The 283,173-nt window shown below is 46.7% G+C and overlaps 9 protein-coding genes and 6 long non-coding RNA genes across 36 annotated transcripts in view; 7 read left to right on the forward strand and 8 right to left on the reverse strand.

Annotated features, from left to right (window-relative positions):
* The window catches only part of PITX1 (paired like homeodomain 1), a 15,852-nt gene extending 11,319 nt beyond the window's left edge, over window positions 1-4,533 (forward strand). For all 5 annotated transcript variants that reach the window (XM_064672195.1, XM_064672198.1, XM_064672197.1 and 2 more), the window contains exons 3-4: window positions 397-602; window positions 3,155-4,533. In XM_064672195.1, the coding sequence (XP_064528265.1) occupies window positions 397-602; window positions 3,155-3,694 (746 nt within the window). In that variant the 3' untranslated portion in view covers window positions 3,695-4,533. The remainder of the gene's footprint in view (window positions 1-396; window positions 603-3,154) is intronic.
* A 15,757-nt stretch (window positions 4,534-20,290) lies between these two features.
* On the forward strand, window positions 20,291-25,306 carry LOC135422738 (uncharacterized). Its single transcript, XR_010434561.1, has 2 exons — window positions 20,291-23,050; window positions 24,089-25,306. It is a non-coding gene; the product is annotated as an uncharacterized LOC135422738 (long non-coding RNA).
* An 8,753-nt stretch (window positions 25,307-34,059) lies between these two features.
* Window positions 34,060-34,615, forward strand: LOC135422739 (uncharacterized). The gene is made up of 2 exons (XR_010434562.1): window positions 34,060-34,261; window positions 34,388-34,615. It is a non-coding gene; the product is annotated as an uncharacterized LOC135422739 (long non-coding RNA).
* A 2,645-nt stretch (window positions 34,616-37,260) lies between these two features.
* Window positions 37,261-60,547, reverse strand: PCBD2 (pterin-4 alpha-carbinolamine dehydratase 2). 4 transcript variants are annotated; one of them, XM_064672206.1, is made up of 4 exons: window positions 60,447-60,547; window positions 57,622-57,753; window positions 40,550-40,630; window positions 37,261-39,106 (listed from the first exon to the last, which is right to left on the reverse strand). In XM_064672206.1, exons 1-4 carry the CDS (start codon window positions 60,501-60,503, stop codon window positions 39,011-39,013), a joined length of 366 nt encoding a protein of 121 aa, XP_064528276.1. In that variant the 5' UTR covers window positions 60,504-60,547; the 3' UTR covers window positions 37,261-39,010. The 4 variants fall into 4 exon arrangements, with proteins under 4 accessions (XP_064528276.1, XP_064528278.1, XP_064528279.1 ...); XM_064672208.1 differs by lacking the exons at window positions 57,622-57,753; window positions 60,447-60,547 and adding exons at window positions 53,606-53,663; window positions 54,385-54,483; XM_064672209.1 differs by lacking the exons at window positions 57,622-57,753; window positions 60,447-60,547 and adding an exon at window positions 55,663-55,681.
* A 670-nt stretch (window positions 60,548-61,217) lies between these two features.
* Window positions 61,218-64,902, reverse strand: TXNDC15 (thioredoxin domain containing 15). The gene is made up of 5 exons (XM_064672203.1): window positions 64,795-64,902; window positions 64,352-64,707; window positions 63,671-63,834; window positions 63,342-63,472; window positions 61,218-62,649 (listed from the first exon to the last, which is right to left on the reverse strand). Exons 1-5 carry the CDS (start codon window positions 64,847-64,849, stop codon window positions 62,453-62,455), a joined length of 903 nt encoding a protein of 300 aa, XP_064528273.1. The 5' UTR covers window positions 64,850-64,902; the 3' UTR covers window positions 61,218-62,452.
* Window positions 64,903-67,786: 2,884 nt separating this feature from the next.
* Window positions 67,787-80,063, reverse strand: C15H5orf24 (chromosome 15 C5orf24 homolog). 2 transcript variants are annotated; one of them, XM_064672205.1, is made up of 3 exons: window positions 79,943-80,063; window positions 72,018-72,447; window positions 67,787-70,160 (listed from the first exon to the last, which is right to left on the reverse strand). In XM_064672205.1, exons 2-3 carry the CDS (start codon window positions 72,442-72,444, stop codon window positions 70,120-70,122), a joined length of 468 nt encoding a protein of 155 aa, XP_064528275.1. In that variant the 5' UTR covers window positions 72,445-72,447; window positions 79,943-80,063; the 3' UTR covers window positions 67,787-70,119. The 2 variants fall into 2 exon arrangements, with proteins under 2 accessions (XP_064528275.1, XP_064528274.1); XM_064672204.1 differs by having other exon boundaries at window positions 67,787-72,447.
* A 3,839-nt stretch (window positions 80,064-83,902) lies between these two features.
* On the reverse strand, window positions 83,903-101,678 carry DDX46 (DEAD-box helicase 46). 2 transcript variants are annotated; one of them, XM_064672202.1, is made up of 24 exons: window positions 101,594-101,678; window positions 100,513-100,698; window positions 100,096-100,236; window positions 99,097-99,214; window positions 98,761-98,926; window positions 98,306-98,457; window positions 97,873-97,986; window positions 97,498-97,663; window positions 97,017-97,137; window positions 96,489-96,664; window positions 95,988-96,109; window positions 95,151-95,229; window positions 93,270-93,352; window positions 92,269-92,433; window positions 91,765-91,927; window positions 90,723-90,916; window positions 90,093-90,230; window positions 89,304-89,453; window positions 88,497-88,694; window positions 87,707-87,925; window positions 87,023-87,167; window positions 86,299-86,372; window positions 85,757-85,835; window positions 83,903-84,834 (listed from the first exon to the last, which is right to left on the reverse strand). In XM_064672202.1, exons 1-23 carry the CDS (start codon window positions 101,608-101,610, stop codon window positions 85,788-85,790), a joined length of 3,135 nt encoding a protein of 1,044 aa, XP_064528272.1. In that variant the 5' UTR covers window positions 101,611-101,678; the 3' UTR covers window positions 83,903-84,834; window positions 85,757-85,787. The 2 variants fall into 2 exon arrangements, with proteins under 2 accessions (XP_064528272.1, XP_064528271.1); XM_064672201.1 differs by having other exon boundaries at window positions 83,903-85,835.
* A 275-nt stretch (window positions 101,679-101,953) lies between these two features.
* On the reverse strand, window positions 101,954-108,757 carry CAMLG (calcium modulating ligand). The gene is made up of 4 exons (XM_064672211.1): window positions 108,565-108,757; window positions 106,292-106,746; window positions 105,395-105,460; window positions 101,954-103,693 (listed from the first exon to the last, which is right to left on the reverse strand). Exons 1-4 carry the CDS (start codon window positions 108,725-108,727, stop codon window positions 103,502-103,504), a joined length of 876 nt encoding a protein of 291 aa, XP_064528281.1. The 5' UTR covers window positions 108,728-108,757; the 3' UTR covers window positions 101,954-103,501.
* Window positions 108,758-109,946: 1,189 nt separating this feature from the next.
* Window positions 109,947-133,581, reverse strand: SEC24A (SEC24 homolog A, COPII coat complex component). 2 transcript variants are annotated; one of them, XR_010434564.1, is made up of 24 exons: window positions 133,431-133,581; window positions 128,135-128,659; window positions 126,583-126,741; window positions 124,940-125,017; window positions 124,457-124,623; window positions 123,729-123,901; window positions 122,656-122,758; window positions 121,766-121,892; window positions 121,334-121,443; window positions 120,821-120,933; window positions 120,070-120,188; window positions 119,379-119,434; window positions 118,866-119,072; window positions 118,465-118,585; window positions 117,726-117,884; window positions 117,056-117,229; window positions 116,592-116,702; window positions 116,020-116,195; window positions 114,975-115,112; window positions 114,200-114,304; window positions 113,993-114,085; window positions 113,379-113,482; window positions 112,609-112,980; window positions 109,947-112,465 (listed from the first exon to the last, which is right to left on the reverse strand). XR_010434564.1 is itself a non-coding variant. In XM_064672210.1 (23 exons), the coding sequence occupies exons 1-23, from the start codon at window positions 133,477-133,479 to the stop codon at window positions 112,866-112,868; spliced, it is 3,282 nt and encodes a 1,093-aa protein (XP_064528280.1). In that variant the 5' UTR covers window positions 133,480-133,581; the 3' UTR covers window positions 112,513-112,865. The 2 variants fall into 2 exon arrangements, 1 of the variants encoding a protein (XP_064528280.1); XM_064672210.1 differs by lacking the exon at window positions 109,947-112,465 and having other exon boundaries at window positions 112,513-112,980.
* On the forward strand, window positions 113,478-117,171 carry LOC135422748 (uncharacterized). The gene is made up of 2 exons (XR_010434565.1): window positions 113,478-113,856; window positions 116,525-117,171. It is a non-coding gene; the product is annotated as an uncharacterized LOC135422748 (long non-coding RNA).
* Window positions 125,014-127,793, forward strand: LOC135422749 (uncharacterized). Its single transcript, XR_010434566.1, has 2 exons — window positions 125,014-125,113; window positions 127,679-127,793. It is a non-coding gene; the product is annotated as an uncharacterized LOC135422749 (long non-coding RNA).
* A 123-nt stretch (window positions 133,582-133,704) lies between the features above and the next one.
* SAR1B (secretion associated Ras related GTPase 1B) lies at window positions 133,705-147,757 on the forward strand. Of its 4 annotated transcripts, none has more exons than XM_064672212.1 (7): window positions 133,705-133,920; window positions 138,366-138,436; window positions 141,311-141,430; window positions 142,198-142,263; window positions 142,804-142,907; window positions 143,067-143,198; window positions 144,775-147,757. In XM_064672212.1, the coding sequence occupies exons 2-7, from the start codon at window positions 138,382-138,384 to the stop codon at window positions 144,889-144,891; spliced, it is 594 nt and encodes a 197-aa protein (XP_064528282.1). In that variant the 5' UTR covers window positions 133,705-133,920; window positions 138,366-138,381; the 3' UTR covers window positions 144,892-147,757. The 4 variants fall into 4 exon arrangements, with proteins under 4 accessions (XP_064528282.1, XP_064528286.1, XP_064528283.1 ...); XM_064672216.1 differs by having other exon boundaries at window positions 133,705-133,910; XM_064672213.1 differs by having other exon boundaries at window positions 133,907-134,048.
* Window positions 147,758-166,942: 19,185 nt separating this feature from the next.
* JADE2 (jade family PHD finger 2) lies at window positions 166,943-239,787 on the reverse strand. 2 transcript variants are annotated; one of them, XM_064672219.1, is made up of 12 exons: window positions 239,404-239,787; window positions 232,830-232,887; window positions 229,900-229,985; window positions 218,842-218,999; window positions 202,358-202,527; window positions 192,050-192,261; window positions 188,259-188,426; window positions 187,634-187,750; window positions 181,652-182,113; window positions 176,975-177,092; window positions 172,931-173,059; window positions 166,943-171,517 (listed from the first exon to the last, which is right to left on the reverse strand). In XM_064672219.1, exons 2-12 carry the CDS (start codon window positions 232,885-232,887, stop codon window positions 170,652-170,654), a joined length of 2,544 nt encoding a protein of 847 aa, XP_064528289.1. In that variant the 5' UTR covers window positions 239,404-239,787; the 3' UTR covers window positions 166,943-170,651. The 2 variants fall into 2 exon arrangements, with proteins under 2 accessions (XP_064528289.1, XP_064528287.1); XM_064672217.1 differs by lacking the exons at window positions 172,931-173,059; window positions 239,404-239,787.
* LOC135422752 (uncharacterized) lies at window positions 238,199-258,044 on the forward strand. Of its 4 annotated transcripts, none has more exons than XR_010434575.1 (3): window positions 238,199-238,436; window positions 249,684-255,290; window positions 256,907-258,044. It is a non-coding gene; the product is annotated as an uncharacterized LOC135422752 (long non-coding RNA). The 4 variants fall into 4 exon arrangements; XR_010434574.1 differs by having other exon boundaries at window positions 249,684-249,804; window positions 250,339-258,044; XR_010434573.1 differs by having other exon boundaries at window positions 249,684-249,799; window positions 250,339-258,044.
* Window positions 241,678-257,779, reverse strand: LOC135422751 (uncharacterized). Of its 5 annotated transcripts, none has more exons than XR_010434568.1 (5): window positions 257,707-257,779; window positions 251,944-252,179; window positions 246,075-250,651; window positions 244,418-244,508; window positions 241,678-243,245 (listed from the first exon to the last, which is right to left on the reverse strand). It is a non-coding gene; the product is annotated as an uncharacterized LOC135422751 (long non-coding RNA). The 5 variants fall into 5 exon arrangements; XR_010434567.1 differs by lacking the exon at window positions 257,707-257,779 and having other exon boundaries at window positions 246,075-249,885; window positions 250,572-250,651; window positions 251,944-252,024; XR_010434569.1 differs by lacking the exon at window positions 257,707-257,779 and having other exon boundaries at window positions 246,075-246,248; window positions 249,771-250,651; window positions 251,944-252,024.
* Window positions 258,045-283,173: the final 25,129 nt, after the last annotated feature.

A 283,173-nucleotide genomic window follows, 5' to 3' on the forward strand; every position in this document is an offset into this window, starting at 1 on the left:
AGCGAGAAGGTGCCGTGGAAAGGTGGAGCGGCCCGTGCTGCGGGGACCCCGCTCCCCACGAACGCTCTCACCCCTCGGGCCCGCTTCGAGACGCTCTGGGGGTCCCTAGCTCTGCCTCCCTGGGTGCCCTGGACCCGGCAGGGGTCCGTGCTCCTTCCCCAGTCGCCCCGGGAAAGGCCGGGATGGGCTGCAGGGCGCTCGGTGGGCTCATGGGCCAGCAGGACACGAGTGGGTGCCCCCACGCGTCCCTCCGGTGGAGCGGGCAGGGCTGGGTGCGGGGCGGGGGTGCCCGCCTTTGTGTGCCAGCGCTGGGAAAAAAAAAACAAAGCAAAACAACACAAAACAAAAAAAAGAAAAGCAAACCAACCAACCATCCCCATCCCGACCCCCTGGCAGAAAAGGAGCGCAGCGGCGAGCAGAAAAACGAGGACGGGGCCGCCGACGACCCGGCGAAGAAGAAGAAGCAGCGGCGGCAGCGGACCCACTTCACCAGCCAGCAGCTGCAGGAGCTGGAGGCCACCTTCCAGCGGAACCGCTACCCCGACATGAGCATGCGGGAGGAGATCGCCGTCTGGACCAACCTCACCGAGCCCCGAGTGCGGGTAAGAGGGGCGCCAGTCCCATCGGGATCGAACGGGGGGCTCGGGGAAACTGCCCCGGCTGGGAGAGCTGAGGCCGTTTGCGGCTGTGCCAGGCCGCTCTGCCCTGGGGTTTAGTGACCAAAATCGGGACCCAAGCCGGAGAAGAGAAATTCAGCTCTCGGTCGCGGGGAGATGCCGCTCGGAGCGGTCCGCGACCGCCGGCCCAGCACCGGGGACCGGCTCGAAAAGCGGGCGGCAGCGGTGCAGGGGACAGCGAGAGGCCGGGTGGGGAAGGGCCCGGCTGTGCAGGGAAGAACCCCCCAGCCAGGACGAAACGCCGCGCGGAGCAGGAGCAACCCTCATTCAAGCAATTTCCTCTTGGTCTTGTTATTCCCAATAATCGCAAAATTACTAATCCGCTGCTCGGTGCTGTTGCGGCGGCGGGATTGCGGGATCCAGTGCCCGCGGTGCGGGACTCGGTGCCGGCCCCTCCCGGCCGCGCATCTCCCGCAGCCGCGGGCGGAGCGGATGTTTGCGGGGACCGAAAGCGAAAGGCAAGGGCTGGGGAGGGGTCGCAGAGTCAATACGCGCTGAAGACACAAACTTGTACCGCGAAGGCGCCTGGTTTTTACACCCCTCGGAGCCGATGCCACCATATATATATATATCTATGTACACATATATGGTTTGGGGTTTTTTTTAATATATATATATTTTTATATATATGCACCCCTCTTAGCTGGACTGGAGGCTCGGCGATGTTGGTCCACACATGTATCTAGATATATAGATATATGGATATATGTTTCTGTGTATATTCACATATGCATATATACAGCCTCGGCGGTACCTTTTAGAGAACTTTGAGTGAACGATCCTGTCAAAGAACGACCGGGCCGAAGCGGCCCGGGCTCTATCGATCTATCGCTGTGTCTGGGTTTCTCCACCTCCCCTTTGCATTTTTCCCCCCCGGACATTTCCCCTCGCGGTTTCGGCCGCGGGACAGTGGGCTGAGCATGGGAGAAAACGGCAACCTCGGAGCGAAGGCCCACCGCCCGAAATATCCACTTCTTCTTTTCTTTTTTTATTTTTTTTCCTCTTGGCAATTAAACCTGGAGTGACCAAATGGGATTACAGAGATTCTGGTTTAAACCTTCAAAGAGTAAACACCCATCTGAAACAAGGGAAATGAGTCTGAAAGCGTTGTCCTAATTGAGTTTAAAACAAAACAAAGACCGTGCATTAATACTGGTCGAATATTTCAGGGAGCAAATAAAACTAAAATATGAGTTTGCAATTAACATGATTTCGTTCTCCCTCTATGTGGAGATGTTTGGGTTTGATGTTCGGAGATTGCAGATTGCAAATCTAACCTTAATTTGCTATGAGGGCCTTCCTTTAAAATGTCTAGGAGCCATAATTAAAACTATTACCCTCATTTTCAGGAAATTCCTGTCTGGAAGCACCTTCCGAGGAGTATATTACAGGTTTTGAACATGTTGGCTTTCGTTTCCTATTTATACAGGATTCTTTTTATTATTGTTATTTTTTTGAAATAGACTCTGCCATCCGTTCCCCCACGAAGTTTCCATCCTTGAGGCCGGTGTTTAATAATAGTTGCGCCATTTCTGCGCCGAGAGGGGAGGCCCCAAGAGCGGCCCCCCGCCCCCTCCTCGGCTCCGGAGGGATCGGAGCCTCCGGGGCCGGGGCCCGGTGTCCGCAGGGAGCCCGTGGGCCTTGGCTCGGTGGGAGAAAGCCGGGGTGCGGTGGGGAGGATGCTGCAAGGGAGGCTCGAAGGCTGGGCGCAGGTGGCAGGCAGAAGGATGCTGATTTTTCACCCGGAAAAAGAATTTTGGGGCTGCCCAACTTCCATCACGAGGGGCTCAAACACCTTCGGAGAGCTAAAAAAAAAATAATAATAAGAGAGAAACTGGATCATGTTTTTGCATCAAACACCAGGAGCGGCCCCGCTTCTCTGTTCCCTCGTCAGGGCTGTAAATTCTCATTAGATATAAAGGCAGAGGCTGCATCTATCCGAGGGCGATGCGGGGATTGATTTTTTTTTCCCCCAACCTAAACATACTAATCCAATCCCCTTTTTTATGATCTGTAACAGGGGGCTTTTATTACACGGCATTAGCGTTCGGAAACGCGGCAGAGCCGGGGCGAGCCGGCCCTAATCAGAGCGGGCCGTGCCTTCGCCCCCCGCCTGGCTCCGGGAAAGGGGCGGCGGGGGGGACCGAGGGGACCGGGGGGACGCGCAGGCACCCAGCGCGGAGAGGCGGCTGCGCGCATCCCGGCCGGAGCATCCCGCTGGACAGAGGGATGCGCGCAGAGCCCGGGGTGCGCGCAGACACCCTGCGGAGCGGGATCTCGTCCCGCGGGGGCGGGGGGGTTGTGGGGAGAGGCGGTTCGGGGCCCCGGAGCCTCCTGTAGCATCCCGGTGGGGCCGTGCGGGCCGGGGGGCAGCCGGCGCTGGGCTGCGAGTGCCATCCCCGCACCGCCGGCGGGGAGGGGGGGGCTGCTGCGGCCCCGCACTCATCGAGTCGTGTCGGTTCCCCCTCCCCACGCAGGTCTGGTTCAAGAACCGCCGAGCCAAGTGGAGAAAGCGGGAGCGGAACCAGCAGATGGACCTGTGCAAGAACGGCTACGTGCCGCAGTTCAGCGGGCTGATGCAGCCCTACGACGACATGTACGCCGGGTACCCCTACAACAACTGGGCCACCAAGAGCCTCACCCCGGCGCCGCTCTCCACCAAGAGCTTCACCTTCTTCAACTCCATGAGCCCCCTGTCCTCGCAGTCCATGTTCTCGGCGCCCAGCAGCATCCCCTCCATGAACATGCCCTCCAGTATGGGCCACTCGGCCGTGCCGGGCATGGCCAACTCCGGCCTCAACAACATCAACAACATCAGCGGCTCCTCGCTCAACTCGGCCATGTCCTCGCCGGCCTGTCCCTACGGGCCACCGGGCTCGCCCTACAGCGTCTACCGGGACACTTGCAACTCCAGCTTAGCCAGCCTCAGACTGAAATCAAAGCAGCACTCCAGTTTCGGCTACAGCAGTTTGCAAAGCCCCGGCTCTAGTCTAAACGCCTGTCAGTACAACAGTTGACGGACTTGACACAAACCACCTCCGAGAAAGCACCGCCGACAAAGCAAAGCAGAAGCAAAGCGACGTTTAACGGAAAAGACAAAAAAAATATAATTAAACACGGTTATGACTAAAAGCAAACCCCAAGCAAGTGAGAGAGGAAAAAAAATAAAGCGCCACCCCCAAAATAACCCCCAAACCCAAAAACAAAAGACCCAAAAGCTCCGCGGACTTCGACCGTCTAGAAAAAAAATTAATTATTGCAAACTAATGATGCAACCAACAAAACAGCGCTTTAAAAATGTACAAAATTAAAAATAATAATAATAATAATAACCCCCTCGAAAACCGTAAACGGACCAGAAAACTTTTGCAAGAGACACCGAAATCTGGTACATGGATGAGTTGCAATTTTTTTTCTCTGGATTATGCGGGTTGTATGTGTTTACTTGAACTTGCACAGGAGTCGGTAAGGCGGCCGCTGCCCCGCGGGGAGGGCGGCAGGAGGGGACGCCTCGGTGGTAAGAGCTGGTGGGACGGTTCTTGGCCGCTTGTCGCACGGGAAGAGTTTGGTTAATGTTTACCACTGAGAAACAGAATCACACTCGGAAAAAAAAAAAAAAAAAAAAAAAAAAAGACCAAAAAAAGAAAAGGTTGGGGGGGGGGGGAGAGGGGAGGAAAAAAGTATAAATCGCAGAGTGCAATCTGCGGGGGAAAAAATGGTTAAAATATTAGGTATGAAACTATTAAAAATAATAATGACAAGGGTCAACCACTTATATAAGGTTATATTTATATCTACAGTTGCATTGTGCCGGATCATTGTCCTTGGCCGTTGAATAAACCGTTTTTAAAATGCATGATTCTTGATGTTTTTTCTTTAGTTGGAAGCTATAATCCAGTCATTCCTGATACTAAGCAGCTCAAGGTTCCTACCTCTTCATCCTTTCCGAAAGACTGCAGTATCCCCGGCTGTGAGAGAGCACAGAAACCCTTCAGTGATGCAAAAACTGTTCATCTGTCTCCCCATCCAAAGTCTTATCCTGATAATGAAATTATCATTCATCTTTATTTAAATGCAGGGGGTGTTTTTTCTCTTTAAAAAGTAAAACCGAAAACCAACCCCCATTCAGAGAGTCTAGAAAAAAAAGACGAAAAATGGTCTGTTATGAAGTGATTTCAGGTACTGCATCTCTGCTAGAGAAACAGCGAGCCTCGGCGTCTGGAAAGGTTCTTAGCAAAGCTTAAAGAGTTCCTTGCTTTTCTAAATGTGAAGGAAAAACAAGGAATCAAAAAAAAAATCTTAAGGTGTTATTATCTTAAGGTGTTATTATGTAAATGTAGATACTTTTACAAGTGCTTGTTGGCAAAAAAAAAAAAACCAAAAAAATACAAAACGTGGAAATTATAAATATGATTTTTATTAATACGCATACAAAACGCATATGAAGTTTAATTGCAGGCATATTTGTTGCTTATTTTTGTCGATACTTATTACCTGTAGGTGACAAAGAAACATAAAATGCACCCGGTACTTCTTTCCCAGTGTATTTCACACCTGTGGTAAACGTTACGCTGGATGTTTCAATTATGCTGTTGTGGATAAGGATGCAGTATATATATTGTTTTATAAGTTATGTTTTGTGATTTTTTTTTTTCAAAATTAAGAGCATGGGAATAAAAAAGAAAACTTAAAAAAAAAAAAAAAACTAAACGAAATCGAAATCTAGAAATGCCTTTAATGTTCTTTTCTGGCTGTGTTTAAGAGAGCGACTAAAGAAGAAGAAAAGTAGCTTTTCTGTCCCTCGCCCCGTGGTGGCATTTTGGGGAGGGCCCCCCCCCGCTTCCCCCGGTAATTCCACCGTCTCCCCGTGTCCCTCCCAGCGCCCAGCCAGGGAGGGACCCCCATTCCCTGCCCCCCATGGGCAGCCCCGGCAGTGGAAACCCTCCCCACCTCTGATTTTATGGCAGGCTGTTCCCGCTGTTTGCCGGGGCTGGGAGTCCAGCTCTCCTCGCCGCTGCATCGCTGTTCCCACCAAATCCTAACGCTTCGAGCCGTGGCTCGGGATTTTTCCCCTCCCCAAAGAGTTAATCCCCTTATCCTGGAGCACCCCCGGTGGGTCGCAGCCCTGGCACCGCTCCTTCCCCCCGCAGCCGTTCGTCCCGGTTTCCTAAGGTGCGTTTTTCTCTCGTTCCTCCAAATTCTCTGGCATCCTGAATATCAAAGGTTGTTCTATTTATTTTTCTCCCCCCCAAGCTTTTGCAAGCACAAACCCTCTGATTTCATTATTATTTAATCACTATTTCTTTACTCGTTAATGACTATATACTTACTATTACGATTCCTGTTAATATTTTGCCCCAAATGCCGTAATTAATATAACGAATGAATTAATTAGCCGGACCCGGCGGCAGGAATGGCCACGGCCGGGGCTCTCCGCCGACCCAAACGCGCTGTTTGCGCGGCCGCGGATGGCCCATTCCCCGGGGATCGGGGGGCTCCGCGCCCTTCCCGGGGCTTTACTCCCAACGCGGGGGCTCAGCAGAGCGGATCTGAGTCTCCCTGGCTACCCCATCCCTTCTTATAGCCACAAGAGTGTCCCCAGAGCAGCACGAGGACTGATTTTCCCCCAGTCTTTCCAGGCGGGAGGGGATCTGGGATTTTAGCCGGGAATTTCGTTGTTCGTTTTCTCCTGTTCCTGGAGGTAGCACTGTTAGTCCTAAATCAGAGCAGCGGCGCTCAGGTTTAGCCAAACCCTGCCCTAAGACTCAGTTGTTGGTTCAGAGTCCTGAGCCACCCACCCCCTCCCGAAAGTTAGGAAAGAGTTGGAGACCAGGGACACAGCCTGCTTGGGCTTCTGTGCTGGTGTCCCTCACACGTGTCCCCTGCCCTGTGAATAGACCAGGGAAAGCTGATCTGCTGCTGCTGGGCGAAATTTGGGCATCTTGACCCATTTATGGCTCAGGGAAAGGAAAATTCCAAGGAGACACTGAGCAGAAAGGAGCTCCTACACCTTCCCTGTGCACTCTTACGGATGCCCTGCTTCCAGCAGCCTTTAGGTCTCCCCCACAATAGTTAGAGTTCAAATTATTTGGGGGTTTGGTGTGTTGGAGGCACGACTTGGGACTTCCTTGCCCAAGCACATCTTCCTTGGGATATGCCCTTGGGGGTGCCCAGGTGTGTGTCACGCTGGGGCAGCACAGGAGGGAGTGTCATTTATGGTCCCTCAGCCCCCAAAGTCCCCAAAGGGGGGTCCCCCGTATGAAATGCCGCCCCCCATCACCCTTCTGACTTCGGTTTTTGAGCTCCCCTTGCCGGTGTCTGGCTGGTGGGTGTTCCCACACACCGGAGGCGATGGTTTTCCATCCCTCGCCCTGCACATTCCTCCCAGTTCCTGAAGCTCAAACTGAGATTTCCGAAGCTGCATCGCTTCAATCCGGCATTGCTCCATCCCGCTGGGATCCTGCCTTCCAGCGGGTGCTGCAGGGAGTCCCCAGACTCCTGCTACGGGTTGCAGCCTTGCCTTTGTCCAGGCAAGCAGCTACTTGGAGCCAGAGAAATACCCGCATCAAGTTTTCCATTTGTTCTGGGTGTGCTGGCTTACCTATTAGCATTTCCAAGGCAAAGCTGCCTGGGGAGGGCTTTGCTTGGGTTTGCTTGGGAATGCTGTATGGTCCTGAGAGGTCCCAGACGACCAACCCAGGAGTTTCTACACGGTGGAGGCTCCGATTGCACCAGCCCAGATGAAGTTCACAAAGACTTTGTGCCTCAGCCTGCGCTGTTCGCTCAAGATTAAATGTCTTGCAATAAAAAGCTGTGGTCAGTTTAACTCCAAATTGCATACTTCTCTTTATCTGTGGCCTGGAACTCGGCAAACCATGCAAAGTCCCATTTAAATTAATGGGATGCTTCAGTACTGATTTTAATGGGGTTTTGTATAATAAAAATAACACTTAGAAATGCCCTAACATTTTGCTGCAGTCTTGCAACAAAAGTCCGTGGAGTTGGGATAATAAAAATACAGGGTTTATATGAAACCTATGAAGGGTTTGTCATTAACTTCAGTGGCACAGTTTCAGGCCTTATTATTTTAGTATACCCTTGTATAAGTGAAAAATTACTTTATCAATTAAATAAGAATCTGTGACTTTTCAGTCTGGCAACTTGTATGCAAAATACTTAGTCTGATATTATCAAAAAAGCCAAAATATTCTAATTTATAGACCAGCCCGTACACAAGGACTGAGAGCAAATAAAAATATGAAACTACACATTCTTTTTTGTGCATTTTTTATTTTGCCCATCAAACAAAGCCAAGTTATTCCTTCTAAAAAAAATACTTCATATCCCTCCTTTAATCTATCCAAGAGAACAGTTTTCTGCTCAAGCTCATAGAAAACAGTAAAAACCTCCTTCAAAGTAAAATATGTTTTAATTAACAGAGCTGCAAAATAAAATCCACAGCTATGCAACAAGCCTCTCTCTGCAGCTCACCATTGTGCAAACTGCTCGGGCAAGCTGCTCTTATTAACAAGCTACAGGCTACACTCTGCTCCAAACTGATTAAGCAGGAGGGCTGCAGGCAGATTTTCTATCAAAAATATTTCGATGGCAGCCAGCCTGTTCTTTTGCTGAATTATTTTTTCAAATTTTTTTTTTTAAACAGGAAAAAATAATTTGTTTATCCCCAACTCCAATTTCTCTAATGAAGAAAACACATGCACGAAAATTTTATTTCCCAAATAACTTCCCAACAAATAAAAATTCCCACGGGAAATAAAAAAAAAAAAAATTAATAAAAAGAGGAAATTCAAAAAACACATGCATTTGATTTTTTTCTTTCCTCGCCTTCTTCACTCAAGTAATTTCTTGCAAAAAGCCAGGTAACAACGTTCGGTCTCTGCGAGGGATGAGCAGATTTGCTCGCAAATCTTCCCAGGAGAACAGTGGAGCTGAGGGAAGGCTTGTGCCCACGGGCGAACCCCAGAGATGTAAATGAGGAGCCCAGAGCCAGCTCCTCCCGACACCTCTGCCGATGCAGCCCTACAACTCATGGCAGCCCGCGATGCCTCCCCGGAATTACATGTAAAACAGCTCCGAATTGCTAATTCAAGTCTCGCAGAGCAGCTTCAGACCTCCCCCCTCCCCTCAAAAAAACCCCCAACAAAACCTACGTGTTAATATGCAAGAAACAAAAATCTGACCCAGTACGAGCAGGGACAGAGTAGTGGCTGTCCCCCAGAAGCACAGAGCAATTTATTTTAAGTCTTCAAAGTGATACACGCCTGGGTACAGGAGATTAGCAGTGGGATTTTCAAATCCTTACGTGTGAGTGAGGACCAGACCTAAAAAAAAAAAAAAAAAAAAAAAAGACTCAGAGAATCAGTGGTGGTGTGAGATTTTCCTAGAAGTGAGTTAGACACCTGGGATTTAGACACTAAGAGTGAGACTTTTAGAGGGATTTAGATGTCTGAAGATACAGCTAAGTACACAGTGGGATCTTTGAAAGCACCCAGTACCAGTGTCTACCAGAGGTATCTGCTCTGGCTCCTTCTGAGGCTCCTCTAACTGCCTGGGTGAAACTGGGAGAAGCCAAATCCCTCCCAAAGGCTGGCTCTGGGCATTTGGGCACCCTCAAAAATTCCCATTCTCCCTCCACTCCCTTCCTTCCTTTTTTTCCCAGAAAGTCTGAAAGGAGGGTTCACTCTTTTAAGAGCTAATTCAGGAAAGTATTTAAGCACTCAAGGAAACTACTCAAGAGAAATGCTTCTGGGGAGGTGAAGCCCTGGTCCCAGGGAGGCCAGCTGGAGATCTGCCTCTGGCTGTGGGGCAGGGGGCTGTGGTGGATACCCACAGCACTGCTCACACCCCACTCTTCCACTCTGCTGCTAAAGTCAGCAAAATACAGTGGCTTAAATTTGAGCATAAAGTTAAGCAAGGTGCTGGAAGCATTTTGGAGAGTTGTGCTCTCACAGTCCCCGTTTTAAGTCAGATTCTAAATTTAATCGTATGGTCTCACAAAGCAAGACCCCACTCTTTAAACTTTTACAGGGGTAGGTTTTGGACCTTTGGCAGAAAACCTGGAAAAGCAGGTGAGAAGTTTGAGGGCCAGCCCTTCCCAGGGACCAGAGAACACAGGCAGCAGCCTCCCCTCCCTGCCCTGTAGAAGGCAGCAGCTTTGGGGAGCATCCCCACAAAGGTGGGTTCAGGAGTGGAGGCCAGGGCTGGAATGTCCTGCACAGGTCTCTCCACATCTCCTGCAGCCCATGGGCTAAAGCTCACCAGGCAGGGGCTGGCACCTCCACTGGGCACATTTGCAGGGGCTAGAATTTGAAAAAGCCAGAAACTGCCAATCCACAGTCCTGTCTGCTTTCTGACCTGATCCCACCCCGTTATTTGTCCCACCCATACACACCAACAGGCTCTGACATCACACAATCCAGGGCTCCCCCCTACTCTGTGTGTGTTCACCTGTCTCACATTTCCACCCCCCTCTCATTCCTCACCTGTCTATCCCATACCATTACCCACACCTACCTCAAGTCTACCTGGATGTGTGATTTAACCACTGGTTACACACATCACTCTGTTTTATGTATCTTCATCTATCTGATCTCTGACCTGAAATCATAACTGTGAATTTCTTATGTACATGCACACTCTGAGCTCTCTGCTACAGCTTTCTTAGAGGCACGTAATTCATTTGTTCATCTCTACCTTGTACCCACTCATTCAGCCAACCCTCCTACCTCCCTGTTGCCAACAAAAACCATATAACTTTATAATACATAACCTGACAACTCCATCTCTGACATCTTTACCTCATTTTCTTCCTTATGTCTTAACACAGTTTAGTATCAGCTAAATACAAGTGTTTCACATATTTCTCCCCATTCCTCTAAGATGCAAGGTTAATCTTGAGTTAGAGACAGGGTTAAGGCTTGCTGCTTAGAATTAGGGTCAAGCTTTGGTTAGGGTTGGGTGGAGATTGGTTTAGAGTTAGGGATATGGTTGGTTCAGCATTTAGGATTATGTTTGGTTTATGGCTGGGTTCAGGTAAGGCATGGGTTAGGTTTAGGAGAGGATTATGGTTGGTGTCAGGGTCAGTGGGAGGTCTCAGTTTGTGTTAGGGTTATGTATTGGGTGCAGTTTTAGGTGGGGTCAGGGTTGTGGGTTAGTGCTGTGTTCAGATATTTTTGGGTAAGGGATAGGTTTGGCTTAGTGTCGTGTTAGGATAAGCTTTAAGCTAGGAGTTGGGTTGGTGTCAGAATTTAGAATTAGTGTTAGTTTTAGGATTGATCTGGGAGTCATGTCAGCCCTGATCACGTAACCTCTCTACGTTTCTTTCTTGTGTAAACAGATCTGTTCCCTTTCTGTCCATCTTATGACTGAAGATCACCTCCCCTCTCTCCCACACACCCCTGTAGGTGTTTGTACGTGAGTTTCATAACACTTAATAATCCATTTTCCCCATGTTTTCTCATTTACCTGACCTCTTTGCCTATTTTGCATGTATTCCTGTCTCACACATCTATAATCTATCTCACTAATCACTCTCACCCCTTCTTACAACACTAATGTATTCACCCCTTCTGCTTTTGCCTGTCATGCCCAAGACATCAATGCAACCAGTGCCACGATTAACGATACCTTTTCACAGTTTCTTTTATACATACTCATTAAACTAGAGCCTGTGACTACTTAGCTATTTAATTAATCTAATGCAAATTTCAATTAATCTCCCTAGATTTCCATAGTACCTCCTAAACTCCATATTTTCATCTCCCTCCTTGTTTCCATCCATATTCATCTCTCTGCTTGCTCGTACCCACTCTGATGAACTTCCTGGTACCCACTCATCTGTATGTGCACCCACATCCTTCTTCATCAATCATCCTGTCCAGGCTTTACTCTGCCATTAAACATCCCCCTAATTCGTACCATCAGGCTAATTTCTCAACACTCCCAGCTCATGAATACTCCTCTGTCTCCCTATCTATCCAATATCTAGTCCAACCTGTTAGCTCGCTAATTGTTCCAAGTTTGTTTTTTCAGCATAATCTCTTTGTTCTGCATGAATTTTGTATGCAATATATTTGCTCCATTACTGTCTTACCTCACTCCTCTTTAAGTGCTTTTTTGCTTTTTCCCATATCTATTCTCCTCTCATGTCTGTGCACTTCAATTTTTTTGGTGTGGGTTGACCCAGTGCTCCTCCCTTCACTCATCCCCCTCTCGTGCATCACCTTTTTCACAGCTCTCTACCTGTGTGTTTGCAGGGGGGCTCTATGACCAACACCCTCTCTGTGGGTGCTACTCATCTACTATTCTGTTCATTACTCATCTATTAACTCTGCTATTCTTCTTTTATCTGTTCCTCCCTCTATCTACAGTCCCCATAATCAATGCCCTATTCACCCTATCAGCCCATATTTTCTGCCATATATTTATTCCATTCTTCCAGCTATCTTTCCATCCTTTACCCAGACAACACATGTTCTGTCTGCTGTGAACTCATCCATCTCAATCTAATCTCTTTCTCTTTTGGCCTTTAATTTATTAATCTGTTCTCTACAGGTTTATCTAGTCAATCTTTCTGGCTAATACAAACTCATCTGATAATCTCTTCAGCCAGTACATGTACCCATCTCTTCATTCACCCAATTTCTACCCAGCTGATCTAACCCCAGAATATTCACAGTATTTCCAGTGGATCACCTCTTCTTCCTTACACCCATTTTCCTGTTTTAGATCTGGTAGTGCCACTGCTGCTTGTGTCCCTCTAATTTATGTAGCCAAACATATCCCTACATACCTGAACATGTTAATTGATACAGGTATCAATTCATGTCTCCACTTATTCCCTACATTCCACTAAGTTTTCTCCTATATCTGTACTTATCTCCTTCCTACCTGTTACAGCCACATACTTACAATACCTACTTGCAATAGTTCACATTGCCATATTTTAATCTATCCATATTACATTTACTCTGCTTAACTCATCAGCCACTCAGCAATTACTTTACATGCCCAGTCCAGCTTTCTTTCTCCCACATTTATCTGTTCCACACCCATTCAACAAACCAATATGTGACACATGGACACCTATTTGCTCGTTTTAACATGGCCCTCAGGCTCAGGTGTGCTGCACCCATCCCATATACATTTCTTGTCAAACTAATTTCAGTTTTTTTCTAAGCCTTCTTTCCTTCCTTCCTTCCTTCCATCCTTCTTCTCCCATACCTAGCTCTACATTCTAAAATATTTCTGTTTTGTGGCAGCCCTCTCTTCTGTCCCTTATTTATCCCGTGGGTTCATCATGCAGCCCATCAGCCACCTCATCCCTACTCCACTGCTCAGCTGTCCGGTCAGCTGCTAAATAAACTTTCTACTCACCCAGGCAGGACTTGCTGTAACACATCACATCCCACTTCTCTTCTACTTCTCCTGACGTGCATCAACACCACCCTTACCACACCAAACCCCTGGCTAGGCCACCTAGTCCATGTCAAATTCACGTGCTTTCCCTCCATCATCATGTCTTCTGCATTAAGATCAAATTATCCACCCTCTGCACAGCCCCCTGATTATTCTAATCCATCCATCCCCCATGTACCTGTGGATCTCTACACATTTATTTATGTATGTTCATCTAAACTGTACTTAAATTTACACCATAAAAGCCGGCCAGCAGCACGTAGGGCCATTTGATGTGGGTGCCCAACGTGCTCTCCCTCATTAGATAAGCTGTAATTCAGATCCACATAACTTCAGCAGTAATGATTTTATCATTCTCAGAGACCCAGCCTTGTATCAGAGTGATGGGTACAGGATACAGAGAGGCAGAACACATGTTGTCTGAGTAAATGTCATGTAACTCCATGTCCCAAAGCAGAAATAACAACCAGCTGCAAACAAGTAGAAGTGGTGAGGGGCTCACGACCATCATGCCAACAAGAGGAAGAAAAGTGGATGTTGGGAACAGACAAAGCAATCATCTCTGCATTGATAAAAAGGGTGATTTTCATAGTCTGGGACTGATTTCCAGCTTCAAACCCCCGTGGCTGCAGCAGCTGCAGGGGTGTTGTGTCAGTACCACTTTTGTCATTGTGTCTATCAGGGTAAGAGAAGTGCTGTCAAAGGTTCTCACCTCACCTTTCCAGCCCCTTATAAGTTTTGTTTCCTGTTTTCCTTTGGTACTCAGAATCTTTCCCTGACCAGGCCAATCTACACCTGCCTGCAGCTTTTCTGGGGGAGCTCCTATACAGTAAAATCTCTTCTTACTCTTTGACATCTTTTTTTTGTCCTGCTCAGATTCTGGACCCTGCCCTGGGTTCAAACATGAATGGCTGAGTGGGGAAAACCCCTCCCAAGCCCTGAGTTTGGAATAGTTCAGACCCAGGAATTTGGATTATCAGGATGCTGAGCCCCTGGGATTTGGGTTTGAATGCTTTGCTGTTATTTTATCTATTCTCAGTTACTCTCCGAAACCAAACCAGTATCGCTTGATGCCAAAAAAAATTTGGAATCAGTCAACCATCAGGTGGCAACGACTGACAAAGCAAGTTTGGAAGTGTGTGGAGTTCCACTCCCGGGTGCCACGGAGGGAGCTGAGGACTGGGATGCCCGGGGAGGCTTTTCTGAGTCCTTGCAAGTCGCACACGTGGCAGGAACTGGGGGAGTGGAGGGCAGGAGTCGGGAAACTCTTGGGAAAGTGTCATAAATACCTCTCGGTATTCCCTGAGATAGCAGAGCCCGAACATGCACTGCTGGTTGCAATCACCAGCCTCACTGAGAAACTGTTTGTCTTGGTCTTTGCGTTAGGTAAATGCCCAACCCGAACTCACTGATAAAAGCAGACACCGAAGAAAAAAGGAAAAAAAAAAAAGAAAGAAAAAACAACCCAGAGACAAGGTCTCCTTGGGCCCCCAATCAACAACAGAAAGGCAGCAACCAGACAGCCATTTAGTGAGCATCTCAAAGCTATCTACCGTCTGCTGGAGGGGCTTTAAAGGCATCAGATTTGTGTGTTTGGCTGAAGCCAAGTGAATTGTAGTCTAAAGCTTTTCCTTGAATTCAAGGCTGTGTTTACTGCAGTCAGGGTGAGGGGAAGGAGGCAACCCCAAAGCCCTCCCTCCTCCTCTTCCCCCACCCTGCAAGCCCCAGGCTTGAAACTTGATTTAAAAAAAAAAATACAAGATTGAATTTCAGTTTGCAGGATTAGGGAGATGACTTTTAGGGGCTGCTTGTTGGAAAAAAAGGAAAGCAAAGCAGCTGGGAGGGATTAGGCTGAGCTGGCGTCTGCACTTTCAACTGATTCAATTTTGCTCCACAAGACATTGTATCTGAGCCTTTCTGGAGACTATTCAAAGCAAATCATTTTCATTTTACCATTTGGTAAGTGATCAGAGTCTATTTTTAGTGTCTTGGAAGCGTCGGGCTTTTTCTCTCTCTCCTTTTCATTTCTTTCTTTCTTTTTTTTTTTCTTTCTCCATTTTCTTCCACAATTGAATATCTGCATTTGGGGTATCAAGAACAGGCATGTTTGGAGGGAATGTTTACCACAGCCAGCAGCTTAAATTTATTTTATGCCTCACTTCTAGAAGAAAGGGCACCAGAGAGAGGTTGGAGATGGCAGGGCTGTCAAGCCACTCTCGCAGAAAGTCTCCCAGAGCCCAGACTCTGCATCAGTTTGGGGGTTTTTTCTGGTGATTCCTTATGATTTTGGCAAATCCAGGCTGTTGCATGTGGGTCCTGCAGCCTGTGGGGCTGTTAGCAGAGGTTGGGGTCTTTGTGCCCAGCAGGAATCAAGCAGGGAGTGGGGGGGTACTGGGGTGCAGTGGAGGGTACAAGCTGTTTTTCCAGCTGATCCCCACCCCCCTAAATCCCTCCCCAAGGTTAATTTGGAAACTCGGAATTTTTTTGCAAAATCTTTGGTGCCTTGGTTGCATTTTTCATTGAAAAAAACTCCCATAAATCAGAAAATCTTTTTGAAAATAAGAAAAGGAAGAAAAAGTGTTACCACTTGATAAGGGGGGGGGGGGGGATGCTTTTCCTTCCAGTTTAAATGTATTTTTCCACATTTTGCTTTTTTCTTAATTTCACTTTGTTGCAAACAAAAGGACTTGAAGGCTGTTCCCTTCCTTCCTTTTTCTTTCTTTCTTTTTCTTTCTTTCTTTCTTTCTTTCTTTCTTTCTTTCTTTCTTTCTTTCTTTCTTTCTTTCTTTCTTTCTTTCTTTCTTTCTTTCTTTCTTTCTTTCTTTCTTTCTTTCTTTCTTTCTTTCTTTCTTTCTTTCTTTCTTTCTTTCTTTCTTTCTTTCTTTCTTTCTTTCTTTCTTTCTTTTTTCTTTCTTTCTTTCTTTCTTTCTTTCTTTCTTTTCTTTCTTTCTTTCTTTCTTTCTTTCTTTCTTTCTTTCTTTTCTTTCTTTTTCTTTTCTTTCTTTCTTTCTTTCTTTCTTTTCTTTCTTTCTTTCTTCTTTCTTTTCTTTCTTTCTTTCTTTCTTTCTTTCTTTTTCTTTCTTTCTTTCTTTCTTTTTCTTTCTTTCTTTCTCTCTCTCTTTCTTTCTCTCTTCTCTCTCTCTTCTTTCTCTTCTTCTCTTTCTCTCTCTCTTTCTTTCTCTCTTTCTCTCTCTCTTTCTCTCTTCTTTTCTGTTCTTGGAGGGGTTTGGTCTGGTACACTTCACAAACTGAACCTTCTACAAAAGGAGGCACAGGTTCAATGAGAGTCCCACAGCATCATCCTCTGCCCCTCAAAACCACAAGTGGTTAAAAGCCTTTCCTTGCTGGCCTTGCCACAGATTTCATTGTGTACCTTTAGGACAAGTTATTTATTGTCTTTGCATCTTCTCTTACATAAAATGCCTGTGGCAGGGAACAGAAAATGCTGGGGCGTTTTCCACCTCAGACTGTTGCAAAACATCCCTTTGCTCCAGGAGCACAAATGCCTTCTCTGCTCCCTAACCAGAGGTGGCAGGTAAACTGATGCAATATCAAACACTGCATTTCCAAATCAAAAAGCCAACCTCTGGATGAGAGTCCTCAAGGATGAATGTTTTTCCTTCGTCTATTATATTCTCCAGGAGGTGTTTTTCCTATTAGTGATGTCTATAAAGCACTTGTTTTGTATAACAGGGTGCAGACTGCATCCCAGATCGAGGGGGTGAGTTTATTCAGCTTAGTTTGTGAATGGGGAAAGGCACCATCAGCCCCTGATGGGCATCCCTGTGGTTGTGTGAGGGTTTGGAGGGACAGGGGTAGGAGCCCTCCTGGGGCCACCAGCCCTTTGAGAAGCACAGGGCTGCTCAGAGAGAGCCCTCACCCTACAAGATGCAGCAGAAAAGGATGGAGTAAAGCAACAAGGAGGAATGTGATAAAACACTCCCTCTGTGCTGGGGGCAGAGCAGTGTGAGAAGCCCTAAAAGCACCAGAACCAAAAAAAGCAGCTGTGGGTGAAGGCAGGGAGACCAGAGACCACCCCCTGCCACAAGAAGATCTTTAGGAAGGTTTGGTGAGATGCCTGGGATCAGCTATTCCTTAAAATCAAGGGAAAAGCCTCTCCTGCCCTGTTCTGGCTGTCCTGGGCTGAGCCTGCAGCCCGGCCGGGGGTTCTGGCCAGAGCAACCCCCAGAGCCAGGAGGCAAGAGCTGGGCTGTTGTAACAGCAAAAGTTCTTTATTCACAGGCTGGAGCAAGAAGGGATCTGCAATCAGGGGGAGAGAGGCTGGGGGGGGGAGCAAAACACAACTGATCTTGTAAAAGAGACCCTACCGAACATGAAGGCTCTGCCACAAGCCTTTTATTTATCAGTCTGCAGCCAGGAGAGGAGAATGCAATAAGTGCGTGGCACACAGGGAACTGGGGGTAGGAGGGTCTCTTCCAATAAAAAAGAATGGGCCTGAACAAAGAGAAAGGTTCTGCTAAACTGATGGTGGCAGATGGCATCAGCCCCACCGTGTTCCCCTTCAATTGCGGGAAAATATAGTAAAGCAATTTAATGAAAACGCTTAAATAAGCAAACAGTGCAGTTAATTGAACCCATATGCATTAGGAAGGAAATCTGAAGTATACTGATTCATTAAGTTTTATATAACTGTAAACCCCCAGAACCTAAGACAGAGTAGGAAGCCATGATGAAGTGCCAACTAGAAGGGGACCTTCTACCCAGCTTCGCCTCGGTCTGTTTTGTTATGACAAGAACAAGTGGTTTTAACAAGTACACCATAAATCAGGAGTGTGCACTCCAGCCTGGAGTCTTCCAGGTACCAAACTGAGCTGCAAACTCACATTCCTTTTCCTCTGGTAGACTTTTTTTATTTTCCAAGACAGAAATAACTGGAACTTGGATGCTGCCATCTGCAAAGAAAATAGGCAGTGAAGAGCTGGTTTGAGATCCTTACTATTTTTTTTTTTTTAATTCAAGTAAACTCGGTATTGTACCTGGATGACACCCCCTGAGACACTTTTAACTGAGGGCCAGATGTCCCTCACACCTGGCTTTGACTGGCAAACTAAACTCCTCTCTTTGGCACTGAGCACAACTCTCCAGCTGTGACTTTTGGGTAGAGCTGGCACAGACAGAAAGCTGGGACTGAAAAGGCAACTGCTGTACCCACAGCTTAAAAACCATCCAGAAATAAATTCCTGAGGAGAAAACAGCCCTGGCACCACTGAAGCAAGTTCAAAAGTCCCCTTTGATTACAAGAAGGGCAGAACTTCAGGAGATCAGGAAACCTTTGGGAATGCTTGGTTCAGGATTTGCCTTGTGTGAGTTGGGTCTGGAGGTGCCAGCTTTGGTTCCTGCTTTTGCTTAACTCTCCTTGGCTCATGAAACAAGATCCATTCAGTTTTCAGAGAAATCTGTTTAGATGCAAATAAAAGCCAACACATGATGATGAATTGATCCCAAGGCACAACTCAGAGCTGGGCTTTGAGGTTTTTGGTGATGCTGATTCAAAGGGCTGTTGCAGTGACAGGATAAGACCTTCATCCTCAGAAACTTGGGTCTGAAATGAAGGTCACCTACAGCCCCCACAGAGAAGGGTCTAAGGCTACTTGGAAGGGCTTCTCAGAGCATCCAGGCTGGTTCAGGAAGTCCTCAGTAACTTGTGAAGACACTGAAGCCATTCCCATTCACCTGCTGTCCAACTCAACAGATGGGGGATGTAACAGGAAAAAAAGCTACAAAATTAAGTTTTCGTTCATAAAGGTGGACCAGGGAGGCTAAATCATTGCACAGTGCACTTCTTGCTGCTCAGGACTTAAAAAACCCAACCAGCTGAAAACAAGTACAAAGAAAACAAGCATCTTTAATGAACATGCAAAACATTATGGAAAAATATTTATTAAAAAACCCAATAAAAATAAAGGCACAGTAGTCTTCTAGGTGGGGTCTTCATAGAGACTTAGAAATATGATGGTTTCTTGGTCTCTCCCCAGGAGGTGTCATGGGGGTCCCAAGGGATGGGGAGTGATGGCGGGGTGACCTGACCCTGCCACCCAGAGCACTTTGGCCGTGCTGTGAAATAGGTGCAGCCACTGTCTGAAGGGAAAAGTTGTGCTGGTAAGGTGACTACAGCAGCCCCTGCTTGAATTTCCTGGATGTCAGGCACAGTTAATGTCAGGGAGACAGAGGGAGAGCTCAAGTGTTGGCCTCAGTTCAACAAGGCACTTAAGCACAAGCTTAACTGTAAGTAGGTACTTAAGTCCCTCCTTATATAGCAGAACATATGTTAACGCCTCGCTGAAGCCTGGGCTAAGTGCATGCTCAAAGTTAAGCGTCTGCTTAAGAGCTTTGTTGAATCAGGGCTGTTGTTTACTTCCAACAATTGATGTCTCCTGGAATATCCACAGTTCTGGTTGCAAACCTCACCCATCTGTTTTCTCTTAACATTATTAATAGAGTCGTTCTTCAAAAAACACACGGCGACAGGATCCCTGGAAATCTGGGATTTCTGCGCTCGGGAGAGCGAGGGACCAACAAGCCACGGGCGTTTCCACAGAGATCCCTCACGCTCTCCCTTTTCCCATTTTGCTCTGGGGAGTTTAAGGGAAAGCAACGGTGTTACAAAACAATGTGGGAGTCACCCACAACACAAATAATCTGAATTCAGTTTGATTACCAAAAAAAAAAAAGCGTTCCCATTTTTAAGAACTGCAGAGAGGGCTGGAATATAAACTTGTAAATGACGAATTGTTTATGTAAATGTGTGTCAGGTTGGTATATATACATGTAAATGACATAAATAAAAATTAGTCCTATAAATAGAATATCTGCGTCAGGAAATCTTGAGCTATGGGAGGTTATCAGAACAGGGCTTAACTCCACCATCAGGTTGCAGGAGGGACATTTTAGGGAAATGAAGGTAATTCACAATTTGGGTTCTTTACAATGATTCCCGCTCCCGAGGTGATTAGCTCCATAGAAATAATGCTCCTTGTTAGAATTCACCATGATGAGTCTAGAAAAACACTGTTGGGGTGCTCCCAGGTCTGCCAGGACAGACAAGGCACAGAGCAATGTTTAAAATTTATTTACTTTTGCCTGGTTGTTGGGCATCCCTCCTGCACCTTCTTCCCTTTGGGAACAAGGCTGTTTGTTCTGTTGCTCCAGGCAGGTATCAGCATCTCCATGGAGGTCCCAGGGAGTATTTGGGGACCCACCAAGGCCCCACAGTGTCCCCAGAGTGGTGAGTGACCATCCTAGCCACAATTTCACTGCCTCCAGCCCTCCTGGCCCTGCCGGGCGGTTTCCCAGCGATGCTGGAGACTGAGACCACAATAGAAGGAAATCACTAAAGCTGAATTGCTCCAAGTAAGTCCTCAGCAGGGTTTGACTGGTAAATATTTAACAAGGAGAACTCCCTATCCTCTCCTGGTACGTATTAAACTAATACATTTATTTTAACAAGGGAAACGGTTTCCCCCAGCTCCCGCTCAATTTGAGCCCCTGACTTGTACAAAAGCCTGGGTAAGGTTGGCTTCCTGGGGCTCAGTAATTCACTGGGGCTAAACGAGAGATGGCTCCGAGCCACGAACTCGGAGTGTGGAGGTGACAGGACCTCCCCAAGGTTGGGGAGAGCTTGGTACTGGGGTTTCCATTCCCATCTGCCTCCAAACTGGTCCAACACCCACCTCAGGACATCCCAGGTTCTGAGCACTTCAGCCATCCTGTGGAGCAGGGTTGACTCTGTCCCATCACGGTTTCCACGTGTTGGAAGCAGCTCACATGCCAAGTCCTCCCTAGAGCCTTTGCAAAGCTCCAGCTCCACGAGCACCCATCCCACACTTTCTCCATCCCCAGTCCTTTTGCTGCCTGTCCCCGTGCTCAGGTGGAGCTGGGTGCCATGGGCAAGGGCGTGATGCTGGGAGGGCAAGCAGCTCCCATCCCTTCTGCCCAGGCTGGTGATGCTGAGGGTTTATTCCCCCTCAGCTCTGCTCTTTGCTCCATTCCATAGACCAGAGGGGGACTGACAATACCCCAAGAGCAAAAGTATTTCACTACTGATGATCCTCCAGGGTGGCCAAATCCAGTAGTCCTCAGGAAGCCCTGCTGAGCCATCTCCTCATGCTTTCTGGCCTGAATGGGGCACACTCAAATCTGTAACCCCACGCATGGGGGATTGGTTCTCCACAAGACCTTCCCATACAACCGGGGGCTCTGTCCCTCTGCTGGAACTGGCTCTGTGCCCCGAGCAGGATGGTGGCTGCCAGGTGAATGCTGCCTCTGCAAAACATGCCCTGAACAGCTCATGGGGCATGTCACTGGTGCCAGGGCTCACTCACGGGCACCCAAACTACACAGCTGCTTTCCCTGCTGTGGCATTGCTGTTCCTGGGGGCCACAGAGATGGTCCCACCCTCTGTGGGCAGTGGGAGCTCTGATACCGTTCCCTGCCATCCCAGCTGGGAGAGCCCAGTGCTGCCCTTGTGGGCTGCAGGCAGGCTCTGAGGCTGTTGGAGTCTCTCTCACTCCCTCACTAATATTTTTCAGGCTTTCCCTCAAGGAAATAAAAATCTCTGAAAGCAACTCCCAGCTTTGCATCTTTGCTCCGAGCCATCCCGTGACTCCAGCACTTCCATTCTGACTCACGGGCAGAGGGCAGGTTTGAACAACTGTGGCTGCCTCTGCCAAGGCAATTATGACTCCTGGCACCATGGCCCAAAAACCTCTGGGAAACTTTCCCTGCTCCACTTACCCCACTCGCGGTGTGTGTGATGATGTGTGACATTCCCAGGAGAGGTGCAGGCACGGCTCTCATGGTGGGAAATGGAAGATGCAAGTCCTTGATGCACTGGGAAGAGCTCCCTGGTACCATAAACCCTCTTCTGCTCACAGTCCCTGGATCAGAGGCTGCCTTGGCACCTCCCTGTGTGCCCACAATTATGCAGTGCTGGGAGATCCGTTCAGGTGAGGCCACCAGCGTGGAAACATCCAACAAAACCTGCTGTGGCCTGAGCATCTGACATTTTTTTGTCCTGCCACTGTGATCTGACATCATGTTTATCCTTCATCACCACCAAAACCTAACCTGTGAAGCATCTCTCCAAGTATTCCTTCCCCAGGTATTCCAGTCTGCCTTCAGTTCTTCATAATATTTAGTAAACTCCCCTCTTGAAAAGAAAGGGCTGAGCAGAAACAAGGAACGTTCACCTCCCCCTCACAAACAAGCAGAAGGTCCATTCCTGTCCCAACCTTCACCTGTCCCATCCCACAGCAGCCAGTGAGGTCTCTCCCACCACCAGTAGGAAAATCAGTAGGAAAAATCTGTTTTTCTGGGACTGTGATTCCAGCAAGTCGCACAGCAGCTTGGCAGTACAGTAAATAAGAAACAGATTTCCAAATGTTTTGGTTTACCATTTTTTTCTCTTTGTAGCATCTAAGCCCAGGGGCTGAGGACCTGACTCCACAAAGTCTCTGTCCTGCACCCACAGGCAGGCACCCAGCAGGGCTCAGCCTGGCAGGGGAAGATCCTGGTGAGGAGCATTCCCTGTGGAGCAGCAGCTTGTCAAGCCAGGGGAGCTGCACACAATCTGTTCAGAAGTGCCCAATTTCAGTGCAAAATGGAAAATTGGACAGAAAAGCAGGCCCTGGAGTGCATCCCATGCTGAGGGTGGTAAGCCATGAAACATTCACTGCCATGGCTCCTGTGCTGGTTTGAGGTGCTGTGCTGCTGCCTCTCACAGTTGTCCCCAGCTGCATTTTCCCCTCGTGGTGTCTCACACCTGTGAGCATTAATGACAAGACTGAAAGCTCTGGGGCTGATTCTCTTTCCACATCAGCTTCAGTCCAGAATAACTTCAGTCCAGAATAATTTCCTCAGCTGGAACTCACCCTGGTGCACGGGCGTGCAAGAGGAGCAGGAACTGAAGGATCCGGGTAAGGATCCCTATTATAACAGAAAACCCATTTTCAGGACTTTTCTTAATCTCTTTCTAACTGGACTCTCCACTCCTTAAACTCAGGGAAGTTCCCACTGAGTTCAAACCCTCCCCTACAATGTTCCTTGCTGCTGGCACAGGCAGAGGGGGTGGCTCTGGGTAATGTGACTTCTATGTGTCAGAGCATGCTGCTACCTATGAGTGCCATATCAAACACAGCATCCACCTAAAGATCTCCTCTCATGCAGGGTGAAGCTGGGCTCCACCCAGCTGCATAATTTTGAAATGAACTTTGAGCCCTTTTTTAAGGAAAATCCCTGTAGGATTGGGATATCTTGCAGAATAAAGGCTGTTCTCCCTGCCTGATTCACCCAGGTGATGACTAAGCTCACAAAGCATTCCTCAGCCTGTGTGTTACTCACAGATCTTTCATCCAACACTTTCTCCCGGCACAGGAAAATAATGTACTGCAGAAAATAATGATTGCAGCGGGAAACCCCCTCTCTATCCACTTCTCCCTGTCGTGCAACCACATTGTTCAGGGTCTGCAGCCTTGGAGAAACACATCACAGCACCTCCAGGGACCCCTCTGGCAAAGATCAGTCTCTGGTCTGCATATAAAACCTTATCTTCACAAATCAATTTTTCTCTTTTAAATACAACGTTTCACACATTGCAGATTTGGGTGCAGAATACATCAGAGTTGGGTAATGAGGTCAGGTTAGTCCTAGCCTGGTTTCAGCCAGAGCCAGAGTGGCAGCAGCAGATGATCCAGCCTCTAACATCAACATGCCTTTAAGCATCCCCATCATCTGCTGGGCAAGGCTGACTTGCAAAGCAGGCAGATAAAGTGTGTGCTTATGCATCTTGTAACACTGGCACTCTGATGCCATGGTACACGGTAATCCCAGGGATCACAGAGGTAATATTTGGAGTGGAGAGCTTCAAAGCAGTGTCTAGATGCTGCAGGAACTGATGCTGGCATGGATTTAGTTCCCAACCATAATTTTCTCTACTATTTTCTTTGCTACTACAGAGCTTGTTTCAAACTCAGCTGGCAAAGCAGAGCAAAAACACATCAGAGGCAGCCAGTGACATGGCTAGACGGGATGATTCTTCCTCCCTGTGCATGTGGGAGCTGGACACACTGGGATGGAGGACCTGGAGTTTGTCCCCCTCCAACCCAGGCTCACAGGCACTTCCCAGGCTGTTACCCCCTGTGCAGACACCTCCCAACCTGCCAGACCCCCACAGCAGCATCACAGCTCTCTGTGGAAGTGCTGCAGTGTGGAAGGCACAGGTTGGAAAACAAAAATGACACAGGCAGCTTCCATGAGCAGGCCAGTGGTGTCCAAAATCCAGCCATGGACACGTGCATTCAGTGCATGATCACACACCAGTACAGAGAGACAAGGAAGTTATGGTGGGCAGAGGTTTATACTAAACAAAGTCCTGTTGGATTATAAGACAAAATCAGCATCACCCTGGTGAGTAACTTGGGAAGTAATTAAGAGCAGTTTTATAGGTGCAAGATCCTGCTGTGCCATGGACCAGTAAAACTGTGTCTGAGTCTTCTGATGGACACATGCAGGGCTGTGTGTAACACACAGGCCAGGCTCAGGCTGCAGGTGTGCCAGTGCCTGCTCATCCCACCTCCCTGATGGCCTGAGGGAGCTCAGGGCACTTCACATGGGATCCAATCCACCCACGGCACGTTGGGGAATGGCTCCTCCTGCTCTGGAGCTGAGTCACACAGTGTACCAACCAAAACTAAAGGGCCACGGTCCCAAAAAGCTGGACCAAAAAGCTTTGTGAAGCTGAGCTGTGAGACAGCAGCGGAAGAACAGTGCTGAGAGGCTGGAGATGCTCCACTTCCCTATGCTCTGGTCACCCAACACCTCCAGGCTGGGCAGCCAGAAATTAGGACAACCAGGAACAGCTGGGTGTTTCCCCGGGTCCAGGCTTTGTGTTTTAGCAGTTCAACCTCGGCAGAATGGGCAGGAAGCTGATTCCAAGATGACAAAAGGGAACCCAACAGTGGGACCCACCAAGCCATTGGGTCCTCCCTTCCCAGAACCCTCAGCCAGTGCTTGGCTGACCCAGGGCCAGGGGCTTGGGGATGCAGCTCGTGTTCCCAGATCAAGGCAACATTTTATCTGTGCCAGTTCGAGCCATTAATAGTTGTCTTTACAAACCCTCCCAAGCTTCCAACACTATGTAAACAGAAGTGAATTAAAATTATTTTTTTCCATCACTGTTTGAAATGTGTGATGCTTTTTCTAAACGGCCCCACGAGCAAAAGAGATGGGAGGGGGGGTCTGAAACGGTTCCCTGGCCTCCAGCCAGGTCCCAGAGAGTGCTTTGTATCTCACTTCAAGACGGTCAGAGCAGGGGTTTAAGAGGCTTTGAACACAAACAGCATTAGGTTGGTTAAGTCCTGCTTTGACCGGTGGCGAGCGACGGAGACATAAACAGATTTCATTTGAACCAGGCTTAATGTAGCTGGGTTTACAGAGGCCCAGCTGATTTCCACATACATCAGGAGTGGTGTATATTTAGGGTGGCAGCGTGGTCCAGCAGGGAGGGCAGCCACCAGTGTGGGTGCCCCGGCGCCGGCGCTGACCCCCCGTGCACCTCCCAGCCATCCCCTCCTCTCCTTTATCTGCAGCGTGGAAAGAGCTGACCTACTTCACAGAGCAAACCTGGAATCAATTAATGTCTAGCCTGCATTTAGGAGAGGCAAAACACTATATAAACATTATGTATCATTTAGCTTCTGAGGAAAAGCCATCGCCTGACAAAAGGGGCCTCTTCTTTCTATTTTATGAAGCCCAGTTCACACTAGTGCAGCCCTCCTGACTTTTTTGGCCTGGTCCTAGTCTACACCAGCCCAAATTGCAGGAGAATCCAACTCACAAAGTACATTAACATCCCTCATTAATAAGCAGGAGTCTCTTTGCTGAGAACCCCACTCGATATGTGGCTGCTCTGTGAGTCTCCCCAGGACAGAGCTGAGGGTCAGCATCACACTGTGAGCTGGGCACCAGCAAGGCTGCTGGCACCTCCCAAAACCAAGGGCACTGTCCAGAGGGCTGCTTCACACTGCCCAGCCTGGCCAAAGGGGTCGAGCAATGTCCCAACACACAGCTTCTCTGTGCCAGGGCCTCACCAACCTCACAGGGAATATTTCTAGAAAATACCCTCTTCATCACTATGCTGTGCCTTCCAGCAGTGAAATAAATGAGAGCCTGACATGAACAGTATCTAAGCAAAATTATTGATGCATCCCAACAGAGATGAGTGGGTTGATCTTGCAGAGCTCTCCCTGTCACTGTTGAGGCACTGTCTGCCTCTCACCAACCCCAGCTCATCTCCACCACTCTCCTAAATCTGCCTTTGCAATGCCAGTCCTGGGTTGCCATTTGCAGGGGTTTTGTGCCTCAAAGCCTTCACCCAAGCTGACTGAGAGCTGCTAACAGGAGCTCCTTGTAAAATGGTGAAGGAGAAACCAGGGACAACTCAGATCCCGCTGAATTTGTTTTTCATGTTCTCATTTGTAATCATTTTGTGTTTTATGAGGGATACTTCCTCAAACTTTGCCAACATGATGGAAACACATGTGGTGCTCTAATACATGATGTGACAAATTTGGTGGAGAGATTAGATGAAAACCTGCTTTTCTCGGTGGCATATAGTCCAATGAGATGGAAAATCAGTGGGGCATGGGGAGTATCTGACCTTCCCCCAGCCATGCCCACCATCTTGGAGCAACCTGGTCTAGTCGAAGGTGCCTATATGTTCTTTAAGGTCCCTTCCAACCCAAACATTCTGGGATCCTGTGTTCCTCTGGCAACGCTGAACTCCCACTGACTGTGCAGGATCACGAGGAATGGTCATACAAAACTGTCAAGACCAAGAAAAACTCACCTGATGTTACACCAGCGGTGCCATCGAAGGCACAGCTCGTGGCTGCCTCGTGTCCAGGTCATGGAAGGCAGGAGCCCGTTTGCACAGGAGCAGAGGAGCAGCAGTGAGCCCTCAGCATCCCTGCCACAAGGCACCCACCCCTCTACCCCCGTCATCCATCCAGGAGAGATGCCGGGTCCCCTCCAGGCACTTTCCCCCCTTTTGTCACCCCATTTCTGGGTTCCTGCCACAGCGGGAACAATAACAGGGGACTGTGTCGGGGGCAAAGTAAAGCTGTGCAGCCAGCCCTGCTCTGCTAATCCCCAGGAGGGGGTCAGGGTGTCTCAGTCCCCATCGCCTCTGGCACAGCAGGCTCTGCCACCGCGGTCACCCAGCCCCTGGGGTGCAGCTCTGTGCCGGCACAGCCCGTGCTGTGCGGGGAGCAGCTGCTGGTACAGCTCTGCCCTTCCCTTCTCCAGTTACCCCGAACCGGGTGGGTGTGTTTGCACTCAGACACGGCCAGACGAAGCCAAGCGCGTTGTTCCAAGGTGCTAACGAGCATCAGAGCACAGAAACGAGCTGCTTTGTTCTGAGGCATCGCAGCCTCAGTGCCGGTTGGTTTGCCACGACTGGGAGTGCAGCCCTTTCGCTGTGCCAAGGCTGCTCGATCATAGAAAGAGGGAGCTGGCAGGGAGAGCACTGCAGGCCTGGGCTCTAGTCCCAGCCTTGCCACAAGGTTTCCAGGAAAAGGACGCAGGCTGTGATGTGTTCCCAGCCCACAGTCGCTCCAGCTCTCAATGGCAACGTTCCTCCCTCCATCAGCAGCTCCGGGGCCGGAGAGGCGGTTGCGCTTCTACCCGCTCGGAGCACGGCAGGGAGAGCAGAGATTTCCTGAATTATTTTCAGTCACAAAGGTTTCTGCCTTATTTGAACGAAGGTTGGAAGCACAGGTCACAGGCAGGGCTCTGACAGCCACCAAGGATCCTGTTCTGCCTGAAGAGCTTTCAACTTTCCATCCTCTCGTGACACGGCAAAGATTTTGCTTTCGTGACTTCCACAATCTCTCCCAATATGCCAGGATGTTCCCAGTAGTGATGCTGCAACCTGCAGTGAGAGAAGGGCATGGTAAAAGGGTCCCAAAATGCCATGCAAAATGGAAAGGGCCATGTCTAGGCCACATGGAGAACTGCACCCTTGGCAAGCACCCCTCCATCCACCCAGCAGGCCAAGGAGCAGTGGAGAGATCCCAAGTATTTTGAATCATGTTGAGCCTCCTGACTCTGCAAATTTTCTTTCACATCCTTGAAAATAATTTTCTCCCAAAAAATCAGAGGACAATGGCAGAAGGGCAACCCAGGAGTGGCTTCACAACATGTGCCATGTGCACACAAAACAGTTTTCAGAAGCCCTAGTCCTGATCAGTGGTGGGGAGGAAATAACACAGAGACTCCTGACAGTAACCACAGTCACCTGGAGTCCAGGGTAAAAGAGAATTTTTGATATCCAGGGATTTTTTTTTCTGGACTCCAGGCCAGACTGTGGGTTTTTTAAACAATAGGTATCACGCTGTGATCATAGGCTTGTACCACATTAAGGTTAACCCAAGATATGTAAAACTCAGCAGTCTCCATTTGGGGGATTTGTGGGAGGTTTTTCTGGTTACATGGTTTAGACTTGCTGCCTGGGGTTAGTTGTTCCCCATATAAGATCCAGAGAAGTCCCTTGCTGAGGGAAAGCCCAGGTCAGCCTGGACTAGTGCTGTAAGGCAAGTTCTTCTTACTCCCAAACTTCAGTGTAAACACGTTCTCCAACCCCACTGTCCCCATAAACGTGGAATGTGCTCTCTCCCAGGCATGCTGAGGGGGGGAACATGTGAGCCAGACCATGAGGATGGAGCCTGGGGCTGTGCACCCAGAGGAGACCCAGGACCCTGTAAACCCCAGGCCATGCCAGGGCTGGGCACAAGGAACAACAGTGAATTTTCCAGCAGGATATTGATCCCATTTTTGATGGACCCCGATCCCACACCAGCACTGCATGGTCCTGAGAAATGAGACCTCAGTCCTCCTGAAGGGGATGAATCCAGTCCATTTCTAGAATGCACCACATGTTGGTGCCTTCCCCAGGGAAAATAGCCTCAAAATATCATTAATCCCAAGAAAAATATCCATTCCCAGGGCACTTCTGGAGAAGGCAGATGTGCCAGATAGGGCAGGAGCTCCTGGGCACTAATGGGATGGGGGTGCCTGTCCCAAGGGAGGCACCCTGGGGTGTCCCCGGTGCCCACCCAGGCAGGCAGGTCCTGCAGCCCCACAGGGACCTCCACCCCTGCCCTTGTGTGGGACCCAACCACTGACCCACTCAGTCTAGGACTGAAACCAGTGATTCTCTGGCTCAAAGGCAAGAACACTCTCAACCAAGCCATCCTGAACTGATTATTTTTAAATTACATTTGCTAAAAGCAAGAACGAGCAGAAGAGTTGGGGGAAACAGGGAGTCACATTGCTCTAATCATTTACATTTCAGTGACAGCTTTACTGCATTTATTTCAAGTCAGCTTTGCAAAAGCCCTTCATCAAGCAGTGCTCAGCTCTCCTGCACCATGTGTTTCAAGTCCATGGTAGCATTTTGGATACGTCACATCGAGGGGCTGCGAGAGCGCGGGAAGGAGCACGACCTCCCTCGAGCACTCACAGAAAGGGAGTCCAAGCCATGCTGGACAGGGCTCTTGGCTTGACATGACCTGAAAGGATCCCTTTTTAAACTTCTCTTTGAAGTTAAACAAACTCAGGCAAAACCCATCAAAACCCATTAAGAGCTTTTTCCCCACCTCTGTAATACTTTAAACGCTCTGCAATACTTTCAGCTGCACGTGTGATGGGCCTACCAAAAAGGTCTATAGGATACACAGCCTGGATTATTATAAAAATGGGCAAGGAAAGAAAAGGAAATTTTTCCTCCATGGAAAGCTTTTCATCCATGTCTTGCCCTGCTGAGCAACATCTGACATTTGCAGGCAGTGCTGTCAGCCCAGAGCCCACCCGCTGCAGCGGGACTTGGGTGGTTGCTCATGTTCTTCCTCTGAGGATCCTCAGAAGACCTTTCGGGATCTTCTGTTTCTTGGCCCAAACAGCAACATTCTCCACTGCTCTGCAGTCCTGTGCATCCCTCTGAGTCAAGCCCTGCCAGTGCCAAACCACGGGGATGTGAGTGAGCCCCTGAGAACCACTCACAGCTGGGGGGTCAAGGGATCAGTCAAGGAGATTTGGGGTTCACAGTCCCAGAGCTGTGCAGCAGGAGGAGGTGTTAAGGGGGACACCTTGGGCCTGGCAGCTGACAGATGATGGGGGCAGATGCTTTTTGCATAGGATTTTCCCTTTTCCCCCAGCACAGGCAGCTGGCCCTGGCTCCATGCAGAGACTCGCTGTGGAAGGGCCAGAGGCAGCAGCTGAGGGAGATCTTGGCAGGGATGAAGGCTGGGAAAGTGTGAGGTGACAGCCTCCCTGGACCACCTCTGAACCAGCTCCCTTGCCTACATCCTCAGGGCTGTACTAGGAGTTAAGGAGAAGGAAGGGGCAATCACCACAATGCATGGAAGCATGACAAAATCCAGAGGCTGTGGCTGTGGATCAGCCTCTGGAACTGGGAAACACTTGTAGGGCTCCGTGGTGGGTAAGTGCTGCAGAGTGGGAAGACCAAGGGCTGCTTGGTCCCAGAAGCATCACAGCTACCACACAGGGGCTTCTCCCTGCCTTTTGAAATATGGACAGGTAATATGGATTCTTCTGGATAAGGGATGCAGCTGTTCCCAAGCCCCTGCATTAATAAATTAGCTGAATAAAAATGATCAGTGCAATTAACCCCCATGCCTTGGGGTTTGAGCACAAACTGATGGTAGAATAATGTCTCCATGATGGTAGAAGGCTGCTCCTTCTCTGCCATGCAGGATGAGAGACAAGAGACCACAATCATCCCTCATCTCTAAACCCACTGAGTTTGGTGTGAATTCCTGGAGGATACAGCAGAGGGTTTTCCTGCCTCCCTGCACACGTAGGTCTCTCTGGCAGGCACAGCCCAGGACTAGCAGGGGAACAAAAGCCATTCAACCCCCCAAATCAGGTGACATTTTTGCCAAGTTATGTCATGGGGTCGGGCAGGTTTGGGCTGGGGCACGTGGTCATAAAGAAAACCAGCCACCCAGAGCTGGGGTGGCAGGGGGGCTGTAAAACACTCCCAGCAACTGCAGGCAGGCCAGTGCCTCCCATGCAGGGCCATCAGCTCATTTTGAATCAGCAAGGCTTCTTCTCCTGCTTCAGGAACCACTGCAGAGTCCTGTGAGCTCTTATTAAGAGGGAGCTTTGTGGCTCACAGTCTGCACAAGCAGTAAACTACATCAGAATTAATCCCAAATATATTTTTTAAAAAGCAGAAAAGTTGATTATTTTCTTTTTTAGCTTTTTTTTCTTTTCTTTTTTTTTTTTAATAGAAAAAACTGGCATTTTGAAAGTTTATTTTGAAATTGAAATAAGGCTGAATGGGGCCTACACTGAAATGGGGATTGCAGCTAACAGAACGTCTCTGTATGGAATACAACAAGGAAATTATTTCCTCAAGGTGGAAATTTATTGCTCCAAGGTGGAAGGCAGAGTGTTTTAAAGAGGTTTTTAATTAATAAAGGGAAACGTGCCAAGAATGTGTTGCATGTTTGAGCTCTCTGCTTTAAATACTGCTAACCTGTTGAGGGCTAATTTAGGCTTCAATTAATAAATAACAATACACACAGAGGCATAAACAGCCTCCTGCACCTTCAGCAAAATGCATTTAGATGGTTCTAGCGCATTTTAAACAAATTTTAGGCAAAGAGGTGTTGTCTCTTGGGATGCCAAGTGGTTCAGGGCACTTGTCCCTTCAGGTCAGAACACAAAGCCAAGTACCAAATGCCCTTGGAGCTGGTGGGGCTTTGCAGGATATTTATAACACCCTGGAATGGGAAGGGACTGTGAGACCCTGAAGAATTTTTCTCTTTGGCATTTTTCCCCCAGCAATGCCATTCTAGGCACTCTCTCCCAAAGCCAGGATGCAATTTCCCAGTGGTCCCAGTCCCTCAGGTGTTAAGTCCCACAGACTTCCATCAAACCCTAGTGCTGCATGGCCCAGGTTTTCAAAGGTGTTTAAGCTCTTAAACTGGCAGATTTGTGCTGACTGGGATTTTTTTCAAAGCACCTCAATGTTTTAAGTGTCTCAGGGGGCAATGGTGCCAAATCTTATCCTACAGTTTTTCTTCCTTGTGGTCCCCAGACGAGGCATCTCCTGGCAGTGAGTTCCACGAGTGCATGGCGTGAGGCTCAAACCAACAAACACACACTTACCCTGATTTAAATCTCCCCAATTTTGCCATGCATCAGTTTTCTCTCTTATAATCAGTCAGCCCAAACTGGAGCATCTGATCCCTCATGTCTAAATCATTCATTATTTCATGCACTCCTACGTGTCCTCCCTTCTCCCAGCGACACAGAATAATTAACATATAAAAGTCTGGTGATAAGTGAAGTTTACGATCCAAACTAGAGGAATGAAGGCTCAGAAGTGAACGTTATAAGAGCCCTGTGCCAATAAACATCCCACTTCTGGTGGGCTACCCAGCCAATTAATTACAGGCAGAAATGCTGGCTGAGCATTCATTGCCCACATAAGCTCCTTGCTGAAAAATAAACCTCCAGAGTCGTCAGGAGAAAACTAAGTAGGAGATGGTGTGCTGGAGAGAAAAATACACACAGACCAAGAATAGGACATGACCTATGTTTTATATGGGGGTTTTTTTTTGTGTGTGTCTACTTTGCTGTAGTAAAAACCAAAAATCTCTCCCCTCCTTTGGGGATAGAGAAACTGGGGAGAAATACAATGGACAAGCCATGGGCTTCTTAAAAAATCAGGAATTATTAATTTTCACCTTTTCTCATGGGCTACCACAAGCAGCAGCCCCTCTTGGGCCAGCCAGCCCCTGACACGTGGGTACAGGAGAGTCCTGGGCTTGGATCCCCCCCTCTCTGCTGTGACTTAACTGTGGAGCAGTGCTCCACGCTCATCCCACTGCTGTTCTTGGTGAGCTGGAGGATGTGGAGGGTCTGGAAACCTTTGGTTGTCCCCTCCAGTGGGGGTGTGTGGTGCTGTCCATGGGTAAGACATACGGGAGGAAGGCAATGAGGAGGATGGGGGCACCTGAGGTCACAGAATCCCAGAATGGTTTGGGCTGGAAGGGACCTTAAAGGCCATCTCGTTTCACCCCCCTGCCGTGGGCAGAGATGCCACCCACTAATCAGGTTGTTCAGAGCCCCATCCCACCTGGCCTTGAACACTTCCAGGGATGGGCCAGCCACAGGTTTTCTGGGAAACCTGTGCCAGTACCTCAGAGTGCCAGGTACGTGCCACTCAATTCCTTGCAGGGAGCCTGGTCCTGCAGCCAGAGCTCTTGGAAACCTCTGATGCTCATGACTGGGTATTTTGACATTAGCCAGGCCCGGTTATATTTTACTGGGATATATAATTAAGGCTCAGAGGTTTGCCTACAGTAGCTGCCTTGTGTAAGACAAGGAAATCAAGGAGTGTGACCAAAAGAGATTTTTCAATGTGAAAATTGAGTATTAAAAGGGTGCTGAGCCAAAACCACGAGGGGGAAAGGGCTGCTGTGGAAGGGACCAGACAATGGCATTTTAAGAATGGTAAGTGTCAAATAGGCAAAGGGATCTGAAGCTGAAATGCATTTTATCCAGACTCTGAGCCAGTGCAGGCAGTGGCACAGGGAAGGACAGTGGCCTGACAGCCACCCCAAGCAGCCATGGGTGCCAGCCCCCCATCCCCTCCTGGCCAAGGCACATGGAAGCACTCCTTGCAACAGCCTCAAATAGGTAATGTAAGGATCTGGTAATAAAATTGGAGGCAATTCATCCACCCTGGAAGGATCTGGATGCTCTGTGTGCCACCTGCATGATGGATCCATGGAACAGTCGGGTGCTTCTTACCTTCCCCAAGTCACTCTCAGCGCAGGTGGGAGGGTGGAACTTGCTGTTTGATGTCACCACCTTATGAGGTCACTTCCAGGAGAAACCACACAGGCAAGCTCTAGGGCCAAGTCCTGGGTAAATCAAATTCCAGCATTAGCAGTATAACAAGCAGACACTGATTATTCTTAATTTATTGGGTTGAAGTTTAGGCCCCCACCTGCTCCTACCGGGGGGAGTAGGTGTGCAGACACTGGGTATGATCCCTCCCAGCATCCCAGGGACCAGCCTGCCTCCGTGCCAAGGTGGGAGCAGCCAGCAGTGGGATGGAGACCATCACACCCCCCTGTCACCTGGCTCCAGTGTCCAACAGCAAAAACTGTGACTTTGAGCTTTGGGGGGTCACCCTCCTTTCTTTGTTCATCCACCAGGTCTGGAAGTGGAGCAGGAGCCCAAGCACAGACCTCTGCTCTCCCAGCGCTCCAGCATCCCTGCAGTCCATGTGGGTTGGCTGGCTCTGACTGGACAACCACTGGCAGCCTGGGTTCCTTCCAAAGTTCGTTTGCAAACGAGTTGTCAGCTCCTCACCACAGCCCAAAGTCTGCAACAGATCTTCAGAGTGAGCAGCTTTTACATAAACACAGCCTTTGATGTCAGCAGGACAGCTCACAGCCCATGTTTGCTCCTTTCCTTGGATCCTGAGGAGAAAGAGCACTAACAATTGCCATTTCCATGAGTCAGCATCTCTGTGCTGCGAGTCTGGACGCTGTGCAAGCACTTGTTCCAGGACACACACGAGTTTGGTTAATCCCAAGGTGCATCTTGGAGTGAGCCACAAATATTTATTTCTTGGAGCAAACAATGGTGAAAACTGAAAGTAGGTCATGCAGAAGAACTCATTAACTTCAGTTAATTGACAATTCCCTCATTAACCTGAGGCTTAAAGGGCCAGAGGAGATGCACACACATGTAAGAAGTTGCAGAAAGTGCGAAGTTTTCGAAGTTATGTTTTGCAGGATTGAAAAGCCCCGTGGAGGAGGGAAAGGCAGGGCAGGGCTGAGGACCTGGCAGGCTGCAAGACTGAGCAAGGAGGCAGTGCTGGAGCAGGGATTGGGCAAACTCAGGAATTGTGCTTGTCACCCAAAACCAAGGATGCTGCAAGAACCCCTGACCTTGGGCCAAGCCCCATCCAGGGAACATAAACCAACTCAAAACTGCCATGGGATCCACCCTGTGGTTTTGCTCTGCTGAACCCCTAGGGTTCCAGACAAGACCAATGAACAGGCAGTGGTCACCAGCACAGAAGCCCTGACACATTCCAAGGGATGTTGTGATCCCTCCAGCCGCACCTTGGAGCCAGGGACGTGTCACAATCTGAAAAGTAACCACATCAGTCTGTCCTTCCAGCCTGGAGAGGCAGCTGGGTGAGGACATGTCCTCATTAGCCTTCTAATGTCCAAACTGCTCCAGATAAGAGAGGTTAATTAACAGAAAACCCACCTCTTCTTCAGCCACTCCACCATCCCTTGGTCTGCAGTCTGGGCAGGCAGGAGGAGGAAGGGCAGCAGGAATCCCTGTGCAGCCAGACCGAGCTGTGACTCACACACCAAGATAGACTTTTGCTTTCTAACATGTTCCTGCAGAGCTGTGGGAGCCCATCCCCAGAGCCCTGCAGCACATCTGATGCCACTGCCTCTCCTTTCAATATGACTTTTGCAGTTTACTGGACCTGAGCTCCCACTGTGGGGAAAGAAAGGGATTATTTGCTGGCCCTGTTTCAGAGACGGTCCTGTGAAGGTCTGATCTCCAGCCTCACAGGAGCTGAGCACCAATCCCAACCACACAGCACACTGCAGGCATCTCTCAGCCTTGAGTTTTTGCTTTTTTAATTTCCTGTGGCCACAGAGCACCACTGGAGGGTCTCCCAGGGACGGCATTTCTCATACGCCGTGGACAAGGTTGGTGGAGGGGACACAGTGAGTCATATCAGTCTCAACGCAGGGAAGTTGCCTGCAAGGAGGGTGTTTCTGATGGATTATCCAAATATTTTAATCCACAATTAGTCTTAAAGCAAAAAAAACCCCAAAACTCCAGGGGAGTGTTTAACCTGGTGGCTGGCAGCCGTGAGCTGAAGCTGTGACTAGTGATTAGTTTGCAGGAGCAGCAACATGATGCCTTGGGGTGCAACTTTGTGGGCTCACAGGGAGCAGGTACCAGGCTGACCCCGAGGAGAAGCCAGCACAGCAGTGGAAGCTGTATTTTGGGCAGCTGCTCGGGCTGTAACATCCCAGAGCAGCACAGCTCCAGCAATGCCATCACCTGGGAAGGACCCAACCCCTGCACACCGGCTGCTTCAGCTCAGAGCTGGGCTGATGATGCTCTTCACAAGAAAAGGGAGCCTTAGGCTGAGTTTCCTGGCCCAAATCCAGCACCTGTCACTAAATCCTTGCTGTCTAAATTTGCTGTGAAGTTCCAGCTCAGCCAGGGGGGCTGTGCCTCCCCTCCCCATGGCCCCCGGCCCCCCGCGCTGGCCGCACACGTACAGGTGGGGAGGAGCTGGGGAGAGGTGGGAGCATGGAGTGGCTGGGAGCTGCCTGCCGTGGATTTAGGGAGCTACAAGAAGGTGGGTCAGGGCTCCCCAGTATCACAGGACTCCCCTGCCCAGCTCTGCAGAAAGTTGGGGATGCTGCCAAGACAGGGTGGGAGGTGAAGTTCAGTGCACTTTAGGGCCGCACTTCAGAAATGATGGGAAACCTGTCTAAAAACCAAACCACCCCAAAACCAAAGGTGCTTGTATAAGGAAAGATCCTCTTTATGGCATCTGCAGAGCCAGGATTTCACTGTGAGAGTGCCTCCCAAGTCAGCACTCACTGGAAAAGAAAGTGGAAGCTGTTTATTCCCTAGTACTACACAGCAATGCTCACCTCACTTGCAGGTCTGTGGGATGCCCCAGAAGTTAATGAAAAATTACTAAATTATGGCTGAAATCATGGCTAAACAAGCACTGATGATAGAACTTTGAGCATTTCAAAGCCATCCTTCCCTTTCCTGAGTATTTTTGCCTCTTTGCAGATCAGGATTCTCAACACCCCCAGGACAGCTCTGTGCCATAGCCAGACAGTGCAGCTCTCCGAGCTGAATCAGTTGATGGGGATTTTTTTTCCTCAGAGTATGTAAATAAATATCAATATTCTAAACCAAAGACCTCCCAGCAACTAAATATTATTTATCTTAAATTTATCTCCAAACCAAACAGCTTTGTCACATATGTACAATAATAAAGAAACAAATTACAAAAGAGGAATTTGATTTTATTGGTTTTATTCAACGCACACACAGTTATATATCAATTCCTAACAGCAGGCTTTTCACAGTTCATTAGAGATGCTGTCAAAACTTTGGGTGAAGCTCATTTCACTTCCCCACCAGTGACAGGAGACATCACAGCCTGGTTGTTTGTTTTACTTTTATTCACTCCTCACAACAGTGACCATTTTCAAACCATATCGGGGAAATCCTCCACTCCACTGGGGGAAGGCACTTGTGAGAGAAGGACATCTGAGCACGCAGCCTGAATTTGGGTTCTTTTTAGGTATTAACTCGATATCCCAAGTAGGGTTTCTGACAACAAACCCCAACATCTCGCTTCCTGCAACTAATTAGCACGTGACAGTGGCGCTCCTGAGGATTTACAAAAAATACCTTTCTTATTTCATCGACGCGAGCGCTTGGGTGGCAGCTCGTGGCATTTTGCAGCCCGAAATACCCGAGAGACCACACACCTCGCACATCCCCCTGATACAGGGTTTGGCACCCTCAGCTCTCAGTAGCTGGTGGCTGTGCCGCCGGGGTCATCCCAGCAATGCGCTCCGGCATTTCGGAGGTGTCAATCTCCCGGGAGCTCCGAGCCCGGAGCTGCTCCCAAGGCATGACAGAGCACGCTGGGGACACTCAGCAGCGGGACTGCAGGGAGAGAGGCCCTCCTGGGAGCCTGGAGCAGGGTGAAATCTCCCTGCCGGCACTGGGAATCTGTCTAGGTGAGGATCACGGGATAAAAACAAAGACTTGGAAACCGCGGAAGGAATGGTTTTAAACCTTGACAGTGGGATCTGCAGCTCCCACCACAACGTTTGCAATGAGTAATTGTAGCTACAGAAAAAAAAAAGGGAAGGGTGAGCACAGGTTCAGTTGAGCCCAGCTTAGCAAGAATCCTGCTAATGCCGCTTCCTTCACCGCCGGCAGCTCTGGTCGGGGTTCCAGGCACCCAGCCAAGCTACCCTGGCCTGATCCTGCAGGTACTGGAGCATTACAACACAAATAATGGCTCAATCCTGCAAGGTGCTGAGCACTGACCTGGCCAAGCACTTAAGCCAAGCATTCATTTACTGATGTGAGTGCCGGGAGCTCAGCGGGATCTTTTTGTATTTGCTGTTCCAGAGCTGAGGTTTTCGGCAACTGCAAGATCCAATCCTGCACCTGGAAGTGTCCAAGGCCAGGCTGGACAGGGCTTGGAGCAACCTGGTCTAGTGGAAGGTGTCCCTGCCCACGGAGGGGGTGGAACAAGATGAGCTTTAAGGTTCCTCCCAACCCAAACCAAGCCAGAGTGGACTGACCTGGCTGAGCTGCTCTTACCCTGTGTGAAGTGCAGAGAGGTACAAATCTATAGGAGGGAAGTGGCCAGGCATGGGGTAAGATCACATGGCAGCTGCCACAAGCTCCTCTAGGCTTGGGGAACACTGACACATGTGGGTGGGCTCCCAATTTCATTCCAGCTTGGTTTAGTTACTAAACTTACTTATTTATATGTTCAAAACTTATTTCTTGCTGGTTTATCTGCTGCATCCTCCTGCAGAGCCAGCAATGGGAAAGGACAAGCACAAGCATCCAGAAGGGTCTCAAGACTAAGGTCTTAAAGGTCAGCAAAGCTAAGCCACTCTTTTTACAAAAAGTATCTTATCTCAAGGGGTTTGTGAAATCAGGGTTACAAGTAAAGAGGGACACCATTTAAACAAAAAATATGGGTGGACACTGCATTAGAGCAATTTACATCTTGGTTAAACTGAGGCAGCAGCTTTGTCAATAAACTGAGCCAGCTTCACGTCTCTCTTGCTCAGCCCACCGCAGTCATGGGAAATCAGAGTTATCTGAACCTGTCAAAAAGCAAAAGAAAGGGGTTACAAAGTCATCTTGATCTCTGACATGCAGGCAGAGTTCACTGGGAATGCTGTGTGTCTCCACAGTGAACTGTTTTCACTCCTGGCAAGGACAGAGCGGGACCTTCCCTGCTCAGGCAAACCAGAAGATGCTGTAGGTGAGGAGGTTTAACAGAGCCTGGAATCTCACCAAAATGAGCCCCTTCACAGAATAACACAGGTTTTGCATTCCTGGGCTTCATCCAAGAAGAGGTGTCCGATTAAATCACTCGGTCTTTACAATAAATTCCACGGATCGGTTCCATGAAGAACCTGGGCCAGCGACCAAGCTGCAAGAGCTGGGTCAGGGGCTCATGTGTTTTGTTAAAAACCAGCACCCTGAAGGTGAAGAAATTGTTAAGCTTGTTGCAGGTTAATTAAAAAAACAAAAACCAGACCAGTGCACGCTGCTGTGACGTGGCTGCCTCGTGGGTCTGTCTAGACTGAGCCAGATGCCAAGTTGGGCATTACTTTGTCTTGCCTTTGACCGAGACTTTTGGAAGACAGAAGAGGAAAAAAAAGACATATTCTGAATATTCTAGAAAGCCATGAAAATCATGAAGAGCTGGTGATCACGACTTTGTCCAGTGACCATTTAATGTCCCTTAAACCTGAGGGGCTGATCAGGAAGAGCCTGTGCTGGGAGTCTCAGCTGTGTGGAGAGGTGGGATGTCCTGCTGCAGGCTGCTCATCCACATGTCCTTTCTTTTCTTTTAGTATATTTTTAGGGGGATTGCCATATATTCAATAAATGCTACAACAAACAAAGTGATACAATGCAATGAGAAGTATTAGAAAATAAAACCAAAGGGAGAGCAATAATTTCCCCCTTCACACAGCACCTTTCATTCGAGGGCTGCAGTAATCCCTGTGACCCTTGTAAATATGAGACCACCATCAGTTAGGTAATATTATAAACAAATTTTATAAGCTGCTATGTTCAGACATAGGAGCCTAAAATTTTTAAAAAATCACACCTAAACTGAGACTGCCAGGCTCCCATTTAGGTACCAACACACCAACAGTCTGCTACCCTACACCACTGAGCTCCCGACCTGCTGCACAGAAAGGAAGGAGAGCTGGTGAGTAGTTTCAAAAGAGTGATTTATTCATGTTGGCTAAATAAGAGCTTAAAGGCTTCTATTTTATTTTTAGATCTCAGCCCAGAGAGGTGAAGCCACAGGCCCAAACCATACAGTTGGCAGAAGGTGCAAAGAGTTTCATTCTCCATTCCCCACCACTGCAAATCTCAGCATCTCTTTAAAATCTCAACTCTCTTTATAATGACACTTCTCATTCCTGTATCTTGTAGACAAGCTACAAACAAGGCAGAGAGAATGGACCAGTGGTTTGGTCTCCTTAACTTGCCATGTGAGTAACTAGGGCTGGTGAACAGGTTACCTTGTTGTAGACATTGAACCATTCTGGGTGGTGATTCATCTTCTCTGCTTGTAGAGCAACCCGGGTCATGAATCCAAAAGCCTAGGGAAAGAGAGAACAAAGAGGAAAATACTCTTCTACCTGCCAGGACTGGCAGCAGATTGGCAAGATTCACCCAAAATCTCAAAAACTCCTCGAGATGCCACAGAGGCAGCACCTCAGTGTTAAAGGAGCATTTCAGCTTCTCATGCCACCGGTGTATTTCCCAAAACTGCTGAAATCATGCCCTGCAGACCCTGGTAAATCACTCTGCTCAGTGTCATTCACTCCAGGACTCAAAGCTATTGCAGAAGAGCACTGATTTTACCTTCAGCATCCAACAGGGATTTTCAATATCCACCCCAACCCCCTCTCCCTTACTGCATTTTAGAAACACACCATTTCTAATTAAGCATCGTGCCACAGTATTCCCAACACTGCTACCAGAAACACATCCTTCTGCCTAACTATTTTGCTATTTATTTTACTGGGGAGAAAAAGGCAGCAGGTGGGTTTGCCCCTCTGCTTTATGAGAAATATTTTCCCTTAAAATGAGTTAAAATAGGCTTTCCAATCCTCTGCCCCTACGTTCTGCACGGCACACTCCCCCAGGACACAGGTTTTATCACAGGCTCAAAAAGAAAATAATAACAGGCCCTTGCCAAAATACTTAAGAGCAAATCACTGCATTATAAAGAAAATTAGAATGTCCATGTAAATCAAGAATGCAATTATGCAGCGGGGCCCAAAGGGCCCAGGAGCGTGAGCAGGACGCCTCTCAGCAGCGAGCTTTGTTCATACCAAGCTCCATCCATGGGGTTCAGGACCTGAATTAAGATGCAAAGCTGGAGGAACATCCACATCACAGTCTGGTTCAGATTATAATACAACAAGCTCCACAAACCCCTACCTGATTTAGGTAGTTTTTTAGTGCTAATTTATGGAAGAGAATGTATATAGCCCGCATTCCACCAAGCGATGGCCATTTCAAACAAACATGTGGTCCATGAATAACATATAATGGTTGATAATAGTTTCAAGTCTTTTTTCCTCTCACAAATTACAAAAACCTTTAAGGAAAGGAAAAAGAATCGGTGCCTGGATGAAGTATGACTTTGTTGGTCGCTTTGCCAGTCAAATGAATGCAAACGTTATAATCAGAGAAAATCACTCCAATGAGGTTTGTCATTTGGAAATCACCAAACTGTCAGCAATTAAAAAGCTTTTTTTTTCTTTGACCCAGGAGCATACCAAAATTCAGAAAAATCTAACTTCCCTTGAAGCTCTTGCTCGGTTTAGTTTTACTTGGAGTGAACAATTACTTTTAAAAATTTGCCCACGTTTCAGCAACATGCTTTGAGGCAGAAAGCTGCAAGTTGTGCATCAGATGTTAGCAATGATTTGGAAAACTTCTGCATTAATAGTGCTGAATGATACTTGATTTAAATGGGTTTTAGAGGGTCCATGGCCTTGACAGCAATGCTATTTCCAACACAGCAATCTATACACAGGAATGTCCCCAGAAGTTTAAATTAGTGATGTGTCTGCAGCCAGACTGCTTTTGTAGAAGCAAACAGCAAGGGAAAAAAATAAGAATAAATCTATAAAAACCCCTACTAGATTTTGGATGTTCTTCTGGGGTCTGTCTGTGCATCCCAGGAACTCAGCCAGACACAAACCCAGGTTGCACTGCACAAACAGTCACTGGCTGTGGGACAGCAATCATCTATCCAGCAAAGGCTCACAGAGAGAATTACACAAGCAAACAAGTCTGCAAAATTAATCTGCTCTGTAGACCTTCCTTCAGACTTCAGGTGACAAATCCTCCCCATCAGTGGACCACCAAATCCTCCCAGTCCATGCCCCAACACACCACTCCACTACCTGCTCCCTGCAGACAGTGACCCGTCTGGATAAAACGGACACCGGTCCCAAAACTGTTCATCCTACCAAGACTGCTCAGCTTGAGGCTGTCCAACTCACGAAAAGGAATAAATTCCAGCATGGAGAGCCCTCCCCAGGACAGGTCCTGCTGCTTGCTGCTCCAGCTGCCCACGACAGCCCCAGTCTGGTGTCCCAGCCAAGGATGAAGCCCGCCCGCCTTTGTGCCCCGCTCTGCTCAGAGACGTTCTCCCTCCTTGCATCCACAGCAACGTACTCCTTGCATTTTAGTTTATTTTAATTACACACAAAAAGCATCTCCCACTAAGAAAATGAGCTATGGAAAATGAGCTACCAATGCAATCTCCATTAAGGTCCTAAATGCTTCCCTTGCTAATTAAATGAATTGGAACGCTATTGTTTATGAATCACCTTTATATTTGTAGAGCCTTAACCTTTCTTTGGGAAAATACAACTGGCTCTGGAAGGAAAAGTTATTTAGATTTGATTAGATATGAAAACACTATTACATAAAATCAGTTTGGACATTTCTTCACGTCTTGAAACTTGATCGGTAATTTGGTCTAATTGGTGATCAAGGAAACTATCTTGTGATCAATTAAAGTAATTACCGCATTCCGGCAACACAACCAACCCTAATTTGAGCAGGAGCCTGCACTTCTTCAACTTTAATTAAAAATAATGAAAATTATTATGCAGTCTGCAGTGCAAGATCATTGTCAAGACTGCACTGGTGGGCAGAGTTTATCAGACCATCACACATTTCTTGATGAAAGTGGGACAAGCACTTCACTCATGACAGTGAGACCCAACAAAGTCTTGACTTTCACTATATTATTAACAGGGATCTGCAGCCCCTCTGCACCTAATGAGAACTTTTTCTGATTTTTCCTTCAAAAATAAAAAGAGAGGAGAAAAAAAAGGATACGTGCATTTTCTAGAAGCCACAAAAAAGTATTAAAAGAAACTTTGATGTATTAAATATTATAAAGTATTCTGGTATTTCCGTGACAGGCATATTAGACAGACACTTTCAACCTAACCCTTTTAGGACATTTGGGCTAAAACAGCACCCAGACAGGGTATTCTGCATAAGTACATCACATCAACCAAATGATGGCAGAGTGCAGAGTCCTACAATGAACCATGAAGAGCAATAGAAGAAGTAAGGAGTGAAGCAATCCTGCAGGGACAAGATGCCTTGGGTGCACTGCTACATCTCTTCCCTTCGTGTCTTTCAGAAGGAACTAAAAAATAATGTTGTTTTAGTCGTAACATCACATCTAAAACATTTGTTAAACACTACCAGCCATAATATGTCTCCATGAGATAAAAATCAGGGCTACTCTTAGAAGAACAAGTTAACCCCACGAAGTGGAAAAAAACCCAAGAGCAAACTTTAAAAAAATCCAGCTACCTCAGAATGTTTGGCCAAACCGCTTTTGGAAGTGATAAAATCCTCCATCACAAAATAAGACTTAATGTGACTCTTGTTTCCTGAGAATGGGAAAACCAGGGCCAGACACTTTGCTGTCAGGAGTGGGAGGAAAGATGAAATTCCATCCTCCCCTCCGCGCCGTGCGGCTCCGGGAGAACCGCGGGATCCCGGAGCTAATCTGCTATTATTCTTCCTTTCACACTCCTTAAGCGAGGAATCCATTCATCTTAATACTTTTTAAACATGCTGCTTTTTGTACAATGCTTGCCAACATTATCTTGATGAGTTACACATCAAAGGCCCACAGGTCGCTGTGTCGTGCTCATACATCACCCACCGCGAGCCCCCGTGATGGATCACCCCCGCGCATCTCCGGGAGGAAGCAGCTGACAGTACTTGACTCAGAAGTGGAGATATTTAAGAAAAAACAGCTGAAAGGCTCCACAATATAGCCACACACACTTTTTATTTGTTTGTTTTAAAATGAAGTGTGCACTCGGGCTTCTTAAATCCTTCGGACACCCAGCCAAGGAAAGCATGTGCTAATCGCAAGTACATTAAGGTTTCTGCCTCCCATCTGTCATTATAATGCTGGAGGTAGCATTAACCTCGACCTTCTGCAGTGTAAGGGCTACCTGTCTTCCCTTCCCCACCCACCCAGGCTGCATCTGTACCATTTATCAGTGGGAAATTAATGAATTAGTCGAGTTACAGTGACACTGTCATGCAGGAGATGACCACGCCTCACACGTTTGCTCTCCACTCACCCGAGTAAAAAAACACCCAGGAACACGTGTTCTCCTCACCAGTTTGACACTTAGAACAATAAAGTTAAATCATTAAGTTTCACTCCCAAACTGCAGAAGCTTTCACACATCCAGCTGACATTATTACCTAACAGTGAGCTATGGGCCAGCAGATAAAAGGAAAAAGCTCTTTAATGAGGAGGTTTAGCTTGTCACAAGGGTTGTGCTCTCATGAAAAAAGCAGGGTTTATTTTAATTAGTTTATTTTAATTCTATTTACTCCATTACTAAAGACTTTGATCATATGAATATGCAAAAATCATCTCACAAAGCATCTTCATCATCTGATCATCTGCCACATCTCTTCATCTGAGACTGACAATATGGTTAAAACACACAAAAAAAGAGGAATCTAACTAGTATGTAGGAAGGTGATGGCAGCACAGGAGAACAGGTATTCATTCCCAGAACCATGTCCCCATTTTGGGATTCTTCCCTGTTGGCATCATCAGTCTGCCTGAACCATCCTCAGGGACACTGGATCCACATGGTATTGGGTATTTTCCTCTTCTTTTTTGGCTGCATCTGGATTCACCCACAACGTAAATCAGATGAACATCTTCCCATTGCTCTCCCCCTTTTTAATATCATTCCACAAACAGTGGGACAGTAATTAAAAATGCAACTAAACCAAGTCCCAAAATAGAGTTAAACACAGGTTACTCATGTCCCCGTCTCTGGCAGTTCAGGCGTTGTGCCTGCAACTCCCTACTCCCTCTATCCCACCCCATCCTGTCACAGGCAGCCAGCAGGGTCTGAAGGTGAACACCACCTGACAAACCACTGGTAGAAATTTGGTTTTCTCCCCTTTAATAGCTCAAGCAGCAAAATACTGTGAACAGAGCCAACCCTCCCATTCCCCAGCATCGCTCGTGACTGGGGAAAGCAGTGCTCCTGAAGGATACTCATGAGGGGAAGGAAGAAGAATACTCAGACATACTGGCGTGGACTGAGATGCCATTTCTGTCTTCATAGCAAAATCTGAAACTGTGAAAACCCCCACAGTTCCCATTTCCAACTGAATTGTCTGTGCTTTTCTGTGTTTACAATATTCTTTAAAAATCCAGAGCTGATCACTCTCATCCCCAGTACTTATCTGCACACCTCATTTACACAGAAGTGTAATGCTGCATTGCACTCTAAAAAAAGTTACCTATTTATATTCCTATTCTGGCTGTAAACATTGCTCTCTGTGTTAGATCTGCAGCAGTGAATGTGCAAACCTTTACACCACGTTCTCCAAAGAATGCTGTTTCTGTCTCCCAACCCTTGTTTACAATTATGTCCATGAAGAAACCAGCTTGCCAGCTCTATATCAAACATTTTTGACAGCAAAAGAACAAACACTGATCTATTCTAAGTAGTTTGCCACTCTATGTAATCTTGGAAAAGGCATTCTTGCCTTTGATTCTAAAAATGTTTATACTTCGTACATTATGCAAATAGTTTTTATATATTAAGAAATAATGCAAGCAAAGCTCAAGTTAAATTAAATTCTTCAACAATAACCTTGCCAAAGCACTGATTTTCCTATTAAAAAAATTATTCCAATTTGTTGATCTTACATTGGATGAAACATACTGTAACAATCTTCATAATTTATGTCCTGTTGGGACACTATGATTTAAAGTAACATAATACAGACCAGCATCACTGCTAATCTAAACCACCTGACCAGATAAACAACAGTTTCCCCTTCTCTCTTCACTGAGGGTATTTCTGTTTATTGTCATATGATTTCCCAATTTGAAGAACATGAAGAGTAAGTGGAGGCAGAGAGGAGCAGAGCTGGGAGGCACGGCCTTGCCTCAGCGGGGACGGCTCTCTCACAGGTACCAGTACAATGTCAAAAGCTGCAGGAGATGACAGAAGGCAATTCCAGGAATGCTGTCCCAGGGAAAGCCCGTGCTGCTTGTGGCAAAGGGAGGTTTTACACTCACTCAGCACCATCTAGACCCAGTGTGGCTCTTGACACAGCACAGCTCTGATGATGCTCGAGATGCAACTCTCTGAGTCCAAGGCTTCATCTTCCCAGCTCAGCAGTGACCTAAGCTATGACATCACAGAATCACAGAATGGTTTGGGTTGGAAGAGACCTTAAAGAACATCTAGTTCTAATGCCCCTACCTTTCACTAGCCCAGGTTGCTCCAAGCCCTGTCCAGCCTGGCCTTGGACACTTCCAGGGATGGGGCAGCCACAGCTTCTCTGGGCAACCTGTGCCAGGGCCTCCCCACCCTCCCAGGGAAGAATTCCTTTCTAATATCCAATATAAACCTACCCTCTTTCAGCTGAAAGCCGTTCAGAGTCACAAAGCAGGTGCAAGTGCCATTTGCCCCATCTGAGATTCAACTGGTCCAAAAAGCAAACTGGAGCATTTTGCTCAGGGGAGGGACACGGCTCAGGGCAGGGCAAGGGACTGGGAGGAAGGCAGAGGGCACTAAAGCTGCACTCAAATCCTGCTCCTTGCTTTGCTCTGCTCTTCCTCTCGAGTTCCAAGAGTGTGAAAAACCCTCGTGTGCAATTTGCACAACAAACCTCAACTTGATCTTTTCTAAAGCCTGTTTATATCAGGATTTTAATAACTGCTGAATTTAGACCTTTTTTCCCTCACTGGTGATAATATAATACAAAATGTTTCACCTATTGCCTTCTTCATCACATCTTGACTTTTCCAGCAGCCTCAGTGCTGAGGATCTTTTTTCCTATTCTCCTTTTTGTTATGGTAAGTGACTGCACCTGGGTTTCATGAACAGAACACAGATAATATTCTTGGTGATTCAATGAACAGACTTCACACCAAAATTAATCACCTATTCCACCAAAAAGATTTATAGACTTGGTGGAGCAGAAGTGACAGAACGTGGAGGTGTCTTAAGGCAGCATAAAAACTCCTTCCTGGGAGTGATAAAAGTTTCAGTGTCAATACAACCATATTACAAAATACATTCATTTGCTTATAGGTAGGTAAATATGATTATAGTTGTCCATAAAGACTACTGCAAAATAAGTAGATACCCTAAATTCCAACCAAACCCAGAAGAAGGTATTTGTGATGTATCATTTCATATATGAATATTCAAAATAAATGGTTTTTTTTTCCCAGTCACTTAACATTCTAGGTAAACAAAGACTCATAAATATTATCTTATTTATTAAAAAATGTAGATATCTAACTTAGATATTCCAAAAAAAAAAGAGGGACATAATCCCAGGTTTCAGAACTGAACTAGGACGTGGAATAAATCCTCCAGCTACGTCATCAGCTAAATGTGGCTCTGCACCTCCCAAGCCATTATTGTGTGCTTTGTGTTAAAAAATGGAATATAAAGGTTGCACTTAGGAGGTTTACACCAAATAAAATAGCTATTTCAAGAAACATGACTTTTTAAAATGAGCTTTTTGCACCCTACCTAAAAACATGAAATAACACAGCGAAGCCCCCATTAACTGAGCACCTGCTAAAGCAATCAGGCACTTAAAATAATAAACTCTCTTGGCTGCACAACTGAAAGAACAATGATAATTTGACTTGTTAAAGCAAATGTTTGGCCCAGCAAATCAAACCCCTGGCTGTACTGTAATAAAGCCATCACACCAATCACTATAAAAATAAAGCAGTAACAAGGTGCAGGGAGTCCCCAGTTCCAACCCTCTCAATTCAGGCACCTGAATCATCCTCGATTCACGGTGCCAGACCATGACATGAAGGTGCTGGAAACCAGAGCAAATCAGAACTAGTTTAAGTGAATGCTCCACTTCTCAAAGGTGCTCAAACCCTCTGACTCTGAGTGCAGGTATGGTGCAGAAGAACAGAGAAGTTCTTTATCTCATCACACCACATTTTGGATGAAACAGATCTGGCTGGAGCAGAACAAAATACTGCACTATTTCCCCCAGTGTTTCTTTTTACTCACATGCAAAGGAATGATTTCATCCTGCAGACATGAAAGAGAAGTTCACGTGCCATCCATGCTGTTGATAACACCAGGAATGCTCAGACAAAATTCTCCCTGGTCTTTTGGCCAAGATGATACACATACTATCAGTTTAATATCCAAGATCTTCTCTGCTGAGTGTCCAAGGGCAATCATAACCTGCCTCTGATAATCCTCTAAAGCTCTGCCCTTTATGATCCTAAGAACACATCAAAGAGTGGTAAGAAAGGCTTTGCTTTATGATGGATTAAGAGAAGAAGAAGCTGGTCTCATGACCATTTCATCTTCCACTGTCCTGTCAGCATTTTTGGTTTAGTTTGTTTTTTTAAAGACAAGTTCAATGATTCAAACACGCAACAGAGAAATCACAATGGAGATTTGGGGAATTTGGAGAGGTCTTTCCATCACCCTCTTGGCCAAGCCAGAAGCTAAAAAGACCAAAAGATGTGAAACAAAGCAAACTAAGGATTTACTGTAGATCCAGTCAGGGGATTATTTCACTAAACTGAACTGCTGAAGGTATCCTACTGTGCTGCCAGAATGGGTCTTAATGTTTGGACACCTCCTATAGTAGAACAGTTTAGATGATACACAGGGGCAGTGAACTCAGCAGGAGACTTACCTGGGCCAGCACTGGCAGGCTGTTAATTTATATTGCACCCTAAAATTCAAATATTATTTTGCAATCAATCGTTTCAAGTCTAGAAGTGATGGATCCTTGGGGAAAAAAAAGAATAAGAGAGACCAAGTACCTTCCCAGACAACACAGAGCATCCTTGAAGCTCCATGCAGTCAGGTCCCTTGCCTGGTTTGCCATGCCCACTGTTCCCTCTGTGACCTGCAGGTCACCTCAACCTGAGCTTCATCTCCTGTCTCTGGTATTTGGAAGAATGGCAGGAGCAGGTCAAGGAGAAAAGGACAAAGGGAGCTGCAGTTAAGATGTATTGTTGAGAACAAGGCTCACCTAAGTGGTAGAGTATGTCCAGTGAGCAATATTTTGAGAAGTTCCACAGTTTTTTTGTTTGATGGGGTTTTTTTTACTAAAACACAAAAGTTTCTCTGGGCAATCCACACTGCTTTTACATTGGTACATCTGGAAGTGGAGAGATGGGCTCACGAGGGGAGGCAAATTCTGAGTCCTCCAGTGAACATCCAATTTCTTTTAGAAATCCATATGAGCACACCACAAAGGGAAACCCTTTGTAAAACTCTGTTTTTTTATTAGATTGGGCATTACAAGACCCGTGCACAAACACAAGATTCTGGGCTTGTGTTTTGCTCACTACAAGCACCCATCCACTGCATCACGGAGTAAAGATTCCCTCAACCAGGGACACCCTTGGTCATACACAGACATGTATTTAACTGCCTACTGTTGTTCTCATCACAGCACAAGAAATATCACGGTAGATCACGAAATCAGAACTTTTCCCTCTGATCCTGTAGGAATAAACATTTTCCTACAAAGCATCCTTAGCAATAAACCCAACAGTGCAGTGCTGACTCAGCACGGGGCTGCCACCAAACCCCTCCAAGACATCACAACCAACCTGAAGTTTGTCCAAAAGCAACTTTTTGCTCTCAGCCAAACAAAACTAAAGGAATAAAGGGCAGGGAGAAGAGGAAGAAGGGAAGCAATCCCCACAAAAAAAAAAAAAAAAAAAAAACACAACACGTGAAGCAGCTTTACAGAAGAGGACCCAAAAAAAACCTCCGCTCGCCTGGCCCCGACAAACCGCGGCCCTGCCGGCGGCTTCGCAGAGCAGATGTAACGCTTTAGCCAAAACGTGATTGTTTGTGAAAGAAATAATTCTGATCAAAACCCCAAATTGCAGCCAGCAGAAGCGCTGCACTTCGTCACGCTAATCCAGGCTGACGGGGAGCGGCGAGCGGAGATTCCTACTGCGAGAGGAGCAGATGCGAAAGGTCAGCGCCGGCCCGCGACTTCAAACCCCTTAACGTGTAAAACAGGGGGCATTAAAGCCCGGAGCGGCTCACGGCGGGATTAACGGATGTCCGCTAAGTGGGTTTGATGTGCTTTCGGTGAGTAATGGTTAATTTTGAAGCAGGGGCGTTGCAGTTTCATTTCGGTTCATTTTTAATTGCGGCGGCGGCAGGCGACGTCCCCGAGCGTGGTGCTCTGCCGTGGGAGGATGAGAAAGTGAGAGCTGCTGCTGCTGCTAAAGGCAATTTAAGGTTTGGAACCGTACCCAGGCCTTGCTCCAAAAGCAAGGGGGATGCAAAAAGTTAAACGGGTAAGATTGTGTTTAACCAGCATCGCCCCAGCACCCCCATAAAAATAAGTTTTAATGCACAAAGAGTTTCAAGGCACCAGTTTTCCTTAACTGAGAAGGTAAAAAAAATTCAGCTGAGTGGACCACCTTCTTCAGAAAAGGCAGCAGCAGTCAGACCTGTATTTTCCCAAATGAAGTTGCTCAACTAAATTCAAACCCGTTGAATTTTCCCTTCATTTTCCAAAAGAGTTTTGACAAGGAAAGTGCCCAAACTGTAGCTAAAATCAAGTTGACCATTTGCCCTCTTTGGGTATGACAATACAGCAGCCCTGCCCACATGGCTGACAGAACGTTTGTTCTGTTTAATTCAAACAATCAATTTGTGCAGCTGAAAAAAAAAAGAAGAGGAGAAACAGCTTGTGAGACCCAAAAGGCATTTTGATAAATAATTTCTTTTGCACTTTCAGATCAATGCATGCAACAAACACAAATGCTGTAATAATTTTTACTTGAGTGATAATAAATCCATCTTTTAAGGAAAGCAATTTGTATTTGAGTCAACTGGAGAGCAGCCCAAAGGTCAACTGGGCATATTTTAAGCAGTGGCCTGAATAAAAGGAGATACAGCAGCTCTACTGGAGGGGAGGGGGGAAACTCAGCAAGTAGAAATGCCACACCCCAATAATTATAAACTATAAAATAATGGTTTATTATAGGGAGAAATATCACTTAGCAACCTGAACTAGTGGAAGGCAGGCAGGAGTTTGGAATGAGATGATCTTTAAGGTGCCTTCCAACCAAACCATTCTGTCATTCTGTGGTTTTGTACACCATCAGCCTTGGGAAGAAAACAAATCCTTTATTTCCCAGCTTCCAGCACCAAGGACACTCCCAGATATTTCCACCATAATTTCTCACCACTGCCAGTTAACTGGAGGCATCACTGGACACAGGTTGCACTGACCAGAGCACCAGTGTCATGTCCTGCTCCCCTAAGGCCAAAGAAGGAGTCTCATAAGCTTTCAAACAGGCTGTCTTCCTAGAATTTCTCCTTTCATTTCCCCCAGACCCTGCACTACCCTCTTCCCCTGGGCAGTGCCAGGCAAGTGGATCCATGTCCAGGTCCTGCAGCTGCACCCTGACCTGCTGACTGCGAGGTGAGAGTGTTATTCACTCAGTCCATCCCAAGAATAAACTCAAGGAAGGTGTGACCATCCAAGAATCATATATTTTTACTGTGCTCTGCTCCAAGACACTTGATCCAGTTCATTCCCTGCGTTTCAGCCTGCAGGTTAACCTCTGCCAGTCCCACAGACTTCACTATCAGTTTCTAATAAAGGAAAATGTCAACAGGCAGATACGCCAGAAATTCATTATTTTCAGATACAAAGATTTTCTCAGCTCTGTAAACCCACCCATAAATAATTCTGATTTATGGCAAATTGGTTATTGTATTCATAAACGCCGGGAAGTCAGTGAACAACATAACTACCAACAGAAATACTTTCATAACTTTGCAGGTGCACAAATCACCGCATATGGGAGAGGCACTCAAAGGATAATGGAAAATGAAGCAGTCTAGGAAAGCCTATATGAAAACCAGCACCTACCGAGGTGGATAAAAAATATAATTTATTTTCGGTCGACGAGCAATCAAACGCAAAACCCCGGCCGAGGGAGCGAGCGGAGTGATCCTGCACTAAAAACAGCAATTCCCCCCAAAATGTACAGGAATGGGGCTGACTTCTGATTAGCAGAAGTGACAGTGGGGCCGAGGCTGCTCGGGCTTTGAGGTTAAACACAAGTGACATAAGCTGCACCTGAATCCAATCACTCCCCGGGCTCGGAGAAGATTCACACGTGAGGACTGAATTTGTCACAAATGGGTTGGTTTCCGATCCTCCCGTAGCCAACTTGCTTTATTCTGACCCCCATTTAACAAATCAACTTAATGGGCACTGGGAGTGCTATAAAACTTAACAATGGAGTGATTTTAACTTTTAAAATATAGTTATGAAGCAGAATGTTGGAGAGCTCCTTCAATACTGGAAATCAAATTAAATCTAGACATTTTTTAACAGTCTTGACAGATATAATCCTAGTTACCATGTAAATTTATGGTAAGCTGCTGTGATATTAGCCACAGGTGCTACTTTTAATATATGGCCCGCATCTGGCTGGGAATAAAATTTCTCAGAGGACTGAAAATGACCTCACTATCAGACAATGGAGAAGAAAAAAAACACAAGACCACTGTGGCATATAAAAAGCTGGAGATGTGGTCCACAACCGAATATTTACCATAAAATTCATTTTAACTCTGCAGATTGTAGGTTAAAGGATATTATGTTTTCAATACATGAAAGGCGTGGACGTATTTCAGCCAAACAGCCAAAAGATTAAGTACAAAAAAGCAGCAATGAAATACACTGCCTGTATATATAAAAACAAATTTCCCAACCTTTGATCAGTGTAGAAAACAAAGCAATGTGTTGGGAGTAGAAAAAGGAAGGATTGACAGACTGTATTACACTGGCACCAAGTACTGCCATCGAAAGAAATCAAGAGCATTCATTGCATATCCTACCAAATTCATCTGGATGTGTAATTGGGATCATACAACAAAGATGTCAATTTAAAGGGGCAAATCTGAGCATGTCTCCCTACAGCCAAAGGAAAATAACTGGCATCACAAGGAGGAGGGAGGAAAAAAGGCATCTACCGTAACATGCTCTGTCTGACTTTTTTCTTCTGGATTCCAAGCAAAAGAGATAGCAAATCTGGAAGGGAAATACAAAGTGAGAATAATAATTTATTTAACAGTTCTAGGTTTTTTGAGCATCTTTAAGTAAGATGCCAAGACTCCACAACTGAACTGAAACACATGTGCTTCTACTCTCACTGCACACTGTTTCCATACCATCCCCTCCACTCAGGCTCATCTTCCACCTCCATCCTCTAGCCCCAAAACACAAAATTTATTTAATAGCTTTAAAACTCTTAGAGCATTTGATTTCCTGTCATTTTAGAAAATGACATTAGAGATCTCATGGAGACTTCCTACATGATCTTTTTTTTTTTTTTTTTTTTAAAAAAACAAACTTAATTAAAAACTTACCCTATAAAAGAAAGCAGCTGTAAAGGCTGAACCTGACCATCAGCAAAGTTGCCCACCTTTGTAATTTCCTAACTGCATTTGCTGCCTTGGTGTGATTACCTACGGAAACGCAATCACACAGGCAGTTGCCCCTTAAACCCCCCGGTCAAATCCAACCAACTTTGACAAGAGACATGGAAGTCTCAGAGCTAAGATGTTCCAGCAAATTTGGTGGAAGTGAGCAGCTGGATACAGGAACCAAAGGGAGCACTGGGCACCCAGCACTCACAGCCCTTCACAACCTGCCCAGCCCGGGACTGGGCTCGGATGGATCTGGGAGAAATTCACATTTTTAAGCCAGGCCTGTCCCCTTTGCTGGATCACTGCTCCCAAGGTGAACTGACCTGGAATGCTGGGAGAAGTTACCAGCACGGTCTGGAGGTGTAAATTAACTTTCTATCCCAATTCCAAATTTTGCTTGAGCAGACTGGAAGCAGAGAGTTTGCTCCACTGGAAGAAAAACATTTTGTTTCAGTAGCACAAAGACATGGATGAAAAGAGTGTCCCTTCATGACACTATACCACGGTCTGAAAGCCTTGCTCACTGCTTTTCTCTGCCCTGCAGCCTGGGAAAGAGGCCCCAGAGAAGCTCTCTGACGTGGCTGTGAGGTTTATCGAGGCTCACCAGCACCCAGATGCGTGGCAGGGATTGGGACTTGCCATGGAGTGCTCTGAGCCCACCCGCTCTCCAAGAGCCCACTCACAGCCAGAGATTCCTGCCCAGCACAAGCTCCTTGGGAAAAGAGTCTCAACACGGGGGCTCTTGAGTGAGTGCACAAGAATGAGAGTCCTGGAGGTGAAAGACTCCAACTTTAAATCCTTGCTGCCCACCTGCTGCTCCACAGTGGCAATAACCCACAGGAACTGCAGGGCTTAAGGAGGAACGGGCGCACTGGTGCCATCAGCACAGCTCTTCTGGACACTCTCCTCCACAGCTGAGCTGTGTTTGTTTCCCCACACACACACTGCTGTATTCTATATTTTATATGAGATTCAGAACACCCACCCACCAGGAGCCTGCCTCACACTAAAGGCAACGGGAGCATCCAGCACCAACATCCTCCAGTCCACCAGGACCCGCAGCAACACAACCAACACAGGGCTTCCAGCACGGCCCCCAGACTGGGCTCCAGCTTGTTTCAGAGAATTTCACCACCAAAGCCCACTTTCATGAAAATGTATCTTCAGACTAACAAACAGCACCAGAGCTTTCAAGTTGTGGGTTACAAACTAATTCCCTGAGCCAGAAGTGTCATTAGCTTGTCAGCCTCACAAAGGCAGCTCGCTGCTGATCGCTTTTAACCGAGCTAAGCTCAGCCTGAAAGCTTCAGGAATCTAAATAACTCTTGTTGCACAGAAGTTTCATTTCATTCTCATGCTGAAAATAATATACATAAACCAAGCTCATGTCTACACATTTGCACGACTTTATAATAAAAAGTTGTGTTTATATTCTTAACATCTGTTGACATACACAGACTTTGTAAACCTGGCATAGATTTTGAAGCCACAGAATTTTCCATGCATCATGAACACTATCTGCAAGAAGCAATAAAAAAAAAAAAAGGCAATGAAGACATTAATCATACCAATATCATCTGCAAAACATAAATTTGAAATACCTTTCATGTCAGCTCAACCACTTTCTACTTTTTTTTGTCAGTTTTTTTGGGGTGTTTTTTTTTTCCCCGCACCTGATTTTACTCCATCTGCAAAAGGGCAGCAGGAAAGAACCAAGAATGAAAGAGACTGTTCCAATATCTCCCAAACAATTAAAGTGGCAATTTTTTTAAGTACCTTTTGTAAGACAACATGTACTAGAAGCATAAATGCATAGTTCATCATTTATCAATAAGCACATTTAAATAAACTCAACTTCCTATACTGATATGTGCTCCATCAATCTTCACATTAGGAAGACACATGGAAATGTACCCATGTTGTAAGACAAATCTACACCATCAAGAAAAAATACAGCTTTGTGAATTTTTGTCAAAGCAATGAGTTTTCCAGGTACCTGCTGGTGCACACAGTGATCTGTCTCCTGACCTGCCTGTTGGCAGAGACTGCCCAAGTCCATCTGATCAAACTGACCCACTTATTTACAGTGGGCAAAACTGCTTTTAAATTAACTTTGGGGAAAACAAAAGTCATTTGTAGTCGTGCTGAACCAACAACCCAGCAGAGATGCTCTTTCATGAATATTCAAAGCACAAAGGCTGGAAATCTCAACTCTTCCAAGGGTCACTTCTATCTCACCATGTCAAACCTGCAGGTTGCTCGAGCCCTGAGCTGCCTGCACATCCCACCAAGGCCTCATGTGAGCTCCCTCTCATGGGCTTCTCCCTTTCACTGCCCTCTGCATGGTCTGACATGGTTCTGTTTGCTTTATAGTAACCTTCAGGTCTGAGGTGCAATCCAGAAAAAAACGTGCTCCCTGGACCAGCCCTGTCCTGCTCATGAGCTGGATCTTCCTGCAGTGGTTTTCTCTCTTGCTTTCACCCAGCTCAGAGGGGCTGGGATCACCTCACTCACCTTCTCTCTGCTGCCTGGGCTTTACTTACCCCACAACTGCTGACTGAAACAGTGAATAAGAGCCACAGTTACAAATTGTTGTTTATCCAGCTCACTGTGGTTTCCTAAAACATCCTGTTTATGCACAGCCATGTAAATAAACAGCTCAGAGTACAGCTCCTGGTCCCCACACACACAACAAACCCTTGGCATCCCCGGGCTGGAGCTCACCATGTCCCTCCACAGCGAGGGACAGAACCGGCTCAGGGAGAGCCATCATCCCAACAAACCCCTGGGAATCCTCTCCCTCCCCAGAAAGCACTCACCCCTCCCTCAGAAATAAAACAGAAGGGAAATGCACGCTCTGGGAACGTGACTTTTTCTAAGCAATGTCATGATTCCTCAGGAGGGAATTTACAGGGGAATGGGGCTGAACACACATCTCAAGGCAAATTCAGTGTTTCTGAAGCAAGTTTGTAACTGATGGTCCAGCACGAGTTCTTGTGGGTTTGAGATGTGGCTCAGGATCCTGCCTCCAAATAAAAACCAGCAGTTTGTGTGCCAAAGACACTGCGAGATCATCTTTTACAACTCATTCAAGGATGTACCAGAACTCTGTCTTCCTGCTCAGAAGGTGAAACATGTCCCATTTTCCCCACCTTATTTGCTAAAGTTTCTGTTCTTGTATTTATCCATTTTTCTCAAGTTTATCCCTGACAAAAATGAACCCCCCATCCATCAGTTATGTATTTCCAGCATTCATTTACGCACGCTGGCAATGAAAACAACAAAGAAAATGGAGATGAAATACTATTTGTCTAATTCCACAGTACCAACCTTGGCCCTAATATTATAATCATCTACTTATCAACTACGAAATGGAATTAATTTACTCCACCTAATGAGATCAGAATCAGAGAGGAATTCGTCAAGGCAAAGCCAAGAGGATTTGGCCTCACAAGGGTACTCCCAAATTTCTGAATACAAATATTTTCCCATCAGGATCGTATGGAAATTAAAGCAATTACATTTCCTTTATATGAAAAGTGGTGTATAACAGTAATTACCTGATTAAAATTTTTGAAATTGAACTCCTTGTAGATGGCATCTCTTTCACCCAACTCAGACCAGCCTGAAGCTTTGAGATCCAGTAAAACTTGGTTCCTCTCCTCCGTTGTCAACCAGTGAGACTGGGAAGACTATTGAGGGAAACAAAGAAAGGCACGGCAGGAGTGAGGCTGAGGTTCTCTGCTGTACAACAATAAGAAAACCACACGAAGAAATTGTGGTTATGTGCTGTGCAAAGGTCAGGATGTGGAATATTCACGGTACAGTTTCTTACTGTTTATAATTTCACAGTCCAGTTATACCTAAAACAGCCAAACCCCATCATCTTTCTTTGGGCAGATAAATCTGGCTAAATGCTTTTGTACAAAACTAAGGAAAAGCAACAGGTTTTTCCCCAGGAATGAATATGGACACCAGCAAACCTGCACCCTTGGTCACCTGGATTATTCAGATGCTGTAACACCTCAAATAACTTTCAGGTATTTCACTCTATCATTTAAGCAAAGGATTATTTACATTATTTGCTAAAGGTAAAATTATAAGGCTAAAAGAGATATCAGGAAATATCTATTTCAAAAGAGACAAGCAAAACAGGAGATTGTATTCTACCCAGCTTGTAGTTTCCTATTTTGAGAAAGGAGGAATGGATTTTAAGACAGCACACGCTGTGGAGTTCTACAAGAAACAAAGAGCTTTTTGACTGCATAAAAAGAAAAAGAATGACAATACAGACACAATTACAAGAAGTTTGAAGTTACTGCTATAAGCACTAGATTCTGCAAAGCACTGATGCTTAAATATGGTTTATTTGAAGTGACCTGTCCTGCTGATGCCACTGGGAGCACAGATGTGACAGACTAACACTTGAATATCTGAATCAGGGGCTGATACAGGCCAGAGCCAGACACAGAGGAACGTTCAGTGGGGCCCTTGGAAGAGGTTTGACACTTCTCCTAAAAGAAGAGACTAAGGACAATATATCCTGACAGAGGGGTCTCAGACTCACACGACAAAGGCATTGCTTTGGTGGGAAGAACCTTTCTCCCCAGTACAGCTGAATTCAGATTGCTTTAGTCTTTACTTTAGCAGCTGGCACAGCTTTCTGAGAACCTGCAGAAAGGCAGTTTTGCTCCAGAGCTTCTCTCAGACATGGGAGGCCAGTGAGGACCCACTGCCAGCTCAGCAGCTCAGGATTTTCCACCTTTGCCAGCCGCTGCTCCAGCGGGAGCCCCGATGCCACCAGATGGGGCTGTGAGTCTGAGCAGAGCAGGAATTAACGCAATTAATGCGACCTGAGCAAGGCTTTACGATGCAGGAGGGCCAAGGAGCAACATTTTCATCAATAACATGGGATAAAAACCCCAAAACAGTGTAAATCAATCTAACAGCACCACTGCTGCTGCTTGTGTTCAGTGGGACACATCCAGAGATGTAACCAAGGGATGGGTTTTACAGGTCCCAAACTGAACTAATTTAGGCTCTTTGCACTTCAAACACAACTTTGGGCTTGCAAGAACACAAATTTCAGATTTGTCATTGCTATAACCACAGTCACAGGCATGAATTTCTTACGTTCCTCTTTTTTCCAAGCCCATACAACAATCGCCCCAGTTCAAGGCTGTCTCAAAATGAACTATTTTCTCCGGTGCAGGATGAAGTCAGTCTGCTAATTTACAAAAAATCATGGGGGCGGGTGGGGTTTTTTGAGATAGTAAAGTCCAGGATTGCGACCAGGAGGCAGCACAAAGTCCACTCCTCCTGTTGGCACAGAGATGTCCTGTCAGCTCTGGGGACACTGTGGTGCCTTCCCGACCCCTCACCTGACACACGGGCATTGACAAGACAGTGCTGTGACCTGAAATTTGATCAGGCAGTTTTAATAGGAATATGGAGACTGGGTTTGATGCAGACGTTTTGCTTTGGAATGGGTTGTGGAGGCCACGTCCTGATGCATCATGATATTCAGAAATGTAGCAGAAAGCAGCAGGACTTTGCTTGAAGAAGGAAGAAGATAAGGTGGGAGATTCAAATTGCATTTCTGCAGTCACCACCTCCCAGCAGCATGTCATGGGCACAGCCAGAGCCCCCAGAGAGGCAGGAACAGGCACCGGGTGTGGGTTTGAACCTGCAATTGGTACTGTTCATTTGGAGGAAGCTTGGGGAAATGGTTCATTAATTACATAAAAAAAATTAGTACTAAACATCTCATGCCTGAGGGCCGAGGGCTGAACCCTGTGCGTGCCACTCGTTATCAGCTTCGTGTAAAACAAAACAATCAATCATGAAGTGGGATGGTGGCAGGACACAGGGAGAATCACAGAATGGTCTGGGTTGGAAGGGATCTTGAAGATCACCTTGTTCTGACCCCCCCTGCCATGGGTAGGGACACCTTCCACCAGCCCGGGTTGCTCCAAGCCCCGTCCAGCCTGGCCCTGGACACTTCCAGGGATGGGGCAGCCACAGCTTCTCTGAGCAACCTGTGCCAGGGCCTCCCCACGCTGGCAGGGAAGGATTTCTCCCCAGTATCCCCCCAACCCTGCCCTGGGTGAGTTTCGAGCGGTTCCCCCTTGTCCTGTCCCTGTACGAGGCCCCTCCCCACTCAGGCACTGAGCGGTGGCACCGAGGTGTCCCCGCAGCCCCCCGTGCTCCAGGCGCACCATCCCACCCATCCCACCCATCCCACCCATCCACCTCCCGCGGCTCCCGCACTGCCGGGGGAAGGCGGCCGGGCTGCCCCGAGCCCCTGCGGGTCCCCCGCGCTCCGCCGAGCCCCCCGCCCGGCCCTGCCCGGCCCTGCTCTGCCCTCGTCCCCTCGTCCCCTCACCATGGCCCGCCGCGCTCCCAGCAGCGCCCGCCGCAGCCCGGCCCCGCCGCCCGGCATGGCCCCGGCACCGCCCCCGCCGGAGCCGCCCCGGAACCGCGCTGGGAGGAGGGAACGGGGAGCGGGGAACGGGGAGCGGGGAACGGGGAGAAGGGAGCTGGGAACGGGGAGAAGAGAGCTGGGAACGGGGAGCAGGGAGCTGCCTCTGCGGCCGCGCCTCCCGCTTGAACGAGGGGAGGAGGCTCGGGGGACTCCCCATGGCTCTGTAGGACTCCCTGCCGGGAGGGTGCAGGAAGGTGGGACGGGGCTGTGCTGCCGTGAGAGCACCAGAGGAAACGGCCTCAAGCTGAGACAGGGAGGTTCAGATTAAATATTAGAAAGTTTTCCCTGTTGGGGTGGTCAGACACTGAAGGGCGGCCCAGGAGGCGGTGGGGTCACCATCCCCTGGAGGTGTTTGAGATGTGGCGCTGGGTGATGTGGTTCAGTGGTTTAGGGGTGACAGTGGCAGTGCCAGGTGGACGGTTGGACTGGACGATCTAAAGGTCTCTTCCAACCTCTGTGATTCCATTATTCCATGACACATCCCCGGGAGGAGAACGGGATGCATCCGTGGGTGGATCCTGCCAGGTTTCATTTCCATCCCAGGGGGCTGCACTGAAACAGCCCCGTTCCATTTGTAAACACATCCCTGTTTCTTCAGCAGTGCGGAGATGAGCACCAGGGACAATCCAGCCCTGGGCCTCTCAAATGAACCAGATGGCAGAGGCAAGAACACTCACTCAAAATCTTGGATCTTTATTAATAACATCCATTGTAGCTTTATCTTCGGTCATACCGACGGTTTACCAGTGCAGTTTCCTTTTTGGACACAGAAATACAGGACCTCCACTTTCCAAAGGAAAAGACAGAGCCAGCAGAGAAATACTTGAAGAGTTAGGTTGCAGAGATACAACTCTTTGTGAAGCAATAAGTCTTTGTTTTGCCTTAGCTTAGTTTGCTCTCTAAATCTTCCTATCAGGGTACTCTGGCAAGCCTCCACTGTGGTAAATGCTATGCAATCAAATAATCCAAATGCTACACAACATACCAGTCCATACCTTATCCAAAGTCTTCCATAGTAATTATAACTAAAAAAATATCAATTCTTTATGTAGCCTCAGCTGGAGACTGTGGAACCAGCAAACATGGTAGTAGAAATTTAAATAAACATCAGGACTGGTCTTGCTAATTTAGGCAGGTGAGCCATAGTTCAGAAATCGCATGTTTTAAGTCCTATAAGAAAGTGACTTAAAAGGTTTCACTAAAAACCTCATTTATTTTTTTTTTTAAAAAGGACAATTAATACAATTTCATTCTCCAGGAATGTGGTAAATAAGCTGTATAGACACACACAAAAATAGTGAGGTCAGCTTGGGAAGTTATTCTAAATCTCATCAAGAACTGCCACTAAGTCAAAACTCAGGGCAGAGTGAAGGAGAAAAGCAGCACCATCCCAGTGCCAGAGGTGGGAACAGTCAGCCACGGGAATGAAACAGCTTTGGAACTGTTACTGCTGGCAGACAATGGAACAGCTCATCTGAAGTTCACTGTCTTGTAAAACATCATTTATCTCCCTTCACCAGTGTTTTCCTTCCAGTGCCATGTACAGACCAGGGAGCTCTAAAAATCTTCCTTGGTCTACAAGGGAGAGCTTGTAGATCAGGGAGCTCTTCAGAAGAGCGAAGTAGAACTGTATCACTAATTACACTGGAGCCCACGAGAAAGAGGCCAATCAGAGCAGCTTAATAAATACTTTAGTTTGTGTTTCTTCCTATCTGTTTTCTTACCACCGTAGTCACCATGAATGTGCTTTTTACAGATTCAGCAGTGGATAAATAAAGCCGATTTTTAGCCGTTATTATAAATTACAACCGACAAATTCAACAGTTCGTTCTTAGGAGCTTCTAGGCCACAGAAATTCCCGCTTTACCAATAAGTGGGATTTCTTGTCCCCGTTTCAGCACCTGAGGTTATTCCTGGTGTTCGTGCTCTTGTCCCGGGATGAGCCAGCGGATGCTCTCGGTCCGAAGGGTCGCGTAGAGGACAAAGCTGGCCAGGAAGAGCACGGAGAACAGGAGCAGCCAGTCTATGCCCTTCGTCAGGACGCTGGGCAGGGGCCCTTCCCAGTCCTCCTTCGTCACAGCCACGTCACTTTTAGCTTCTATCCCTAAAAAACAAATCACCTGAGCAACGTCATAATCCTCAAATACAGAGAGGCTGGTTCTACCCGGAGCTTTGTTTCTGTTTTCAGACTAGAGCTTATGCACAGGTAGACTTAAAATTTTGGTGAGGTGGCCCTTGTGTGTTAACATATATCTATCAAAGGATTTACTTACAAAAAAACATTGATTCTTATGTGTATTTTCATAGCAGGACAGGGCTCGTTCTGTCCTCCCACAGCACAGACTTGGGTAAGTTTGTAGGGGTTTTTCAGTGCATGGAAATTTAATTTAGAGTGTTTTTTCAGGAATTTTATTTTTGTGCATTTCTGGAAACGTAGACCCACACAGCAGTTCAGTGTAGATTAGAAGACAACTAGCTGGCTGGCAAAGAGAATTAAATTTATTTCACTTTCAATTAAATCTTTGGGCAGGAAGATGTGCTCCAACCTTCCAGCATCCACTCTAGCTAAACCCCACTGTTCCCCCTGCTCTATGACAGCAGCCCAAGGAACTGATTTTCTGCTCTCAGCACACACAGAAATCCAGCTCATGGCAGCAACTGATTATATAAACCTCTGCTGGATCCTCTCAGGGTATTCATGAAGTTCATTTTAAGGAACAAACACGGGGAGAGGAAATTTTGGAGTTAAAAGCCAGCCTGTTCTTCCCACTGACACATCAGGGCTGATTGACACACCTGTTTGGTTAAAGATGAAGTCTTTCAGGGTTTCCAGCGTTCTGTCTGTATGGTTAAATCTAGCCATAGGTTTAGCACCTTGGAAAAGGAGGATATTTGGTACCGCCACAGTTCCAAATCTAGTTGATAAACTGGTGGACATAAGGCAAACACAAATCAGGAAAGAAATTAAATCTACTGAAGGAAGAAATAAAGACAGTCATGTTACAGGAATTGTCAGTCTCACTAAATTAAATTGTAACCTTATATGGAAAAAAGAGCACTGCTGTTTTTAAAACTCAAAATTAACAGAACTAAACTGCTGATGGAGCACAGGGAGTGAGAGTTACCTGCTGTGCTGGGACGCATCCAGCGCCAGGAAGCGAAGGGTTGGAAATGCTCGGGGTAAAGAGTTAAAATGAGGTGCCAGGCTGGCAGAAAAGCGGCACCACGGAGTGTAGAACAGGACCAACGTACAGTCACTGCTGTTTGGGTTTAGGAACTCCATCAGGTCCTTGGAGAAAGAACAAGAAGAACAAGCACGGACAACCACATATTTCACAGAGTTAAACTCTACGTAGGGATGCAGCGCTCAGTCAACTAGACACTGGGCAATATTACCAAGTTAACTGCACCTGTGCTTAATCTTTTTGCAACAGGTAGAGGATTGCATTTAACCATTTTCAAAGGTTGATTTAAAAGTTAATAATTTAAAAATATACACAGGCATAGCCATTACAAGAAACAAGCTGGCAGTAGGTGCCATTAACAATTTCAGAGAGAAGCACCAGTGCACGGAGCAGCAAAGCTGGCAGTTCCCTGCAGGCACAGAGATGACAGGCACAGGCACATGGAGTGCGCTGTATTTCCATTTTTTTCCAATCAGAATGACCCGAAAGGCCTCCTTGCCCGGATATATCTTCTCTTCGGTAGCACAGAGGATGTTACACAATAACATTCACTAAGTGAAGCACTGAGAGCACCACGCCGACACCTTCCCCCCCTTCGGCGTTCACCCCAACCCCGGGTACCTGCGACACGTTCAGGATCTGCAGCGTGAAGCGCTCGATGCCCGTGGTGTTCCTCTCCTCGCAGTTCACCTTGGGGGCTTTGGCGCTGTCGGTGCCGTTCGGCTCCTCGGGCAGGACGGGCTCCAGCACGGGCTGCTCGCGGGGCGGGCCCGGGGGGGCTGCGGGGCCGCTCCCGGTGGGGCCGCACGTCCCGGCCCCGGCCGTCCCTTCGCAGGGGCCGCCGCTCGGCTCGGCCGGCACCGCCGAGAGCAGCACGGGCGGCTCGGCCGGGGCGCCGCTGCCGCCGCTGCCCAGCATCGCGTCCGCCATCTCGGCCGTGCGGTACCGAACGGGCTCGGGGCCGCCCTCCGCCCCCCCTGCGGGACCGGGCGGGGAGGAAAGGACGTGTCAGTGCCCCGCACCGCCCGCGCCGGCACCGCGCACCCAGAGCCCCCCGGTCTCACCTGCGGGAAAGACCCTACCGAACCAGGACAGCGCCAGCAGCGCCAGCCGCCACATCCTCACCCTCGGCCCCGGCGGCCGCGTCTCCCCGGACAACGATCGCTTCCGCCGGATCCCCGGGACACTTCCAGTTCCGTCCGGGGTTGGATTTCCGTGGGAAGGGCGCTCGGGGCGCGGCCGCGACGGGACAGGGCCGGGACAGCCGCGCTCGGCAGGGTCGGGCAGAGCCCTGCGGTGGGGGCTCGGCTCGGCCCGGCCCTGCCCGCGGTAGACACGGACCGTGTGGATTTAACCGAGTTTTCTCGCGGTTCCGCTGAACCCTGAGTTGGGATTGTCCAGTCTGGAAAAGGGAAGCGTTCGGGGTGACCTCATTGCGGCCTGCCAGTACCTGAGGGGAGGTTAGAGGAAAGATGGGGCAAGAGCATTCACAAGAGCGTGCAGGGACAGGACGAGGGGAATGGGTTCAGATTGAAAGAGTAGGTTTCGATTGGATGTTAGGAAAAAATTCTTTGCTAAAAATCTTTTAGGGAAAAATCCTTCCCTGTGAGGGTGGTGAGGCCCTGGCACAGGTTGCCCAGAGAAGGTGAGGCTGCCCCATCCCTGGAAGAGTCCAAGGCCAGGTTGGAGCAACCTGGGCTAGTGGAAGGTGTCCCTGCCCATGGCAGAGGGGACAGAACAAAATGATCTTTAAAGTGCCTTCCAACCCAAACCATCCTGTGATTCTGTGACCCCCCCCTTGCAGGGCTGAGCCCTCACCGTGTACCTGGAGCCACCGCCCAGCCCAGGTCTGGGGCTGCTGCTGGAGATGTTTCCCTGTTGATTTAAAGGAGTTCAGGTCATTAACCCACACCCTGGAAAAAGGCAGGGAAAGCAAAGTACGTGTGTAAAAATAAAGATGGGTGTCATCTTCATTACAAAACCAGGATTCTTTTGGTTGGTTTTTACTTAGGGACTCTTCTCCAACTCTAACTCTGTCCTTCCTCACAACGCACATTTTCTTGCTTGAAATTTTTTCTTTAAAGTCCTATTTGCATAAGCACTGATATTGAGGACATATTAGCCTAAAAATAGAAAACATGAGGTTTGCACATAAAAAGAAAATACTTAATTAGACCAGCTGATACAGAGCAAGCTTGAAAGCAAAAACACAAAAGGAATCCAAGGTGGTGTGGACTAGTGAGGAAAAAGCTGCCCCTTTCCCCATTGCCCTTATGCTTGAGTACGGGCAAAGCAGCATTTTCAACTTGGAAATGATTTTTTACTGTGAATTTAATCCTAACATAATACCCTTCCTGCCATACATAAATCAAAATGGTAGGTTTTTTATGGTGACTCTAATCTATCAATGGAACACAACTGAACTCCTCAGAATCATAGTCAGGCTTTGCCACACCTGACTCCCAACAAACACAGTGTGCCAGTGCTTAGGCATTACAGAGAAGGCACATTTAATGTGCCTGGCAGTATTGCTTCAAAATTATTTTCAGTGGCTTGCATTTTTCTGATTTTTAATGCCAAATGTCTGTTTTCTGGAAAAAGTCTGTTAAAAAATACACTGGTTTGCATCTATTCAAAAATCTTGGCCGCATTAGAAAAGCTGCTTGCTAGGGAAGGAGCTGAAATTTAGCAAACAGGAAGATTTGCAAAACATGAGTCTTTCTGCACCCATGAAAACTTGGTGGGTATTTGTGCACCTGAGACTTGTGCAGCTGGACTGCTCAGTAACACCAGGTACTGAACATAAAATGCCAGTCCAGCCCCAGAACAAGCCCTGCTGTCTCACCATACAGAAATCTGAAATTATTAGGAGACAGAACCATCTCAAAGACTCTCTGAAGATGTCCAGCTCGTGTAGCTGATACCCCACCACTGCCAGTCTGTCAGCATGAATAAATCATAAAGTGTCATCAGAAACCACACCAGGTGTGCACTGAGGGAACAGCCTGCCCTGCAGCCTCCATCCTTCCCTCCATGGCAGGGAACACAGCAGCCATGGAAGCAGTTGAGCTGAAAAGCCTGTATTCTTCTATGATATCATTTGTGTGATTTAATAGCTAATACTTCAGGTTTCCTTAGAACCAAGAAAATAATCCATTTTGCTCAAGAATCACATCCAGGAACTGATTTTTAGAGCAGGATGTAGCAGACTGAAGCTGAACTCTGTTCTGAACATATCCAGTCACTTTGAAAGCCAAATATTTAGCATTACCAGAATCACCAACAAAAAAAAGCCAAACAAACAAGCAAAAGCCCAAACAAAACAAAAAACCCACACAAACAAACAAGGCATCAGATGTTCTTTTCAGGTAAAAGAAAAAAGTCTGCAAAATAACTGCAACTGCCATTTGGAATGTCCCAACCCCAGATGTATTCAAGGCCTTCTGAAGTTCATGGAAGAAAAAAAGGGTGCTGGAAAACAAGGGGAGGATGCAGACCTGGGAGTCTGGACTGCAGCTTCTGGTAGGCAGCACTGTCTGTCTGCCCCAAAGTTATTGAGACACTGCAGTGAAGAGGAAAAAAAATAAGATTAAAAAAATTAAAAAGAGGCATTGAGTGGTATGCAGAGCACATCTTACCAACAGAGATAAACTGGAATATTGTTGCCATACAGGGATAAGGACATTTTATTCATCACAGAATAATGACTAATGACCACCATTCCATGAAAAGTTTCATTTCTGAGTACTTGCAAACTGATTTCCATGTGCAATAAAGGAAAAAAAAAAAGCAGCTTCCTATTTACCCATATATGGCTATAACTCCTTTCCTCCCCTCTTCCATTTGAGAGAAAGGACAAGAACAATTAAGTTACTGTCGCAGTGTTTTCAGTTCATTAAAAAATGAGCAACATTTCCTGACATCTTGCCATCCATAGAGGCTTTTTGCCTTCATGTAAAGATATGTAACTTGCCTGTAACAAGCAGGTAACAGTCAACAGGGATCTTCAGCCAGAATTTATAAGATATTAAAAAAAAAACAACAGGGAAAAAATGGTTAGGTTTTAAAGTATTAACTTTATTAATAAATATACATCCATATGATGATGTAAATACAGATCATGAACACTACTCCATTCCCATACACATAATTGCACACGAGTAGCTCAAGTTCATGGACATAAAAACATACACAGTATCTAATCAGGCTTTTTACAGCAGAGGACAGGGTGCTGATAATACTAGTTATTTAACAGATTATTGTTTCCCCCAAAGTAAACCTGTGGAAAAGGAAATGATGAAAGATTAAGGTATCAGAAAGTGGTTCAAATTTTAGAATACAGATTTTTCTATTTGGGAAAAAAAAATCACAAGGAGAAAGGTCTAATCTCTACTAAAGTCATAAATATATTTAAGCAGTGTTAAAATATATGCATTAAAATAGAGAAGAATAAACTTCTTTTGTGGTCAGAAATGAAGTTTGCAGTTCCAAGTATTTATGATTGTTATCAGCTGTTTCAACTGTCAACTCTAAGGATAGTGTGAAACATTATTATACATATAACAAAGAACAGCAGAGTCACAGCTAATGAAACCATCACACAAATGACTTCACATTGCTCTGCCTTTTAAAGCTCTTCAAAAATGGGGGAGGGAGTTAATTCTCATCTGAATTACTCTGTGTTTTGTAGTTCCAGGTAATTCTTTTCACAGACACATCACTCTTCACTGACAATGCTTGGTCTTGTCCTGACTGAACTCTAAGATCCTTCAGACAAAATGAAAATATATTCATTCAGAAGAGAGATCTTTAATGGCTCTAGTTATTTCCATTAGTTCAAACTAAATCCAAGATATAAAGAACATTGCTTTAATGACAAAGCTAAGTGCTGATTTCAAAAATACTATCTTTGATATCAAAGTCAGCTGCTTCTGATGGTATCTGACTTTTTTCTGCCAAAATATGGTGCTAGCATCTTGAATCTGTCCAGTGCAAGACTTTATAGTAGCAAAATTATTTGGTTTTAAAGTTTAAGTAAATTTAATCAGAAAATGAATAGTAGTTACTATATGTATATTAAACAGTGAACTTGTATAGCATCATTAAGGAATAATAGCAAGCTAATACACTTCATTTATGTATAAATAAGACGTTAGAAACTTGATCATTAAAAGAAATTATTAAAACCCAAACTTGACGGTCTTCTGAACAGTGTTAACACACAACAGTGATCCTAGCTTATGAATAGCTGAATTATGATATATAATATAAAATAAGCAATTTACCTTACAAGTAATGTTTTCATACTATGGGGGGAAAAGGCCAGTTTTCCCATTGGTACTAATAAAGTTTAGGCATTAACATGCTGTTTCAGTGTTTCTCATGGAAAGAAAAGTGTTGAAAAAAGCACAATGTATTCTGCAGGGTACACATAGGAAGAGCAGGAGTATTTGAAAATTCCATTTCTAGTCACTTTGAATCTCTTATCCTCTTTTTCCTTCCCCTCACTGCAGGGCACCAGTAAACTCCAGTCAGATATAAAATAGAGCAGATTAGGAAGTGCCCAGCAGTGCACTTCTGGTCTCCTTCCTAAATCTGGAGTGCCAAGCAGCCCATTACAGACTCTGAACACTTTTCTACTTGATGCTCATCATTTCACAACTGACAACATTAATTAGTTTTTACTGGGATTATATTCCATCTGATATAATTATAAACACTGTAATGAACAGAAATTGCTTAGGTGATTTCATTATTTCATCAGCATACTTGAATACAAATTATACTAGCAGAACAGCAATACATCTGCATTATCTCCTGACACACAGCACAGCACCATTGAGTGGATGCACAAGTGAGGAACGGAGCAGGAGCCAACAGGATAAACAGGAGGAGGTAAGGAGTGGAGTTTCTCCAAGGGACAGTGGTGACATGCAACACGTTCCTTGCCAGCGAGGTGTGACACTCCTGCAGTGATACATTCAGCTGAAGAGGACTGCTTGCCCAGCTGAGTTCAGGAAAGAACTTAAAGCAGTCTTTAGTTGAAAAATCATCTGATTAAAAACAGCCACCACAACACAGATCCTGAGGGTGAATGAGCTCACGTTAGCATTTGCACATGTCAGAAGTGACATCGTTCTGAGAGAGGCTGCTAAAGGTCAGACTGGAGAGTTTGCTGAGGAACAGAAGGTACAACTGGATTTCAGAGCTTCAGCATGAAGAAACTATTCCTTAGTAGCAGTTTAGCTGCCATTAGTTCATCTATGGACTAAGGAGCCATCCAGTATAAGTTGAGGTTCATTGTCTTAGTTGCCAGTGCATACACAGTTCCCCCAAAACCATTCAACACACCTATTGTAAAGTACAGCAAAAGTCCAGCTCAATATGTGTTAGGCATCACTGGAACACCTGAAGGCTTGCTGCTTTTTTCCTGATAAAAAAGGTATGAAACATGACATCTGTTTCTTAAATTGTCAACACTGAAATCAAGAGGTCTCATCAAAATGACAGCAGGCCAGAATAACATTTATGTTAACAAAAATTATCAGCATCGTTATCCATTTAGCACAAGCTCAATTAACCCAAATTATTATGCTCCCCCAAATCTGCAAACTCCCCCCTCCCCAGATATTTCAAGCTACAAATTTATCACAAAGTCATTTTATATGTGAAATGACTTAAATGTAAACTTTCTTCCAGATTAAAAAAAAAAAGCTTTAATTTCAGTAAAATAAATTTAGGACCAAGAATATGCAACATTGAGGACTGAATTTTTTGAAGTCTAGATGAAAGTATTTTACACATTCACACACTCTCTCACACTTAAAAAAAAATTAAACACACCCAGTTGAAAAATGGAGCAGTTCTTTTGGGAGGAAGGAAGGTTTTAGTTTGAGTCAAGAAAGGTATTTATAGTTAACCAACAACATTTTTTTTTCCAGCTTTCATGCATAGATGAATTACTCTGTATCTGGGGTGTAGCAGTGCAGTAAACTGCATCCTGTTTGCATCAGCTATACAGTTTGCCTTTATAAATCATGAAAATGCTGTCCTTTGGTAGATATATAAGCTTACATAACTTAAATATACTATAAGTGTCAAACAACGAAATAATTGTATTTCCAGGAATATCTGGCAAAATTGAGTCTAAAAATTTGGCAACAGTGTCTATTTAAAAAGTTTAATTTGTAAACATTATAGGTTAATACTTTAAAAGCTATTAAACTGTCGCCATCTAAGCACAGGTTTTAAAGGCCAAAGCCAGCGTAAATAGCTATTTACAGATTTAAGAACTTACTGCTTAATATTAACCAAGTGCCTAACCAGAATGAACAGTACTTAATTTCTTATAAAATATTTCAAATCTCAAAGAATTATTTGTGGTTTGGTATATGTACTATTAGGCATTTCACAATTACACAGCAGTGACAGTGTAACTAAAAGAACAGCTCTCACCCAAAGGCAAATTAACTTGTCTTAGTAAGGCTGTGAAGCTGTAACACACTGTACAAATGCTCAGGTCTCTCTAGTATCTTCAAAAATATTTTTGGAGCATTAGTTGTAATTCACTTAATGCTACAACTCCGGAAACAAAAGCCACCTGAAATCACCTTAAAAAGAAAAGGCTGGGGTTTTTTCACTTAGTTTTTAAGTATCTATTTGAGGTCCGTAGAGGCTCCTGCAGAAGTGGAAAACGTAGCTCGCTGCTTTCTTTATCAATTTTTCTTATCAAGTAAGAACTTAACTGCCTAAGTTGCTTATTTTGGGACAGGCCACATCATGATCCATCAGCCAGCTAATTCTGTCCTCCTTGTTTCGAATACTTAATGCATCACCACATCTAGATTTGTGAGAAATTGGATGTAAAATTAGGGACATGGACATTACCTAAGTATTGACACCAAGGCGTAATTCACCACTTCAGACTTTCTTATCAATTATGATTTAAGCCCAACAAAAGCCCCTTTAAACCAAAGCCTTCTCAACATGACTGTAAATATTATGAACTGTACCCACAGGCTATGGCATTATCTGAATAGAAATAAAATCTAGAAACCCAGACTCAGACAAACATTACAACAAAACGTGAGAACCATGCCCAAAATCAGCATAAAGCAGATTAGTAAGAAGTTACTAATTCCCTCCTTTCATTCATTAGGCTGTTTGATTTTGCTACTAGTTTCACCAGCAGCGTGTACTCCTCTGTTATGCACCATAGGGTAAGGAAAAGCTGCACTGCCACAACTATAATTTAGATTTGCAAGCCGTGATAGAGCTTTAATGCTACCTGGAGGTCTGCCTGGGCTGACTTTGTATCCTGCTGCTTTAGTTGTACCCAAGGGTCTGCCTGGACTTGTCTTAAATCCAGCTGCTTTGGTGGTCCCCAGGGGTCGGCCTGTGCTGGTCCGGTACCCTGCTGATTTGGTGGTCCCTGAGGGCCTCCCACGTTTCCCGGAGCGGTTGAGGTTTTTCTTTTTCTTCAGTTCATCTTTTGTCTCTAAATTCCTGCCACTCGTGGTCTGCAAGTGCGACTCGCTCAGGGCGTCCTGTCTCTGGCAGGCGATGGGTTTGTGGGCGACCGCGTGGCCGTACTTGCTCTGCTGGCTGGCGTAAAGGTCGAACTGATCCGCGGCTCTCACATTGTCCTCGTTAAGGCAAGAGCTCTTGCCGGTCCCACAGAAAGCTGGGTTACTGCTGGCAACAGGGTGCATCATTTTCTACCAAAAATAAAGAGAGAAAAACATGTATCAATATAGAATAATATTTTTTTATTGTCATAATAATCAGCGTTCCATGAGGGAGAATCTTTCAGAAGCTACCCCTGTTTCTCAAAGTTACTCCAAACTATTTTGTCTATTTTTAGTATTGATGCCAGTAAATAACTTTTTAAAATGAGTTTTAGTAAGCTTTCGCTTGAGGTTTTGCACAGTAACCTTTAAACGTGGTTAAAAAGGACAGTTTAAACCATGTATTATTCAGGTAGGTCTAATTAGAGAAGAAGTAAGTGGAAAAAAAAACAACAAGAGCATTTCAGCACCAAGATATACAATATTTGCTCACCCACGGTGATTTCAAAACCTTTCCAACCAAATCTCATCTAAATTTTACTTGTTCTAGTTCTAAGATTAACCTGTGACTCAGCCAAGGAGAGATAAAGTATCACACTCTTGTTTTACTAAATATAGGGTCCTAAAGATTTTTATGTTTGTTTAACTGAAGCAAAATAATAAAGTGCTAATCAGTTCTGTAATCTCATGTCACAATCAGTGTCAGAGAAAGAAACAGGTAAGGCATTCAGCAAGGCAATGGTGCCATAATTGGGAAAGCAGAGGGATGAAATGAATCTGTACCGAAGCAGAAGGTGCTGGATTGCAAAAATGCCACTGTGGTGAGTGCCACTAGTGAGGAGAGCACATACAAATTGCTGGTAATGTCAACACTGAGGTAACAACTCTGGGAAATAAAATTATATTTTCACCCATTCAGCTATATTGGTTCTACAATTTAAATAGCTGCAAATACTCAGTTTAAGATAGCAATATTTACCCATGCTGAAGACAAGATTAAGCCAATAAATATCTGGCCCATCACAGTATTTCTGTGCCCTACAGCCACACTTAGGACACCAAATACTTCTTCCCATGGTAAATTTCTCTAGTAGACAAAGTCTGGAAGATTTATTACATTTTCCCTGCAACAGCTCTGGAATAGCACCTACAACAACACCATTTACACTCTACCATTGATTACTGAATTTATTTGGCAGTTATGAATGTCTCCTCCCAGCCAGAGAGAAAGCACACAGCAGAGACAGTCTATTTACCCTGGAGTAAATCCCCGTGCTCTTTTCTCCTGATTGCAAAGGATACATTCCCTGTTGGAACACTCAATCTACCCTGGCTTGTCAAATGCACATTACAGTGTGCATTACTCTTGTGCAAATATATGAATGTATGTCAAATAGTGAAATTATGATAATAATATAGTTTAAATATTAGATGTTCTAGCAGAGATAATCCAAGTGCTACAACGCTGGTGTGTTGCACAGGGTACAGTAGAGCAAAGTGAAACCACTGTTACTGCAGGTGTTAACTAGCAAACAAACAACTAAGAATAATTTGCAAGCCTGTGCTTAGCAAAGGACAAAGGAAATAAGCTCAGGTCAAGAGACCAGACAGATTTTTCCAGGCAGCAATAATAAGGAAGCTTAAGGTTTTCTACAATTAGCAGTCCAAAAAACGTTACATTTCCTTAACCCCACTAGAAGAGGGCCTGCAATATCACAAAAAATACCGGAGATTTTTCATGATATGTAATTGCAAACATGAGGGTTCTAATAAGGTCCTTTTGCTGTGGAGATAGTGAAGCCCAGCAGCCCTGAAAGGCTGTTCAGCTGTTTGTTGGTACTCCAGAGACACTTGGAGTGGTGGAGCAACATTCTTGTCTCAGGACTCATTTTAAACACAGGAATACTGGCTTTGGCCCCAAAATGCTGCTCCAAGCTCGACTGCCACAAAGAAGCATCAGTTCAGCTGCCCAGTATCCAAGGAACACACCAGAGCTGGGAGAAGGCACTGAATAGAGCAGGGGCCCCTGGTATTTCTCATGAGACCAACCACTGCTCAGACTCGTTCCTGTCTATGTTACATTCTTATTCTCTGCTTTTTCTCCTCGTTCCACTCAAGGGTGGGGGGTGATTTTTCCAACAGATAGCATCAATCTTTCCAGGGGAGAACCATCACAGGTACTCCAAGACAGGGAATACATTCTGCTGTAACTGCCAAACGCTGCAGCTCCATCACCACAAGCATGTGTTTTGTGTCTGCTGTAATACCACTGAGAGCTCTCAAGGAACTCTAACTTCACACACAAGACCTGGCTGACGCTGGTTTACCTTCCATCTGGCAACAACCAGTATCACTGGAATGGATGAACAAAGAAAGATGTACAAATCAGTAACTGTTTAAAACTTCTTACAAGAGGAAGCTTAAACAATCCCAAATCTCGATGGAAAGCTGCCAATGGGATTTTTTTTTTAATGCTTTCCCCCCTCCCGACACCATCTTTCATCAAACCATGAAAATTTCAAGTAGTAGCCAAGGTTTCTATTCTGTGTTTTTTGATTCAAGACTTTTTTTTTTTGAAAAGTTTTGAAAAGGAAATCTGTAATCGAGCTTAATTACCCTAACATGGCCATCTCCAGCACAGCTTTACTTCATTCACATTACAGCAGGGAATAAAAGAATGCACTGAGTCTATCTGTAGAGTGGAAGCAGGTTTCTTGGCAGGGAGATATACAGTATAAAGGAGAATTGGTATAAAATGCAAAGCTATGCCAATTTAAAAATCACACTCTAGCTAAATTGTATAGCCAAACACACACAACTTTGTGTGCAAGCATTCTTGAATAAAACCCACCAGAAAAATTTCCAACAAAATAGAACTTGCTTGTTTTAAAACCTGTAAATAGACACATAAAAATATTTGCAACAGTTTACTTAAATCAGTTTTTAAACTGATTCAACTGACTCTCTGAATAAACAAATAGTTAAGATGAAGCACTGCAGGAAAGAAATTTAGTCGTATTTCGAAATGAATCTTACTGGAAAGTGTCTGCAGAGGATTTTCTGTATGGATCTTTTTCTGTCTCGTAATTTATATCTACAGAAATGCTAGGAAAGGGAGGAGACACTGGATAAGCTGGCTTTGGGAAAAGGGAGGCAGCACTAGAGCTTCCCATGCAACAAAGCACAGAAGCTAGAAAGAAAGGGGACCATCCAGGTGGGACTCAAAGCTTTGCTGCAGGGGGATGTCTGGACATGGCAATGACCCCTCCCTGTACCCTAAATGCAGGTTAATATACCATACAGCTCGAGCTTACAGCTGCTAAGCTCCCAGGACTGATATGGCCCATTGCTCTCCAGGCTTGAAACCCTGCAGAAAATCCCCATTCATGGCTTGTTCACTACACAAAATTTTAAGATCAAAGCTACTGAAATGACATTACATAAAATTACATTACACAACCCTCTCAGGTTGCAACGTGATGCTGTCTTTGGCTTTCAAACATCATGCCCTTTGTCTTCTTCGTGGGCAGAATTCAGCTGCCAGCACAGACAAGGTGAAACCTTGGATGAGCAGAGAAGCTCTCAAGCCCCCCAGAACAGGCACTTGCTGAGTAGCTGTTTTATATTGAGCACTGGACCTGTGACCCATCATTTGGACTGAGCAGAATAATCAGTTTCAACATAAGCAGCACAACTGCTCTGCTCTCACCCAGCCCAGCCTGTGCTCTGTGGCCTGGTGAGCTCCAGAGCAGGCCTGACTCAGCAAGTGCTTCTGACCTCTGATAAAACACATGAGAATCAGAGCAAAATGGAACAAAACTGGAAGTACATCTACATTACAGCTTTCCAAATGATGAATACCAGGAAAGGTAAACTCCTCTTGCCAACAGGACAATTTTGCTTTTAATGCACGTAAATCCCATTCGTTTTTCAGAGGTTTTCAGCGCTGAGCTTGCAATAGTTTCAGCAGGGTTGGTGCAGCTGCAGGGGGCTGTAGCAGTACATTTTCATCACCATCCAACACACACAAAGTATGTGACAGCTACAGAACGACACGAGCAGCTACAAGTATCATTTGTGCACAGTTCTCTGAAGGCCTGGAGCGAGCACAGGCCGGGCTCTGTTCGGGATCTCCCATAAAGGGCTCTCTGTGCCCCGTTCCTCGGCACAGGGGCTGCAGGCCCTGAGGAACTGCAAAGGGCTCCACTGCTCTGCAGGGGGGTTTGAGCAGCAGCAGCAGCAAGAATATTACCCCTTTCAAGACTGCAACAGAGATATGGCATCAGTTCTGTTCTTCCCTTGTAGGACAGTATGTGTGAGAAATCCTTTCATCACTCACTGAAAAGAATGAATGAATTTATCAATTAAAATGTTTTTCAAGTGTCCCCTTTATTGTCAGCTCCTTTTCTACACGTTAACTAAAGTAGGGCCTTACCCAGTTTTTAAAACCCTCTAACTGCTTGCTTTCACGAAGTTGCACCTTACTTTGAGCATTCCTCTAAATATAAATATTTTTAAAATACTAAGTATGAAATTTTATCAATGGCACAACATACACTAACACCTGAACCTACAACTGAAATCTAATCTACTTGTGAAGCATGATAACCAGTTTCTCCACACTGTGCTTATGAAGCCCTTTCCGAAGTCAGTATGATTTTTCTCACCATCTGACACTAAGTAAAATATATTAAAAACTGCCAAAATATAAGAAATAATCTCTTTACAGAGCAGTGACTTGCTAGAGCTACTACATGACAACATGAGTCAATACAGTTCTGGAAACAGTTTCTATCTCAATTACTCTAAGTGCAAAAACACTAAGAAATTAAGAGTTCCACAAGCAATACAAGAACTTACAAGTATGGTCCTTCCCCCTATGATCCAGGGTAATTTTCTTATGTTAAAGGAAGAGTTATTTGGAGCTGAAACACCCACCCCCTTCAAATTCCTCTTTCCCAGTTGTGCCAGGCAGAGGGGGAGACTTCCTCCTCACCAAGGTCTGTGATTCCTGCTCCTCACCAGGGCTGCAATCCTGGGTGCTCCTCTGTGCCCCCGGGAGTTCGAGGGTTTTGACTCAGACACCCTTGGAGAAACAATTCTCTCCAGAGCCTAAGCACCAGCTTTGTCTACAGACAGAGCTCAGCTGCTCTCACAAAGAGTTGGTGTTGGCAAGCACCAGCAAGGCTGAGTGTCAAATAAACTGAACTTTTAGGGTTCATTCATGATTTGATTGCAAAACCAGGCAAACAAGTAATCATTAGGCTTTCTAACCCTAAAAAACAAACAAGTCATATCCAAGGGCAGAGTTTCACTCCATGCTAACATCAGCAAGGACGTCAGCTGACTTCTTCCCATCCCAAAACTAAGATCATATATGATGATGAGGAACAGGACACTTAAAAGGGTTAAGACAGCTTCACAAAAATTAAGGAAGATGGTATCAATGATTTAATTACCTGAGCACCTCCAGTTACACTGACACAACTGAGAGTTTGGTTTCATAATCAATAGAAACCACTCTGAATCCACACTTTCTGAACGGGACAATCTTGCCCTTTCCTCTGCTCCCACATTCCCATTCCTTGTGCCAACACCAACTATTGTGCAAGAGCAGGGCAAATCAACACCAGGGATCTGATCCAGGTGAAAACTAATCCAACAAGAAGGCAAAAGCAACAGTTTGTGGGCAAGAAAGGAACAGAAATACACATCTCCATTAGCACAGAGACAGACTGAGGTCCCAGGTCAGCCTAAGCCACATTACCCAATGGTTGGCACTGACCCATTCCCTGATCCCTGTTACTCAAAAAAAAAAACAAAAAACAGGCCCCAAAACCATGGTCTTAATGGACTTAAAAATCCTGGATGGCAGCACAGGGAATGAGGGTTGGGGAAAAACCCCACAGCTGGGGATGGAGCAGTGCAGCCACTAGGCCAGACAGACTGGCTGTGGAGAGTACAGTGAAACTGCACCCTGATTATTCTGTGGTTCTGTAATTACCAAACTTCAAGGCAAACCAAATATGCATATGAATGATGGAGCAGGTAGAGGTGTATCTTTATGAAGAAAGGATTATTAGTATTTGTGAATTGTCCATTCACCTCAAGGAGCTATTCCCAAGTAAACTGGAGCAGCCCTTGCTATAGCCTAGAACAAGGGCTTTGAGGAGCTGGAGATGCTTATTCATCTCTGTGGGTGTTCTCGCCCACCTGCTCCTCTCCCCAGGGAACAGACCTTGCTGCAGTCTAGAACAACAGCTCGGAGAGGTAAGAGCTGCTCATTCATCTCAGTGGGTGTTCTCACCTACCCTCTCCTCTTTCCCCAGCCTGCTCCCACAAAAGGGTTCAGAAGCCTAAGAGATGGATCCAGCTCCTCCTCCCTGATGTGCTTTTTCACAGTGTTTCTCTGTGATAGGACTGGTACAAAATGCTCTGGACACTGGTGCAAACCCCCCAACAGTGCAAAGGGCTCTGGACACCTGTCCACACACCCAAAACCACAGCCAGTGCAGCACGTTTTTGTGACACTGCAGAAAGACAAAATCCACTTGTTGAATCTGTTCAACAACAGTCAAAGGACAAACACACACAGCTCATTTTGTTTAAGGTTACATCTAAAACCTGAAGAGTATGGATAAAGATACACAAGCACACACACACACACAAAAAAAAGTTGTAACAGAAATCGTGGTATCTGAAGACTGAAATAGAAAAAAGCAATAATTTAATAAATATATTAACTGAGTGCTCCTCCTACTCTTTCATTTTACAAAAATAAAAACCACATGGGTCAAAATAACTGTTACTTTCTTTAGAGAGATATCCAGAGAGAACTACGTGCAAATTAAAGGTGCAACTATTCACAAAATTAATTGCCCCAGAAAGACTATGCACAAACAAGGCTGTACTAAACTATCTGTAACTACCCACAAGAACACACAGCACTGCCACGCGTTATGTGAGAACGCAAAGAGGCACAGCAGGAACACGGCGAGGCTCTCCAGGTACCCCGACCTGCAGGTGAGCCAACGCATCCGCTACTTGGGCACGCCAGGAAATACATCCCTGGGCTGTACGAACGCATCCGGACCCCACACGCAAGTGGGAATACGCTCTAAGTGAAAAGCCCTGCACACACATCCCCCATCCCCACGCCCGGGGCTGTGGGTGCCGAGGGCAGTGAACAATCCCCGGGCGCAGCTGGAGAGCGGCAGAAGGGCCGGGCCGCACCTGGAGCGGCCGCGGGCCGGCCCAGGGGACAAAGGGGCGGCTCCGCTCCCCCGGCCCCGCCGCCGCGGGGGCACCGCCCGGGGGTCGCGGCCGCGCGAGGGGCACGGGCAGGGCCCGGCCCTCGGCCCGGGCGGCGATGGCGCAGCTCCCCTCGCACAGCCCCCCGCACGGAGCTCCCCTGGCACGGCCCCGCGGGGCCGGGCACAGCACCCCGGGGCGAGGGGAGCGCGGGATCCCCCCGAGCGCCGGAGAGGGCGCGGAGCGGGGCTTTCCTTTCCTCTGCTCTCTTCTCCTCCCCGCTCCGCTCCGCTCCCCTCCCCTCCCCCGCCGGCCGCGGCTCCATCTTGCCCGCCCGCCGCCTCCCCACCGCGCGGAGCAGGGTCCGGGGCGCGCGGGCCCGGCCCGCACTTACCTGCGGGGGCTCGGGGGGCGGCGGGCGGGCGGCGCGGCCGCCTCCCCACACCGCGCCGGGCGCTGCAGGGAGGGGGCGGCGGGGCGGGCGCGGCGCTGCGGCGGCGGGCGCGGGCGGCGGCGCGGGCGGGGCGCGCTCCCGGGCGGGGCCGCGCCGCGGGGGCGCGCGCGGGGCGGGGCCGGCGCTGCCCCTCCCGCCGCCCGGCACTGAGGGCCGCGCGCCCGCCGCCATTTTGTGGGGCGGGCGGGAGGAGGCGAGGCCGGGTCGGTCCCGCCCGGTGCAGACATACATGTCCTGCGTGCTTTGAACACTGTAATTAATTAAACACGGGAAAAGTGGGTGCGGTATTCCCTGTGCTTCCATTGCTGTCGTTTGGGTGGAGGACTGCGGTGTCTCCTGTCCCAAAAGTATGCAAAGTCAATCAGAGTCAATCTAATCGATCAGATTCAATCTAAGCAATCAACCTAATCAATCTGAGATCATCGAGTCCAACCCATGACCCAACACAACCATGTCAACTAGACCATGGCATGGAGTGCCACGTCCAGTCTTTCCTTAGACACCTGGGATGGTAACTCCACCACCTCCACCACACACAGAGTGCATTACGGAATAGTTCAGCTTTAGGACTATTAGATTAATGTATTAAATTAGTTCTCTTTCCCTGCTGACTTTGCAGTGAGAACGGCACCATTTCCAACACAGTTCACACGGGGTTGGGTCCATGCACAGACCATCAGCCCTTGGCGTCCTACAGTGTGGGATATTAAATATTTCTCATTTTGGTTGTTAAATATTTTGCTCTGTTTCCCCCATGTTCTGAAGAGTTCAGTATTACAATAGCACTTCACTACAAACGAGGCTTCATACCTTCAAGCGGGAAGAGCAATTTCAACTGTTTCCAAAGAGATCCCATAGAAACAGGAATTTTAAGTGCCCAACACATTTCACCATGTAACATTTTGTCCCCAAGGTCAAGTTTTTGTGAAACAACGTGACAGCCTGCTTTGTGGAGGGCTGGGACCAACACATTTTTTTATCCTTATGCCTTCCTGCCCTCTGTTAGCACCCATGGGCCATTGACAGACAGCAACAACACATCTTCAAACCACAGGGTCTAAATGAACATATCAGTCCTTAAACGACTGACATAGGAGAGAGCCTGAACGACGTTCTGTGTTATTCAGATAAGGTTTCGGAAAATAAAAGCAAAAAAAGACCAAGAAAAAAGAAGAATCTGCAGCTTTTACAAATGGCTAATTCTGTTTTTTCTAACTATTTTCCTCTCCTGCTGTTGTTTGGGGAGCCAACTACTGTATTCCAACACTGTGATATTCCATTTCTACAGTACTTGGAGTTATTCAGGCCGAAAATTGCTGTGAAACATCCTGCCAAGATGATGTTTCATATTTTTGCCAGTGCTTCCTAACACATGCAGGAATCCTCACTTGCAATATAAGAAAGCAGCAGGGAAAAGCAGCATTTATTTAGCTTAATTTAGCAAATGATTCAGTTTATTTACAAAGCTCATCTTTCTGCTGTTTAAACTCCTGTTGGAAATGCTGCTGCCAAGGAAGAACAGTTCAGTTCGATACCTTTTTGGTATCCTCGCTAACTCATACAAGCAAAGGAAATGTAGGTTTTAATGAAAACCCTTAATCTTAACTTGCAGTGTAACATTTTCCTTGCTGGGCAGTTTATTTCAGAGCAGTTGCCCAGTGGTATTTATTGCTTTGAGAAACGTTTGTGATGACGAACTTTGTACTTAGAATGGCCAAAGTATAAAATAACTTAATCATATGCTCACCCTACAGTAGGTGATTAATAATTTCGTAGCTCACTAGAACAACTCAGTTCTGAGATGTTAGTTGGTCAGCTTGACAATTTTGTATCTCTCAGTTTGACGAAAGAAAAATATTTAAATCTGTTTCAGATGAGAAGTCTCAGAGAAGCAACGTTTGGGTGGCAATCACTCAGCCTAATGGTCATTTATTTAAAAACAATTGTTTCCACTGTAGCTAAAACTATGAAAACAAATCTTCCTGCCTAGCACTGTATAAACATTGTACAAAATGTACATTTTGGGACAAATTTGAGTCCAGCTGTGCCCCTTTTATCTTCGCATTTTTAGGCTGCTCTCCGCCTCCACTCCTCCATACAGCACAGTTAGCTGGAAGCCAGGATTTATTCTGCAAACGCCCGAGCTCTAGGAACACAAACTTGTTTAAGCTGAGACCATATTTGGAAGAGATCTGGGTCAAGGAAAATAATCAAAGGAAAGTGCATTCCTGGGGCATCACGTGAGGAGGCCAGAACGCGCACAGGGCCCGGCGCCCACGCTGGGGGAGCGGAGGGGCCACGCACGACCCTCACGGGAACTCGCTGGCAAGGGGGGCTGGTTTTACACCACCAAGGGCTGGTTTTACACCACCTTCACCCTGGGAACCGCCTCTCCAGCCAATTTAGGTTCTCGGCAAGGTGGGGTTCAACAGCCACTGACAGTGTTATGCCCACAGCAGAAAGCTAAAAACTAACTCTGGCAAGTCTCCATCCTCACAGACACAGGTACCTGTCTCCAACCCTGTCAATAGTTTTGCTGAAGTAACCACTTCTTACAACTGTACACAAGCCTGAAGGACCGAAATACCAAAGTGCTCCCTCGACTCCAGCATTCTTTTTCTTATTTTAGGAAGATCCCCAATCCAGCCTTTGGTGTTTGTTTTATATTCGGCTGTTCCAATTGCAGAATTTCAGCAAAACTTTGCTTAAAAAAAAAAATCTTTATTTTTTTCTGTCTTCCACTTGGAAGACTTGAGGCATAAAAGCCCCTACAGATGGCACTTTGAGCCTCTGAATCTTTTATTCAATTAGCAGCCAAATGCACATTTAAATAGATTGCACTGCTTTAAGTGTGCAAGTAAAATCTCCGACAGCCAGCACAGGGAAAAGCTATGGAACATGCCTGGCTGGTGATCTACACTCATTACATTTTGGTTACAACTTTTATAGCATAAAACCTAACAGCAGAGTAGGCCTTGAGCTGCCTGTTTAATGAAACAAAGGGTGGCAACAACGTACCAGGTAGTTCAGGGAGGATAAAATTCTGAATTGCAATTGCAGGTGCTTTTTATCTTGCTGTGGATTTTCTCCCCCACACAAAACACTGGATTTAGTCTCTTCTGTTTTCCTAGGTAGGGAATTAACCCTTCACAGTGTGGTGGGGATTATTGCTGTGTGCATCCCTGGTAGGCCACTTGCACATGGATGAAGGAGCTGTGACCAGGGGTCTCGCTCTCCCTCCTATCACATTGCTGTGACATGCAACCAAGAGCTCATTCAGGACCCAGTACCAAATACCCGTATCACTTATCCACCCAAAATACCACTATTTACTCACACACTGAAAGAGTAAAGCAACCTTGAAAGCTGGCAGTGGATCACCTGGGGCAGGGGACAGAACAAGCTCTGCTTATGTATATTTGAAAAGAAAAAAACCCAACAAATACGGCATCCCTGTGCTCTTCTGACAACAGGAAGCCAACCAGGGCAGATTCCCTGGAGTGCTGCCAAACTGGGATGTTTACAAAGATCTTGTCTATATCCATGGACACACTTGTGAAGAACTAAATATAGCGTTTTTCATCACTTTGTTTTATCTCCTCCAAACTTCTATTCTCATCTTGTTTCCACTACTTTTTCCCTGTGTATTTGTTAATTTGAGAGTTTCTTTCCCTCTGGCTTATATGCATTTTGCTCCTGCTTTCATGTATCCAAAGATCTTCACTGTGACTTTCTTAACTGAGTGTGAGCTTTGTCCCATTTCCAGAAGAAAAACAAAAGCACAAACTGCTGTTCACATCACCCTACTCCAAACAGTCTAACTGTCTGAGGAAAAAACACACAAGCAGTGCAAGTGCAGGAAACAGAGGAGCTATTCAGAAAGACAGTTTCTGAAAAATATACATTGAAATTATTTTTTATTTTTGCTGGAATTTAAAAAACATAAGAATATTGACATTGCATTTAAAAACCCCAGGAAGTTAAAGATTATACATTGTTGCATCTCTGAAATTCAACAAAAATGTCTCCACCATGCTTTTTTTAGGAGATACCAATATATGTATGAACATTTTGAAACAAGATTTTTAAAGAAGTGTCAGGCTGTCCAAACTTGCAAGTGCTCTTCATTAAATACACCAAAATCTGTCGCTCTTCTGGGAAGGGACACTGTCTAAAAGTTAAGACAATTCAAAGAACAAGTGGTATGAAACACATCAAACCCCAGTTCTTAAGGGAAGGAAACCTGATGTATTTAAAGGGCATCACAAGGCTTTAGTTTGAGCTTTCTATTTTAAGTTTTGAGAAGTGCTACTGTGTGTGCTGCTCCTCTTGCTCTACTCCATGTATTAATATTGGCAAGTACTACATTAGGGGTGTTCTCATCCTAAATGTAGACTGTAAAGCTGGTATAATCATTCCTTTCCTTTCCTATATTGCAGATAAGGTGCACTGACAGGGTTACAGACAGTTGTAGGCAGAAAGAGTCACTTGTATTACCTGAAGTCTGGAAAGAGAAGCTGTGAATTTATACAGCCACGATGCAGATTGTATGATTTGTCTTCACCAGGGTTAAAGCAGTATATACACAGCTGGTTTAAAAGGACACATTTCTTCTCCATGTGTCAGTTAAGAAAAGCTTTCTACAAAAGTCCTTTCGAAAATCATCATCTTGAAAGTCTTGCAGCTGCTAGAATGAGACAATTCAAATTGCTACTGCTTCTTCTCCAGACAAGTACTGTCCACCACCAATACTAATGCTTATGGGGATGAGACCTCAAAAAGAAAGGTCTTGCCTGTCCCAGTAGCTTATTGACTGCAACGATAGTCAATATCTGTGGAATTCATTCATAAATATCATTATTCATTTTTACTTAAAGCCACATCCTAACAGCAATAAAGATGACAATCCCAGGGGAATAATCACATTAAACATATATATAAGAACACTATAAAAGAGTGACAAAGTTGTATTTCATTAAAAAAGAGGTTTCTCTCTTTTTCCTGCAAATTTCTTTTTAAACTTAATCAGGCTTTCATTCTTATGTCACAGAAGGAAGAAAAAAAATCAACTCCTAAAATTCTCATGTTTAGAAAAAAACAGGAAAACTATGGTCATACTACAAAACATTTCACTTTACAAAAAACCCAGAGAGTTATTTTATTATGTATGAGAAAGACAAAATGGGACATGAGAGGGATAAGAAGATCTCAAAACAAGACCTCAAGTATTTCTGCATAAGATTCTTTACTCTAATCATTGCAAGACTCTCTGACCTTAGGGGGACATTTGTACAGGGAAGTACCGTGTGTGGAACCAGCCAGAGAGATCTATGGATCAGGAGAAAAATCCTGCCTTTATTTTGGTGTTTTATCATTTTTCCAGTATAAACTGATATGGCATGAACCATCCCAACAAAATGAAGCAGGTACATTCTAACAATTCCCAACACAAATCCCAACACTGTTTAATTTATTTAACAGCATACTGTCTGTCATAAAAATTAAAATCTGTTTATTTAATATTCCTTCTGATGAAAAGTATATAAAATGCACTTTTAAATTAAATCACGTTCCGCCCAAACTGGTCTGCTTTAAGACTGATAACTTTAGTGGAGAGAATTAAGATGTTTCAGCAAGGATCAATTTTTCTGTTAAAAAACGTCCTCAGGACAAAATAATAAAAAAAAAAAATTCTTAATTTACAATAAGCAATGTAAACAGCAAAAACAACAGAAGCCACAAAGTTTCACGCACCAGCTGCTGACAGACAGAGAACTCCAAATACTCATAGAACTTTGTATCTTCCTTTGTTGGTTGGTTGGTAGGAATTTTGCTGCAAATAAAGGAGAGGATAATCACAGTTAAAAGTGAAAATGGACAATGAATTGCAATAAACCCCCACTAGATTAGCAGCTGGGTATGCTGCAAAGCTACAGCAAAACAGATCTCTGGACACATGTAAAATATTAAATCCAGGGGAATAATTCTCCTCTCCCCTGCCTAAAGGTGCTGAAATTAGGAAATTTCTTGGGACCCAACTCTTTGAGGGGTCTTCATTCAAAAAGCTCTGTCAATGTGTTATCTCCATCTGCTGGCTGGATAACAGCCGTGTTCTGGCTGATTAAACAGAGCCACAGATTTTGAGGCTGTTCAATGAAACGGGGTGTTTGAGATCTGTAGGTCCCAGTCTCTGACACGAATAAAAACATATGCCAGAGTGCCAACATTTGCACAAGTCAATCCTAAAAAGCACAAATTAAGGCATTTTCCCTTGGCATTCTGGATATTTGACTCACCAATCTGATGAGCTCCTCTTTTATAAGTCGTGTGATTTCTGCCTTTGCTTTCTGTACAGCCAGTTCATTGGCACCTGAAGACAAAAATATGTATTATAATCATAAACACTTTCTGTATGTGAGGCCTACACTGCTGGCTCTTCTCAGAAGAACAGCAAAACTTGCTGAATATCCTCAGCTGAAGAGCACTCTAGTATTGCACTCTAGTCTGCCACAGCTCCACTGTGTTCTGTTTTAAGGCAGATACTTAAAACAGTCATAAATGATACTTTTCAGAAATACACAGGATTAGACATTTCTTTGAGAAAAATTCTACTCAACCACCACAACATTTGCAAAGTTTTCTTTGTAGTAGTTGATGCAATTTCTTATACCTTTAACAGTTTAAACCCACAGAATTCTATTTTCTTCCTTATTTCACGCTGCCACAGACCTCTTTGTGCTTATTCTATTTTTTTTTTTTGACTCTTTTCTTTCCCTCTCCTCCAAACTGATTCCATACATGTTTGCTGTTGTTCTGTGGCAGGTGAGGAGAAGCATCTCTGTGATCCCCACAGATCATATGACAAAGTGCAGGAAGATAAACAAGTGGTTTTTTAGTAATTGCAAAATAAATACAGTGGTCTGTAACTCAGTATCCAAACACTGACTACAGAGATGCCATGTCTAATTTTAAAATCAGACTCGTAGCTTTAATGGCAACATTTATAAAAAGAATACTTACTTTCTATAGCCAAATAAATCTTTCTTTCTCCTTCCTTGGGTTCTTTGCCTGGAGGGAAGTAAGTTCCCCTGATTGTAATAGCAGCTTCAGAGTATTCACTGATTCTCTGCAGTGCTTCTTTGGAGGTAACTTTCCATCTGGCAGTCTGCAAGGCAAGGATATGGCAGGATCAGCAAGGAGAAAGGCACCACACAAAATGGCAATCCCTTAGTTCTGCCAATCTGAGCAGAACCTCAAACATAAATACAGGGAATTTGTGCTCGATACTGTGAAACATAAATCCTCAACGTAACAGATGAGGTAGGTCAGAGCAGCAATATTCTGAATGGCAAAAATACTCAAGTACTAAAAAAGAACAAAGAGCTGTATCAGTCATAGTAGTCTAGCCTTTACAAAAATCACCAGGCAGTGTTAGAGATCTGGATACAAGAGAAGTCAGTGGCAGAAGGTAAAAAGACTTCTGTCTGATAAGGAATGCTTGTTTTTCTGATACTCTCTGGAATAAGTCCAAAGCACTGTGTATATACAAGCTGAGAAGTAATCACAGATAATGTAGTAATTTCAATAGGTATGATCAGAAATACAGACAAAATATTTTATTGGTGTAATCATATTTAAGCTACAAAGAGAGGTTTTGTTAAATAATGGTCATTTACACTTGATTACAGCAAAATGGTTACTTGCCTGTGGGAAGTCATTGATCTCCAATTCTTCTTCATATCTCTTAAAGGATTCATTTTGTCCTCCATCCTGTTTCTCTTCTTCCTGCTTCTCTATGGGTACATAATTGAGCTTGGCATTGATTTTTTCAGCCAGTTGCTCTGCAATGGTCTTGGCAGACACAGTAGGAGCTTGAATTGTGCCTCCTCTCAGGATAGCATTTGTAGCCTGCTGCATCACATCCTGTAAAAACACAGGTCCATGTAGAGAACAAGGTAGCCAAAAAAAAATTCTATATAAACCAGCAAGGGTTTCATTAAAGATCTCTATGTAATATAATTGTCTACATAACAAATACACTCTCTAGACTCCTCCTGTTCTTCTTTCCTTCCTCTAAACAACTCCCCTCACACCTGCATAGCAAAGATTTTACAGATCCTTTGTATCTTCAGCTTAAAATATCTTTGGACATTCCCGAACACATTAACCGCAATCCAAATGATTGTATCTCACAGGTTTCAGCAGAGAAAGATGTTCTGCAGCTCTGCCAAAGCCAACAAACCTAACTGTGTAGTGTTATTAGTAATGAACTAACTCTTTGCCAGGGCAGACAAAGCATTTACAGTTCTGTACCAAGGTCTTATCATCATATTAGCTCACTTACAAATCCTATAAGTGAGTTAGCCCAGCACAAATGAGATAAATAAAGCAGCAAGTTACCAGTGTGCAGACACACTAAATAAAATGGCAGAACACAGAAGTGAATAACCTTTATTGAAAAAAGGAAAAAAAATTGGTCTGTAAAGAGACTAACCTTGAAGTGGAAGGGGACCATTACTTGTGCCTCTGCCCCAAGATTCTTCTGGGCATTGATTCTCAAAGCCAATCTTTTAGCAATTTCCAATTTTTCTGCATTCCCAGCTGATGGTGTTGGAGCATTTGAAGTTCCTGGTGCTGCCATGTCTTTTACTCTTTTCTTTGAATTGAACATGCTCTCAATTTGTTCGTCAATCTAAAGAAAATAACAATTATTAGATCATTGCATTTACCACTAAATAATCCCACCATCCTAAAGAAAGGGGCATTTAGTTTACATGCTTTTAAAGATATTATTCTTGTATAAATGATAGAACGCTGCCCAAAACTACAAGTCAACAAAAGGAACAGATGATCTAATCATCAGGAAAAAGTCTGAACACAAAAAGGTCACAAAAAGGTGTCCAACAAACATTAGGAAAGGAATCTAAGATGGTTTAGAAATAGAAAAGGCTACTGTGAATGTCTTTAAAACACTGCACAGAAAAAAAACGTTTGCAATTGAGGACAACTGTTCTGTTTCATTTATGCGAGATTAACATCACAAATAAAATAATTTATATGTGACATTTAAATAACTACACATAGTAAAATACCAAAAAGTTGGAAAGAGACTTTGAAGATCTTGATCTTCATAGCTGTGTCTCTTTATATCGAAGAATACATACAGATCTACCCATGGAATTTAACAAAGTTGGTAACACAGGTCACAGAGTAACAAAATGTGTTCTGTAATCTACTGGAGAAAAAACCCAAATGTATTGAAAATCCTTAAGCAACTTAAATCCTGTTTCCAGGTGCTTACATCAACAGCTGTATCTTCATCATCTGAATCCTGCAGGCCAAGAGCTGCTTTTTGTAGCTTCTTTCTTTCATTAGCCAAAGCTTGTTCTGTTTCATCAAATTTAAAGCCTTTGCCAGAGAATCCACTGCTTTTTTTGATCAGCTTTCCCTCCTGAAAATAAAAACACATATTTTCATACTGAGAAGTTTAAAATCCCAGTTCTGATAGTTATAAGATTATACAAATAATTTTGAAGTTTTTTTAAAAAGCAAATCCTAAGACATTCAAAAATCTCTTCAAATTTAAAAACTGCATTTTACACTGAAGTGTAACAAAAAACGACGTTAATTCAGCAGACAGAGACGATACCCTATTGGGATTTTCTGTAAATATACATTTTAAATGCTTTTCAAATGCAGTATAAAAAACCCTCCAGTTTTTAAATCAGAAAAATTCCAAAGTCACTCTTCGCAGCCTGAGCAAGACCCTCTGATGGTGAGAGCTCTAAAAATAATCACGCAGATTCTGTGAAAGAGCTTCATTATCTGGTATGTATAAAAGCCCAAGTGCCCCTTATACTGTAGGTGTTTCTCTATCACACACCAGGTGACAATATTTAAATTCTCAGTCCTCTAAATAATACTCAAGACCCCAGTCTTGAAGACACTCACACACTTAGCCAGGCACACCCGTGTCCCCAGGGAAGCCAGTGAGATGACCCATGTTTGTACCCTGGTCAACTGGACCCACGTGCACAAAACACACATTAAACCCAGACCCAAGCCCACTGCAGAATAAAGAATTACTCACAGCCTTCTGCTGGTCTTTGAAGTCAGCCCAGAGCTTCTCCAAATCAGGAGGAATTGGATTCCCGGACAATTCCAAAGCTTTAATGATATCACCAGCATACCGTGCCTGATCCTCAGTAATGAATGTGTATGCATAGCCCTGGGCAACGTTAATTTAAAAGACAATTAAGAAAAAGCTCCAAAGACACTTTATCTCTAAATTTATTGAAGCACCCTTGCACAGATGCTGTTGTTCTGGTCGTGAAAGTAACCATGACAGTCAGTAATAACTTTTTTTAGTGGAAATGTAGAATGAATAATGTGATTTCCCAGGGAGCTGATACAGAGGTAACACCCAAAGATGGTAGATGCTGAAATCTTTCCTTTCAATCAATTTTGTCATGGTTAAAAGCTTGAAAAATGAAAATCCTATCAAGTGAAAAACATCCAAAGTTTCAGCCACAAATGGGATTTAAAAGAACACTCGTACATCAGAACATGTAAGTTCCAACTTTCGCAGTGCTAAAATTCAGAATATAATTAAAGGAAAACACTCTTTCCACCAATAACTATCCTTTGGGAACAACCTGATCAAGCAATAAAGAAGGGAAAAATGTCAGTACTAACCAAACCAGACCACTGTAATACCTACTTTATTGCCAGCCCGTCCAGTGCGGCCTGCTCGGTGCACATAATCCTCATAATGGTTGGGGCAGCTGTAGTTGACCACCAGCATCAGCTGTTTAACATCCAAACCTCTTGCTGCGACAGATGTGGCCACCAGAAGTTTGCAGGTTCCATTCTTGAAATCGTTGATGATGCTGTCCCTGTCATACTGATCAATACCTGCCAGAAACCAGACAGATCAGCTGATTATTAAGCTCTGCTTTAAGCCAAAAGAATTTATACACAGGTCAAAACACCCTCCAACTTCGAACAACCAAAAGCACAAGCAAATAAAATGTCAACACAATCATGCTTTTACAGGCAAAATGCATAAACCAGAATAATAAATCTCTATTATCTAGAATAAGAAAACTTTTCATTTTTCAGCTGCCCAAAGATGTTTTCCCCTTACCAGAATACTCAAAAGGTTTTTTTGATATGATTTTCTATTTGATGACTTATATTCAGTTGAGACCTCATCTGGAGGCTTTGGTCTCTAAAGGCAACAGAAATTTCAGAAGAAGGGGAATATTTTTCCCTCTTTGTACTTACTGTTATTGTGCTTTTTTAGAGCATTATACATAGAAAGTTTTAAGATGCTCTGGGATGGACAATATTCTAATGAGATTTTTCTCCTCTTGCTACTTCTGTTGTATTACTACTAGATAGCAGAAAAGTAAAGCAACAGCTGCTATTACTGTGAATCTCAAATAAAAATTTCATATAATACTCCCCAATGGCATTCAGCAATATTCCCCGAGAGGTGTAAACTCTCAGTAACAGTCCTGTTGCACAGACACAAGATTTGGCATCTGATGACATCTCACAGGGAGCAATGACTTGTAATTACAGAAAACTATCATGTCTGTTTCAAATTAAGAGACAATTATCCTCCCCAATTACAACCCAAAACCTGCTTAGGAAGAAATAGTAATTGGTATTACACAGGACCTAAGTAATTTTTGACTACTGAATACCAATATTTTAGTTTGGAGCAGCAAATATAAATCCTTAAGTTTGCAAATTACCTCCATGAAGAGACAAGCAAGGGTAAGAGGCTCTCATTAAATCTTTCAACAACCCATCAGCGTGTTCTTGTTTATCTACGAATATGATAACGGAGCCTTTCTCCTGATAGTGTCCCAGCAGCTCCAGTAACTTCAGAAACTTGTTCTCCTCTTCTATGACAATCTGGAAAAAGAAATAAAAAAGCAAAGGAGAAAGAGTATAAATTGTATCTGGTGTCATTAAACACATTCAGGGTGCATAAAAATAAAAACCAGAACAGATGACCTTTTCAGGCTGTTTCCACAGTTAGTGCCAAACTGCTGATCAGGGCTATATAAACCAGGTTCACAAAAAAAGTGACCACACTGTATTTGCACATCAGGGTGTTAACTTATCCTGAGTTCATGTTTAATGAGATCACTAAACTTCATAAAATGAAAGCCCTGTGGGTATATTGGTTTATATTCAATATTGCTGGGAACAAGCAAACGAGAAGACAGGCAAGGCAGGTGTGTGATACTCACAACGTGCTGCTCCACATCAGAACAGACAACACTCCTGCCTCCAACCTGCACCTCAATGGGTTTACTGAGGATCCTCCGAGCCAGGGCCTCCATAGCTCTGGGGAAGGTAGCAGAGAACATGACAGTCTGACGGTCAGGCCTGACGTTGTCTACAATGCGCATAACCTGGGTGAGGAGAACGTTCCCTGTTAGTACCCAAGTGCTGGGATTGAACTTCACACACACAGAACTCTCAGCTTCAAGGTTAAGTGATATCTGCACTACACAGACTACAAAGCAGTCTTTACAGATTTCCTCGTGGGATTTTGCTGCTGGCATTGGAAGACAGGAAAACTTGCTGGATTCAAAAGGAAGTTGGGTGGCAATACACAATCTGACAACAGCCCAGCAGGAATCTTAGGAAATGCAGCAGAAACCCTACAGCTCAAGAGAGAAATAAAGGAATGTTCCCACTTTTGGAGAACAATATAGCCTATGGCAACTGAAAGAGTCCAGGATGCCCAAAGCTCCCAGCAAGTGATTTGTCATCAGCATTTCCAACATTCTGTTCCTGTCTCTTGCATGACATTGCCAAGAGGCACCAAAGACTTTATAAGTGCTAACACAACACCTGTATCAAGGGATTACACAGGGCTACAACATGGCCACAAGTATTAGAAATGTGGATGTAAAAACCCCCTGTATATTAGAGAAAAATCTAAGAGAGCTTACTGAAAGCAAAACATAGAATCACAGAACAGTTTGGGTTGGAAAGGATCATCCAGTTCCAACTCTTTGCCATGGGCAGGGACACCTTCTAGATGTGAGGATAATATGTGATGTTACAGTAATGGGATAATAGATGTAAGGATAATAGAAATAGCAGAGTCAGTTTAAACTGCTGTCCACGTGCAGCACATCTTTTTGAACACCCATTGGCAGTGTAAGAATAATGCAGCACTGTGAAATCCTTCAAGTGGAAAACAGCATCTTGTGGCAACATCACTCATGTCCTGAGTTACCTGAGGCTCAAAGCCCATGTCAAACATTCTGTCTGCTTCATCAAGCACAACGTACGTGACTCTACGGAGGTTTGTCACCCGACCTGTGAAAGGAGAGGAAAAAACACATGGGAAACAAAATCAAATGGAAATCTAGTTTCCCTCAGGAATATTTTTTTAAAAAAAATGTTACATAGTCTCACTATCTTCTAACACAGACATTAATTAATTTTTTAAAAAATTCACTAAACGTGAATTTTAATGTTCACACTTTAATCACACATACATTCTGGCAAATGGGTAAGTATGCACAAGGCCCTTTTATTTTGTCAAACTCTTCTCTTGCATACCATCATAGGGCCAGAAGAACCTGTAAAATTCAGAAAACTGCCCTCGCCAAAACACATCATAAAACTAAGACTGAGCTGAAGCAAGGAGCCACATCAGCCAGTATCTGACAGCGGCACCTAGAAAAGAACATATTAGAGATTACAGCGCATGTGTGGAAGGCAAAGCCCAGTGCTAACTGCTGCAGCCTCAGAAAACTCCTTTATACACAATCTGTAATGCTTCCTTGGAGCTAGGAGTAACTACTGGAGGATAAGCATACTAGTTCTAGATCACTGCTAATAATATGCATAAAACAGAGTAAGCAGTCCTTTCAAAATGAATATATAAAGAGTAAAACCTACCCAGTAACACTACTGAATTTAAAATCAAGAACCACCCCAAACTCTGGGACAGCTGGAAATACAATAAGTTGTGGATCGGTGGACATTTTGAATTATGATGGACAGGATAATTAGCACCCTTCCCAAACAAACAGCTAAGAGATTCCCTTTCATGAGAAGGATTTAACTCAAGGATTTAAGAATCCTACTCTCAAATGATATAAACGCATTTAGTTCCACACAGCTGTGGAGTGACACTGTCAAATGCTCTCAGAATGGAACAGATTTGTCACATTTTCTACAACTATCACTCAGACTTGTGCCTATCAAACTACAGTAGAATTTGGTCCTCTCAGCTTCAGCAAATTGTAGCTGAATCCTCACATTATTTTAAAGACATTTAGCGCTGCATTTTTTAGGATATGGAATTCATACTTAGGGAACAAAATAAATATTTCTTAAAATCTACGTATCTATTTAACATCTTAACATTTTCATCCCCAAATAATAACTTGGTAAAATTACTTGGGAACAGCATTAATGTACCTACCTTTGACGATTTAAGTCTTGGAAGCCCAGTTCTATATGTCTTGAAGGTACTTTTTCCACAGAAGTTAAATAATGTCAACAGTTTAGTAGAGGTTTTGATGTGGAATAATTTAATAATAAAACTTTATCTAATAAGCATGCAATGGTTACACTAGGACAAAACCTCTTAAAGCTGCAGTGGCTCAGTTTAATAAATCTGAATATCTGATATAAGGTCAGTTCTCTTACTTTTGAGCAGGTTTTTAGGGAGGGCTTCTCTGTTTTTTAAAACCAACAGATAAAGGCAGAGTCAGATGCTCTTATGTAAAAGTGGGAAACTGCTGAGCTACACTTACACAATAACAGATCAAGGGGCAGACAAAATAACCAACTGTTATATAACCTTTACCTAAGGGACTCGGAGTTAAAAAATTTGGACCAGCACATTTTAAGTTTAGCAATGATAAACATTCTCAGAAACTCTCCAAGAATGTAGTATTTCCTGTCCTCCCAAAAAGAGTCAAACCAATATATGCTTAAACCTATTATTAGTGCTATATATTCTCAATAGCTAGATAGTGCAGCCTGAAGAGATATAAGAAAATTCCATAAGACCATTTATCAAAATACATGATCTTTTGAATTTGTAAGAATTACACAACAAATACAAAAAATTCTCCATAGGAAAAGGTTTTCTACTCACCATTGTTAGCTGCTAACATGTCAATCATACGTCCAGGTGTGCAAACAATAATTTCAGCACCTCTTTTGAGTTCAGCTATCTGATTTTAAAACACAGTAAACAAACTAATTAATTTTTTGCTTTGTGATTTGTTTTTTTTAAACATGGATCACCTTGTAAAAAAGAAAACAACCAATTCTGTAATAAAGATTTTACTCAGCAATTTCTTTAAGTCTTTGGAAAACTTGGCTTACCAGAAGAGTCACCTCTGACAGCCTAAGTTACCACCTGAAAGAGTTATAATGGGGATATGATTTCTATACAGTTAAGAGCCTGTAAGAAATATTATGTGTTCTAGCAGGGACAAATTATATTAAATCCACCATGTTCCATCACAGATGGATACTCCTCCTGTTTCCATAAGCAGGTGGGTGGGGTGAGGGTGTAGAAGCCCTTGAAATTAATATCTAAATTACTCTAACATGCAGCATTTGATAATGCAATAAACCAATGTTACCATTTTCTGGCTTTTGTTATCTTGAGGGGAACTCTCAAAAATATAGCTTCCCTTTCAAACTATCACATCCCACTAACTGTTACTGCCATGCTCAATATATACATCAAAAGAAACAGTCTGAAACTTTTAAGGATCGTATCTGAGAATTTTCAAAATCATTATGTTTAAGGCTAAGTTACTTGAAAATGCTTTACTACCATTGCCACAGAGAAAGTCCATAATGAAGGCTGCAAATGTCCTGGATTTACGGGAGAGAGAAAGGAACTAAATTCACTGCAAAAGTAACATTAACTGATAAAGTCCAAGAATTCTTTGACAAGGAAGGTATGTGTTTTGTGTACCTGTTCACTGATTCCTGTTCCTCCATAAACACAGACAACTCGAAGCCCAAGTGTCTTGGAGAACTTCTTGCACTCCTTGGTAATCTGCAAAGCCAACTCACGAGTGGGTGTCATAATGACAGCTGAAAAGCAAAGCACTTTCATCACACACTGTAACACAGGTGCTGTTGCAATGTACACAATAAAAATTAATCTTTTGTAATGATGTTTACAGCAATTTACTTCCTATTTTAAAGAATGTAATTTCAAGAAAAAGATAAGACAATAAGAGAATGGGGTGGAATTCTGGTCCAAGTGCCAAAATCAAAGTAAGGTCTCACATGGACATGGGAGTGCTCTTAAAACAACATTAGACAGCATTAACTAAAAAAAAAGACACTAATTAATGGACAGTAGTAAGCACTTCTCCCTATAAGCAAGAGAAGAACTGAAGACCATCTAAAGCATATACTTGAGGTTGTATTCATTTAAACAGTGACTTTGAAAATAAAATCTTTGTACCTATGGGACCTTCTCCTTCTTCTAATGCTCTCTGATCCATAATGTGTCTGAACATGGGCAACAGAAATGCAATGGTTTTTCCACTTCCTGTTTTAGCAATGCCAATCAAATCCCGTCCATTCATGATTGCTGGGATGGCCTGGGTCTGAATGGGAGTGGGCTTTTCATAGCCATGTCTTAAAGAAAGGAAAAAAAAAGATATTTAAAGAACAAAATAGGATTTGACAGATGTGAATCACCAAGTCATGCAAAATTTTTTTGCATATTCGTATTTATATATAATATATATATATCAGAGCCATTCAAAAAATACAAATTAAAATGAGCAGCAAAACCATGATACAAATGGCAGAGAATAGTTAATAACAATAACTCAACAGTGAGTGATAAACACCCTGATGACTATATATGTAACATCTACAAACATGGACATGTGGCATTATGCAACAAAGAAAAAGGTTTTTCTCATGAACATAGAACACAGTGAGCAAAACCAAGCATAATGTAGTTCACAAAGTGCTTGCTTACTTTTTGAGGGCAGTGAGAATCTTCATGGAAATACCACACTGTACCCAGGTTTTTATTGGTTTGGGGCAGCCTTTTCCCTTGACTGTAATTCCCTCCAACTCCAGCCTGTACACATTCACCTCTGAAAGAGAGTTTGCATTACAACAGAGTCAAACCTGACACTTCTCTACTACCTTGATTAAAAAATTCTTGCTTTGTCCCTTAACATGAAATACTAATTTTATCACCACCAGAAAAAGTTTTTTGCTTGTTACATGTAAACACAGGAGGCAGGTGGAAAGGACTCACATAAATTATTCTCCAATCAAAGCCTCATCAATAATTATAAGTATCAACAATAGTGATGCAACTGATTCAACATTCTTCTATACCAAGTTGCTTCAAATGCTCTTTATATTCCAAACCCATCTGCTGTTCCTTTGAAATCCACCATTTTTTTCTTTAACAGTACCCAAGGTGTGCTGGTTGTATTTGCCTTTACCTTCTGGAGTCATTTTTGCCAGTTCTGGTACTTCAACGTAGAAGTTTTTCCTGAAAGGTTCATATTCTATCTTTCCATGATCCACTGGTTCCAGCAGCTTTCTCTGCTTGGTCTGATAGCCAGTCAGGGCAGTCTGAAGATCCACCTCCTCCTCCTCTGAGGAATACTGTGGAGATCACCATTTGTGGGTACATCAGTATGAAGGAATGGTTTTTCATTTACACATGAACTTTATTTAGAAGCAGGTACTCCTCACTGTGTTAGACAGCCACGTGCCCACACCCTTAACAACCCTTCAGGCCCACAAACAACCTCAGGAAGTAAAGGAGAGGCACGTTGTGTTTTCACAGTAGAAATACAAGACATTTCCATTACCTCCATTGCATCTTGGTCATTCTCCATGAGCTCCCCTTTCTTCTTTTCTGACTCTGCAGCTGCCTTTTTGGTTGTCACCACGGTTACCACCTTGGTAACAGTTGGTCCAGACTTCTACAAAACAGTTAAGAAAGTTACTACATTTTACATAAAAAACCCCCATACTCTATAAAACATATAGAATATTTGTACTTCTGAAGGCATTATGCTGAGCTTTTTTTCCACTTCCCTCAGTGAAATTTTATCAGAATAATGCTTGAGAAAACAGCTTCATAAAAACACCAGGAAATTAAATTTAAGGCAAACAGGCTTTAAGTGCATCTAACTTCATGCTTTTTTGCATTTCTCCCCATTTTTTCCAATCCATTTTGCTATTAAAACACAAAATTATCTTCATCTTTTAAAAGTTAGAAACCTCAATTGGTGATTTTACCTTTTCACTCCCACCTCCACCTTTCACACTTCTCATATTGAACTTTTTGACCTCTTCTTTTACTTCTTCCATATAAGCATCCAAAGGATCTAACTCCTCATCTTCAACTTCATTGCCTTCTTTTTCTCCTTCTGCAGTTTCCTCTTCATCATCTGATATGAGCAAAAAAGATGAGGATAAAAGACAGGGAAACACAAAAGTGCTCACATGTGCCAAATTATTTGTCTACCCAAATAATTACAGTTCAGTGTTATTACTATCTAATTTTTCTTCATAGAAATTTCTCCAGTTGTTTAATCAAAAATGTATCTTAAACCATTTGAAGGCATGACCAGATTTAGGCTTTGTTATTTTACAGTTTACATTCTGAAGAATAATTTAATGCTGTAAAGATAATGTAATAAAAATATTACTAGGAATAAAAGCATTCTGTTATATATAAAAGGTTAAAATACCATCATCATCTTCTAAACTCCATTTTTTCCCCTGCTTCATCTCTTCAATTTCTTTTTTCAGCTCTCCTATGTTTTCCATTGCCTTCTTGCGTTGTTCTTCCCTCCATTTCTCCACCCTTTCCTTTCGTTTTCTCATTTCTTCTTCAAGTTTGTTCTGATCAAAATTCTATGATAAAAACCAACCAAACAGTGAAAATTAATGGCCACTGACTTTAGTCTGTGCTTCTTCAAACAAATATAACCATTGCATGAGCATGCTGTAGAAGACTGGACATCCACAAACTCCCTGGTTTAAATTCTTTATCTTTTAAACTTGTAAGTGTTAAAAGTCTCTACCTCAGTGGCCACAGCATTTGTGGTAGCATCTTTATCCTTCTCTTCTTCCTTGTCATCTTTGTCTTTTTTCTTTTCTTTGGAAACTTCTACTCCTTCTGTCTTTTCTTTAGATCTTGATCTGAAAGGTAAGAGCAGAGGTTTCTTAGAAGCTTACAGCTTTTCTCAGGGGGAGGATACACATGTGCTGGACAGAAACAGAAATGTGAACAACCAGTACAGGTTTATGTTTTCAAACACCTCACAAAACACACTGCTTCGCAGACAATCTTTCCATGTCATGGAACTATTTCCTCTAACTACCAGAAATGTAGAATCCATTGCTTATTATGTGCTTTGGCTCTGTTCTTCTCATTTCTTCACAGACTTCATTTCCAGAACACTTACAATTGACACGTGAGTGGTTCTGCAGTTTATTTTACACCTCCTTGAAGTCAGCATTTAGAAAGGAGATACTAAAATTGTGGAATTTCTAGAGAAAGGTAAAGTGATCTGGCATCTTGCCATGAAAGTGTGAACACTCCCCTGAGCATATGGTACTGAAACACAAAAACACCTCTCCCTGGGAAAAACTACTTATTTAACACAAATGTAACATGCAGATTTGCAGTGAATACAAAACCCACTTATCACAGCTTTTATTACCCCAACTTGCTTCCAATTTAAAGGAGAAAAATGCATCTAAACCAAATATGTGCTAACTTACGACAATAAATTTAAAATTCACTTTAGCCAATTAAACCTCTTTACACCTTTTTCTTTGGGTTATTCTAATACAGAACACACACTTATTCCAAAAGGTTTTGTGATTCCAGCTTCTCACTATTTCTAGAGTACCACCAACCTGCTTATTCTGTATACAGACTTCCCACTTATGGACTTCCCACCATTTTACAGTAGAGCACAATTATAACACTGCCCGCAATTATGTCTGAAGACTCCATTGAAAGGAACAAAACCTGCAGTTTTCACACATGTCTAGAGCCAGGAACACAAGAATACCTGTTCTCTGTTTTCCTGTTCTTGCTTGGACTGGAGGATCGAGACCGTCTCCCTCTACTCCTGCTCCTCGAGCGCCTCCTCTCCCGGCTCCGGGAGCGTCTTCTCTCTCGGCTCCGTTCCCTTTCTCTGCTCCTCGAGCGTCTGACGTGGAACAAAATTGTATTTATTTAGCCCGTGATCACAGTATGACTTTAGTCTGCTATTGAGGAACAGGCTGGAAAAGGAATCCACCAATCATCAAGATCACTAAGAACTTACAGACTCCAGCACCAGCAGCTAGAAAGGATTTAATAAGCAAAAAGTCTTGAGCACAGTGAAATCTATACAACCATCAGCAAAGTGACTGATGAGAGGGAAGAACATCAACATCCAGCTGACAGGCACTTTGATCTACTTCGACTGGAACTCATGTCCTACCTTTGGCGCTTTCTGTCCCGCGACCGGGACCTTCTCTTGTCCCTGCTGCGGGACCTCTCCCGCCTGCGATCCCGATCCCTGCTCCGGGAGCGCCTGTCCTCACGTTTGCCCCTTTTGTCCGACGGGGAACGACTCCTGGAGCGGCTCCCGGAGCGCCCCCGGGACGCGGAGCGCTTCCGATAATGCCTGAGACACAAATTCAGAGAGATGAATGTCAGCACAAAAACCATCTGCACTTAAAGGATATTGATCATGTTTAGGTGAACAAGCAAAAAAAAAAATTATCTTAATTTTTCAGAGCTTTTAAATTTCTAAACATTTGTAACAGTGTCCTGTCCCACCCACCGCTGCCCCAGCTCATTTGGAGCTAATTAGATGGATCTCTGGGAGTGCCCAGCTCTGCACTGAATCACTAATTTGAGTTCAAGCCGGTTGGTAAAATTTCAACTCATCTGCCTCTGTCGGTGTAAACCCCATTACGGGTCTGGGGGCTGTGACAGGGCACTGACGACCGCGTGTGGGGGCTGCTGTGGCAGCTCTGGAGTTAAAATCCGATGGTTTGATCAAACTGGGAAACAGAGACGTGCCCGACAGCACCGGCACGTTGTGGGGTCGGTGCAAAGCCTGAGCGGTGTGAGCAGCTCCAGATCAGCCGGAGCAAACACTCACATCACTGCCGGGCTGGCCACAGCGCCAACCAGGTGTTTATACCGGCTGCGATCGGGCAAAACGTGCGTGACCCTGCAGAAACTCAAGAAGCACAAGGAAAACGTCTAACCCACGTTCGAAGCGCTACGTGGCGAATCACGCCTCTTTAGAGCAAGCCCGCGAAGGCCGCAGGGGGGGGCTCGGGACAGCTCGGGCCCACCCAGCGCCGTCCCCGCGGCCCCTCAGCCCCGTCCCGGAGCGCCGCGGCCCCGGCGCTGCCCTCAGACCGGCGCCAGGCCCGGCCCCGCCTCGGCGCCCTCAGCGCCCGCGCCGCCTTTGTCCCGCTCCGTGCCCGTCCCCGCGCCGCGCTCTCCGGGCGAGCCGCGCTCCCGGGGCGGGGGCAGAGCCCGCGATGCCGCCCCCGCTCCCTCACCTGGACTCGCGGCCCATGGCGGCAGCGCTCCCGCTACACGGCGGCCGCCATCCCGCGCCGCCCGGCCCCGCCCGCGCCAGCGCCGCCCCTTCCGCCCGGCCCGGCAGCGCCCCCGCGGCCGGAGGGCGCAGCGACAGCGGGACACAGCCGGGAGGGGGGAGCGCTCTGCGAGGAAACAACCGCGGTAAATAGAATTATGGACATGAGCAGAATGAGAGCGATTCGCTTCTTGGTCAAAAGGGCGCTTCTTGATCGCCGTTTCTCCATCCAGCCCCTCCTGGAGCTCTGCCCGCTCGCCCCACGGTATGGAGCTGATTAGTGTTAAAATTATGATTAAACATCCATTGCTTTATGCAGGTCTTGGTACACGGTGTTTTTGCAATTTATTTGTATCACGTTTGGGCATATAAATAGAGAATCGGGACACGTGTAACTTCGGAGCAAACTCGTTATTTACATATCTCGACCTTAATTTCCATTTGCTGAAATTCCTGTCTAGTATAAACAAATTTAAAGCTTCTGAATCAGTATCTGTGCTCATAGACAAAAGTCAGAATCTTCTGCAGCCCTGTACATCTGTAACATAATACTCACTGTAACATAATGTTAAAAAAAAACCCAAAAAACAAAAATAGTCACATCAAAATGTAAGATTCTTGTTTTCAGGCCACAAACAAACATGTATCTAATTCAGGAGTCAGAAACGAGGCACTAGAATTACAGCTTTAACAGAAAATAACAGGCAGAGTGCAGGGCATTCGCCTTAGAGGGGTATAATCAAACACTTCTGCTCCCTAAAAAAATTTCTGCAGACAAATACCAAGTTAAATAGGTGTTTTACTGTGCTAAAAAAGACATCGGCCTAGATCTCCTGGAAGTTCAGATTCTAAACAGAAAACTACAAGATGAAAACACTACCAAATTTACCTTCAATAAAGATTTTTAGAGATTATCACCATTTAAGTGGACTATTTGGAATGACACTTCCTTCCTCCCACTGTGCAAAATTCATAAGAGATTGAAAATAAAACAGTTTCCCTTGTAAGTTTTACAACCACTAGAGCAAAGATTTGACACTGCAGGTTGGGTGCCAATATATACAACTCCCTCATGAGATGAACTGTTAATATAAAGAAAAGGCATCAGAAAGCACAAGGATGAGCTGCACTAGGATTAGGTTGCTGGAAACTCAAACAGGTGAGATTAATTTTGTTTCTTCTTATTTTTTGATTAATGACATTTGTAAGCACCAGGATTTTCTTGTTATTGGTTTTGCTTAGCTCTTTTCCACAATCATCATCAAATGAAATTAATTACAATCACAACAAATAAGGTATAGCAAGGCAAGGATCATAACAACAAAGTGGCAAGTTTCACCAACATTCTCCAGAAGCAGCTACTTGGTTCAACATTCTGACCTTGAACATTTGAACAGAGTACAGGGATTTCTTTTATTTAGAGCTTTCTTTAAAAAAATGGGAACACCACAAAATGAGCAGGTCTGGTTAGATACAGTCATACAGGATATACACATATATATGCTTCTGCTGAAGGGAACTCTCTTCTTGTTCTCACTGAAAAGAACAAAGGCAGCTTTGTAAATATTTATGAAGGAAGTTGAGAGGGGCATCATCTAACTAAAGCAAATAAATCATCCACTGACACTTGCACCCTAGTCTTCACATTTGTAATATGCAGACACAGTATTTAAATAAACTGAACCAATGCAACTGGCAGTCTGGGACCCTGCTCTTCCTTTCCCAAAATGACTGGATTTAAGGCTCCTTTCAAGCATTTCAACAGGTAGGAATTTTAGTGAAGGTTTAGACCTGTCTGCACAGTGTCAGACATTAAAGAAACACAGTCCAGAAAGGTTTAGTGTAGCTGCTGTGTGGAATTGTACAGCCATTATGGTACTTCAGAGCCAAAAACCAAAGTAAGTTCATGGCAAAAGATAAAAGTAAAGAAATAGACACAGAGGTCTGTGAAAACATCTCCCATTTTGCTGTAGGTGTCCATGGAGCGACTGATCACTTCTGCAGGGATCCCAGACAGCAGGAGAGCAGCAGTCAGGACTGTCGTTTTCACCTTCTTCTCACACTAAAAGGGATAAAAACACAGTATCATGTTAGTCCTCCTAATCCAATTCTGCTTTATATGTCACCAATGTTGTGCCTATTTTACACATTCCAAATTCATTGGTAAGAGCAGCAGGTTTGGATTGATTCTCTCCAGACACACTGGAGGATTCACAGCACTTATCCCAGACACAGATTCCTGCTGTGCCGGATCCCCCGGAGCTGAGCGAGAGGCTGGAGAGCAGCAGAGAAAATTGATCCCGGATATTCTGCCTCCAAGCAGGCTGAGGTGGGGCTGTGCAGGACTGGGAAGATTCCCAGACAGGGGCAATCTGGGTGTAAGAAGCCAAGCCTGGCAGGTCCACTGGCAGAACTGGATTAATCTCATTACACTACTTGGCAAAAAATAGAACACAGAAAGCTTTGGGTTGGAAGGGACCTTAAAGCTCATCTCGTTCCAACCCCCCTGCCATGGGCAGGGACACCTTCCACTAGACCAGGTTGCTCCAAGCCCCATAAATACTGTTAGTTTTCTAACAGAAAAATTATTTAGAATTGAAAACCCAACTGTTTCTACTTTAGTACAACTTAATTTGGAAGTTTCAAAAATCTCCCAAAACCTTCTGAAAGATGTTCCATCCTTGAGATGAGGAATCCCAAGAACGCAAAGTCTGACAGGCAGGAAAAGGTGACAGTGGCTGAAAATTCTGGTAATTCGATGATATTTGCTGGATATCTTAATTTAATCCAATCTAAATTAAGCTTTCAAGAACATTTCTATGTTTCGTGAGAGAAAAATGAAGGATAACTAACAGATTGACCTCATGCAATGAAGTGCAGTAAAAGCACGTTGTGGAAAGGAAACACCTCTTTAAATTCTGAAACTGAAGAGCTGATTTTAAATACAGCAGAAACAAGATCAAGAAGATGTAGCTGATGAGCTGGTGCAAATCTAAGGCTAATTCTACTGTTTTGTGTTGTGACACATCAGCTTAGAGTGACTATTACGATATACTTAACTACAAAAGAACTGCTGATTTATTCTGATTTCCTACAGGTAATGTATTATTCCTTTTAAAATGTAAATTTTCCCTTTTAACTATGGATTGAACATCATTCAATCCCACTTTGCAGCACAAACCTGACAAAATCATCAACCTAACAAATACTTCAGCACAGTTGCCTGGTGTAAATATATGAATCAAGTGATAGAGCAAATCTAGCTAATGAGCAGCAAGTTTCACACACAAATAAATGTCTCATTTCAAGCTGCCATTCAACCTGATACCAGCTATGGAATGCAGAGCTCTTAAAACCCATGTTCTGCCTCATTCTTTAGCAAACACACTCACAAATTTCATCCAGATATTACATGCAGAACAGCTGCTGACAGAGCAAACAGTAACCAGAGAAGAGCGTGGTCTAGGAGAAAAGCAAATTTCCTGAAGACATGAAAGAACTACCTGGATTTCCTGGTCAGATGCTTTTAATTAGGCTACAGCTAAACAAGCTGCTAGTCCATGTTTTCACAGAAACTGTAAAAAAAGATTTGGACTAAATCTGGAAAGATTAAAAATTAGTATAAACTATCAGCACTGGTAATACAACTCTACAGGTTAAAACAAGAGAAGAATAATTCACATGTGTTGGTCCTAATACAATCTAAACACAAATTTAAATTTAAAACACTTCAAATTAATCTAATTCTGAAAAAAAAAATTACCTTTGGAAAGTACTTGGACAGTCCCATGTAAGCGAGTTGTAGAGTAAGAAATGGTGCAAATATTGACTGAAGAAACAGAACAGAATATACAAAAATTAACTTGGTCAGAAGTAACAGCTAAGAAACACAGAAATGTAATGCTTCCTAAGTCATAAATAAAAATTAGTAGGTAAAAAATAACTCGTGGAACACAGCAACACTATTCTTGAATACTACAAACCTCAGGAGACAAGTTACATGACAAAAATAAGTTTCTGCCCTATTTGAAGCCTAAAACCCTGAAATCACAGAAGGGAGCAGCAGTGAGTGAGACTGAGCCCAGGGATCCAGGAGATGGCAGGTTGTGCCTGCCACACATCTCTGTGCTGTTCTGGCAGGCACCAGGAATACTGAGAATTACTTATCTCAGACTGATAAATGAGTAGGATCTACTTATCTTGGGGCAACTGTTACTGTTCCTAGAATCACAGAATGATTGGGGTTGGAAGGACCTTAAAGACCATCTCATTCCAACCCCCTGAAGGGCAGGGACACCTTCCACTAGACTAGGTTGCTCCAAGCCCTGTCCAACCTGGCATCAAATATTTCCAGGGATGGGGACACTATTCTTACTCTATTAATTCTTTTGTATGCTCCAAACTAGGGGAGCAGCTGACTCATATGCTCACAAGGAAGGGAATAAATTTGCAGGGAACTTAAACTGCAACAACTACTCCAGTGCATCTGTCCTCAACCACTACAGACCAAACACGTGCTGCTCTCAGTGGTTACACAGTGGCTGTGTGGAAATGTAGTGTGTCTGAAGTTCCCAACTGGGTCACTACCAACAGACTTCAGCCCCAGATGAAGGGTATTTCACAATAAATTTGCAGAGCAGGACTGTTCCCCTGAACTCACCAGGTACTTGCACACAAAAGCCCTGACCACGACGGCGAGCAGAGCACATCCCACCAATCGGAAAATGCGGAAAGAGTCAAACTCCTCCCCGGCACTCCCGTTCTCCTGGCTCGGCTTCTCACTCATCAGCTGGTTCCTCAGCTTCAGAGCCTCGTCAAATCTGGACAGGTACTGCTCCAGCCCGTGTCTGGGTGGCCGTGGTGCAGCCTCTGGGGGCAGATCGCCCCGGTGCCGGTGGCGGAGCTCCCCTGTGCCCTCGGTGACCAGCTCGGGGGCTTTGCTGAACAAGTCCTTGTCCCCCCGGAGCTCTGCCAGGCTCCCTGTGTGGTCAGCAGAGCCTGGCACACTGCACACGGAATCTCCAAGCACGATTCGCTTGGAAACCGAAGGAATGGGGAGGGAGTTGGATTTATCCTGCTCGTGCTGCAGCTTTGACTCTGTGTGACTGTCGTCATCTGAAGGAGAGAAACAGAAACACGCAGTTACACACAGCAGGTATGTGGAACAACACTTTGGCCAAGCTGGATTGGCGTCCTGGTTTGGTGTCTCTGCTTCCCAAGTGAAAAGAAAGGACTAAAGAGGGCACTGCTTCACAGACAGACACGGGACAGGCAGCTGGGCAACGCAGGCCACAAGGTGAAGCTGCTGGTCAGCAGTGGAGAAATTAAAACACTGTACTTCCCTAAGCAACAGCACTGCCTGCACAGGAGGAAAGACCTTGTTCCAAATGCACAGAGCAACATAAAACAAAAGACAAAGATTTGCAGAAGGTGAATCACCCAGGAGAGCATTGAAACCTGACAAATGAGCAGGCAACAGAAGTGTATCTCTGCTGCCAAATACTCCAAAATTGTCAGGATACATAAAATTCTCTAACACTGTCTTTTTAGTGTTAGAAAGCAAGGCATTACTTCATTTCTAGCCAGAGGTGTACGACAGATTTCAGTCCCCATACAGACCCAATTAATAATTTTCCTACCTATTTTTACATTTTTAGCAAACAAGTCAATGCTCATCGGTTCTTAATTACATAATTCTCTTTAGTTAATATTCTGCCTTTTATTGGGCATTAATTTCTCGCTTTTTATGATAATTAGTTCATATCTTTAGTCTTTTTAGTATCTTTTTCTCTCAGAAGGGACTTTGTATCACATCTATGGAGTCTTTGTTACCCTTCTTCTTTATCTGCTGATTTCTGCAAAAAGCCCTTGCAGTTCATAAATCTTGAGTTCCAGATGTCCAGCTTCAACAATACATCTTTCTCTCTCCCAGGCTTTGTTCATTGAAGTATTTCAAGGTTAACTTTTAACAAAACTTACAGTTTTGGTACTTTTCCCAAGCTGCGTTCCCACAAAAGTAGCTTATGACAACTTTCTGCTAAACACTGGCTAAAAGTGATTTAAGGCCTAACACAGCACGTATGATTAATTAAAACAACTAACAAAAGGTTAATTAAAGCTATTAAAAATTAGAAAAGTTGTATCATTTCCAACAATTTGGCTTGTCTTCTATTGCCAGAGGCAGAGCAGTGTTAATCTGCTCTGTATGAAACCTCAAGACCCATCTTAGAGCAAGAGAGGTGATGGCAGAGAACAAAAGCCAAACCAAGAGACACAACAGGTCTGGTCCTACCAGAGAGCGAGAACCAATGCTTAAGGAGAACTTCTCAGTGTTAAATCACATTGATTCATGGCTCACGGGCACCCCTGTAAACCAAAATCTGACAACTCTTTCCTGACAAGATGGTCAGCCCGCTTGAAGCATGTGGAGAAATATAAACGACCTACCTATGATTCTGCAAGAAAATCCTGCATGCCAACCACAAACGTCCAACGCCTGGTCATTACCCAAACGGGAGACAACCGACCGCTATAAAAACCCAGCTACGAAAGCCAGGAGTAAATGACTGGAAACCTGGGGGAGGCTCATCCTTGTCTCTAACTAAGAAAAACCACTTGCAGGGGAGGCTCACCCTTTCTTTAGCCAAGAAAACCCACATGCAGTAAAATGACCAGGGATAGTGTCGGCCCCAAGCCCCGACGTTCTGGTGACACACAGATCTTACCCGAGGGCGGGTCCCTCGGAGGTCGCGCTGCTCTCAGGACATCCCTGCGAGGGCAGGCGGCACTGAGGGACCCTGGGGAGCCAGCGGGCCCTGTCACCGCCGCTCCTGCCCGCGAGGGGAGCGCGGGCAGCGCTCAGGGCGAGAGGAGCCCGAGGCGTCCCCGCAGCCCCGCGCGGAGCCCTCACACCACCCCCGCCACCCGGCTCACCCTTGCCGGCCGCGGGCCGGTGGAAGCCCATGATGCGGTTGATGCGCTCCTCCGAGTTCATGAGCAGCTTCCTGCGGCGCAGCTCGGCGCGGCGCTGGGACGCCGAGAGCCCCGCGGGGGGACCCGGCGGTGTGGGCACCGCGCCCGCCCCGCTGTCCGCCATCCCCGGCTCCTCAGGCCCGGCACCGCGCCCGCCCCGCGCCCCGCGCAGGCGCGGGCACCGCCCTGCCCGCCCGCTGAAGCGAGCGCCGCCATTTTGGGTAAGGGCAAGAGAAAGGCGGGACGCGCTGGGGGCAGTCCCGCTCCCCGCGCTCTCTAACGGCGCGGCGCCAGCACTAAAGATGGCGGGCGCGGCCTCGGAGGTGACGTCACAGCGCTGTGAGGGCGGGAAGGGGCGATGGCGGCGCCGAGGGGTCGGGATGACGGGGCACCCTCAGGCTGGGCAGGGGCTGTGCAGCGCACACAAGCGTGCAGCACACACAGGGGAACACCCCGGTCTGCCGCCGCACCGCTGCGGACTGACTGTGCACACTGAGCAAAAACCAACACACGAGGAACGCTCCAAGATTCCAGAATTGCTGTGATATTACAGAACTCGGAGTGCATTCAGTTTTTTCTAGCAAGACGCATAATATTCATGTTTATGCACGCTAAAAGTCCATCACACCTCTCCTTGTGTGACAGGTGATAAAGCTGTACCACATTAATTCTTCCTCTACCTGAACACTGCCACAGACAACCACTGGGCGACAGCACCCGGGAGCCAAACTGAAGGAGCGGGCACAGGGATCATTTCCATCGGTACTTCACATAATTGCCCTCCACATCCTCGACACCAAACGACTTTGCTCCTTAACGCCCCAGACACCTAAAGAAGGAACAGGAGATCCCACACTGAGGGTTCCAAAGCCCAGAGCCACAGCCGGAGTGGTGGAGCTCAGCAGCAGCAGGACAGTGGGATGTGTATTGGGGAAAAAAACCCCAGTGCTGACAAGTCCAATTAATATTTCAACAAAACTGAATGACAGAATTCTGTATTCAAAAAACAGTTAAATACAGAGATCTGACTACCAAGCTCATGCATTAACTCATCCACGATGAACCAGAAGCAGCGGTGACAACAGCCCACAAAAGAATTGGCAAGCGTAAAATGGAAATGACTTTTACAAAAAGGTGCTGAAAGAATGGGATGTTAAATGAAGATACAGGATCACCTACAAGAAAATTGATCACCATCTTGGAATGCTGCTGAAAGCTAAATTCCAACCATCACTGTCAGCTGGCTCCTGAGACCAACTTCTTGATTGATGCATGGTATTTATCTCACTTAATCAAATACATTACTCTATTTTTATTTATAAGAAAGGAGTGATGGACTTGCATGAGTTCTTTCAATTAATTTTATTGAGTAGCCAAATCTGATAAATTAGCACAGATAAAATAAGCATTTGCATGTGTTACAAATGACTTTTTACAGGAATAAAACAGTGAAAATTACAAACTGTAAAAAGGAGGACAAGTAAATCCTGTCTCAAATTCAGAAGGGGGAAGATTTATAACTTCATACTGAAGATCAAATGTTTGAGTTCAGAAAACAAAGGTTTAATATTACAATATTATACACTACTTTACAAAATTAAATTTACTATAAGGATTACATCCATAATAGTAAACAGAACCTTAAAATCACATTTAATGGTCCCTTAACTTAACAGCCATTCTGCATCTTTGATTAAAATCTGTTAAGAAATTAATTCTAAATAAAAGTGAATCATTCTAGTTATTGCAACACAGTCTATGTGGACTTAGACTCAAATATATTAAATTAAAAACGATAATGAAAGCAAAGTAAAATGGATGGTAACAATGTTGTTCGCTGAACACTAATGTGTCAAATACAGAAATAGCTTAAACAAAAGTGTTCAACTAGAAAAACAGACACACCTCTACCACACATTTGCAGTGGGAGAGTTGTCATGCTGAGATCTAAGTACCAGAGCCACTCTTGCCTACTTTTGCAGTTCATCTTCAGTGTCCTCATTTTTCAACGTTATGTAAAAATGAGAAATCCTAGGTAGTGTGTGTGTCCATCTGCCCTGTGTTGCCCTTACAGCAGTACAAGTGAACCAGCAGGCCTTCCCCACTGCTAGGGAATAAATTAATACAGAATTTCTTCCAAAGAGAAGAGAACTCCAAGAGGGTTCATCGGACTCATTTATCATGTTTTGCTCTGTCAAACTTAGGGACTCCAATTCAAAGTGGTTAATTGCCACAAAGACAGACATCTTCAGCCATTAGTCTGGTGTACATAAAGCAATGAGGCCACCTCCAACATTTATGTTTCTTAAAAAAAATAAGGGATATAGTAGCAAAATACAGTCATAGTAACAAACAGACTTCGGGTGGGCTGTTAGATGTAAGGATGGTTTTCAACATCTGGGTGATAATATACCCAAAACACAAGGTTTCAGTCAGAACCTATGCAAGTGCAGAGGTTCCATTTATGATTTTCCCCCCAGGAAAAAAAAAATCAGACTGTCAAAACTTAAAAAACCTCTTCACTATGACTAGAAACTGTGCAATTCTCTGAAAAGCTGTTCAAGTAAATATATTCCTGTTTGCTACAGAGGCAGCAGACAGGGAAGCTTAAATTGGTTCTATAATAGGCTTTCCATGCTATTTTAGTCATTGTTCTGAACTTTAGCTTCTTGTGCTCGAGCCACAAGAACAATTTCCCCCAAGGAACTCCTCCCCTGAAGTAAGGCAACTCCTGACAATCACGTGCAGCTACAGCCTGAAATGGGAGCAAATGTTGACCCAAATGTTGACCCCACTGACATTTGTGTCACCAAATGTAAGTGAACTAAGCACAGTACGTTTGACCACTTACAAGTGTACAACCTCTTCAAGTTACTTGCCCCAGGAAGCAGGTTTTGCAAGACCTTTAAGTTTACACTCTTAAACAAAAAAGCAAACCAAGATTTCTCCATATGCAACACTTCCATAGGCATAGGGATACAGCAAGTTAAATACTCTATGTTGGCAGCTATCAATGATAGCCTAATCTTCAAACCAGAACAACTATCGATACACTTCTATAAAGTTATTTAAATACTTTTTGTTTATAAATTTTCGATTCAAGTCTGATGTCAGCTTCAATCTGCAGCTCTGGCAGGATCTGAGAGTATACTTAAAGCTTTTATTTGGTGCACACTGGCTTTGGACCTGGGCTCATCACAAAGCTACAGTAAAAAACCCCTTCTTTGACAACTTCAGGCATGTCTGCAATGATACACGAATCTTCAAATGCGATATAATAATTTTGTTCTTGGAGAAATAATTTCCTGTTTTAACATCAGAACGTTCAGTGTTGTCTCTAAACATTCGGCCCCAAGCGCTGCCACACAAACACCAGATCTGAGGGGCCCAACATTCAGTTCACGTAAACAACAGCCCAAAGTCTACTGAACGTAAACCAAAACAATAAATCTGAGATAACCTTCCCTGCCCTTCCCCTCCCACAAACTGAAATTAAAATTATTCCTTCTACTGACGAAAAGCAAAGCTTGCCATCTACCAAGTCTACTCTTGCTGCTGACTCAGCCACCTCATGTAGGGCCCACTCCTCCCCAGTTTTTAAATTAGAATACTGACTTATTAAAAGCTTTATGAATTCAGCCATCTCGTCCAGGTTAAGCTTACCTTTAGTCCTATTAGCCATAATCCAAATGCAAGCACTGGATTCTACACTCCGTAAGTATTTGTTCATTTCACAATGAACACTTGTTTCATTGCTACTTTAAGCATTAAGTTGAACATTGAGATGCTCTGTCTGTAATCACTGGATGCACTTAGAAAGAATTTCCCTGCAAATCATGATCAGTATTGTGAGGTTTTATATCTAGCAGCAAAAAAAAAAAAAAAAAAAGGCAAAAAGTTACAGAAATATACATTTTGAACAACAAAGAACTCTTTATTTTACAAAATGTATTTCACCTTTTCAGTATTGCCTTTGTAAATGTACTTCATGCTGCAACTACTTACAGTAAAAACACGATTTGCAGCAAATTAAAGGTGCTCAACCGGTTCCAACAGTTTGATTTTTTTTTTTAAGGTACAATATTTATGTAGTTGCACATTTGATTCTCAGATGTGGTCCTTTATTTGCTTTAGTTCGTTGAAATCACAGTGAGAACTTCTCATCAACTGCCTCAGGCCACAGAATTAATGAAGATATTACAAGCACAATCATTCTTTACTGCAAAATCTTTCCTTAAAGAAGTGAGCCAAAGGCCAGTGTTTCATTTATTCACTTGCTGCTGTATATGAAGGAGGAATTCATAGTATGATAAGGCTGATTCTGTTCTGTCTTCAATCATATTTTGCAGAAAACTTGATTTCAATGGACTCTCATCCCTTAAAAATGAAAATAGTGTTTGAGTGAAATAAACATTTGCCAAGAGCTACAGTGCAATACATTGATAAAGTTACAGGCAAAACATTTCAAGAGCTTAAGGACATATGAAAAGTGCATCCCAAAGAGCCCTTAATAGTGATTAATCCTAGTAAGGGCACTTACCAGCATTTACTTCATTTATATGACATTACCTAAAGATTGTTCTGTGACATTTAGTCTTTTATAGTCTGTGGAAATTCTAATTTAAGACAACTCACAACAAGTCATATCTGTTGTCAAATCTGTCAGGCACAGCACACACCATCATTAAAACTTCCATTAAGGAAGTTCAGTATATGAAATCCAAATATGTATTGTTAACAGGTTCCTGAAGAAGCACAACTTAAAACCCACTTACTTTATTATATATAGTATAGGAAAGAAAGGTCTCTGTTCTCTCAGCCAAGAAACAAAAGCTCGTGTTCTGATGGATTCTGCAGTTTCAAGTTCTGGGAGATGTGTCTAAAAGGCAAAGGGTTTCATTAAAACAAACAGGATATTTTTCAGAAAAACAGCAGAATGAACTAATTGGGCATAAAGAAAACCCAGACAGATAGGTTTTGTGATGTATAGTTTCAGTTCTGTCTTCTTTGAAAGGGCTTCAAACAGTGAAGAGCACTAAACTGCTATCAGCAATTAGCTATCAGAATGATGAGGAGTGAGCTGTGATTGATGCCTGTTTTACTGCAGAAAAGGATACCCCACTAACCCACTGTTTGCAAGTGTTCTTGATCTGCTCCCACAGGTCTGAGAAACTCAATCACTGTCAGCCTCTTCTTACTGCGCTTTCATGGGAATAAATTCTATAAAGTTTCAGCCTGGAGAAACCCCAAGAGGTAACAGCAATTATTTCTTTCCTTGAATCTGGATTTGTGTAACTAGAGGGCTAATATTTGAGTAGTGGTATTTTAGCTCTCATGAAAACATTCTGGCAGCACTGTAAGGCTGGTGTTCAGCAAAGCAAGCACGTACCATATTCTGTGGTATTGAGCCATAATTTGGAACTCCAAGGACTTGGCTGATAAAACCCTGCCCACAGTTCTTCCCGACCCACAGAAACATCACCTGAAAGATACCCATCAATAACAACATTAGTCCAGCAAAAAAAACACACCCCAGCGGTGTTCTCATAAAGTAAATTTGGATACTTTTTAAAATCTCCATCTCTACCCAACTTACAGAGCCAGCATCCATAAGGTAAGCACCATCCCTGCTCAGCTTCTCCACTGACAGCTGGAGAAGGGGTGGCTGAGGTATAGTTCTGTCATTTATGTTAAGAGCCCCCTAAAAGAAGAAGCAAGAAGAAAACCAGCAGTTCACATCTTGATGCAACAAAACAGAACAGAAGGTTAAATGACAGTAGGATGTATTACACTGAATACTGAAGCTGGGCCCTTTTTCTCAGTTTAACTTAAGTCATACTTCAAGTGCATAATTTACTAATAAATCCCAATGTTTTATTTAGAGAGGGGGTGTTTAATCAACATCTTGGTTAATTAGTTCTAGAACTGGAATGTCAGATTTGTTATCTACAAAAGATGTGATTTCTAAAATTATTCAGGGTTTTACATAAACATTCACTGTTCACAGAAGTGCTTGACATTTTAAAATAAAGGAAGCTGCAGAGCAACAAAAGGTTAAAGCATGTTATGATGTCTTTATATGCATGTGATTTATAGTGCAAGATAATGACATAAGGCAAAAAGTTAAAAAAGTTAGGGAAAAACCTTCCTCATCCATCCATAGCCAGAGCACAGCTTCTCTCCAGAATTCATCAATCCAGTCCCAAACAACAAATGCATAAATGCAACAAGTGGGAGAATATGAAACATTACATTTTAGCTATGCAGCTTTAATGTGGGAAACTTGGGAGCTTCTTAACACAAATTTATTTTCACATCATACAAGTCTTTGCCATCAAACAGACAGATCATGTAGCAATGCAAAGACTCACCTCATCTGTGAGGGTATCGACTCTGTACAGACTGGGATGTGTCATGAGCATGAGGTAAACAAGGGGCTGGTTTTTCACTTGACACATGGTGAAGATCCGTTCATCCAGACGTGTGTTCGTCCCAGTTTGAAATGCTTTCTGCAAACAGTCAGGCATTTAGTTTAACCATTAAAGCAAAGCCAGAGAAGCTGAATTTCACACACCATCTATTGCTTATTTCCAACTTAAGTCGTAGAGATGTGCAGCAAGTATTTTCTTATGGTATTTTACTGCTGCTATTTTATATTCTCTTCAGTGTTTCACATACAAATCATACAATTCTCATTTCTGGATTCTAGAATTAACCATGACCCAGCACCATCAATCCACTACAGCTGAGATGAAATCATCCTGCAATGTGTCTCTCTAACATACACCTTAAAAATGCTACTTGATGGAACTTAATTAACATTGGAGCAGGTAACAGTTGGCTCCAATGTTCAGAATCTTAGGTCTGGATTTACAAGAAAGAGATAGTCCTGGTTTGTTGGGACAAAACAACAGCTATAAATTAAACAAGGGCTCACTCCTCCCACTTGATTGGGTCTTTTAAACGAACAAACTCGGTGTGAACATGCTGGTTAATTCCTAATCAAGATGTATGAATCCAAAAGTTCTCTCTAAAAGAGAAAGCCAGTTTGTCCAACATTTAAAATTACTTCTAGTATGAGTTCACAGAAATTCAATTAAAAAATACATTAAGAAAATATTGTTAAATACTTTAAACCTGTTACAAGAACAGCCAGCCAGCTGGCTCTCTTCTGATCCACACTGAACTGCTGTGTGGATCCACATTTCCAGAAAGGCACAAAAATGATTCCTGAAAAAACACTCTACCACTACCCTGCCACATTCTCTACAGTGATCATTATCTTTAATATTTTGCTATTCCCTTGTTTAAAACATTTACACTTTTGGTTTTACATACACTTCTGAACTGAATCATTCTCCACAAAAGAACTGTCCTTCTACTTGGAGCTGACCTGCCAAACAATCCCCCTCTCACCTGTTTCAAGAGTGCCAGGATGTACAGTGGGAAGAGGCGCAGGGAGTGGGGGGCGGTGAGCCCGGGCTGTTGGATGCTCAGCACCGATGACCGGTAAGCAGACAAGGAATCGATCACGGCGTTCACCAGGGCGTCCCGAGCATCGCTCAGCGTGGCAGACACTGATCTGTCCACAGCTAAAAACAGAGCACAGAGCTCAAGTAAGAGCCTTTTCCTCCCTTGGCAGGAATACAGTCACGTACGTTAACTCTTCTCACTTTATTGTATACTTTGATGCATCCCAACAAGCTTTTACTGCATTCCAGAGGAAGTGATTCAGAAAAAAAGCCAGGGGCCTGTGATGATGCACCAGACTAAGCCTAAGTCCAGGTGACTACACACAGCTCTACTGATACTTAAGCTAAGCATTAAAAACAATACTCTTAGGCTTTCTACTTAGAAAGCACTCTTAGAAAGAGGGAACATTTTCTTCTAAAAGATTTTTCTATTTTTTTTCTTCTCCTAGAGGATTATTGCTCAGAGCTTTAAGGATGGGATCCATGCATACCCACATAGGCTCTGAGCACCCTTACCCATGTTGGCCAAGAGCCCGGTGATGGCCTGCACGTCTGCCCCCAGGTACACATCACTCAGTGTGGTCACCACAGGTAAGCACATGGTGTGCACACGAATTCGTCTTTCACCTGCAGGAAAAGAAAACCGTTGTCTCCCAACATGCTTGTTTTATGAAATACTAAAATGCCACTGTTTGCTCAACCTAGTTTATCATACAAATGGTGAATCAGGCCATTTTCAATAGCCCTTAAAATGATTAGTTCTCAGTTTCTGGGTTAAGCCTATTTATTTTCAGACCAAAACTATGTTTCCCAAGAAACTTCTTGGTCTGAAAGAAGCAACAATATCAACGACATATCCAAGCTGTGATCCTGATATTAAATTAAGCAGTTTGAGTAAGTTACTGCAGCTGAACTGCAGCTGATAAATGGACACAAAGACTCATGTGAACACTGCAGGTGACACCACCTGTACAACTTACCCTTGCTGGACGTGTACAGGAGAGCTGACTGGAAAGAAACAACTTGCATATCAGTCAGACTCTCTTCCACGGACATTTGCACGGCGTATCCCGCGTCTGGGTTCACGTTGGGTAACGACAACAAGTCTGTGGATCTTACAAAGAAGTTCCCATGGAAAGTATGGATGGAAAGCCCTGCAAGATCAGCAAGTATTAAATCAATTTGGGTTTCATAGCTGTGAAATACAGACACTGTTTACACACGTGCCACCAGTGTAGATGGCTCTGTGTCAGAATGTTCCCTCAGTGAAATACAGTATCTGCAGAAAAGGCAAATATCCCAAACACACAAGTAATCCAAAGAATCCACACAGCCTAAGAGAAAGCAGGAATTAGCAAGGCAAATCAACACATAACAGTAGAAAGTCTCTAGGTTTTAAAAGGTCTCTTGCTGAAATAGCAGTCCAACAAAATTTCCAGTTTTAACCATTGTAAAATGGAACTTAGATGCCAGAAAATATACAGTCTTTAATAAATTGTCTGATCTCTGGTATTGAATTTTACTTTTCTAATCTCTACCTTTTAAGCATTTAAGCTTACAAATCAGCTAAAATACCAATCAAAATATTCCCAAAAACAGCAAACACTCACTTCCTCTCCGCCCCAAAAATCTAAGAAAGTGAATTCAAACCTTTTGTGCATCTTATCCTCATGACAGCCTCAAACCCAATTTTTCTAGTTAGATATCGTTTCAGCTCCTTTTGCAACTTCTCCACCTGGACAGGGTTGTGTTTATGATGGTAAGACTGGTAGTAATAGACACTACCTGCAGAATACCTGGATATACAACCTGAAACAAAACCAGCACACATTGGAGAGTGCAGACAGTTGCTGCAGCCTTTAAATATACCAGCTGAATGCAATATTCCCTTTAATTATTAAACTGCAAATCACTCTGATACAGTTACAGACCTGCATACAGAGACACAGATATAACACAACTATATCTTTAAGTATGTGTGTAGTTTCAGGTGGGAAATAATTTTCCACTGATCTGAAATTGCAGGTACTTGGTCACTTGATAGTTTAGTTAAATGGAGAAGAAAATAATTAAAATGCTAATAAAACTTACTCTAAAGACAATTACACTGATGGTTAAAAGGATAATGATATGCATAAAAAGGAGGAAAGTATTTCAGCCACTTATACCAGTATCACAAAAATCCTGACTCACTAAGGGAGGATATGAAAGTAACTTCTATTCTAACTAAACATCATTCTATTCACTGTCACTGCTCAGCAAGGATGAATTTGCATCTTGACACATTAGATTAGTTCAAATCAGGTTCATACACTAAACTTTAATGTACACTAAACATTTGCCAAAAGTACAAGAGCTACACACCCCTCAACAGCTTTATATGACTTACCTAGAGAAGCCAAGTCAGAATACTGCCCACTAAGAAGAAATAAATCCACTGCAACCTGTTGCCCTGAGCAGTCCAAGGCTAACTTCTTGTAAAAATCAGTCGATGGTGTCAGGTGTATGTCCTGTTAATACAGGGCAGAATTAAAAAATACAAAGGAAATTCAAACAGATTTATTGCCTGTTTTCAGGGGCACAAATAACTGATTCTCCATCACTGATTACAGCAATATCTTTAAAAAAAAAAATATCAGATAATTAATCTGTGTTTATATTGCCTGGTTGGCTTTTTTGTTCTTTCTACCAAGAAAACCACAAAATTAACCTGGAACAGGCAATCCCAGAAACCACCCACATGCACAGAACAGGGCTGCCAGTTCCCTCAACCTTTTTTGCCTTCCTAACCTTTGCAGTTGCTCTTTGGTTTGGCTCTTCTCGTGGCTTCAGTGCTCCCATTCCCACAGTGGGAAGCTGTGTCTGGAAGACAGTGATTCTACCTCCAGTGGGGGACATCAGTTTAAAGGCAGCCTGTAATGCAGGCCCCAGAGCACTCTGAGTTTCCAGGGACTTGGTAAACATCTGTGGCAAGGTCTTCAACAGATCTTGAATTAGCTACAAGTGAGGAAACACAAATATTAAGTCTCGGAGTCTTCAGAGTTTTCTTCTTTCTAGAGCTGATTGCTGAACTACCTAACTGTGTATTAACACTTCTAATATTAAGGTAGTAAAGAAAAAGTCCTAGAAAATTGAAGTACTGCCTTGTTTGAAGTTGGCCAAAGTTTACAGATAAAACCTCTCTTTTCTGTCTCAAACCTGGCATTTGAACAGTAGGTGTTCAAGAGCGTTAAGTAATCCAAGAATTACCAAACATATCCCAAACTATGTCACTAGTTACTTAAGATAGTTCTTAGCTCTTACCTCTTTATTTTCATTTAAATTTACTAATAAGTTTTCTGGCATTGGTATAAATACATCTGGAAGGGAAAAAAAAGTATTTCAGTTATCTTTAAAGAACACTTCCCTGACTGTATTTGCCAACCATTGAAAAAAGCACAGGGTGTCAGTGTATAAACCCATGTAAACATAATTCTGTGGATTTCTTTTTTTTTTCCTCATAAGCATTCCTGTGGCTAGAATGCTGTGTTAGAGTAGCAATCAACTGGGCTGAAGGATAATCAAGACTATTAAGTAAAACCACAGAGCAAATAATTCCAGTGTTCATTCCACCCTGCTCCACAACATGCTGAAAGGTGACTTGAAAGGAAAGGCAGCAGGACAAGCACTAAGCACCAGTCACCAGGAAATCTATAGAAATGTACCCAGCATCAGTATTTGGGACCTCAAGAGGAATCCAGATAATTGTCCAAATTAAACTAGGAATTAGGAAGGCTGGCTGCACGTTTTAAGTCATGAGCAGCCCCAGCACTGCTCAGGGAGACATCAGGGAGATGACTTCATAAAGGAACACACACATGTGCTACTCCTAAAGGCATTACCAGAGAGATTAATGATCTGACCTACAAACTCTCACAAGATATACATATTTTTAAAGGCTGTCATAACAGGCAGTCATTAGTAGATACTAATCACAGAATTTATTTCTGCATACCTTCAATATCTGAAACTATAAGCATCTGAGGCTGAGAGAGACCTTCCTGAAGGCTGTAGAAATGGATTGTGCTGTCAAATGTTATGAAGCCTATTTTTGTTCTAGTGTTCCCAGGAAGCCTGAAAATGAGACATATGGTGTTCAACAAGATGAAATTTCATTTCTGCAGGCTTTTTTTTATTTTTAAACATCCACTGCATCTCTCCATGGTTATTACAAAGTAGCTTCACACCTACACTGCAAAAGCTTGACTAAGTCAAAAACCAAACAACAAAAAAGTAGCTCATAGCAGAATCACCTAGCAGACATGCAGGAACCTTAAGAGGGCAATCAGAAATGGAAAAGGAAGAAATAAACTGCAAAATACCAAGCAGCATTTATATATGTTCAAAGAGCATGTATTTTATGAAAAGTTTATTAGCTGTATGACTTCTTTCAGCAAATGCTTATCTAAATTTCAGCTTTTAAAAAATACAGTTCAAAAGATCTCATAAACATGATGTTTATATTCTTTTGGGGATTGGTGAAGCAGACAGGAGAGTCAGACTGAAAAACATGCCTCAGAATTATCTTTTATACTGGTGCAGCTGTGATGGGAAAAAAGACTGCAGCTTTATGGTCCATTTTAACACACCACTGGCCAACACCAGGATATATCTCTTCTAGACAGGAAGGACTGGCATGTTGGTGTCTATTACAAATTTCTTAAGAGGAAGGAAAATAGGAGATTTTAAGAAAAAAAAGTACTTACAAGTCAAGATTGTCTAACAAGATCTGGCAGACTGTATTCAAGTATCCTGTCTCAATTGCATTGTGAGAGACATCAAACACAAAGAGGTACACGGGTGGCTGAGGTGGACGCAGCTGAGCAAAGAAAAAATTACCTTTAATTTTCAAGTAACACTCACTACGTTAGGTTTGTTCATTCCACTGCAAGTTTAAACTCTTAAAACAGCACACAGATGACAGCTAAAACTTCTGAATGCATCTGCCTCTCATTTGGTAATACCAGAATTCTAGTTTTCTTCCAGAAGACCTACAAATACCTACATATTTAAATACAGAACAACTCTGACATCATAAATGTTTAGAAGTGAACTATCTGAAGTTCACCCTAAGAGTTCTCTAATACACTACTTGAAGCAAAAACTGTTCTACTGAGCTGGAAAGCATCCTCTGTAACAAAGTTTTTCCTGACTTCCCTCTGAAAACAAAGCAAAGGGAGAGACTAACTAAAAGTAACTAAAAATAAATAAAGCCTTACCATGTATTCAGATGGAGCCATAAACTCAATAGTAGCATTCTGGACTTCAGGTCTTTTATGAGGTTCTCCATAAACTCTTGTCACAGGATTATACAGGAATTCTTCGGGAACTATGCAGGTAAGTTTATATGTTAGTATTTCACACTGGTACTGGCTGTGCTGCATTTTAAAACACATATATCTTTTGTAGCTGTTGGGCAACACTTCTTGGAGAACTACACTAGGCAGGGCAGCTATTTTGTCACCTGAAAGGATACTCTGGGGGACCACTTGGGCTTACTGTGCTTCTCTAGTGACACCACTGCCATTGGGAAACACTTCTCATGACTCACAGCCCAGCAGGACTCCAACAACCCCAGCACTGACTTGGCCAACAAGTAACAGTCTCAAAGGCCAAGGTGGGAAAGGTGAACTGTAACATTTAAAACCTACCATCATTCACTCTATAGCACAAATTGCATTTCCACCTCCTTTGGTCTAGAAAGCTGACAAAAGGGTTAATGTAGGTCCGGCAGGAACGGCATCTCACGATAATACTGGAAGTGACCACTGGCAATTGCTGGAAGAGAGAAGCTTCCTGTTTTAAAGCATCACCACACTGCAGCTATTCATCTACAGCAACAACACTCTGCTTCCTGGCTAGCTGCTCAAAGCACTCTTGTGGTAGGAAGGAGCACTTCTGCATCCTCACAGCATCCCTACAATTCCTTAGTGTAACAGGTAGGAACTGAGCTCTAACATATTTGATTGGGTAGGTTTCCTTTCCAAGCCTCTAAAGTCTTGAATTTTATGATGGTTTAAGACCAAGTCCTGCACCCACTATAGATCAAAAATCAGGGGCAGAAAAGCCAATTAATTAAATTGTAAAAAAAAACCAACAGTGTTTAAAAGAGGCACTGTTGAATTCACAGTCTTCTGTCTATCCAAGGACATCCAAACCCCTTTGACTTTGTCAAGTCTTAACTGAGTTTAGAATTAGTACTAGGTTGGGTATAGGAAATCAATAACTACAACTGATATGTGACCAGATAAACTGGAATTTAGATGTGTTGTCTTCTGTCACAGTTCCAGGGCTGTGCTGTCTCTATACTTTTGGTTTTTTAAGGTTTGAGAGTTGGGTTTTTCATTAAGAAGTGGTAGGGAGAAATAATTTAGAAAAATTACAGTGATCTGGATGGAACAGGGAAATGTCAGTTATTACTATGGTAATTTTTCTGGGCCAAGATACCTGCCCTTGTTTTATAATTCACTGTCCAACTCTGGACTCTGGTAAAGGCACAGTTGATATTTCAGCAGTTGAAAGTTTTGAATATTTGTCATACCGATAAGTCTTTGAAAGGATGAAGCAGGAGCCCCAAAGGAAGTTTGGCTTTATTCAATAAGGCCTGAGTTTGAGGAATGTTAGTCAGGGTACAGCGGAACAACCTACATGGAGGACAAAGGGTTATTTTCAGAGGCTTTCAGAAAATAAATTATGATTTCAGTAGTACAGTGTATTTTTCTAGAGCTGGTGATGGTGAATTTCCATTTCCAGATAAAGGATCTTCTCCATCTCTGTCACACCATTTTGTTTCTCTGAGCTTGACCCATAAACCATACTTTGAGTTCTTATGTTATTTTATACAAATGCTCTTTACACTGAGTTGAGTGTTATTTTAGTCACTCAAGTCAAAGTCAAGCCTAACAATGTTCAAAGTTGCACCAAATCTTTGTATATGAAGTGTTATTTTGGAATAAATCAGAACCAGCAAAGTTTAAAAAGTTGTTTTAAAACTTAGTAACTAAAAACAACCCCACAGTCATTTTCTGAGGGTTCAGCACTCGGGTGTTTCTGCAAAGAGCAGATGTGCATGGCAGGTTTGCAAATCCAGTCCAGCTTGTTTGCATGAACAGCGTCCCAAAGGCACTGTTGTTTCCTCTGTCATAAAAAGATTTGCAAAGCAGGACTACCTGGCTACACACAGTTTGGTTGGTCTCCTCAGAGAGATGACTTGAATAACCAACTGCCAGCCTTTTGTCTGATATTTCATTTATTCTGTTGTTTTAAAAGGTTACCCATATTTCTGCATTCACAATCTTTTTGGTGTCCCTCACTTGAATGACTTAATTCCTATTTTATATCTTTTCTCAATCATACTACCAGCTATAATGTTTTTGTACTCCACCTATCTATAGCTGCCTTGCAAGCAACATATTTTCCCTCATACTTTCTACACAAATAATTTTCCCAACTTCAAAGTTAAACCCACTTACTGCCTTTATCTTAACACAATGAAGACCAACTTCAATATTTCCTACTCACAGAGTTAAGGAAATAGTTTGTAAAGTTATGTTTACAAGCAGAAGTTTATACTTCTATTTATTTTGATGAATTATAGCAAACAGGCAATCTTACTCAGGATTACAGTTGAGCTTCTGGATGTCTTCTTGCAAGTTTGGGACAGGAGCCTTCAGGAGGGTCGTAGGAAGAATATTCCTTTCTTGAAGAAGATTCACAGGTCTTAACCCTTCTTGCTGGAGACTCAGGCCACCCATTGATGCAGTTAAGTGATTAGTGCCCAGGGCAGGCTAGAGTCAAATAAAAATTCAGAAATTAACACCAATTATTTGGCTGAAACCCACAGTTCATTTCAAAAGTAAACATATTTCCCTTTCAGTTTGTTTTGTTCATGTATCAACTGCCATTGTATTGATATATTTAGAATATTACTTGTTACACAAACTTGGACTTAGGCATGTAACACAGCAGAGGTAAAAATTTGTTACATTTGCTACAAAGCTCTTGAAATGTTGCTCAGGTCGCTTTCAAAGTTCAGCAAAAAAACCCCAAATACTTCAGCTGACAATGAGAACACAAGGGAAGAGAAACATGCCAAAAGCAGCTGAAAGAAATATCCTGAACAGATGTGAGGATAGAACACTTCAGATAGAGCTGGCACTTCAGAAAGGCACTGGCAAAAGCATTAATTCAGGCTACATCCATCCTCTTAGAACAAATGGTGCTTAAACAGGGAACCACAGAAGCAGCACCTTAGAGATGTACAACACACACCAATCATCCCTTTTCTTTACCCACACACCCCCCACAGGTAGTACTGAGATTAAAAACCAGACAGTCTTTACCTGGTGGAAATGTTTTGATCCATCTGGATATTGCAAAGCAGCTCCATGCATTCCTGGTGCTCCAGGAGGAGAAGGATGTTGGTAGCCTGGGGGTAAGGCAGGGTAAGAATACCCAACACTTCTATTCATCTTAAGATTTGGGGCAGCAGGAGAATGATGTGGAGTTGCTGAAAGCAGAGCAGACAAAGACTTAATTGCTGAGGAACTGTATCTTACTCAGGGCATCAGTACAGCTGGAGAGCTGCTTTAGTTTCTAAGTGTAAATATTACAACTACTGTCAATTTTGCAAAGTGCTCTCACCTGCTTTGTGTGTTACAGGCAAAGACATGCTAACTGTCAATGCTTCAAATTTCATATTTAGCTTCAACACAGGCATTGAACCAAGTACATATGTTTGTACATAAATGCTTAAACTTCTATCTTTCCCAGACTCTTAAAAGTTACATGATAATAGCAATTGTTTTTTACTCCCCAAGCCTTACCCATGAGGCCACCACCTTCTATTGCATCGTAGCTGTTTTGCACCACAGACCCATCACTGGCAGCAGATGCAGCATCACCTTTGAAGGAAAAGCATCAGAAAAAAATTCACAAGGTATGAAGATGTTTTAATGAGTTAACTGCAAAACAATCCTACTTGCTGGATGAATATTTAGGTGAGCATAATTTGGATCTACTTTGGTTTTGTCCCAGGACAAAACTGAATTAAATAAACACTTTGGCCTCTTTCTCACCCTTCCTTTGTGACCTCAACAAAGGACATATATAAAACCTCACAATCTTTTTTCAAGCTTCAACCACCTTCTGGGATTCCTTTAGATAAGGTATTTGCCATAACTTTCCATGCAGTAAAGGATCAGGGGACAGCTTAGGTGCTGAGCTCCCTGACAAACTTCTTCCACTGATAATTCACAGAAACACCAAATTCCCTTCACTTACACACATGGTCCAGTATTGGTCACCAAACAGCAACAGTTCTGATATGGTCACATATCAGTCAAGACAGAAATTCCATCTGAGATAAGAAAACCTTGAAATTGAGAGAGTGCTCCCAAAGGACAGTTTTTGGTAAGCTAACTAGGTCTAAATATACAAACACAATTATCTATTGCTAGGGAGAAATAGGTTCTCAAATTATTTTTATTATCATTAAAATCTTCAAAGATGACCCCATAAAAAGAACTCACATCACACACTGAATCTTGCAAGAATGCAGCAGTCAACCTGCTTCCTAGACTAAACATTTTTATTTCTCCAAGGCTACGAAAATGTTTCTTAATTATGAAGAAAATATTTTCTAAGCAAAAGCTGTTTCTAATGCATTTAATACATTCTAAATTAAGCTAAATCTGAATCTACTATTCTTGTACTCACACAGCTACCACACACAAGAAACTGTCAATCTGAACATGCAAGGAACCAACGGCTCTGACAGAACAAACTATATATGTAAAAATAAAGCTGCTGACTAGCACGTGGCCCTATCTAGAATGGGCACTAAATACCATCCAGCTGCAGTCTGTCTGATACAGAGCCCTGAGGAGTTCCTAAACAATGGCATGTTTGTGCAAGGCCCACAGGAGACACAGAAAGTCAGGTATCTGTCTTCAACAGCTGACACTTAACAGCCTGCAGTAACTTCCTTCAGAAAATGAACAAATCCAAGATGTGTGTTTCAGTGGTTTTACACAGAGGGGAAGAATAAGATACAGCTACCAAGAGATTGCAGGGTCCACATTTTAGCTCTCCCTGCAGAAAAAACAATATGGCAAATTATGAATAGACTTTGTCCCCACAGGAGTCAGGAGTGCAGAGAAATCAGAATTTCACTATCATTTTAGAACACAACAAAGAAAAAACACAATACCAACCATGGGAGACATGGCCATGTTAAACAGCACTTGAAAATTAGTTAGTTCTTAAAATTTTATTAACATCTGTCTACAAGAAGTATTTTACTTCCTTCCAGGTCCTTACCTGCTCCTTTCACATTAAATTATTAGCTGTATTAGTACCAATTTTACAATTCGAGTCTCTAATAGAACAATGTGCTTGACTTCAAAGGTTGCCTATTACAGCAAATTGCCATGTTGGAATTCAACATAAAGAGCAGATGATTTCTTACCTTCTCTATTTGCAGCTGAATTTAGCAGAGACTGTGCATTAGGGGGTCCTGCTACTGCTGTTGGCGGCCTTGGTGGACCTCCAACTGGTGGGGGTCCTAAAGGTGGCCTTGGAGGGTGGAGTGGAGTTAAAGGCTGAGTCACTGGTGGAGGTGCAGATCCTGTAAAAAAAGCAACCTTTAGGAAGAGTTTAACCCAGCTGAAAAAAGTCACCTAAGTTTTCTTAGGAAAACACACAGGCTGAACTCTAAATATTCCTCTTATTCAGAGGATAAACAGCATGAGATACATAAACCCTAATGTGTGTAGAAGGTCTCACAACTTCAGGTTGTTTCTCAGGCTGGGTTCCTGTAGCTGTTGATCTGTCAGCTTTTTGTTGCTATTGGCAAGAATTTCAAGAGGTACAGAAAGCATTCAAACTTCATAACTGAGTCTGGAGTGATCACCAAATGAGCTGAATTAAAAGTGATCATTGTTCTACAAAAAAATACCAAGGAAATGGCTCAGGAGGATTCACCACTGAATGGATATTATTCCAAACACTTGCTCTCACTTCACATGCCACTTTCCAAAATCTCCCACCATTTTCCTCACTAACTCCAGAGTACTAACTGGCTATTCCAATTCAGTGCCAGAAATAGTTTCATAAATTTTGTGAGCTTAGGACATTTTGAACAGCATAACAAAATTAGTCAGGCACATAACAAAAAAACTAGCATCAAGAAAAGTCTCTAATGAGGCTAAAAGCACTTCACAAGAAAAATTATTAGTTTTTACATGGAAAATATTTCTGTACTTAATTCTTGTTCGCATGCTCAGTCAGAAAAACCTCTGTAACAACAGACAGCAGTTTGGCAAAGAGAAACTTCAGTATTAACCGTGTTTCCACAATAATCACAAGTTGCATAATAGAGCTATTTAGTGTTAGAAAAGCTTTTACCACTGCATATACCAGCAGTCAAGCAGCAGGAACAAGTCTCAGACTTTTAGAGTACTTTCTAAAGACTGACAATTATCATCAAATGTGAAAATTGCAAGTTTGGAGGGAGGAAGTTTTACATTGAACTTTTCATTTCGACAGCACAGAATACCTTTCAGTTTTCTTTCCAGGCTGTGCTCCAATTTTTTGCATCAACCTGACTTAGGCTGCTCAGAAAACAACCTGAATCAAGTGATTACAGAAAAGCTAACCATGCTAAAAGGAGACCATGCTCACTAAACAGAACTATAGTTTTTAACTGCAAAGTCCTGGACTGAAACATGTTAATGCTCCAAGAGCCACCCCAAGGAATGGTGAAGATCACAGAAACACAATGTACCAAAACAATGAGACACCATTCAGGAGTTACCTGCTTCAGCCAACTGAAACACCCAACCTGTGCACAGAACTTCCATTTCTACCCCAAAGAAAGCACCCCAGTATTTCCAATGGCTGTATCTGCTTTGAGTCTTGTTCCACAAGCTAAGTGCCACTGCAGAGTCAATTCTATCCTCTTTATTTCAAAAGGACACTGAGAAATGGACATTGCTAAGACATCCAGAGGGGATGGTTACCTGGCTTCATGTAGCTGTTCTGAAGTTGAGGACCTCCTGGAGAAGCAGCATATTGGTAACTCCCTGGGGGATTTGTACTTCCTGACAACGACGACGGTGGCTGAGCCGACCCTGTCCCTGTCCCATGAGCCAAATGGCTTGTTTGAGCCCCAAGTGGCTGACTCACAGGAGGCTGGCTGTACTGCCAGTTTGAAAGCACCGGTGGGCTGGCTCCAGGGGGAAAGCTTCCAGCAGAAGATAGAGCAGCTGAGTTCTGTAACGCGGGCGGCGGCAGCACTTGCGGAGCAGGACCTGTCTGTGGTACTGGTGACCCGGAGAAAGCTGGCACTGGGGGTCTGTTCAGAGTCTGACCAGGTCCTTGATAATTGTTTAACTGAGAAACATTCTGAGAGCCACTATAGTTATACTGTCCAGGAGACTGATGTGGAGGAACCTTTGCCAGCGCCTGATGGGAGTACGGTCCTGGAACCGCAGGGTTGTATCCCTGGCCATCGGGTGAGTGCATCAGCTGGTTCTGAACAGGGCCTGCAAGAAAGAAAACTACACTCTTTAGGAAGTCAATGTGGTGCATCACTTCTGAAAATAAGAGATGTTTTCCTTGGGATTTTATGAGTCCCCAGGCCATTTTTCCTTTAAACAGTCAGGTGTGACAGAAGTATTGCTACAGGGGACATGAATTTGGCAGTATTTTGCTATCAACACTTAGATCTTTGTTTTGTTCTACAGTAGCCTTGCAACCACTAGGCATTTCATGCTCCTGGACTGAAATTCACCCAGGATACCATTTGAATCTTCAGAAACACCCAAAAGCAAGCTGACCACAGAGGAGCACTCTCACACAGCTGGCAGCAGCACATGAGCAGACCCGAAAGCGGAAGATCCATTGCGTAATAACTCCATTTCACATGATGACTGACATCTACTTAAACTTCAGCTCACCACAAAGACACCACCAGCCAGCTCCAGCATAGGTCACCACGCTACTTCTCAAGTGACAGAGTTAATCTATGAAAGTTTCTGCAGTTAATTTTAGTAAGAGAACTATTCATATGCATGTGAGCGGCCTACTGTCACCAACATGGAATGAAGGGTAAGTTTATCATAAAATAATTCACCAGTCAGGAAAATAAAACTTGATAGGTTAATGATGCTCTTTATGCATTTGTGGGTTGGTATAGCTCTGCTGAGTTTTACTCATTTGAAGAAAAAAAATTGAAAAAAGGGTTAATAACTCTCCAAATAGTAACCAACACCGGCAAGGGCATCACCCGATTCCTGCTTTACCAGGGAACACAGAGATACAGAATCCCACGAGATTTCCACTGCAATAAGAGCTCCATCAAGAAAGGTACTACTACAGGTTGTCCATACCATTGCTACAAAACAGACATCCTGAAGAGAGGCTATAAATTCTCTGAAATCCTTCTGAGCACAATGCACTAGATACTGCATGCCCAGCCAGCCACGACTCCTTCAAAATTACCAAAACTCTTCCCAATGTTGTATTTTTCTGTTTAGCCAGTCACATTGTGGCTCTCCTTGTCCTCTAAACACACAGCTTGAATACTGGAGACATTCCACACACACAGTTATACATGTGAGAGCAGAAAAGAACCTCTTTATGGCTCAGAGTTAAGATTCTTTTCTTTGCAACCCTGTACTGTTTTCCAGATTTCCAGATTTAGTTAATATTTGAACAATTTTTTTGAACCTAGATAAACAAAAGCACTTAATTCTCCAGACCAGAAATGCCTGCAGGATTCAACACTTAAATTTTAAAAAAACACGTCAGAGATATTAGCTTGGACAGTGAATATAGATATATAGATATATAGATATCTATCATATGAGTACTGGAAACAGCTGCCACCAGAATGAAGTCACAGAATTTCATTTAACATTAAACCAAAGACAGCTGGTTTCCTACTGAAACATTCTAGTTAAGTTCTGAAAAGTGAGCAAGTTCACATTTCCATGTTAAAACAACTTTGAACTCAGGCTATTCTAACAATAAATTAAGCTAAATGCAGAATACATTGAAATTCTCAGTTAGGACAAACACTGCACTGGTCATTCAGCTCCTCAGTCCCTAGGAAGCCTTAGGCTCTGGGTCACAGACAGGTGGTAAGTCAGGGAGTATTGCACAGATCCACACTAACTACTACAGTGCCAATGATCTCATCCTCACTCCTCTACTATTTGTGCATCAAAAGTACACACCGTCCATTCCCCACCCATTAATTTCAACATGCAATTTATGATTCAGTTAGGAAATCCAGTTATAACCTACTGTCCTTACAATGCTGCTCATGAATCTTTGCAATCAGTCATTCTCTACAATCAGTGGTGGCTCACAAAGATGAAAATGCTGTTATGACTCACCTCCAAAAATTACCCTGCAGTGTATCAGATGGGTTTGCAACAATCAATTTACAAACTCCATTGTCAATGAAACTCGCTACCTTTAAAAATGATGGTGAATTCCTATGTGATGCCAAACCTTCTGTCTGCATTCACACACACACTGATGCAACAGCATTACCATAAGCTGTATGAAAAATACAGAACAAATACTAATTAATTTCCTAACTTGATTATTCACCTTCAGGCACAACTCTGTAGCCCAGACAGGAATCAAGAGTACTTGGATTGCTCTCTTATGCCTGTTTTCCTGCTTGAGGATAAAACAGAAGTGAGGTGATACCCAAAGCCGACCAACTTGATATTTTCTGTGGCACCTTACCACTACTACTACTAAAAAAATATAATTCACCACAGCACAATATTTCAAATGTCAATTTTTAAAATCAGAAGGATGACAAAATGTCTCGATACCCTCGTGTAGTTCATGTTTCCAAGACAAGCCTGCATAAAGCTGCCAACAAAGCTAAAGAAATAGCACTGAGGGGCAAATCTGCTCTACAAAGGGTTTCACAGCACACAAAAACTGCTCAGGACTCGCTGGTTTGTTGCTGCCAGGCTCCCATCTTGACCTGACCTCTTTACTGAGGCCCATCAAAGAGTATCTGGGCCCCCCAGCTTTCCTCAAGTGCTGCTGGTTTTTGTGAAGCCAAGAACAAACAAGGAATTCTGTGTAGGTTGAAGAGCTACTTCACCTGCACTAGACACTCAAGAGACCAGAGAGATGAGTTAGTAACAGAAGAAAGGCCACCTACTTAACAGCACAAGACACCTCTAGAGCAACAGGTCATTTAACGTTTCTAAGAGCTCAGGAATGGCACCAGAACATATACGAATGTTGCCTGGTGGTTTTATAAAATGGTCAAAGTACTAATGAAGAAGGCCAGGATCCAAGTCATATTTTCTGCCACGCACAATTTCACTGCCCCCTACTCCAAGCCAGTTCTTTAGCACATCACTTTCACCAGCCACAAGCTTTCCAACCTCCAGGGAGATGCAAGGATAAACACTCTGAAAAGTTACATCCCAACAGATGCCACGGGATCAGTCACCACCAGTGACTCCAACCCACTGGTTTCCAAACCCTCCTAAAGCACCTCATTAAATGCCATGTTAAGATACCACATAAGAAGAGCAAAGCAGTTCTAAAAGAATTGTTCCTCCTTCTTGTTTGCACTTCAGATCTATCAACTGGAAAGCAAGCTAGAAACCTGCAGTTAAGTGAAAGCAGAATCCTGGCCCTATTAAAAGCCAAACAGGAATGAAGGAGAGGAAGGTTGTTGCCAAGCAACCCGATGCTCCTGCTAAACAATTTCCTGGTCAGCACATGGTGCTGCTCTGATAATTCACTGCCTTGGTGGACAGGCAGGGAGTTACCTGCAAACAGCTCAGCAAGCAACAAGCTGAGAGGAAGGGCTGACAGCCATATAACAATCCATCATTCTGCTGACAGTCTTCTTTCCTCACAGACCAGCCCCACTACAGCACTCTCAACGCTGTTTTAAAAAGCTGTCAAGGATCACAGCACCTTCTCAACATGTATCTTAAACAGTGCTAAGAGCCGTCCATGCTTGAGCAATCTGATTTATTTGAAAGACCAGCAACCCAAACCTTACCTCTAACATACTCTAACAACTGTCTGACTCTTTTACCTAGCATTTGCATAGCTCTACATTTCAGTTCTTTGTTTTTCATGCACCTGACAGCTGAGTAGCCTGAAATTCCTCTTCCTCTGACTGCCTCTCCAGAACTTTCATTATGTGCTTAATCTGACACCAGGGAAATCAGCAAACATAAAGCACTGCCAGCCTGTAAATCATCCCACTCAGTCACTCCATTAGCTAAGGCTCCCTTTGTGCAGGCTCTGCTCAGACCATCAGCTCCCACCCAGAACACAGCCTCTCTCCCCACACTGCTCTCCCACACTTCCCACTGCCTTGACCCCAGAGGCAACTCCACAGTTATTTGTGAAATGTCATTTTGCTGATGACTTTGAGGAAAAGCAATAAACGTGCTGGGAAGGAGGGGGGGGAAGAAAAATCAAAAGATCTCATTATAACTGAGTTGCTTATGCTGCAGCAGAGCTACTGAGACACACAAGTGTATAATTAAGGAAGCAAGTGCAGAGGATGTGGGGTGTTTGTGTGAAATCAGGAGACACAGCAGCACAGATTTGCACACATACAACGAAAACAGATACAGACAGAAGGCTGGCCTTGCATGTCTTTATTTCTAGCTTAGAACACTGGCTATAAGCTGTTCGGTTTCACCTTCAGTATCTTAATTTCATAAAGGTATATTTCGCGAGGAAGAAAGTCACTAGCACCTTCCCAGTTCGCAGCACAGGGGAGCAGATAAGGTCGGCTTTACGGAAATGACAAGATAAGGGAGCCCGGCCGTGGCGCAGGCTGAGCTCAGCGATAACCGCGGTGCCACACGTACAGCGCCGCTCCAAGGGTCAAACCCCGGGCTGTCACCGCGGGGACCCCGCGCGACACCGGGCGTACCGGGGGCGCTGGGCACGAACAGAGATGAGAAGGAAGGGTTCCCGTGCCCGATGAGCCGCTCTGTGTTTGTCTCAGCGACACCGCGGTCCGGGCCCGCTCCCGGCTCACACACGGAGCCGGCGCCGCTCCCGCTGCTTCCCCGTGTCCCTACTCGATCCCGCCGCGCTCCCCTCGGGCCTCGGGTGTGCGGGAGTCGCTGAGGGCCCCGCCGAGCCCGGCCGGGTGTCCCCCAGCGAGCGGGGCAGCGAACGGGCCGCCCCGGAACCCCCTCCCCGCGCTCTGCCCGCGGGCACGGGCCCCGCGCCCGCGCTGCCCCGGGGGGAGCGGGACGAGTCCGGAGCCGCCCCCGGGGCTGCCCTCGCGCTCACCGTTGGTGTAGGGCCGTTGTGGGCCGGTCGGTGCCCCGGGCTGGGCCATGGCTCGGCCGCCGCTCCCGCACCGCCCGCGGGCCCGGGCGGGGGCACCACGCACCGGAACCGCCGCGCGCGCAGCCGCACTGCCGACACGTGGCACTTCCGGGAGCAACGCTGCGGCTCCGCGGGGGCGGGGCCGGACGGGGGGCGGGGCCGGACCGATCCGAACACAGCCGAGTCTAGCCGAACTTGTCCGAACATAGCCGAACTTATCCGAACGCAATCGAACTGATCCTAACACAGCCGAACCCGGCCGAGCCTCGCCTCGCCGGACAGAGCCGAGCCCAGCCGAGCAGAGCCGAGCCCAGCCAAGCGGAGCCGAGCTCAGCCGAGTGGAGCCGAGCTCAGCCGAGCGGAGCCGAGCTCAGCCGAGTGCGCGCGCCGCGGGCGCCGGTGCCGGAAGGAGCGGCGGGGGCGGAGCGGGCGCAGCCGCGGGTGAGTGTCGGTGAGTGCCGGGTCTGTCTGTCTGTCTGTCTGTCTGTCTGTCGGTGTGTCCGTGCCTGCCCGTGCCGTGTCGGTGTGTGTCAGTGTCGGTGCTGGTCCGGTCCCGGGGCGCCTCCAGCTCGGCGGTGGGTGAGCGCGGGGCGGACGGGCCGGGGAGCGGGGGCTGGGCGAGCCCCGCGGGGCTCCGGGCCGTGCCCGTGTCCTGCCGGCAGCGGCCTCGGGCCGGGGCTGGGCGGGGGTCCCTGAGAGCCCCGGGGGCCGCGGCCTGTGCGGCGTGCGGGGCTGGGGGCGGGCAGTCCCCCCTTCCTTTCCCTGCCCTGCCGCTCTCCCTCTCCTCTCCCGGGCGGTGGGGCCCGGTCCGTGCCGCTGTGCCGGTGCCCGCAGGGCCCCTCGGGGGCTCTGCGATGTGACAGTGTGTGTTCAGTGACCCCATAACCTGGGGTGCCCCGCAGCCGCCCTGGGCAGCCCGTGCCACGTTGTGCCGACCCGGCAGCGCTTGTTCGAGGTGGTGTCGTTTCTCCAGGAGTTGTTACATACAGGAATTTTTTCCTAAGCGTGTGTGCAGCAGCCCCGCGGTGAGATGTGCTGTGACAGCTGGGCTTTGTAAGCCGGGGCTGGCCGAGCCTCTGGCCTTAGGAACTCCTCTGTGTGTTGTGGTGCTGTCTCGAAGATGAGTTGCTTTCAAAAAACTGATCAAAACACCCAAAGGAAGTCCATGCCATTACCTCACTTTCCATCTCTGTCCCTTTCTTCAGCTCTTAAAATACAACATCCAGATGCAGTTTTGTGTCATAGAATGAACTGTGCTGTGGAAGGCACCGGTTTGTTCACTGAGTTTCTTCTGGATTTTGACTTTTGTTGCCTGTGGTGACGTTTTGCGGTGTTACAGTGATCACATGTGAAATTATGACTTTTGAGTGATTGTATTTAGATCCTACTAAAACTAAAAATGCACCCTTGGCAGTAGACTTGGCTGTTGCTTGCAGGTTTTGGTTTTGGACTGAACTGTGGCTGGGGTGCAGGTTTGGTGCAGTCAGGCTGGGCAGAGGTTTGTTCCCTGGCTCTTACTGACAGTCCCCACGCAAGCGCAGCTCAGTGTGTTCCCAGCTCCTGCCAGAGCTCTTCAGCTTGGGTGTCACTGGTTTCTGTTACCTAATTACCCCATAAAGGGATTTAAAACTGTCTTTAAAAGCCTGATATCCTCTATTACCTAAACTTGCACAGGCTTCGGAAGTAAGCGCTGTCCTGAGGTTTGGAAGGGAAATGAGGAATTTTTAGCTAGAAAAATGCAAGTTGAGAGTAGGAGAAAAAAATTCCTAGTTTCCAGGATATAAAAGAAGTGTGAGTTTGCTTGCTAGTCCGGCAGCATTCCCTTCAGGAGGCTGGCTTAGGGTGTTATCACAGGCACTGTGTGGGAATTCCTCATTCCCCACAGTCAGAAGTGGTCTCCAGTAAGCAAACCCCTGTCCTTGGACTATGGAGTGGTGGACAGGGCTCCACAGGAGTTACTGGGTGATACTTTGCTGGTGAAATAATGTTCAACAGGGTTGTTGGGGGCATTTTTCAGTGTCAGCCATCTGTTGTTGATGCTAGAAGGTTAACTTTAGTGTCTTTGTGGAGGAGGCACAGTGATGTCTGTAAAAGTAGTTGGTATCAAAAGACTTACTTGGTCCAGCACAATTTTTAATTCAAAGCTTCTGTCTGCTTGCAGCAGATTATTTTCAAGTGAACCCTTGAAATAGCCTTAAAATAGTATCTTTGTCTTCACGTGGGTCATGAACAGCGATTGCTGGAGTTGTCCTTGTTCTGCTTTTATGGTGTTTTTAACATGAGCCTCAGAGTTTGAGTCTGTGTATATTTGACAGCCTCAGCTCTCCCCTAAATTTGGCACAGCTCTGACTGGAACCTGGTAATCACTCTGGATCTCAGTGCAGAGCCACTTTGTGGAGCTTTGATTTGACACAGCTGTGAATTATGTAGTTACTTTTGCTGTGTGATAAGAGTAGATTTAATATCTCTATTCAAATATTGCCTGTGTGCCTTTACAATTAGCGGCCCATTTTTTCCCCATTTGGAAAGTGTTTTCCTTTAGCTGCTGCCAGCTGATACGGAGGCTGTTCTGGGAGGATTTGGGTAGCTCTGTTTCTAGCACCACTTTTCTGGTGCTGATGGAAATTGAGCCCACATTTGTGCCACTTCAGCTGTGTTTGTGGAGTAATCCCCTTCTCACGTTAATCATTTAAATCTCATCCCTGAAAGTTTTTTCTGTGATGCACAAAGATTGTTTTGGTCGGTGTTTTTTTGTAAACATAAGTTTAATAGATGGAGAAGGTTAATGCAGCCGAACACTGTGAAGTTATTCTCACCTCAGAAACCTGAGCACTTCTCTTACATCAGGCTGTTTGCCCTGATTTGCAGGTTATTTGAGTCGATGGTTTTCCTAAGCCCCACAGAGGCTTTTCTCCATTGGTATTTTGCTCAAGCAATAAATAAATCTGCTGACGTGTGTGTTCTGCCATGTTTGCTTATTCTTGACCTTTGCTTTTTAGCCAGGCAAGGGACAGTTTCAGTCATGACGTTGTGTAACTGGGTGTTTACGCATCGACAAGCGTGTTTGATTTGTATCCTTCAAATCTGTGCCTGTTGCAGCTGATGAGTTGTTCAGAGCAATGTAGACGTGGGTAAAGGTTTCAGGGTTAGTGGTGGCGAAACCAAGGCACCTGGTGCTTCGTCATCTGAACAGATTTTGTTCCAGTGCAAGCAAATGTCATTTAAATATTCTCCCCTCCTCTTTCCTTGTTCTCTTTGTGTGATGTACCTGTTGTTGCATAGCAGAGAAACTCTTGGTTGTCACAAGTGTGATTGCTGTGGTAGGTGCCTGGGTTTTGATCTGGTTCAGACCCGTGTTTTGACTCCTGTGTGCTGTGCTCCAGGCTCAGAGCTGCCCTGAAGTCACCTTGGGATGCCCCAAGGCACCCCTGCAGCTTCCAAAGGAGTGTGGCAGGAGCCTGGGGCAGCTGTGCTCAGCAGTGCAGTCCAGTTTCTCCAGGGCACCCAGACTCCAATGTCCACAGGGGTCATGCATTCCAGCAGGAATTAGCTGCCTAAATGCTTCTAAGGATGTTGCCCTTTAGTCTTTCAGAAGGTTTTCACACTAGGTGCTAGTTCACTGTGTCAAACTGGTGCTTTCAGTGTGATTTGGAGCACAAGTCTGATGAGGAGCAGCTGAGGGGGCTCAGCCTGGAGAAAAGGGGGTTCAAGGGGGACCTTCTCGCTCTCCACAACTCCCTGACAGGAGGGGGGAGCCGAGTGGGGTTGGGCTCTGCTCACAGGTAACAAGGGACAGGATGAGAGGAAACAGCCTCAAGTTGTGCCAGGGAAGGTTCAGATTAGATACCAGGAAAAATTTCTTTATTGAAAAGGTGGTCAGGCACTTGCACAGGCTGCCCAGGGCAGTGGTGGAATTACCATCCCTGGAAGTGCTCAAAAGGTTTGTGGGTGTGGCCCCTGGGGACATGGTTTGAGTGTTGAACAGGATGGTAGTGGGCTGAGGGTTGGACCCGATGATCTTAGAGGTTTTTTCAACCTTAGTGACTGTCTGATTATCCTCACTTCAGATCATGAGGAAATTTGGATGAAAGCTAGGAAATTAATTGTTTGTGGCTACACAGTGAACCCAGTGATGGCTCTCAGCTCAGCCTTCTGTTCTTGAATCTAAGCTGAAGGAACTCAGTGTGAAACATGGTGTTCTGATGGGGTTTTTTTAAACATAAGTTCTGCATTTAAGGTTTAAATTGTGGCAGCCTGTGCAGGACAGTAGAGGAGGTCACCACCTTTGAATGGCAATTCCAGAGCTTTGTGCTAGGTAGTTGTTTCCCATGACAAGCCAAACAGACAGGTTCTGTGTGGACAGCAGGGATTTATTTGGCATCAAACTTCTCTAGATTCAAATCCACAAAACTTCTTCACCTCTTATTGCCTCTGCTTTGAACTCCAGCAGCTCCCAGGGGTGGCTGGAGCACTGACCCTGCACTGATATCCCTCCAGTGCCCTCTCCAAAGTGCTGCTTTTTACCAGTTGAAAACTATGTGTCAAGATCCTGTTTGAAATCTTCAATGGATCATCACACATCTCCTCCAAATCATACTGAGGATAAAGTTATTTTTACTTCTTTCAAAGACTTCAGTCCACATAGTGTTTCCCCGAGGGAGGAGAAAGTCTTTGATGTTGAATCACAAGGTCTGGATTCTGTTTTCTATTTCTACACTAATTTTTACTGTGTTATGGGGTCACTTAATTGGTCCATGATACAGTTTACCAAAACTAAATTGGCTTTTATTTTTAACCCAGGACTTCGGATTACTTTTGTTACCTATAAATATTTTACAATGCTTAATGTGCTGTTCTGACAGATCTTAAATGCATTATATTTTCTGTTTATTTCAGACTGTAAGATTCAGATATGTTCCTATTTGATTGGATTTACAGTGGTTTCAGTAGCGTATTACAGTTTTTAGGTAAGTCTTTATCGTTTGGGACTTTTCCTTTCTGCCATTCTTGTATAAAATGTCTGTTCACCTCTGTTATCTTCAAACAAGGCCATTGGTTAAATAATAATATTTGGTTTGGTGTATGTTCAGTAACACTCAAACAAAAGTTTCACTTATCAATAGTGAGCATTTCCAGAGTGTGCTCTCCACTCAATCTCACATTAAGCCTTAACTTCTTGAAAGAAATTACGTTTTCCTTCACGATCATATTATGTTGGACTTTTCTAATCATAGTACATTTAAGCTGGTGTAGTTTAGTTGGCTTTTGTGGACTTTTTTTTTGATTTTTCTCTGCTGTAGAGAACTGAACTCAGTTATTTTAGTTCAGTTCTTTTGCATATGAGGGTGTTACTTCAGAATCCAAATAGGAGGAACTGTCTACAAAAATTAGTGCCAGCTATTGAAGTCCTTTCTCATGTTCAGCAGTGTGTTGTTCTGTGACTGGTGTCACAGAAATCACCATGAAACTTCACTGGTATCTGCTCAAGAGCCTCAGAAAATTATTCCCTGGCCAAAAGAGTCTGCAATCCAGATCAGTCCAAGGTGAAATATTAGTTTGTACTTAACAGGGAGGGGAAAAAACCCCACAACCAGGAGGAGAATGTGTTAGGACACTAAAAAAGGAACAGAAGTTGCAGATCTCATAGGTAAAAGGCACAATTTCCAAGTTCAAAGGATGTTATTGAAGTGGTCAAAAAGCATTTGAGGCTAAGGAATCATGGCAGGCTGTGCCACCTGCCTTTTATCAGTTGAAAGTTTAAAGTTTTTGCTGAATGTTGGACCCTTGGCCTGCTGTCGAAATGCCAGCCAGTGAAATTTTAACTAAGTTGACTAATCCTTCTTATCTCCTCTTCCTTAGCTGTGCAGTGATTGCTGCACGCTGCCCTGCTCTTCCATTCCTGGGCAAGCAAAGGCTAATTCTGGTGTAAGATAGAGGAGCTTGAAGCAGGAAGGAGAATTACTTCCAATATGTCCCTCTTGCTCTAAAAGAAACACTTTCTCTTTTCATTCTCAGTTATGTTCACAACTGAAGAAGGGTGATCATAACACTTGGGAGGCTCCCCACAGTTCCCTGTCCTGTCAGCAGGCTGATGGGATCACGTTAGGAAGCACATCATTGCACACATACTTTTGGAATGCACAAAGAATACTTTTTTATTTATATGTATATATAAAAACTCCAGTCTTGGTGTAGCCAATAGCTGCTTGTTAGTCTTGTGTTTCTGTGACAGACACTTGGGAAGTGTGAAATGTTTTGGAGAAAGCAGCAACATGTTACTGGGGAGCAAAGACTCCTTTATGTGCAGGCTGAGAGTGGCAAAAATGTTATTGTTTTACTGTGTATTGATAGACTTCTGTTTAACTCACAGAGTGAGTTTCTCCTGTGATGTAAGTAAATATATGAAAATGTTTGTCACTTTTTCTTTCTCTGTAAACATTAATATTTTCTCCTCCACTCTGTAGTTCAGTAGTTAATATACATATGGGCATGTGAGAAGGTGAGTTTGGGAATTAAGAGTTATTTGTATTTGAAAGAACTGTGAAGACATTCAACAGGGCCTGGAGTAGTAAAGATCATTAATGACATAAGATGAGGAATATGAGAGAATATCCATTTATGCAAGTTACAAAATATGTCCCTCTGGAACATGATCCCAGAGATTAGCTGAAAGGCAGAGGGAGAGGTGAGCAAACAGCAGCAGTGTAAAGGTCTGGGCAGAGGCACCTGTGCCCCTGGAATGCTGTGGCATCAGCAGGGCTGGCTTAAAATCCCACCACAGAAAACACACACGAGGATAACACTTTAGATGAGACTTTTTTTTTCAGTATGGAACAGAATCGACATTTTGTTTTTAAATTTAATTTATCTTAATGTTTTACTTTGAATATCAATCAGTTTGAGGCAGTGAAAACTAATTCTGGCAAAGGATGTAGTGTTGACAAGTTATTAGAGAATTGCCCTTTGATAATCTCCAACATTAAGAAAATATGGTGTTCATGTTTTAAATGTCTTTCCACTCCTTCACAGCAACTGTTGCATTTCTGGGGTTTCAAACAGAGGTGAGAAGAAGGGGAAAAGTCATTCTTATAAAGATGACAATCAATGAAAATAGGATTTCTTATTCCTTTTATGAAAGCATTGTCACATGGCAGCAGATGTGTCAGAAGTACCCTGGCAATGCCATTCAGGATGTAGCCACCAGTTTTCCTGGGGGTATGGGTGGAAATTAATTTTGTCCAAATGAACCAACACTGAAGAATTCATACATACACTAATTATGAGCATTGACATTGAAACCAATTTCTCTGTAATATTCTGATTGAAGTCTGAATTCTCTTTATGCCTCAGACAAGTTTTTTGCTGTAATTGGAGGCAGCTGAACGAAGCTCTGTGCAGGTTCAGGTCCATGCTCCAGAGCCTGCTGGTGGTGCTGGACCTGCACACTCACCTCTCACCTCCTGTGAGCAAACTGGCCTTTTGCTGGGGCAGAGTAAACTCCACTGGCAGTGTTTAGTCCTGTTCTGCAGTGCTTTTCCTGAGCTAATGTAACTGCATTTCCAGGAGTGACACATTCACACCAGTTTTGTGCCTCTCCCACTGCTGCCAAGCTGCACATGGTACCACGTGGCAAGTGGGAATGTAATTTGTACAGGAGGAGAGCATGGATAAAGGGCAGTGGTGATAAAGTGACACTGATAAAGTGTGTGGTGGGGCTTGGATGGCCTGTATTTTGTACTGGGACTGTAACACTTTGTTCCTGGGAGCAAAATCATCTCTAGGGCTGGAAATGAACTCCCACCACTTGAACTGATTATTCACTGGGTCCTTCTTTGTTCTAGGACTGTACAAGAAATCAGGCAAACTAGTGTTTCTTGGACTGGACAATGCTGGGAAAACTACACTGCTGCACATGCTCAAAGATGACAGACTGGGGCAACACGTCCCCACGTTACACCCCAGTAAGTGAATATTGCTGGTCCCATAACTAGAAAGTGTTGGAAGGATTGCAGGAAAAGCAGGATTTGATTATATGTCATGAGACCAACAGTGTAATTGGGAGAAACAAAGTAATAGTTCAAGTAATATTAAAAAAAAACCCCATGTAGGATTGTTCAGTGTGTTACATTAAATTTAAGAGGTGAGTAACAAGCAGAACAACGAAGCTGAGAGTTTATATTACAGAAACTGGGGGGAAGAGGGGCCTGCAATTTTAGGGAACAGCTTCTCTGTGTAGCTGGAAAGTTAGAGTTTGTGTCTCAAAAGTTGCTGTGTAATTGTTATCCTGCTAACCTTGCAGGAGTAAAAGTTCAACACAGGTTGAAAATGTGGATTGGTGAAGTCCAGTAAGGAGGTGAGAAATTGGGAATGGATGTGAAGAGGAGAAACCTTGAATAGTATTGGACACAAAATGCCATCTTTTTGGCAAACCAGATGCCAGAACCAACTGTTGTTTGTGTATTATTATGTAGGGATACATAATGTATGAATACTCTCTGCTGTTCTTAGTGTTGCAGATATTTCATTTCATGCTTTAATGGTTAATAACATTTTAGTGTTACACGAACGTGTCATTGATTTTGAGAGAATGTTTTGCTCTCATTTGCTTCTTGAATAACAAAATACTGAAAAGAACCAAGAGGAAAAAGTAAAATGTATGTGCTGGAAGGTTAGACTGTTCCAATGCACTGCACAATCTTCACAGGAACATAATTCTGTGTATTTCCAGCTTCAGAAGAGCTGACAATTGCTGGCATGACTTTCACTACCTTTGATCTGGGTGGACATGCTCAAGGTAAGGGTGTCCATTGACTCACTTAAGCTCAGTGAATTGGGTTGGAATTTGTTTCCAGTCAGAAATGCAAAGACTGACCTCCCACACTCTTCTTTGAGAGCATAAAAGACATTGGCTGGTTTTTTGTCTGTCTCCACCACTTACCACAAATCCCAAATACAATTTTCCAAGAGTTGCAGTAGAGCAGAAACTTTTGTCTAATACTGTGAAGGGGATTATGTACTTTGAATTGCTTGTATTTACCTTTAAGCTTTATGCTTCAAGCTTACCTTTGTTGACATAATTCTTGGGGAAACAAAAAAAGTTCTGTACATCAGCATCCATGTGGGATAGAGGGGTGATAATAGTAAAGGAACGATATTTTTGCTCTGTCATTTCAAGTAAAACACGGGATTCCATTCTGAACACGGGCAACATAAGCTAAGACTTAAAAAAAAATCAAATAAAAAAACTCTACCTGTTGCTCCTTAATGACCAATATACATCACTCTGAATTTGGGGATAATTTCCTTTTATTTTTAATTCTCATTTTCCCTGTAGCTCGCAGAGTGTGGAAAAACTACCTGCCTGCAATTAATGGCATTGTGTTCTTGGTGGACTGTGCAGATCATGAAAGGTTGCTTGAATCAAAAGAAGAACTTGATGTAAGTTTAAAGGAGCTTTTCAAAGCATGACCTTTCACTTGTAAGAGCTCAGCTCAAATACCCAGTGTCCAACAGAGCCCTGCTGTCACCTCACATGAGGAGGAGCGATTTGACCTGTATTCTAAATTCATCACTCCTTCTTTCTCCTTTCCTTTGTAGTCACTAATGACAGATGAAACTATTGCTAATGTGCCTATCCTAATTCTTGGTAACAAGATTGACAGACCAGAAGCCATCAGTGAAGAAAGGCTACGAGAGACATTTGGTCTGTATGGCCAGACAACAGGAAAGGTATTGCTCCTTTTTTCTTTTTCTTTTTTTTTGGCAGGTTTTTGCTTTAGTGAGATTTTTTTGTTAGGGAGTTTGTTTGCTTTATTTATGTGTTGGCTCTGGTTCCTTCTAGCTACACAAAACAAATGTTTTTTTAATTTGTAAAGTACTTAGTACCTGATAACAATATATAAAATGAGTTCTGGGGTCTGTTTTTGTGTGTGTTAAATGCATCTTTACTACAACTTTTTAGCATCATATTTAATGCTACATTTTTTCAGAGAAAAAAAGAGAATAACTTCTAATACTTCAAGTTTCTTATGCAGTATTTTTAAACTGAGTTTTCAGAGGCTATAGTTCTGGAGAGAATTATAAGAAAAAAACTGGATAAAGTCTTTCAGTAAGTGATTTTTCCCGTGTGAAGTACAGGCTTTAATAATTTTCTACTTAAAATGTTTACCTGAACCTTGAACCTAAATTTACACCTAAGTCTGTAGGTTGTGGGAAGGAAAAAGTTCCTACTGGTACCTGTAGCAACAAGGCAGATTTCTCATGTGGGTCTTCATGATACTTCAGCTCTTCTTAATGTAAAGTTAATACAGTGCAGTGCTTATAGGAGACACTGGGGCACAGGGCACTGGGAAGGAGTTGCTCCCTTGTCCTTGGCCCTTGGAGAGCCACCTCTGTGCAGCTGATGGAGTCATTCCAGCGTGGCTTCCATCCCGGCTCCCATGAGCTGACCAGCACCGTGGTTCTGCTGAGAGCGCCTGGTCTCGCAATTCCTCTTTGCTTATTCACCCTTAGGGGCCTCCCCTAAAGTTCAGTGCCAGTCAGAGTTTAGGCTGAGCAGGAACAAAATCTTTACCTTCTTTTTTTCGGGTTCTTACACCCCCACACGTAGTCGGTGAGGTCTGAACACTGTTGTGAAGCTCCAGTTGAGCAACAGCTTTATTACACTCTGCTGATCTTGGCAAGCACCTTGCACTCCTGCTTTGATCAGTCCTAAAATTAGTATAAAATACTCTTTTTATCTGGCTGGAAAACTATTGGAAATGCAGCAGGGAACTGTGATTGAAAACCAAAGCTCTCAAGTTCTCTGTGGACATGTTGCTGTTCCATTCTGGCTTCAGGTACTTCACCCTCTCCAGTGTGGATGAAAATATGAAAATATGCCTTCAGCACACGAAAATATGCTTTGTGTATTCCTTGTGTACATGTTACTGAGATTAGGATGGCAGGGTTAGTTTAGAGGTTAGGAGGAAATCCTTTCCTGTGAGGGTGGGGAGGCCCTGGCACAGGTTGCCCAGAGAAGCTGTGGCTGCCCCATCCCTGGAAGTGTCCAAGGCCAGGTTGGATGGGGCTTGGAGCAACCTGGGCTGGTGGAAGGGGTCCCTGCCCATGGCAGAGGGTTGGAACAAGATGAGCTTTAAAGTCCCTTCCGACCCAACCCATTCTATGCTTTGAGATGAATTTATGTTCTAAAATTCCAGTATCCAACACAAGTTAAGTACTGGCATTCGTAGAAACAGCTGTCCATGTAAAGTAGGAGTTGTTTTATAAGGAGACCGTAACTGGGGGTATTTCTGTGTCTCTGCAGGGCAGCACACCACTGAAGGACCTGAATGCCAGGCCCCTGGAGGTGTTCATGTGCAGTGTGCTAAAGAGACAAGGCTATGGGGAGGGGTTCCGCTGGATGGCCCAGTACATCAACTGATGGATGCCAAAATCCCAGCAGCACACCCTGCCCCTGGCTGAACCTTGTCTGCTCCTCCTCTGATCACTCAGTGTGCATAACTTGAATCCATTTGACTGTTCAAGTCAGAAAAATACACCTTTTTAGCTGATTATATCATTGATGCTAAATTATAAGTGTTGAGGATTGAAAAATTATTTCACGTTTGTAAGTTGAAATACCACAACCTGTGAGCTTTCTAATCCCATGCAACTTCCTTTTGCAGCTTTTAATTTAATGAGTCTCCAGCACCATTTTTGGTCAGAGCAACTTTCCAGTACAGTATGTTTGAATGCACTTTTTAACAGCTAAAAACGATGAACATGTGAAAAAAAAAATATTTAATGCTTATGTTAAATTTTTTTATGTACTTTTTTGAAACTGGTTTTATAACTTTAGAGTATATAACCATCTTTCAAGGAATAATAAATAATTAGCTGATGGATAATTGCATGATGCCTTACAGTTTTCAATAATACACTTTCTTATGCAACGTCATGCAATAAATTTAAATCCAGTTTTTGGCAACTTTAATGGGAAATGTTTCGTTTTAATGTGTCTTAACTAGTGAGGCTGCCTGGTGATCTGAATATGTGGGATATTTTCCTGAAACACAGCAGGCCACAAAGTAGTTCCATTGTAGGTTAGAGTAAGGTGGGGTTTTTTCAGACTACCAAATTGCATTTGTTTTAAGGATTTTGCATAGTAAAGGAAAAATCTAAGGTGATGCCCTTCAAGTACAAATAATGTAAATTAGCTGTGCCAAAGTAAATCTTAAACTAATATCAAAAGTGGTCTTAATCTCCTGGTCTCTGGAATTAAACCCCTGATGTGGCATAAGAAATACAGTTTCTTTCTGAAGAAAAATTAAGAATATCACTGCACTAAATATCTTGTTTCCAATTTCATTAGTTTTGGGGTCTGCCAGCAGATTTGCCTGTGAAATTGCCAGGAAAAAAAAGTGTTGCCATTGCTGCTTGTGAAAATTTATCAGCTCACACCCAGTTGGCCAGTTTTAGTTTTGGTACTTTAGACTGGGACAAGAGGGATTCTTTTGTGTGGTTTTTGCCCTGACACCTGGCCAGTGGGGCAGCTGCTGGCTGCCCAGGGGACTTATTTCTGGGGTAAAATTCAGTTATCTGCAGTCCCTGTTTCCAGTCTTCTGGTTTTCCCTGTCTTTGAGTGTGTTGGCTCCCCAAGGAAAAAGCAGGTTATCTTTGAAGAAAGGGTGTTGTCTGTCAGCATTTTGTTGGTGCTGCCTGGGAGCTGTGGTTGGTGCTTCCATGTGCTGGGGATGTTTTATTTTACTGTGAAATGAAGGTGAGGTTTCATCCCTGAAGTCACCGTTTCACCTTGATGGGTTTGGGTTTCACTCTGTAGTTTGTTTTCCCCTTGTACAAATACAAACTGCTGCAAGTTTTACTGGATCCCTTTTACCTCCTGCTGTAGGTCTTCTCCAAAATACTTTAGGCCTTATGTTTCTAATATCCATGGCAGCAAATGTATTTCTGACTGGTTTGATTTCATAAATAACTTTCTCTGGGATGGAATCTCAGATTTAAAGCCTGTAGGCTCATAGCAAATAAATGAGACTTATTCCTTGCCCAGATCTGAACTGGTATGATTGAATATTGATGATCAGTTCCCCACAGTCCTAGACTGTGCATCTGAATAAGATGAATAATTCAGAACATAGCTAATATAAATTGTAAATGAAGTTTATTGCTGCAGAATCGTGTGCAGAGCATTAAGCCCAGTTTGTGCACAGTGAAGTTCAGTGTGATGGTATCAGATGGCTTTTCCAAATGACCAGCACAAGAGAATTCTGCATGTAAACCAGTGCTCAGCTGTAGAGTAGTGTCTCTGCTGCAGAAATCCAAACTGGAGGTAAGAAGTGGCCTCTCACCAGCGTGTGGACAGTGTGTTGTGAGTCTTTACTCCCTACAGCCATTGTGTAGGGGATGTGCCTCTTGGGGTTTTTTTCTCTAGCTTTTTCTGATGGTGGCTGTAATGCAGAGAACAGCTAAATCACTAGATGGTGTAAATATTAAAGGTACTACTTGCAGAGTCACATTGTAGTGTTGATGTGAGAGACTTGGGACTGTGCTGCCTGTGCTGATGGAAATGAAGCTGGAGGTGGAGATGTTCTGCTGCACTTCCACAGGCTGAGCCACTGCATGGGCACAGAGGGTCCTCTTCACCCGCTCTTCCAACCAACCATGAGCAGCAGCAGCAAAGAAAGGGATAATCCTATGAAAAATTGAAAAAGAAGGGGGGTGATAGTGCTTGAAAAGTGTGTGTTAAGAACAGTTCTCACTGTTATGGAAACACTCAGATTTCCTGGTTCCTGCTGTGGGATGCTGCCTGAAATGTGGTTGCTGTAAGGGCATGAAGAAATCTGGACCTTGTGTTTACCCACCTGGGTGCTGGAATGGTTCCTGCTGTGGGAACAGCTGATCAACACTCAGTGAAGTACACAAACAATCTTGCTCTGTTCATTCAGCAGAGGAAGGATCTTCCTTCTGTAGTTTACCTTCTGTTGTGCACTTGAATGTGAATGAGTGTTGTGTGTCTTTGTGTGAAGACTTCATTAATAGACAAATAACTTGATGAGAGTTTTCCTGGTGGTTCTCATTCCTACTCCCCCCCACATCTCCCTGGCCATTTATTTCTATATTATTCCTAAGACTGTGACCAGTCTTGCTTAAACAAAAGCAACATTCACATCTGGGTCTGACTTCTATGAATTGATTTTTTTTTTTGCACTCTTGACTATGCAGATTTCAATTAAACATCACTTTAAAGAATGTGAAAAAGAAAACTCATTAATAAAGATGTTATTTATGAAGTGTCTCATTTTGTTTTTACATTACAACAGTTCCTTAAGAGAAATGAATGCAGATTTCTAAGATCCTCATAACTACTTGTGACAGTGGCCTGTATTTCACTGCAGTGACCCCAGTTGCTGGCATCTCTGGGTTGAGTAAGATTTATTTTGCTTGGATTTAGTTAAAATTGGGGTTTAGTATGTACTGTATAACTGAGAGGTGATTGCTGTATTTCAGTCTTGGTTTAATAAATTTTTCAGCAATTATTGGCATTGGAGAGGGGAAGGATCTCCAAGTTTTCTCATTTGTCCTCTTGCCAGATCAAGATAATTCAATTATTATTTCTGTGTTCGGGTCCTGTCTTTGATGTGCCAGAGGTGACCTGTGGCATTCACTGGAGTACAATACCAGAATGTATGGGAGCTTTATTGGATTTTGATGATTGCAACTGAACATCAAATAGAACATTTGGCACCTATTTATTTATAATAATGTCAGTTCAGAAAAATGATGGAGGTGGTCTCCAACCCCAGTGAATTCACAGGTCTGCTTGAGGTCGAATTGTTCTTCTCTTGTTTGTACTGTCCAAATATTTGATTGTTACCAACCAAAGTCCAGTATTTTTATTGAATGCAGTGTGCTCAGATTTAGGTCACATAAATGTTAGTTTTGGGCCGAGGAGTTACATTAAAACAGCCTCATCCAGTGGCTGTCACTGGGGTCTTGTAACTTCCTCACACTGAGATAAAACCACTCTTTGCACCAGTATCTGTGTGGAACTGGATTCTGTTTGGAAATGTGAGTGCTCTAAATGTTTAAAAGCATAATTTATATAATAAACTGCAGAAGAGAAGCTTAAGACCAGAGTGTCCATTGACATGTTCTCAGTGTGTTTGTTGTTGTGTTATCCCATCCCATGCTGGAAATACAACTATCGGAAATAGAAAATAAAATGTTGCTTGGAATGTGAAGAAAAGGAGTTTTAAACAGGGAGTTCTTGTAAAATTATCAAAACCAGGAAAAAAGTGTGCTCAGTACATGGTCTAGTAATAAGCTGGGTTCTAAGATGGGTACAGTAATAATTCAGTCTGGACAAAATGACATTTCCTTTTCTGCAATTCTAAAATGAGGTGGAAGGATCTGATCTTACAGGCAAATGATGCTGCCTGAGAATCCAGCTGCCCTCTAGGATTGGCACTGTTGGTGGAGTGGGGATTGCCACGGAGTATTATCAAACTGATAAACTCAGCCCTGACACAGCCCATGGGGAAGTGTCTTAACCTACTGTGATAGACAACTATTTTCCAATCCTAAGCATATGTTCTCCTTAGTTTACATTTTCCAAGTTATTTCTTACTTGTCTGCTTTTGAATTAGAAGTAGAAATTCGGTGAGCAGGTGTGGTAAAATAAAAAAAAAATACATCCCTTGTCTTCCTTATGACCCTGGTTCTTATTGCACATGTCCTGTCATGGTAAGAAATTTCCTAGTAATATTTTGGAGCCTTTGATGCCTTTCATTCCAGGATCTCAAAGCTTTCAACCTGCTGATGCTGCCTCATTATCCTTGTGGAGGCAGAGGGCACTCGTCCTGTTTTCCCTGTGGCGAAGGTGATGGCTGGAGGGATCAGGTCATGCTTGGTCCCTGCCTGAACAAGAAGAGCTCTCACAGCAGCCTCGGAGGAAGCAGTGCCTCCCCAACTTGGGCACTGTCTGCCCATGTCCCAGTGGGATGACAGAAGCCTCCCTCACCTGCAAACTACTGGAGATCCTGCACAAACCGTGTGTAAATCAAGGGCATTTTGGGTCCCCTCCTCGGTGTTCGTGGCACCACAGCCACTCTAAGTATGAGCCATTCACTGTGTTGCTTCCAAATGTGACAAGACTTAGTAGATAACAAAAACCTGCAATGTGAGGACTGGGTGCAAAGCTTGGATCCACTTGTAGTCCTGGATTCTCCTTCCTAAATGTGTGATGATAAACACTCTCCTCATTGAAGGAGAATGTGAAGGCATACTTTCAATATTGGGTCCAAATGCCTGGTTTTGGCACAGGCAAATAAGAATTTATGTTGCTCAGATGGATTTTCCCCCACAAGGGTGGTACTTCACTGTCAGAGTGGTTTGATTAACTCCCAGGAGCAGCACTAGCTGGAGCAAACCCTTGGCAGTAGCTCAGGGCAGGAATGAGCTGTTGGAGACCTGATCTTGGCCACTTGGTGATATTTGAGTGCCCGACCCCAGGGGTGGGAACAGCAGCTCTGTTGACAGGGGGTGTAGTGTGACAGGCTGCTGCTCTGGGCAGGGGCTGAGGGGGGAGCTGAGCTGAGGAGAACCTGAGCTTGCCCTGGCAAGAGGCTGTGGGACAATTCAGGTTTTGTAGCACATGGGGGTTCTGATAAAAGGGATTTGCGTTTCCATCAGAATGTGGCTCCTGAGAGGAAGGGCAGAATTTAAGTTGGAGTTTGTTCAAATCTTTGTTGAAGGGCAGCCCCAGGTCCTATGAGCATCTCTAGGAAATACTGGAGCAAGTTCCCACTGTGCAATGGAGGAAGGGAAAAATCAGTTGGGTTGACAGATGTCCCCTTGCCAGCGAGGTAAAGCAATTCAGAACAGGGCTCCTGATGCTGCTGTGCCACAGCTCCTGTGGGGGGCTGACCCCAGGGTTTGGAAACACTGGTGCTTGTGAAAGCAAAGGAGGGAGAGCACCCAGGTAGTGAGAGGAGCTGTGTTTCAGTCAGCCTGTGCACACTGTGGTGGTGCCAGCGTTTGTGAGGATATTTTGAAATCTATCCAGTCTCCTACAACTAAACTGGGCTTTGCTAAGTCACTGACAACTGCTGGTTCTTGGTGGACTGTTCCCCAAGGACAAAGCTGAGCTCGCTGGTTTAACACACTTGACTTCTGACCAGATCATAAGCACGAGCTGCAAAACTTAAACCATACTTTAAGCTCTCTCTGCCCATTGGCACTCAGAGATGGATTTTGAGTTCAGCCCAAGCTCTTGGTCCCAGCCCCAGTGCCCAAATGTTGTTTCCTCTCTGCATTCTTAGAGCAGGTTTTGGTTTAGGTTCAAATAAATTGAAACTGCAAAAGGAAGACTCCTTTATGTGCCACTTAACTCTTCTATTCTTTGCTCTGTGTGTTTGTAATATAGCTACAGGATGTAAATATATGTATATACATATATATACACACACAAGAGGTTTAATATGAACCTGTGCAAAATATTGTTACTGAGATGCATTAGCATGAAGTTGCAGAGGACATTTAGTGAAATTCTCTGCTCATAGTAGGTTTTAAAGGGTAAAAAAAATCAGGAGTTTGCAGTACAGAAAATTAAAAGCTTTTGCTTTACTGGGAAATAATTAATTACGGGAGATGGTGTGAGAGAAATTCAGATGTGCAGCTACAGGAGAGCAGCTGGAGCTTGGTGCTGCCTGGACAAACAGCAGTTAAGCAGAACAGGAGGCAGAGCTGGGAATGTAGTTTTCCCTTTTTTAGAGCTTCTGTTTTGTTTCTGGCGTCAGAGACACTTCTAGCATTGGTGTAAAGAAGTTTGGGTGTTCCTACAAAATGAGAGGTTTACTTGAGCATGTTTTTAGGGAGTGTGTCCCATCCACTTGCTCTGACTCACTGCTCTGTGACAGCTGGCTCTGAGGAGCTCCAGTGAACATCCACAAAAGAAAGTGATGATGATTTGACATTTGTGACTGAAAATCAGGCTGTAAAGAGGACTGCTTTTTGATTTATAGTATTTTTTTTATTTTTTCACTCCCCCTCTAGCCCACCTATGTGCTATTACCACTTCTGTAATAGCCTTTTGTTTCCTAACCTGTATTTTGAATTGCCTCCCAAGTTTAAAAAACAGTATGGTTCTGTTTCTCCCGGGCTGGTTTGGAGGGAGCTTTTTTCCAACACTCTGATGCTTAAAATTCTGGGGAAGAAATTTTTAAAGAGGCCTCTGTCAAAGAAGAAATTCTGCTGGTGTTTTCAGAGCTGTTGTCAGGCAGAATGCAAGAGAGAATTAGTACAAGGTTTACATGTGTTCTTTGCCATTATTATTTTGGGAGAAACGAGGAAAGCCCAAAAAGTTACAGTCTCTGTGGTTAGTTGAAGTTAACAGAGCTGCTGCAAGTCTGACTGCAGAGAAGAATGTGTAACAGATCCTCACTCATGTGACTGTGGATGAGTCTATTTCTGTCTCAGTAAACATGAAATTATGAAATCCATGCCATGGAGATGGGGCTGGTGAAGTCCTTGGCTGACCTGGTCAACTGTCATTGGACTTGCACCTCTCTGGGAGTACAAAGTGAATTTGAACTTACTGCAGAACACTGTCCTGCTGGAAGATGTGTAGTGAAAGGAAAGCAGGTTCAAGCAATATTGCAAAGAAACCACCCAGTATGTTACCAGGTAAGAGGGAAAGTGTTGAGAGTTTCTGTAATAATGTCTTACACACCTCGTGGGCATAAGAGCACTTCACAAAGACAACATCTGGGAAAAAAAATCACCAAGAAACACGTTTTCTTTTGTACATTCCAGATTTGAAATACATTCTTCGTAAAACTGATGCGTGGCTGAGACTTGGATCCTTTCTGCAAAATTTAAAAGAGTGTGTGTCTCAAGGCTGCAAAACAAGGAGAAAAAGATGTGAGGGAAACGGGTCATACTTTGCCTTTGCACTCCTTAGATGGTTCCAGTGATCCCCTGCACAGTGCAAGGCTGTGGTGGGGAAGGAGCTGGTCCTACCCCGAGCCCTTTGCTGGATCCTGCTTCATCAGTGCCCTTCCCTGCTGCTCCTCCAGGAGATGTGTCCCACCTGCACTGGGACCATCCCTGGCACCTCTGCTCTGCACCAGCTCCAGCTCTGAGCATCCCAGGTGCAAAGGTCGGTGATATTGCCCACCCCAAATGCTTAATTCCTCCCCCAGTATTCAGTTCTGCCCTGCCATGGCATCTCCTCTCCAGCATCCCCGTTCAGTGAGCTCAGTGCTGGAGGGAGGCTCAGGCAGCTCTTGGGATCCAGCCCATTGCCAGAGGGGGAGGAGTGGGCAGGTTGCACTGGGCAGGAGCTTGCTGGGACAAGCACAGCCTGCCTGTGCAGGCAGGTGAGTCCTGGCAGGTGGGAGGAAAACCAGAGCCTGTCCTGGGAACAGGGTGAAAAAGTCATGCAAGGAGGGAAGGCAAAACCAGGGGGCAAAAAAGACCAGTGGGATCCTGGATTTCATAGAATCCCAGAGTGATTTGGGTTGGAAGGGAACTTAAAACTCATCTCATTCCAACCCACCTGCAAGGGGCAGATACACCTCCACTAGCCCAGGTTGCTCCAAGCCCCCTCCAACCTGTCCTTGGACACTTGCAGGGATGGGGCAGCCACAGCTTCTCTGGGCAACCTGTGCCAGGGCCTTCCCACCCTCAGGGAAGAATTTATCCCTAATATCCAATATATCCCTGCCCTCTGTCACTGGGAAGCCATTTCCCCCTTGTCCTGTCCCTCCATCCCTTGACCCAAGTCCCTCCCCAGCTCTCCTGGAGCCCCTTTAGGCACTGAAAGGAGCTCTAAGGTCTGTTGGATCCTTTTCTTCTCCAGCTGAACACTCCCAGCTCTCCCAGCCTGGCTCCAGAGCAGAGGGACTCCAGCCTTCAGAGCATCTTTGTGGCCTCCTCTGGGCTTGCTCCAACAGATCTGTGTCCTTTTTATTTACTTAATTCCTGATTTTCTCATTTTGCAGAGGAGGCAATCGAACTCCCACCTCATTTGCAGCAAGTGCCTGAGCACAGTCCTTTCAGAAGCAGATGGTGACCTTCCATTCACACACAACATCCCCCAAGCTCCTGGAGCAGCACGTGCCTTCACCTCCCTGCTGTGTAATGCAGCCTATAGGGCACATGTTGCAACCCTGCACCTGATCCCTTTAGCCTGTATTTCTCTATCTCCCTAGGGAATAATCTGTTCCCAGTCCCGACCTTTTAGAAAGTTTGTGGGGTTTTTATGCTGAGTAAAAAAATTAGGTGAAGTGGAAAGAGCAGCTTTCCCCCACAAGCCTTCTACAGCCCTGGGAAGGTCCTCAGTAGAAATCTGTGCCTGATGGGCAGGATCAGGAGCCCAGGCTGGCACGTTACTGCTGCACAAGAGCCAGAGAAAGCCCTCAAGCCCCAAATCCAGCTCATTCCCCCAGGTCCTGGTGTGTAAGAAAAGCAGGATCAAACCTTTCATTTTGCACCTTTTAAACTCTCAAGGCCCAGTTTTGCTCATGCAAAATTTGTCCATCCCTCACACGCTGCTGGCACTGCATTCCCTGGGCAGCAATGATGTACCTCTGAGTGACAGAGGGGATTCCAGCTCCAAAAGAGCTCCTTTGACTCAGATTTCAAACAGACGTCGTTAGGATCTGTGTGAGAGCTTCAGTAAAGTGGATAATTTGGATGGTGGCCTCCTTTCCCCTGTGAATCCTAATAAATGAGAGGTGTCTCAGGAACCAACAGTTGTTTTTTTCTGCCTCGTGGCAGTTTCTGGAAACTTGATATTTCCAGGTATTTGAGTTCTATCATTTGGATACTTGTCTCTCCTTCCAAGTGTTTGTATTTAAACAGCAGACAGACTGTCAGTAAGACAGGGGTCATGTGAGTGCTCTTCATGAAAGATGATTAAAAAAGCAAATGGAATGATCACTCCAGGTTCACCCTTGGAAGTAGGAACAAACCCAGGCTTAACCAGTGATGAGTCAATGCAGAAATGAAGTGCCTGTTTATTGGTAAATTAAGGTTGGCTGCCATTCCCTGCTTCGAAGCCCATGTGCCCCCTGGGGTTTGGAAAGTGGTGATGCAGACTGATGAGTCACAGTTTAGAACAATAGTTTCTTCATGCGAAATGACTCAGGATAAAAGAAAAACAGGTTTTTCAAGAAGCTGATGAAATTACAAAAAAAAAAAAAAAAAAAGAATAAAACAATAGGACATCTTTAACCCCGTGTTGAAAGTATTATACCTTTTTCTGAAGAGTAAGGTGGTGGGTGCCTGAGATCAGGGGATTAAGTTGTGCTTGTTTTCAGCTCACTTTCCACTTCCAGAGAGTGCAGGTGGATAACCAGAGCAAAAAACAGTAACAACATCTCATATAGCACTGAATTGTGGTAATTTGTTGGCATTGTGCTCCCTGCCCTCTCCTCTTTGCCCAGTTTAAGGTAAAGGTTGGTGCTGTTGGGCAGAGGGCAGCCTGGCCCCCCTGAGGTCTGGCAGGATGCTCTGGGATTGGGAGGTGTCCCCTGCCATGGACCAAAGAGCCTCTTCAGGAGCCAAGAGCTCTGCTAGGTATGATGCTATAAAAATAACACCCATATTATAGACCTGTTATTGTCTATAACATTATCTATAGTATAGGTATCTCTGTTTCCTCCAGTGAGGGTGGAAATGCTGCCCTGTAGCTCCCATGGCCCCACAAATATCCATTTCAGGTGTTCTGTAGAGTTTTCCTGCAGAAATTATCACCTTAGCAATCTGAATGCAAACATGCACAATTTCTTTTTTTTTTTTTTTTGAAGGATTTAATTACATCAGAACAATTAGGTAAAGGGAGAGCAAGCCACAGTCTGTCAATGAAAACACCATAATCGGATTGATCCAGCAAGCCAAAAACCAGGCTTATTTCCTCTCTTGTACTACATGTACTCACATGATGCATAGCAAATTTCCTGCACTTTTTTGGGTTTGTCTGAAGTAGGAGAAGGCTCAGGTCTTTGCCCAGGGCTGCTGGCACATCCCCACTGCCAAGGGCTTTATCCAGAGTTCGAGTCTCCCTCCAGTCAGGCATGCTCCTGGGAGGATTCCTGCTCTCACTGCTTTCCTTCCATCCATAGGTGGCAGCAGGCTTTAAAATCTTTAACCTCTCAACATCGATGTTTTTTAAGAGCTCAGGGAATTGTGCAACGATCTCCAGAACTTTGGTGCACAGAGCCGGTGCAAAGGGAATGGATTGTTTTCCAGGAATGAACCACCCTTTGCAGCTGTTCCCTGAATTGCTCCGTGAAGTCAAACAGCAGAAAGTCAACCTAGGGGAAAGAAAGGGCAAATGGGCACCTCTTTGGGGCCAGCACAGCCTTGCAAAGAGCAGCATTTTTGTCAGATAAGTAACTCAGGAGGAATAATGTGGTTTACAGCTTTCCCTCGCAAAAGCATGTGAGTGCAAATTTAAGCAGCTTTGCTCCAGTTTGCTTTTGGATGCCTCTGCCTGCAGCTGGGGGTCTCTCCTCTCTGTGCCATGGTGGTACCTGGCTCTGTCTGGGTCAGCTGCAGGTGGGATCACCCAGAGACCCAGCTCAGGACATGGGGACACAGGGATGGCTTGGACAGGTTGGCTGCTCGTGCTCCAGTAGCACATGGAGCATGATCTGCTCCATGGTGATGAAACACCAGCTCCAAGGGGTGCTCAGGATCTCCAGGCCTTGGGATCTCCACCCTGATACCTCCACCTGCAGCTGCCCTGGGCTCAGCTGTGAGCCAGCCCTTCTGCAGCCTCTCCATCCCAATCCTTTCCTGAGGATGGAGCAGATGGAGGAAGGTCAGCATCATGGTGTTTCTACTCACATTCATTTTAGGCTGTGGGTCCCTGCTAGAACTGCTGGGCACATCCTGGGCAGTCTGGTGCCACGTGCCAAGCACACTCCAGTGACTCTCTCTTTGGTTTGCCTTTTATTTTCCTGTGTTTCATGCCAGGCTCACACAAACAGTTCAGCTGTGTTGACAGGGACTAGCCAAAAGCCACACTGGCTGCAGGAAGAGCTGAGAGGTCAGAGGGCTCCTCGGGGGGCAGAATGAGGCAGGACTTGCTTGGAGGAGGCAATGAGTCACAGCCACCTCCCAGAGTGATTAACTGGGAATTTGTTAAAGCATGGAGAAAGAAAAGCTAAGTGGCAGGTGCACCAGCCAAGAGTAAGGGAAACTCTCCATACAAGTCATTATACTTCTCCTGCAAAAATTAATCGCTGCTTTAATTGAACGAGATATTCTTCTCCCCCTGCCCAGTAGCTGGTGGAGTGTTGCTGGAGCAATGGTAATGACTCACTTGGAAACCACAAAGGTGACAAGAATTCTGACAGGCAGCAGAGCAATCCTAAATAAAACCTTGCAAGCTGTACATGGTGTTGTAAGATTAAATAATAATCAAATGGTAGTTACAGTAGTGCCTGTATGCACAGGGGTGGTGCATGGCCCGGAGGGGAGGCATCATCCAAGGGGGAAGGAGAAAGCCTGGTTTTGTGAATGTCCTGAGGGAGCAGGATCAGGCCTGGTGAGCAGAGGAGCTGAAAGAGGACATGGTGCCCTCCCTGTCTCCTCCAGGACAGACAGAGCCCATCCAGCTCTCTGCATGTGCAGGAGTGGATGCTGTGCTGTGCCTCAGGGAAAGGCATCTGCCCTGCATTTCCATCCTTAGCCTCGCTGCCTCATCCTGTAAGGAAGAGTACATGCTGACTTACACTTAACTGTCCTAATAACATGATTAAAACCACATGTTTTACACAGCTGACCTGCCCGAGGCAGGGAGGTGAGTCCCCGCGGGGCTGCAGTGCCGGTGCCACCGCTGGGACGTGGGGACCGAGGCTGCTGTGCCCCCCGGGCATTATCCCACAGCCCTGGGGAGTGAGAGCCCTCCATCTCCACAGCCCCTGCTCTGAAGTGAAGCACGACCACTTGTTTACAGCCAGGAGCTGGCTCTGCAGGCAAAATTACCCCTATTTTGACACCTCTCAGAAGCACTGAGTGACGGCTCTTGGAGAGGAGCAGCAGCTCAGCTCAGGCTGCCGTTGACAGTTCCAGATGACAGGAATATGAGGGATAATTATGATATAATTAAGTTGAAGTGATCATCTCATGTCTGTTTAGTGTCTAACATAAAATGAGCTGGTGATCTCGGTCTCCTTTGCAGTGGCCTTTGGTTAGAAAGCAGTAACATGGGACGGGAGAGGGTGCTGGCATTCCAGGGGGAAAAGGGGGTCAGGGAGAAGGGTCCTGCCCAGGAGTGGAGGCCATGCAGGGAACGGGGCTTCTGCAGTGTTCTGCCTGTGTTTGGGTGGCTTTTTACCTTCCCTGCTCTGGGAAATTCCCAAAGAATGATTTCCATGTCAGACAGCTGTGAGAACAGTGGTTCTTCATCTGCTGTAGCATAAAATGCCAATTTGTGCATGACCCAGGCAGTGGCTGTGCTCGCTGGGCTCCTGCCTGGCCCGAGGAGGAAGGGGGGAGCCCTCAGCCCCCATCACCCTCACTGGTCCTGAGCACCCAGCTGGAGTGCTCCCAGTACCCAGGAACACCAGCAAAAGGCAACAATATTTGCAAAAACCACTATTCAAACCACGGATGTGTAACCTCCCTTCTTGGTAGCTGCCAATATCACATTTCCCTGGAAGCAGAGTTGAGAGGATGGTCCCTGTCCAGGGTGAGCACCTGCCACAGGAGTGCAGGGACCCCCTGCACTGTGAGCAGCCCAAGGCTGAGCCTTGGTGGTGACTGGTGCCCCACAGAATCACAGAATATTCCAAGTTGGAAGGTACCCACAGGGATCACGGAGTCCAACTCAGGAGAGAAGTCAACGCCTCTCTCTCTTCCCACATGGAATTGGATTTTTCAGCCTTAAATTCTGGGAATACATTTTTTCATCTATAGATATTCAAGATCTTGAATATCTATAGACAGAAAACTATATTTATATAGCTAGCTATCTATAGATATCTATTTATAGAGATGTTCATATATAGATATTTCAAGCTATTCAATACAGACATGCCTGTAAGATACTTTTATAGGACTAAAAACCTTTTTAATTCCAGGTAAGTGTGGGTGCTGGCATTGATGGGATGCTCAGCTGTAATGCCTGAGCAGTTTCTGTGCCCGCAGGTGGGAGCTGCATAAGGAGATGCTCTTTAACCCAACAGCTTCACCACAGGTTTGCTTTTTGGTTGTGGTTGGTGCCATCAGGCCTGGCTTGGTTGTTTTCCTCTCAGCAGGAGCAGGGTAGGAAACGTTAGAACAGGTGTTAGGACATGTTTGTGTTTTAAAGGCATTTCCCATCGGGGTTCACATCTGTGTTGGGAAAACCAGAGAGGGGAATTGCAGGTGGGTGGGGGACATTTACAGTTTAAGCATCACATGCAGTAGAACCCCCTCCTGCTCAGGCTTGGCTCTTTTATTCTGGCTAGATTATTCCCAGCCTCCATCTGTGCCTGCTGCTCTGACACTGAGTGCCTGCAATTACTTCCAGAAGAAGTTCAAGCTCTGTTTGAAAATACCCATTTCCCTCATGCCTGTATCCAAAAAAGATCTCCAAGTGCTCTTTTTCTCTGAGCCAGGGATGCAGCAGCTCCTGGGCAGCTAAAACAGGGGGCTCTGTGTCCACTGGGTGAATTCTGCTCCATCTCTACAGCAAATGCTGTTTTTTATTTATTTTCACCATTTCCCTGCATTAACCACCTGGGAAGTAGCTGCTGTGCAGCCAGGCAGGGTTTGTACCTGACAAGAGGCCACGAATTTCAGTGTCTCCCCACCCTTCCCCTGTGCTCTGCTGGATTGTTTGCTGAAATAGTGGTTCTAGTGGAGCTCACTGAACATGCCAAAGCTGGGAGCTGTGTCAGAGCTGCCCTTATACAAGCACAGCAAGCACCACCACGAGCAGTGGGACAGTTTCCTCAGCTGCTCCCAGACCATCCCAGGAGATGAAATTGCTTTGCAGGCACTCAGTGTGATCCACGTGGCAGCTCAAACCAGCCCAGTGGCACTGCACTTCCCAAAAATGCTTTCCTGGCACTGGGATGCCTGCCTGGAGGCAGCAGTGCCCAGGCTGGAACATGCACAAGTGGGGTGTTCATCATCAGGACCTTTGCCAGTGACCTTGCTGGGGCCTCATATTCCTGCAGGAAAGAGCAATTCCCACGTGCTGCTACCACAAAACTGCTCCTCCATGCACAGCCGAGTGTCACCCTGGGTCACCTCTGCTGTCCCTCCCAGTGGTGGCAGGTCTGGGAGAGCTGGAGTGGGCTGGGGCAAATGCCACACACAGCAGGCTGAGTGTTGCTTTTTCATGAAGGTTTTATTCATTTATGAGTTTATTTTGCTGGGTCCAGCCTGTCTCCCACCCACCAGCTTGCCGGGTGGTGAGTCACCAGGACGGGCACATGTCATTTGGAGGAGCAGTGATGGGTCCGGTGTGTTCTGCAGTGTAATCACCTGCCTGTGGGCCTGGAGTGACACTTTGCCATCAAATTAGACTCAAGAAGTCATAAAATTATTGTGGTAACATCTTCACAGTGTTTCCATCATTAAGCATAGAGCACTGATCACACAGAGCACAGGGGAGCTGCTGGTCCTCGTGCTGTAACAGTGCTGGGCATCCTGGCATGCCTTAGGGTCCATGTCCTCATCCCTGCCCCCATCCCTGTCGCTGTCCTCGCTGCTGGGGTGGGAAGGTGCTCAGCAGCCAGCGCAGGGGGTGCGTGCAGCAGGGAGGGGAGCAAAGCCCCTCTGCACGGCATCAGACCCAGCACGGGCTGCCCGGAGAGCTGCGGCAGGGAGGGCGAGATCAGCCCCGCTTTGCGTCCCTGCAGCCAGCTGGCCCAGATCGACCGCAAAAAACCCCCAGCCTTGAGAAAGGCAGCATCCTCTCGAGCAGAGCCGGGGGCTGCCGAGGTGGCGGCGGGGGGGAAGGAGGGAAGAAGGGGCCGGGCGCTGCCGGGAAGCCAAAGGCGCTCGTCTGGGGCTCGTTTTGGCGGCTCCCCCCGGCAGCGGGTGGGATCCTGCGGCTCGGGCTGACACCGGCTGTGTGCTGCGGAGATGACTCATGTGTTTCGCTGGGAAGATGATGCTCTCGGTGCCGCCAAGTGATGCCTCTGCTTTCCTCTCCTTCCCCAGGTGAAGGTGCCAAAACCCTTCCAGTACCTAAAGGGGCTGCAAGAAGGCTGGAGAGGGACTTCTGACAAGGGCATGGAGTGAAGGGGCAAGGGGGAATGGCTTTAAGCTGAAGGAGGGTAGATTTATATTAGATATTAGATATTAGAAAGAAATTCTTCCCTGTGAGGGTGAGGAGGCCCTGGCACAGGTTGCCCAGGGAAGCTGTGGATGTCCCATCCCTGAAAGTGTCCAAGGCCAGGTTGGACAGGGCTTGGAGCAACCTGGGCTAGTGGAAGGTGCCCCTGCCCACGGCAGGGGAGTTGGATGAGATACATGAGCTTTAAGGTCTCTTCCAACCCAAACCATTCTGTGGTTCTATGAAAACTGTGCTGAGAGCAGATGATGGCCCTGGGGAGTAGAAAGGCAGGGATTGAGCCCTCCCTGAAACAGGCAGCACCATGGCTCCTTGTCTCAGTTAGGAGGGAGTTATTATGTTCCCTACCTTGTTAATTTGGGTCATAACTGTGCACTGAACTGCAGCAGGACTCAGCTGTGTGGGGCACCTGGGGAGGGGGGAGCAAAACCAGCATGTGGGCTGGGGGACTTGGGCCAGTGATGAGAGGAGCAGGGCTGGGCTGGGCTGGGGACAGCAGTGTTTCAGTCCCAGCTTTTCTTTAGGTTTATGTTCGATGGTGTCACAGGATGAAAAACTAATTCCTCTGTGGACAATCTGAACCTGTCAATCCTCTTGCTCAGACTGGAGCTAAGAGCATCCTAAAAGGGGCTGCAGCACCTGTGGGAAGCCAGGCTTGGGAGCAGAGGTGTGCCTGTCAGAGGTCCCAGGCAGTCACCCAGTGTCAGCCTCTCCACAACCTCCCCACTGCCCCCAGCTCCTGGTGTGGGTTCAAACCTCCCCCAGGTTTCACTGTTTCAGGTGTCACCCGTCCTCCTGCCGAGGGTTTAGTTCTCACTTTCAGGCTGGGATGAGTCAAACTCTCAGAGCAAAATGCAAATGAAGCTGCTGCCTGTGGCTGGGTTTCCACTTGTACCAGCTCCTGAGGGAGCATCCTCTGGGGGGACAGCCCTATGGGGGGACACAGTCATGGCCCCACACGTCCCCCTGGGAAAGGCAAAGAGGCAGAAAGTGAAGAGAAGGGATGGGAATGTTTTGCCAGCAAGACCCCTGCTCCTGCTGCTTCCCTTCTGAGGGCTGTGGATGCTCATTCCATCTGGATTTAGCTGAGGGCTGAGTCTGGGAGATGTTTCATTTGCTGCTGCAAATTGACTCCTGTTTCTTTCCAGCCATTCAGCAATGAACCAATTCCCCTATTATTTACCCCATCAGAACAGCCCTTCAGGCCCACACAGCCCCAGCCAGCAAACCTTTCCCCTGGTTCCCTCATTTCCAACAAACTCCTCTCATTGATACATACAGAAACCAAAAAGGCAAAATGAGTTTGTGAATGCATGACAAGTTCACTGCTGCCAGCCCCTGGCATCTCAGCTCTCCAGCAGCCAGCAACCACCCTCAGACTGAAAAATCAGCTGAAATGTGATTTCTGTGAGGGTCCCAGCACGTTTCCTCTGGCTGTCAGGCAGTGCTGCCCTTGGCCCATTCCTCAGTGTAAGGTAATTCTGTTTGCTCAAGCAGGTGTTGTCCACTTAATTGTCAGGAGGTGGGAATCCCCAGGTAAGCCAAAGACTTTATGAAAGTCTAAAAAAAAGGCAGTGAGCAGTCGTATTATAGGGGCATCCTGTGTTCCCCCATGAGGAAGGAGGGAGTTATACCGAGTTTCAAATCTCAGGTCATGTTTTCCAACAGGCAGCTCTGAGCCGGGGCAGCAGTGACACCTCAGTCACTGACTCTTTTCTAATGCTTGGGATGGAAAACACTGCAGATGCCTGTCAGGTGGGCTGATGGGCTGCAGAGAGGGGGCTGTGGCTGCTGGTGGTGCGGGGGAGGCACAGCCACTCTCAGCACCCCCCTGGCTCTGGCTGTGCCAGTCCCATGCCATGCCCACGCTGCTCCCAGCCCGTGCTCCTGCAGCTTGGCTATTTATACTCCTTCCTCCTCCTGCTGTATTTGTCTGAGCCAGTTTTAGAGCTGTTGTCTAGCACACACATAGGACTGGGGAGATGCTTGCAGGCTTCAGATCAGAGCAGTGACCTGAGTCCCCACGGCTTGGCACATGTCTGGCTCTTGCCACGCCAATAAATGTGCTGCTGCCCTGTGGCTGGACTGTGGCTCAGCATCCTCGTGGCTCAGAAAGCCTAAAAAATCAGCCATGAGTCCTTTTGCTACTGGAGAAGAGCTGGTGCCAAGCAGGTGATGCTCGTGGCACAGGGCATGTGTGTCCCCAGCCTGCCTCTGGCAACACAGTGATGCTGCTTGGCCCTGTGCTGCTCCAGAGCTGCTCTCTGTGTGCTGGATTTAAAATCCTGATTGGAACCACCTCATTCCCATGGCTTTCCAGAAGCAGCCCTTCAGGGAGCTGGCCCACCCCAGGGCTGTGTGCAGGTCTCTCTGGGTGCCCAGGACTCCTGTGTCCCCCAGCATGGCACCTGGCTAAAGCTGGTTTGGGGAATGCAGGGCACAAGAGCATCCTTGCTTGCTGTGCTTTATCCCCCAGACTTACTAAGTTTAAAGATGGAGCTGCAAAAATTGCTGATTTCCCTCTTTTAGAAGTGCTTTATTGATCCTGCTTTCTTATTAAGGGCAGGAATTCATCCCCCGCCTGCCGGTCCCTCTGTGCACTGTGAGTGTTATTTGTGGTATCCCTTACAACAAACACCTATTTTTAGCTGAGCATTCTTGGAAGGGGTTTTGGTACCTTGTTTTCTGGAGGGAATTTTCTCTCTTGCAGGGTGCTGCATTCCAGCCTGCACGGGGAGAAGCCTGGATGGAGGCAGAGCACACGGCAGGTCCATTCCCACATGGATGGCTGGTGACCTGCTCTGACAGCAGCAGGGTCCTGAACAAACACAGCATCTCCCTCCTGAGAATCATTTTCCCAGGAGTTATGGCTGCAGATCTGTTATTTTGCTTTTTGACCTGCCTGTCTCCCAGGAAAAACTCCCTTTCATCGATCCGACCCTCCAGAGCTCATTGCAGGGCTGCTAATGACCCAGTGTAACAGCACTACTGTAACCTCTGCATTTTCTCCTCCTGCTCAGTGTCAGCATTATGAAGCACCACTTAAAATACAAGCACAGGCAGTCAATTATTTTAATCTTTATTACATCTGAATGTACAGCAGCTACTCCTGAGGGAAAACACTGCATCTGATGTGCAGCAGAGTGAGTTTAGCTGGGAAACACCATCCCAAGGCTTAGGGAAATGCCAAAATCCCACCACTTTGGGAAACTCCATCCCACTGCTGCACACACCAGCAGAGCTCACAGACACCCCCAGGGCTCGTTTCTCAGGGCACCCACAGCCCAAACAACACCCCCAGCACCAGAGTCCTGATTTTGGAAGGGAGCTACATTCCTCTTACCTCCTGATTCCCATATAAACTGTTTGCTGTTTGCATGATTTATACCCCATGGCAGGCAAGGTCCAGGATTCGTGCCCAAAGAACTCTCTTGTGGATGGGGGATGGATACAGGCAAAGCTGTGGCCCCCCTGTGCCCCCAAAACTTGGCTGGGGGCTGAGCACTTCCCCACCAGGACTCTGTGGTGGATCTGGACATCCATGTGGGGCCATCACAGGAGAAGAAAGAGCTGCCTGCAAGCAATGCCAGTCCCATCCCATCCCCAAGATAAACCTCTGTGAGAAAAGGTACCTGGATAAATCTTCCATTAAAAAAGTGCCTGGTTAGACCCTCCACGGGTCCATTTTTAACTTGTGCAGTAAATGAACAGGGAATTGAGTTTGTCAAGTGGATTTTGGGACGGGCAAGACATCAAAACAGAGACAGAACTTGTGAAACCCTCTGGATCAGCCAGGGTGGGTATTGCATTGGCTGCAGTGGGATTTTTCCCTTGTTTTGTGGGTTAGTCATAGGTTTGTTTATTTTTTTAGAGGTTGTTTTTTTTTTTTTTTCCTTATTCATCTGTTGCAATCACAGCAGACACATCATTTCTCAGCCCTACATGGAAATCCAAGGCCAAGGAACTATTTTTAGAGCACAAAATGTCTCCCCTAAATGTATTAACTTTGGAAGAGTAAATATTAAATATGCTCTCATCACATTAGAGGCGTTTACGCAGAAGTACAACACCAGCGGTTTTAATGGTTAGGGGAAATTATGTTATACCACCAGCACTTAATCAAACACAATAAAACAAGGTCTTACTGCAATTCTTTCAGGAGAAGCTGAAGGGAAATTAATTCCTTTCCACATCCGTTGCTGATGATTTACTGACACCAGGGTGTATTTGCTCCATTAGTATTTATGGTGGTACTTCCAATCCTTATGCAAAACATATAGGGGCTAGCCTAACATTTATTTTGCAATTAAATTGAAATGATTCTTTGGCTGCTCACTCCAGATCGAGGCACTCAGCACCACCTGTGATGAGGATACTACAGGCAAACCCCAAGGGAGCAACACAGGGAAACCCTATGTGCTCCAAGTGCCTATAAATATAGATTATTACTAAGAAAGGCTTTTTCTACCTTTATTGGGGAATCATTTCTCAGGCTGAGCTGTAGGAGAAGGATGATGTGGTGCTGCTGGTGGAGCACTGGTGCCCCAGGTCTGTCCATCCCTGCCCATGAGAAATCCATCCAGACTATCCCAGATACCTCTGGTCTAAGGTGCCAGAGGCAGAAATGTACCTTCCCAGGAATTTGGCAACCTCTTCCATTAACCTCAAATATTTTGAAGACAAAATCCTTGCCACTTTGTAAGGGCAAGCATCAGATCTCCAAGGTGTGTCTGGGCTGAGCATCATCCCCTCTGACATTCTGGGAGTTGGGAAGGTTGGAGTTAAGCCATGACAGGCAGGCTGGCCTCGCTCCCTGCTTTATGGAATTGAACTCTATTAATATCTCCCTGCCTAAAACAGGTGAAAAACTTATTACAGAAGACAGCTCTTGAACTGGCTTTGTACAGGCAGGTTCATGCCTGCTGCTGTGGGCATTGTGCCTGCACTGTGGGGTTTTGGGACCAGCCAGGAGTTTGAGTTCATCACTGGGGTGCCTGGAGAGCTGTGAGCAATAACACAGCCTAGTAATAAAATCCTTCATTTGCAATAAACTGATTCTTTGCCTTTTCCTTTAAGAGTGACATATAAGCCCATGACAGTTTAAGGTGAATTTCCCCCTCTTCTTCCCCTCAACGCCCAGAAAACCCATCTCAGATTGATGGGTTTTGTGCTGTCTTCACCAGGCACTGTGATTTCCCTGATTAATCACTTAGCTAATAAATTGCACCAAGTATGCCTATTGAACAGCTCATTTTTCTTCAGCAGCTTGGACACGTGGTCAATTTTACAGAAGAAAAATGTGCCAGGAAATGCCAAGAAGGCAGAAAAAAAGAACCATTCTTTGATGACTCCAGTATTTGCTGAAACAGGGCTGCACCCTTGCCTGTGGCCTCCAAGCCAGCCAAGTATTCACAGGAAGATGTGGATCCCATTCAAGTTTTTAAAGCTCTGTGATGAGCCCTGTGCTCCCACCACGCTCCACAGGTGGAGGGTCGGGCCCAGCAACCACAGCCCACACCAGCAGACCCACAGAATGGTTTGGGTTGGAAGGGACCCCAGAAAGATTTATTTCCAATCCCCTTCCATGGGCAGGGATGCCACCCACTAGATCAGGTTGCTGGTTGGTATCATCAGGAGAACGAGGAGTGTCTGACAAACAGCAACACATTGCTGGAGTAATTTGGATTTCACAGCTTGCCTTTGCTCCCACGAATAGCAAATCTAGCAGCGTTTTTCCCTGCCTGCTACACCAGCTCCTGGTGCAAGAAGCTGTTCCTCTGAGCATCCCAGCTCACAGCAGAGCTTCCCCTGCGGGTTTTGCTCCAAATCTGCAAAACAAGACTTAAATCTCCAGGAGAAAGGTGGTTACCTCAAATTATAAAACTTTTGGGCATGGGGGACTCTGTGAACATCCTCTTGCTTGAGCTTGCCCTTCCAGCTGTGACAAATGTCTCCAGCTGCATTTTCCAAGGGCTGGCTGAGGTCTGGCGATGGAAATGTAAATGGAAATGCAACAGAAGTTCAGGAATTTGCTATTCTCAGGCAGAGTGGCTGCACCAGGCAGGGCTGACCCAGCCCTGCATCCCCACAGAGCTGCATCCCTGGGATGCTCCATGGGCTCTCCTGTCCCTGGGTGAGTTTGCTCTGTGTGACTGCTCACTCCAACAACACGAGGTACACAGAAAACACTGCTTTATTGACTGCATTTGCCAACACATTGAGGAATGCAAAGGGGTTTTTCATAAGCAATGGGCCATGGTCCCAATGTGTATTAAAGCATACACTGTATCTAAACAGGATGAAAATAATGGCAGACAGAGCTATTCCAAGGCAACACAAATAGCATGCATAATACAGTCTCACACAGAACGAGTTTGATAACATTATATTGCTTTAAGGATTAACTAACATGGAAAATGTACAAAAAGGAGAAATAGGTTTTTGCATTAATGAAAAATACATTTTTTCTCTACAAAGGAATTTCTAATACAAGAAAATAAATATTGCAACATAAGCCAAAAATAATTTAAAATTGCTCTTTTCAATATATTTTCAATATTTCTCTTTTGTATTAACAAATGGCACATCACGTTCTTTGAAACAAAGAAAACAGAAGGGTTTCTCCTCCTGCGACATTCATATCGTTTCCTGTAACTGATGTGAAGTGGGTTGTTTTGGATGTGGAATGGTGCAAACTGGGGGGGATTTCTTTAAAGAACAACCAAGCCTCACGTCCTGCCCTGCAGCAGCATCCTCCTCCTGCATCCTGCATCCCTCCCAGCTCTGTTCTGCATCCCCCCTCGGGGCGGGCTCCGTGGGACAGCAGGCATCCTAACCCCATCAAAGAGGTGCAAGCAAAAAAAAAAAACAGGAAAGAAAAATAACTGAAAGATGGGTGTGGGGAAAATGGGAGCGTGGAATGGGAGCTGCCCTTGGGAAACTTCCACAGCCATCGGGGCTGGGGCTGGTGTGGGGACTGTGCTCCATCAGGGCATGATGCCTTGTGCATCCTCACCTCAACAGCTGCTGCTTCTCCAAGGAAACAGGTGCTCTTACAGTGCAAATGTCAATTCCTGCAGTTTATACATCTTAAAAGACAACATTTCTCTACTAAAATAAACCTTTTTTTTTTTCTTCTTCTTTCTATTCATTTCAAAATACATTTACATTAACATCAAAAATATTTTCCTTGTGCATTTTCTCTCCAGAACACCAGACTCCCCCGCTCCGAGGACGCACCAGGCAGGGGATGCTCTGGGGTGGCCGCAGCCTTCCCGCCACGGTCCAGCCCTCACTCAGCCCCATGGCTCACCAGAACCCCTTCCCTCCTCTCCAGTCCCACCATCCCATTCTTCTCCCTGTGCCCCACCAGCCCCCTCAGCTTTCCCCACCTAAATGCCATCTTCTTATGGCAAAACACGATGCCTGATATTTTGGGAGTCTCTCAAACTGGTTTATTGCCCGGTGCTGGTGGTGCAGGGTTGGTTGTTCTTTAAAGTGTCCCCCTTTTTGCTTTCCTGTACTGAGAAGACAAGTAGTGCAGAAGCTGATGAATGGAGCTGTGTACAGCGAAATTTGTGGATTGCTTTTTTTTTAACCATAATTGAGTGAAGCACACGGAAGCAAGATTCATTAAAAGGCAGCATATTGATTATTGTTATGACTCTTATACTAGGATACTGGAGCTAAAGCTAGCAAGCCTGATAAGATAAACTAAGTCCTATTTACTGTATTTAACATTATCTGAACATACTGAGCCTTAATTAATGAGCAGATTTTCATTTCCAACCTCAGTGGATTATGCTAATTTATAACAAAGGTGGTTCCCGTTTTGTTGTTTTTTTGATGTGGTTTTTTTTGTTTTCCTTCCCCCCCCACCCCCCCACTAATAACCTGTGTCACATTTTTCCCATCTGAGGAAGATTCCTCCCCAGGCACGGTCAGTCTCAGCCGGGTGAGTGTTGGGCTCAGGCAGGGCTGGGCATCCCACCCGGAGCCGCCGCTGCCGCTCGCCGTGCCCGGGATCAGCTGGGCTGTCAGCGCTGATCTGTGCTGCAAATTTTACCAATAATAAGGACTTTTGGAAGGCTGATAAAGATGATCTACTCTAAAACATCAATCGAAAAGAGTCTCAGAGTTTCAAAAAGAAAGCTCACAGTGAAATGAGCAAAAAGCATCGGAAACCAAAACGGCAGGATGCAGTCTCGGAGCAGCAGCATCCCTCGGAGCAAGCTTGGAACCTAACGCCGCAGCAGTGTGGTATGAGTGTGTCTTTAGTCCTTGGTTGCTAAATAACTTCCAATTTTTTTTTTTTTTCATAGTGACAAGTTTCCGGTTTCTGGCTGTGCTGCTTGACTGTCAAAATATTTCTTTGGCATCCACAAAATTCTTTGACTGATTGGTTTGACAATTGCAAGGTTTTTTCTGTTTAGTGATGGGTTTAACCGGTTGCAGAAGTGTCCCAGGTTTGGGTTGGTTTTATTTGTGATTTTTTTTTTTATTATTTTTTAACATTTTTTTATTTTTAAAAAACAACAACAACAAAAGTTTCAGTGAATTCCTTTTTTTTTTTTTTTGTTCCCTGAGCTCACACTGGGGTCACTCCAATAAAACACGTAGCATGACTTAACTGTGACCTTTGAAGCCAAAACCGAAGTAATGGTGCAATTAAGTGCAAACATGGAAATTCGCCTGACTTATAGGTAACATGGGCTTTTAAACAACATTTAAGGCTTATTGGGGACATTTTATGCATTAAATTATTGTAATATTTATAATGTCAGCTTCTGTGAATCACCCCTCCACAACAAGTCAACAGCTTGTAACCAGGATTTAAGGAATAAAAAAAAAAAACAAACCCCAAAGGATGGAGAGGAATAAATTCACCATTTCCACTGTAGCGTTTTGTAGGAAAACACAATGGTGATGCCAAGGGTTGCCATTTCCCCTCGGTGATGGCACGTTTGGCCTCGGGGCCATTGTTTTGGTGTGCAAAGGGGATTTCAAACGTGCCAGCCCGGCATGGTGGGACCACGGCAGCATCACAGAGAAGCACGGGCAGAAAAAATCGCTCAACTTCCCAGGTTACACCAACCCTGACTCCCCACGGTGGTTTTAAAGGATGCTTTTCTCCTCCACCCTGCCCCACGTTTCCATTTTCCAGCTTGCTGCCAGCTGATCCATTCATCTGAGTAAATCCCTTCAGTTTTCCTGACCTCAATGGGGGCAGGGATGGGGGGAAATTTTGCATCCTGGCCCCTGGACGGATCCTGACCAGATGGAAAGGTGAGGGGAAAAACAATGACCGAGGGGTTTTTTTTCCTAAAAATAGAAATGTAACATTGCTCTCTTCCACCCCAAGCGTTTTCCTCCAACAAGCTTTTTGTGCTTTAGTCATTAATTATTTTAGTATCGCTTATTTTGCTTCCTCGTCTCCGCACACACGGGCGGGAATTTCCCCTCCCACAGCTGGTCACTGCCGGACCCTCTGCTCGCTCCCTGCTCTGAGGGCAACCGTCCCGGGCAGGAACCTGCCCCTCATTAAATAATGCCCGTTAATTGAACTGTCATCCCTGCAGAAAGCACGGGTACCGGCACCCTCCACCCTCCGGGCACCCTCGGCATCGGTCCTGCCGGGCGCCGGCTCGCGTTCCTGGGGAGTGGGGTCTGGCAGGGAGCCGGGGAGGGACCGCTGCTGTCACAGTCATCGATGTCGGTGAAGCTGAAGCTGTATCTCAGGCGTATCGAGAAGAGAAAGACAACAGTGCCGAACTTCCAACTATATACACATATTAAAAACCCCCCTCGCCGTGATACCAGGCAGAAATCGGACATGGCAGTTGGAACTGGGTTGAGGCCTCGTGGAGCCGGCGTGGCGGGAGGAGTTAGGACGCCAGGATGCTCATCCTGACGATGTCCTCTCCGGCCGCGTCCAGCTGGCCCCGCTGTGCCCGGCCGCCGCGGGACTCCCCGTCCGAGTCGCTCATCTCGGCGTCGGAGAAGTATCCGTCCGTGTCGGCGTCGAAGCGACGCAGGGGAGCTCCGCCGGCGCCCTCGGGCTTGGGGGGCTGCGAGCGCCGCGCCCCCCGGCTCTCCTTTGGTAATTTGAACCGCACGATGGTTTTGGGGCTACCTACGGAGTCAGGCACTTTGGCCGCGGGGCTGGGCTCGGGCTGAGCGCAGCGCGGCGTCTCCTCCTCCTCCTCCTCCTCCTCCTTGCTGACACAGCCCCGTGTCCCGGCAGGGGCGTGAGGCTCGCTGGCTTTCTGGAGAGAGCCCTTCTTGGCCGCCCTTTTGGCCTCGCCCGTCCCTTTGCGGTCGGTGGGAAGCTTCGCCGCCCCTTTCTCCGACTTGCTCGGCCTGGAATCCAGAGCGAAGGGTTTGGTGGGATCATCCAACAAGTTGCTGGCGTTGGTAGTCCAGGGCTCCGAGCCCTCCGGGTGGCCCCCGCCCACAGCGGGGGGGCTGCTCCGCGGCAGCTTTTTCTTAGTGTTCGTTCTCGTTCTGCTTTTCACTTTCTTTGTGGCCTCGCTCTGCCTGAATGGGGACCTGAGGGAATGGTCCATCATGAAGCTCAGCAAGGTCTCCTCGTCCTGGAGGAGCTCCTCGGAGAGGCCGGGGGTGCTGTCCTCGTGGTGGGCGTTGTTGAGGGACCACTCGCTCATGGCCATGTTCTCCGCCGTGATCTGCACCGACTGCGCCAACCAGCTGTTGAAGAAGGTCCCGTCGATGGGGAAGGAGGTTGACAAGCCTGGAAAAAACAAGAATGGAAGATTTGCCTCAGAAGCCAGGAACACACACATTGTCCTCCACCACCGCCGACGACTTCACCGAAACTCCCTGGCATCGGAGAAACACTCAAAAGGTCAACTCTAACACAGCACACCAGGACAGAGGAGGGTTTACTCCAGCACTGATGCTGAATTTGGGGTTCACTGAGATCACAGCACAACAACCTGAGCTGTCCCTCACATGCCACACTCCATGAACCTCCCTGAATCCAAATCAAGCATCTTTCTTCAGCAAAGACGTCAAGCAATGACCCATCCCAGCATGGGGGCAAATACATTCCTGTGCAAAGGTGGCAGACAAACAATCCAAGCATACGCTGAAAAATTTGGTGACAGAGCAGGATTTGTGCCCAGGCAAGGGGTGACAGGTTCCCCAGGGAGCAGCTGCCACTAGGCCACCATGTGGGCCAGCACCAGAGCCAGACAGCCAGTGTGGTGATGGGACTGGTGCTATATCTGCATGGGAGGCAGGTCTGAGAACATCTTGAGAGGTGAGGAGGCTGAAGAAGAGGAGCAGAGATTAAGACTGGAATGGAAAAAGCTGAAAAACTTCCTAATAATGATCTCTGAGAGCAAGAGTGAGCGTTGTGGGCTGGGCTGGGTCTAATTAGCAAAGGCACACACCTGCACAGGCACAAGCATTGTAATCCCAGAAACAGAAACCCACGGATTCAACATCAGAGCTGGTTTTATGGATGCAGGAAAAATGAGGTTTGATTTTGGATTTCCTTTGAAGCAGTCACTCTGGCAACAGAGAGGGAAAGAGCAGTGGCACGGGCAGGGTGAGTCACGTCCACAATGTCTGCTGCTTGTGGTGACAGCTTTGCATCACCCTCACCTGTGAGCAACAATGGGATGTGACCCTGCACCTCCTGCGATGGGATGTGACCCTGCACCTCCTGCATCTTACCGTGGTCCTTCTGGAGGAGACAACACCCCACCCTCTGGCACCTGACCAGGGGCAGTACATGCCATGAGAACTCCCAGCCCACGTGCTGTGCTCACCATCGCTGCACAGCACAGAGGACACAGGGGAACAGCCCTACCATGGGCTGGGTAAGTCTGATTTTATCCCCCGAAAGCGAAATCACACTCCAGCAGCACATCACAGGTTTTGTAACACGTTCTCCCAATCCTGAGGCTACGGGGGTGGATTTTACACCCCCTGCCCCACCAGGGACTGTATTTCGGTCCCAGTCTCTCTCACAGGACCTGGATAATTCAGGTTGAGTTCTACAAAGGAGAGATGGAAGGTGTAACTCCACCATGTACGTGCAGGAGGGATCAGGGGCTGGGACTCTTAAACCCTGCTCCCCAAAACAGGGAGTCTCCAGTGGCACGAGTCAGCTCCACACTCATAAAATCAGACTTACCCAGTTGTCCCAATACAGTTTCGTTGACTGATTTCCTTTTCTCTGTCTTCTCGGGACTATTTTTTCTACCATCTCTTCCTTTCCTTCTTGGGTCACTTTTCTTACCCTTTGTCCTCTTCCCAGTTTGTTCTGGCATTTTTTAGGAAAAAAAGGAAAACGCCGTGTGAGACGAGGCACCAGGGATGCTGCAGTGAACAAGTTCCCCTGGGGACACCCCACAGTGGAGACCTGGAGCAGACCTGCAAGCAACTCCAACACAAAGGGGGAACAACAGCCACTTTTTGGAGAGCTGTTAGGCTATGGTCTCTGTATTTTAAGAAAATCTGAATCCTGTAGGTTATATAAAAAAGAGGTTTGGGCCTTGGAGAGGAGCTTGGCAAGGCCACAGGAGCAGCCCCACTGAAGGCAGGGGCCCTGCTGGAGACCCTGCAGCCACCAAGGTGCCCCCCTGGACCAGGGCTTTGGGGTGAGGACTCACAAAGGAGTAACCCCAAATCCTGCTTGGACACCTGCCAGGAGGCTGATCTTGATTCGATTTGACCTTTCAGCAACAGCAGCTGCTCACACTCAAACTGTGCAGGGGTGATAAAAACCCCAAAATTACATAAGTACATGGAGCAGGAAAGATGACCAGGATTGCCCATGGAAAGGCAGGGAGCAAACTCTTAGCTACGCAGACATTCACCTAAAAATTAGCATTTCCTAAATGGCTTTGAAGCCCTACTGGATTTATTCCTCCTGGGTAAACAGGACAAATGCCCTATAAAATTACAACCTGCATTGCCAAGTAAAATACTTACAACAGTTTTTACTTACTCCGTTAGGCCAATGTCCCTCAGAAGTCCATGCTAAAATTTCTATTAATTTTCAGAGGGGGAAGGATATTGCCCTTAAACCAAAATGTGGGTGGCTGATGGAAGTGGACGTGAGACAGGCAGTTTTTCAGAGGCTGGCCCATAGGCTGAGCAATGATTTTAAGGAAGAAATCGGTTTATTGTGTCAGCCAGCAGCAAATCCTCAACAGACCTGGCAGAGAGGCCAAGGAGTGGATGGGTCAGAGGGAGTAACCCCAGCTCTCCCCTTGCTGTGGCAGTGGAAATGTACTGGGTGAGCTGGGGAGGGAATTTGCATTGCACCTGCCTGAGTCTGGATTAACAGAGGATTTACAGTCCTGGGGTTGCCAAGCCAGGAACCCCTCCTGACCCAAGGACTCGCAGGAAGAAAGAAAAGCAAAGGCAAAACTGGTATTTGCCGCGTTCCTGCCAAGTAACGGGAGGAAGGCAGACACATTTTTCAGTTCCCTTACAAAATCAAAATCTTAACTTTGTTTAGACAGCACAACGGGGCTGAAGAGAAACCCGAGCAGCACTTTCTGAAGAGGAACCTGTCAAAATAGTAGCCGTGTTTCAAAGCCAGACAGTGTTTACTTTTCACTCCGTGCAAGAAAAATACAGGGAGGAGAGGAGGGTTCATTTTACACGGGCAGTTCTCACTGATTTTATTAAGAATCTCCTGCTTAAATGATCATTTGACAGCGGGAAAAATAAACCCCTCCTGTTCTGAGTTTTATGTGGGAGCCAGTCCAAAAAAACCTTTGTGCCAAAACCATCTTTGGAACAACCCCAACAGATCTCGGTCGATGGCTACTGTAACAGCAGTTAAAAACTGGCCTCATCCGGCTGGAATAACTGAGACTTCTTCCTTTCTCCAAGGAACCCCAGGTATGGAGAGCAGCCCTGTCAGGAGCTGTGGGGGGGGATGGAACCATCCCCTGCTTCCACACCAGTAAGTGCTTTGTAATGCTGGAAAATTCAGCAGTGAGTTATCCAAAGCTTTGGTCCCACTGGGTGCTGAGTATCTGCAGCTCTAGGTACCATCACCTGGCAAGGGAACTCCTCACAAGCTCAGGAGACTGATGACAAAAGGCATTCATGTCCCTAATGTCCCCCTGACACAGGAAGGACCCAGATGCCCAAACCACCTGGAGATTCCAGGACCAAAGGAGGCAGCTGGGCCCCTTCTCTGGCAGCAGTGACTCCTGGGACCTGGGTGCCAGAGGGAGCAGTCAGTCCCTGCTCAGGCTCAACCAAAAAGTCCATCCCAGGAGAGACAAGCAGCTCATCCCAGTCAGTTCAGAGTGGAAAACGAATGGGCAAACACTGGCCAGGTAGGGCAGGAGAGAAGAGCATCTGCATTCCAGAGTCTGAAGTGATCCCTGAACACCAATTCCCAGCTGGGCCACCCTCTCAACTGGGGGTTTGTCTCTGATCACTCACCTTTGGGTGTTGGTGTTCACCAAGAACAAACATCATGGGAACAGCAGCTGTGCTTTTCCTCAAGTACACATAACATTTTGGGGAAAGGTAATTGCACAGCACTGGCACTGGGCAATGCAGACAATCTCGAAACACCATCAGAAGAGCCCCAACACAGCTCCCCATCATTGGTTGGCATCTACACCCCACTGGCAAGGCCCTGGCTCAGCTCTCCCTGGGAGGATTTGCCAGCTCCTACCCCATCACTGCATCAGAGACAGGGTCAGGCATGCACTGGTGGTCAGACTGCCCAAGGCATTTTGGGCAACACAGGTCCCCAGGGGCATTTCCAGCTATCTAACACCTTGTTTGCAAGGGAGGTGAGCTCAAAAACCTGGCACACTACCCTGCACCTGTCTCCTTCTGAGAGCTGCAAATGATGAACTGGGTTCACCCAGCTGAACTGAAAAGCACCCCGAGGTCCCCTGAGATCCCCCTGAAGGCCAGAGAACCCAGGAGCACAGTGCATGGCACCTGCCTTCAGGATCCTCTTGTCTTCTATCTGTATTCCTGAGCTGGATCTCCCACCTCACCACCCCAGCCAGCACATCACTGCTGGGAGCACCACCCAGCACAAACATCCCGGGTGACAGGGAATGGATGTGCAATGCAGGGTCTCCAGTTGGTGGGAACAGCTGGGAACACCACTTTGTGTGTGTTCAGGTTGGCTCAGTGAGGACGTAGAGCAACACACAGTGTCACAGGGACCAGAATTTACAGGTCCCACAGCTCCCTGGAGAAACCCTGGGGTCCAGCCACCCCTGTCCCCATCGCTGCCTGGCTTTGGCCATCCAGAGGAATTCACACGGGCCTGAGTCACAGGCACCTCAATATACACATCCCTCAGCCTCCAAAACTTCAGTGAAAGGAGACTTTTGTCAAGGAAAGCTCGGCCCAGACGGTTCCTGAAGCAACCCCAACCATGTGATGGTTTCAAACACAACTCCAAAGCCACAAACACAACAACCGTCGGAAGCGGCTGCCAAAGCGCCAGATGCTGCTGCTGGAAAAACTGTTCTGCAGCCATGGGGTCTGCTCTGCCCTGCCACCGAAGGGAAAGGAGGAGAAGGAGGAGGGAGCAGGAGCCGTGGGCTCCGGCACTGCTTGTGCAAAAGGAAAAAGAAGTAGGACAAAAGGAAATCAACTTTATTTCAGTTGCTCAATAAAAGTTGCCAGAGGCTTTGCATGCAGCAGCATGATCTCCACTAATGGGTACGTGGAGCAGAGAGCTGCAGCCCTCCAGAGCTGAAGGAGCTGGTCTCCTGGAGCAACAGACCCCCCACCAGCAGCTTAACCCTTGATTCCTGACAGAGCCAAAGGAAAATGAGAAGAGCCCGAAGCGGGGCTGCCACCGGGCCAGGGAACCAGCTGCCAGGGATCAGCCCAGGATTTACCATCTCCTCCCAGACAGCTCCAGCTCCACGAAAGGCACCAAGCACTGCCTCAGCATCCCCATCCAAGCAAATGCTTGGTCCTTCTGACTGATTCCTGGGGAGAGGAGGATCAAGAGGGGTCTGTGAAAACAGGAGCTCCAGCTCACTGGTCATCCAGGGTCTGGCCTTATTTTGTGTTTCAGAGTCAACACAGGAACCATGTGTTCCAAAATAACACATCAGGGGAGGGGGCAGCTCTGGCTTCCTTGGGGTGGGGGGCTTGGGCACCCAACTTTGGCTTCAGAGGATGGCAGGGACAGTGGCTGCAGGACCAAGCCCTGGGAAGCAGTACTGACCTGGGTAAAGATCCTTCTCAATAAGCTTCATCTGGAGATGGAAGATCTGCTCTTGCAGTTTACAAATGGTGTGTTTCATTTTCTCCCGTCTTGTCACCATGTAACAGAGATTTCTTACCTACAGAAACACAAGAAACAGTGTCTGGTTTAGGCAGGGTCAAAACAGTTCCCCTCAAGTGGCCTTGCTGCTTCTGCTGCCCAGGGAAATCCCCACTCCCTGGGATTGGGTCCTCTTCACCTCACCATCATCTGTGTTCCACCAGAACTCCTACCAGGACCCTTTGGGTGAGCCAGGACTAGCAGTGAGGGCTCCTGATCCAAACTGTGGAATACATATGGGAAAAAGCATGTGGTGAATGATTCCCAGCCTAAACCTCTCTGTTCTGGCTCCAACAAACAAGACCTCAATGGGGGCAAGGAAGGCTGGCTGGCTTCTCCAGCACAGGCACTGGGAAGTCTCAGAAGGAAGATGCTGTAGAAGGACCATTATAACAGAGTTCTGGAGCACTGAGCACTGTGCTGAGCCCACCCAGCAGCTGCATCATGCACATCCCTGTCACAGAGACCTGCACCAAAAAATGCCAAATGCTCAGAAGTACCTTGGTACCCTGAGTCAATACACCAGTTCTCACCCACAAATTGATCCTTCTGCAGGGAGGGAGAGACCCTCTTCCCACAGCCAGTGCAGGGAAGGGGCAGAGCTGGGATGGAGGTGTCCATATCAGGCTAAGAACACTGAAAGCCTCACAGAACTGTCTGATGCCCTAAAGCAGGTACCAGGGCAAAGCATAGAAAACACAGCAAAATACCCCAGTGATGCTGGCCCAGGTCAGCAGCCAGTGCAGCTCCCGACCTCAAATCTGGCCCCTCTATTTGGTTACTCACCCTTGCTCCACATCCACCTGCAAATCCCTGCTGCATTTTGTCCGAGCCCAAGGAATTTCATTAACCACGGTGCTGGGGTTGGAACCAGCTGATCTTTAAGGTCCCTTCCAACCCAAACCAACCCGTTCTACGATTACCTGAAGCTCTAAACACAAACAGCAAAGCACAAGATGCAACTGCTCACACGCAGCAGTGGCTAAACCTTGCTTATCACATGGGGCTGCTGATAAAAACACCCCAGCAGCATAAGATGACAGAGCTGCTGCTGATACCTGCTGGCACCTGCCTGCTGACGAGTCTCAGTGCCACGCTTTTGCCAGCCCTGAGTATGGGTGGCTGCAGAGCCAGGCTCTGGCACCACGGCTGCGGCGGGCACTGAGGCTCCGGGAGGAAGTGGAGGCGTTTGGCTGCGGGACAGAAATGCTAATGGCAGCTAACAGGATTTGACAGCATTTACTCAGCTTTCTGATGCTCTGAGAGAGCAAAGCTGCCTGTAATAAGGTAAGGAGGAGGTGGCCTGAATGGGGGCGTGGGATTCACGGGCAGGAACGTGTGTGGACACGTCCACACCCATGTGTGATGCTGATGTCTTCGATTCCTCCCCCCTCTAGTCTCCAAATCCCTCTCTGCAGAGTATTGTCAGGCTTGGGGGACTGTCCCTACGTGGTCAGGAGGCTTTGTGCCTCTCACAGTGACACTGTCCATGCCTACCTGGTATCTGCCACCAAAGGCTGTGAGGGCAAAAGGACGACTGCAGCTGTCCTTTAATGACACTGGTCTTACCTAAGGACAATTTGGGAATGCTTAGGGATATGGGAGAAAAAGCTGTTCTTTTTTTGTTGTTGCTGTTGAATCCCCTAGCTGTAAATACAAGGCAGTGAGCTTTGTAGTGTATTTTACTATGTTATATCTTTTTTTCATTCTGGATTGGAGAAAACATCAAACTAAAATTTCTTTATGAAGAAAACAACTGCCTCTGGCAACCTGAACCTCCAAGTGTTTGGCGGTATCTCTTCTCTATGATTTGATATTCCTGGAAGAAAACATTACTTTAGCTTTGCTTAGAGACTGCTGGTATTTACCCACACTTACACAGCTCACCACCACCCAGTGCTGCTTCCCCAAGCCAAGCTTAGATGCTGGTGTGAAAGCCTGGAAACTACAGCTTTTTGTTAAAGTTAATTTAAACACTCAGCCCTTGGGAAAAAGCTTTAAAAAAAGGCAAAGAGTGTTAAAAAAAGGCCAAAAAAGAAAACAAGGGGAATGTATTAGGATTCCCAGGCAATAGGTTAAATTTGCTGACACTGTGAAGTGCAGAAACGACAGGGGTTAAAAAATGGCACAGGGAAACACCATCACCCTGCATATCCCCATGTCATCTGCTCTGCTGCTTCTGCCTCCTCAACAACTCTCCTGGATCCAGAGACCACTATTAGTCCTGAAATTACACCCAATTCCAGATTAATTGCTGAAAACATTAAAATCCAACTTGATGCCCCACGGACACCCTCTGAAAGTCCTCCCTCCATGCTGCTTGTCTCCAATCCCAATCTGATGTGAAGCAGGGTGGCTGTGACTGGCACTGCCAGGCAGGATCAGACACCTGGGATGCACTGGAAACAATTGGATTTAAACCTGTATCACCCATATGAGCACTGGACTTTGATCCAGCTGGTGTTTACTGTTCCACTCTTGGAAGTAGAACAAACAAACAGCTCTTCCACGGCCAGGCAGTGAAACCTGGCAGGGAGTTGCTAAGCAGAGGCTGAACGCCGATGGGCACACCCCACAAAGCCTGGAGGCAACTCTGGAAAACGGGAAATCTGGTAAAACACCGAGTTTTGACACAAAGAAATCAAAGAGAAGCCGCTGTGAGCAAAGCGTGGTACCCAGGGGTGCACAGTGGTTCACTGCAGCTGGGAAAGCCAAGCTGGGAACAAGGGGAAGCAGTGGGAGGCAGAGCAGCCTGGTTTAGATTTACAATATGGAGCAGATGAAGGGGGAAAAGTGAGTGGAACTTGTCACCCTTGGATGGGCAGCTGCAGCCTGTTGCCATAGCTTGGTGATGGAGACCCACTAATGGTGGCAGCCCCACACAGAGAGGGGAATGTGAGGGGTAAAGGCAGGAACAAAGGAGGGGCAGATTGGCAGAGCGATGGCAATAATGACCACAGGGATGAAGGCAGACAGGACCACAGAAAAGAAATTAATAGCTTCAAATCCAATTGCTTTTACACAGAAGAAGGCTCTCGGGCTCCAGGATGCACCTGGGAGGTGGGTGCAGGAAGGAACCAGGGCAGGCTGGTCCAGAGCTGAAACCCCACCTGGACATGAATGCAGTGCCCACCCACACCACCTTCCCACCCATAGGTTAAACTCTGCCACAGACCCTCAGCAGCTTGGAGAGAGGGTTCAGGGACATGCAGGGGCAGCATCCCCACCACCTTCACCTCCCAGGGAGCTGCAGCACCCCCAGCCCCCTGCTCAGGGAACCAGAGCACCACACCCACTGAGCCAAAGCAATGCTGTTTTCCTGCTTTCCTCCTTCCTTGCTCCCAGAGACCCCCTGAGCCCTTCCATGGCTTTTACACCCTGAGTGGGCAGTCAGGCAGGGACCTGAGCAAGGGCCATGGATTCACCCCTCTGGCAGAAGGAGGAGAGGGGAGACCAGGCAGGGCTTGGGTCTTAAGCAGAGGAGGAGAGGGAGTTTGGGCTCTGCATGCCAGGCTGAGCACCCCTGCCCTGCCTGTCCCTGTCCCACTGCTCCCCTGTGCTACGTCCATGTGCTCCCCAGCAGCACCACTACTGTACCTGTCCCCTCTCCAGGTTCTGTGTGTGCTTCTTCCCCTGTGCTTCCCTGTGCTTCTTCCCCTCGCTGCCTCTCACCTTTGCTGCCACTCCTCATCTCCAGCCTGCCTCTGCCCCATCCCTGCCTCTGCCCTCCACACAAGCAGCCTGGAGGGGTGTCCCCAGGGCATCACATCATTTTTAGTGTCTTCAGCAATTAATCTGGTGGAAGTGGTTGTGATTTTGGGGCTGACAGTGGTGCAGCCACGACAGCCAAATGCACAGAGAGCAGCACAGTGCAGCACCAAGCCCAGCCCGGGGAGCTCCAGCACCATTTGAGCCCTGCTGCTCCACCAGTGCCCTCACCCAAAAACCTGCTCCCTTCCCCTGTGGATGGGAGGATTCAAGGATGCCCTGCACCACGGGGACCTGCAGGTGCCTGCATGCTCTGTCTGCATCCTCTGGCATGGCTCTGCCTCTGCCAGCAGCTCCCGGAGGAGCCGACCCACTTTCAGCTGCAGCAGGGCAGGAATGCCCGGTCCCACTGGCCCTGCCCTCACTCCTGCCTTTCACACGTCTTGGATGTTTAATGGAAGTAAATAATGACGTGTTCCTGTGCCTTGCTGCTGGAAAGCATCTGAGAGGCAACACAGGGTAATTTTTAGCTTTCAGACTATTCAGACACAGTGGACATAAACTGCAGCATCATCTGCCTCCCACCCACCCAGCCCAGCTGAGGCACTCTCCCTGCACACATTTGTTCTTTTGAACCCCCAGCGGAGACCAACACTAACTTACTCCATCAGTGTCAGTGTTTTGGCAGGGGTGATGTACACACACTGAGCACTGTTATGTTTCTGAATGAAGATGGAAGGACACAACTTTTAAGGGGGTCAGACTGAGCTGGGGGGAACAGGGCTTGTGCTGTCTACAGTCCCCATCACACACTACAGCAGCCCTGGTGGAGCATGTGGGGTACACGACTGAAGGAAAGGCTGTACTCACCCTCTCCAGGTCTTGCCTGAGGTGCATGAAGAGCTTTAAGCGTCGGTAGAGAACATCCTGCTCTTGCTGAGCCAAGTTGTCCACTTCATCCGTTTTTGGTGTCAGCAGCGGTTTGTTGGAATTTGCTTTCCTCTTTAGCTTCCAGTACTGGTAGACAAAATCCACCAACGATTCGCTCAAGTCGAGGTTCTCCGCCACCTCCGAAGGCTTCACGAGTTCATAGAAGTCCTCCTCCAGCTGCTGGAGCTTCTGCTTCCGCAGCGTCACCTTCTCCAAGTCCAGCTGGGCTTGGTCGGGCTCTGTCCGCGCCTCCTCGGGCAGTTTGGTGGCACCGGTGCTGTGCTCGAGGCAGAAGGACTTGAACTTCACCTCGTCGTTGTCTGCCAGGATCGTCCGCATGTCCAGGTTGTGGTCGAAGGCGCAGGTGACGTGGAACGCGGTGACGCAGGCGGGCATGGAGCACTGCGGGACAGGGACAGGGCTCAGGGCCAGGCAAGGCACCAGGGCACGGGGACACTGACCAACACAGTGAGCAGCAAGCGCTTCCCAGGAACCCAGGAGAGCCACCTGAGTGACACCTGTCCCAGGGACGGGTGCTCCACGACACACACTCCCATGGAGAACACCGGTACTGCCCCAGCCAGGGACACCCGAGAGCCCAACACCAGAAACTCAAGCAGAACCCCAGGGTTCAAAAGGTACCACTGGGCACCTTCCCACCTTACCTTCTTTTTAATCCTCTGTGACAGGCCCTGCTCATCTCCCACCCACCACAACCACGAGATTCCGATGCTTCATCCAACAAGACATGTCAAAAGCCAAAGAACAGCCCTGGCCTACAGGATGCCCCAGGAATGTCAATTTGTTTCTCCTGATGGAGAAATGCTCATCTTTATTTCACCATTAAGCTACTCCCCTCTCTTACCACATCTAAAGCCAATATGCCATTTTTATTGGAAGCACAGAGAACATGGCAAAGTTTATTTGTGAACATGGGATCTAAGCAGCAGCCAGTGCTCCCAAATGCCTTCCTCCTCTGGAAATTATACACTCCAACTAGCTCCATTTAAAAAAGAAAGGAAAAAAAAAAAAGGCAACCAGAGCAAAACATGTGGCTAGAATGTCATCAAACTTGTATCAGATTAATTTTTTAACCATTTCCCTAACTTACCTCAGGCTTAAAACACTTTGGATCCCACAGGCAACAAATCTCAGCCTGGTGTCCTACAGAGGAACCCCCACCAGTCAGAGCCCGTGTCCACCTCAGCACCTTCTCCCCCTCTACTCATTAACTGTTTTTTAATGGCTCAGAGTGTCAGGTAATTATTTCAACCATAACCCATAAGAAATCAGGCTATTCCAGCTGCTAATGACCAGTTAAACTACAATAATGAGACATTTTAAGTGGGCTATTAACCGTAGGCACCATTTTGGAGTTAACAGAAGAACTGTTCTTGTGGAGGATGAAGATGCACTTGTGGCCTGAAGGACTAGGTGGAGGCAGGTGAAATTTCCTGGATGTCGATGACAAACCACTCAGTTTTACTGCACCTTAATTCTCAAAAAGAAAACTAAATACATTCTGGCAGTAATTGAGGAGCAGAAGTTTTACAGCTTTTAATCTCCACCCCATCCATCAGCCCTGAATCCTGCTCAGGCATCCAGGTGTGAACTTTTGACATTGCTGCTTTTAGATATTTTCCTTTGGCTTTTTTTAATCAATCTGCTGGTGTTCATGCAGCTGCCAGGGCCAAGAAAAGCAAGACAAGCATTGTCCAAGTCCTCCACTTCCAGGGCTCTCCAGGCCCTGTTCCAAAGCCTCCAAGACCAGTGGGAAGAGCTGGATGCAGCTCTGGCTGTACCAGCATGGCTCCAGGTAGTGATGCTGAGCACTAACTCCTGCAGGCACCACACACAACTGGATTATGAACTCTCACACCCTGTTAAATATGGCCATTTGGTTTTAACTTCAGTTTGAAACTGTTCACAAAAATAGCTGGTAACTTGCAAAGCTCAGCTCCCTCTGCTATGCTGCTGGTGCCTGGCATTGTGAAGGACCCACTGGTGCACCCACCACCTGGGGCACCCACCAACACAGCAGGCAGCAGGGACCTGCCCTGCCACCCTGCCCATCCCATGGGACAAGCCCTGTCACAGCCTCCCACATGGCTGAAGCACTGGCTCCACTCTCCAGTATTTATTTTTGGCATCGAGGGAGGGACAGAGGGAGCCCAGCCTGACTTGCAGCTTCCAGATTTACTCAGGGCAGTCAGTGTATCACCTACTGGCTTTTAAAGCACACAGAGTGATGTCCCTTCCCTCCTGTTTCTGCCACCAGTGCTAAAAACAGCATTAACAACACGGCCGTGTCTTCTGCCAGGACAATGTCCTGCTAACAGGAATGGCCATCACTCCACCTTAGGAATAAAGCAAATCCATTGACATCCGTCCTGGACCTCTCCTGTGACAGATGGCAAGCAGCACTCATCAGAAACCGTGCCCAAAATGCAAACAGAAAATAATTAGGCAGCTCAGCTGACAGGGCAACAAAGAAAGGTACCCGGTCAGCCACAGTTACTGAAGGACCTTGGATAAACTAACAATAAAAACATATTGATCCATCCCAGAACGGCGCTGGAATGAAGCCACTGGTGATGGCAGGGAGGGATCTGCCACCCAGAATAAACCAGGCTCAAAAACTGGCTTCGTTATTGATCGTGCTTCGCTATCTTACAGCACCTCCCATTCAAGGATTTCAGCATATTGCTTATCCAGGCAAATCCATCCCCAAACACAGTTCCCAGAGAGAGAGAGAGAGAGAGGGTGAAAACTGCCCCAGAGATTAATGTGGGCTGTCAATTAGCCTGCAAATCACTCTTACTGGGAAGAAACAGAGGGATGATTTCAGTTGCCAAGGAAATTCAAACAGAAGTTCAGCAGCTTGCAGTGGTGCTCTGCTGCAGTTTGGGGCCGGAGGGGAAGGAAGCGGCTCCTCCAACAGACCTGCGAGGGGAGTTCGGGAAGGAAAAATTAATTACCGGTGCTGAACGGCGGCCAAGCCATCAGAGACAACACTTCTGCATCCTTACAGAACTGCCATGTGATTTTCTGTGACCACAGATGGTCTGGATGCTGGCAGAGCCTCTCAGCCGAGACGGGCACTCTCGGCCTCCCAGACACCCTCCCAGGATGTGGGGCAGGGGGTGGCAGGGGGGCACACAGGCTGCTCTTCCCCTGTGTCACCCTCACCAGAGGACAGCTTTGGGAACCACCACACCGGTTACCCCAGTGGATGGGGACCACTGGCCCAAGCAGCTCAAGGGGAGTGGGCAGCAGCGGGCAGAGGAGCAATGTCAGACAAATGAGTGGTGGAGGACATTTCCAAGGGCTTTTTCTCCAAAAAACAACAAAAGGTAAGCTGGAAGATGATGACAGCAGAAGACTGTGCCCTTTGGAGAAGCCTGCCAGCAACTAACAGAGCCCTGGTATTCCATGCTGCCTCGGTTACCACTTCCTGTCTCTCTGACAAGTGAGGAGGAGGGAGCTGGGTCCCAAAAAAGCATGGTCAGGACTCAGCTGCACCAGAGCCTGGCTCCTGGCACTCTCTTTTCCACCTCAGCAATGCAAACAAGAAAATTCCTGCTACATACCGAGCTCTCTGGCATCTCCTGATGTCTGACCACAAGAACCACCATGAAATAATGACTTCCCCTTAACAGGAGCTAGGGAAAGGGTGTCTCCAGGACTGCATCCCTGCACAGTGTCCAGGAGCTCTGGCTCAGCTACAGCCACACCGAATTACACTGGGTTCACAGCTCTGTACCAGGAAGCAAGGGATGAGCTACATGCAAGCAGCAAGGGCAAAGGCATCGAGAGCAGCCCTTCCTCAGGCTTCCCTGGGTTTGTTTCCCTTTCGATGGACAAATTTGGATGGGGAAAAACACCTCCACGCACAGAGGTGCCTGTGCAAAGATTTCTCACATTTGTCTCTGCAAATGTGGTTCAGGTGGGTGTTTTCTTAAGCTGTGGTGCTCCCTCTGAGCATCCCATGCCCTGTTGGGATGAGTCTCCCCCTCCTCCAGTCTGCCTCCCAGATTCCACCTTTGCAAAACCCAGATCCCACTGCCCACTTGGAAAACCCCCTCCTGGAAGCAATGTCCTTCCTTCCCCAGACCTGCCCACCTGCAGCACCCGATTCCTGCTCCCAAGAATAAACACCCAGTGCTTTTGCAGAAAACAACCTCCTTCTTTCGGAGTTGGGTCACAAACCCAAAATGCTGACAAAGGTAGATCACACCTGCATAAACAGGCACTAGCACAAAGTATGCTCCATAAACATAAGCTTTCAAAACAGACCTCTGTACCACTGAAGAGTACAGAGCATATTTATTTATCTATGGGTGTTCATTTACCCCATAAATCCTTAAATAAAGGCACTGCCTACTTTTTTTTTTCCTTCTCCCCCTTTTCCTTGAAGCAAAACCAGCCTGCACACGCCAGGGTGGCCTCGGCAAATGCTCCAGTGACAATTTCACGAAGACTTATAAACTGTGAACTGCTGGCACATGAGACAAGAAGGCTCCTGTTCCATCTCAGGTGACCTTTAATGCAAATCCACCCAGCCCCCGGGATCTCGTGGCTCCCGTGTCATGCTGGCGCTAAGAGGATGAAGCCTGAGAGACGCTGAATTCTTTTTGATGCTGCCAAGCCTGTTTGCCTCCTTCCCTGCCCCTCTGTTCTTTGAAAGCAGTTGCCATTCTGACACAGTATCTCCATCTGGCAGGGTGAATAAGCATCCAGAGCCATCAAAAAAGAAGTGAGTCAATGCTACAGATTTAAAGGAGTATTGTGAAATTTCGTTTCAAACTACGGGGATTGCTTTTAAATAGCTCCCTTTAAAGGATTAAACCCAAGACGATGGCATAAACACAGTGGAGCCTGCAGACCTCCTATCCCTGATGTCCTTCTGCAAACAGGCAGCTGTTCTGGTCCCCCATCATCACCACTGTGTACACCAACCTCCCTGGTGCAGCTCGTGCTGCTGTACCAGAGCTGATCCCTTGGGATTGCTACACATCCCAAACTTTCTCTCCACTTTTCAAAGCTTAAAGGCTCTTACATTTCCCCCTGAATGCCAAGGCTGCTCCAGTGCCTGCTCTGCCAATGGAAGCAACTGGCACTGTAGATGCTGATGGGCTGCAGATGCTCCAGCCCATCCCCAGGGATCACCAGGATTACACTGGCCAAGCAGGGGGAAGGAGGGGGAATCAGGGGGTTCAGCAAGGCTCCCCAGATGCTCTCACACTAAGTGTGCTGCATTTGAGATGGGAGCTTCTACTCTTTGCTCCCCAAGTAGAGGGATCACAGGGTGGGAAGCTCTGTTCCACTTTTGCAACAGGAAAGCCCAGAGCATCCTGCTTTCCATCTGAAAAGAGAATGTCTGCCCTCCTGCTGCAGGGAGGGCAGGCAATCAGATGTCTGCAGTAGTTTGGTTAGGTGTGGCAAAACAGAAAATGTGGAAATGCAGTACATGGTAAATACTTTATTTTCCAAGCCAGCAGGCTAGTGAGGACTCTCCAACCCTGGGGTTCCCTGGGATCCCCCCAACTGAAACCCCAAGTGTTTGTGAAATACTTGGGCTGTGTATCTCACGAGCATCTCACTTTCCTGGCAGCTTCACGAAGCTCTTTCTGCTGGAAATTCCTGATCCAAATCAAGGTCATTTGCAGTCCCAGTCATTAGTGTCACTACAGCAACATCACTGTGTTATGCAAAGAAAGTTAATCTACATTTCTAGCACTCAATGCATTAAGTGATTGTAAACAACATCTGATGATGCCTGACGGGTTCTTGTCGTCAGGTTTACTCAGAGCAGAAATAAGCCTTTGGCCAGACTGTGTCCTCCAGCACCTCCAGAATCTCCAGTGGCTGATACAGGCACAACCCTGGAGGTCTGAGTGTCTTCAGTGCCAAGCTACATACCTGAATACATGTCCCAGTGCACTCCTTGCAGAGGCTGCAGGACAAAGCCCATCTGCTTGCTGGGATATGTGAGATCTTCGTAATGGGTTCCATTTTTTCAGGACATCCAATGCTAACCTGGCCATGAGATAGAAGACAAGTTGTAAATACTGGCTACCATCCCACATCTCCTACAAGGGGGTGTCTGTGGCGGTCTGAATGAGGGATGGATTACATTTATTAATTTTTGGGGTCAGTTGCAATTTTGGAAAGAAAACCAAACCCAAACCCACATCTGGATGAAACAGAAGGAAAAATGTATGTTGGTGTTTCCTCTGAATTAATTCCTCCCGTGGATGTTGCTGCGTATCTCAAATGGGCACATGAAATTAGCTTTACTCCACTACACAGAGCTATGTCCCCCAGCTCTGTGCCCTTGCACCCCAGCTCTGTGCCCTCCCTCCACAGGGTGCCCCTTGGCTGCTAATTAAACACACAGTCTGATGACTGCCCCGCATCGCTCTGGCATAGCTTGACAAGCCAAACTGGGTTTGCAATTTAGACCATTAATGAATGGCCTGGGCCGAGACCTGAAACCAGGTCTGTGCCCAGCCACGTGCCACGAGGAGGCTGCAGAACATCTTACTTCAGGAATCCATAAGGCACAGCTAACGTGGACCCATTTCGTCCCGCTCCGCGTGGGCTTCAGCGCTCCCCCTCTCTTGGGGCACAGCAGACACTTGGGCTGAACTCCCAGGGCACAGGTCCGGCACAGCCAGCTCCCGATGGGGACCTTCAGGATGCCATAGCACGCCTGGGCAGACAGGAGGGAGGAGGGTTAGTCCCAGCAGCCAGGATGAGCATCCTCCCAGACCTCCTCCATCATTCCCACCTTTCTTACCGCCGCTGCCTCCCAATAAACAGCAGACAAAGCCACAGACAGTGAGGTTAAGCTCTTCCTTCCTTACTACCTTCCCTGTTTTCACATGGATACTCGTGGCAGACCAATATGTCCTGGGCTTTAATTAAAAATTCCAGGCTGGGAGTGGGCAACCAGGCTGCTCAATCAGAGCACCCACCACCGGCAGCTCTGCGGTTTGGACATCTGCCCACTCATCTCCTGCCTGTTCCTGACCCATGACAACTCAGGGAAGTAAGAAATGCTGTGCAGAGAAATCCTCTGAGGTCACTGAGGGCTGAAAAGCCACAAGCCCATGATTGAGAAAGTTGGTCACACTGGTTACAGACCCAGAGCAGCCCAAAGAGGAAGCAAAAATAACTATGGAAAGGTAAAAAGGGGAAACCAATAGTCATGAATGTAAATTAGATGAGAGGAACCAAAAAGGGTGATAAATCTTAAGGATGACACATCCAAAGGAGGCAAATCTACAAATGGACAAATCTACAGCCAAGAGAGTGAGAACTGAAGGACTTGGGTTGCCCACAGAGCTCCCTGACCTGCTGTGGTAATGCCGGAGGCAGAGAAGCCAAAGTGTTTCATAAACATTTCTCTTCTGTACTTGGGGAAGAGCCAAATGATAAGCTAAGCTGTATCACATAATGATAAACTACTTTCCACTTTGACCATAATTCATGATTATATTAAACAGCTACTACTAAAACTAGACAGTTTTTAACCAGCAGGTCCTGATAACTCGCACTTAAAGGGTTTTCAGAGGGCAACACACACTGCCTTGGGCACTAGCACAGGGCTGTGTCTCTATCTAAAGTGAGGAGACGTAATTAATTCTAGATCTGTCTGCTCTGACATCCCTGCAGAAGGCAAGCGGGCAGGGCTGACAAGGATCCCCAGCGCTGGTGGCTTCATGTTGAGCCCAGGCATTTGTCAGCTCCACTTCTACAAGTTTACCCCCAAAAAGAACAGCTTTTCATCCTGCTGCTGCAGGGCATTGTCACCGTGAGTGACAGTGCTGCAAAAGGGGATGGGGACAGAGGGGGCACACGGAGATGTGTGAGCGTGAGAAAAACACATCTTCGGTCTTTACTGGCCAAGAACAGACTTTAGAACGTGACTTTAGGTTGCCCCAAATCATAAGTTGACTCTGATATTGATTTCCAAGGGGAAAAAGCCACTTTATGAACAGATTATTGGGATAACAAGGAATTAGGGGAGGTAATATTATTGCTGTGAGTCTACACAGTTCAGAGAGACTTAACTGTGTGTTTCACAGCACCTCCAAATCTGGTAGATAAATCATCTCTGGAACAGAGTTTTATAAAGCACATGATTTAGTACCAGACAAGATTCAGCCTGATATGTACTACCAGGAGAGTAAACTGGCAGACTGATCTCAAAATCCAGGGGAAAGCAGGAATTATGATCAGGTGTCCATCTCTAGCAGATTCTTGGCTCCTGGTTATTTATTTCTAGTGGTTTTAGAGTGTCTGAAGGTGCAATTCTGCTCCTTAGGAGCAAATACTACAGGGCCTCTGTCCTGGACAAGGAGCAGCTCTAGAAATGAGGTGCATTACCAGCTAAACACACTTTCCCAAGTCCAGCACCAGGCAAAAGGTGGAACATGGAGCCAGAGGAATGCTGAACAGGAACAGAGCAGCTATTGCTATCACTGTCTGTCACGGTGCAACATCACTGAGAAGGGGGTGCCAAAAAACCAGGGAGGATGCCAAGCCACAGACAAGCTTGGTGTGGTCCACGGAACAGAGGTTGGGCTCAGCCATGTGCCCACACCAGGGAATGGGAATTCAGCCATGACAGGACCATGGCAGGGTGGCTGGAAGCTGGAGGTGGATCGTTCCCATGCTGAACAGAAGTGTGACGCTGTCACTGCGAGAGCAGTGAACTGTGATTTAGCAGCAGGGGGTACAATTCCACCTCACTGGCAATTTTAGAACGACTGCATGTGCCTCCTAAAAGCCACGCTTCATAGGAATTAATTAATAGCAAGCCTCGTGGCTTGTTATGCAGATGAGATGATTACATCGATACCTTCTGGCACTGTAACCCACCACCGTGTGGTCCTGAGCCCCTTCCCGATGGGATGCAGGATGACAAAGCCTGTGGCACCAGCACCCCTATGCCCACAGGGAAGCATGGTCCCCAGCAGGTTTGGGATGTGGGGCAGGTTAGGTAAGAACCACGATGCCATGTAACACCCTGCACTGTGGCTCTGGCTTAGTGGCTTAGGGTGTAAATTGGGGCAGAGATTAAATCAGGGGCAGCTTATGGGCTAGCACAGGGCTTAGGGCTGGACTCTGCTCCCTGAAAACAAGGGAAAATCCCTCTTTCAACAGCCTTGAAATCCACCCCACTGTGGCCCCTTCTGCAGCGCTGGGGCTGCTGCTGAGAGTGGAGCCCACAGGGTGCCACAGCTCCCCCTGAGCCCCTGCTGTGGCACATGCCAGCCCTCAGCCTGACATTGCCACTTGGGTTGGTTAGAAAAGAACCCAACACAAAAAAAGTACCCCAACCCCAACCCTGAATCATTCCGGTATTTTGTGGGATCTGATTCACTGATGGAAACCATTCAAAACACCCACCTCCCACAACTATAGATATCTCCAGTGCTCTCCCACCTCCAGGAAGAGCTGATGGAAAACCTGCCCAAAAGATGAGCAAATGGCTCTCTTTAGAACTAAAAAAAAAAACAAAACCCTTCACACAGAGGGTGAAGCCCAGGAGCTGCTGTCCCCCACCAGACGTTGCTTCCCCTCAAAGCACGACCAGTAAAACTTCCCTGGGCCCACGTGGGACCCAGAAGACCCTCACTTGGCTGCCTCCTCCTTGACAAGGTTTCCCCAAAAGCAGGAGCCCACAGGCCCCCCCAGCAAGGGCTTGAAGCATTAGCATTCAATTCTAAAAATAAAATTATTTTCCTCCAGGCAGCAAAATAAAATGAAATCCCACGCTCATGCAGCAGGGAAGCTGGGACAGAAACCCTGCAATGTGAGACAGAGCTGGTGGAGCGGGAAGGTCCTACCACCCCCCAGACAAAGTGGAGGAGGAGGAGGCTGGGGGGTCTGTGCAATCCCACCCCTCTGGTGAGTGCAGGGCTGCAGACCTACATCCCACCAAGCCACCAGCCAGTCCTGTACACGGTGCTGGGGTGCTAAACGTCCCACTGCAGCTCAAAAAATGGGATAAAGAAAGAAGAATACGCATAGTAATGGATGAGGAGACATAAAACATCACAGAGACCAGAGAATAAGGAGGAAGGAGAAATTCAGCCTCTGGTTGTGCATTTCTGTGGGCACCTACAAAAGGGTTGGGGGCAAGAAAGTAGGAAAAGCAAGTTTGCTGACTGCCAGCTATCCAAAACCCCACTGCTATGCTCGCTCCACTGCAGCCGCCTGGGAATCCAGCGGGAAAGCTTAACAGGAGTCCAGAGCAGCCCAGGGCAGGGGGACAGTGGGGGTGGGAGGAACCCAGAGGAAGGTACCAGAGCACGAGGGGCTCACCTGGTGCACGCAGACGTTGCACTTGTCACAAAACACCATCTCGTTGCCGTCCTCCCCCTCGGGCGAGCGGCACACGTCGCACACCACGTCCTCGTCGTACTCGATGCCCAAGCCCTCCTCGGTCTCGATGGCGATGTTCATGTTCTCGTAGCACATGGTCTCCAGCTCCTCCAGCACTCGCTCCAGGGTGATCTCGTCCAGCTCGGGCTTTTCTGCAAGGCAGAAGGCAGAGGATGAAGGTGAAGCCACCGATGCAGCTCCGGCGCCTTCAGGGAGCGTCTCCGATCGCGACTCCAGAGGCAAATCCACGGTGACGGGAAAAGCGACGATTCGGAAAACGGCTGCTCCTAACTCGGGATGCAGTTTATATTTCATAGACAGTAACGAAATATTGCTGCTGGCTGAGAGGAAAGAAACCCATTCAGCCGAAGCACTGCGGATAATTGGGGCTGACAGTTTAAATGTTCAAGGAGACAAGTTTTGCAAAGATGCTTTCTGCAGCGAGGGCTCAGACAAGCTCTGGCAACACAAAGTCAATGCTTTAATTGTTAAGACTGAAAACTGACCCTTTTAAAGCCAATTAAATGGAACTGTAAAACTGAAGACAAAGGCGGAAATTGATGGTAAATGAGGGGGGTTTTTTCCTGGTTGGGTTTAGCAGAATCAGAAGGTTGGACTCGGGTGCGTCTTTTATTCCCCCCACACCAGGATCTTTAATGGCAAGAGGTGGAAGAGATGCTTCACCAGAGCTTTCTCCACAGAGACAACCAGGAATACAAGGTCAATAACCAGGAGAGGCTTTTTCAGAGCAGCAGTGGGACACCCAGCTGCCTTTAGAGGGGGGATGCTGCTGCCAGGAGCTCAGCCGCACTGAAATGGTGCCACACTGAATGCTGGTCCCAAAGGTGATGCTTCTCACCTGCACACAAAGATCCTGGTGCCATAAACACACTGTGAGGTCACTCCAGGTAAGGAAAAAAAGAAGGAAAAAGATCGGTCAGCAGCAAAACAATCTCCTCAGCAGCAGGAGTGAGGATCTCTGCAAAGGGCTGGAGGCAGAGTTAAGCCCTCACCACACCCTGTCTCCTCCCATGAGCACTATCCCGTCACCCAAGGTGGCAGAGAGATGAGGATAGAAGTATCAGAAGGATGCAATACAAAACAATTAAACGTTGCATTTCATTAGTGTGTATCACCCAGAACGGGGCAGACAGTGAAGGAGCATGACCTGCACTGCTGTCCACCCTCCTTGCTGCAAAGAAATGGGAGAAAACACCTCACTTATGAGCAGAGAGGGAGAAAAAAAGGCTGGAGGAAGCACTCATAAGGAGCAGTTACTAATTAAATGTTCAGTGAAAAATCTGACTTCCTGGGTATCTCTCGAGCCACAGTGTGATGTCCTGTCCTGGACTGAGCTCTGGAGCCCTGATAAGCCCCCAGGGGTGGGGAGGGCTGGGGTTGAGGGGTTCCCAGAGAGTGCTCCCACCACCTCTGGCTGGATGGGGCTGGCAGAGGCTGCACCATTCCCCCACAGCCACCGACCTGCTAAAAAAACTCTGTCAAGGGGGAAAGCATCCCGTAGGCGAGCTCGGCAAGCAAACACACCATTGTCTGCCTTTTTAAGCTCTTCCCCAATGTTTCGCATTGGCACGGTTTCCCTTGGCTTGACAAGTCTCTGCAAACATCCAGCCTGGCATTTTACACGTCTATGTCGAGTCTGAGATACCATCTAAGACAGACAACACTGTTCCCTATCACAGCCCTTTCAAGAGCTGGAGCTGCTGTGCTGCAACACGCCAAGGAACCTGCCGGTACCTGTCTGATTCCGGAGCAGCCCCGGCGATGGGCGCGGGATCCCTGCAGAGCCCCAGGCTGGCACAGCCTGCTTGGGGCTGCTGGAGCTCAGCAATGTGAAGCATCCTGCTCTAGAACAGCGAGTTCTGAGCACCAGAGCTGGGACAGAGCCACCGTCTTGCTCTTGGCGCAGTGCTGGTTGGATGCAACAGGTCAGGAAGCACAAAATCATGGAATGGGTTCGGTTGGAAGGGACCTGAAAGTGTACCTCTTTCCAACCCTCTTTCCCAGGCAGGGACACCTTCCACTATCCCAGGTTGCTCCAAGCCCTGTCCAACCTGGTCCTGGACACTTCCAGGGATGGGGCAGCCACAGCTTCTCTGGGCAACCTGTGCCAGGGGCTCCCCACCCTCACAGGGAGGAATTTCTTCCCAATATCTAATCTAAATCGACCCTCCTTCAACTTTAAGCCACTTCTGCCTGTCCTATCATTGCATGCATGTTACAGAGAAAGTCAGAGCATTATTTTTGCCTTAATGGAGTCCCTTCATAAACACACCACCCAAGGTGCACTTGCTCAACACTTTATGTGAGCATCAAACCAGTCCAGCAAGAATATCCTCCTCTTGGTCAGGGTTTCAACTCCCTGTCTGTGACTACAAGCCTGGGCACTGGAGTGTCAGCCCAGAGTTATTCCCTTCCTCCCAACATTTCAGGCTGTGTTTCTCTGGAAAGCATTAAGGTGTTCCCAGTGTTTTTTCCCCACGTGCTTTCCAGAGTTGCCCTGTGCTCAGAGGACAGGGCAGGCAGAGAGCTGGCAGCTGCAGGCAGCACGAGGAAGCAAAGGGAGGGTGTTTTCCACAGGAATCATGACCCTGACCTGCCCACAGGGTCAGGATCACGCTGGCACTGTCACCGTTCCGCTTCGCCTCAAGTGGAAAGAACCAGCGCCCATCCCCATCTCCTGCATTTTCCAGCATCACCTGCTTAACCCCGGGAAGGAAGTTCATGTTGATCCCAAAACTGCTGCACCAGAGCAAGACCAGCCCCTCAGCGGGGTTTCCTTGTCAGCCCACGAGCCGTGGCTGTTGCACCATTAGATGGGGGAATACAGACCCGCGTGTCCAGGCGCTCTCCCACTCCATTCAGATGTAATTACACTGGGAATGCGTTTGCCAGGCGTCACTCCCAGTACCTCCGAGCTCATTGAATCGACAATTGCACTTGATGGGGATGAAGCGATTAATCGTTTATGAAACACTAAACAATGGGGCCTGGGGGTGAAGTGCTTTTTCCATTTGTGCTCCATTTATCTCCTCCTGCATCACACGACGTTCGTGCTGTTAAACTCCATTCACAAAACTGTCATCTTTTCGGCTGCCAAAACGCTCTCTTTGTTGACTGTGGCCAGCCAAAATGGCAAACACAAAAAACCTCTCCACCAAAACACTCCCTGTGCACACGCACAAGTGACACTATCACTGTCCCCAAGGAAGGAAAAGTAAAGACACAGATACTAATATTGGCTACAATTAATAAATCCAGTGACATCCACATTTTTGAGACCATCACCGGGACAGTGGACTCTACCTGCTGACCAACAGAACTACTTTCACCTGGTTAAGGTATGCCAAGGTCTTGTATGAAAAGTGGGGGAGAAAACGAAGCCTTTCTGAGCCTCCACAGAGAAGGGCAGTGTAGCCACAAACTTCTCAAGAGTTTCTGTCCAGAGGAATGCAGGCAGGAGTGAGGCTTCCATCTCATGCCAACACAATCATCAGCGATTTGGAGCAACGTTCAGAACACTGACACAGGAGGAAAAGGCTCCATGTCCCATCACCCCTTCCAGGAGGCCGCCTGCACCCTCTCCTCATTAACACTGAGTGTGTTAATGATGATGGGGTTTGATGTTGCCACCCAGCCTCCCCGAGACACCCTGGCATTACCCTGCAGTGGGAAGGGCTGTTATCCAGGGAGTGCTGCCTCCCATGGCATCCCAGATGGACAAAGGATGTCCCTCCCCTCTCTGCGTGGGGCAGGCTGATGGGGGCTGGCACATCCCCAGCTAAGGGAAGGATCAAAAAAGGGGGACTTTGCTTCAGAAACAAAGGAGGAGAAGAGGTGCAGGTGATGATGCACTACAGGAGGTCTCCAGATCTGATTCAGGAAGGGAAAACATGAAGGAACTTTGCTCCAAGCAAGGAACTCTTCACCGTATCTCTGCGTCAGGGTCTGCCACGACCCCTGAAGCTCCACAGACACCCAGCCTTCCACTTATCCCAGGGGGCTTCCAAGAGGCCCAGTCCCAACCCCACATAACTCAGCTCCCCCAGCTGCCTGTACAGCACCTGAAACACAGAACTTAAATGCTTTATCCCAAAGGGGCTGGGCTGGCTGGGCTGGCACCGGAGCCACAGCGCCACGTCTGGGAGAAGCACCAGGCACATTCCTTCACACAACGCCGCTCTCCCTTATAATTGTGTCTGTAATATCGTAATTTATGTGGCATGAAGGAGCAATATTCTTCTGCTAAATGAATTCTCAGCTACTCCTTGTCGTGGTGTGAGCCAATTCACTGTGCAGGGGAGGAAAAAATAGCTGGAGAGCCACCTTTCACAACACCGAGACCTATTTCTGACTGAACTGTGCTCCACTAATATCAATTTACTGAAACAATAAATCCTCTCCCCCTGTGGAGAATACATGGAGATAGAAGCAGCTCATGAACAAACAGCTATCAGGACTGCAGGCTGTGCCATTTGCTGATTCACAGCCTATAAACCTGGAAGTCTACTTTTCAGTAAAAATATATCTATAAACAAGCAAAATTACTGCCTCTTCATAATAACAATAAAAAAAGGGAAAGCATTTGTGAGATGATGTAGGCTTGTCTCTTACTCTCTTTGAAAAACTGGGAGTGAAAGAATGACAGGTCCCTGATGGGAACGGGGTGTTCACACATGGCATAGGAATCACAGACTCCAGAGATCTCCTTCCAGCTCACTGTCCCTCCAGCTCGCCCCAGGCAAGACACTTCAAACCTGCCTGCTTTGGCACCTGAGGGGACACCAACCACCCTGCCCCAGGCTGGGTGATCCCCAGGGCATTCCACATCCTGTCCCAAGATTCCTTCAGGGACGTCAGGGACTGACAGCCAACCACCTGAACACCACACTGGGACTCCCCCAGTCACCTCCACTCTCCCATGTGCAGGCCCACAGCACTTGGGAGATGCAGCAATCGTACATTAATCTTTTATCAATGTTATTTATAAACAGACCCTGCACGTAAAGTGTGGCCAACGCACAAAACAGTGAGCTGAGCATCCACAGTAAAACTTCCAGACATTTTGTTACAAACACAGCCTGCTAATGCACTTAAAAGATTTACAGGAACCAATTATCACCCTTTCTGCCACCCACCGACATCAATTATTGCTCAAATTTAAGATGATGACAAAATGTTTCAGGAGCCACTTTACAAGGCGCTGCCTCTCTGCGGCGATGCTCGGCTCTGACAGAGCTGTCCTAGAGCACTCCTGCTGAAAGCCTCCTCGCTCTACCCAGCAGCAAAACCTGGAAACTACTGCAATTACTGCCAGGAATTTATGGAAACAGCAAAACAACAGCCTGACGTGAAAACTGATTGTGCTGGAAAATGTGGAGGCAAAACGTCTGAAGGGTCTCCCACTGATCTCCAACCCTGCTATTCTGTACATCAATACATCATATGCATACAATTAATACATTAACCTACACATGGTATAGATTATCTGTTTCTCTAAGGAGCTAAATAAGCCCAGTTCCCCGTTCCAGAGGCTTGCAGTTTTCATCTCTGCCAAGAACTTAAGAAACTGCCACCTGAAAATTTTCCTGAATTTCCTTGCTTAAAGATAAGCTTAAAGGCCAAGGCTATTTTCACACATGGATTATTTGTGCTTGGGTTCCTCTTTTTTCCTCCCTTCCCTTCAGCCACCCCATGCTGCAGCAGCCCAGCAAATGGTCCCATCTCACCTGTTCTCACCTGGGTACAGTGGCTCCCATTGTTTTGGGAGCACCCCTGGTCAGTGATGGAGGCGTTCGTGGGAGTGATGCTGTTCACAGCAGAGGCAGAAGCCCTACACACCCACCTTTGGCTTTCCAAGACCCCCACCATACTTTCAGCAGCTCTCCATGGACCTGCCACAGTGTGCTCTCATCTTCATCATTCCTGACTGCCATCAGTCCTGTGCCCCTTCACCCCCTGAGCCCACCAACTCTCCTGCTTACAAGGCGAGTTCTGCTCTTGACTTAAATTGGGGGATGGAGTCCTACACTAAGAGCAACAACCCAACAGCAAAGTGTGAGAGTGGCACCTGCCTCTGGGCAGCTCAGGTGAGTCCTCCTCCCTTTGACAGCAACAGCATTAATCCAGACCAACACAGTGACATTGAGAGCAGCTTCCAGCCCTAAATCTGTTCCCAAAACACTTCTACACTGTACATCAGTACCTCTGTCAAATATTTCCTGCTTGTACAACACCACCAGGTAGTGGAGGGTTTGCTGGTTCCTCTGTCCACACAGCCCACCCTCCTGCTGCTGAAATGGTACCTGTGCCATGAGCTTACCAACCCGGGGGAGAACAAAGATTCCAGGATTCCAGGCTACACACGGATATTTGTTGTGGGCTGCAGCACAGACACATTATAAAACAGATCCAAACTGGCAGGATTTCTTCAAAACAACAACAATAACAATATCCAAACAAAGAGACCCTGAGTTATTAATGGGCTTTCCCAAGCTCTGAGTGGCAAAGCAGGGTGAGCCTGGGTGTGGGGCCACGGCAGGGAAGGGGTGCAGGGCCATTGCTGGGAGTGGTCCCCTATGGCTGTTAAAGGAAACCCTATGGCTGTGTGACAGACCTCTGCCCCTCCTCCTGCCAGCCTGGCCCGGGGAGCACCCCGTGGTGGGACAGCAGCCCTGGATCCCCTGCAGCTGGGTGCACCAGTGGATGCTGCAGCCACGGCACAGTGGGGCATTGCTCCTCAAGCTGATAAAATAATGGGAGAGCTGACAGACTTCTGACAAGGGCATGGAGAGAGGACAAGGGGCAATGGCTTCCCAGTGACACAGGGCAGGGTTAGATTGGCTGCTAGGAAGAAATTTTTCCCTGTGTGGCTGGTGAGGCCCTGGAACAGGTTGCCCAGAGAAGCTGTGGCTGCCCTGTCCCTGGAAGTGTCCAAGGTCAGATTGGACAGGGCTTGGAGCAACCTGGGAGAGTGGAGGGTGTCAGAACTGCATGATCTTTAGGGTCCCTCCCAACCCAAACCATTCTAGGATCCTACCTTGGGGTGGCTCTGCACAGCCCGGACATGGGGAGGGACACCCGTGGGTGGGCAGCAGCTGCCTGGAGACAGGCTCTGCTTGGGGAACGCCAACTTGCTGCCTCAGGGTGGAAAAGGAGCTCCTAGAATCCCAAAAGCATGCAGTGGGATGGGAGCAGCCTCAGCCTGGGACATGCAGCACTGCCAGGGAGGCAGCGTCAGTCTGCGGGAGTACGACTAACTGCAGCCTCTGCTCCAGAGAGCACATCTTCCCCAGGGGTCCTCCACTGACTGCAGCTTATTTCACATCTACTTGACCAATCTCACCTCTGCCAAGGGAGGTATCATCTCATTAGTACACAGACATATCTCAAGTATGCAGCGATGAATTCCCCCCAGAGCTTCAAAAGCAATCCATGTGACCTTTGCATGTTCCTGCCATAAAATACCAGGAACACCTCCAAGCTCCCAAGATAGAAGCTGTGGTGGGCATATGTGAGCAGAATACACCATATGGATTAAGTCAAGGGAATACTTAGAAACTTCAACTCTGCCTTCAGCAAAATTGATTCCGACAACAATTTTAGCAATTTCTTCAGGATTTTCCATGTGTTTATGAAGTGCCGATCTCTGCAAAGGGATCTTTCAGCCTTGCTCTTTGAAGTCTCTCTAGCCCTGCTCTTACAATGGCTTTGGATTTAGTGGAGATCACAAAATACAGCATAAAATGTTAATATAAAACCAAAAACTTACGGCACGGTTCCCATCTAAAAGGAAAGGCCTGTGCTGCCTGCAGTGGCATGGACATAAATCTGGCTCAGGGTTTCATTCAGCCCTCTTCAGACCCACTTTTTTTACAATCTCATATTGCAGCAGCAACAAATAAAACACTTAGGCATGCCTAAATACTGACTTCATCTCTAGCACACAGAGGTTCTTTAAACAGCACATTTCCACCAAGTACAGCAATAGCTCCTGAGGCATCTTACTGGGGGGTTTAAAACTATTTAAAGCTCTTTTATGTTTGAAAGTTTTGCTCTTCATGTAGAAGTTTTGCTTTTCACAGCAATTCCACCTAATTGGAAGAGGAATCAGCAGGCAGAACGCAGAGAGATGGAGCTATCTGGAGGTTTATCTGATCCCAGTGATAAAATTCCATCCCTGGGGTGACCTAAAAAGGACTGGAAAAGGCATGTGCTACGTGGATCCACGAAAGGAGAGCTGGATGATCTCATAGGTGTTTTCCAGCTCTCCTCCCCACAGATCCTCAAGAGCCAGTCAGAGATCAGGATCCTTCTCTGTCATTAAATATTTTGGGAATGACATATTGTGCCCCTGGACTGCCCAGTGACAACAACTCAGCCAAACACCCAGGAGGAATTTAAACTTCTGCCTATCTCTTAAGGCTGGGAGATAACTCCTGACTCCTCTGAATGGAAGGGGAGGCTGCAGTTCTCCAGTTAAGTCACGTTAATGATCTCAGAGATTAGCAAAGAGGGTTTGGAAATCTCAGCGTGTCGTTAATGTCAAGGGCTTCCGGGAGAAAGCACTATTTATGGACTGCCTTTGGACCAACCCAGGCCACAGCAATCCTCTCTTGGGTGGTGAAGGGCACCCAGATCCCACCCTGGCTTCTCCCATATGGGAAGCAGAGGAAGCAAAGCCTCTGCTCTGGCACAGCCCAGGAGGTGAGAAGCAACAGATGTGCTGCAACAACTTTCCTCTCTGAGCACCCAAACCCCACCACTCCCACAGGCAGGAAAATGCACCCCCCCAAAGAAGCCCACTGCCTCAAGACTCTGTGCTGGGCGTGGCTGCCATGGGGGGTGTGACTCTGACAAGGAGATGGAGGAAGAAGAACGGATTTTGCTCAGAATTGCAGAGGGTCAGTGGCAAAGCATGACCTCTGTCCTGACATGGATCCACGGGGATGCTGAGGTGAGAGCCCACCCAGAGCACCTGCACAGAGCAGGGCTACCAGGGGGTACTGCTGTGATGAAGCTCAAGCTCCCTTCCTAAACCCAACTGCCTCCCAAGGCAGTGCCACTGGAGAAGCTGCCTCTCTCTCCTGGCACACTCGGGTTGGGCCCAAAGGTGACGTGGGGACACCAGCAGCCAGCTCCCATCTGGCCTGGGGCTGAGACCTTCCAGCTATCTCAACCTTCCATCAGCACAGGAGCTCCATATCTGAAAGCCATTTAGGACACTGCACTTGAAACCTAATACTCTGAAGAAATAATAAAGCGAGCCAAATTTAACCAAACTGAGCTGGAGAAGCCAAACCTCTGCCCACGACAGAGCTGAGGCTGCTAAGGCAGCTAACAAGGGCAAAACTGACTTGTGATTTGCAAGTGATGCTACAGGTTCCACAATGCTGAGATTATGGGAATTCCAATATACAGGATACCTATAACAGATAATCAGAGCAACTGTCAAAGCAACCTCTGTAACTTTCCCAAGGTCATGGTAACAAAATTTACTTGTAAATCGTGAGTACATCAGAAGAGAGACATCTTCCAAGATCAGGCAATGTGGTGGCCAACTTCTGAGCTGGTTTATGCTCCAGGCAAGCTCAGTGAAGTGCATCTTCCCTGCCTTCCTCCTGAATCTCACTGCAGCCCTCAGCCAGCTGCCTGTGAGACCGAGCACAACCCTCCTGGCTCCACAGTGCACGATCCCATCTGCTCAAGCACTTAGTGACATACTCTGCCCCACCCTTGAAAGACCTTTGCCACTGCAAGGAATGCTTCATGCAGGCACACTTCAGCCTTCACTGACCTCACAAGGTGAATGTTTTATTGAGGTGTTATTCTTACCTGCACAGCAGCAGCCACATCACAGCAACCCTTACCTAACAAGGACTGGAAAATCCCTCCACGGTCTGGCAGGACTACACACCCAGGGGTCTGTGCCAACAAATCTGCCCAGCAGACCATGCTAAGCACTTAGTGCCAGTGGTCAAATTCCAAGCTCAGGTACTTGCACTCAACCAAAATGCACTAAAGGATTTGAAGAATGTGCAGTGATATAACAGCAGTGGTGCAGGCAATGTTATGCTGTGGTATTTAGAGATGCCTGGGAAAGGAGGCAATCAGGACCAGTGTTTCTGAGATTTCTTCCTTAGGGCCTTCTGCCCCTTATGATTACCCAAAAAGCCCAAAATGTCCACTCTAGGACACCCAGGCAAGGAAAAAAACAACTGTAACACTCACCCATCTCCTTGAGCTCCATATTAACAAGCTCCAACCAGCAGGCATCGAGCTCGTCCAGGTCATAGCGGCTCATTCCTTGCAAGTAAGTCCTTGTGGCTTCTGAAATCTCAGAGCCAGGCAGGCTGCTCGGTGACACCTGTGAAAGGGAGCTCTCCAGCTGGGGGATGATCCTGGAAGGAAAGAAGGAGAGGCTGAAAAAGAGCTACAACTCACAAAAATTCTGTTTCTTGCCCCAGAGGGTGAGACCACGCCGTGTACAAACCCTACTCCAAGAATGAAAGCACCAAAGTCAAACCACGTGCACTGACAGTGGCCCCAGCACAGGTCCATGGCAACTTTCCTTCTACTACAGCAACAGTTTTCCCATTCACCTGCGGAAATTTAATCTTTACATGAGAAAAATGAGCTACAATGAATATGATGGTCCAAATACTGAGAGCAACAGTGACCCCCCCAGCCATTACCTCCCCCATGAACACCTCCAGCGTGCTGTGCCACTGCAGTGCCACAAACACACCGTGTTGAGCAGCACTTTGGCAGCCTTGGCACTGGAGGACATCCCACGGTGGCCTGTGACATTTGTTCTGAGTCTAATCACAACCACAGGGGTGGGGAGAGGAGTTTATCTGCTGCAAACTCCCTGCCCAGAGAGCGACCAGGCGCTGGCTGTCAGCTCTGCTGCCTTTCCTTGGCAACTCTGCAGCAATATGCCTGGTACTTGCCATGCACATGTCAACAGTGTCATGCCTAATGACATGCAAGCAGAGGGCAAGCTGGAAATGAGAAGCAGCCCGTGGTGCCAGCTGACAGATCTCGGCAAAGTTGGGAGCTGGAGCTCGCTGCAGTATTTGCACAGCTCACATTTCCTCCCACAAAATCCACCTCCTGGCACAGATACCGAGACAGAAAGATGCTGCAAAGAAACAACAACCAAATAGCAACCTGCTGCAGCACATCAACCCCTTCTAAGCAGCTTCTCCTCATGCAGAGCTGGAGGACCCAGCCCTGCTCTTGCACCAGAGCCAGCTGGGAGGGCCACTGATGCCTGCAAGACTTTTATCTGCCTTCTGTCCTGCTGTGTAAGTTAATGTCAGAGCACTGAGTGCCTCGTGCTCTGTGATGTGTCTGGGGCAAAGCCATCATGCCCATCACATAACCAGATGAATCGTGGTACCAGATGCTCCAAGGTCTCTAAGTGCCAAGGGAAGAAACTTGTGCCCAGCTGTCCTCGGGAATGGGATCCTACCTGCCTTGCCCAAGGTCAGGAAGGAAATCTGTGGCAGGGCAGGAAAAAGAACCTGGAGTTTCTACAGACCCAGGCATGCAGTTTAATTGCTGTCTTCTGCAGTTACAAACACTGGACGAGCTTCAGGAGCCACCAGCAGGAGAAGCAACAATTTGAAACATCAAGACATGGATTATTTTCATCTCTTTTGCTTTACTTTCCCCACCAGTAAACTGAAAATAAAGATGTGACCCAATGCCCTGAGTACACCTCCAAATTTCAGGTCAGGAAATGAAATAATCCCATGAAAGGACAGCTCTCAGTCCCCACATCTTAAAACGAGCTCACTGTAATCTAGAACAGGTCTTAGGGATTCAGTAATGTCTGTATTTAATGCAGACGGAGTAATGACACTGAAACTAGGCATGCTCCAGCCAAAGCTTCAGGATTGACATCTAAGGAGCTCCCAAACCCCTAAAATCATAGAATCACAGAATGGTTTGGGTTGGAAGGGACCTTAAAGATCATGCAGTTCCTCCTCCTCCTGCCACAGGCAGGGACACCTTCCACTAGCCCAGGTTGCTCCAAGCCCTGTCCAACCTTGCCCTGAACACTTCCAGGGATGGGGCAGCCACAGCTTCTCTGGGCAACCCCTGCCAGGGCCTCCCCACCCTCACAGGGAGGAATTTCTTTCTAATATATAATCTAAACCTGCCCTCTGTCAGTAGGAAGCCATTTCCCCTTATCTAGCCTTTAGGCACTGGAAGATGCTATTAAAAAAAAAGCAGAAGCTGCTGGTGTAAGGTGCATTGGTTCACAGAGGACTGAACCTCTCCTTCCCACGTCCAGCTCACCCCTGAACAGAAACAGGCCCTGGGAGGGTCAGCAGCCAGGCTGGACAACAGGGCTGTCTTACAGGAGAGACCTCAGAGCTGCTGAGAAAAAAACAATCCTCCAACTGCAATGGATGTTCTGGCTGGAAAGAGCTGCCTGAGCAGCACGAGGCTGGCCCTGTAAGCCTCCCCTAAGCCGAGTTACACAAGCTGCTCACCCAACAGGCGGCTGCAACAGGTGATGGTCTGACACCCGGCCAGCCCGGGATGCTCGGGATGGCAGCAGGAAGGAGCTGCTATTTTTACCCTGGCATAAAAGGGCAAAGATTAATGCTCTGTGTACATATCACAGGAGTATCCTGAGCAGGTCATTCACTGTACTGACAGCACTGCAATGCCCTCGGTGTGATAAGGATGCTGACGTGACTGGAGAAACTTCCTGGGGTTCTCACTGACACGGGACACACGACACCACTGAGAGCTGAGCACTGCACTCCCAGTGAGGGACACAGCACCTGCCTGAGCCTGGGCATGTCAGCTCCATGTGCAGCCTCCACCTTCTTTCTGCAGGTACCTTGTAAAGAAGGATCTTTGCTGAACCTGGTGCTCAGAGACGGGAGACAAGTGCCCCTCCCCAGTCATGCTTGCCCCATGCTCCCAAACCTCTCCAAACCTGATGTGTGTAGACTCTCAGGGCCTGGCTTTGCACAGCCCCTGATGATGCAGAGACCACAGGGAGCTCAGGGGCTCACTGATGATAACAGCACCACCAGCCCTTGACGTCCAGCTTTTCCTGACACTAATTAAATGGAGTTTGCTTTGGTTTAATGGGAACTGGCACTTACAGAGTGATGCTTTGCTTCTCACCGTGTCACTGATGATGAAGATCAAGGTAATTAAGATACAAACATCTAACAAGCTCCACGTGCTCGCTGGCACTCTGTTCAAAGGTTTGAAACGTGCCAATGCAGAGATGGCAGGTGCCTCCCCCATCTGGGAACACACGGATCAGGGAGGGATGATCAGGTGCTGCAGCACTTGGCAGCCACTTTCCATTACTAGCTATTGGTCCTACAAGGAATAAGTATTAATATGAAATGTATCTTCTTAAGAGAACCACTAAACTTTACTTTCGGAGTTTCCTCTCCATGGGCACGACCCCATGCCCCCACACTGATCAGGCAGCATGGGCTGGATTCCCAGTTAATTCAGGCTTGGGGATGCTGGGACACATCTGTGCCATATTCTCACCATTTCAAATATCAGCAAATGGAGGAGGTCAGAAATGAACAAACTGAAATAACTGCTAAATTATTTGTCATACAGTGAGCAGCTTGTATAACCCTACGGAGACCCGCTGGAAGCCTGGTCCAGATCAACCTCCTGACTCATCCACAGCACTTAAACAAGAGGTTTTCCTGGCTTGCAAACAATTCAGCAAATCCTATGAGAGGCTGTGCCTGCTCCCATGAGTATCCCCTCCCATCCCCAGGGGAGCTGGAGGCTGCCAGAAGCTGAGGCTCACATGGGACACCCCAAGCCTCTGGGAAGACCGAGCAGGATGTGATGCCCAGAGGTGCACAGCCTCCCATCAATTCCTGGATTTGCTTTAGTGGGTAAAATCATGTTCCTAAAAAGCAGCTCACTCCTTCCTGACACAAGTTAACACACCTGCAAAGAGCTTCTTGGTGTTCAGGTATAAAGATCAATGACTGCAGTGACAGTGCCTTGGGCTAGAAAGGAAGAGATCCTACAATTTAATACAAGAGAGCAATCCTTTGGAAAAGCCTGTGCCCTGCCTTACAGCAATACAGAAAACAGACCAAGCTGTGCAGCCCTCCTAAACTCCAACAGCATCAAGAAACTTAGCTCAAAAAGCTGCCAGCTTTGTGCTGCCCAGACACACTGCAGTGGACTCACAGCGAGAAAAAGGGAACAAACCACGGGGGCTGCCCTCAGCAGGGTCTCCTACCCATCTCCTGTTGGGTCCTGAGAGCTGGGCATGTCATCAGGGCTCCAATTCCATGGAGGAACAAGGTTTAATTCCTTTGGAAATACTCAAGTTTCCAAACAGTTGCTCAGTGGACAAAAAGAAACCCAGGCTGGGTGATGAGGAGCTTGCACACATGCCAGCAACCCACCCAAATTCCCTGCAGCATCAGGGTGAAGAATCACGGAGGCAAAGCCTCCACCAAGAGCCAAACCATTTGCAGGATCTCCCTCACACTGGAGGAGCATTCACTCCTTTATTTACCCAGCCAGAGACATGACATTTTAAAAAAAATCTGTATCAGTCAAAGGTTCATTTAAACGAAGGGCTGAAAATTGGGATCAGCCTGAAAAAGCACAACAAACCTGAGGCCATTAGTCTGAAAGTGGGTCTCAAGGGCACTTGAGGAAAAGGAGTAAGTGGACCCCAACACTCCTGAGGATCACATCCATCCCTGGAGAAGATTACACAGTAATAAAATATACTCAGCAAATTCCCATGGTTAATCATCTCTGTAAACTGAATGCTTCACTTGGCTGAAGGGAGAAGGCATTTTTTTCTATATGCTCTCTTTTAATATACTAGATAGAAATAATTAATCCTGCATAGTGTTTCTCATCTGAAAATACTTAATTTTATTACAGCAAAGGCTTTAGTCTGTCATCTTTTCTTTACCTCCATTCCAGTCTAAATTAGTCTTGCCCAGTGTCCATAAATAAATCAGCTTAGGAAAGTCAGTGGAAAGATAACTCTGCCAGCAACCTTCAGTGGATGCTGATACTGTTCCTACTGCCAGCTCTGCTCCCAGGGGAATTCTCCTGCAGCACACCACAACTTTAAAAGGCCAATTTAAAGGATGATTTTCACTTTCTGTTTATTAAAATAGTATCTAGCAGGCCATTTGGACCAGATGCCCCATCTTCTTATGAACTCAAGCTAACAAATTTTATAGATGGTACTGCTTCTCCACAGCAGAGCAGAATTTAAGATGTTAGGAAAAGAGCCTGGGGGTAATAAGGGTGAAGGATGGGGTTGGAGATAGTGGTGGCTGGTCACAATAATGAGCTGCAACCCACACACAAGATTTTGTGACCCTCAGCGTACCCACACCCGGATTTACTGACCATGTTACACCTACTTATTGCATTTTTATGGCTTCTAGTAAAGTCTATAAAACCATGAGCCAAAAACTATACTCCCAAAGCTGGGTTCAAAGAAGAAAGGGAACGCCAAGAAGACATTAAATGGTTAGGTTTTAAATTAACTGGCCTGATGTTCAGACCTGCATGCAAGCTGGCTGGACCGGCTGGACGAGCCTAAAAGCATCTTTAGGATCCAGGTTTTGGTGCTAACAGGTACCTGTGCACTTCACCCCTCCCCTCCTTCACTGAAGATACTCCAGGAAACATCTGGAGCACCCTGGTCACCAGCACAGGGTGCTGGAGAGCTCAGAGCCCTGTGGGCATCCTGTTGTCACCCCTGGCACAAGTCACCCCTAACCAGAGTCCCAGGACCCCATAGGAGGGACCACTGGTACCCAGGGTCTGCCAACACATCCTCCTGCAGATAGAGCAGAGAAAGGGCTGGAGGTGGCTGGTCCCAGGGAGGTGACACAGAGTATGTCGACAGGCCACTGTCACCAAACCCTTTTATTTTAAAACAAACAAGAACCTGAGCAGAATCAGATGGCACTGCTGGGACCACTCTATGTGCAGAAAATAAAGGATTTGCAGTATTTCCTTACTGGCTGTTGGAGCCAAAACCCCCTCAAGATTTGGAAACGGCCTCTGCAAATCCACGAAAATTCCTACATATATTAACAGCAGCCAGGGGGTCCGGGCTGGGCCTGGGAAGAGGATCCTGTGGTGGCTGATGGCCCCGTCTGTCACCCCTCTTTGTGCCATTGTAAGCTGTCCACATGTCAGGGGCTGTAACAAGCACATTCCTTGCAAGAAAAAGCTGATGGAGGGAACATCACACCACCCCTTGCCGTGCACATCCCTGCTCCAGCAAGCAGCCCAGTGCCACCGTGCAGATGGTCCCCACTGCTGCTGCTGGGCACAGCACGTGGCTGGGCTGGCACTGCCCTTGGGTATAACCTAAACCTTCTGTAAAGTGCTTGTCCCAAAAACCTGCGCAGGCAGCAAATGCCTGGTTCAGCTCTGAAGCTCCCGCTCGGCTTTTGCGGCAGTTCTGGGGAGAACAAAGCAGCTGGATTTGGCCCTGGGAGGATTCACCAAGCTCTGGTAACAGGAGCAGCCGTCCCCAAAAGGCACTCCCTGACTGCACAGAGACCAGTGGCTGCTGCTCAGCCCCGGGAAGGCCCCTTTGTGGTACCCAAGTGGCACTGAGGACGCTCAGGAAGGGGTTAATGCTGCTTGCAGCAGCGTCCTGCCCTCCGGGTACCAGCAGCCAGTGAGTGCAGCTCCAGGTGACGTAATGCCTGGGTGGCTGCGCAGGCTGCACATCCACCCCAGCCCTGCACACCCCATCCCTCCTGCGCTGGGGATGCGTCAGGGACCGGGCAGGGACCACGGGCAGGGACCACGGGATGCATCAGGGACCCCAGCACGTCTCAGGGACCCTGCTGCCCTCTGCCAGGCTCAGGCACACCCACTGTCCCTTCAGCTGACGCCCTGGTCCTTCCCCGCTGAATTCCGACACTCGGCACTACCCGGTGAATGTCAGAAATTATCATTATCAGCTTTTAAAACATCCCCAGCAATCAGGAGTGTCTGATCCATGACCAGCACCACACAGCACCACAGGGCAAAGCATCAGCACGGTCCCAGTTGGGAAACTCCTCTGGGCTCTGGGACCATTAAAGGTCTCTCCCTCTGGGCTTGGAAATCCCCCTGTGACAATCCCATTTCCATGCAGAATGTTAAGGACAGGGCAGGGTGGCCCCTCCCAAGCTGCTGGCAGTTTAGGATGTACACAGGCAGGTTCTGGAAGTTTTACAGAAATGCAGCTGAAGCTCCAAATCACAATTAGCAGGTGCAATAAAAAAAATGCTCAGTTTTCCCCCCACCCACCTAAAATCTCCTCCAGTAACAGCCTGTAACCATAGTTGGTCCTTCCAGGCCTCTGGAATAATGTAATCCTCTAAGGAGAAAGTGATTCACTCTTCTTTGATGTGATAAAAAGAGGAAAACAAGTGAACAGGAGGCACTAAACAGCCATCTTGTGAAACCCAGACAGCTTTTCCAATTCCGTTTCTGAGCTGTTTATCACCACATAAAAAGCCTGATACCCAGCAGACTAGAGAAAGACCGGAGTGTTGATGTCCCTGTCTTCCTCACGTTTATATTCCAGCCTAAATCTCACCGAGATTCAGCTCAACAAATGAATTATTTAAGTTGCAACCCTGATTCAGTGCCCAGAAAATCATTTGGATGTAGAAAGGAGCAGGGACCTGGAACAGAAGCACTCAGGTGCAGAGCAGTCTGCCTTCCCAAGGCAGGGGAGAGGACAGGCACCATGGCACAGCTGGGCTCATCTCCACACTTCTGAGGGAAGCAAACCACGGCTGCAGGGACACAGCAGTGGCTGGGCAGTGGTTTGCTGGTGGGCTGGTTGGAACAACAAAATGCAGATGTTTTTCTGGTTGACTAGACAAAAGCGGCGTCTGGGCTGAGAGCAAAGTACACACGTAACTTTCATGCTGTGCAAGGATCTTCCCCATATTCCTTTCCCCCCTTTCTCTCTGTGCCATTGAGTTTTAACAGCAATGCTGAAGGCAGCAGGAGGGGACTGTGCCCCGCTGCTGGGACAGAGCACAGCCTGTGCTGCTCTTCTGGCTCTGAAACCCAGCAAACCCCAGCAGCCTCTGGCCCCAGGGCAGCTGCAGAGGATGCCCAGGCAGCATCTTCTCCCCACAGGCAAGCAGGGCAGAGCCAGCCACAGCCCTAACACTCGTGGGTGCTGCTCTCCATCTCCTCCCAGAACATCACTGACCTACCTGGTGGCCCTTCAGGGACCCATGCCACACACCAACCTTCTCCAAACCCAGCCCACAGGTTGCTAGCATTCTGCTCTTTCCCATTTAAGCAACATATATCTTGGAATTGCTACTAGGGAAGCCAGGGACACTTGAGTGTGTGTTTTCTGGATATAAAAAGACAAAAAAAAGTTGCTTCCTTATGTAACTTAAGCCAAGCTACTAACATTAAAGCATCTGGAATTAATTATCCCAGACAGATAATGTTCGCACAATTACTTCAGTAACGCAAACAGTTCCACTTGCCTTTGTATCCATCTCCTAATGGGGACCAGAGACAGAAGATGTGAGAAATGGTGGCAGCTCTGCACCTGCCATGGTCTGAGCATGAGCCACAGCAGATCAGGAACTAGCCAAGTGCCCCTGACGCTGCTGCTCCCAGAGCTGAGCATCTGAGAGCTCAAAATACAGACAAGGGCACAAAGAAGACAATTCCCATCCTCAGCACAGTGTCATCCCATGGGTCTCCTGACACAAACCCAGCCCAAGGAAAGCAAAGCTTTGAGGAATTTGAAAAGGCAGCATCCAGACTCTTTTAATGTGTTCTGGATGGCTGCACTAACGCTGAACCCTGAAATACATGAGAACAGTTCTGATGCCGAGTCACCCCAAGCAGCTCACAGCCCATCCCAGAAAACCAGGAGGGATCCGTCTCCCTCTTGCACCATCCACGTGCAGCTACACTTGTCTGGGTGCACTTCATGGAATCCTACCATGGTTTGAGTTGGAAGGGACCTTTGAAGGTCTCCAAGTCCAAGCCTCCTTCCATGAGCACAGACACCTTCAACTAGATCAGATTTTCCGGATCTTCTTCAAGTGCACTGAAAAAACCCACCCACCAGCTCTCCTCCACCTCCCCAAGGTCCTGGGAGCAGAGGGACGCTCACTTTCCAGCAATACAGGCTTCACCTAAATTCAACAGGATTATGTGCAGCAGCACCAAGAACCCAGCAGCTATTCCTGATGCTGGGCTGTCCCGCTCCTCCCATCACTCTGAAGAGCACTTAAAAATAATAGTTCAATGGGGACCTAAGGTGCACTAAATCACTAAGAGGTGATTTAATTACTCCTGCGGTTGCAAGCCCAGCAACCAGAGCTGCTGGGGTTTGCCTGGCTAGACACTAAATCCATGGTTCTGGATGGGGAGCAGAGGCAATGGAGCGGGATGGGGAGGCTCCCAAAGCTGTACCAAACTGGAGTTGGTCCCAAGAGCTGTAAACCTCGTTACAGAGCAGTAGGAAATCAAGCTCACTCATTCTATACCTTTGCTGCTGAAATACACTTGACTTTCTGTGTGCTGGATCCAGTATAAACCACAGGCATCCACTGGGAGGATTAGCAAACATTCAAAATAAAAGTCCAAGTGGCTCGGAACAAGGTAAGAACAGGCTGGATTAATACATTTCCCACAGGAAGCTAATAAAGGTGAGGACTTGCTGAAAGGCCACACAAGAACTTGTCAAGCAGAGAGTAAACCAGAGCTGAGGACGAGTAAGAGGCAGAGTAAATCACACTCCTTTGCAAAGCACTTGTGGGCACCAGGCATGAGCTCACAACCCTCCACAGCACCAGCACCACCCTCTGCATGGCCCAGACCCTCTGCACCACACTGGGAGTGTTCCACCCCATCCCAAACCAGGTACCTGAACCACCAGCAGGACAGACCACCCTGTGCACAGCCCATCCCTCCCCACTGCCTGCAGGGACAAGGGTTTCCTGAGCAGATCTGACTGGAGTCCTCCCTTTGCCAGTGGCAGAGGGAACTCACTGATGTTACACCACTGGGGTGGTTCTGCTGCCATGGATCAGTGCCACCAGCCAGCCTGTCCTCCCCGTGGCCAGGTGTCCCTGTGGGGGTCCCCAGGAGTGGGCAGGCAGCGAGCTTTCCTCTCCCCATGTTCCCCCGTCCCAGGGCTTGTGATCTGAACATTTAGGCCCAGGGAAGTCAGGATTTTCACTTCTTTTGATCAGAGCACAGCCTCAGATCTTGAAAGGGAAGCGTACACGTATTTCTGGAGCATACCAGAACCCAGGCACATTTAAGGGCAGGCAGCCACAGAACGGGGATAACCAACCCGAGAAATAGCCCTTTGTAAAATCACCAACGTGCCATCTGTGAGCTCCAAACTCACACATTTTTCATGATGAGTTGGAGGGAAGGAAAAAAAAAAAGGGGGGGGGGGGAAGAAAAAAAAAAAGGATTATGTTAAAAAAAAAAAAAGCTCTACTCCAAAAGCTACTCAAACTGCTGCAGAATCCTGCCTGCCCCTTCTGCAGCAAAGCCCAAGGGAAGCTGCTGATGAGTCAACAGCCAGCCTGCGTTGCCGACCGAGGAAAGGAAGTCCAATCTCACCACTCGAGAACAAAGTGTGCTGGTTCATGCAGTACACACTGAACACAGCCTCGGAAAGCCCTCCCCGGGCTGGGAGCAGCAAGGATCCAGCCTGGCTGCCAGCCAGGGCTCCTGCTGCACGCCAGGGAGAGGGAGAGGTGACGTCCAGACATTGCTGGGACATCTGCACCGTGCCACCCTGCTGCCAGGCCAGCCTGGCCACAGCTCCTCGGGCTACCATGCTCCACACCACAGCAGAGGCTGCTCCAGGGGGATTTTCTCCCTTGGCTGGAATTGCTCCCTCCCAGGACCACGTGTTCTGGATGCAGCACCCAGCCCTGCTGGGATGAGCAGAGGTGTCTGCTCACTGCCAGATGGGGGGCAGGGATGTGTCCCAGTCCTAACCCTCTACTGGTGCCCCAGTTAGTTCTCCCTGCCTCAGTGCACTCATCTCCAGCAGCTCCTCGCAAGCAGACCTGCTCCTCGGGGATCCTCTTCCAGTGATGCTGGTACTGCAAAACCACGGCCTGCCAACAACTATGTACCCTCTGAAAGAGCTGCTGGAACTCCTGGAGATGTGAAGGAGACTGTCCAGCAAAGAGCAGCACAGCTCGAAGGAGATGAACACCAATTGGGCAGCCCCACACCGTCATGATCCGGGCACAGGAGCCCTGCACCATCTTGATGTGTGCCCAGCAGCACAGCAAGGGGCTGCCTGACCTCTGTGTGTGGCCATCAGAGGAGAAGGGCAGAGGGGACCTGAGGCAGGAGGACGGGGAGGGACACAGCCCCCGTGCGACGTGGCAGACAGCGTTTGTGCCGGTGCCGCCGCCATCGCCGAGCTGGTACTCGCCGAGGTTGTGCCTTCCTGTTGCCACAGCACTTTCTGTTTTCTGTTAAAACAGGGCCACAGCGACGATGCAAGTATAGATCTGCAATGCCAAGAATATCTGGGAAGCCTGCCAGCAAGAAGCAGCCTTCCTGCTCGTCCTCCCGCTGTGTGCAAATTCACAGGAAACAGAATCTACAGCACATACTAATGTGGCTTAATGCAAGATCCAAGAGCCACCTCGAGATCCTGCTTACATCCCTGTCAGCCTGGGGAAGGAGCCACATGCCAAAAGCATTAAATCATTAAATAAAGGAGGAAATAAAACCTGTACAGGTGCATAAAATCCCACGTAGACGAAGCTGCTTTATGAAGGGGTGCTCTGCTGTGTGAGCTCAACACTCTGCCAGCATCAGCGCTGGCATCGCCTCCAGTGGGAAGGGACGAGCCTGGGTCTGATCCCGGCACACCCGCTGTGCAAAAAGGGCTTCACAGCCTCCTACGAGCACTCATGGCAAACCAGCAAAGCCTACTTTCCCCTTGGGTTTATCACAATGTGACTCTGGGTAGACACAGCTCATCTGAAGCATCTCCTTCCCATTTACAACAGGAGAGGTACTCACAGCTCCAATGCTCCAAAACTGGTGATAACATTTACCCGCACTTTATCTTCCTTAATCCTTAAACTCAAGCTCTGCTGAGATGGGCTAGCTTTGCATCCAGCACCCAACTGCACCCCACACCAGACTGGGACCTTGTGCCCGGCTCTACCACTGACTTATGGTGTAAATCTCCATGCCTCACTTTGCCCAAGTGTAAAATAACTGTAGGGCTCACACAGGGGCTTGTGAGGCTCATCTCTGGTCCCAGAAAGCCAGTGGGGATCCTTCAGCAATGGGGTCTAGCACAGGTGGAACATCCTGTCACCACTGGGGTGGAGTGTCACCACCACCCATATCCCAGGTGGGTGACCAGGAGACTCATGGGCAGAGGATGCCAGCCTGCCTGTTGGGAGGGAAACTCACCTCCACTACTCACTCCTCTGCTCCCAGCTGACTGCAAGCAGTTTTTATCACCACGCTGGAGCCCTTCAAGCTTTGGGCAATTCTCAGACATGTTACCATACAAAATAAAACCCTATTCAGTAGCAATGAGCCAGAAATGATCATGGAGAGGAAACATCTTATCTCCTGCACTGCCTAATGACCCTGGCACACAGGTGGCCCCCAGCAGCACCCATGCCTCCCGGGACACCAAGCCAAGAGATGCTGCATCTCTTCCCCTACCGCTTTCCTCACAACTGCACCGTGATTTGTGCTAACCTAGAAAGGACCCTTGAGTTTAAGGTGGCTCTTAGTGGAGGCATTTTGAGACAGCTGCTTTCTGGGAAAAGCATTCCTTAAAATACAGCTCTTTCCTTCTGCCTCACCCCCAGCTTTTGACATTTCAGAGGCTCCAGTAAAACAAGATGTTTCAAAAATCTAATTTTCAGCTTCGGAGGCACAAAACCTCGAGGCAGGGTGCAGGCAGGGAGAGCTGGTTTCCAAGCGCCCGGGTGGGAGATGAAAAGAGCAGCAGCGGCTGCGTGAACGGCAGCACCTTTGGAGAACAAGATCCACCTCTGGAGCAGGAAGCAATTCCCACACACTCCGCAGCACAATCCGCTGGCTGGTGATGGCTCAGCCCAGGAACCAAACCCCTGGGCTTCAGGATGATGGGCTGGGTATTATTTCGCAGGCAGCGCTTGCCTGCTCGCCAGCTCCTGGGGCTCTAGTGGCTTCTCCCCCCTGCTGCCTCCCTCTAGGAATTTCACATGGAAGTGGCTGTCAGAATTGACAACATCAGGTCTGGGTTACCACAGGAATCCCTCTCTAAGGGCAGGGTGCTGTGTCACACCTCTGAGATGGGGGGACAGCAAAGTGCTGCCCCGACAGTGAGGAAGAGAGGCAACTGCTGGGCTCAACATTTCCAGTCTACAGAAAACATCACTGCTGGTTTTTCAGCAGATTAAAGGAATTTGGATGGTTCATATCTCACACAGAGAGGATCTGCTGGGTTTATGTGAATTTTTTTTGTTTCGAATAGGGAAAATGGAAAGTTAGGAAGCAAAGGGGGAAAGTGATGCTGAGGCCATGGGGCAGCAGCTACAGGGTGGGAGCAAAAGCTGCAGCTCAGGGGGGACCAGAGAGGTACCTGCTCATCCATCACCTGGGATGGAGACTGGGGTGAATTAAAGCAATTAAACTAGGGAGGTAAATGGAGTTGTAAGGCTTTTTAAGGCTGCTCTCTTTAGGCAGATGAAATACAGTCATCTCTTGTGAAAAAACACTTGACATTTCTCCAACGCAGGGCAAGCTGCAAGAGGGAGTTGTCTAACCCTGGAGATAGGAAAACAGCTGCAGTCTGCACCGTCCCTGGCAGTCCAACGCTGCCCTCTCCACCTCCAACTCTCACAGCGTGACCCAAGTGGGAAAACACCGAGGGCAGGGATGCTTTTGGAGGGAGAGCTGCTTGACAGAAGCACACTGTCCCCACTGTGCCTTCTGGTGTGGCACAGCAGTATGTGCAGAGATGCTGTCCTGACCAGAACAAATCTGGCAATGTCACTGCCTGTCCCCCTGGGATGTGCATCATGGCCACAAACCAGGTGCAGCTATTAATGCTGCTGTAAAATGAGCTCTTCGTTCCACTCACATCACACCAGTGAAGGCAAAATATCCCAAACAGGCTTCAGTCTGAGGAAAAAGTCCTTCAGGATTGATTGATGTCCTGCCAGCAAAGAGAGATGGTTCAGGCAGATGGGACGTGGTGCAGGACAGACAGACAGAGCAACAAAAGAGGAAAGAACTCCAAGGAAGTTAAGGCTTTGGGTGAGCAGCACAACCCCAGAGCATCCCTGGAGCAGCCTGGGATGAGCAGGGCATGGTGCAAACCTGAGGGGCTGCAGAAATCCACCTGGGATTAGCTGGGAGTGATGGAGCCAGCAATGAGTATCTCTAAAAGGTCACAGAGAATGGGTCAGATCTTAGAACCATAGAATGGCTTGGGTTGGAAAGGACCTTAAAGAACATGCAGTTCCATCCCCTGCCATGGGCAGGGGCACCTTCCACTAGCCCAGGTTGCTCCAAGCCTCATCCAACCTGGCCTTGGACACTTCCAGGGATGGGGCAGCCACAGCTTCTCTGGGCAAGTGCCTTACCACCCTCACAGGGAAGAATTTCTTTCTAATATCCATGATACACATTATCAGACTTCAAAAATAAAACAAACTCTTTGGAGAGAAAGGCTTGAACACCAAATGGTATTGAGGAACTGAAGAAAGAGCTGGAACCATGGCAGGAGGCAATGCATCAAGGATTATGGAATCGTGCCGAGATTGAGAATAATCACATAAGCAAAATTACCCCAAGAACTGGGAAATTCTTCAGAGGAGAATCCGATGGTGGAAGTGAAACCTCACACTCAAGGTGAGTGGGCAGCACCAGGATGTCCCCTCCAGAAGCCGTGGGCATGTCCCTGTGGTGGTGGTGTGGGTGAAAGCAGGGGAAGCCTCAAGACTGACAAACACGTTCACAACTCCAGAAAACACAGCCTTTGATGGGAGCTTAAAATAAATGGATCTGCTTTGTCTTGAGGAGAGGACTGAGAGAAGACACAAGAGTGGCCTGAAAAATGTGAAAGATATCAGGAAAGGGCTGGTGCCAGAGCGAGACAGAGTGGGATGGGGACATGGGAGGGATGACCTGCACCAGGAGTAACTCTAGGAATATCCATGCATGGGAACACATGGCAGTGGCAGAGCTGCCCCAGGACCCCCAAAATCAAGAGCTTAGAGACAGGTAGAAGGGTACATTTTCAGCCTGCCCTGTGCCCTGGCAGCTCCTGGCTGCCAGGTCTGGGATGCCAAACCCCACCCCACAGGCAGCCACTGCCAGGCTGGATCTAAATGGGCACTGCCAGCCTGGGCAGCACCAAGATCACTTTTCACTGGAAACAGCCCCGGCACGAGCCCTCAAGCTGGGGAGCAGAGCACTGGCAAAGCCAGGCTGTGGTTAGCTATCAAAGACAACTAAAAAACGATATAACACACAGATTTTTTTTTCCCCTCTCTTTTTTTTTTTCTGTTTGGGGTTGGTGTTTTTTTTTTTTTCCCAAGGATTAAATCAACTCAACAGCCCCCTTTACAACTTCCCTTTTGATGTGTTCAGACTCATTAAAGTTTCATTTCTTTCTCTGTCTTCCCCGGGGGAGGAAGGGGAGCGTACACAAAAGTTTACTTCAGGAGCAGGGTCGGCAGCTGCAGCAGCAGCTGCTGTTGCTGTGGGACAAGCGGAGCCTCCGCCGGCCTCTGCTCCCTGCCGGGATCCCTGGGCAAAACACACCCCCCCTGCAGCCTCCCTGCTCCCACGAGCAACCCCAGCAGCACCCGGGCACGATGCTTCACCAGTGTTCCTGCAGGATGCACACCCGCTGTCACACGTCACGAAGGGAACACATGAGAGCTCCAAAGCTCCTGCAAACCCTGTGGGGAGTTTCGGGTCTGACCCCGAGAGTTTTGGGGTCCCTTCCCAACCTGCCCGGCTCACCCCAGCAGCAGCACCAGCCTTTCCCCCACAGCTTTGGCCACTGCCCTGGGACAATCCCACACACACATCGAGTGGGTGGCAGCTCCCCCACGTTTCTTTTTTGCCTGAGCAGCTGTTTAAGTGTCTATTTTAAAACCCAGTTCCCTATTTTAAAATAGCTAATGAGCCCCCGATCTCGGCTGACAGACGTCGTCTCTACAAGGTCTGGGAGATGCTTCTCTATTCGCTGGGCTCCTTTTCCCAAGCCCTGAATCTCAGCATGCCCAGCACGTTCCCAATCCACATAAACATAGTAAAGAGGGAAGTTTTTAATTTAAGGGCCAACTTCTGCTCCCCTGCCGTGAAATACCAGCAGTACAGCCACGTGTTTCTAGGCAGAGAGGCATCAGCCAGCCAGGCAGAGGCTGGAGTTCTGGGTGGTTTTCTGCTGGTACTTTTTTATCCTCTCTTTGATTTTATCACATCTTTTTTAAAATTCCCCGATCAAGAGGAAGCAGGGAGCTGGCCCGCCTGGCCACTGCCCAAAAAAAGCCAGGCACACAAGAGGGACTTTTCAGGGTGTGGTGGGAGGTCCCTGTGAATCCCCGTGCAAGCCCAGGTTCCCATGCATCACCTCTGCGTGCCCCCCGAGATGGTTTGCACCCCACCAAGGCAGAGGGGACCCCGCAGAGGGGACAGCGCTCGCTTACCTGACCACAGGCTCAGGGATGGCCTCGGCACTCGCCGGCACCTGGACACCCTTCTCCCACTCCTGCCTCCAAGGATCAGCCAGGACGTAGTACTCGTCAGGGCTCAGCTGGAAGGAGTCAGGGATCTTCATGGCTGTTATCAGGTCCGTACGGAAAACCTGCACCGGAGAAAAACCCGTCCTGAGTGAAGGGGTCTGGTAGGGGCTGGGGGCATGTGTGCCCTGGGGAGATGTCCTGGGGGTTTGCATCACCAGTGGTATGGCTTCAGGGTGTCATTTAGTGTCACTTCAGGGTGAGGTCTGGGCAGGAGAACACCGGCACACAGGCAGGGACTCCTCTCCAGCCAGGCAGTGCTGAGAGCCCAAGCCCTGCAGCCACAACCCTTCCGAGGTACCACAAACCAGGCAGTCAGGAAATCCAGCCACAAGGTGTGAGCTCCCATGAGACATTAACTTGGATTAATCCTAGTTTTTAATCCAAAAACTAGGATTAAACTAAAGAAACAGGCTGCCTTCTCCTAAGGGATTGATGATTTCAATGTAGCCATACAAATATCTACCCAAATGCCAAGGGATGTTCTGCAACTGGGTTTCTCTGCACTTAGCCCTCCTGGGGGAAGGGAAATTATGTTCTTGACAGAAATGAAGCTGTGGGAGACAAAGAGCACATCATCCCAAGCACCTTCATGTCCCCATCACATCACCTCATGACCCTGAGCATTTTTGTGTCCTCTTCATGTCACCTCATCGCCCTGAGCACCTTCATGTCCCCATCGTGGTTACCTCATCACCTTGAGAACCTTCATGTCCCTGTCATGTTACCTCACTGCCCCAAGCATCTCTGTGTGCCCATCATGTCCCCTCATCGTCCTGAGCAGGGACAACCAAAAGCTAAAGGTGGAAAATAACTGACTAAAAGGTAATCTAGGTGCTGCTCACACATCCACAGCCAAACACACCGAGATGTGTCCTGACCCAAAAAAACCCTTGTCAGATCAACACTGGACCCCTCCTTTAGGAAAATCATCCAGTCCTTCAGTCAGTGAATGGGCTCATTTTCCATCTCACTGCTGGCCCTGCAGCATCTTCTCCCAATACACCAGGATGAAAAACTCATTCCAAAAATATCCCTCACGGTAAATAAGGTTTTCCTTCCAGAGGGCTGCCTGACAGCAATGACTCGAGCAATCCTGCCTCTTGCAGCATAAAAATAAATTGTAAATGAAAATGGATGATTTCTCCTCTCTACCATCTGCTATTAGCTGGAATAATAACTGCCAGTGCCAGCAATCCTGCCTGGACACCATCTCGCTCCATCCACTCCATCCCTGCTACTTCTGCATTCCTTCCACGAGGCCGGGATGGATCAGATGTTTTCTTCAGATGTTGTTTAATCTCTTCACAGAGTCTATTCTCCAAATGAGTATTGCTGTGTCAGAACCACAAGAAATAATACAATATAGTTTCACATTTTTGATACAAAAATAACATGCTTTGGAGAGTATTGGGGAACCCAAATCGGCTGAGATGCAGGAAACTAGACATTAACTAAGACCACTGAGACCAGTATTTAGGTCAGTTTGTTTAATCCTCAGAGTCTCAGCTGCTAACCCAATTAGAATTAAATACAATATATAAACAACCTTTGCTATATTGGGACCTCTTTGAATTTTCCTGGTGCTTTCCTCCTGATGCAGCTGCTTGGAGACATTTTTGACTATGCCTATATAAACCTGATTTGAATTGGTCAGACAGTCTCAGTGCATCCTTCAACAAACATAATTAACAGCCTATATACTACAGGCAGAATTAGTCTCAGTTTGGGAAAGATCATGGTCCTTTAAGTCTCTGTGTGCTACAAAAGCATCGTTAGAGATACTACAGTAACCTCTTAATACACTGCCAGTGTGAGAGATTTAAAAAAAAAATTAAAATAGGCATTAATTAAACATGAGAAGGGATATGGGAGATATCACAGTCCTTCCAGTGCTGTGTCTGAGTATCCAAACAAGCACAGGAATCCTGCTGAAGCTCATTTTCTACAAGACAGGGTAGAAATACACCCTGTTCTTGCCAGCCCTGCACTGACAGGTCACAGCTTGGGCAAACACCACCTCATAACCCAGTTTTGGTGCCCAGTTCCAATGAGGACAATGCAAACCCCAGTCAGTGTCCCTTCCTTGGAGCACCTGGCTTTGGTGGATGAGATGCTCCCCTGTGCCCTAACCACACAGGCTGAGGGCAGCATGAGGACCAGTGCCACCTCCCTGCCCTGGCCACCAGCACCACAGAACCACTGAACCACAGAATCACTCAGGTTGGAAAAGCTCTCTGAGATCATCGAGTCCAACCATTAACCCGGCACTGCCAAGGCCACATCTACATGTGTTTTGAATACCTCCAGGGGTGGTGATTCCACCACAGCCCTGGGCTTAACCATCCTTCCAGTGAAGAAAGTTTTCTTAATCTCCAGCCTAAACTTCCCCTGGCACCAGCACAATGGTGTCACGGAAAACACCATTCTGGAGACACGTGCCCTGGGGATTTGTGGGCAAAGCCAGGTAGGAATGGTTTCCAAAGGTGTGGGGCACCTAACAGCTCTTCTAAACCAAAATCCTGGCCCATCACCCTCCTCCTAACTGATGAAGAGGGAGATGGAGAAGCCTGCAACATGTCATGCAACCAACCCAGGGAGGAGCTGACAGCACCACTGGGGAGCCCTGGCCACCCCTAGGGCTGCCATCCACGGGTAGGAAACACAACAGCTCCATACAAACCTCGTGTCACAAGCTTAACTCATTTTCCTTTGCTTACAGCTATCAGGAAACTTCTTCAGTGCTCTCAGCTCTTTGCTGGGGTCATGTCTCCAGCAGTCCAAGTGCCCTGGGGCAGCCTTCTGCTGCTCACCACTGCTCTGAACAAGGCTCAGCCTTACCAATGCTTCCCAACATCCTCAGCAGACACAAAACCCTCCAGAACCTCGGAGCCTGGGCACTGGAAAACGCAACAATGAGACCAGCCCTCGGTATAATTCCTCCCCTCTGCACGGTGCAGATCCCAGGCTCCTGTTTTCCCGCATTAAGTCTTCCCCAAATTCATCCCTTCTGGATTCTCAGCCCGCGTCGGCACAGGCAGCTTAGTTTTAATTTTAAGCCAAATAAGCACGATTGTATCTATCTCCCTGAAGATAAGGAGCATCGCGGGCTGGATTTGCAATCTCACTACTTCATTTATTTAGTCCTTCTTGGAAAACAGATAAGCTCGCCCCTCCGACGGCAGCACGCGCGCCCGCACTTTATCACAGCGACGCCTCTGTCTTTTCATGAAGAACTGGATATGCTCAAATTATTAACTATCAAAGCAGAACACTTTAGAAATGATAGAACAGCGCAGAAATTGTAAAGGAAAGCAGATCAGTTGTCTGGAAATCTCCCAACAGCTAATACGCTCAAATTGTAATCTAAATGTCTTTTTGTTTTGAATTGTCTGGGATTAGGGTTGGGAAAAGACTCAATTATTCTACTCAAACTCTTCTGAATTATTTATGAAAACCAAATAAAGGATAAATTGGGCACTGATGAACCGAGGACCTGGCGGTGAAGAAAAAGTTGGGTACCAGAAAACAAGCAATTTTCCCTCAATAGGAGTGTTTACTGTTTCTCCCCGGCCCTGGGAGATGAATTGTCTGCTGCCCTGCACCCTGCTCCCCCTGCCACCACCACAGCCCTGGCCAGGCTCTGTCCTCCCCTTCCAGCCTGGCAGCAGGATCCAGGTTATTGCCTATTGATCTGCCAGCAGTGGGAAAGGCCAAACCAAGATGTTCCTTTATTGCCTCAGCTTGCTCAGAAATCTCAGGCACGTTTAGGGATGCTCAGAGATGCATCACACCGATGCCCAGGGCCAGCCTCCCCTTTTGCTAGTGTCAGCTTTAGAGATGAGGAAAAAGAACATTAAATTGCAAAATCCCAAGATATTTTTGCCTTCATACTGCCAAATGAGAGGGACACGGAGTCAGGGTCAGCGTAGTTCTGCAGTCTCAGACCCCAGGCAAAAAAAAGCACATGGAGAAAACTTCCCTCTCCCTCATATCTCACAGGCCAGGCATCTGGATTACCCATCTTTGATACTTCCCCAACTTTTCAGCCCACCAGTTCATGATGTTGGACTGACTGCCTCACTAGTAGAGCCAGTCCCAGCATCCTGGGAAGGTGAGAAGTCACTGGGACACCAAAGCCATCACATTCCCAAATGATACATCAGTGTCACTTGCTATTTCTGTAATTGGCTGTTCTGAGGCAAAAGCTGTATTGATTTTATCTCTCAAAAAGAAAAAAACCCTGAGTTAATAAAATGTAACACATCCTCTGATTTGACAGCCTATTGCTTCACCTGGATCCAGCCTGGCACTGGAAGGATGACACTGTGGGTATGGCACAGACCTGCAAGGCAGAGGTTGGATTCGGCTCCTCCTTGAGCCCCCAGTGCTTCGTGCATCAGCTGCTCCACCTTGGCGAGGATCTGCTGCTTCTTCCACCAGACACAGCCCTGCAGCCTCTCCCTGTGCCCTGCAACAGCTGTGAGGCACCTCCAGGAGCCCTCCATGGACCAGCAGCAATTTGTCCAACACTTGGACAACCTCAGAGAAAAACACGTACTCCTGGGAGGAGATGCCTGGGCACACGGTGCCTTGCCATGACAGGAAGGATGATGGGCATTGGAAACTCCATCCCTCTCTTAGCAAAGGGCTCCCAGGCTGTGCAGCTTTCCAGCATCCTTCTCCTCCTCCTCTGCCTCTCCCCCATCACCATCCAGCCCCTCTCAGAGCCTCTCCACCACCTTTCCATGCAACCCTTGCATCGATTTCCAGGCTCTTTGATTCATTCACAAACCCCTCTTAGCGAAGTGTCTGACAATCTCCCCATCATTCAGCTCCCACTCCATGTGCTCTGCCAAGGGCTCAGCTTTTCCAGCGACTGTTCTGTAGGTCCAAGCCTGCCAATTATCCCCTTAGCCCCAAATACCCACCCAAAACCACCAAACTCAGACCCCGTGGTAACAACGTTCTGCTCGTACGAAACCGGCTGCTGGGAGGGAGCCAAGAAGACGGAGCTGTTTTGGGCTTTAGATCGAAACGAAAGGAAACACTCGTCTAGCACTGGGTATAATTAGCCCTTAGAGCAGCAGCCAGCCCGGGCACCGCTGTGCTGGATCCAGCGTGGCCCATCGCTCCGCCGAGGCGGCACGGTCGCGGCATCACCCGGCTCCGGGCGCCTGCTGCAAACCAGCCCAGGAGAAAACCAGCTCTGCAGGGACCAGGCAGCTCAGCAGAACACAGATGGGCTACAGCAGGCCGTGTCCCTGCACATGAGGCTTCCCGGGCTGGCAGGAATTCTGTTACACATTCTCCCCTGCCATCTGCACCCAGCTGACCTTGGAGCTTTCAGACCTTGCTCTTTGGGGCAAGCTCTGCCCCTCCTCCCAGTCCCGGGATAGGATGGTATTTTTAAAAATATGCACTGACATCTTTTTTTGTCTGCCTAACAGTTTTAGCAAAAAGAAACCTTTCCAAAGCACTCCACGCTGGCAAGGCAGTGGTACAAAATGTAAGAGAAGCAAAGCTGGTTGTTCAAAATGAAGTCCATGAAGGAAAACACACTGAGGTCACTAGGGAGAGGGCAGATGGGAGAGGTGGGAAGGGAATGGTCACAGCCTGCATCCGAGATCTCACATTTGATCCATTCCCTCCATCACCCAAGGGACCTGCAATCCTCCTCCAGTTCCCTCACACACACAGTAGCTGTGTGGGATCTCACAGTGGTGACCTTGCCACAGCAGGCACAGGCACTGGGTGCTCCAAAGGATGGGCAGCAGCAGGTCACCACATGGGGATGTGGGAGTGCTTTCTGACAGTGAAATAACAGGTTGTCTTCAGGTTTTGGCTCAGTGCTCTTTTTCCCCCCTTACTGCAGCCCTGGCAGCTGTGTCCTGCTACCCTCCCTGCCATAACCACCCTCCTCCATCTGCACCAGGACCAGGGCAGTCTCCAGCTCCCTCCTCACTTCCAGTGGGCTCTGTTAGCCCTTCACTCTCTGAAGCACAAAGTTGTTTGTTGTAGCTCATGAGTCACAAGGCTTTTTGGAGAAAGAGAAAACAACGGGAACAATGGGAGCCCTGGGAATAGTTTTTGGTTGTACAAACTGTCTTCATATCAGCCTGAGACGGTACCTCCGTGCCCGGCCCCACTCCCCTCTAGACTCCCAGCCCTGCTTCCCTGCTGTTATATCACATTTTTCCAGTCCCTTCTGAAATGAGAGAAGCGTTGATACTCGGTAGCAAGGCTCTGAAATGTGACAGTGCCTGGAGCGTGTGTGCAACCAGCAATAATATTTGCCTGTGGGGAGAAAAATCCTGAACTCCTGTGGCCATTTGGGAGCCAGCCTCCTATCTCTTCATTTAGTCTCGTTTCCTCTCGAAATGCTGGATGTTAAAGATCCAATGAACAACAGAACTTAAAATAGGAACAAGAAGCATTTTTGTCTGGCCCTTCTCAGCATTCAGAAGACAATGGTATTAATCTGTTATCCCCGTGCCAGCATGGGAAAACTGACAAAGCCACTGCAGTCAAACCTTTCAACAGAGACTGATCTTCTCATCCAGCCCAATAAAAGCTTGTCCAGTCTTGCTTGGCCATACTCATAAAAGCTCTTCTCCAAGCATGGACAGCTAAATTCACATTATATACCTACTGCAGGGGGAAAAAACCATGATCCAATGCATGAATAATTACTTTTTAGAAGGGAAACAACGAGGATGTTTGTTAAATGAGTTAAAACCTTGTATAGAGATATGAAAAGGCATCTTTCAAAACACGGAAGTAACATCTAAACAAGGCAAGCAGAAAATAATGTAAATTGTATAAATTTGTGGTTTCCCCTTCATCCTGAGCCCTGTCTGCAGCTGTGGTCTCCCCTCGCCTCCTGAAGGTCCCGAGCAAAGGAGAAGGGCCATGAGGATGTCCGGTGGGATGAGCAGCAGAGCTGAGACTGCACAGGGCTCTCCTCTCCAGCTGAGAAAGGGGATGGCTGGAGCGCTGTCAGGCAGGTGGTTTGCACAAAAATGCAGGCTTTTGTCCCTCCACAATGTATTCCTGCAGCGCAGGTGAGCATTTTGGATCTCAAATAGCTCTGGAGCTAATGACGAACACAGCGGTTCAGGCAGTGACTCAGAGGCAGCATCCCAGGGAGTCCCCGGGCTGCTGATGGCTGGGAGCTGGCAGATAGAACCAGCTACTATCATTACACACTTGCCTTGTTCTTATATTCTCTCCTTAGACACTGACAACTGTTCCCTGTCAGGAACAGCAGAGAGGCTTGATGACTGCAGTCAAACCAGCGAGCCTTGCGCTCACGTCCCCAGCAGCCCTACAGCCGGGGGCAGGACTGTGCTAATGTGCCACCAACACAAGCAGAAATGCACACTTCAGGCACATCTTACTCCCTGCTGCAGACTCAGAGCCATGACAGGTGGGACCTGAGCGAGCATCTCCTCCTTCCAGCTCCCAGGGCAGGGAGCATGACCGGTGTCTCCTCGCAGGCACCCAGGGATGGGTACCAGCCACCACACTCAGCCTGAATCCAAGCTCTAATGAGATTAATTAAAATCACCAGATTGGTAGACTGCTATCACTGCAGATGCACGAAGCTGCTGGCAGCTGCCCACGTCCATCCTCTGCCTTCAGGCAGAAGGAGGGCAGCAGAGCCATGCCCACACCCGGGGTACCATCAGGCTTAGCCCCAAAGGCTCTGCTGCCCAGGAAGGGGCACGGGAGGACGGCTGTCACCTCTGCAAGGGAGACAGCCAAGACAGAGGCCTGGTGCCTGGGACACATCAGGAAAGAGCCCGGGCAGAGCCCCGTGACAGGCACAGATAAATATAATCACCCTCCCTGGCAATGGCCCCTTCGCGGATGTTTACAAACAGCTCAGTACTTTTCCATGGTAAGAAGCTTGTTTTTCCAGATGCCTTGTATCGGGTGGTTTTTAATGTGTATAGTTAATCCCTTCTCACAGAGTCTTTCATAATAAACATCACCCCCTGACCTGACTAATAACTATGTAACACTAATGCTTTTGATTTTTTTATCTCCTGCCTGGGTTGTCAGGGCGAATGCATGTTTCTCTAGGACAGCAGCTCCCAGAGAAACGGGGACACGACTTGGAGAGGGGCAGGAGAGGCCAGTGGGTCCTGCTCCACCAGCCCATCCTCCAGCATCACCATCCCTCAGGACACGCCTGCACCCACTGCAGCTCTTGACAAATCTAAAAGCCACCTGTAAAACTGGAGTTTGAGTTATTGTTTGAAAAGATTTGTCCAGACCCAAATGTCTGGGGGTTCAACATCTGATAATACATTCATCCTGCTCTCCCTGTTACCCTCCTGTCGTTTCCATCCTCAGTGGGATGGACAAGAGAAAGGTACTTCGTCATTTCATGTGAAGTAGTTTGACAGTGGTGTGGTTCACATTTTAAATTTCTCAGTATTTGCTCCAGCAGGACATGATGCCCATCCCAATCTGTGCCTGAAATCCTCCAGGGTTCCTACAAGGATGTGTCAAGCCCTGCAGTGTGTCACAGATGACAGGCAGTGGATCCCACACGTGGACCAGATGGGTTCACGGCTGATCACAGAACAGCAGACGTTGGGTCACTCGTGGAAGATGCTGTTGTAGAAGAAATCCATACTGGAATGACCTCCAAACCACCACCCTGCACTGCTGCAGATCTTGGGGCAATCCTGTGTCCAACCTCACACACTCTGTCCCGATCCCCGGGTTCCACCTGGAGCTGATTTCCAGCAGACCTGGACACAGGAGCCACAGGGGCGATGGAGGGCAAGGGGAGCACGGCCAAGATCTGGACTGCTCCATGTGCTTGTGTTCCCACCACGCTTTTGCAAAGATGGTTTGTCAGCTTGAGCATCCTGGCCACACTCCAGCTTGAGCAATCACACATCGCCTCCCAAATTCCCCTGGAGTTTTAGTTCAGATAAGCCACAGAGGTTCACTTTCTGTCCCAACTGTTGCTAAGTTGGGCACTGTTCAGCTTTTGCTCCACTTTATTTGTTCCAGAGCTACATTTCACTGAGAATCCTCCTCAGGGCATAACAGAGCATGAAGCAGAGGGATGAGCCTGGCCCTCCACAGGCACCACATCTGACGTCTCCCCGGGTGCCATGGACTAAGATCTAGTTTTCACTCCAGCTGTTGTTGAGCAGCAACTTGGATCCAGGTCTGACCATCCTTCAGCAAGTCCAGAAGCATTTTCACTTGGAGTCTTAGATTTATATCCAGTAACTTCATTAGCAGCCGGGTAAAATCCTAGATGGCTGATTAAACTAATTCATATTATAAGCAAAAGCGTGTCTGTACCACCGATGCAGTAAAGAGATGCATCAACTCTTGGAGGAAAGTTTTACTGGGCAGCAGCAGGGTGGCACATATCACACTGTCCTGATGCATGAATCACATCCTGTCACATCTAACCAGGTCTAGCACTGGACATTTCCACCTTAGGGACTCCTGACAGCACCTGAAGGGCTCACCCCAGGCCTTTATGGGCACATCATGCACAGGGGTGAGCATTTTTTTCAGAGAGGGATAACGGTGCCAGAGGAGGAGGAGGTACCCTAAATGCTTCGCTTTCCTTGGGAGGATTCACCTCACAAAAATCACCCCTTGATCTGTATCAAGACACATCTATAACCAGTGATAATGTTCAACTTTCTAACAGCCTTGTCAGCAGCCAGTGACATCTGCACCCCGGTTCTTGCTCTCTGGAGTGTTTCCAACTACCTCAGCTGGTCCTAACAGCTTTCCAGTCCCTCTCTTTTCCCACGGCACAAACAACTTGGACTTTTTCAGTCTCTGTCCTTCACCAACACTTAAGATGTATCAATGTAAACCTGTCAGAGCAGTAAAAAAACAAGTGCAGCTGTAATTCAGGCAGTGACCACAGGAAAACCTCAAAATCTCTACTCAGCTTGATGCAAAAGGAGGATGTTACAGAGGTTTGTGCTCACCAGGCCACAGCATCAGGAGAGGTGAAACGGGGGGAGCTTGGGAAGGAGTTCACATTAGCCATGCCAGCTTCACCTGCCTCTAAACTTAGCTCTGTCTGACTCCAGACCCTGGTCCAGAGGGAAGGGAATGTGAGAACAATGTCCCTCTGGCTTTGCTCAGGCTGCTGCTGAAATGAAGATGACCACTGCCAAACACCGTGGTTGCTACAACAGCAGCTCATGCCTGCTGTAGTTTCCATGGCTCGTGGAAATGTATCCGAGGCACACGAAGGAAAACAGGGCACAGCACTGTCCCTTCCACCACAGCCCCGGGGACACACGGCTGCTCCTGCCCCAGTCCCAGACCCTGCACTCAGAGCTGGCAGGGGAACCTGGGCAGTGTCCCCAGGGTGGGCAGCACTGCCCGTCCCAGCCAGGGAAAACCCTGTGGGCAAGGTCAGACACTGACGGCCTCGGCTTAATGCCCTTGAGCCCCGTGACAGGAGGAAACCAACACAACATGATCTGCAACTCAGCTGTGCTGTCTCTCATTTCACAGCTCCCTGTGCCTCCCACTTGTTCACGGGGAGGAGCCTCCACGTCACCCTTCCCTGCCATCAGTGCTGTGACCTGTGCCACTAACGAAAGGGCACCGAGGCGGGCACCCAAACCAGGGAACCTTGGCACACAGACACCCCAAAACTGTAGGACCTCCCAATCCCACCAAACTCAACCCACGTTTACTTGCATCAACAGGGGTGGAGTGGGCACAAGGACCCCACACCCTTCACCAGAGATGCCCATCGGGTTTCCCCCCCTGCTCCCTCCAAGCAGAGCTGGGGCTGGCACCACTGCCAGGAGCTGTGGCTCTGCCTTCCTGGAGATGCCTTGTCCTGGCACCCACTGCCCACAGCCAGCCATGGGCATGCTGGTTGCCACATCTGGGCAAGCTCAGTGCCATGGGAAACCCCTCCCTCTGGCAAAAGCCTGAAAGCCCACATACCTCAGAGGGCTTCTTCTCCTTCTGCCGTGACCAGGGGGATTTGGTATTCGGAATTTTGGAGCATCTGGAGGTGGATGTGGTGTGACCTGCAACGAGGCAACAGAGACAGGTTATCCGGAAAAGAGTCAAAAAGTTTTTCCCACATCTTTGCCACCAGCCCCACTGCTACAGCCTCAACCAACACTCTGGGTCAGCACTAAGAGGCAATAACACCTTGACACGGCATTATTTTTGTGCACACCCCAGGGTACCTCACCAAAACACATTAACATCAGTCCTGCTACTGATGATGATGTAGATGATGAAATAGAGGCCCCTGAAATTTAAAAACACTGTTTTCAAATGCAGACATCAGAAATGAGAAACCCAGAGTCACAAGTAAGACAGGCTTCTGAGAGGGAATGAACCAGGGCTCATTCCTGGAATCAGGAGTCTATTGGGATTAGGAATTAAGGAGATAAAAGTTTTCTACCAAGGATGCTTAAAGACAGGTATCTGAACAGCTCATGGACTTCAGACCCCATGGACAAAACTACTGACAAAATTGGGTCAAACTCCTCTGCCCACACCACGACTAAGAATTCCCACAGCTGTGTGCAGTTCAGCATCCACTGGGGACCACACAACAGAACACATCAAGCAAAGGCACTTTACACTTTTCAGTAGTAAGAGAGTATTTGCTTTGAGATTTGGGAATACTTTCCTCAGGGAGCATTATGAATGATCTCTCATCATCCTCACTGCAGCAATATCATCACCACTGCTACCACCTCTGTAAGGCAAGGGTAGCTAAAGCCCAAAATGTTCTGGGACCATTACACTACTGATCTTTATTTCCAACCCACATTTGTTAATAATAAATAACAAACTAATTATTGGAATTTTTGTATAAAAATTATGACAGTCCAGTTTACCACTGACTTTATCCTTTTATCCTGAATAGGAGGAAACAACACTGCACATAATCAATGACCAAACACAATGGAGCCCTGCACATGAGGAAGGGCTCTGGCCAGGAGCTGAGCTGAGCTGACCCAAGGGATCAGGGTGCAGTACCACTGCAATGGGAAATGTCTGTTCCTCCACCAGCTCAGGGAATTGAGCCCAGATAAATCCCACATGCCTATTTCTGCTGGCAGGGGAAGAGGCACCAGCTCACCTTGCACTCTTTACTTGCAGTACACTTTCCTGTTCTTCATCAAATGAAGACCAAATGTGGGGGCATCACCTGTTCCCAAAAGACAGCTGCTTTTTTCACTGCAGTGTCAGGCTAGATGTCACTAAAGAGGGTTCCATATAAATGACTTTTTTATAGCATTTCAGTGCATAACAGGACAGTGCAGGCAAAGCCCACAGCAGACATCCCTATGCTGCAGCCACATGGACATGCTGCTTTACTCAGTGAGCTGCTCAAAGGAGGGCAGCAGCAGCTCCACAGCTTTTATGGAGAGATTGAGCCACTAATTTCCACCTTGCCCCCTCGTTTCAAGCTACAGTGTGATGCTACAACTATGCAAACCTGGATAACAACCACTACCACCCTTTCCTGGCAGAGAATAAAAAAAGATGGTCACCACTCTGTTTACAATTATCCTGCAGGAGAGCATTTTGTCAACAGCTTAGATATCACCTGCAGCATAAATATCCAAGCCCAACAGAGATAAGGCCATGTTGTTTAATGCCATGATTAAAGATGCCTTACCCCTGAAAGGCAGCGAAGCCAACGAGCTGCTCCGTAAGCCTTTGAGCATCTGGGGATTAGGAGATGGGAAGTTTGAAGCACAGCTTCCAAAACAAACCCCTTTCTGAGATAGAGATGTTTCGTTTTACGAGAAGCCAGTGGTGCTGACAGAGCCTGAAACACTTTCTGTAGGCACAGCTCAGCTCCCAGGCCTCCCCAGGGCTGCAGCAGGACGGGGGTCCCCGCCAGCAGCCCAACAGCAGGTTCCTGTCGGCAGTGCTGGTGCAAACTCCTCTCACACTGACAATTTTTTTGGCTGAAGCTGTGGGAACGGCAGCCAAACCCAGCAAGATCAGCCTTTCCATAACCCCCTGTAATCTCCCCATCATCCTGTTAGGAAAAGGCCCAGAAGTTTAGTGTCTTTAGCAAAGTCCCTTTCGTTCTCGGGTATCCAGCAGCCAGATCCTGTAAAGTGTGGAGAGCAAATTCCCAGCACGGCCCAGATGAAATTACTGTGACATTTGTAAAAGACCAAGAGCAACTAGTAAGAAACTCTGGAGCCCAGACAAGGGATTAGGCTGGTGCCTCGAGGGTTCTGAACACCGAGGCACTGCGGTATGTCTGCAGTGGGTGAAACCCTGGGATAAGTGGGAGAGGAAAGTGCTCTATTTATAGCCAAAATTCAGCACATTTGCACATGTTTATTGTTGAGCACATGCTCCTGTGCCTTCCTGAACGAGGATGAAGTGAGGTAGATGTTGAAAAGCAAGCGTGGGCTTGCAAGTTTTGCTGGCTTGAGCTTTATCCCTTTTCCCACATCACTCTTCAGCTTGCAAAAGGGAACAATGCGGCTCCAATTTTACCCTGACTCCAATAAAAACTTCCCTTTCCCCCGTACGACCCAAATCAAGAGCAAACTAGTCTCAGGCTGCAGCTCACAGGAAAGGACAACTCATCTACAAAGGGTGTTTGCTGCTTTGTTAGCAGATCTGCAATCAGCAGCTCTCCTCGCCCAGACTCCTCACACGAGGGAGACACTCTCATCAGTTAAGAGGAGCCACAGCCAAGTGTTTAAATAAATTGGTATCAGCTTGTTGCTGCGTTTCTGACAAACCCAGCCCTGCACACAATTCATTGTGCAGGGACTTCCCAGTAAATGCAGCTTCCTCCAATCTTTGCAAAGTAATTATTCAAGCATTTTCCCTGCTGGAGGTGAATCTTGTTCAAAGCTTTGAATTAAAGGTCTTACTGTCAGTGGTGTCTGAGTTATCACTGCTGATGGAGTACTTGCGTCGTTTTTCTTCCATCTGTAACAAAAGAAATTGAACATTATACTTAATGTACAGAAAACTCACCTCAGCACCAAATCACTGTTATCTCTAAATATCTGCACACCCTGTTAACCCAGCACCAGTCAGTCCTTACCCTCAAGACAGAAAACTACCCAGAGGCTGAAAAAAAAGGAAGAAAATGATCCTCACAGGGCTTTTGAAAACTTTAAGGTGTGAGTGTCTCTTTGCCAGCCTTCCCCACTCCCAGGAGTTACCGTGGGTACACCTGGATCACTCAGCTTTGCATGGCAAATTGTCCAGGCAGGATTTGCAACCAAATGGTTCTTCCTCTGGAAGAGCATTGCCATGGGAGGATGCTCCACCACGGACCAGAGGATGCTCCACCACGGACCAGAGGATGCCCCACTGTGGACAGTGGTGCTGTTGGATGGGACAAAAGATGTCCTGTGAACCACAGTCCTGGGCTGCAAGGTTGAGAAATGTGAAGACAGAAGAATGGAAACTGCACGCTCTCGGTATGTCTGCAAGGGGAAGTACAAGCATCCCAGACCTGAAGAGAACCCCTGTGTACCACAAGCCTGGGGTTTTACCCACTGACTCATCTTCCCATTCAGCCAGTATCTCCTTCTTTTAAAGACTTCTGGGGTATGTGTCACACAGGCAACACACACCAGCCCAGCCCAAAGCACACTTCCCACCACCCTGCACTGCTCTGCCCGCTCCAGCACAGCCGGGCAGCCCCGCAGCAGCTCCCGCGGGCTGAGCAAGTGGCTTCTGCACAGCTGCTGTGACTTCTCCATCCTCTCAGAGTCAAAATCACAGCAGCAGGTACCACCACATCGATTAGGAGACCCCGTTTTAAGCTCAGCTGGTTTGCTTTGTGACTTTGAACAAGCCACAGAAGCGCTTGAAATCAGCAGGTTCTCCTGAACTCGCCCCTCGGGAACTGAGCGCTCGGAACTGAGTCAAGTATCTGTACTGGTAGGTGCTTTTAAAAAAAAAAACACAGAAGAAAAAAGGTATTCTAACTTTTAAAGACCTCGGTTTACCAATGTGGCTAGTGACTGATGAACGTGGCCCCCAACACAGGGCTTGGGGAGCTCTGCAGGGAAAGGGATACCCATGGACCAGACAACACTCAACAGGCTGTGAGCCAAAATACATCCACAGGAAAACAATGTTAATCTCATGCACATCTTCCTAGTACTTTCTGAGATATTTTGTAAGAATCTAAAGGCGTTGAGATGTCATACACACTACTGCTTCCACAAATGATAAGTGGGAATGATATCAGACACCAGGTTTGTGTGGTTTGGTCGCAGCAGCTACAAGCAGCACACACACTGGATAGCAAGCTAGAGCATGACATTCCCCCCAAACATCAGGAAATGTTCCACATAAGCAAAAAAAACCCCATGCAATATCTGTATTTTACAATATATGTGCTCTGTGTTATCATAGCATTATCAGGGAAAATACTACAAAGTATCCTAAACATTTTAACTATCAGTGTTGTGGTAAGGCATTGCCCTGTCAAAACGTGACTTAAAACATTCCTTGAGAATATGGCAATATCAATAGTTTTCCCCCAGTGATTCAAGGGGAAACAGATGTTATTAAAACAGCCTGGTTCCAAGTAGCCATTAGGTTTTGCTCGGGAAAAACGAAATTGAAGACAGTTTTAACTGCAGCTTACTTACTTTTTTAGTGGACATTCTACCTGAACCTTTTAAACTGGTTTCTACTGGTCTGAAGTGGCAAACAGGCATTTGGAGCACAGAGCAATGCTTTTATTGATTCTGGAGTTCCTAATCACAGAGATTAAATAAGCCAAAGCCAACGGAGGGAAAATAACCACCTGAGCTGAAGCAAAGGAATGCTATTGATAGCCTGTGAGATTTCCCAGGTTTCCCATCTTTGCCTTTACAGCAAGACAGTATCACTGACATCACTCTCCTTCCAGGGCAGGGAAAAGGTTTACAATCAATGCTCAGCACAGGCATCAGATGCTGGGACTGGTTTTGGCTCTGATATTTATGTGAGGAGATGCACTGATCATCCCTCTAACTGAACTTGGTCCCTGCATCCTGCTTCTGTCCCACACCCACATACAGAACACCCCTGAACGTGCTCACTATATAACAGGAGGGACTGATATTCACATACAGAAGTGGTTCACATTGCAGGTGAAACAGTGGCTCTACCTCAGTAAATCATTTTGCCACTGTTTGGCAGGATCCAGGACAGCATCCTCTGAACCAAACTGCATCAAATTTCTGAATGAAATTCTGGCTTGAGCAAAGTGGGGACATCTCTGAACAGCAGCACTGAAAGCCAATGACCCCCCGGGCAGGGGATGGCACACAAGGTACTGTGTGCCTGAAGGGAGCAAAATTTGTGACCAAGACCAGCCCATTCCAGAAAATGGTTAAATTCCAGGCCATGCTAAGAAGATGCTGTTTTCCGAGGGACTCATCAGGAGCAGCCCAACAGTAGTAAACCGAGGGCACTTAACTGAGGAATTTACTGTAGAAGAAGGGTAATTTGGCCATTTCCCCATCTGGATCACAGGGTTATAAAGTCTGATGGTGGCTGGGCTCCCACCACCCCTTTGGCACCGCGGGGGGGACCCACTGCCCACATCCTGCCCAGGGCTGGAGCTCCAGCTCCCACAAGCTCTCAGGAGCAATTCAGTTGGTGAACTACTGAGCAACTTATGTCTCCACAAAATACGGTCTCCGCTCCAAAATTAATCTTTTGTTTACATTAGAAGTTAATTTCACCTTTAACTGACCCATTCCCCGCATGGCATCATTAATAAAGTCATAAACAAATACCAAAAAAATTTGTAATACTTTGAAAAGGTCACTCTTAGGTCAAACTTGGCCCAAAATCTAGTTTTTACAGAGCCAGAAACCAAGTGAAAGGTTTCTATGTAGGCTTGCTTAAAAAATTCAAACAGAAACAGATGTGGGTTTCTTTTATAAACAAATGAACATCCCCCTGAAGTGTCTGCAACTCAAATCCACAGGCACAGCCCTGGCTAAAGCCTGGAAACCAAAAAAACAGAATTGCTTGCAAACCAACACATGTTTAGCATTGCCTTTGTTCAAGCTGAGAAAGGCAGATAAATGCTAAACCAAGGAAAATGATGGCCCTCCATCAGCCTAAACAAATGTAAATCACAGGGGCCTTGGACAAATTAGCACCAGGATTGGCATTAAAATTGAGATGATGGTCTGAGGCTGGCTGGTCCTGCTTCACAGCAGGGGGGAGGGCTGGAGAGGAGCTCTCGGGAATGCAATTTTGCCCATGCAACCTGGGAGAGGTGAAGGCAGCAGCACTCCTGGCACAGATACCTGTGCCCAGGTCCTGAGCTCCTGTCCCCTCTGGGCACAGTGCCCAGGGACAGGTGCCAGCTCCCATCCCCACTAAACCAAAATGCCTTATCCAGCCTCCAGCCAGCACAGAACTCTTCCTCTGCGGACCCCTCCACCATCCCTGTGCTCTGGGGAACCCCCTGATGTTTCCCAGCTCCCTGCAAACTCTTCTGTACATCAAGCCCCGTGTGATTTGGAGATTTTAGTGGCACCTCAGCACCCCGTGCAAGGGCTGTTTGCAAGAATTAACCATTCGGGACTGTGGCAAGCAAAGAGAGAAATTCATACACGCCTGTGCTCCCGAAATCCACGGGGAACAGGCACAGAAACCTGCGTAAGTTGCAGTAAAAAAAAAAAAAAAAGGGGGGGGGGGAAGTATTTGTTCATCACCTCTCCCAGCCTCCCCGCAGGCTGAGGGATGCGCCGCGCCGGTCCCCGCGCCGTCACCTCTGACGCTGTGAGCAACACCGGCTGAATGATGTGCTCTGTTTGTGAGCTGCAATGAGACTGCAGAAAAACCACTTCCCTGTTTGTTCTTCCAGCCCAGAAATAGGAACACAAACGGAACATAGTGCCCCCAGCGGCACACACACCGCTCCGGCCAGCGGACCCCGCGCCGGGGACCCCCGCGCCCGTCCCACCGCCCGCGCCCCGCGGGGGATGTGGAGCCCCGGGGCTGCTCCCAACGCACCCCCTTCAACGCTTCCCCTCCGCCTTAATTGTGTTTTTTTTTCCCCCCTCTGTCTAGGAACACCCGTTGTTAGAAAGTGTAATAAGAAGGGTGGAGGGCTGGAACGTCCCAGTCTTTACACCGTGGGAGGGTTGTCCTCTTCCCATCGCCTTTTCCCATTAGCGATTCTGGAGCCAAGTGCTGCTACAGGAGGCTCTGAGAGAGCAGTAGCGTCCCCCGAATTGGCCCAGCCCCAGTTCCATAGTGACAGAGGAACAAAGTTTTGGACCGAAGGATGCGCAGCGGCTGGGCCAACAGACCCTCAGCGAACCGTGGTGCACAGCCCTGACGTCTGGGAGGAAGCTTTTCTTAACCTCCCTGGAAACCCTGCAGAAGTGTAAAAGCAGACAGGCAGGATCCTGGTACCCAGAACACCCATTTTCCGGGCAGTGGGAGCCTGTCCCTGCCCGCCGGGGCTCGCCTGCCCCTCGCCTCCTCCACAGGTTGTTGCCAGCCCCAACTTTGCAGCAAAAACTCAGGTACCCAGTGAGGAGCGAGGCATCCCTCCTCTCCTCCACACCAACTCTGCTGGCTGTCTTGGCTCCCTGGGGCAAAATTTAATCTCATTTCAATTTAAAACAAAACAAGCCCTCGTTTACTTCCTGTGCTTTGCCTTTCTCCACATCTACAAGGGGATTTTTTTTCTTTACCACTCACATTTATAACTCCACTTGCCTCTTCTGACTCGTTACCCTCTAATTATCTATTTTTTTTTCAGCAAGCCCAGACAGAGCACAGGTAATCAGAAAGGTTACTGAGGGCACTGGAAACATCTCTGCCTTTGGGGGGGAGGGTGAGGGCAGGGACACCGGGCAGGGACACCGGGCACGGCTCCACGCCCCATCCTGCAGGTCTCTGAGCATCCAGGTCAGAGGAAATCAACAGGAGCTATGGGCACTCCGATCTCTGTACGGAACACCCACAGAAAGGCAAAGACCACATCTAAATAGTTTGGGGACCACCCATCCATCAGCTTTCAGAACTTGGGTGTCAAACACTATCAGCAGCCATCGATACTTTAAAGGAATTGCATCTCCCTGCCTACAGACCCCCTAACATGTACCCTCCATCCTTTGCTCCAAGCCTACATTTTTGAACATCGAGCCTCAATTTTCCTAGGAAAAACAAATTTAACCTTCGATTTAACCTTTCTGCAAGCTATTTTTACTTCTATCTCAAGCTTATTTTAACCCCAGTAGCCAATAAATGCTTAAAGGTCAAACACCATTCCTAAGAGCCAGGCTCCTTACCCCCGGGGAGAAGGCTGAGATCACTGAATTTTTCTTCCCTCAAGCAAAATCTCCTCCTAAAAATGTCCCAGCCGTCGGAGGGTCCTGGCTCAAACCCTTCAGCAAACAATTCTCACTGTGGGTGCTGAGAAGGCGCTGGGAATTTTCCCTGCGAGTGCCATGCCATCCTTCCCTTCCCACTCAAAAAGCGCTCAGGATGTGCAGGTATGGCGAGAGATAAATATATAATTTATTTTTTTTTTCCCCTCCGAGGTTGACAATTCAGCAGCCTCCCGCCTTTGCAGCGCTTCCCAACTTCCAGCTCGCTGCTCCCACCCCGGGCGCGGGGGGCTCCCAGCCCCGCACCCTGGGCGGGAAGCGGCTCGGCAGGTGGGGAAGGGGCAGGAGCGCGGCGGGGGCGCCGCTGGATCCCCGGAGGATGCGGGAGAGCGCCCGGGGAGGGGGCAGGTGGCCGGGGATGGAGGGAGAAGGGGGGGCCGCCCCGCGGGGACCACAGCGCGGGGAAGGGAGGGCGGGACGCGGGATGTTTTCGAGCGCGGTGATGCCGCGGGGGGAGCGGCGGGTACCCCCCCCCGGGGCCGGCAGCGCCGGGACCCACCAGCGCGGTGCGGCGGGGGAAGGCGGCGGGGAAAGCCCCGCGGTGGGGAGGGAAGGGAAGGGGGGAGGAAGGGGAGGGCAGGCGGGAGCCGGCAGCCGCCACGCCCCCGGGCACCGCCATCCCGGCCCCGCGCCGCGCTCCGCGCCCGCGGCCCCGCCGCGCTCCGCGGCCCCGCGCCGAGCCCGCACAGCCCCGGGAGCGGAGCCCGCCCGAGCCCCGCGGGCCGCCGGGCCGCCCCCTCCCCTCCCGGCGGGCAGGGCAGGGCGCGGGGCCGCTGCCGCAGTCATTAATTCGGGGGGATAAAGGGGGCGAAGCGGCGAACCGAGCCTCGAAAAGTTCTTGTTTACGTCCCCGCCGCCTCCCTCCCGCACTTCCAAAGGAGAGTGACCACCGTGCGCCATCCGCCCCGGGAATGCTGCACATCCCCCGCCCGGCAGCCGGGGGAGGGAGGGGGGTGAAAAATAAATAATAAAAAAAAAAAAGACAGAAATACAGCAAAAGCAGGGGGAGCTGCAAAATAACCATCCGCTGCAAACCCAGCCCGCTCCCGCCGCCACCCCGCCGAGCCTTTACCTTGGCCAGGAGAGTGTCCGCCCGGAGTTGCGCCGGTCTCTGGGGTGACGGGCGGGAGGAGGCGGGGGCGGGGGATGCTCCCGCAGTCCCCGGCCGGGAGAGCCCCCTCGGCGGCTCAATCCGGTGTCATTGCCGGGGCCGCGCCGCCCGGGCCCTCCTTAGGAGCGCCCGCTCGGTAACTCCATGGATGCGGCCCCGCTCCCAGCCGAGATGGCCGCTCCGCCGCGGCCGGGCGAGCCCTGCCCGCCTGTTTCTCTTTCTTTTTCACCCCGCACTTCCTCCGGCGCTCCGCGCCCCGCCGCCGCCCGGGCTCCGGCTCCGGCTCCGGCAGGGAGGCGGGGAAGCGACTTTCGGAGCGGGGACGGATAATGGTGGCGGCGCTTCCACCCCCCCCACCCACCCCCCCCGCCGCCTCGGCCGCCCCAAATCTTCAATTTCTCTCCCTTCTCCCCTCCCCGGGCGCCGCGGCAGGGCCAGGTGCGGGCAGCGCGGGTCCCATCGCGGGCCGCGCCGCCGCCGCCGCCGCCCGCCCCGCGTCACCCCCCCGCCGGCCGCCGGGGCCCCATGGCGCTGCCCGGAGCCCCGCAGCCCCCGCGCCCCGCAGCCGTCCCGCCGCCCGGCCCTGCACACGCACTCACACTCACACACACTCGCACACACCGCCCGCCCCCCCGCCCGCTCCCCCTCTCCGCGCTGTGCACACGCGTACACGGGGCGGCTTCGCCAACCTTTCTGGTTTTTTTTTTTCTTTCCTTTTTTTTTTTTTTTTGGGGGGGGGAGCGGGGGGAGGAAAAAAAAATAAGCTTATACTTAAAAAAAAAAAAAAGCTTTTGGCGCCATATTAATGACGTACTTAAAATTTGCCATTTCTCCTGCGTCAAAAAGACGGCTCTTGCCCATCGCGGGGCGGGCGGGGGCCGCGGTGCGGAGCCGCTTCCCTCCCTCCCGCACCCGCGGAGCGAAGTTGCGCGGCCGCGGGGCGTGGGAACCGCCGGGGCGGGGGGGGGGGAGAAGCGGAGCCTCCGCGCCCGCACCGGAGGGGCGAGGAGCGGCGGGGCTGGGGATGCTGCTGCGGCAGCAGAGCCCCCCCCCGACCCGCCTGTGTGCGTACACGTGTGCGTTCCCCCCAAAAAAAAACTTCGCAGACTTTCCGCGCAGAGGTGCGGAGCGGCGCGGCCGCCTCCCGCCTCCCCGCGGGGTGACCCTGCTGCGCGCTGCCCAAACGAGTGTTTTGGGCTCTGGGTGGTTCAGGGCTGCCTGTTGCCAGCTGTTTTCCCCCGGATTAAAAACAACGACAGCGGTGCTGTCGGGATAGAAACGGTTTCTTGAATTAAAATAATAATAACTGGGTGTACACCGTGCATCTTCCCCAGCTCCCGGGGGCCCTACAGAAGTTGGCTCGCACTGTTTTAAACCATTGCTGCAGAAGATTAAAATTCAGGTTAAAGACAGTCTTTCAGTCACAATCTGCCATCATCTCTTACGGTCTTTCAGTCGCAATCTGCCATCATCTCTTACGTTCGTTAAGCTGGTGAGCTCTAAAACGCTGAATTACCGGTTATAAACCACTAGGAAGCACAGCTACGGTAGCCAGATGCTCCCCACCGTACATCCCTGTTGTGGCTCCTTATAAATTGCCAAACTTGAATGAATTAGTCTGCAACTTTCTGCCTTGGCAGCCTGTACTGGATGTTTTCTGAATGCTCCAAATCCTTTGCCTCTTCCAAAGATGAAAGCAGAGTAGAAGAGCATCATCTTGGTCATTCTTGGGCTTGCCATGTTTTTTTGACTGTAACTCTGGAAATAGGGTCTTGAAATTTGGCATGAAGCAGCCTTTTATGGTCTTTTAGATAAACCCACCCAAATTAGTCCTATTGCTGGGCTTTGAAGAAGAGCAGCTCACAACACAGGGGAAAAAAAAAAAAGCCCGATGCTGCTGAAATCTCTGAACATGCTTTTGGGGCACCTGCTGCCCCAGGTGCTCAGAATCCACTCAACAGGCCCCCCCCAGGGAACAGGAAACATCAGCCCCTGGTTAAAAAGCCTTTGCTGGGATTACAAAAGTAGTGGGATACACAAGCACAGCCCCTGTCTGTCAGTCCCCGACAGCCCCAGGGATCTCTGTGGGTGCTGACACTGCTGCTCCAGCATCCTGCAACACTCACTGCCAAGACTTCACCTGTGGATCCCACCTCATCCATGTGCACAGGCTGCCTTAAGGGATATTGTGAAGGTCATTGTGTTACCTGGTGAGAACATCAGAAGTGTCCAAAGTGAGGCATTCCATACCAATTTTATTCTGCACACATAGTGTAATGCAGTTCTTAATTACACTGCCCCAGTCTGATTTCCTTACAACACCTGCACACCCCGGACCTGCTGTGTAAGTCAAAAAGAAAACACTGGTCAGATTCTCATCTTATCTGCAGGACCATAAACTGCCCAGGGAGCAATGCAAGGGCTGTGAGACTCAGAGAGACTGTGACAATAGGACAAAACTCTCCCAAAGAAGCAGATTCCCTCCATGCCCTTGCCACAGGCTGTATGATGCCAACAAAGTCATTAACCCAAACTTTTGGCTGCTGGTGGCTGCAGTGCCCACACTGCGGGTGCGTGGCTGGAAACCTTTAGCCTGAATTGCTGACATCCATCTTCGTGCAGCTGGAAGCAGTGGGTGCTGTGCTTGCATGTATGAAGTGCTGTATCATGTTAAATGCTCTGAAAAAGCAGACATTATGCTTTTCAGATGGAGTACCCTGAATTAGTCAAAACTGACCTTAATCCATCCATGTGTCACCCTGACCCATCTTCAAAACGGGCGTTTGGGGAGGATTAATGAAGGTGCTGAAGCACTGAGGCAGTGTAGTGGAAAGTGCTACAGAAAGAACCATGAGGACATTAATAACTGTGTCTTTTGAGGAACCTGCAGGTCCCCCTGCTCTGGTCCTGTACTGCACACTGCAGCCTTCCCACCCTTTGAGGTCATTTCTCCATGATTTCTGGACCACATCTCTAAGGAAGGTCACAGCATGGCAGGGCAGGTCCACAGCATGCCTAGATACAACCTCAATGCGTTTTTGCCATCCAGAACATCAGCACCTGGCTCTGCTTTGAAAACTGCACCGAGAAGTATTTGAGCCGTGTTTTCTATCGCTGTGAAATCCAAAAGTGGTCAGACATGTGAATAATGTGCTGAATAATGTACTCTGCCCAGGCTCATGTGCTGAACAATAGGCATCACTGAGCCCCTTGCTGCCCATCTCACTGCACACACAGCGATGCAGAAGGAAAAGAGTATCTGAACATGAAATTAAAGTCTTGTTCTGCCTCAACGAAAGGGGGTAGATGAAGAACTCTTCTTGCACTGACAAGAAGAGTTCAGACATTTCTGCATTTTGAGTACTTTCCATAACAGAATTTTGGCTACCATGCCTGCACACTTAAACACGGCTTGTGTACAAATACATAAATGTGACACACACACTCAGATAGCACCTGGTGGATGGTTCTCCAAGAAAAGTCATGTATATGATACATCCAACACTCAGTTTACATAGTATGACATTTATGTAACACTTATGAAGGGCTCTGATGGGGTGTTGTCAGTTGGCATTTGCTAAGAGAAGAAATAAATCTAATAACAAAAACAACAAAAAAAGGCATTTTGGAAGAAACAATACTGCACAAATCCTCTAAAAGGACAGAATTGTCTGCACAACAAAGGCTCGGCTGATTGATGCTAAAATAAGCAGTTATGCAACAAGTAAGAAATACGATCTCCAGGGAAGAAACCAGCAACATTTCCCTTTCATCTTCATTCACCGGTGCTTATTTTTGCAAACCTGAAAGGAAAAATATAGGCAGCCTTTCGATAACGAGCACACAAGCAGAATTAACAGATGTTTTGAAGTGAAGGGCAGGGTCTTTATAAGTTTTGTATGAGTTCTGCAGAGTTAAATCCCATCACTAACCATGAGTCCCCAAAATGCTGCAGAGCTGTTGCCTCATGGCTGCTTCCCCACACGCTGGGGGAGCGCTGTGCTGGGGTGATGAGGTGTGAACACCTTGATTTTAGGGGTGACTCTGCTCAACCCTAGAGTTACAGCTACAAAAGTGTTGAAGCAACTTCGGGAGAACAAGTGTATCAATTAGTTCACCTCTCAACGCTTTGGTGTAATAAAATTTCTCAGTCAGAGTTGAGAGCAGTGAAGATCTTGGTGCAGATGGGAGAGAGAGATGAAAACCCAGTTGCCTTGTTGGCATCAAAGTTAATTAATACGTGGGCACCAGACACACGGGTGGGACAGGACCATGGGAGTGTGAGTAGTCCTCAAATACAGCAAAAAAATCCAGTGTAATTTTGAAGACCTTTAGAAACAATCTATTTTCTGACATTAGCTAGTGAGAGACCATGAGGGAGGCTGAGCTCCCTCAGCCTGCTCCTGCTGTGACACCCACCCATCCCTGATGCTGGGGGAGCACCACGGAGCAGGGAGCTGCTCTGATGACAGAGAGCTCCCAGAGATCCTCAGAAGCACCACACAACTCGAGAACAGCACAGGAGACACGTGGCTGCTGATTTACTGCCTTGGATACCCTCTTCTGAGGCCTCTGGTAGCCAGAAGTCATTAGAATAGCCTCATGGCTGCTTTAACTCCTATCAAAGACCAGGGCAGTGCACAGACATTCCAGGAGGGGAACACAGAGATGACGAAAATCTTGCTGTGCCCATATCCCAGCTGGGGTCATCCAACACCCCAGCTATAATCGGGATGTTTAGTTTTTATTAAAATATGTGTTAATTTGGAGAGTAGTAAGCAGATGCAGCAGAAGGAAAGAGAACAAGCTCTGTTCTAAATTACAATAATAATCATTCCCATCTTCGAGAATAAACTATGACAGATCAAGGGAGAGATGGCTGCTATGGTCATTATATAAACTAATCCCTTTTCTTTCTCATTCATTTTGCATAATTCTTTTCCTCTCTGAAGCTAAGGAAAAACACTATACTTACAGGAGAAGAAATTTGATTTGGCAGATCAGTGGATAGTGAGATTTTGTTTGCAGTCTCAATTACCTTCAGTAGCTGGAAATTTGGTATCAAACTGTAAATAAAGTAGATATAGCATTACAAATGTCCATCCCTTGACAGAGAGCTCAGAAATTCTCTATGTTCTAGCAACAGCTGTTTTAATATCTTTCAAAGAAATGGCAGCTTCACTCTGTCTGAAGGGATTACCTTTAAGGAATGCATCCATAAGTGGCTTTGTGCAAAGATGCTCACATTCCTGTGGGGTTTGTGCACTGCATTTTTTCTGCCAAATTTCAAGATTCCTTTTTTTGTTGTTGTTGTTGCTTTTCCCGTTTTCTCTAAGTTTGCCTCTATTGCCAAGTGCATGGAATACATCCCACATTTCATGCAGTCACCAGACTGGAAGAACTGGGGCTTTCAAAGGGCCTGTGAGTTATATTTGGGAAAATAAGGGCCATCAGTAGAGAGGTGAACAGCCCCAGTGCCCCTCCTGTGACAGGAGACCTGCTGTAGCTCCTCCTGCTTTGGAGGGATCCTTGGGCATCACAGCAGACTCCCCTGCAACACCCTCCCACCCTTCCCTGCTTTCATTCCTTTGCCTCCTTTTTGGTGGCATTTCACACTTTCCACCTTCAGTGCAGTGAGGGAATAGCACAGCTCCTCAGACCACGTGGGGTTTTGTATGAAGATATTTGACTGCTACAGGCAAACTCAGTGGGTGATGGACGATGGAAACAGAAGTAGATTTAGAATAATAATTCAGCTGGAAGGAACCTACAAGGAGCATCTAGTCCAGCTGCCTCAGTACCTCTGCTCTCCCTCGTGAAAGACTATCCCAAAGGCAGGACAGGCCATTCTAAATTCTTATCCTCCCCATTCCCACTCCACAACCCAGGAAAGATCCACCAAGGTGTAAAAGCCATTGTGTTTTACTCCCCTGAGCAGGCCAACAGAGCTTTCCTCCTCCCACAGGAGTCCTGGCTTGGGAGGAAGGTTACAGTCCCATGCCAGTGGGTGTCTTCCTACTGCACATCCCACCACAGAACATGCCATTACTCTCCCAAATAAAAAAAAAGAGACATTAATGATCCCAGTCACAGCTCAAAGCACCATTTGAGTGAATGGTACATATGCTAAACAATACATGCATCAGGACTGCATTAATCCACATTTTGTATGGATTCAGTTTATAACCCAGTTGGCTATTTCCCTGTATTTCTCTGGAGTTGGAGGGTGTGAAAAAGACATTTCCATTTCATTGACTAAGTTCCCAAGGGGAGAGTTTATGAAAGTGCAAGTGCATAATTTACTGCCTGACAGGATAAAGATGGTATCTGGTTTTAAAAAAATAGTGTACCCTGAAAAACAAAATTGCTAGAAAAGACATTTGTTTTCCATAAGTACCATATTTTAGAAGCATTTAATTTAGCTTAGAAGCACCGATAAAAATATATGCATTGTAAATTGCAGCTGTATAACACGATATTTATCAGATAATGTCACTGAATAGTCTCCTGTTGCAATATAAATGCCAAGGCATTTATAGAAAATAAATGTTGAAGTAGCAAGCTTTCTTTTCAAAGTGGAAAACCATTATCTCATCCAAAAGTCATAAATAAAATTATGAGGGTTTGCTTACAAGGTTGGTTTTAACCGTAGGGGGGCTGACATGGATACTCCATCGCCTGAGCAGTGTTCCCTTGCAGCAAACTCAGCCTGGGTGCAGCCAGAAGAGAGGGAGGCACATGGGATGGGCAACGATGGCTCAGAAAGACCTGAGAGCAGCCAGAAGGACAAGTCAGCTGTTCATGCACTTGAGGAAAAGAGATAAAGATGAAGAGTCAGGGACTTCTTGAGATACACAACTTAATATGATATTTATAATGAGATTCCTGCAGCCCTCTCCTGGCTTCCATGAATTTATCCTTCTCTGGTTCTGCTCCTTTAGCCACTTCTTGGTTCACATGATGCACTGTTTGCTTCCTTCTCCCTCTGTTTTCTCTCTCTGCATTTTTCTTTGGACAAACCAAGTCCACTGATCCTCTTCAGTGACCATACTCACAGCAAATTGCTGGTTATCTGCCTTTCCACACTCACTTCTCTCACACTTTGACCTGCCCTGTAACATCACACAGTCAGAGCTGAGGCTGAATGTGCTGAGCCGAATCCCTTGCTCTTCTCACCAAGCTTCCCCCATCCATCCATCCATCCAGTCTCCCAGTCAGAGGAGCAAAACACAACTGGCACAGCTCAACTGGTACATTGTCAACTGGTATATGATGAATGATATGATGGACACCAGGAACGTGTCTAAAATAACTTTTACGTACCAGAAGTGGCTGGCTGGGTGCACAACTGATTCATTGGCCCATCAGCCACGGAGGGGAAGCACAACACACCAGCAGAACACACCACACAACAACTCCCAGGTTTCTGGGCCACATTCAGAAGAAAATACTTCAGTCCTGGTAGCTCCTTGCAGGGAGGATCCCACACTGAGCACTGCCCTCCTGCGAGCACCAAGGACCTCGTGGATGTGCACCAACCATATTAGGAAAATATCACAGCAACAACAGCATGGAGACTTGTTAAACCATGAGTCTGTCATCTCCTGGGATAGGATTACAGCCCTTGTGCAGAGGATGCACCAGCTGCTGATTTGAATTTACCTTTGCCCTTTGGCCACTCTTGGCTGGCCCTGCCAGGCTGCTGAGCAGCCCCACATTTGCCTGAGCCGTTCTCTGTTGGGCTCCACGGATCACAGGCAACCATTGGAGCAACAATTCCTGCCTGCCAGGACTTCAACACATTGTATATGCAGCACATACCCCCTTCAGAGTGGTTATAATCTTCAAATCAATCGGACCTGGCAGCGGAAGTTTAACATTAATGACTTTCTTACTACGGATGGAAAAACCCTTCAGAGCAAACGAGCAGAAACAAGATCGCTCGGCTCCTACCCCAGGAGGTGACTCTGCGGTCACAACCAGCACTTGGGGCAGAGCTGCACCCTGGGTGCTCCAGCATGGCCAGGAGGGTTGGTCTGGCAGGTCACTCTGCCTTTGGAGCAGAGACCTGAGTTCAGAAGAGGCTTTAAGGATCTCAGCTCCTTAAAATAAAGATATCAGGAAAAGGTTCTTCACCCAGGGTGCGGTCAGGCACTGGAAGAGGCTCTTCAGGGAAGCAGTCATGGCACCAAGCCTGAAGAGAGCTGAAGAAATGTTTGGACACCCCCCTCTGGGATTTCTAGGGTTGTCCTGTGCAGGGCCAGGAGTCAGACTCAGTGATCCATGTGGGTCACTTCCAACTCAGGACATTCTGTGAGTCCATGAGTGCTAACAGTGGTGAGGAGACAGATACCCATCAATCACATCACACAGCCCTGCAGCCAGAGGCACCTTCCCTGCAACAGCAGCTGGGACTGTGGTCCCAGGGGAAGCCTTGCTCTCCTCAGCCAGGGACAGCTGGGGGGGTTCAGTTTCGTTTTATCTTGACAGCCAGGAGAAAACAGGACCCGGCCAGTTACACATTTAATTTCCAAGCTGGTCCCGCAGGGCAGGAGGATTGGGTGAGCCAGGGAGGGTGAGCAGTCCTGTCCTGAGCGTGCCAGGCATCCCGCAGTGCCCGGGGGTGGTGGCATCTGCCCTGGCATCCCTCGGGGAGCAGCAGCCGCAAGCCTGGCTGCCGGAGGAAAAATAAACAACTCCAGTGAGTCACAAAGGCAAGCGGCATATGACGGGGACAGGTACTTATGCAAATAAACTGTTAACACCCAGCCAGACAGAGCTGATAAGCCTCCTAGGCCAGCTGGAGGCTTCCTCATCCTGCTGAGGGCTGGGGGGGAGGAGGAGGAAGACAGCTTTAGGATAACAATAGAAAACCGAAAAGCAAGAGCAAGGCAGCTCTGGGGAGGTTGCACAGGGCTGCCTGGTTTGGGTACCAATCTGCTGCACCCGGCCATGCCAGTGTGTCCCTGAGCTGCTCTGCTTCCAGAAGCATCCTTCCGTGCCAGTGTGTTAGTGTGTGCCCATCACCGACACCTCCCGAGGTGCTTGCCAGGACACATTTCCCCACACGCCCAGGGCAGCAAGGAACTCCACCCCACGGCAAAGTCGGATATTTGTGAGGCTGTAGCACAGGAAATACAGGGGGAGCTGCCTCCCCCCCCTTTGGAATATCCCCGTAGCTCCCTCCTCTCTTGGCTGACCAAACTCCCAAAAGCATGAATGAGAGGCAATTTATCCTTCTGAAACACTGCTGGGGATCCCCCAGGAAGCTTCATATCTGGCCTGGCTGGGTTGATGATAATCAGATAGAGGGGGTTTAAAATAATCAAGCCTAAGCAGCTGAAATCCAAACTGGAATAAGTAATGGGGTCAGAAAACAAACACTGCAGGCAGGGCACAGCCGGGGGGTCTGCAGGGCACCACACACACACACTTGGAGTGGGCTGAGCTGGGAGCTGTGGTGCTTCTTTCAGGATGCTGCCCAAAAACGACAGTCTCCCAAGCCCTGCACTTTTCTGGTACTGGGAAACCTGTGGAAAAGACCCCCCATGTTTCACAGGGAGCCCCCAGAGCCAGGTGGCTCCTTCCCCCATGGCAGCCACCACCACAAGCCTGAGCCACAGAAGAAAGAGTTTTGCTGCCCCAGAGCTCTGTCGGTGTCCAGTCCCAGCAGCTCAGAGGATGCAGGACACCTCCCTGCTCCTGTAGCATCACCACCCACTCCTGGTCCACTGATCCCCACCCCCCTGGCTCTGCCAACACCTCCACCTGCTTTACCCCTGGGCAAGGAAGAGGGACAGAAGCACCAAGGAAAGAGGGAATTAAGTTTAGGGAATTTGTTTTGCCCGCTGCTCGGATTTCCAGCTCATATTAATGATGTAATGCTCCAATGGTGAGAAGCCAAAGTTTGCCCTTCCTGTGGTGTTCCCTTAGGAAAAGCATATTACTGCAATGTAAAACTGAAAATTGAAACAGGCTGGTGCTTCACCAGAGAAAATGCCTCTCCCTTTTTCCTATTCAGTGAGGCGGGGATGAATGTTGTGAGGTTTGAAAGAAAAACTGAAAAAGCCTTTAATTAATCCCTGGAGGCTAAACCCTGCCAGATATGGACAGGATTTCTCCTCTGCCTTCTTTTCGGAGCAAGAACACAAAGCTGCCTTCCTGCTGCAGCTCTTTCCGGGGGATTCTCAGGTCCCCAGAGGAGGATCCAAAGCATTTTCCAAAGCTTTTTTTTTTTGCAGAGAGGATTGCTGCCAGGGAAGCCTCGCTGCTGTCCCTGGACAGCAAGGAGAGCAGGAGCCCCAGCACAGACTTTTGGAAGCTCTTACCTGCTGGGAGGAAACTTTCCAAGTTCAAGGTCAGGTCTGTTTGTCTTCCCTCCTGACAGACGTAAACTGTTATGCAATATTCAGGAAGTCACTTTTATCAGACTCGATTCAATTTCTAAGATTAAGAGCATGGAAAAACAAATACTAGTGCTGGATGGAAAGTGCTGGCACTAACCAGGCCAACACTGTGTTTGGACAAGGATTGCTAATAGGGTATCTCTTATTTCCACAAGTCAGTAGGGGCAGGATACAAAATGTTCTGCTCTTTATGGGGGGCTGATGATGAGGAGGAGGAAAATTAACCCTTTCTTAGAAAGAGCAGAAACCACAGCAAAGCTGGTTTGGTTTTTTCTTTTGAGAGCAACTTCTATGGTTGCTACTCCAGCATCTGGGAGCATCCTGGGATATAAAGCTGGGACTCAACCCCTGGCAGAAGACAGAGGACTGCATTGCTAACAGTGCCTGTGCTTTGTTTGGCTATAGCTGCCAGGCAGGTAAAGGCTTTGCTCCCTAAAAACCCAACTTGCAAAGGAATGGGTAAAATATAGAGCACGTGCAACTTTCACAGGGATCCACAGTTGGGACAGCATAACCACCTCATTCAGAAGATGCACTGGAAAAAAGAAATCTGAACTTGCAGAGGGAAGACTGTACCAAGCAGGACCCAAGCTGGTCCTATGATCTAACAAGCCCTGAAGTCTTTAAAGAAAAGCACCAGGAATTGCAGTGGAGGAGGATCAATCATTTGATCTATAGAGGTGCATGCTAGAGGTCACACCAGCCACAGCCCAGCAAACATACCTGCCTTCTTGACACTTCTTCCAACCATGGCCCTCACAAAGTTTCAATAATCACCACTATTGAGACTGGTCCAGTGCTTTCTGTTGATACAGGAAAAAAAATCAGAGGTTTAGCTCCCAGCACAGGGAACTCCCTTAATTCAGTACTGTGTATATAGGTATTATACAGAGAAAGTTAAAATGTGGAAATAAGGTGCTCTGGAGTTTGATAAAAGCTAAGGGAGAACCTGAGGTTTGAAAGAAAACCATTAGCAATAGCAGATTTGCAAGTTCAGCTGTGGGAAGGACCACAAAATCCAAGCACATGCTATATATCTTCTTTTTATTGACTGCTTTGTGGGGAGCTGCATTTCTTGTTGGAGTTGGGAGCTACAGCCTGCACTCTGTGTTGATTTTGATTATAGAGTGGTGGTAATTAAACCTCTGGAGCATTAAGTTGCCATTTTAACCAAATGCCTGCATTTTATCTTGATGGGAAATTGAGAGTGAGACTCAGATTTTCACAGTAAATAAAAACTGTTGGCTGTTTCACAGATAATCCGTTTCCTCAGCTTATGTATGAGAAAATCCTCCCGTACGGCTTCCTCTACCCTTTTGCAAAGGCACACGCTCCTTGAGGAAGCTCAGCAGCAGCACTGCCAGCTTCTGCACGCTGTTCAGCTTGTAAAATAATAATTATAATCATAATGTGCCTCCCTTAATGACACTTTTAATCCAGAGACCAAGTGTCCTTATCTCCACGTGAGCAAACAGGAGCACGCAAAATTTTTCCTCCAGTGATATAAATGGCCAAGGTCAAAGTCAGGAGTAACCCAGCACCCAGGCTCAGTCTATCAGCAATATCCACTGCCTGGCTCTGAGGTAACGCTCTTATCTACAAACAGATAGGCAAGGTGCAAATCTACTTAATTCCTGGACTCAGTTCTCTGCTGACAGGCACAGATCTGCCACAGCACACCTGTAGCTTAGCAATTGGGCAAGTACAGCTGTTTCAGGTTGTTATTTTCACTGTGTACCACCCTGAACAAGCGACTGAAACGGGTAAATCCCTGAAATGCCCTTGTATTGCAATTAACAGCGATGCTGCTGGAGTCAGACCGAGATACTCAGCGACAGGCCGTGAGGCTGCAGCGTGTGCTGGCTCCTTCCGTGCAGGCAGGGCATTAAGTGCTCTGGGAGATCAGTTATTCTGATAATAAACAGTTGCCTGTGCAGAGGATTGGGCTCAGCCGCTCTCAAAGCGCAGCCGTTGCCACAGAGGCTTTTCATCCCCTGCTTTCAGAGTAAAGTGCATCCTCCCTGCCCACAGCAGCAGCAGGTTTACCACAAAATACTTGCAGGATTTGCTGTCTGCAGAGGCAGCTGTTACTCACGGGTTGCTCCTTATGCAAAGGCACTGGGATGGCAGAGTGAGGAGCTGGGACTGAGGCTGCTGGAGGTGCCCGTCTGTGTGTGCCACCTGAGACCAAGGGCAGCCACAGGGCTCCTTTGGGGCCGTGTTTTCAGCAGACAGTCCTGCAGATTCACTTGCAATCAAAGCTGCATCTTCCTGGGTACCAGAGTCTGAGGCTGCATCACTTCACCTCCATCATCGCTGCCCTCCAGCCATCTGTTGAGAGGAGATGCTGGCACAGGGGTGCAGGGACACAGACAAACCTCTGCAAACCTCGGGAGAGCTCCTGGCTGCACAGCTCCCTCGGGGAGAGCTCTCGGGAGGAGATGCCTCAAGCACACAGACCTGCTCCCCCCTCAGCGAGGCCACACGAGCTCGGGTGTGATCCAAACCCTCCCCAGCAGAGCGGCAGGAGCAGCACAGCTCCTCACTGCTCCTCCCCATCCCACCCCAGCTGCAGCTCGGGATCTCCCCATGGAAACCTGAGCGAATTCCAAGCCAGCGCTGTGCTGAAGGTTTCTCCAGATAGCAACACAATTGCTGCTGGGGTGTTTGAGGACTCAAATAGAGTAAGGTGGCTTCCAGTTTGAAGAGGATCACTTACTGAGTCAATTTGGAGAAATCCTTGTTTGCTCTTGAAAGTATGAATTATTCTATTATTTCTATCTAATATAGGTAATGAAAACTAAAGGAAGTATTGCTACTGATGCTGCTGGATGCAGGATTTCATACCTTCTTCCCATCATACTATACTGGGATATGACACCCTCCAAGTGTAACTGATAAATCCCCAACCCATCTCCAACTGTTCTGCATCCTGGTTTTTTAATCCAACATGAACAAACAAACAAACAAAATTAATATTATTTTTTTTTCGAACCAAGCGAACTGAGGAAGGAAAACAAACCTAGATGTAAATATTTAGGGTAAGAGAAAGAAAAAGCTGATTATTTCTGCATTTGACAGGACAAATATAAAATTATCTTCTTTGAAAGCCTCATGTAAGCTTTATCCTGCATTCTGACATTGAGGAAAATGTTGCTTGATTGCATTTTTTTCCCAGGAATGGGTAAACTGCTCTGGTGGTTTGGAAAGACATAAGAATCTATTTTTCAATTATTTTTTCTTTTTTTCCACAGCCCACTGCCATTTTTTATTTGAGTGATGGCCAGGGTTAGAAGGGATAAGCCACCACAAGTCAGAACTTTCTCAGAGTATTTTTCTGCTGTGAATTTCTGGAAACAGCAAAGGAAACCAAGTTTGTGTGGAGGTGGTGCCCTGTGAGGAAGAACGAGGCTGATCATGTAGCCAGAGAACACCTGCAGTCACCAACGTTCTGGGACACTGTCAGCAATGATATAAAAATAATCAAATTAAATTGGAAAAATACTCAGATAACTCAAAAAAACCCTGCAAGACCTGTACAGAGCAGTTTGGTCACTGCTTTCCACCCCTCCCAGTAAGCTGGGAATAGGTGGTTTCCTGCCATCCTCCCTCTTTTCCCCCCTTTCCTTCTCACCCAGGTGATACCAGCCTGGATTTCTTTGGAGTGGTGTCTCAAAGTTTCTCTTTTTCTCATCTCTAAAACATTATATTTTAAATAATCTCCTCTGAGCCTCCCTCTTCTTATATCAGCTGTTGCCATCTTCACTTTGAGCAACTACCCTCAAGACACATCAATTCACTCCACCACCATACCAGTCCTCTTACATAATTTACAAGCTTCTTGCCTTCTCGTCTTTATTCCTGTTACCTTTCCACATCTCCTCTTACCTGGTGAACCAATAACCCACCTACCATACGGCCAGCCCATAACCTTTGCCCCACCAGCCTCCACAATCCATCTGTCAGCTCCTTCCCAAAGAACAGACTCACATTCTGCCCAGTTTTTCTTCAGAGCCTGAGAAAACCTTCCCGATAAAATCTGAACAGCCACTCCTTTCTCCCTCCTCCAAAACTGTCCTTACAACTCACTTCTGCCAGAAAAACAGCCAAACTCAGCTTTGACTGTGGCTGGGCAACAGATTAGCCAGGATTTTCTTCCCTCCTTTCCTTGCTCCCTGCATCTGCTCTCAGCTAAGCTTTAGCCAAACCAAATTGCTACCAAAGAAAGATCATTGCCATATATATATATTTGTGTGTGTGCATGTGCTGTATCCCCAAAGTTATAAATACCTGCAGAACATGATGAACTTTAAGGTCTCTTTCAACCCAAAGCATTCTACCATGATTCTTTGATGATTAATTCGTATCACAGTTAAAATATTCTTTATATAGTAATATAGTTGAATTAATAAGAATAAAGCCCAGAGGAAGGATATAGAAATCTCTTGCAAGTATTCCCCATGGCTAGAGCACATGATGCATCTGAAAAATGCAGCTGAGGTGTGAGGACACAACCAAAGTGACTGTGTCAGGGTGGGTCTGTTGTGCCCAAATGTCCCTTCTCCTGTTGTCGTGATCTGGGACAAACAGCAAGTGGAAAAGGGCCAGGTATGTTCCCAGAAAGGCTGAGGCCATGGCCAAGTAAGAGGCTTGGAGTATGTGCCAGAGTGGATGTTGCTTTGGTTCCAGGTAAAATATCTGGTCTAAAATATTGGATGTTGGGAGCTGAGTGTGTCACTTGGCTGGAGAGTCTGAGGCACTTACAAAAATCCCATTAGGATGTCTTCAATGTCCTTAAAAAAGCTATTTCTAAATAGTTACATAAATTGCCTTTTTTTTTTTTAAATCAGTACAAACTGCATAATTTCTATGATTCTATGTAGAGTGAAATACAAGAGCAGAGAGCACTGAAAGTGGTGCTATCAGGTGTGGGAGCAAGTGACCACCAGCATGCCCAGAAGCTCCTGTATTTCCATGGTCCAGCCCATCACAAAGCTTCCAGACAGTCAGAAGCATCCTGGTTTCCCTGTACTTTAAACCAAACTTGTTTGCAGCAAAACTCAGCGTTTTCAGCCTTAACTTTCTAAACCAAGCCCATATTACGACAGCTAAAATGTCAGAGCTAATTAAGAAGAGGAAGCCAAGAATAAACCAGCCAAGATGTGCATCTGCCACCGAGGAGAAACCCCGTTCCTGCAGTTCCTGCCGCCCGCGCCAGGACCCGCCGTCACACCACGTCCTCCCGGGAGCACAGAGCTGGCTGGCAGTTTGGTCAAACCCTGGATGATATCCTGCAGTGCTGGCTTCCCTTGTGGTTGCAAAAAAAAAAAAAGAAAGAAGCCTTTAAAGACATGATTTTAAATGATGCCCAGGGGTTTCTTTAAGGAATAGGTGGCCAAATTCCACCCAGCCCGCTGGAGCACCAGTGGGGCTGCACAGCAGGTAAGAGAGCACGGTGTTTGGGCAATTAGTTTTAACCATCATTATTTAATATGGATGTCATATTGACTGCACATATACATTCTGGCATGGGGAATGAAGTTACATTGATTTATTAAGTTGATAGTGTGCACGGGTGCCAAGCTGCCAGGTCATTGATCAGCTGCCTGGGCTGAACTTCAGTGTGTAATTTCCAGCACAATGTGACTGATCAGCAATACCATAATTGGTTGCAAATGTCCTTCCTTCTATTTGTTTTGTTAAGTGGCTTTTTCATTAACACAGCAGAGCCAAGGAAATAAATATGACTTTACTATTGGACTGAAGGCAGAGAATAGTTGAGAACTGGATGCAGACTGGGATGGGACTGTGCAGCATTGTCAAGCCAGCTCTTTTTTGTTATAAATTCTCTATTTTGCTGCATTTGGGGGTCTGGTTGCTTCAGAAGAGATAGCCTCTGGCTAGAAGGGACTTGGCCAACGCTATGCTCAGTAAAGTACAAATTTATTGTATTTATGCCCCCAAACACCCTGAGTCAATAGGTTTATTATTAGGCCAAGCCATGATGTCTCTACTTAGAATATGGCCCTCAGTTGTTCTTGCTAAGAGAGGAAACCAAGTCAAATCCCTGGGAACAGGCTCTCTGCTCCATAGAGCAACACCCCCAGGCATCTGAATGAGCTGGGAAACTCCGAACCAGGCACAAAGACTTGAAGGGAGGTGGCACCTCCCTCCTCCAACACCAAAACCAAGGCTGAAACAGGTCCCTTCTCCAGAGCATCAGCCCTGCACTTCTGCAGGACCACATGGAATGAGCCTTGCTCTTTGAAAGAGCAAAAAATGCCAGATGTGGTCTAAGTGGGGCTAAGTGAGTTGCAAAGCTCCTGAAAATATTGACAAACATTGTGCCTGTGAGCAAGCCCAATTATTGGAACAGAAGGGCAGGAGTGCACTGCTGTGGCACCAGCTATCCCATGAAATAGCTCTGGGCATCACCAGGCTATCACCTGCCCTTTCTTATTTCCAGCAGATACATAAACCATTGTTTTCTGTGTGTCTGACTCCTCAGCACCTGCTTTGTAATGCTCTCTCTCTCTTATTTTACCCCATTCTATCAATGTCAGCCCATTTCTGGCTATATTCTAAACATACAGAACCGTGCAGGACCAGAGGATGATTAGTGGTTATCTGATGACTTTCAACAGCAATGAAACATTATTACAGACCTTCCACATGAGTCACCACGATGCATTACAGGAGCAAAGGCAATAAAAAAATAAATGTCAAAGAATAAAGGTATTGAGTCAGGAGAGAAGAACTAATCCATTATTTTTCCACCACTTTCAGCAGTTTTGGACTTTATACCTTTGGTACTTTTCATCCACTGGACTCTGCCAAATAGAGCCATTGTTTTTCTCCTGTTAGCTCCCTGAAAGTGTCTGGCAATGGCTTACTAAAGCCTAAGCTCCTTACCCAATGTGTGTTCTTTGAACTATCCCATTTAAATCTCCAGGACACCAGCATGTTGCAAACAGGCACACTCCACTAGGTGATTCTGAAACATGTCCACAAAAGAAATCAGGATGGAAGTGTTTGATACCTATTTCTTTTTTTTAAAGTTTAATTCTGTTGCAGGTTTCAAAGGACTCTGGACTGCTGCTCTCAGACCTGCAGGGCTGCTGGAGCACCAGCACTGGGGATGATGCAGCTTGACTGAAGAGGTGGTGGACAAAGCATCACTCCCTACCCATTCAGAGGACACAGGGCTGAGGACTGTGATTTTATCTGTGCTTTATGAAGAGCTCAGCATAGTCATTACTCAGCAAATAACTGAAAGTAACAGGTTTGTAATTGGTTTGTTCAGACAGTTGTAAATTATTAGCATTTACTATGCCCTGGTGCGTGTACAACCCAGGGAAAACACCCTTCTTGTAGGAGCCTGTCCTGCAACTTCTGCTCAGAGCATTTGCTGCTGTGGGTGGGGTCACAGAAACCACCACCACCATCATTGCTGTGAGGAAGCAGCAGGCACCCTGCCCCTGCACAGAATTTGGAAAGTGCTTTTCAGTGCCCCAGTGCCTGGACCATGCCAGGCCCCTCCACATCCCATCCCCACCTGGCTGCACAGCAGCTCTTCCCACACTGCCAGCTGCTTCTGTCCTGTCTAACTGCTCCTTCCAAAGCCTGAATCCCAATTTCACGGGATCACAACCTCCCCAAAATCCAGAGCAGTGCTCCCAGCAATGCACAGGGCAAACCAGAGGATCACTTTTCATGCAAAACACAACATAAATGTGCCCCAAAGGACTGGAGGGGATTAACTGAGCCTGGAGTTTTTTCACCCCTGCTCTTCACGGGGAAGGAGGTCGGTTTGGTTTGCAGCTATTCCAGAAGTTCTACATGAGAGGGAAATGCTCACCAGCTCTCAATGATCTGTCAAGGGCAGCGGCTGCTTCTTGGCAGGAGCCTCTGCTGAAACACCAGCGAGCATCTCTCCCACTCCCAGCACAGCTCTGCTGCCAGTGACTAAGCAGTTTCTATAAATCAAGCTGCAGCAGAGTTCAGAAGCCTAATAATAATCTGAAAACGTACAATAATAATAATATGGTGGTTTTAATGTTAAGAGGGTCACAGATAAGTGTAATAGGCGTTCTGATGTTGAGACTTGTAGCTTGGTTTTGAATAATTTTAACACTCTATTTGATGTCTAGTCTCAGAGCACTAGAAACTGGAATTAAACAATGCAATTAAAACACAGCTGTAATCTGATCTTATGTTCTACTTCTTAGCCTTCCTGCTTCACCTCTTCCTCTGAGCCCTCCATCTCTCACACCATGAGGTTATTTGCCATTGCCTGTGTGGGGTTTGGTACCTGCTTGCCTGCTGGGATACCAGAAGGGCTCCTGTTCCCCATCCTGCTCTATTTAGCAGCTGAGGCAGCTGGAGGTTCATGGGTTGGCTGTGAATGTCCTCCCCAGTAGCACAAACACCCAAGGCTTTGCATCCCAAATGCTGGGCCGTGTCCCTGCAGCCGGCACAGGACGGGTGCTGCTCACTCCATTTACTGCAACTGTCATTAATACTTTGTTTATATCAGTACAACTTAATCCAACTAATTACCACCATGAACAGCAGCACATTAAGGCCCTGGCTATAAAGGGCTATTGTACTGCACTAAATGTAATCCTTCTTAAGACGTCCTGTGTTCCTACCTACCAGTTTTCCAAGATTCCATCTGTGTAACACACAGACACAGGAGGTTTTGCAGACCTTTGATGTCCATGTGCTGCAGCAAAACCTCCCCAAAGCAGGCACAGCTTTGCACTGCTAGCTCTTGTGGGGCAGGAATGGTTTGTTCCATGTGTGTTCAGTACCAAGCAGTACCAGACACTGTGGCTGGAAGTAATAGATATTCCCAGAGCAAGGTTAATGAGAACCGTATGAACTGCTGCCTTCCTATAGTTTTACTGGGAGAAGCCATTTTCCTGGAGTTTCCAACAGTCTCAAGTGCAATGTGGTTCAGGACAAGGCAAGCTCTCCTTCTCAACAAAGCTGGAGGTTGAGCTCTGCATGTTTTTTTGGGGAGGATGGGAACTGATGCTAAGCACCTGCTGATCCAGCTCAGCCCGGTGCCACTCACTGGACCATTCACAACCTGGTCTACTGGAAGGTGTCCCTGCCCACGGCAGGGAGTTGGAACAAGATGATCTTTTAGGTCCCTCCCAACCCAAACCATTCTGTGATTCTTTATGATTAGCCAGAGTTGTTCCTTGTGGCACAAAACAGCAGGTGCTTTGGGGATGCCCAAGCTTTGTGATGGCCTGCTGTGCAGAACAAAGGAAGGAGACACCTCTGGATGCATAAAACCATCCCACAGCAGGAGTATATCCATCAGCTTATGGAAGGATCCCTGTATCAACACCAGTCCTTTGCCCAAATGTCATCCTTCACTGACTGCATACACCATGCATCCCAAAGCTGCTCCATCATTAGGGAATAGTAGTAAAGAGCTTAATTATAATGTGTCACCACCATATTACCTTGCAAAACATCACAGTGATCAAGCATCCAAATAGTCCAAGCCCTACATCACACTCCCATCAGAGCCAGACCTGAAACCAGAGCTGGTGATGCTGGGGAAGTCAGCAAGAGTTTCATACCTCAGAGTAAGGCTGCCCTAGTGGCAAACCAGCATAAAGAGGACTGAGTTTGAAAATCAGACTTAGAGATTCTGAGTGAAAGCTGTGGAACCTGGAACTGTTTGCACCCAGAAGGAACCATTTTGTCACCCAGACTTGGGTTTGAATTAGCTCATGTCCAGCAGCAGCACAGTACCGTTCAGGGGCATGTCTAGTCCAGGGGGGCAAGAAATAACTGCACTGGAAAAGAATCCAGCTGTCTGCCACTTCAGTGTGGTGGTTAACTATCACTACACGTAATTTGTGGATGGGGAAGCTGAGGCATGGAGGGAGAACAGCATGTTTGGCATCTCAGAGACCCTGCAGCCTCACCAGGCCAGGGGGAAGAGCCTCACTGTTCCATAACACAATTCCATGTGTGCCCACACAGCTCTTGGGGGGCCCTGACCCCACTGCTGCCCTGAGTTCACAGGAGCCTGGCTCTGGCTCCTCTGCAGCTCAGCTGCTGGTTGACACCAAGGGTAGCTGTAAGAATCAAGCAAGCCCTCCATCTCCTGTTAATCCCTGCGAGTACACCACTGGTATTTAAGCAACTAAACCTCAGCCTAAATTTCTGAGGTCCTGAATGTCTGCACTGAGTCCAGAGACATCAGAGGTTCCTCAGAACCACTGAAAATGAGGGCACTATTCTCAAATTTATATTTATGTCTCTTAGTATATGATCTTAAATTAAGAGAATGTTGAAGCCCACAGAACACTGTGGGAGCTACAAACTTAGGTGAAAGTGGTGTTACAGTCAAGGCATTGCAGTGGGTTATAGGAAATCCTGCAGAAGTCACTTAATTTCCGTGTGCCCTATTTCCACATCTGTGAAATGGGGATAACAAGACATCATGTTGCGAGGTGCTGAGCCACCAAGAGTTATTATGGGAGCTGCAGAAGCTGCTATAAATACCTGAAGAACGAGGGCATTCAGTGTTACACTAATAGAATACAAAGTCTATAAAAGTCTTTGCATTTTGGAGATGAAGGCTTGAGATAACTACAGGAAGCTGAAAAAAAAAATCCTGCCAGACCTTCCTCCACAGGCACTGCTGTTCCCCCTGCAGTGCAGGGCACGTCAGTAAGGTGGGAAGGCAGAGTTTATTCTTTACAGGGATGGGGATCTGAGAACCTGCAAGCTGGCTAAACTTCACTTGCACAAGGAGAAGGTTATAGTTTCAAAAGTAAGCAGGAGGGCTTTGGAGCTCACTTTCAAGTTCAAATTAGGGCAAGTTTGGAGTCCACAGACATTTTACTGCTCTTGGATCGGACTCTAGGCTTTCTCCTGAAGTCAGGTTATGTCAAGTCCCCTTCACATCACCCAAATGGTAAAAAAAAGGCTGTAGAAGAAATCAATCCCAGGCTTCCCACAGCAGCTCTAGTCCTTTTCTAAATTAAAAAGGTGCTCATCTCCTGCATAGCTGTGACCTCCTGCTCCTCGGACTCACAGAGACTCTCCTGCCAGATCCAGCAGATGTAGACAAAACAAATGGATTAATTTTAGGGAGAAGGGAGTAGAAAGACCTACCCCTGCACAGGTGGTGCAGCAAGGCTTGTCTGGAATCACAATCCTCCCTTTAGGTTAAAGAGCCCATTTCTGTGGGCAGCCACAGCTGGCAAGTCTCTGCAGCACAGCCCCGAGCCAGGAGAAAGCAGCCTCAGACAGGGGCAGAGCTCCACCTGGTTGTATCTCCACTCCCAAAGGGGTGGTCAGAAGCCTCTCCAGCTTTGGGAATCCCCAGAATTTCCCCTAAGGGGCTGCAGTAGCTTGATTTTCCTTAGTTACTCTTTCCAGACCTTTGGAAGGAGCACATGGACACCTCTCCACTTACCAAGAGTGAAAAACGTCTCTGGAGGAGTTGTGAGACTCCTGCAGATCTGAGGATCAGAAGGATTTTGAAGGGCTAATCCCCTTCCTCTTCCAGGGCAATCATCCCTGTGCAGGTTAATTTAGCAAAAAGGCAGCAAAGGAACTTCATATAGAGGGTTTTTTTCCCCATGCTGTGATGAGAGGCAGGAAGAAAGAAGAGGGGAAAGCTGTCAATAATCCCATCTCACCACTGTTACCATCATCCCTCCTGTATATTATGTTGGCAGCAAAAGGGAGGTGCCTCAGGCAGAAAAATACCATGAAAAGTATTTTTCTACCCCCGACCTTGTCAAACAATATTTGTTCCTGGTGAGATGTTTCATTTCTCCAATTCAGCTGTTTTCCCAGCAAATGGATCTACACCTTTCACTGTGTGCTTCTGCAGGTTAAAAATTGACTGAACACACTGATTTCGTGAGCTCTCCGGTGGCTGCTGGAGCTCCATCAAAGCTGCAATCAAATATATTTATTGAGCCATCTATGTGAGAGAGATTAAGATGAATTGTGAGTCTCTCCCCGTTAATTGTGGGGTCTGCCTGACCATCCTGCACGTGCCAGTCAGTGGGGAAGGAGAAATGAATTTATTCATAGAGCAGCCATGGTTGAAATGTGCTGGACGAGGTCGATTTGAAGTGCTACCCTGGCAGAGCTGCTGCCCAGCTCCCATTCCCTTGGGAAACATTGAGGAGGGGGGGATGAGAACTCAGATCAGTGAGTGCTGGAGCCACTGGAAAGATACGTGAAAGATTCCCATGTAATTCCTCTGAGCTTAATTCTTATTCATTTGAATATATTACTACATAAAGGATAATTTAACTATAATATTGATTAATCATGATAGAATGGTTTGGGTTGGGAGGGACCTTAAAGCTCATCTTTTTCCATCCCCTGCCATGGGCAGGGCCACCTTCCACTATCCCAGGTTGCTCCAAGCCCCATTCAGCCTGGCCTGGAACACTTCCAGGGATGGGGCAGCCACAGCTTCTCTGGGAATCCTGTTCCAGGGCCTCCCCACCCTCACAGGGAAGAATTTCTTTCTATTATCCAATCTAGTGGTCAATTAATGTTCATTAAGGTGAAAAGGCAAGCTCAAAGCTGATAAAGTGTGCTGTTAGATTTGCTAGAAGAGGTCTGGGTGCTCATAAATCAGCAACAGTCAAGGAGAGACCCAAGTCCTGTGTGGGTAAGTGTTTCTATATATCCAGAGGCACAGCCTGGGCAAAGATCAAGACTTAAACCAGTCCCCCACTTCTCATGGATCCTTTTCTGCAGCCTCTTAGTCAGGGTGAGGCTGAGACTGCTGGAGACAGGGTAAGGAGCCAGCTGGACCCCAGCATGGTACAGTCTGAGACCTTATACACTTAACAAAAGCCAACCTCAACCACATGCCTATAGTTAGGAAAGAACCAGCTTTTAGAGATTTTGACTGCAGACTTTAGTTACAGGAGAAAAAAAAACTGACCTCAGAAAGGCTGGGAGTCTTTCTGCCTCCTGCACTTGGGAAGAATTCAGAGCAGGGAGGATGCAAGGGGCAGCCTCACACTCTGAGGCAGAGCAAGCGGAGAATTTGGATCGAAAAGCCTCCAGACTCCGGGGGAGTTCAGGTCCAAATCTGCGCTTTCCAACTTCACACTTCTCCCTTGTTGTGGGATCTCGTTTCACTTGGCTCTCCTGCCGTGTTTTTCAAGAAGCAGCCGTGGAAACATCTTGGTTTCAGGCCTGTCTAACATTCTGGGAAACGGTTCAGGGAGCTGGAATTTGACCGAGACTCATGTCTAAGCTCCACTGGGCCCTTCAAGCACCACTGTCAGCATTCTAATAATGAGGTTTCACCATGTCAAAGCCATGGATCCAAACCTCCAAACCAGTTGCTTCTCACAATGTGGTACCACACGGTGCTGCTCTTTGAGGGGCCTCTCCTCCAAAAAAATATCCATTTCCACCCATTTACAGAGACTGCCAGTTTATTGTCACAAACCCCAAGCAGAATCAGCCACATCTGGTGGCTGCAGCTCCAGTGTTCTGGTTAAAACCTCCCTCAAAGCCTGTTTGTGTCTCAGGGTGGCTTTGAGGCCCCTCATGTCCCATCTCCAACCCAGCCCTTCCTCGTGCACCTTGAACAAGGCTCCCACTCTCCAAAATCCTACAGCAGCTTTTTAAAACACATTTTTAAACTTCCAGCACATGCATGTTTCCTGTTATTCCATCAAAGACTCGAATTTCTTTTTGGTGACATAATTTGTCAACACATGCAGTTCATAACAGAAAAAAGGTTGATCAAAGAATAGCAGGTAAGTCTTATTTACTGCCTGATAGCAAACTAAATTGCTGCTATAGCTTTGTATTAGCAGCTCCACATTTAGTGCTTTTATCAGCATTTCAGCTGCAACACACTCTTCAACTTTGGATAGACAATTTAATAACCAGAAAAGAGGTTTTTTTCCCCCCTGACAGAGCTCAGTGCCAATGTCAGGATGCAGGAAACTGTTTCTTACAGCTTGTGATTAATCCAAACAAAACATTGGGTTTGTACCAGTGCAGAAACATGGGAGCAGTGCATGGGATGACTAACCATGAGACAACAGCACAGGTCTGTGGTGCTCACAGGGAGCTCCTTGGCCTGTGAGGGGAAGCAAAGGCAGCAGAAATGGTTGAAAATATAAAAGCGAGCCATGGGTGCCAGTGGCTATGAGAATTTAGATTCAACTTCAATTAGGGATAAACCTGCAGGTATTTGGATTGATCAGTTCAGTTATACACCAAAATAAAACTGCATTGTTGCCATATCACATAGACTTCTTTAGGAAAGTATCAGACATTAGGAGATTGCTTCACACGTGGTATTACTAGGAAGTGAGGTAGAGTTAGTACCAACATCCCTGGGTTTCAGTCTTAGGTTGGATGCCAGCATTTTACACTGATAACCTGGACATATGGAACTATGTTTTTAACCATTCATATCACCTATCATTATAATCCTTTTTTTCTTTTTTCTTTTTTTTGTAATTCATAAGGTTTCAGGTGCATAGAGCTCTGGTGGTCCTGTGGCAGCTGGAGTCCATGGGCTCACCTGAACACCCCACATCGCTCTTTGAACACCCCCCTGTCCTCCTGCACCCAAAAAAAGGACTTGGCACACCCCACACTGCAAACTTAATCCATTTACCCCTCCAAAATAAACCTTCATTTACCACCTAGAAGGCAGCCCTGGGCACCACCATCTCCCCAGCACAAGCTCTGTAGTCCTGGGGAAGAGTCACATTTTACTGACTTCTTCAGCCCCTACCATGAGTCATTTCACCAAACTGAATTTAAAACAAACATATTTAAGGTTTAAAGGTGCTTACAGGGCTGGAAGGCAGGAGCCCAGCCTGGTCACACCCCCAGCAGAGCCCTCGGTACCTGAGCAAGGTGAGCAGAGCAGACCCACAGGTCACAGCCAGGTTCAACCAAGAGCCCGCAGCATCAGGCAGGTCTGTGGTGATGGGGCAGGTCAGAGGACAAGCCACAGGTCAAGGTGAGATGCAAGAAGAGTAATCCAGGTCAGACACCATCCAGCAATTCCCAAGCAGGTCCATCGCAGCAGAAAGTCCACGGAGCTGAGCCTGACTGAGGGGCCCAGGGGCAGCACAGGCTGGGCTGGAGACCAGCACCTCCCTGACTCAGCTCAGGGAGAGAGTGAGGGTCCTGGGTTGAGCTTAAATGGGCTGCTGGGCAGAGCTGAGGGTGTGTCCCAGCTGAGAGGGACCCCAGCTGCTCAGGGTCATCAATGCCTGGCAGTGGCCTCACCTGACCCTGGAGCCTGTCCCAGGGAGAACCCTCCCTTCCCTTGAAAGCAAAGAATAATGACAATATCTGTACCTTATATGTGCCAATACCTATGTGCATCCATACCATACTCCAAATCTTACTAAATCTGGCCTGGCCAGAGTTAGCAATGTGTTTTAAGACTCTGCTTTTAGTTTTCTGAATGAACTGTAAATAATGCCCAGCAGTTAAGGTATCTGTGAAGGGAACACACCGTGAGATGAGGCCATCTCCTCACTCATGGCTACATCAAAGGCAAAGCTGTTCCCTTCAAAGGCAGACAGGAGGCTTTTTTCCAGAGAAATCCACACCCTGACTCCAAGGCATATGCAAAAGGGAGGGTTTTCAACCTGTGACTTAAGTGACTTGAAACAAATCAGATGTTGAACCATATGGGTTTGGGGCTTTTTGAGACTGTAAACTTTTTTCATTGCAGATAAAGCTAATGATGAGGCAGCTGCCTGCTCCAGAGCTGCAGGCCAGGAGGGATGAGGACAGGCAGGTGGAGCAGGATGGAGGGTGATGCCATAAAAATATACAGGGAGATAAAATTGCAGAAGGTGATTGTGTGCTGCTGGGTGTGGTGTGACAGCAGGACATCACATAAGAGCTGAAGGGCAAAATCTGCTCCACTGAGAGGCACAGAGCTGGCTGAACAGCAGGCTCAGGGCAATACCTGAGTGCTACAGAAGACAACAAACTGCTCTTGTGCTTGGCTTCAGTTCAGCTGAGCAGCCCAGAGAGGTGAGAGGGCTCAGACCACACATTATACCTGGTGCAAGTGCCCATTACTCACTCTGTACAGCTCCAGAGGGCTGTATTTTGGCTTGTAAGCTGTATACTGCTCATTTATCTCTCTGTTTACTGCTGATCTTTTTTTCTGCTGTGCCCATCTTTGCTTCCTCCATACTATTGCATTGTGCCTATCTCAGAAACAAGAGGATTGTTCATGCTCCACAGTCCCATCCATTTTCCATTCCCTATTTCCAGCGGTCTCCATTAGGTAGGTTTGTAACAGAGTGGTTAAGAATGCCAGACTTACAGAAAAAAAAATAAAGAAAAAGAAAGAAAAGAGGGTGGTTGTGTCCTTTTACTTAAGCTGGGACATTCGATGGAGTGGTAACATAATTTGAGGGGAAACAGAAGTTTTGAGAGGGAGATGATGCTTATCACGAGCCAAATATTGATGCACCAGCAGAGTAAAACTGTCAGGACCAAGAAACTTCTGGAAGAGGCAGAGGGAGATGGAATTTTGCAGCTTGCATTCTATCTGAAGAAAGACTATCTTTCTGCACTGTAAAACAATCAAATCATCACAAAGCAGAATAAAAGGTGATGGCAGTAATTAAGCATGGCCAGAAGTTTGCTGTTAAGGAAAGAAATGTGTGTGATGTGTTTTACAACAGTGCTGACGTGCAGAGATAACGAAGCAGGAGGGAGACTTCTCAGTTTTCTGGGAAATGTAAAGGGACATAATCCAACAGTCCAACATCCTTGTTCTCATATGTACAACTGCACCTGCCTCATGCCCAAATACATAATGTATTTTTCTCAAAATATCATGCTTTTGGCTGCTAAAATATTATTACCCACGCAGCATAATGTCTTCATTTCTTTCCCTGAGCTCCTTTCTCCCAAACAGATGGTTGAGCACAGAGGTGGTGGCCCCTGAGGGTGGTCTGTGTTTCTACAAGGCTGAGTTGGACAGGGAAAATGAGACCTTCCCATTGTGCTCTCCCCTAGTGAGCCTGCAGTGGGAAGACATCTCATTCCTCAGGTCTTTCCTTGTAGTCACAGATGGACAGACACAAACACCCCATCCCCTAAGAGGGGTTGTAAGTCCTCATCGCCTGAGAGGGGATCTAAGCCCCCTTGTGAGTTCTTGAGAGGTATGGAGAAGTTTGCCTTGTCACCCTTCACAAATTCTAATGCTTATCCTCTGTTTTATACTTTATTTTGAGCCATTAAACTTAAAAGGGTCTTTTAAATTGGTTAATAATAGGTTTTCATTTTTCTCTGGGTTATTTTTTAAAGGAATTTTAAAAGAAAGGGAAATGCTGCAAGGGACAAAAAGCAAAATACCATCAGTGTCAAAAGCCTTACTGAAGTCAATATATTTGATGTCTTCTGTTTTTCTTCTATCCCCATGGCCTGTTACTCTTTAAAATTAACTTAGAGCACTGTGACAGGATTTGTTCTTGACAAATCTGTATTGGCTGTTGCTCATCTTATTTTCCTGGTATGTGTCTATTTGCTGCAGCATTTTTCTGGATTTTGAGGGTAAGCTGACTGTTCAATTCTCCTGCTCTTTTTCCTCTCACCTCTCCCACCTTCTAAAGACAGGCAATACATCAGTCTGCTGGTATCACCCTGGCCCATCCATGAATTCAGAGACACCATTAATAGTTCTGAGATTACTGAAGCCAGTTCTTCAAGGACTGCAGGATTAAGTCAGCCCCAGCCAATTCCAAAACCTCCTCTGACTGTTGCTTTGGTCTTGGGTGATTCCTCTATCTCTGATAAAAGGCATCAGCTCTCTGACCTTCCTGGCTCTGCTGCACACTCAGAGTGTATTTGATGGGTGAGCAACCCTTTCTCCTTTTTATTTCACTCCATTATTAATAATCCTTTTCTCTCTATTCTTTCACCCCTTCTCCAGGTTCCTGTGGGTCATCTGTACTGTAGTGTCTTTGAGTGATTTTTTTTTGTTGTTGGTGAGCTTGAACCTAAAGTTTTTGAGGGTTCTTTTTGCTGTTGGTTGGTTGGGGAATTTTTTGTGGGTTTGTTTTGTTGTTGGGTTTTTTTTTTGTTTGTTTTTTGTGTTTTTTTAGTATCATCTTCTTCTGCAGAAAACAGTTCAGGAGAGTTTTGGCCATGGGAGTCAGAACTCTCCTGCCAATATCACCTGAAGAGCTGTGAGTTTATGTCCGTGGGGTGGGGCTTAGGAAGCTGCAGAGAGGGGCAGAAGTGGCCACACATCACCTTGCACTGCTCTGCAGCTGTGGCTGCTGGAACAGCCTGTGGGACCAGATAAGAGTTTTCAGACTGTGCTATCTGCCTAACTGGCCAAGACTTGTATAAAGTGTTCACGTTGCCAGAATTCAGTCTGAGTTTGCAGCTCCCTGGCTATTCATCATTTTTTCCAAGGGTCATGAAGAAGATATCATTGAGCTGGCAGTGCTGAGCCTAGGATGCATCAGGGAGTTCACTATACCAGGAACTCGGCTATAAGTCTGCTTTACACATCTGGAGCAATGGAAATAGCCTTAATTGAGGCTATAAACTAGCTCATGATGACATTTCCTGCCAGTTCTGTGTATCATAGAGGATATCCATGCACTGAAAGGTCCTAAATCACTTCTGAGCTGGAACAGAAAATCAATCTATTTAAATATGTTGTTAAGAGTAAAAGGTTCATTGAAAACCATCTCCTACTTTCAGGAGCAGAGACTCAATGGTGTGTATAGAAATATCCTTCACAAGTTTCTTCCCATACATTTTGCTTGAGACGCTTCTGGAGCAAGTTGAGAGTGGCCAGTTCCCCTCACTGCATCATTTTCTAGACCTGTGTCAGCAGCAGGTTTCAGTCAGGCTAAAGATCAAAGGCTTTGATCTCTGTTCATCTCAGCATAACTAAAAGGAAGCCACATCTGGAGAATTTATCTAATTCTGCAAGCTATAAATACGTATGGTTTTGGTACCATGCAATTAATCAAAAGGCTGAAACAGAATACGTGTGCTAACCTGCAAAGATGTTGGGTTGGACTGGAGGAACTGATGAAATACCTTCTGATACATATTTCTGTGTTTAAGTAAACCACTCTGTGGTTTAGCACTTTATCTTTGTTATGGTGAACTCAGCGCCGAGGACACGAGCCCTCCAGAGTCCTTAAGAATTAAGTCAGTTATTTCTAAGCAAATACAAGTTTACTACAGGGGAATAACCCAGAGCCCTTCCTTGCAAGATTTTGAATCAGTCTACTCTGAAGACAGGGGCCTCAGGACAAAACTTGGATCTGGGTCTGAGTTTGAGTTGTGAATTTTTCATTCTCAAAATCTGGATCAGCTTAAAGTGCCTGGATCCCATCTCTGATTTTTCCCATTTGCTCAAAATCAGCCATAAACAGCACCAAGTTTAATCTAATCAGGCAGCACTTAAAATATGTAATCAGGCTCCAGTGGTGACTCCCTGCTTCAGCCTCCGAAATACGTCTGATTTGTGAGCAGAAGTGCCGAGACAATCGGAACTCCTGATTAGCTGAACACGCCACTCGTGTGATTATTTTTAAGCCTATGCTCCTTTGCTGCAGTTTTTCAGGAGTATGTGGCTGCTTTCTGTGAAGGCTGTACCTGAATGCTGGGGGCAGAGCTGTTGGAGTGGCTGCAGGACGCGCTCGTGGGTCCGTGGCCAAAGTTCTCTGCAGCAAATGGATGGATGGGTTGGCAGACACAACATCTGGTTGGGAACCAATCCCAAAATTCCTGAAGGCAGACTGGAAAAATCAGTAATTAAGATCCCCCCAAAAATACTCCCCAAACAAACAAGCACAGTGCCCTGCATCCCCCTGTGCTGCTGCTGTTGCTTCTTGCAGGGCAACACTGCTAAGGAACCTCCACAGGTCCTTCACCTTCCAGGCCCAAGAACCAACTGCAAAAAACACCAATGCTCAGAGAAAGACTTTTCAGTCATTTCTCTCCTTTAAAACTCCTTTTCCACAAGTAGAGGGAAAGATCTGTAATGAAAGGCAAATATTGAGGAGCAGCCCAGGACAGCTCTCAGTTTCCAAGCAACACAGACACTCTGGTCATGATTATTGTGATTTCACCTTTTAAAGAATCTCCTGTCTATGGCTAATTTTACATAATGGGCTTTATTAATATTAATTACATCTCAAACTCATGCGTGGTGTGCGTGGTGTAGCAAAAACATACAGTTTTGAGGCAAAACCCAGAGCAGTTACGTGGTTGTGAAAGACATGAAGGTTGTAGTGAAGTCAGTTCTCCTCCTCTCTCCTGATTCCCTCATTTTTGGGACCAAACCTGCTTCCTCCCCAGCTGCAAGGATGGCTGCTCATGTTTTCCCAAGGAATGGTTGTGCTCTGTACCTTCTCATGGCCTCCTTCACCTGGCATGACCACCCACCCAAAGCTGAGAAGTACCTCCAAAACAGAATAAATGAAAGAAATAGTGTTGTGCTGTAAACCCAGCATGAAGAATCACATCTGACAGACAGTCCCATCATACTTTTAAGCTTCTCCATGCTTTCTAGAGCAATTCCAGAGCAAGACTGACTCATCTACAAAGGAAACCACTTTTCCTCCTCTCTTCAGAGGCACTTGAGAAAGGTTTGTTTCACTGCTCTTGTTCCTGCCAAATACTTCCTACAGTGCAATACTCACAGCCACGCTTACTCATCAGAAGACCATCCTCTTGGGAAAACAGCTCCTTGCTTTGCCATATTTAAAGCAGGATACTCACAGAACTGTAATTGGAATTCTGTTGACTCAGTATTTTTCTTGTCTCTTCGCACCCATCACTGGGTAATGGAAATTTGATTACTGATGGTTTGCACCAGAACAAAATAAATTTAATGCTTTTACTGCTATGCTTACATGGAGTCTGTCCATACCACTTTTTTCATTATCCGGCTTGGAGTAATTAATTATTATTAAGCCTTGTGTGCTGAGTTTGGGCAACCACTTTGAGCAGAAGAGAATTCTGGATGGTGAAAGACCCATTTAAAACCCGGTCTCTAGGGTTTATTTCACCAGATTTTTGCATGCTTGACTGACCAAGTCTGCAGCATGAAACCCAGGGGCAACACAGAAAATTTAGCTTTACACTGGTTTTGAAAAAAGGAAATAAATCTAATACTCTAAAATTTATCCCCAGGGTTGCAAAGAAGAGAGTACTTTAATTGTAATGGGTGTTCAATAGTTAGGAATGTATAGCAACTGTAGAGTCATTCCAGCAGTAGCAGTTAAATATCCTGTACAAGGGAAAGAGAACAAAATGAAAAGGCTGCAACTAAAGAGGTACCTCTCTAAACACACTTCCTTTGCAGGACAGAGTCACCAGACCGAAGAGAAAATAAAAGCCACAAGGCAGCCAAAAATAAAGAAAACTGGTCCCTGAGTGTGGATGGTTTTGTTGAACACAGTCACACAACCAGCTGTCCTCCAGCCTAGGGGTGTAAATCCCACTGTAAACCCTGGAGGGTGAAGAAAACCATCCTTTCACTGAATATAACCTGAAAGTCAGCTTTTATGGATCCCTCTGGATTGGTGTCTTACTGAGGTGTGACAGACCACACATAAAGCACAATCCAGCTGTGCTTTGCTTCCCTGGGCCCTGCACGAGGCAGAAAAGGTTGGCTTGGTGTTTAATTCATGCAGGTAAGAGATGCAGGCTGTGCTGTATGGAAGAGCTCTTTGTGTCCCATCCACGGTTTGACTCAAGGTCATTCTGCTGTTTCATGGGAGACACAACACTGCCAATAAAGGGGCTTGATAATATTCACAAAAAGCCCTGTCAGTGACTAATCCCCAGGGAGAAGAAGGCAACAACATGTCCTTCATCGTGAGGAGGACAGAAGTTAGTCACCAAACCACCTGAGAATGGTGGAGCCACAGTCACGGGCCGTGTTTGTGTGAGGAGTCCGTGTCAGGCAGGGTGAGCTCTGAGGCTGGGGCACAGCCCTGGCTCCTGATGGATGTGGAGAGGTCGCTGCCCCAGCTCCTGCATCCCAGGAAGATCTCCCACCTGAGATGCCTGAGCTAGGTCTCGTGCAATGTTAATTGGTTGGAAATGGCCAAAGGAGGCATCTGCTCTTGGGATGTTTTCTTGGCTTCATGTGGTTTCTTCTTGTACCTGCTCTGGTCCCTGTGCCTGTTGGCTGCAATGCCTGGCCAGCGTGAAACACCAGCCAAAGGGATTTTGGTAGAATTTAGAAGCTCTGAACTGGGGTCAGTATTCTGTTTGTGTGTGCTCATCCACAGGAAGGAACATGAGAACTGCACATCACATCGTGGCTCGTTCCTCGAGCGGCTCCACAGTCCACGAGTGCCAAGGCACTGCTCCCAGCAAGCAGAAAATCCTCATAGCGGTGACACTCTAAATGGCTCTTTTTATTTAGTATTTAAAGACCACTTCTCTTTTTATGCAGGTTTATACCCTTGAACTCCTCCTGTCAATACCAGAGGGCTTACGAGAGGCATAAACCCGGGAGGTGCTGTGAGCGGGTCTGTGCAGACACAGCCCCTGTGCACGGGCACAACCACTCAGGAATGAGACTCTGCATTCCAGCTCCTCTAAGACTGCTGGATACTCACAACCACCCTCACTTGAGCTCTGCAGTCAAGGGTACTTCAGTTTATAGTTTAACCCTTGAGGAATAAAGGCTGAGCGGGCTCTCAGAGCCAGCGAAAGGCATTTACTCCCCCACAGCCTGAGTACACACAGATTTAAGTGGTGTATTAAACATCTCCAGGCAATTCTGAGTCCTTCAGAACCCACATCATCACTTGGCTTCTGCTTTAATTTTGTCATTTGCCTTCTGGGCTCCCTGGACATGGGCTGCTTCATGATTCCTGCCTGCAGTGTGTTTGTACCACTTCTCCCATCACCAGATAAGTCCCCTCTTCACAGCCCTTAATACACATCTGCCATTACTCCTTTCTGCTGGGGGCTTTCCACTGCTGTCAGTCTTTTGCAAAGCCCAGATTTCCTCTGCCTTTCATCCAGGTCAGCATCCTCACCTCCCTCCAGCAGATTATTGCAGTAAATGACACTGGGTTGTTCCTCTCAAAACTCTTTAAGCTCAGACTTGAAGCAGACAACATAAATTTTGAAACAAACCTCTGAGTCTTTGTACAGCGAGGCATTAAATAATACAACAGCCTCATGAATTCAGGCAGAATTCATAACTTTGGTACAGTTGAAATGTCCTAAGCCTTCACTTTACATTTCCACACTTTGATGCCAGAGGAGGTTGATGACTCTCTGAGGGCTTTTCCACAGAATGAAGTTGTATTGCTGCAGAACTCTACATGAATCCATAAACCAACACAGTCCTGGAGCGAGGGCTGGGCCCACACTGATTTCCATGTAAAGTGGCTTATTATGGGTTAGTCAAGTGTGGTCCCAACCAAGCCAGGAAAAATTGATATTACTCATATTGATTGCAATGTAGAGATCAGTTGTAGCAGGTGGCTTCCTCCTGCAGGTGATCTCTGAGACGTGTGGGTGAGGACAGCACAGTGAGGTGCCAGCACAGGGAGCTGCAGAGGGATTCCCTGCTGTCCCTGCAGCCCCTTGCCTTGTGCTCCAAACATTGGTCCTGTACTGGTACGTGGCTGTTTGGTTGGTGTGAAGGTGCTCATGCTGTACCCCAACATCTGCCTGTACAGAACTGCAGTGGTTTTACCTTCACCTCTGGGGGAAAAAACCTCGCACAGAACGGTGTTCATCTGCTGGGTGGATGGAGCAGATAAGCAGCTACCCTTCCTCTAATTTCAGTGATTTTTTTCATTAATTGAGTTCTATCAGCTTCAGAACCTTCAGATCCATCCATAAATGTAATTTTAAAAGCTCAGGGTACCGTGGGTCTGTGCTGTCAGACAATCACCCGGCGCACAAATGACTTTGCCTCAGTAAAAACCCCCGAGTTGTCATTTTCTATTCTATCTTTTGCTACAGAAACAACACCTCAAATGTAGGTAGTGGCTAACACAGAGAACAGTGGGTGAGGAGATTCCAATTTGAGTGTGTTTTCCTGGTTATTTTAGGGACTTGTTGAGTAACAGTGCAGGGAGAACCCGCCCCATTCCCCTGCTTGTTTGGAGCCTGCGCTGTGATTAGCGGGACTTCACAGCACTGCTGCGAAGCATTCTGCAAAGTTTTCAGACAGAGTAAGTCACAGAATTACAGGCATTTCCATGATTATGCAGTGTGTGGCGATGCATTTTTATTAATTGAGTAGCCAACCGGGAAAATTCCAGTGCTAATTGTAAGTCCTAAGAGGTAAAGGCAAAGTATTAGCTAAGAACGACTTAAAATATGTCTCGGGGACGTGCTGTCACCTGGTGTTGACACGTGCAGAGAAGACATTTGTAAGAAATATAGGAATTTGTAAGACAGACCCATCAAGGTAAGACACGAGGAAGCCCTGTGCCCAGGATCAGAGTGGGAACAAATGGAAATAATTATTCCAGAGAGTGAGTAACTGAAATTCCTGTTACAGGGACTGTTTTAGCCATAAGCTAGTGAAGAGATGAAAAACTGCCATCAGAATGAAAAGTGCTAGAAGCAGCAGAAACTCATGCAACAGCAAGGTTAGCAATTGGGTAGGAAAAAAGGAGAAAAAAAAAACCTCTGCAGAATCTTCGCTCTCAGCAAAAATTGAAGGCAAAACCCAACAGATTCTGTTTAAAGAAATCGTTTACAGCGATTTTCTTTACTCCCAAGTTAAAGCGTGCATGTTCTCATTCCAGCTGAATAAGGGAGCCTTTTTGCTGATGCAGAACACATCTTACTAGTTCATTTTCAGTACAATGCACAGAGAATTAAGTGCACAATTCCTGGTAACAAGAATGGAGATTGCGCACGTCTCCTTCCTTCCTGCACATCAGGGAATAAATAACTGGGAGTGTGGGGCAGAGAACACCAGACACATCACTCTGGCTTTGGTTATCGTGACAGTTAAAATCTACACTAAAACAGAGGAAATATTTCTCTGTATAGCAATTCTTCCTATCTCCCATTTACAAGAGCAATGACCAGCCTCAATAAGCAGCAGCTGAATACAAATCAGGCTGCGAGCCCTGCAAAGCCATCAGAAATAAATGCCTGAGCTCTACCTCCTCAGGAAATCGCGTCAACATCAGCACAGCCACGGCTTGCTCACGGTATAACCTCAATCAGGGCACAATTCAGCTCTGATGGGCTTTTGTAAATATGGGGCTGACCTTTCTGAGCGTGTGACACGGGCTCCGCTGGCCTGATCCGCGGAGGTGATGAGCTCCTCCCGTGCTCACCGAGTTCATCAGGATTTAACAGTGTGCAGGCTCTGAGCTGGGCCTTAAGCACTCGGTTCAGCATCTGGGAAACAGGCATGACATTGATCCTGGACTTGGACGGGTCTAAGCCGGAGCAGTGGCAGAGCTACAGTCGCTCGCTTAGGGGGAAGAAAAAAAAAGGTGTTTTTTTCTGGCAGCAAGAAAGGCAGAAAATATCTTATTAGAGAGGCTCCAAAGCAGGGCTGTGAAGATGCTCCGAGGGCTGGAGCACCTCTCCTATGAAGACAGGCTGAGAGAGCTGGGCGTGTTCAGCCTGGGGAAGAGAAGGCTCTCTCTCCTCTCCTCTCCTCTCCTCTCCTCTCCTCTCCTCTCCTCTCCTCTCCTCTCCTCTCCTCTCCTCTCCTCTCCTCTCCTCTCCTCTCCTCTCCTCTCCTCTCCTCTCCTCTCCTCTCCTCTCCTCTCCTCTCCTCTCCTCTCCTCTCCTCTCCTCTCCTCTCCTCTCCTCTCCTCTCCTCTCCTCTCCTCTCCTCTCCTCTCCTCTCCTCTCCTCTCTCCTCTCTCCTCTCTCCTCTCTCCTCTCTCCTCTCTCCTCTCTCCTCTCTCCTCTCTCCTCTCTCCTCTCTCCTCTCTCCTCTCTCCTCTCTCCTCTCTCCTCTCTCCTCTCTCCTCTCTCCTCTCTCCTCTCTCCTCTCTCCTCTCTCCTCTCTCCTCTCTCCTCTCTCCTCTCTCCTCTCTCCTCTCTCCTCTCTCCTCTCTCCTCTCTCCTCTCTCCTCTCTCCTCTCTCCTCTCTCCTCTCTCCTCCTCTCTCCTCTCTCCTCTCCTCCCTGGATTTGGCAATCATCAATGTCTCTTATGAAGACTACTGGATTTATGTACTATATAACTCTAGTTTCCAAAACTGGTTGACAGGAGAGAAAATCTTCCAGTAAATAAACTGGAAAAGTTAATTCCTGAATGACATCCTATAATAAACATAGAATTGTTTGAGTTGGAAGGGACCTTTTAAAGGTCATCTAGCCCAACACCCTGCAATGAGCAGGGACACCTTCAGCCACATCAGGTTGCTCAAAGCCCCATCCAACCTGGCCTTGAATGTTTCCATGGATCCACCACCTCTTTGGGCAACCTGTGCTGGTGTTTTACCACCCTCATTGTAAAAAAACACTTCTTTATATCTAATCCAAATTGGCCCTCGTTCAGTTTAAAATAACGAGAGGAGACTGCTCTCGGTGTAAAGGACGCACAGCATCATTCCATTCTTTCTCTGGAAAAACAAAACACGCTCACCAAGGAACAGAAAGATGAAATCCAGCAGTGAATTGCTCCAATGTGCTGCATTTCAGGCTCTCATCAGAGGCTGCTGCTGTGGCATGCCCACGTGCTCGTACAATCAGGGCACCCTGAGACTCTGCCAGCTACAAATTGTGTTTCTCTCGCAGCCCTGACGAGGAATCATTTTCGTGGCTCTGCCTGGAGTTCCTGTCTCTGAGCCTCTCCGTGCATCTATAAATAGCAAATCATCAACTCACCTCCTCTGAGCTCATCACACCCTCGCTGCCTTCCCTGCCTGCCTGCCTGTTGAAGCTGTCACCGTGACTCAGAGCTCCCCTATCAGATTCCCTGTGCAGGGAGATTCCCCACACATTATATGGCATCGTGGAGCTATTAAGCTCCTTAGGTTTATATCACCTAAGCTGCTTAGGTTTCTATCACCACCAGTGATATGCTGTTGAAGAACCCGACATTTGAGGCAATGTAATTACAATTTGAGGTCTCAGAGCTCCTGAACACTTCAGTTAACAGAGAGGGGCTGCATCATTTTGACAACAACACTGACTGAAAATAAAGTGTCAACATCCCAGATGAATGTCATACACAAAACCAAGGACAAACATAAGCTATGACCATGTAGGACTGCAACATTTCACTGATCCTCCTGCAGAATTCCCTCAGATACCGGCCATCAATCTCTTTCCATTACATCCAGCCCCCTGCTCAGCAAAAATATTATTATTTACACTGTAAAGCAAAACTCTCTGTTATTCTTTGCTTAAGAAACACACAGATGAAAAAAAAGGTGTTTCTCATTGTGATCACCTTAATTTTCAGAGTTTATTATAATTGCTGAAATGACTGTACCTTCAATCTAATCTTGCTTCCAACCCCCTGTAATGGCATTACTCGTGTATTCATCAAAGCACGGGACTGTTTGCACTGGAAATCTCCAGATAACCTGCTTATTCAGTGATGCTGGAGATATCTGTCAGGCCCTAATACTTCATTTCCTGAATAAATGTTTCATAGACTCCGTACTCGGCATGTGAAAAGAGTAAAATATTCTTTTGATCATTCGTTTGAAATATTTGCTTCGTCCTTTAAAAATGAATGGGACCGGCGTGCAGTCAGCAGTGAGACAATTGAGCTGGATAAACTGATACACAGAGGCTTGATGGCATTTTGTGTTCTTCAAAGTGATGTAAAACCAGAGAGCTTCACTCTCCTCCTGCACACCCCTGAGCTCTCTCTGGCCAGGCTGAGGGATGAAATGTCCCCGGAGGTGCTGCACAAACATTCCATTGGAGCTGAGTGTGGATGCACCAGGCACTCAGTGTCTGTGCAGTTCCACCCTTGAGACCCAGGAGATTTTTAACAGTTTGACTCCACGATCTTAAAGGCCTTTTCCAGCCTGAGTGGTTCTATGATTCTGTTCTGGGATCTGTACCTGCACGTGCCCACTTCACCTGCTGACATCGCCGTGAGTCCTGCCCTGGCTGCAACAAATTCAGAAACAAAGTCTCATGGCTGACCCAGGAGACCTGTTTCTCATAAAATAAAAATCCTAGAAAATCGTGTATTTGCTAATTTAACCCACAGAGGAATGCTGTGACATGAATACCTACAAAACAGCAAGGAAAGTGTAATTGCAGGAGCTTTGGGTCCATTTTTTTTAGGTGGCTGTGCACCAGCAGAGCTGGAGAGCCAGCTGAGAGCAGGGCTGCTCTTCATATTGACCCTCACGAGCCTTACCTGCTTGGTAAGCAAATTCAGTTTGCAGGAAAGACCACAAACAAGCAGCAATTTAACTTGTAGTGCTTCAGAATGCTTTTAGAAATGCAGAACTGCAGAAAAAGAGAGGTGGAGCTCACCTGGTCTATGAAAACTGCATTGTGTAACCTGGTTTTGGAGCTGAAATGCCCATGCTGAGGACAGTTCCTACTTCAGGTGTGCCTGACTCTGTAATTACAGCTTTTATGAAATGTATAAACTTCCAGACTTAACTATTGATTTATGATGATGTTTGTTAATTGATTAGCAATAGGAGACCAGTAGCTTTCTTGGCACTAATTCATAATTTTGTTATTTACTTTACTTCTGTGCCTGACTGTTCCTGTCATCACCTGCCTGTGGTGGAAGTCCTTTGGAGAAAAGACAATATGCTGGATTTGTTTGTGTAGAGCCCATGTAGGCTCCTTGCCACGACCAGGAGTCTGAGACACTACAATAATTCAAATATTAATATGCCAACAGAATCCAATGTCACAGATTGAGAACCTGTTCCTGCACTGCTTTAAAACACCAATAAATAAGAATTTTCCTTGTGGTGTCTCTTATTTTGTTATGGATTTTTATCAAGGGAGCCAGTTGCAACAAGTAGAATCCTGAGCTGGTTAGAGCTTATTTCAAGTTAATTTAAAGTAATGTGTTCCCTCTCTAGACTCATCCATCTCTGCAAAGCAAACTACAACATTCAAAGTGTAATGACATTCAGATGTGTCTGGACATAAATAGCAACTTCTAAACCAAGAATTTGCCTCTGGAGCCTTTTCAGTAGGTCCTCAAATAGAAAATATTTAAAGGGCGATCATGATAGTATAATTTCTCTTTGTTTGAGACAAGGATGGAGTGAATGTGTCATGAGGCACCAAGAAAGAACAAGAGAAATCTCAGTGAGACAAAATGAAAGGACTTCATTATAGACAAGATCCTCACTCCAGTTAAATCAGTGATAAATCTGTTGACTTCAGTAGCCAAGGATTTCATGACACAGCTTCAACCAAAAACATTTTTTAGCAACATATTGCACAATTTGAGGCCTCAGTTTCATCTTTTCCTGTAAATCTGTACCCCAGAGCTGCAGGATCTACCCACGTGCCTGTGGCAGAGCCCCTACTCGAAGCTGGGCTCACCAGGGTCTTCCAACAACCCCTTGAGAACATCCCAAACTTCCAGAGTGGGAAAACTCTTTCTGAATGTGAGTCTACTTGGGATTTCTATGGGTATTAGTAAATAATTGGCATTTCAGTGCTAACAAGTTGCTGTTTCAACAAACTGACATTACAAGTGTCCTCAGGCACAGGTGGCACTGACACCACCTGGGAACAGCAGCCAGCTGTCCCACTGGCCTCTGCCAAGCAGGAGACCTGGGAGACTGGAACCCTCTCCACATCCCAGATTCCATGGAAAGACACCAGCAATGAGCACAAGGAGAGCTCTGCCTTTGCCCTGTGGGTCATCTCCCTGGAACCCCACACCCCCTTACCCACAAACCCTGAGCTTGCAGCAGATGAATCACAGTGAAAAGACCTAAAATTTCCCTGGGTTTATTTCTTTTTACAGCAGAGCAAGCCCACAAACAAGACTGGGAACAACAAATGGAGTTCTCCAGTCTACTCCTTTTCCCACTTAATAAAGGGTATGCTTTGCTACCACTTAATTAAATGGAAAAATTCCTTTAGGTCTCCATGGGAACAGCATTGGGTCTATAACACTTAACTATAAGCACCAAATTCTATAAGCTTTGGCTGAAACTTTTTAGTGTCCTTTTAAAGATCTCTGTGGATAAAGAACTTCAGGCTCTGGAGTCAATAAAGTCAATGAAGCAGCTTTCACAGGCATCAAAAGTTCACTTTCAAACTTTTCTACAAAATAGTTACTGGAATTTGGGGGAAGCGAGCACAAAGAAAACACTGTAATAACTCACACAATGACCCTTTCAACAGGGCAGGCGAGCAGCCTTCTTAATGAAATTGGACTTAACGTACATTTGGACCAGACAGTGAAAGAAAATCCTCTCACCAGCACATCACAAGGCCAATAATGTGTAAACAGATAATAGCAAGAGCTGTGTGGTTCATAATTAATTCAGAGGAGATGGCATTTCTGCCTTCTTCCCGCTCTGGTCAGTCATTGAAGACAATTTGCCTCTCAGCCTGTATGAAGGACCATATTTCAGAACTAAATCATTCTATTCCCATCAAGATAGCACTAATGTGAAGTGATAAAATAACAATATTTACATTTACTGGACACTGTAGTGTGTGTCAGAATTCTAGACAAACCCCTGAACCCACATAATCTTCTGTTCACACCCAAATCAGCTTCAAAATGAACTGAAATATAAATAATAAATAAATGGTAACAATCATGAACAATGTATTTAATAACCTGAGCGGAGACCGAGCAGTTCAAAGTTCAACACAGCTTTGAAAACAACATGGGTGTGTTCACTGATTTCTGTAAGCAGAGCTTTATCCAGGATAAAAACCACTGAGGGTCTCAGATGCTTGGGGTGACCTTTCTCTGCCCAGCTAGTTCCCTCATGAATACATATTTAGGTCCCCCTTTGTGCCCGAGGTTGTTGCTGTGCCAGGTAGAGCAGAACCCTCCCCAGCCTGGTGGCTCCCAGCTCAGCCCATGGTATGTGTACCAAATTGGCAGCTGTCAAAATTATTCAGCTCAGAAATGCATCAGACACGGCAGTTAACGACCCAAACTGAAAAACAAGGGAAGAAACTCAAGATCTTTTCAGTTCTAGGGGCTGAGGTCTAACACCCTGTGCTACAGGTGGAGGCTTGGGCAGGGAAATCTGCCCACCTTCAGTGCTGGCAGCCTCTGCAGCCAGGTCTCAGTTCCATCAGTGCCATCAGGACATAACCCTGCCCTCATACAGTAGTTTGACCCGGCCCTGGCACGTGTTTAAGGGCAAAAATAATTCATTTTATGACCCCACTGAACTTCCAATTAAAACATTCACAAACTGGGATTTTAAACCACACTTTCTTCTAGTAACATTTGCACCAGCTCAGAAAATCCCACGCTACGTGCCCTGACCACATCATAAAGAAAAAGGCTTCATTCTGGATGCTGAACAACGTCCACTGTTTGACAGGAGCATGTTTGCTTTCTGGCAGGATACAGCTTTCACACAGACCACAGCAGACACAAGCATTAAGAATGGATTCACGCAGTCACGGAGGCTGGAACGTTACCATTAGTGGGACAGCGCTAAACACAGAAGATACCCTGTCTAAAAACCTTTATTTTCACTGCAGAAACATGGGATAATGACAAGAAACCTGTAGGGAATATTGCAATTTTCATAGCTTGTGATGCTAATTACAGTCATTATCACAGGGTCTAAAAAGTTCTGCCTCTTTTTTGTCCTCTGTTCATGGTGGCTGGGCATGAGATGAACTCAAGGTGCAATAACAATGCTAAGCAAAAAAAACCCCTCAAACTCTAAATCCCATTTATTTTCAAACACTCCTATCTAACTGAGGTTTTTAGAATAGCTCAAAAAGCCCTCTCCTATGTGTACACACCCATAATCCAAGATACATTCTTTTCTAAAATGACTCATATCCTTTGAATGCACAGCAACAGCAGAGCAGCATTGGGTTTTTAATGGGTTTTGTTCTTGGATTCTACACATTTAATTACTTTTTTAGATTTAGCTCCTTTCCCCTTCACCTCTTTCACCACTCTTCTTTTGATATGAAGAGATTTCCAGATATTAACTCTGAAGAAGACTCGTGTTAACAGAACTGTCCATTTTTGTGCAGTAATACACAGTTCGTCATTGGCCTCCCAGTTTTGGACTGGTTTCATCCCCAAAACTTAATTGAAATAAAAAGAATGCCTCCTAAATCATTTACCACTCTGGCTGCACGGTGTTTGTATGGCCCAAGGCTGGATCCAAGGGTTTATAACACACTACACCTTCTAAGGAAGTCGGGTGCACTGAGGAGGATCTGTGAGCCATCGCCACCGCGATGACACGGGACAGGAATCCTGTCCTCACCTGAAGCTCCTCCATTAGAAAGATTGCCAAAATCAGGGAGAGAAGGCCAGATAAATGTTCTGATACTTAAATAACAAATTAAACAGAGTGCTGGAGCTGCCCACTCACCCACAGTCTGGTCCCTGTTTCCCACTCACAGTCCAACCAGCCACTCACCATGCATTCCCGTCCAGAGGAGAGGTGGGGAACCTGCCTTGCCAACTCACACATTACAGCAGATTGCCTGCTGATCACGTCTTTCCTCCTCCAAAAAACAGCTCTAAACAAATAAAGGCATAGTGTTTGCCTGGGACAGCTTCCACAAACAGTAAAAAAGCTCAAACAAAAACACAGGTTGGGAAGTCCGGCCGGATGAGGCAGCTCTTCCTCTCCTGGTGCATTTTTATATACATCAAAAATTCTTACAGAACCATGACATGGTAAATGTGAAGCATTTACCTGTTATCTTACCTATTTTATTTTGAATTACTCAGTGCTGCTGTAGTGATCAGGGAATCTTCCTTTTTCCCTGTGAATTTCTTATTAGGCACCTCCTAATCTCTAAATATTTAAAGCTTTATTTGTTTGACACATTGGATTAATTGACTATTAATACAAAACCTCCCACAAAGAAGCTGAAGATATAGTACCTCAAGCTGTGATTTCTTCACTTCTCACAGCCTAAGGCCTCAATTCTGCAATTACACACATTTATCTGTAGTACGGTGAAGAATCCCAATGGGACGACTCACACTGCTGAAGTTAATCACATTTGTGAAGATCCAAGTCCCGTAGTTTTGGCTTGGGACTGTATTTGGATGAGACATCTTCAGGGAACCGAGATCTGAAGAAAGCAGCACAAGCAGTGCAGTGTTTGATGCCTCTTTATGAATAATGTTGCTACGAGAAACTTGAAGGCAAAGGTGGACCTGAAACTCCGGGTGGGCAATG

The sequence above is a fragment of the Pseudopipra pipra genome, chromosome 15 (genome assembly GCF_036250125.1).
Source record: "Pseudopipra pipra isolate bDixPip1 chromosome 15, bDixPip1.hap1, whole genome shotgun sequence".
In the NCBI taxonomy this organism is placed as follows: domain Eukaryota; kingdom Metazoa; phylum Chordata; class Aves; order Passeriformes; family Pipridae; genus Pseudopipra; species Pseudopipra pipra.

What these genes read in the sequence shown, in the direction of transcription:
- JADE2 (XM_064672219.1), bottom strand. Translation starts at nt 232,887, where the DNA reads ATGGAAGAAAAACGACGCAAGTACTCCATCAGCAGTGATAACTCAGAC. An exon ending in TAACTCAGACACCACTGACA is followed by an intron (nt 229,986 to 232,829) that starts GTAAGACCTTTA and finishes GCCTCGTTGCAG; the next exon opens with GTCACACCACATCCACCTCC. An exon ending in TCAGGCAAGACCTGGAGAGG is followed by an intron (nt 177,093 to 181,651) that starts GTGAGTACAGCC and finishes GTGTTTCTGTAG; the next exon opens with GTAAGAAATCTCTGTTACAT.
- TXNDC15 (XM_064672203.1), bottom strand. Translation starts at nt 64,849, where the DNA reads ATGTGGCGGCTGGCGCTGCTGGCGCTGTCCTGGTTCGGTAGGGTCTTT. An exon ending in CGGTAGGGTCTTTCCCGCAG is followed by an intron (nt 64,708 to 64,794) that starts GTGAGACCGGGG and finishes CCGGTCCCGCAG; the next exon opens with GGGGGGCGGAGGGCGGCCCC. An exon ending in GATGCGTCCCAGCACAGCAG is followed by an intron (nt 63,473 to 63,670) that starts GTAACTCTCACT and finishes TATGTCCACCAG; the next exon opens with TTTATCAACTAGATTTGGAA.
- PCBD2 (XM_064672206.1), bottom strand. Translation starts at nt 60,503, where the DNA reads ATGCCGGGCGGCGGGGCCGGGCTGCGGCGGGCGCTGCTGGGAGCGCGG. An exon ending in ATTTCAAAAATTTTAATCAG is followed by an intron (nt 40,631 to 57,621) that starts GTAATTACTGTT and finishes CTCTTTCCCTAG; the next exon opens with GCTTTTGGATTCATGACCCG. An exon ending in GGTTCAATGTCTACAACAAG is followed by an intron (nt 39,107 to 40,549) that starts GTAACCTGTTCA and finishes GCTTTTTGACAG; the next exon opens with GTTCAGATAACTCTGATTTC.
- SEC24A (XM_064672210.1), bottom strand. Translation starts at nt 133,479, where the DNA reads ATGGCCCAGCCCGGGGCACCGACCGGCCCACAACGGCCCTACACCAAC. An exon ending in ATCCTTTCAAAGACTTATCG is followed by an intron (nt 121,893 to 122,655) that starts GTATGACAAATA and finishes TCTCTCTTCCAG; the next exon opens with CAATTGCCAGTGGTCACTTC. An exon ending in CCTATACTATATATAATAAA is followed by an intron (nt 112,981 to 113,378) that starts GTAAGTGGGTTT and finishes TTCATTTTTAAG; the next exon opens with GGATGAGAGTCCATTGAAAT.
- CAMLG (XM_064672211.1), bottom strand. Translation starts at nt 108,727, where the DNA reads ATGGCGGACAGCGGGGCGGGCGCGGTGCCCACACCGCCGGGTCCCCCC. An exon ending in CCGGCCCGCGGCCGGCAAGG is followed by an intron (nt 106,747 to 108,564) that starts GTGAGCCGGGTG and finishes TCTCTCCTTCAG; the next exon opens with ATGACGACAGTCACACAGAG. An exon ending in CTTTTGTGTGCAAGTACCTG is followed by an intron (nt 105,461 to 106,291) that starts GTGAGTTCAGGG and finishes CTGTTTCTTCAG; the next exon opens with TCAATATTTGCACCATTTCT.
- SAR1B (XM_064672212.1), top strand. Translation starts at nt 138,382, where the DNA reads ATGTTCCTATTTGATTGGATTTACAGTGGTTTCAGTAGCGTATTACAG. An exon ending in TAGCGTATTACAGTTTTTAG is followed by an intron (nt 138,437 to 141,310) that starts GTAAGTCTTTAT and finishes TCTTTGTTCTAG; the next exon opens with GACTGTACAAGAAATCAGGC. An exon ending in TCTGGGTGGACATGCTCAAG is followed by an intron (nt 142,264 to 142,803) that starts GTAAGGGTGTCC and finishes TTTTCCCTGTAG; the next exon opens with CTCGCAGAGTGTGGAAAAAC.
- C15H5orf24 (XM_064672204.1), bottom strand. Translation starts at nt 72,444, where the DNA reads ATGATGCACCCTGTTGCCAGCAGTAACCCAGCTTTCTGTGGGACCGGC.
- DDX46 (XM_064672202.1), bottom strand. An exon ending in AGAAGGAGAAGGTCCCATAG is followed by an intron (nt 96,110 to 96,488) that starts GTACAAAGATTT and finishes TTTGCTTTTCAG; the next exon opens with CTGTCATTATGACACCCACT. An exon ending in CTGGACGGGCTGGCAATAAA is followed by an intron (nt 90,231 to 90,722) that starts GTAGGTATTACA and finishes AACGTTGCCCAG; the next exon opens with GGCTATGCATACACATTCAT.